This window comes from Vanessa cardui, chromosome 2, assembly GCF_905220365.1.
Source record: "Vanessa cardui chromosome 2, ilVanCard2.1, whole genome shotgun sequence".
NCBI lineage: Eukaryota > Metazoa > Arthropoda > Insecta > Lepidoptera > Nymphalidae > Vanessa > Vanessa cardui.
The window spans coordinates 5300964-5589321 of record NC_061124.1 but is presented as its reverse complement, the minus strand read 5'-3'; the positions used below and the strand labels follow the sequence as shown (position 1 = coordinate 5589321).

The following is a 288358-nucleotide window of genomic DNA, read 5'->3' as shown; positions in this document are numbered from 1 at the left end:
GAGTATTAAGTTAAACAACTCAAAATTACTCACATTATAAAAAAAATGTTTAGTATAGAAAAAAGAAATATTGATACTTAGTAAAGTAAGTAGTAAATACAGTATTTCAATTAGTATTTAGATAGTCGATAGTATGTAGTGTAAATGTTCTATTTTTGTGCTGAGGCGTACTCTTATTGCGAAGAAGGGGTTTGGAACCAATTCCACTAAACAGCTCCAACGCAGGTTAGTTATACATGTTAATATTTTTCATCTAGATTTCCTTACATCAACGAGTAACTATGAAAGATAACTACTTGAGTATATAGTCGTTCTTGTCCGACTTTGAATCCCAAATCTGCGCGTAACTTACTCTATTCACTGGCCTACCATAAGTAATTAGAAAGAGTTTATAACAGTATTTGGACGTACATTAATATGTTAGTATAAAAATGTTAACAATGAAGCTCCAATAAGGTTTCATGTTTAGCTTTAGACAATATTCTTTAACGATCCGCGCAAATTACTTCGCTGTTTATAAACAGTATATATTCAAAGTTACAGGGTTTAATAAAGGTAAATTATGTGGAACAGGCTAACGTTTTAACTATATCGTTCAATTTGTAGTATTAATTATGTAATTAGGGAAGAAACTTTTCGTGACATTGATAGTTTGTTTTGTATTTGGATGAAACCCAAAACTACAACAACAAAGTTATATTGTTGAAATGACGCTTGGGTTTAATTCTGAGAGTAATGTTAATCAGCAAATCAAAGGCAAGTGTTTTATTGTATCTATTGAAAAAGTAGAACATATCTTCTCTCAACCGTTTTTTAAATTGTTTTCCTCGTCTGTGCTGTTATAAAAATGTATTAAAAATATAATACCGAGTTTTTACGAATTGTTATTTTTTTTCTAAAGAGGTTTTATATTGGTATGTATTTTAAATTTCGTTTATATTTGGAAATTAAAACAGGGAAAACATATTTGTTTTTTTTTTTAATTAAAAACTGAATTTGATCGTTTGGGAAATAATTATTGTTAATAAATGACGAATTAAGGTTTGTTGTATGTTCCCTTACTGAATTAAAAAAATCAAGATACATAAAACTTAAACTAAAGAATTTCGGATTTCTAAAAACATATATTAAGCACAATATAATACCATCGATATATACAATTTACCAGCACTTAATGTTGATATATTTCCTCTATTTCTCTGTGCAACTGAACTGAACTGCAAACTGTTCACTTGGCTTTAGTGTGGTTTTGCCATTCACTCAATGTAGGCGTGTAGTTTGAAATTCCGAATAAAAGTGATTTAACTTGTATTTAAATAATTATTTACTCGAATAAGTATAAATAATTGTTTTCAAACTGATTAAATACTTAGCTAATAATCATAACACCGCAATAGAAAAAGTATATTTAATGAAGACAAAAAGTACAATCTGTCAAATCTAAAGGGCTACCATGTTCTTACAGTACGTTGTACGAAAAACGTAGACGCCATGAAATTCCTAGCGCTTCCAGTCTAGGTTTAGTCGAAACTATTCTCTATAAGCGATCTAGCGCTGTATGTTTTAATAGTTTGATTAGATGACATAATGAAGATTTATCGCTGCTGCGAACTTTAGTTTAGCAGTATTTGAACAAATTGTTTACATGAATGTTCCTGTCAGTAGACAACATCTGCCAACGGTTTTGCTATATAAATTTTCTATACTAATATTATAAATGTGAAAGTAACTATGTTTGTTGCTCTTTCACTACTAAATCAACGAACCTAATTTGATTACATTTTGTATGCAGCAAAGTTGAATCCAAGAAAGGACATAGGCGACTTTTTTCCCTAAAATATGACAACCAATCCTTAAAATGCGAGCCAAGCCTGGGGGAACAACTGGTAATTAAATAAATAAATGTTTGCCTAGGATTGCGTGAAAGACTAAGGCGAATGCAGATATTATTATATTTAAAGTTAATACATACAAATATAAATTTCAATAACTTCGTTTACCACAGATTCAAAAAAGTCACTTTACCCCTTTCATGTTAATTATGGAACAAACTAATACCTTTATTCAAAATTATTTGCAATTATGGAACATATATTTTTTTTTAATTGAACATACTTATTGTATCTAATGAATATTGATGAGTATAGATATCCTACTTTTATCCTCCTTAGACACAATGAACGCCTACCTCTTTGTGAAGGTTCCATTTTCATTTACTATCTTATCGCGAAAAGGGGTTGAGCGATTGCTTCTCACTCAATACAAAGTCAAAGCTCGCGGTTCCAATATCCAATATTGAATGAACTGATGTTGGCTTTGATATCTATAACATTGGGTTGCGAAATAACTCAATTATATCTTGTAGTAAATCCGCAAGAAATACATTTATGTTTTTATTTACTTTGCTGGTATTTTTTCGCCCTATCTACTTTATTAATTGTTTTCTTCTTTCTGACTACTTGGTATCAAACCTGAGAGTACGTTTTACGGATGGGCCAATAATAATATATTGGGAGTAAATACATTGGGATTTTCTGTCGAGATATTTTTAGTAGCAGATCAAAGTTTGGCATATACATTTTTTTTCCGGGTCGGTTTATGATAGTATGAGAATAGGACGCGCCATTGGTTTGCCGTGTGCATTATATTATAATATTGTCACGAGATCATTCAGTCCAGATCCAATCCTGTGATTGGTTGTGACATCCGGTTTCAGAGACACATCATAATTGATCTCTTATCTATGGAGTTACTACTACTACAGGCACATACTAGAACTGGAAGCTAATTCAGAGTATTTATTTGTCTAGTCCACTCACTAGACTAGACTCACAGCAACAGCCTGTAAATTCCCACTGCTGGGCTAAAGGCCTCCTCTCCCTTTAAGGAGAAGGTTTGGAACATATTCCACCACGCTGTTCCAATGTGGGTTGGTGGAATACACATGTGTATATATGGTAGAATTTCTATGAAATTTGTCACATGCAAGTTTCCTCACAATGTTTTCCTTCACCGCTGAGCACGAGATGATTTATAAAGACAAATCAAGCACATGAATCAGCGGTGCTTGCCTGGGTTTGAACTCGCAATCATCGGTTAAGATGCACGCGTTCTAACCACTGGGCCATCTCTGCTCCAATTTTCTTAAAATACATATTTATAACTTATTATATATTCATTGATATGTATATATTTTATCGCATTGTTATCAACGTTTGAGCGTAACGCCTAATTTAACTCAAATAAATGAATATTATGTATGATTAACCATTTTTACGTGACGATTAATTATTATTTACTATCTTAAGTAAGTAATACCCAGACTAAAAAGGCTTAGCTATATAATTCACCCAGTTCTCAGTCGATAACGTCGTCATTGAACTTCATCATAAGTTTAATAATCTCCTTTTACAAAAAAATCAGAAATATATGTTGATGGGATACTTTTAGAAAGATTATGCATGGAGGTGCAGTTCGGTCACTTGCAGAACTACAAACTAATATTCCTTTGTTCAGTGTTGAAAGCATTACACCTAATCAAAGTAAAAATTGCCATCACAACGGGACGTCACGGGATCGCTTTGTGCGCTGTCTCGACGTCTGTACTGCCTGTACGACCTACCTACCTGTACTGAGATGTTGAAAGAGATGTTTCGGCTATTTTTCATAATAATAAATATATGTAGAAAATTAAATATAATATTCCTTATTCTTATTTTTTTATCTTAAATTAGACTTCAAATTACTCCAGACCCACTCAACCGCTTAAGCATTTATTTTTCACACCTTCTGCTGGTGACACTTACGTACTTACTTTAGTAACTTAATATGGATTGTAATTTTTTTTAAACTTGTGTTAGATGTATTTTCTGTTCGTTATAAATACGTTTTCCAACATCTTAAAATCAAGTTGCCGTACAATAAATAATGTAAAGTTATGAAAGTCAAGCTTTAAGTCAAAGTACGTGAATAAAGAGACTGCATAATTCGGTTCAGAGCACAATACCTTTGCGACTAATTGAGTACAATTCTTACTTGAGCGATATTTTATAAGACATTATTTATAAGCAGAAATGCAATCGTAATAAAAGCGTAGTCTCACATTATTTAACATTAATATTCTTCGTAATGAAACATTTTGTCGGAACGTTAATAATAATCAACACAAATTAAAAAGTTATTTTACTTTATAATTTGTCTTGATTTGTTTAATCTGTGTTGAGAATTTTACATTGAAAATAGCAAATTGAATTATCATCCTTTTCCACAAGTAACAACTGGTAATGTTTTTATAATCATTGTAAACGGTGACCTAAAATGCTTCTCTAACATTTAGAGGCGAGTAAAATTCAAATAATTGTAGAGAATAACTTGTCTTTCTTCTGTTCTTCTTCTAAATTTTGCTATGGATGTGATAATAGTTTGTACTATGTTTTAAAAGTCACGCGCGTAAGTAATAAGTAAGGAACTTAAAAAATAAACTGCAAGTATGGGGACTTATGACTGTTAAGAACATACGTATATAAAGTTTAGATTTAGTAAGATAACTCTTAATATATTGTAATTCATTATTTTAAAGATATCTGAGTAGATGTCTCGAATCTCGATTCAAGAAAAAAGCAGTTTAGGAAATATTGAAAGGGATAACAATATTCATTATTTAAATATTTTAAGAAATAAATTCATACATTGATTCATTTCATTATGTTATGTATATAACATAATATATAGCACGCTATTTTGAGGTATTTACCAGTTTTAGCTCAAGTCAATTAAAACAGGAATAAGTATTTTAAATATGTATTTCAAATGATGCGTTAATAAGTTGAATTGGTACGATGGAAACACTCGAAATAAGTGCGTGGCGTGGGTTGAAACTTTTGCAGTGAAATAGTGTATTACTATGGAATTTTGGAAATTTCAACTTTAACTATTACACTGTCCTGTGAATTTTTTTTCGTAATATTCATGCTTTTGACCTTCATGACCCTTACTGCATCGAGAGATGGGGTTAAAATATTCAAATCGGGAAAAAATATTTCTAATTCCGGAAATCGAACCCGGGTAAAGGCAAAGCCAGGTACTCATACAACGAATCATTGTTGTTTTAATATTGTGTCTTCTTTATGGATAGGGAAAATGTTAGACCCTTCCCCTTAAAAATGAAATTAGTAATTAGAGCTGTAACTCATATGTACAAAGCTTGATAATATTTTAAGCTGAATTAAACATTTTTATGTTTCGAATAAGTTTTTTTAATATAAGTTTATTATTGCTCGCTAAATATGATTATTCTGCAGTGATATTTTATTCCGGATGGCAAAATATTGGCAATGCCAACTAGTTGTTCATTCGTGATAAATAAATAGGTACTTCTGACGTAGGTAACAGTAAGTTATTATTTTTATTCAAATGGATTTGTTATTTTTAATTAACAGATATTGATAACGCATTTGTGCACGTATAATTGCTTACCCTATAACATTAAACACTAAGAAAAAAAGGGAGTTCGTCCGTTCAATTTGCAATCAAATTGTATGAAGTCCGAGAATTCGATAAAAGCTTTCGAAATTAAGTGTTTTTTTGCATCATTCAAAAGGTAATAAAAAAATTGCACTGTAAATATGTATGAATACAAAAAAAATAGTAAGTCCTTATTGATTTAATAAAATATATATTAGTTGTTGTTTGAAAACAATACTTGCCAAGTTAAAGTAATATATAGAAAATGTCCATTCTTTTTTAATAAATAATAGAAAAGATCGACTTTTTATTTTTATTTTGATTGACTTTGTATTGAATGCCTGCATGTACACTGTTTATTTACCTATGAGCAGCCTTACAATTGAATTTAGAATTACTGGTATATAAGGTGATGTATGTGGTTTATAAAATGACGATTCAAAAGTGCTTTTAAAAGCCCACTTGCTTAAAGTTTATTTTAATTTCTTTTGATTTGATATGTACATATTACAATTTTACTATATTAATTGTCTCGTGATATAATTTTTTTGCATTTGTGACTAATTACCCAATCTATTGCTTCTAACGTTATAGATATACCCTTCGTCTGAATTTTTACACGTATCACGTAATACTAATACCTTCTGCGCTTCTCTTAACACTTATTGTAATGAATTTAGATTATAAAGATAACGCTTACAAATATCATGTTTCAGACCATTGACATTTTGATAAAAAAATACTGCGGATTACTACTTATAGAAAGGTCAGTTAATTAAATTGAAATTAACTTTCATGAGGTGTTAAAAGCTTTAACCTAGATAAATTATTTTTTAATATATTTTATTTAGATGAGATAGATGAGATAATGATAGTATAAAAAATAAAGATAAAATGAGATGAAAGGTTTTTTTTATATTAATGAAAGTAAAATTTTTGTTTCGTCTGCGGTATTAAAGCGTTTAGATTAAATAACTTGCTACGTTAAACGAATATTTAAGTAACGTTGATATAGCAACCGGTAATGGTGTTTTAGAAGTTTCACGTTAAATATAAAAGTGTATGAATTCACAAAATACTGGCATTTATTTTATCGACAGTCTTGAACGGATAAATTTGAAAAAAAAAAACAGTTCTTATGTGTGAGGTATATCTTTATCACAATTGCTGGTACATTAATTATTTGACGGTCAAAAGGTGATTCATATCGAACCCTCCTAATTTAATAAAAAAAATATTAAAATTCAAATTAATTGAATACATTTTTTTATACAAAGTGTAAGTTGTACTGTAAACGTATCGTATTCGTATAAGTTTATAAAAATAATAAAAACGAAAGAATTATAAAATTCGGATACAGAAAAATAAAATGTTTATACACGTCGAATATACAAAACCTCCTTTTTGAGTCAATAAAAATGTTCTACTTAAATATTCACTGACATTTTTCACGAAACATCTGCAACGCTTACTACCTGTAAATATTTAAACGTTACGTCTGTAGTGTTTTTTATATTTTAAGCTTTTTACTGTAAAGTATTTAGAATTCTAACGTAGTTTATTGTGATGGTAATGATAATCTATATATATAATAAAATGAAGTGTCTGTTTGTAAAATTTAAACAACTGCTTTTTACTTATAAATGCATATGTATATACACAGTACGTAATATGCCAAAATAACATTTATTTTCAATTTCTATTTGCCTAACTGTTTGTTTGTTCTGACTAATCTCTGAAACAGTTGGACTGATTTTGATGGGACTTTCACTGGCTGATAGTTGATAAGGAGTACATAGGCTACATTAATAACTTTATTGTTAAATTCAAACACTCAAGAAGTCGTAGGCTCTGCTAGTTATATCATATTAAGTAGAATTTGACTTAGAATACGTAGGCCGTAAGAACATATGAGACACCTGCTGGTAAATGGCCACTATCGCCCTAAGACATTCGAACTATCAGAAATAATAACCATGGCTTAGATCGTTAATGCGCTACCAACCATGGGAATTAAGATGTTATGTCGTAAGTGCCTGTAATTAAGCTGACTTACCTTTAACCCTGCATGCAATACAAGGTATTATGTATCCGTTAGACAGTATTATATATGATGATCGGGGCTCAGACTTGCTAGCACAAAGCCCTAACATAATATAGTATTCAATATTTCATTGATATCGAAATAAATATTATTTTCTATTCAAAATAAAATGATATTTTTATTTTAGCAATTTGGGAGTTCAATTTTAACCCCTGTGCAGTTCAATAATAATATCATGATACAATGAGTATTCATTTTAATATTTTTATAATAGCAACATGGCTTATACTACTACTTTAATATATGTTTTCATATAATGAAATATGGAGCTTTTCAATATTAAATTGTTTCATAGTATATGATTAAATAAATATATATTGTATATATATAATTTAAAAGATAGTGCACTAAAAATGGATTCCTGATGCAATATAAACATATATCTATACTTATAAATATGCATTGTTCGATAAGTAACTATTCATATGATATAAATAAATATATTTCGTTTATTCGTTATCGATTTAATCTTCGCTCACGTCACTAAAATAATGTTAAAAATATCTCTTTCTTATTTTTAGCACGCATCGCGCGGAATACACGGGTTTCAATGAAACTTTACATGATAAAAGCTTACCCTATATCCGCGTATAAGATTGTTTATCTCGGACAATGCCAGGGTATACCAAGGTTCGTCATAATAATTTCTATATTCGACATACGTTTAATTAGAGTTAAAGGATACTTAGAAATACATGTAATTTTGATTACGTATTTATTGTCCGTTTATTAATTTTTCACCTGGAAAATCTTTTAGGTCATATATATGACAATGAATTTTCAAATTACATATGTAGTATTTTGATGTTACAAATCGTTTTTGTTTATCATCTATTAGTAGTAGTAGACGTAGAACTTTCAAAATTTCTTAAATACTACTTAACATGTGTGGTTTTCCCAGAAACAAGGATTAAAAGTCAACTGATTTTATAAAGGAAAATATGGTAGATAACAAAAAAGAAAACAGTGGTCTTACAAAGGTAGCTTAAGACGGTCACAAAAGGCAGATACAACAAGTATATTTAATCCCACATCAAAGTTTGTTTTTATATAGAAGATCTTATTATATAATGATTATAACAACTTTTTCATAAAACATAGTTACTTAAGTGTATGTTACTGCATTTTCAGATATTAACTGGTCATCCATACAGGACATTTTAATACTCACCGTTGCTGAGCGACTTGCACTGCCTATTTTTATTAAATTCAATTACATATATATAAATTCATATTAATATATTCAATTAAAAATAGGCTTCAAATTATTCAATAATGTTAAAATAATTAAATATTTGAAGATTGTTATCGTCCTGATATGAATCGTTTTACGCGTATTGGCCCGGTGTTGTAACGAGAAGCGAGCGTCCCGCCGTTCGGTCTCCGGTAAACTGGAGCTAGGCAGGAATGAAACAGCGCCAGAATTGCTAGTATAGATGCATTTCGTTCGGCGACCCGAATTCTCGGCCCTTTATTAATACAAATTCGAATTTTTGGCCGCACAAACTCCTTCTAATAGCCAGATTTAGAAACGAAGGCGTGAAAATGTTTATCGTTTGTTTTCATTGAGGGCGGCCTTCTTTATTGAAGGGGCTGACCCGGATTATAGGACTCTAAAGTTTAACGTTTAAGTAACGAAAGTAGTTTACGTATTAGGAATAAACGAAATTTTAATTTATTTATTTTAAAATAAATAAAGTATTCGAAATAAATTAACCATATACCTAAAGGAACTTTCCTTTTATTAGCAAAGAAAAGATTTGATTTAAGTGGGCGAATTTAAGTTGGATTTATTTTATAGCGAGCTCGGTTATACAGAATATTCTCTTTCTATTTTGTCGTTTAAATGCTTCTTTTCACCACTATTGTGATACAGCTCGCAATAAGTCTTACTATCTGAGGAGTATTATGACATTAATGCAGCCAGCCCGCTTAAACCGCCCGGCGCTTGTTGAAAAAAGTTTTTATTTATTTTCTATAAACTATTTTTAAAACAATGTTTTGGCTTTTAAACTATGATAAGTGCTTAATACCACAGTAATATTCATTAAGAACGTTTCGCGCTGATTTGATTCCTGATTATGAATTTAATCTGGTTGAAGTGGTTTTGAATACTTTAGTAACAGTTTTCGTCAGCTAGTGAACAAATTGGAAATGTTAAAGTTTAAACCTGATGTCGCACACTCCATCGCTTTATTTAAATTAAATTATTTTCCACGAAATTGGTGACTTAATTTGCATAATTTGTGTTATTTCAGAAGATTCCATTTGTTTTCAGAATTAATGTAGTCTGTGAAATGTTTCCATAGTTTTGTTCTTCAACGGCCTTTGTTCATGTTTCGAATTCAAACCGCATGTTAATAGTTTGTGTTTTATGAACTATAAATATAATAGATATACCTACATATGATAAATAGTTATAGAAAAAATAAATAAAATAGTTATATAAAGGAAGAAATTGATTTCGCATCGAACTTGTTGGTCTTAACAAAAAGGCTTCGTTTTATTAAATACAGCTATTAAATTTTTAACCATAGAACGTGTCTACGACGTGGAACGGGGAAATATCAAAAGCGTGCAAAGCCAGCCTTATCGCTTAGAGCGATCTCCTTCAGGATACCTTTTTGACAGGAAATTAATTATAAATTAATTTAAACTTTAATTTAATTCAAACTCATAATAATTATTCAATATTAAACACATCAACGTAAAGCCTGGTAAACTAATACTAAATCATAATTATGTATTTAGTTTACCTACCAACACATATTAACCATTATTTACAGCTGGCCACGGATTAGATGCGCTAGGCATAAATTCCTAGTTCATAGACTTGCGTGTGTAGTATGTACGTAACCATGCACCGCTGTAGGTTTGTGGCTTGACGTAGCTCGTTGGCTGACAATTAAATTAGTTTGGCTAGAGCTCAGTCGAAACACGATCGACAGACAGGAACATGGACTTTGAAAATGACTCTTCAGAAATGATGTCTAATGCAGAATTCGCTCAAGTGTTCGAATTTTGAGCAGACAAACGAGGTCCTACTCTCTCTTAAAAGATTTACATTGAAAAGGCCGGAAAACATTCTTTGCGTGCAAAACTTAATGCTTATGTTTTAACTACAGTTAAAAATTGCTTTAGCTTCATTAAGATGAGTTTTTTCGTATGAGAATTTTTTTAAATATATTACAGAGACTTTGGTCTAGCGGCTAGCTTATTAGGCACAACCTCTTGGTTCGAGGTCAAAAATCCCGCGCCAAATTTCTTTTCATTAAAAGTGAGACTCTATCCCATGAGAGTATGAAAATGAATCAATAGAGAAAGCACTTGTTATATATCCTAAGTGGATGGCTAGTTTTAAATTCAGTCAGAAGGGTTGCATTTCTTTATATTATGCGTATTATTAGTTTATTACAGGTGGGAGAGCTGCTTTATTCATCGTCGAGAGAATTGAAATTACGATTCAACGGGAAAATACTTATATACCTTTAGCGCTACAATTCCTCGCAAACATAATTTTACACTAGCCATTTTTTATTTCTATTTGTTTAAATTTATTTGATTCCTGAATTAGAATGAGATCCATTAAATAAAAGGTTAAAATGAATTAGGTGTAAATGAAATCCATTAAATAAAAGTAAAGGGTTTACGCGTTGTATTTTAAATTTTAAATTTTAAATACTGAAATAGTATATTTAAAAGCAGTTGCCATCCTATCCTGTCAGATACTGAGATTCGGCGCCGCGGCCCAAATTCGGCCAGGTGGACTTGAAAATCAATATCAAACTTTTTATAATCCACATATAAAAAGTACTATATCCACGGGTATATTGTATATCAATTTATTATAAAAGTTACCGACTACATTAAAATCCTTTTTACGTTATTGTCTGTAAAAATCATTACTCTTTTTTATACCGTAGTCTAAAATCAATCTTTATTTTTAAATCTCAACAAATTTCAACTAAAAGTTATGTCAATTTAAATATATTCTTATAATCGTTATTTTTTAAAATAAACGGTACAAATTGCACTTGAATTATTCTAAGACCACTCAAGTTTTCGTTTCAGTAATTTTTGAGACACGCAAGTATCCTTCACAGATCCAATTCACAGATCCAATTCATTGCTCCGTCCGATTCCACGGCGTCGTATGGAGTGCTGAATTTCTCCTATATAGTAAAAAGAGTCGTGCTCCTCGAGTGTACTTAAGTTTGAATTGTCAACAGGAATTATATGCTCATTTGACTGGGCTAGTACAAGTGCCCCAATGGTATATAAAGGTGCTATCATTGGGACACTTTAGGAGAACTTTGGGAAAAAATTACATCTGAAAAAAAAACTAAATATATTCTCTCGGTACAAAGTAGCGTACCCATATACCGAAGTAAAATTGTTATCGTAATCTACGATACGAAATACTATATATTTACTGTTTTTGATACACACATGTTATGTAAATGTTTTATTAAGCGTATTAGATATAGCAACATATTTTTCTGGGCTTGATGTTAATATTAAAAATATTTTACTTCCTATGATAAGGCAGGTATTTGTTTTTCGTATATAATCTTTTTACTTAATCCCTATAGAAATTGTACTTGATGTTGTACACGTTTGATAGCTTAAGGATTTAACGCGCTAATTAGCATCATTTTAATTCTAGTATTGGTATTAGTTCGCTATCAGCGACTTACAAAGGGCCGCGGTAGACTGGTTTATTCTTCATACGTCTTTTATTATAATGTTTTTATAAATCGAGATTAAATTGTAACAATAAATATATTGTTTTGAATGAGGTAAAGAAGAATAATAAAAAGATTATAATATTATTATTATATTAAACTTTTTAATGATTTTTGGCGTAAACATAAGTACTTACACGTAGATAATATTTTTAAATATAATTTATTCACGAAATCTCAGAAACTATAACAACAACAAACTTGAAGGTAGGTTCCGTACAGGGTGTAGACAACCATTAAGTGTGAAACTGTCAATCTTTCAATGCTAGGCTCTTCTACTTTTTGAAAAGTTTAGTCAAGTTTTCTTGTTTAGCGGTAGAATATATAATGAGTGGGTGGTACCTACTCAGACGAAGTCGCACCAAGCCTTACCACCGAGTATAATCTCGCAATCTTCGGTTAAAATTCACATGTTTTAGACTCTTAGCCAATATAACGTAGACACAAACAAAAATAGATATTTTATTCAATACGAATACAATTTTTTAATAATATCACTTGGCGTTGCTTGTGAATTTCGAGATATATTGAATAGACTTCAAGACACACTACAAAAGTCAAACCAAAGTGAATATTGCCTATTGAAATCATACTAATGCTTATAAAAGTATTGTAGAAGCATCGTTTTTAAAAATGCATTTATGTACGTTTGTTGCGCCGTGATGTCGATAATTGACACTGGGATCAAAATATATACGGCTTTTTATCGAATATTGTCCGTGTGTTTATTCATACATCATCCGGGAACGTCAGAATGGATTTAAAACCATTCATTGATATTTAACACGATTGATACCAAATTTGTATTTGATTGTTAGATTTCTGTACACATCAAAGGACTTACATATTAATGGACTAAAATTTAACAATCAAATGTGAGTCGAGATTTTAGAACGTCGAATGGTTAGAACAAGTGAATTTCAACAAATGATTGTGGGTTCAAATCCAGTCAAGTAGCACTGATTTTATCTATCTATCATAATTACATAATTATAGTACAAAATTGTTGTTTATAATAAAAAAAATGGCGAGGAAAATCGCATGTGTCAAATGTCAATAAATTTCTGCCACATAATAATTGACTTAACTGCAATTGAGTAGCGTAGGGAAATAAGCACCAAACCTTCTCCTCCGAGACAGACTTTAGCTTTGTACACTCTATTTGCATAAAACAAAAATCCCATATATAAGGGTATACAACTATACATAGAATACACAGCTTAAGACTGTATATCAATATCTACAGTTTAAGCTGGTTATTTTTATTAATTTGAAAAGCGATATCAGAGGAGAGCGTTACTGAATAAATTGACTTCCTAAGCATGCGTTGAAAAGACAAAACGTGACGTAACTTCTTAAGTTTGCCTAGTGTTCGTAAAGCTGGTATCTCAAGCCTTTCAGACTACGCCTGTTTGTATTAAATTTTAGATAGAAATTTAAGTGCCCTTGCATTACACCTGAGTAATGCTATGATGTATATGAAAAGTTTATCTAGACTGTTAAAATATGATTTGAACATTTATGCTAAGTGATGTTTAAATTTAAATTTGAAAATGTACGTATGTACCTAATATTTTAGTATTATATTTGTAGTAAAAATATTTAAATTTATTAATATAAGAATTAATAACATTAAATGCTTACATATATACAAATATGAACTAAAATTAGTTAATGTATAAATCTTGACCGCGTGAAATGGTGGTAAGAATGCTAGCAGCATTTCCCCGTTGAATCGCAATTCCGATCCGCTGGGCAAAAAACGAACCAGCCCTCCTGTCACCAGTGGAGGCAATTAGTTAACAATAATTAATTAATTAGTTGTAATGTATTAAAAGAATTATCAAGTACTAACTAACGTTAACAGAAGTGACTAACTACTTAATTACTTACTTAGCATATTTTCCGACGCTGAGTGTTTTTAAACCCTTGTTAAACCTTTGACGTCAACATATAAAACCTTATAAACATATTTAATAAACGAAGTACATATTTATCCAATTCTATTATATATTTTTTCTTTTAAATTTACATTAATAAATATAGTAGATTTAGTTGAAATGAATATATAACACAACAGAGATCTAGAAATGTCGATAAACGAAAAAAATCGTCGAAGTCGTCAAAATGTCGTTTCGTTTAACGACCGAATCGTTAAATTGGTAACAGTGTCAACCGTATAATTCACGTTTCATAAGATATGTTCGTACACTAGACTGTTCTGCAATCAATACGTTAGTGCAGCGTCGTACCGATAATTACGATCTAACTTATGACGCCATCAAACTTAGCTGAATCCAGCTCTGTTTGTTTTGCTGATATTCACTGGAAAAACATCAAACAATTTTTTGAAATAACAAATACAATTGAATACTCTTTTTCTAAAGCATTTTTTGTTCTTGTATTTTTGAGGGAATTTTTTAGGCAGCCTATATGTCGCCCCGATCAAAGAAGAATAAGTCTAAATCAGTTTGAGAGAATAACTAACAAATTCATTTATTTTAATATTACAACATTGCTTGCAAAAATGTTATTGTTGAATGGCAAATGGATCATGGATCACCACCCTCCATAGTGCCGTGTCATTATACCCCTTATTCCTGTAATTACGGTGGTCACCCTTCAAACCAGAAAACACTGCAGTACAATATATCAAGAGAGGGTGGTACTTACCCAGAAGGACTTGCACAAGAAAGTTTATGTTGAAAATGTCCGATTTCGAAGGTTATCGTAAGATTATTGTCAAAGAATAGCTATGCATGAATTATTACTGCACTTCAGTTGCTTTAGCGAATAAGAGATAAATATTTCTAAATTTACATATTTCGAATTTTTTACGTAAGCATCACGAATCATTAATTATTAATACCTACTATAAATAAAATTAAAAATGTTAGTATAACTTGAATATCACTAATTTAAGACATTTTTTATGAAACAGTTTTAAAATATATTTTTAAGTATAAAGCGAATGTGAAATGATAACGCATATTGTACACTATTCTCGTCTAGTAATCCAGTGTACTCATAAGAACTGTTTTACATTTTATTACCGTGCAACGAATTTTGCACTAAAATCTTTTTAGGCAAGTAACAATGCACTAGGGTCGCTTTTAATCGCATAAACTGCCTTTTGCAGACAAGCAGCTGGAATAGTGAGCGAGCATTATCACGAACTTTTAGTAAAAAATGATATAATTTGTTACAATTTAATTTTAAAACGAATATATATTATAAAGTTATTAAACAATAATCTTATCGTTTTGATATTATACTATGCGTATTTATCGTTATCTGTATTGATTATGTTTACATATCAAAGGTTTCGTAATTTCAGGCTTTCAGTCGTATTTCATTGAAGCATTTACAATGCACTCAGCGTTCGATTCTGACGCCTTAGGCTACTGTCATATTCACTCCTGGCATTAGAGCTACATTTAATTGGTTAATAAATAAAAATTACCTTAAAATGTTTTGATTTTTTTTTATTTAAATAAAATTATGTCACAAATGTCAAGGTTGCCAAATATAATAACGGTCCCGTTTTGTTAAGGTGACGTTTGAAGTTTGATAACCTTTTACCTAATATAAACAAATTGATACGAAGCGTTCTGACTGGGAATTAACAATTCTCATTCATTCAGTTATCATTGTGCTCATAGAAGCGACTTCTCTTTTGTTTATTCGAGAGAATATCATTAATATCATTAACCAAAAATGTATAGCACCTACACCCTTGTCATATATTTTATTTGTATGAAATTGTGTTCGATTACAAATTAATTTATATTTATTTTCATTTATGGTATGACTGGTCGATTCTAGGAAGTTAAATTAAAATATCGAGAATAGTAATTTATTGAATTCAAAGAGAGGCTTTAAATCTTTTGATTGCTATTGATTTTATAAATTTAAGAAATAATTTTACACATTCATTTATGGAAAATGTATTTGTAACTAATTAAAAAAATGATTAATACAGGTCGCTGGATTATTTTCGTCGAGGCCTGCAATTTAGCTATTTCGCGCATGAAATAGGATATAGTTGACTGCGTTTCAATTGTCATCTAACGAAGTAAAAATTGCAGTGTTTAGAGCTAATTGTATGACTTTGTTCAGGAGCAGTCTGTAGGAAAACTATAGAGAACGTGCACGTTAAATGTGGCAACAGATTTAGGATACTGTTGAGGTTGCTCCGCTACTGGTACACCGGGAGCGTTTCTCCAAGGGTGCGTCAATTGTTTTTAACGTGATCATGCGTCAAATATGTGCCTCGATAGTGTGAAGAGTAAGGGTTATCAAAAATAGCATTCTGATTAAGAAGGTTGTTAGGTCTAATTATTATGTGAATTTCTGGTGCAGGTTTCACTTTATGACATATTGAATGTAAATGCTTTGTTATTGCACATTTTTCCTTCCATTATTAAGTCACAATATTACTAACAAAATAATAGCCATGTATAAATAATAAACGCAAAAAGGGCTCAGTAATTTGCGTCAAAATGACATCCTGCAATTACCTCTTCTTGGTTGAAGTTTCACCTTCTTGGTGTTTTTCAGCTGCGTTTCAAAACAGATTTTAATTTCATTTACTCCGATAAGTAATGATTATGCAATAAAAATAATGATAATGTTAATGGATAAAATTTGAAAATAATTGTTTTTATAATATTTTATCAAGAAGTAAGTTTATACATTATAATTAATGTATATAAAAAGTAGGAAAATCTAAAAAAACCCCAGAACGTCCATTGAACCATGTGACTTGTATCATAACGATGATGGCTTATGTAATTCCGTTCAAAACGTTCTATAAAAATAATTGGTCTGTTATTATATTTCTGCGATTGAAAAGCTTATTGGACATTTTTTATAAAGGTTTATTTGATCCTTGTAGATAGATAGATAGATAGACAGATATATTTTGAGATTATTGATTATCCTTATACAACGAGTATAATGATAGTATTCAAAGACTCCAATAGAATAAATGTTTAAGTTTTCTTCGTACAATAAAACCAATCTACGATTTCCATCTAGGCAGGACCGTTGATCTGAACAAGGTGGTAGAATTCCAAAGGATGCAGAAGGCGGAGTACCGGTACTTATGGGCACTTTAGGAGATGATTCAGTCCAACAGTGGATAACGATTGATCTACTTTTGATTGATTTAATTTATTATTTGATTTATTAAGAATTAATTCGTCCTTTACTTGAAATGAACTAACTCTGTCTACAATGCGTGCGCTCATAAATAAACTTATTTTTATATTTTCTTACGCTTTTACGTCGTATAAATAGTACGCGATCCAAATAATAATAAGTCCAGTCAATAGTTTAGACTTGTCATCTTATTGCATGAATAGTACCAACTATACTAATACTTTTTTGTGTACATGTACATGTTAATAAAATTATATATATGTAAAGAAAAAAATGTATTCCTTTAATTAAAATTTCGAGCATCAACCGTCATCGAACGCGTAGTGATATGACAAATACTTTTTTTAGCCATGAAAAAAATAACCTAGAAGCATATTGTGCTTGTAAAAAGTATTCTTAATTGTGATTTAGGAATTTACATTGTTAATAATAATTAAATGTCGTTTCTCTTCTTATAGGTGGCGGCAATAAATAAATACAAACTTTTATTTCATTTTTATTATTGTTATATAAGTTAATCAGTAAAGTTTTCCTGTGTCTTCCTAATCACGAAAATATCAGAAAATATTTTATATGATTTCCGTAATGTGGTTATGTTTATGTAATTATCATAGTCGATTATTATAATCAACTAGCTACCCACCCCGGCTTCGCACGGGTGCAATATTGATACTAAATATACCTACTACAGAATTTGTTTATTTACGACATCACATCGCAAACTTCTAAAATTATCAGTGTTTCTTTACTATATTGTTCATGTATTATATACACAAACCTTCCCCTTGAATCACACTATCTTTTAAAAAAAACCGCATCAAAATCCGTTGCGTAGATTTAAAGATATAGGGACAGAGAAAGCGACTTTGTTTTATACTATGTAGTGATGGAACTCCTATACGGCTCGCAGTTAGGGTGCGATATGGGGCAGAATTTCTTACTATCTTTAATCAAATTTTGAGTATGTGATGTGATGTCATATGATGTACGAAATATAGTTGGCCTTTTTCAAAGTTTTTTTGCTGAGTTCGATTACAGCTCTTTCGAGGGATCCTTGTAGTTTACGCCGCGTAACGTATTAAATCCGCATTTTCGAAAGTCTATTTTTGCTTTATTCACAAGTTTCCTTTGAAATTGTCCTCGAAGTAGTTTCTGACTCATATAAACGGAACGCTTAATCTATCCATATTAAAAAAAAATAGTTAGTCAACATCAGCTTCACTTAAAATCAAAAAATAAATAAAATTTTAACAAAAAGAAAAACCGACTTCAAACAAAACACTATTTTAAAACAAATGAATATGCACGAAAAAGTAATAAAAATAATTGCGTATTCAACATATTTTTTAGAGTCTTCCTAAGTTAAATGAAATGAAAAATATTAGACTACTTAAAAGTCGATTAACGATTATATCATGTAGTTATAATTATTGTTATATTTGCAGTCGGTGTCAGCCAATAAAACCCTACAGTATATCTATCAAAAAACAATACGAGAATACTTTAACAAATATGTTTTTTTACAAATTACCTTTTACACAATAATATACTGGATGAATCAAGGGGCTCGTATCGCTTCTTTCTTTTGATTGTTGGGGCAAGGGCACCGTGGCTGACACCGGCTCCAAATATACCAATAACTATAACTACATGATATAATCGGTAATCGACTTTTAAGTAGTCTAATATTTTTCATTTCATTTAACTTAGGAAGACTCTAAAAAATATGTTGAATACGCAATTATTTTTATTACTTTTTCGTGCATATTCATTTGTTTTAAAATAGTGTTTTGTTTGAAGTCGGTTTTTCTTTTTGTTAAAATTTTATTTATATTGATACTGTAAAATGAATACAGCACCAGATTCTTTTTTTAAACATAAATATACCCAATGGCACAGTTTAAATATCCGTCTATGTTCAAATTTTGCACGGAATAGCGACAGTGATTATTTTAACGATCGCACTGACTGACTGAATGTCGCAAAAAATAACGGAAATGAAAATAGATATAAAAACTTTTTCGTTCATGGTTCTTTTACAAATATATATATATTTCAATTTACTTTGGTTACTTTACCGAACCGGCTTATGTTATATGAACAGCTATGACGTCACAATGTAGTGAAAACTCGTTTCTATTCACTTGAGGTGAATGCTGCTAAAAGTATATCGATCTATTTTATCTTTGATGTTTCTAATTAAAATATAACCCTATATTAAATATATAATAATAAAGCTATGCTTATGAATTAAATAGAAAGGAAAAGTATATTCAAATTGTTTATACTATTTATACACTGACGATTCTGACTGGCTTCGCACGGGTACGGGGGTCGCAATTTATACGGTACCTGTGGTACTATACCACTCAGGAATGATGTGGCTTACGACCAGAGTAATTTTATTACAGTTATTAATTACGTGATATTGACCATGTTTTTTATTTTTGTTCGGTGGAGCTCGATATTTCGACATTATCTACGAATGTCTTGTTCACGAGACAAAAATAAAAAACTTGGTAAATATCCCGTAATTAGTAACGGTAATAATAAAAATAACCATCAAAATAAATAAAATGTTAATTTAAAATCTCATCGAGTAATATCAGCCTAATATTTATTTCGAACTAATCAAAAATAGTAGTCAGTAAGTTATTTTATTTTTAGGGAATGTATTTAAAAAAATTTATTACTCTATTACAAGTATCTATGTATAATGAATATACATATGTATGTTATCACAGCCTTTTGTTGTAATTTTGTAGTCATATAATCTATATAAATCTATATAAATAGTACTAGTATTACTCGTTTGTAGTTTTGGTTACTATTTTATGGTTTTGGCAGCGTTCGTCTGGAAAGCAACCGCAATAATATTCTTTAATAATGGCAGTATAAGTTGTGTTTCCAAAAATATAAAACATGAACACGATTTGTGGAAGATTTTAGCCTTCTGGAAGGATTTTAAATACCCAGCCTAGTACGGGGCGCAGTTTAGTTTGGACATTTGCATGCGAATACAACTATACATTGAGATCGACTAGATATTAGAGACTACTCTAGGACTGGAGATATTTCATTTTAATGTGTAATAATATTCGGTCCCACAGGAGCGACAATATCTGAAACCCTTAGATATGTATAATATATTTGATTCAATCGAGGCGTCCTCTCTTGTCCAACCGCCCGATATTTGGTTACCTGCAGCAAAAAATGATAGGGCAATGAACCCTTACATTTTATTCAGACTTTCCTTAGTTATGATTTAACTCCAAGTAGGAGAGTCATATTGTATGGCCTCGGGTAGCAATCAAATAGGCTGGCAAGCCGGAAAGAGTTCCAGAGAGACAGCGTCTTAACTCCAGTTTTATCGGATTACTTATCAACGGATTATGAATGTTAGGATAAAGAGAATGTACTTAAGTATTTTTACTAGATTATATCTTGCGCAGTAGCCTACTAAACCTTAGGACCACTGTCTATTAGTAGAACATCAAAATCATCACCGGATGAAAATATACATTATTTAACAATATAAATGCAATAAAACCAATAACAGTAGACGCAATAATTTTATTACATGAATGTTAAGTGAAATAGTTCAGAGCACGTAAACCATATTTGCATTATTTGTCCGCTTAAGAATTTTTCGCCATTCCCAAGCTTTTCGCTACACATATTGTTATTTTCTTACTTACCCTTCTTTAGTTTAATAAAACGTAGATGCCTTTATCCTTATAAAAGAAGAATATTATAAATAATTATATATCAACATTTGTTTCAAATAAAATACCTATTATGATAGTAAGCATCATTTTATAGCAGAGATATAATCTCGAACTTTTTTGTAGACCTTTTTTAGGTCTACTAAAAAAGGTCTACAAAAAAGTCCGCGATGGTGTATGCATATATCTTTTCGGCATAACTCACAATAATTATTATTGATCCCTTACTTTTCAGGAAAAATTATGGTTTTTATGAAGTGATTTGCTTAAAATCGCATGAGCGGAATTAATCCTTTTTCAATTAAGTACATCACGAGCATTGTGCATTTAATGGAGATCGATATGGTCCTTCCAATATGTAATTGCAATGAATATTTTGAATACAGATTTAAAATATAGAGGCGGTTTGTATTGTCTCATCCTGTAGTATATTCAGAATCATTCCACCCGTGCGATGCCAGGATGGGGAGGGGGATAGTTATTTTTTAATTTGAATCCATACATATTTACCATAATAAAATACAAATGCCACCTCCGCCACCTCCGTTCACTTTTTTAAGGTTTTAAATACTTTTGGTCTTGAATATATAGACTAAATAATAACTTTAAATTTCATAAAAAGTTAAGAGTGCATTATAGTATAAGCAGTCAAATCACGAAAACAATTTACTGTTCGGAAAATACACGTACGTCAGACGTCTATTCCTTCGGTTCCAACCAAGCTGACTAAATCAAGTTGCATCGAACAAATCGAGCTATATTCTATAAAAATTCTCATTATCCATTTCGCTCATCTGTCATCTTTAGTCAATTCCTTGAATGTTTTTATTCATATATATACTTAATCTATATTATAATATTGTAATTGTAACTCTGCTTGTCTGTCTGTCTGTCGCTATTTCACGACCAAACATCTCAAAAGAATTAGATCAAAATTGAACACCAAGAAAGGGCGCATAGGCTAATTTTTTGCCAAAAATATGACAACCACCCTAAAGAGCAAAGCCGTGGGCTACTACCAATCAATTATATATTTTTCGACCACAGTTCAATTTAGATAAAAGCACTCTGCAATATTTGACCGATAATGGCAAAACTACTAAGCGAGTATAATAAGCAATCACTAAGAGTAATTCAATTGCTTTTCGATTGTAATTTACATTGTGTATGTACAATCTGAATACGCTTATTGCGTTTGATTAAAGCCGCATTGGACAATTAATTCTGAGATTCACTTGTTAAACAAATGTGTCAATTCAACTAAAGTGAAACAAATGAATAATACAATCAATTTCAAAATAGATATAGTACGACACAACTTAGATGTAGCATCGGCAAAATTCGTAAAACTGATCACATCCGAATTTAGTACGCTATTACAAATTATCAATATTTATTTCTTATGTGGATATGATCTTTACACAAACGTAATAACTTGTAATATCATATGATATTAGTATATTTGTCAATTTTACATGTCGATTTACCTGAACTTGCTTTCTCAGGTTGAACTGACGCAAGAATCTATAGCGACGATAAGCGTCGAATGGCGCGATAGGGAGCTATTTCTATTGGTTGTATAAATCGGCAGTAATCGGTTTTATTGAATTTGTCGATGCTACAATGCTACATCTAAGTTGTGTCGTACTATACCTATCTCAATAACAAAATTGATAAAATGAAACAGCACCATTTGCTCGACTTAATACTCCCAAGTTTTTAGCATATTGAACCACAATAACACATTTTTTGTATTTTCATTGTATGTGACTGCGAAATCGTTCTGCGAAGTTGAAGGCACTTGAATAAGTTCCATCTCTCAATTTCTGTATGTATACATAAATGTATTGTAGATTACATTAATAAATGCATTTACACATTTACTATCCTACGATAAAACGCTCGAGAATTATAGACAGTCTATATATTTTATTATGATCACGCTAATAACAATCGGATCATATTATATATCATAATGGTGATGATGCTGATAACTGATATTTTTTATTAGATATGTCAATAAAATGTTCGTGACCTGCCCTGCTGTAAATACTAGACGATAGTGCACCGTCATGCTGATAATCAGTAGCTAATTGGCAGCTGAGGTAAGGCAGTTCTATTTGATTAATACAATGCAAGGTCTTACTTAAAACACTCGGTGAGATAAAACACATATTTTTTTCAGTTACATAAACAATTAATTAATTTCGTTGTTATCAGAAGCGAAGCAATCTTATCGTAGATTGATTTGCCTATTAAATCGTACATTGATTTGATGTGCCTGATTTTTATATTGAAATTATATTGACATAGTATATACTCATATTTGTATAAATATTTCAACGCCAGTAGTGAGGAATAAAACAATTTATAAATTTATTAAAAAAATGTTTTTATTAAAAAATATTGTTTTTTATAATAACTGTATTTTATTTAACGTGGAACAAATTTGACACTTAAACCATCCATTGGGGCCATTATAACAGCGTATGGATCGGTTTTAACTTTATAAGGTAGAACTGACTCAATTTTGTAGTGGAGAAGTACTTGGGCCAGGGAAGCTTTTACTTGCATCAATCCGTACCTTTTACCTGAAATATTTACTAGGTATAATTAAAAAGAACATTTTTAATACAAAAATATAAGTAACAAATGATTAACTGACAAATCCAGGTTTCATTCGCCAACGAGCGTAAGATGAATTATAAACACAAATTGACACAAACACATTGGTGTTCAAATAATAACATCTGATTGTTTTATTTGATTTAAATTTATGTTTAATATACTAAAAATGTTGTAAGTATAGATAATTAATGATCAACTAATTACTCTGCATACAAAGTGCTGTTTTGGAGCTGTAAATTTTATTTCAACACACCTAATTTTTATTTTAAAATTAAAGGAATAACCATTTGTTTGCTATAAAAAGGCGGAAGGTAAGTGCCCATAGACATTGAGGCTGTAAGAGATATCAACCTTACCTTACCTGAGAGTTAAGATGTTATACCCCTAGTGTCTGTTGACTTATCCTTCAAACTTGAACATAACAATACTAAGTATTGGTGTTTGACGGTGGGTTAACACTTACCGATACAAAATCGGGGTCCTTCACCAAAGGGCAAGAACACCGCGTTACTAGTATCGATATCCGACATGAAGCGTTCTGGCCGGAACTTCTCTGACTCAGGGTAATATTTCTCATTGTAATGTATGGCTAATACATTTATAAATACTGGCGTCCCTGTCTCGATCGTATAACTATCGTCTAATTTGTAATCCTTAGCACATAGTCTTTCTAAATACGCTACAGGTGGGTGCATTCTTAGAGTTTCTGAAAATAAAACATTTCTATATTATGTGAGCTAAAATCTTCCATTATTCTCAGTTCCAGTTAGCGTCAAAAATACAAAATCAAAGGCTCTTCAACAATACCGTTAATACAAGCTGCAAAATATTTTAATTCCAATAAATCATTGTAATCCAAAATGTCATGCCCTTTTCGCTTCACTGCCTCACTGATTTCATTAAAAAGTTTTTCCTGAAAATTGAAACAATCAAACTTTGTAACGGATGTTTAGTTGAGGTACCCAAAATTTAGATATTCCTTTATTTGTTTATGATACTGGAATTAAGATTTTCATCACATTATTAATACAAGAAACAAACATTATATAGAAGTCTACAAAAGAAAATATCAATAATTTTGAAGATTTTGTTAAATCTTTAAAAGTACCTGCACTTCAGGATGGTGAGCTATTTCGTGCAAGAAAAAGGCGATGGTTGTGGAAGAGGTTTCAATTGATCCCAAAATGAAAACAGCCGCTTGCGCCAAAATAACATCTTCGGCCGACGCTGTCAATTGAAAAATTGCTCATTTTTAACCGACATAAAAAGAAAAAGGAGGAAATGATTAATTTAAGTTTTATTCTTTTAAGATAATGAGGTTGTTTTTGCAATTTTATATTTTGTCAACTTACGTGAGCCGGGTTCAGCGGAATCATTTAATTTGTTTTTCAGCCTAAGCAAAAGATTAACAAAGTCATTTTCGTTTTTTGTTTCAACCTCCTTGCGATTTTTTGCGACGTTCCAAAATATATTTTTAACGTAATCTGTGGCTTCAGCAGAAAAAAATTTAAATCTAAAAAAATAAAATAATTTGATGAATCATCAATTTATAGTTTATAAAATAATATGATAACAGGTGAAGGTATGTCAAATGTGTTACCGTAAAAGTGCAGCCACAAGGGGAACGAAGAATATCATAGTAAATTCTAAGCCACGCCTGAATGTCCATTTTACCATATGACTTGTGATGTACCATAAGGGTGAAGGCTGATCACTTAAAATACTGACTCGGATACCAAACACATTATAGGCTACAGTATCGGACGTGTACATAGAAAATAGTTCCTGTAAAACGATAAATTATATAGTCTCGAAATTTCACATTTAAAAAAAAGTCTATACTGTAACACATGTTATTTTGACATTGAATAGTATTAAAAGTGTAACACCTCGCCTTATAGCCTCCACTGGTGACAGGAGGGCTGGATAGTTTTTAGCCCAGAGGATCGGAAATGCGATTCAATGGGAAAATGCTGCTAGCATTCTTGCCACCATTCCACGCGGTCAAGATTTATACAGTATCTATTTTTAATTAATTTTTGTATATATTTAAGCACTCAATGTTATTGTTTCTCTTGTTAATATATAAACATACTACAGGTATACAAGAGCCTATAAATTTCCCACTGCTGGGCTAAGGCCTCCTCCCCTTTGGAGGAGAAGTTTAGGAACAAATTTCACCACGCTGTTTCAATGCGGGTTGGTGAAATACACATGTGGCAGAATTTCTATGAAATTAGACACATGCAGGTTCCTTCAAGATGTTTTCCTTAACCGATGAGCACAAGACGAATTATAAACACAAATTAAGCACATGCATATTCAGTGGTGCTTGCCTGGGTTTGACCGTGTACTAACTGGGCCATCTCGGGAACCACAGATATATATTTAAGCAAATATTTAGAGTTTACCTTCAAATTAGCAACGTTGTTCTTTTCAATGTAGTCTCGTTTTATTTTTTTCACAAGCTCCGTCGCATTGATATTCATCAGTTCGGTTATTTTCTTCAGTCGTAATGATGTAAACATTGGGGAGAGTTCGTATCTCAATTGCTTCCATAGTGGATTCTTAAATTATGGATTTGAATTGTTTAGTTATTTAATATTCAAATATGCTAAAGAAATTAAAAGATTTTTACTTTTTCTTAGTTATTGATATATCCTTGAATTTTTAAGATGAATATATTTCAGCGGATTATGAGTAACTCATAAATATAAGAGTCAGATTATTAATGCCTATATGAAAGTATTTATCAAATTCACCAATCTACGTAATACATATCTTACTATCATTGATTCTCTATTAATTATATAATCATTGATCGAATATACTTATATATTATTTTCAATTCATTTAAAATTCGTTACTATCATTCAAATAAACTCCCAGGTTATAAGTTGAATATTAACAAGAATAGTATAACTCTAATATACCAATTACTTCTATTTTTATTTTACATTATATAGTATATTTTACTCACCCTAACTGTAAACAAATTGAGAGATCCGAGAGGATCCGAGTAGCCACTGTATAAAAATCTATTTGGGAAATAATCGAAATCCTTTATAAGTATATTCTTTGCGAGTTCCGGCGATTGCACCACTAGAACTGGGTTCCAAGCAAGGAATATTCCCAGGTAATCATTCGGATACCGTTTTCTTAATTCATAGCAGTAATCCCAGACACTTCTTCTCATTATAAATCCTAGATTACCTAGTATTGGTATAGGTTTGTCATAGATTATACCTCGGTCTTTCCAGTAGTTGTAAGTTTTGCGAAAGTACAAACATAATAAAATAAAGGAACCGATAAACACTCCAATCAGAGAGCGTATGAAAAGGCGAGCGATTTCACTTGCGTCCATTTTGGTACTAATTAACATTATCTATTGAAAAATACCCACAGACGTCTGTAATCTCAAACATTATAGATATAATGATAGACGGCGTATTTTTTTGCATGATTATACTTTTATTGTATGTAAATAAATAAAACACGAATATCGTATTATAATTGCGTCACAAATTGTTTATTTCCTTTTCTTTAGAGTACTTTTAAAAATTCATCTGTACATATAATAAAATTGGAGTGTCTGTTTGTAATAAATAAATACCGCTTTTTACCAAATGCATATGTACATATGCCAAAATAACATTTTTTACAATTTTGGCCGGCTGTCTGTCAGTTTGTTCCGGCTTATCTCTGCAACGGTTAGACCGATTTTGATGGGATTTTCATCAGCGGGTAGCTCATATAAAACAATAGTACCGCGCGCACCAAGTAATAAGTTATAGTAAAATCTGTGAACTGAATAATATTTCTGTTCAACTCAAATACGCACGAAGCCGCGGGCACAGCTATTACGTCATATAAATAGTGAGCCAGTGTAACTACAGGCACAAGGGACATAACGTCTTAGTTCCCAAAGTTTGTGGCGCATTGACAATGTAAAGTAAAAAAAAAGTAACAGCCTGTAAATTTCCCACTGCTGAGATAAGGCCTCCTCTTCCATTAAGGAGAGGGTTTGGAACATATTCCACCACGCTGTTCCAATGCGGGTTGGTGGAATGCAGATGTGGCAGAATTTCGATGAAATTAGACACATGCAGGTTTCCTCACGACGCTTTTCTTCACCGTCGAGCATGAGATGAATTATATACACAAATTAAGCACATATATATAGTGGTGCTTACCTAGGTTTGAACCCGCAATGACAATGTAAGGAATAAGTTTAAGAGTCTCTTTAACCCTAGTTAATAAGGTTTCCAGTCCGCATTGAAGTAACGTGGTTGTGTGATGTATACTAATTTTAAAAATTAAGAGTTATCCCTTGGTTTTTCAGAATTAAGGCTCTTTTTTTAGACGTAGGAATACAGAAAAGGACACGAGACACCTATGTCCCTTTCACACACCGACATAGCCGAGGACTTGAATGATATACAAGAGTGATATATAATTAGTTTGAAAGGAAAATTTTAGTTGGTATCTATTTGAAAATTTAGTTTCTACTCAATACTTAGTCGAGCGAACATGTAATGTAGTTATGGATGCTTTTAAAATGTTCTCTTTGAACGTATGATAGAGTTTAAATTAATTAGTTCCAAAGAACTTTCCATACTATGCTTTCGTCATAATTCAACGCTACTTCTACCATGATGTTACATATATGTTTTAACTTAGATTAAGTAAAAATAAAGAAATAACAAGATAAGACAGTATTATGCTATCCTGCGAACACTTTGAACGATATTGAAATAAAAACATACTTATGTTAAGTACGTGAATCTCTATTACTATTTGTATGTTTCAGTTATGTATAATAGGTTGGGGAAAAAGTTTCTTCGTATTTTATATGAAAATTCAAAAAGTTTTTTTTTATAGTTTATTTACATTAGACTAAAGTATGTAGGTGCCATTTTGTTTCATAACTTTTTGCCATCTTGTTGGTAGTGACATAATCCCATTGCTGTAAAAATTTTGGGGCTTCTGATCGAAAAACTGCGACAAGTGGTTTTGGCAGGCCTCTCGTGATGTTAACCTGACACTGCCTAAGGAATTCTGCAGAGACCGAAACAGATGAAAATCTGAAGGTGCAAGGTCAGGACTATATGGCGGATGGATTAATACCTCCCAGCCAAACTCTCGTAATTTTTGTTGAGTGGCTAAAGATGTGTGAGGTCTAGCGTTGTCATGGTGAAAAACCACACCCCTTCTGTTGATCAATTCTGGCCGCTTTCTCTCAATTTCTTGCTTCAATCTCATCAATTGTTCGCAATACAGTTCTGAATCGATGGTCCTGCCGGGCGGTAATAGCTCATAATGAATGATGCCCTTCCAATCCCACCATACACACAGCATTACCTTGTTGCGAGTTAATCCGGGTTTTGCCACAGTCTGTGAAGCTTGACCGGCCTTTGACCATGATCTTTTTCGCACGTTCTTGTCGTATGTGATCCATTTTTCATCACCAGTTATCAGCTTCTTCAAAAATGGTTCGGTTTCATTACGTCGTAATAAAGAATCACAAATGAGTACACGGTTCATTAGGTTTCTTTCAGTGAGTTCAAGAGGCACCCATATATCGAGCTTTTTTGTGTACTTAGCTTTATTCAAATGAGTCAAAACCGTTTTGTGATCAATTGTCAGTTCTTCAGCTACATCGTAACTACTAATATGCCGATCTTGCTCCACTTTTTCAAAAATGGCATCAATTTTGTCCGTAACAGGGCGACCAGAGCGAGATGCATCTTTGATATCAAAATTTCCGGCTTGAAAACGCTTAAACCAAACTTGCGCTACTCTCACAGATACTGCATTAGGGCCATAAACATCACAAATTTTTTTCGCGGCTTGAGTTGCATTTTTACCTTTTTTATAGTAAAATTTTAAAATGTATCGAATTTCTTCTTTAGATTCACTCATTTTAACAACAACAAAAACAAATGAAAATCACACAAATTCCTAATTTGAATTTGGAAGTGCCTTCTTTAAAATTAAAACTTTTTAATGATACCAAAACCAGCCAGATACAAATGGTATAACCAAAGAGATTTTATTACAAGTTCATACATACTATATGCGAAAAGACTTTTTCCCCAACCTAATATTTATTTAAGTGTTATACATATAATATTCATACACACTCCCAAATGATTGCATCAATTTCGATGAAATTTTCTACGTGTTAATACATAAAGGGTTGGTTGGGTTAGGTCGAAAAGATTGGATTGCGGAGTAAATATACTTTTTATTTCACCCGAGAAACGCTGATAGTAGTTTATATTTTAGTTCAATGACTCATATGCTAAGTAGTATCTCTGTACAAAAGGGTTTCGATTAAGAGGTTATCGATGTAAATGTTCTCCTCAGGCCGCGCGCACCCTTTGTTCCTAAGCCTACTATATGCCGTTCACAAAAAAATGTGACAGGCAAAGACATAAAGGACTACTTTGTGTGACAGGTCTGCTTAGCGCAATGACTCATTGATTTATAGTTCGACAGAAGGGTTCGCGAAATAAGTATCAAATAACATCCAAAAATGTCACGAAGATTTCCTTGGTTTCGTATATAATGTGTTTAAGGACCACGTTTCTGTTTTTTTTGTTTACAAGCGAAAAAGAGGTTTTAATGTAATTCAAAGTAGCCGTACGCAAACCTTACGAATATCCACACCTTAAAAAATAATAACAAAGAGTACCAATTGTATAAAAAAATTCTTAGTTTTGATAAAAAAAAAAATGTCTGATTACGTCTTAATGGTTTTAAAATTACTATATAAATGTTATTTTGAATGTCGTTAAGCACGTGCCTTGACATAATATATTATCATGGATATTGTAGAATAAGTTGAAACACAGCTTGTTGTTTTAATTGAAAATTTACTGCACTAACATCTCAAATTCATAGTAAAAAGTTGGCTTTTTTAAAACAGCTGTTTCATTATAGCTAAGGTGATATGTGTGTGTTATTAAGTACCTTGAAAAAAAATTTGATTGCTGGACATTTATAAATTTTCGAAAATGGAATGCTGCCATGATGTTATATTTTTATCGCCAATCTAACTAATGTGTCGTTTAGCTCATTCGAACCGGAAAACAGAACTATTGTATATTTGTTGAAAGACCAGATAAATGAGCATTAATATAGCCGCAGAGTTTGCAAAAATAAATAAATAAAGTGTTGTACAAAAAACACTATCTCTTAGTCTGACAATCTAAAAATATGTGTGTATATGTAACACCTAATTTTTATTTTTAACATAAACATATATATGTACTTATTTGAATTAATCAATATTTATTGTATAGGTAATATACAAAGGTTAGCTTTTTATTTGTGAAATAAAAAAACAGATTTGAATGAGCATGAACAGATGCTATAAACTATGATTATATGTTCCTGCATAGTTTTAAAATATAGCTTATTATACCAAATTAGAAGTTAGAGAGAAAATACTTAGTTCTCTTGGTCGGGTCGGTTTGCGCCAAACATATTAGTTATACGGGAACTTTGTAAAAGTACGTATGATTTGTACATCTCGGAATTTTTACAATAAATCGTTTCTGCTTCTACATTTTTTTTTCTGAAAAACACTAAAATTATTTATTTGCATGAAAATAAATAACAAGTTAATTATAAATTCGTCAATACCATTTGCAGTTAACTTGGTTGTAGGGTTTTGTGCACGGCAGTCGTACCAACCATTCCAAGAAATTCTACCACCAATGTTGTTGTATTTCGGTTTGAAGAGTGAGCCAGCATGTGTAACGACGGAAACAAGGGCCATAACATTTTAGTTCTCACCGCATATATGTATAATAGTGTCGTTAGTTTCCAATGTCTATTTATGCTATTGTCTATGGACGATGGTGACTTGGTTCAACTAGGTAAATAAATAAAAAAATAACACGTAGTAAAACGTCATTTTGACTTGTAAAAATGAAAAAAATTAATGCTCAAATTCGCCAACGTTACAATTTATATAAAGCAGGATAAGATTTAGGTGAACGTGTGGGGCTTCGTAATTTGGCGGAATTTCATGGGTTTAAAACTAAATTAGAAACGGTATTACGTGACAAATATATTTTGAATTTGGAACAGTATTACGTGGCAGATTCGTTTTGGAATTGGAATAGCTTTACGTTGATAAATTTAGATTCGAGAACGAAAAAGAAAAAAAAAACCTATACATATATTCATCATACAATAGAACATTTTGATTGAATAAGCGATTAATCGTTATAATGAACACGAGTGAAGGTAAACTTAGAGCACGAAGTTTCTATTACGCAAAGTTAATATATCCTTGCCGGGGTAAAGTATTCGATTCTACAATAAGATTAAGCTGATATATTGGAACGTGCCTTTTAACAAGTTTAAATCTTATGTACGCAACATTTAATTTTTCAATTTTATTTTTCCGAGATTGATTGAAAAAAGAATATATTGATTGTAAAATGTCCTGCAAGATATACTTTAATTCATTTGGTAGGCTTCTGTGCAAGTGTCTGGCCTGTCTTGCTGGTTTATTCTGGTTTGAAGGATGGCACAAGTGACATAACACCTTTCCAAGGTTGGTGGTCTATGCCAAGCGCATTAGTGTTTACGAAAGGTTACTTATTCTTACGGTGCCAATGTCTATCATCGATGATGACTTGCACAATGGGGTAGGACATTTTCTCGCCCACATATTTAAACGTTAAAAATCAGGTATGACGTTTATATATAAGAATTACACTATTAGCGATTACAAACTTCTCGTTCGAAAAGAAGAAAATCTTGTTATTCAATCATCATATATCTGAAATCAGGCTGGTTATATGATTTTAATATCTGTACATGTTTCAAAGTAGTTTTCAATATAAACAATATAATTTTAAGATCATCCATAATTCAATTACTTCGCCATTGTCACTACGAGTATACAGTACTTATGAAAGTATTCAATAGAATCGGCTCGTATCGAACCGTATCAAAGGGATATGAGCGATTCATTGCGAATCACTGAATGTTAATCGGAAAATTAAATTCGATATTCGATTGTTTTTTTATCGATGAAATGAAAAAAACAATGCTGTATATTTCGCGACAAAAGAATAAGCCTTGATATTTTTCATTGTTTGTACTCGTACGCTTTTATATTCGCACACATGCCGGAATTAAAATTTTCATCATTCGCATAAAGTGGTATAAATATGACACGCTGCATTAACGAAACAAGTTTAAAATTTGCCTTTTTACAAACTGGAACTACGTGCAGTTCTACAGTAAAAATATTGGTTTAACAATTGGCTCAATGTTTCTAGATTTTACTTTACATTACGATTTTTTAATAAGGATTAATATTATAAAAGCAGGAGAAGGTTAAGCGCTTATTCAACTCGCTTTTCTTCTGCGAGTTTGACTACTCATATGTCGCTGAGTTTCATCCTACACATGCAGTCTTTCTCACGAAGTTTTTCTTCACCGTACAGTATGAGATGAGTTATATACACAAATTAAACACATGAAAACTCAGCTTGCCCGGGTTGGAAACCGCAATCTTCATTCAAGCCCCTGGGCTATATGGGCTCATGTTTCTATAAGATTAAAAAGTAAGTAAACATTATTATCCTGTGACACATAAAATCATCATTCTCCTGCCCTTATCCCAATTATTTGTAAATGTAGGTATGATTTTTTTTTTATTTAATATATACTACTACTACTATACTATACTACGTATATCATGAGACTATTATTTGTCAGCATGAGGCCAAATTAACTTACTACTTGACCCTTCTTATCACATGCGGGTCAGCTAGTATTCAATAAATTATAAAATATGATATGATAAATAAAAAGGAATAAACTGTATTTCTACCGTTTGGTTACTGACACTAGGGAAAATTTCACAGTGAAATTATTCGTAATTTAATTCTCTTTGAATTTTTTACCCCTGACAAGCAAATTTGTATTCAAAATAAATGGAGTTGACATAACATGTAACAGAGAAAATGAATTAATAATAAATACATAACATTAGATTATATCCTAATTTTTTTTCGTTTAGAATTTTGTAAAATTTTGTAGACGTTCAAAATATTTTTTTTCGTAAACCTATAATCATCATCACCATTAGCATCCTGTAATTTTCCACTACAGCGCCTTTTCCTCAAAGGGAGAAGAGGTTAATAACTCTTCTCCCTTTGAGGAAAAGCTTTGGAACACATTCCATCACGCTACTCCAATGCAATATATCTAAGCTTTAAAAAAAGGTAAAGCTCTAATTAATAATTTATAAAAATACGATCAAAGAGAATTTAAAATTTAAAACGAATAAGATGTTTTAATTAATTATTTTCATCAATTCGGCGAACCGGTACGAATTTCCTACCTTTTGTAGACTCTGAGTCTGGCTGTTGACGTGAAGGCTTCTGTAGATGACACATACACTGAATTTCAGTAAAGCGTTCGTTTAAGTCAATTAGGCTATTCTTTTGTTTAAGTTTTATAAATTGGGTGTATTAAATGAAGCATGGGTCTGGTTAGGATATTTCGTTGAATTTAATTTTGATGTAATGTAATGTTTTACCTTCTAATCGTTTGTGCTAAAGTTTTTAAGCAAAACTGATTTATGGTGTGGGTTGTTGATTTTTCATGGTCCGTTTTATTTTCTATTTTATATAATATAAATGAGAAAAATAGTAAATATGAATAATAGTATCTTATGATATGCTTAGGATTGTTTTACACGCTTTATGTATTTATACATACATTCACAAAACATTAGTCAATTGTAAAAAAGTCGATTTTAGTTTCTGTTAATATTTCAGTTCTCTCCGTCTAAAACTCTCAACTAATTATTATAGGGTTGTCACTAATACAAAAAGCGACAAACAAAGCAGCTCGATGCGTACATTTGGAAAAATTTCGTACAAAATGTTTGAACTGTGATGGTATTCTATACATAACCTTTTTTGCGTACGCTTAAATGGTTAAATGGCAAAACCCTAGATAGATAAAAATAATGTCTGTACGTGCGACCAAAAATCGTTCGCTGGGAAACGATCAGATCGGCTGTAACAATAAAATTCTATCCTCGGACGTTAAAATAACCCCAAATTTGAATCTATAAGTTGTCGAAAAGTGATCTACGTTTCATACATTTACGATTAGAACCATTTTTTTTAATATTGTTCTTATTTCTCATATCATGATATACTTAATAAGTGTTATAAAAAGCATTTTCATTTCTAATAGCTGTAAATGTACCTACAAGTCCTTTGACATTTGACTTGACTTTGCATGTGCGATGGTCACTTTCCATCAGGTGAACCTCCTGCTCGTATGCCGTCTATCCGTACTATTTATATACTTGATATTTTCTTGCTAAGGACACTTTTCACTTTCGTTGTTATCAAATTACTTTAGTAAAGTCGGTTCGGGTCGCAAGTTATTTAGTTGCATACATGTATTACCAAAACATCAATTCGTTATTGCGTTTGTATAATACACTTATTATGCCCGCGATTTCGTACATTTTTGAATTAAAAAAAAAAGTTATTGTTGCCATTGAAAGTCCCATCAAAATCGATCCAGTCGTTACAAACAAACAGATATAAAAAAAATGTGTTATTATGGTATATATTCCGTGTATATACATTTATGCATTTAGTAAAAGGCGGTTATTTCAATATTAAAAAGATACATCAAATATTATATGTAAAGATACTATTTATAGATACTCTGTATACATATTTATTATTTCTGACGTCTCGTCCAATGGATATCAACTTTGACACAATGGCGACTCTTTACTGTTGCAGTTGAACCCTAGAGATAGTTTTAATCATCCCATTTACATTGGCTAAGACATCTGTATAATGTAGTGTTTCTTGCTCTCGAGTATTTCTCTTATTTAGGCGCAGCGCGATATCGATCGAAAAGTCTGCGGGTACGATGACGAGACTTAATATTTTAGTAGATAGGTACCGTTCCATCCCTTTTATATGTTACAGCGAAAAACACTTTTTAGGTTTTTTGTAGCTTTTCATGAACATAGTACTAGGACGCGGATGTTAAAAGTATTTGATATACCTATATTTAAAAGTGATTTGTACTGATTGCATGAATTCATTATAGTTAAATCAAAACCTTGTAGGATAGTACAAGTAGGCACTGACTACGTGCTGCCACTTTATTATTTTAAATTTGCTTTTGGACCTTAATTATATACAAATAAAAAAATGCTTGTCTACAAAACACGAAGGCGTAGAGTTGTGATAAGAATGCTAGTTTAATTTCACAGTTTTGATTCGCAATTCCGAACCTTTTTGCAAAAACTTGAACTAATATCACTGTCACCAGTGGATAATAAATACATATATGACGAGGTGATATACTGTTAATAAAGGCATTTTGTTTTTTTTTTTTATGTGATAGGAGGCAAACGAGCAGGAGGCTCACCTAATGGAAAGTGACTTCGCCCATTGACATCTGAAGCACCGGGGGGCTAGCAGGTGCGTTGCCGGCCAAATTTCAAAGTCCAAGTATTTTAACAGAAAATTGAACAAATAAACCATTTAGAATACGTGACCAAAATGTTGATATTGGCGTTTTAAATAAAATACATTCAAACATATCTTTAATGACACCGTTATTACACTCAACCGGAAATACATATGTATTCGGTTTGGATTTTGTAGTCGCTTTTGTTGCTCCACTAAAATATATTGCACGCTCCGAATTTTGTTTTATAATCTGAGATAAAAACCTTTCATGATCAAAATGTCGATACGAAGTGTAGATCGACGCATTAAATATCAAATCATGTATGATAAGAGTCATATTTAGACTTAATAATGTTAGTAGTTCGTAGAAGTTAGGCAGTGTATTCGGTTCTGTTAACGGATATTCGGCGATTTACCGAACAGTTTAAACTATTTGGTAGAAGAGCTGCCGAAGCGCCATTGATAGATTAACTAATATCCTTAGAAATAAACCCTTTCGATGTTGATGTTTGAAATTAAATACAAATATCAATTTATAATACAAAATTATATATTTAAATCAATAAATTTGGTACATACAAATTATCATATAAAATATTGATATAATATAATATATAACAAAAATACTTTCTTCTTATAATCTTAGAAACTTAAGTGATGTTATTCACAAAGATGGAATCTTTACGACGGAATCACATATATTAACAATGATATCACATATAATAATAATAATATTATTGATCATTTTTGTTTTCAACCGACTTCCAAAATGAGGAGGTTATCGATTCGTCTGTACTTTTTTTTTTTTTTTTTTTTTTATGTTTGTTACCTCATAACTTTTTACTGGGTGGACCGATTTTGATAATTTTTTTTTGTTTGAAAGGTAGTGCTTCCCGTGGGGTCCCATTTTTTTTTTTTTTTTCCGATGATGGTATCCGTATGAAAACGACATAAGTCTTAAATTTGCATTATGTATATGCGCGACAAATAGGTGAATAACTCAAAATCACGTTAACCAATTTTGATTATTCTTTTTTTATTATAAAGGATATACTTTAAGGGTAGTTTATTGAAAGTTTGGTAAGGTTCTGAGCACAGGATCCATGACAAATTAAGGGAACGGGAGGGAACGGAACAATTCTGAGGAGCACGTTAGCAATACTCGGTCGAATCTTTTATTTATGGGTTACTTGGATATTTGAATCACCTTCTGGAACGTGGTTATGTTCATGTAATTGTCATAATCGAATATTATAATCAACTATCGACCCGCCCCGACTTCTCACGGGTGCAATACTGATACTAAATATACTAAAGAATTTGTTTATTTACGACATCACATTGCAAACTTCTAAAATTGTCAGTGTTTCTTTACTATATTGTTCATTTATTATATACAGAAACCTTCCCCTTGAATTACACTATCTATTAAAAAAAACTACATCAAAATCCGTTGCGTAGTTTTAAAGATATAGGGACAGAGAAAGCGACTTTGTTTTATACTATGTATTGACGGAACTCCTAAACGGCTTACAGTTAGGGTGCGATTTGGGGCAGAATTTCTTTCTGTCTTTCATTAAATTTTGTGTATATGATGTGATGTCATATGATGTACGACATCGCATACAAATAGCTCTTTTGCAAAGTTTTTTTACTGAGGTCGATTACAGCTCATTCGAGGGTGGTACCTTGTAGTTTATGCCGCATGACGTATTAAAGCCGCATTTTCGAAAGTCTATTTTTGCTTTATTCGAAAGTTTCTTTTAAAATTGTCTCTGAAGTAGTTTCTGATTCATATAAACGGCACGCTTAATCTATCCATATTAATAAAATAATGTTAGTCTACATCAGCTTCACTTAAAATCAAAAAATAAATAAAATTTTAACAAAAAGAAAAACCGACTTCAAACAAAACAGTATTTTAAAACAAATTAAAATGCACTAAAAACAAATAAAAATAATTGCATATTTAACACATTTTTGAGAGTCCTCCTAGGTAAAATGAAATGAAAAATATTAGACTACTTAAAAGTCGATTTACGATTATATAATGTAGTTATAATTATTGCTATATTTGGAGTCGGTGTCAGCCAACCCTATACTATACCTATCAAAAAACCATACGAGAATACTTTAAGAAATGTTTCTTACAAATTACCTTTTATACGATATTATACTGGGTCAATCAAGAGGCTCGTATCGCTTCTTTCTTTTGATTGTTGAAGCGTGTGCCTGTGGTTAGAACGCGTGCATCTTAATCGATGATTGCGGGTTCAAACCCAGGCAAGCACCGCTGATTCATGTGCTTAATTTGTCTTTATAATTCATCTCGTGCTCAGCGGTGAAGGAAAACATTGTGAGGAAACCTGCATGTGACAAATTTCATAGAAATTCTGCCACATTTGTATTCCACCAACCCGCATTGGAACAGCGTGGTGGAATATGTTCCAATCCTTCTCCTCAATCAACCACCTCCTCAATCCTCAAAGGGAGAGGAGGCCTTTAGCCCAGCAGTGGGAATTTACAGGCTGTTGTTGTTGTTGTTGTTGTTGTTGTTGTTGTTATTGCTTTTAAAGCAAACAACAAGGCAAGTAACGCAGTCTAAATGTCAGTCTGTGCGTTGTCTTTACACAGTCAAACCACTGGATCGAATTTAATAAAATTTGAAAGCAAGGTTGCAGTCCAAGGATGAAGGCTATTTTTTATGCCTAATAGCTGATAAAACCCTTAAAAGTCGAGGTAAACCGCGGGCGATAACTAGTCTTTTATTAATAACTCACAGTCAAAACGATGATGATTAAAACGAGGCAAAAAACAACAACAACTGTAATTTAGTTCATTTGTAACAAAAGTTAATCCTTTTCAAAATAAATAAGATATTTTTCTTTTAAATTTTGAAATTCGAAACGGCAATTTCGGAAGTAAGACCATATATTCAAATAATCACGTGGAAAAATACGAGGAGCATGCCGACCTGCACTACGATGTATTCCGCAGTACGAGCGAATAGATCTAGTGCATTTTTATATTGATTGAACCCCTACGAAGTAACGATATCTAGCTGTAATTAATATAATTGATAAAAAATTATCCATTTTCCTCAACGATTTGGAGTAAGGAGATTAGATTGGCTTTAATACTTTATAATGACGTCACGTTTTCAATAGGCATATCTGAGTACACATTTATTTTTAATTAAACCGGAACTGATTTAAATTGTGGAATATAATTTGACTAGCGATCCGCTCCGGCTTCGCATAGGTGCAATACTGATACTAAATATACTACAGAATTTTTTGACATTACATTAGAAACTTCTGAAATTATCAGTGTTTCTTTACTATATTGTCCATGTATTAATAATTAATAAACAAAATTCTGCTTCTTGAATTACTCTATTTATTAAAAAACCTCATCAAAATTTGTTACGCAATTTTTAAAACTTAAGCATACATAGGAACGACCGCTGTATGTGACTTTGTTTTATACTATGAAATGATATGATGATAAATATACTCGGGAAAAGAGGAGCTCAGTCAATTGTTACATTTTAATAGTTTTTCAATGGAAAAATGAAAATAGAAATATGCCAGTTCGTTCATATGTGATTTTCCTGAAATATATAATATCATAGTCAAATTTCGAACATAGAGTGAATAGTAGATATTGTTCATATGTGTGTGTGTCCACATAGATTGTCATCCATTCTGGACACCCCGTCGACTAAAAAAAGCCCATATATCTTACATGTAAATAAACAAGAGCAAAAGGTGTGCGGGTAAATAATGGCTAGAAAAACTTTAACTTGAATGGAAGAAATCCCGAGAGAACCACATAGTGATAATACAATATAATACTAGGGGTTTCTATTAGATTTTTTTTTAATCGATTCGAAATCTTAACTGAAATATTAATCAGTATTGTATGAATATTTTGGCATTGTTAAAAAGCCATTAAGCCCAAAGCCATATTATCTATGCCAATGCTACAAGACCAAGTGGTTAAAATATGAGTCTATTAATTCAAGATAACGCGTTCAAGTCAGGTTTTTTATGGTTAATTACTATTTATGATTTATTTTGTAGTTACGAATGAAAACGAAAACACTGAAGTATTCACATTTATGGTCATTGTAGCATTGTAATTACTCCAATACCTTGTTAAGTCGCAAGGAATTGTAATTACCAAAAATCTTGAAAGACTAATAATTTATACTATTATCCTAAAAAGAATGATGGAAATCCATTATTTAAAAATTTCAGTATAATATTTATGGCTTGAAATACCTAACCATAATAAATAGTATCTTTAAATGTACACATGGTCATAGCTTTTTCATCACTTTTTAATTTCGTGTTGGAAACATCGGTCGAAAATATTGATCATAGAATGCGAATAGATCAAGTTAACTTTATCACTGACGTAGTTAATCTTAATATGTTAGTTTTTCTTTTATTATATGTTTTGAGTGTACTCGACCTCGTAGGTTTATTTAATTATTAAACATTAAAACTTCACGGTAAAAAGATGTGACACAGTGTAAAAGCATAACGTCTATATAATCTATGGCTTCGTATATGTTGTGCACTGACAGTCTGTCAGTGACAGAAGAAGTATTTCTCCTGCTTAAAAGTCCAATGACAAGGTCTATTCGAGGAGGTGACTTATTACCTAATAGCTTATTACCGTTTGTCATTGTACAAAAATAAAACAAGAGGAAAGAACAAATTACCCCGCGCTAAAGTCATTGTGTAAGGGTTGTGTTTTGTCGTTTAACGTGGAGTTTAGCTTAATCTTATTCTTGACAAGCAGCTGAGCCAGGGACGATGTTTCTATTATTCTATATCTCAATGCTGGCATGTTGCAAATAAAAAAAAAAAACACTTCTCATACTATATTATGTTATTCAAAAAGATCTTATATTTTTTTTAATGTCAATTTTTTAATTGAATCTGAATTATAAGTTTACGTATATAAAGAATTTAAATTATTATTTGATTTATACTGTGGCTTTGTGGGTAACATTTTGGATTGTATTTTAAGTGAGAAATTCCGAGGTTTGACCTAGTTAAGGGTTCCGACAGCCAGTTCTCCGGTTCCAATAATCAGGGTGTATACGATACCGTTATGTACGAGATCACGTCCTGGTAACAATGATACCTTGTTATTTTATCTGAACTACATTCATTTGTTTCTTTTACAACGTTACACAACAAGATACATAATGAAGGCTTAGCGGAAGAATATCTAAAGCCCATAAACCACAGGAGGAATCAAAACATCAAATATATATTGATGAGATATAATTATTATAAGTCGAGATCTTGTATAATAAATTATATTTATTAGGGATTGAGGAATATGTTGAGTTTTAGACATCAGCAAAGTTATTATCGGACTTTAGAAATAAAATCTAAGTGAATATAAAAGTAGTTTCGTGGCATTGTGTTGTATTAATTAAAGATTCAATGATCAAAAACTGATTGTAGTGCATAATGTAGGAGTACTTTTTGAAAATATGTAAATCCAAGATGTTTTTTATTGCGTAGGCTATATATAATTGTATAAATAGTTCCAGTGTTAGGCAACGGCCTCTTTTTCTCTTGAGGATATGAATTCGTTATTCTAGTGGTTTTATGGGTTAGTCAGTTGAGTTCATTCCTTTACGCTTTTCACGTATATGGCAAAAACTGTTACCAATAAGAAGAAGAGACCTGATGGATTAACATTGGTTCCCTGGGAACGTGGTCGGGCCCTTGTGTGGGACGCTACATGCGTTGACACGTTGGCCCCATCTGATATCCGAGAAACAGTGTAAAGAGCCGGTGCCGCTGCGGATAAAGTTGAAGCAAAAAAAGAACTAAATATTCGTGTATTACATCTAATTACTTTTTTTGTTCCATTTGCTGTCGAAACGCTTGGCCCTTTGCAAAAACGTTTTTCATAATCAGTCAGACTCGATATAAATGATTGTAAACACAAGTTATTATTCCTGCTTCAGTCACGAAGCCATCTTGACTTTAAATTATTAACAAGAATTTATATGCGTATATATGTGATAAGTAATGCGTTCAATTCTAAAATGCTTTACTAAATTCCAACTACAATGAATTTAAGAAAACTTTGCGCACACAATCAAAGAACTCGAGAATATCTTAGACATTGCAAATGTCCGGAACTGTCATTTCCCTACTTTTTAAAAGAAGAAAGAAAATAGTAACTGACATCTCGGTTGGAAAATTTATTATATGTATAAAATGGATGACGTTATATTGGCTTAACTTTAATGGACTTCGACATCGTTGGATTGTCGTTATGCATTTTTTTGTTACAATAATTTATAAAATCACGTCGCATATGTTTGTTTAGGATTGAAACATATGGAAATTGGATTTAGGTGCTTACTTTCCTCGTGTGACCTGGAAAATAATCAAAATGGCCGAATAAAAAATGGAGAGCGAAATACCATTACTTTTTCAAACAGTATATTCAATTCTACAGATGCAAATACTGTTTACTAAAAATCAGAATTAAAATTAAATTAAATTGCAGAGCGTCCAAAAATATTATTCTTGTAAAAATAAGACAGTGATCACTTTTTCTTGTGAAAATAAAACTGCGAATTTATTTTAATAAAAAATAATATGTAGCTATTATAAGACTGCTTACATATTTTAATTGAACTCATAAATTAAATGTAAGTGATGTTCAGAGGATATTTTATGACCGTGATCGCAGCGCAAGGGTGAAAATTTTTTCCGTCACTTGTTTTTGTAACCGTCGCTATCTCGTTTGAGGCGTGCTTAGAAAGGTTGCCCCTTATTTAATAAACTAGCTATAACACTTATTTAATAACAGCATAATATTATTTTACAAAAAACAATCATTTTAAAATTCGATGCAGAACAATTTTTAGAAACAATATAAAAAGTTGATATTTACATATATTTGTAATTATTAAATAGCAATAAATAATAAATAAATAAATATTGGACAGCATTACATACATTAATTACTCAAATCCCAATGTAAGTAGTATTAAATACGCCAGTAGAAAGTATAATATTTATTTATTTCAGGTTTTATTTTTATATTATTGCCCCGAAGTTTACAAATCAAATATTTTACAAGATTTTTTTAAAAAATGTCGTTCCATGCACGAATTTCTCTTGTTTTTTTAATAATCCGTTTTCGCGGGAAAACATCTTGTATTATTTTATACAGCCATACCAGTTCTAAAATCGATTACACTTTTACGAAAACGGATAGACTAAAAAATATGAGTTTATTAAATATATAATTATAATATAAATGTATTAGCATAACGAATTATTTCTAACAGTAGCTAAAGTAGGGTGATGGAAAATCAGAAGTAAAAACGGTACCACCAACAACCAGACCCAAGACAACATAGAAAACTAATGATCTTTCTCTACATCGATTCGCCGGGAATCGAATCTGGGACCTCGGAGTGGCGTACCCATGAAAACCGGTATACACAGTAATCGACCACAGAGGTCGTCTAAATTTTTTTCAATACAAAAATTTGTTTATTAATTATATAATCAGATTAGTGAGAAGTAAATTTTCCAACGTAAACACGTAATTAACACTTGAAATAGATTTTAATGACAAATAATACTAATTTATATACATTAACAGTTTCATTAAATAACGTTGCAAGCGTTTTCCGGAACAAACGTGGTGCTTTGATTATATCCTCAGGGAATCATCTGTTTTACGTAATTAGTCCATAGAGACTATTAGCGACATATACACACATATAAAAGCAAGTAGAGTTTTATATCTATCGCGTAATGCACTGATAGGTTAATGTTGGAAATACAAACAACGTAACGGTTATTTTATTCTTAAACTCGCATATTCGAGAACATTCCAGAATATAAGTTAAGTATATCAAAACAAAAATAAAAAAAAACTATACTGTCAATGAACATTATTAGAGACCGAATTATTAAGCATTGACAGTAAATTACAAGACATTTTGTAAGACCTAATACATATTTTGTTTTGCCTTATGACATTGTTTATATAGACAGCTCTTATATGCACGCACCGATTGTCAAATAATGGTATTAAAGTTACTTAGAAAAAGGTTGATCGAGACACGACCGTTCCGTTTCTATAATAAAATTCCGCAGGTATTTTTACTTTGCCGTTTCGTAAATACAAATCGTTTGTAAAAAAATACATTGGTAAATAAAGCATATTATTCGATACAAGATTTTATAGATGATAATAAAGCGTGGAGTTAATACCGGTTGACTTCCAGCAGTATATAATAATTTAAATAATTGTATTGACTAAGATTACTTTGTATTTTTTAAATGTTGAATAAGAGTAACTATTATTCAGTTTCTTGCCGGTTCTTTTCGGTAGAATCTACTTTCCGAACCGGTAATAACTTCACATAATTGTAAAATGACGATTCAAAAGTACTTGTAAAAGCCTACTTGAATATAGTTTATTTTGATTGATTGATTGATGCTCATTCGATGTTACTCTGCCTCTAGTGTCTGAAAGATGTTTAATTTTTGGTTATTTTGTATGATTTTAGTTGTACTTTTTGTTTTATTCGTTATTTAATTAATAATGAGTCAAAATAGGGAATCATTTTAAATGAAGTAGATAACAATTAAAAACTGTAATGCAAATTTAGATGGCTAACGGGACATATTACGCTCGCCTACCTACTCGTATGTCCAAACTCAGCGAGGTACGCATCTAAATTTTAGCATACGGGTTAGCTTTGTGTGCCTGAACGTGAACTGCCTCTGAACTGTTTGCCCACAAATATAATACTGTACTATATATGATTTTAATTTATGTGATATTTCGTGATATTTGGTCTGTTGTTAAATTTATTTTTATTGTTAACATAATTTTAATACAATCCATCGGATTAGTGAAATTACTTCACAATTTTATTTAAGACGTATTTTGCAGAGTCATCTAAGTAAGTTCGTTAAGTATCGTTGGAAGGCGAGTGTTATTTTGGGCACAAGGAATGTTAAATACTACACAGGGATTGGCGGTACATTAAAGGCTTAAGAAGTGGTTTATTTTTCGGTTGGATTTGATTGAACCAATGATGAAGGTGACTCTCGTCTACATATAAAATATAAAAAGTTATATAAACGAAAAATCTATATCATTCCTTAAAGGCCGGCAACGCACCTGCAAGCCCCCAGGTGTTGCAGATGTCCATGGGCGGTAATAATCACTATCATCAGGTGAGCCTCCTGCTCGTTTGCCTCCTATCGCATAAAGCTAAGCTTACAAATTGTGTTGATGAGACACGTCCATAGAATAAATATTTATAGGATCAAGGGACCTTTAAAGCTTGAACCTTTAAATATTGAAATAATAACATATTTTATGGGATGAAACTAATCCGCTTACTGACCTGTTTCGTGTAAAGTCACAGAAAATATTATTAAAGACAAATATTGTTAAACTTGTGTACTGTATCATTTCAGGAATATAGAGAGCACGTGCTTTGAGGTCTAAAATGTCTCCTACACAGATAGTTAGGATTTTTATTTTAAAGTATGTTCATTCATTCATGCATTCATTAATTCATTCATGTTTAATATAGGTTACACAATAAAGAAGATTTGTTTAATAATGTTTATAGTCGGAACAATCGATCCAAATATTCTTATCTTATCCCAAATATGTTTATGTTTTTGTACCATTTGAAGATGAAACACTCGAGCCTTAGAGTAGTATTGCAAAAACCTTCATTAATAGTATAATACCTCTCCTTATTGCCTCCACAGATCATAGAAGGGTTGATTATTTTTTGTTCAGGGGATTGGAATTCGATGATGCTGCTAGCATTCTTTCCCTATTCACGCGGTCATGATTTATTTTATATACCTATATTAGTTATTATTTGGTATGACTTTAATGTTTATTATCCTTATATAAACAAATAATACTAAAACTTTAGTTAACATTAAAATATTTATATTATATAAATAATAAAACATACACAAAAACTTTAAAAACCTCAATAATAATATTTCTTATGTGAAATACGACTTCATTCCTTACAATATTTTCATTTACACATTCTGTACGTATAAATATTACGTTAAATGATACACACACACACACACACACAAACACACACACATATATATATAAATAGATATACAATTAGATGATATGCATACATAGATTATGAAAAATAATTTAAAAACAAACACTACATGCTAATGAAACTATTACTTTCTACCATAACAAAAGTGAACAAAAAACAAAACAAAACGAAAAATGAGCAGAAGAAAATGTTTATACACAAATTTTTCCTTAAATATTATTTTGATACATACACAGACATTTGATTAGACTTGTAAAAAATAACTAGACTAAATTAACAAGTAGGTACCAGTAAAATACAGTTATAATGTTCAAAACGTATATAGCTGTATTTTTTATACACATATATACGTATATATTAGCGAAGTCAAGATTGATGGGTGTTAAAAGTTAGAGCGACTTCGAAGAGGAACTTTAAAAGCGTCTTTACCGATATTTTGTTATTTCAGAAGATGCCAATACATTTCATTGCCAATATGTTGCCATCTGCATCTTTTACAATTTAGTGCAAAAGAATAAACAGAAAAAAAAAAAAACAAAAGTTTCTTGTCAAATGTTATAAGAAACTATTGCAATATCTATTTCGGTTTTCTTTTTACATATATATATATATATATATATATATATAATGAAGATATATAGTATGCTACTTAAACGACACTTTAAACGTGCTTTGGACACTCTAAAATTCAGGTCATTAAACTTTAACCTATCATTGATCGAACGAACGAGAGGGAAACGGTAAAATATTAAGAAAATATCGAAAATTGTAATCGAGTTACATATATAATCGAGCATAAATTGAAATGCTTTGTATCATCAACAAAATAATATAATTGAACATTGATTTACAAACAATTTGAAATACATATAAACATAATGTCTCAGCCAGTAAGTACGTTAACAATTCCTCGGATAAACTAGTTCTTAATACGTCCTTTGTAATCAATACGAAATGGTATGAATACACTATGAATTTGTTTGAACAGAAACGTACGCGAAAATAGTTATGAAATGGAAATTGCTTCTGCTGAACAACTGTTTCATTGAACAGCGCTCGCTGATTAATAGAACACTCTTTGGCAGAGTCGCTATATTCCTTGGTGAAATCGATGTGCCGTGAGCATACCCAGTTTCACTACTCGACCAAAGGAAGAATCGATTAATTATGAACAGGCGCACTACTCACTATGTGAAGCCTAATGGAATTTCCATGACTACAGTTATGCCGTAACGTATTAATTTTATTTGCAATTTCCATTTTCAATTTCGTTTTGAAATCAATAAAGAAAAGACCTTAAAGTATTCAATTAATGTGATCAAAAAGGTTGAATTTAAACCAGTTATAATCGACTATGAAATAAATGTCTCATTCATGAATCCATTACAGATGTATTATTGTCTGAAAGCCAGGGTGACAAATCATTCTCTGCGAGCCTTTAGACCACGGATATATATAGAACTTTGGACATTATTCTCCGCTTCGAGCGCAATTTAATATCGATCGGTAAGACTTCGAATACGGTGACAAAGAAGTTTGATTCGATCGCTTTTTGTTTATAATGTCTTTTATCACTTTCGCTTTTTACAATACATACACTACATGTCATTTGAGATAGGTTTTAACAGTAAAGAAAATTGAAAGATATTGAAGACATTACAACGACACATTGTAACCCCACCCCCATGTATTGTAACACCCGAGCCTCATTCAAACACTATTATAATTTTGATTTGATCAGGTCCCGTTTTTGTGTCACAGAGACCATTTTTAAATTGTTTTTATATTCATTATTTATTTTATGATAGCATTGCTTTATTGAGTATTATTTTATTTAAGTGTATTTGTGTTTTTCATTGCCTAAGTTAAGTGGTTTTGAAATAATGTCAAGAAAGCGTAAACATTCTCCTGACATATTTGAATAAAGGATCAGGAATTTGATGTCATTAGCAATTAAGTGAAATGGAAAAGTATTTTGGTTCTATCATCAAACAAAGGGACAAAGCGTGGGTTTCACACATCTGTTGTGTTACGTATGTGGCTCTTTTCATGGGAGGGGCAATCTCGATCTGTTACAATTTCTATGATTTGGATAGAACTACCGGGGCCACTTATCTTGTTGTTTTTTATTTATACATATATTCATAATACAAAAAGACTAAAACACTCAAAGACTCATAGAAAAACCGAAACATTACATTTAAATAAAACCACTTATAACGGATTTGAATCGCGTATATTAATTATTTTTGGCATCCCGTCGTTGAGTTGAGCGACAACCTGCATTTCTACCATATGTGAAGGGAGTTACAGACAGGATTGGCAACATCTTGAAGCGAGCTTCGATTAAAACCGTTTACAAGCCTCATAAGAAAGTGAGCCAGTTCTTGAGACCTATCAAGAGTAACATTCCTTTACAAACTGCGGGAGTATATAAACTCGAATGTGAGTGTGGTTTATCTTACATAGGCCAAACAAAGAGGAGTATCGGTACCAGGGTCAAGTAACATATAGGAGATGTCAAAAATAGGCGTTCTTCAATGTCTGTGAACATGCTCTGGATAAACCAAACCATTTTATTCGATTTGACAAACCACAGATCCTCGCTAAAGAACACAGATTCATTCCTAGAATGATACGCGAGGCTATTGAAATTCAAAAACATCCGAACTTCAATAGAGAAGATGGTTGGAGACTTTCTAACACCTGGGATCCACTTATTAAAAATTTAAAATCCCAAATCCAACAGACTGCAAGACCTAAAGATACAGTCAGTGCCTTCTGCGTGCAACCGGAACGTTACTCAAGATACCAATTGAGAAATCGTTGGCGGTAGTTGTAAATAATATTTCTTTGTTCCTCAAATAGACAAATGCCACCTTAGTCTACCCGTGACCACGAACGCTGTAAAGTGCTCGAAACGTCGGGATGCCAAAAATAATTAATACACGCGATTTAAATCCGTTATAACTAGTTTTATTTAAATGTGTAATAATCGCGAAAATTTAAGACAACACTACGAAACATTAGATCTTTACTTTCAAGAAGCTTCCTCATCAAAAGAGCCACATCTACTATCTCTAACAGATCTGAATTATTTGATACGTGACTTAAATTTATCTAAGCAAGAGGTAAAACTTTCGGGATAAAGGAATGGAATATATTACAAGGAAAAATTAAAGTATGTTACTATCGCAATCGAATTTTTTTTTTTCAAAATAATCTGCGGGTTTTTTGCTATAATGTCTGTGAAGCAACGACTGCACAGACTTTGAAATAGAAAAGTGCCGTTTATTTATCGATGGTTCGTAAAAGTAAGTTTAGAGAATGTTCTTTTGCATATCAGCAGTTAGCTTTCTTCTATAAAAATAGGTGAGTCTTCTGACACGAAAGTGTCTCATGAAACTATCAAATTTATCTTGGTATAATTTAATACAGAATTGTCCTAATTTTGGTATAACATCTAGGATATACCAAATTGGAAATCACCGATCAACTGAATATAAAAGTATTTTCGATATCAGGTGAAAAAAAGACAACCAATGGTGGTTACTGTTGGACATTATAACGAGACGTTCGTGAAGCAAAATGAAGAAGAAAATAATTACTTATAGTATCCATTAATTACAGTAATTAAAACGGTTATGGACTAAACAAAGTAATTAAGAAAGAGTCCTTGTTTAGGATTAATTAAGTTAATTTATTTTAAAAATATTGTTTTTTTTTTTCGAGGATATCAGGTTTAATTTGTATTGTACAAAATTATGGCGTTCAAAGAGATTAAATAATATCCGTAGAATGAAAGCAGCTTTTTCATTAGCTAAAAGTAAATATTTGTTACGATATTTATTTTAATAAAAAAATTACAAATTATAAAATAAATGTGGGTGAAAGATTAAAATAAAATAAATAATGAAAGCGTAATATAATTAATTATTTGTAGAGCGAAAGGTTTCCTCGAAATGTTGACTATATTTTCATTTTCATTTTCGTCGGTGTAGCTCTCGAGCACGACTGCAGCTGCTTCAGTCCCTGCTCTTTAACATTTATTATATATTTTGATTGAATATAAAATTTATTTTTTGCCATTTATAAAATTCGTATATCAAAACATATAATAAGAGTTTAGATTTGTAGATAGTCTCGGATGTTGTACAAGTTTTCTCATTGCACTGGAAGAGTAATGGTTGCGCTTGCAGATATATCAACGACGAAATAGCTTGATTATCTCCAATTTATTGCGTAATTTTTCATCCTTGTGTAACGAGAAATGGAATTGCAGATAACGAAGTAAATCCACTGAAATAGATTCTCACGAAGATTTTTATCTAGGTTTCCTTAGAAGTATTCATCAATGAGTAAGGGCCAACAAATTCCATTGACTGGCAGCTGTTATTGATCAGAAGATTCAATTAAGGTCGCCACTAAGGCTGCGTGGTTAGATAGGTATTCTCATGGGCTTTTCAGTTGTGTTAAAATTTAGGTAGCGTTAGTAATTAGTGTAAGTTAATAATTAATCAGATTATGAAATATATCCCCGTTTGAAATGGTGCCTTTAGAAATAACGTGGAACGAATTGCCTTCGTTAATTGAATGAAAGATGATGCGGCAACATTTTTCATTATATAAATGAATTTTGTGTGTACTGTGTAGAAGAAATATAAAAGGCTAAATCAGCAAATTTTTTGGGAAAATCTTTATATTATTTCATGATAATATCGCAATGTGCTTCATAAATAAAAGTGTTTTTTTGTTGCACAATTTTGTATAATTATTTATTTATTAGTAGAATGTTATTTTAGGACAAATAATATCATGCGGCGTCTTTTTTTTTGTGTCTGTAAATATTTCTAGTCATATGCGATAGGTTATGTAGTATACCGAAAAAAAAATATCTCTTATATTTTGGAACAAAAACAATTTTTGAATAGCATATCTAAAATATTTTATATCAGTTTGAACTGGTTTATCTGTGCTAAATAAAGCTTTATATTCAATCTTAATAATTTGTTCCATATATGTACATTAAGAAAGTCTACACGTGAATAGATTTTTTTAATCAAATTAATATCTTTCACATCAAAACATAATGGCGCAGCTACACGCAACAGCTTACTTATGCACTCCGGCTGCACACATTATGTTGAACGATGTGATACTCGAGCGTGTAGCCGAGGTTTAATGTACAATGATGTTTTTAATCCAATTTATTTTACAGTGCACTAAGTATTCTATAATATTTTTTTTGTACCCATATTAAAATATAGTTAGTTAAATAAATAGAAACATGCGTAAAGTACCTTACTTTAGTATATATACTTAGTATTAGTCTGTGAATGTTCTGTCTTGGCCTCTCCCTCTTGTTGAGAAAGTATAATTTAATACGGTAAAAATAATCCTTAATAGTATTTGAAAATACAAAATTACTTTAAAGTCATAAATGAACTAAAAATTTAATTGTAAGAATAACTGACAGATCTTTTTTTGTATATTTACAGATCATGCGATACCAAAAACTTCATAAAAAAACAACAAAAATAACAACTGCCATTAAATTTTCCACTGCTGGGCTAAGGCCTCTTCTCCTTTTTTGGGGATAAGGTTTGGAACATATTCCACCACGCTTTTCCAATGCGGGTTGGTGGTAGAATTTCTATGATATTAGACGCATACAGAATTTCCTCACGATGTTTTCCTTCAATAAAGAGCACGAGATGAATTATAAACAATTACATGAAAAAATAGAAATATTGTATTAATACCTCTCCGAAAATAAAGTTTTCGTTTTTCCCAGAACCCATTACACTGTTAAGTGACTCGAGTAAACGCAACAAGAAATTTGAGATGACTCTAAGTCAACATTGTTTAACGGTTGGCAGAGCATCTACGGCTTGCGGAAGATGTTTATTGTTGTATAAACATCAGTTTCTGTTGTTATTACTCGCTTCACTGGTAAGCGGAAAAATCAAATCTATTATCTTATAACATATTTTATCTTCTTTAGTACTTATTGGCTTAAATGTTTTCATAGTGGAACGTAAGTTAAGGTTCTATTATTTTGCTTTAAGCTTCTATATACACAGCAATAATTGTACGCTGACTATATATAATAGTATTTTGAACACAATTTTGTGTATTATATTTAGTAAATGTTAAAATTATTTGTTTTTGTTATCGAGCCAAAGTTACTTTGATTTACGTTTGATCGATTGGATTTATTCAATTTGACGCAAATAATAACGCTTTATGTTCAATTTAATTCACTATTACACCCTACAATACGGCGGCAATATATTGGTGATTGAAATATTCTATGCTGACTGCACTCACAAACACCAGTAAAATTCACTGAATTAATGAGGTCTCCAATCGTGGGCGCTGGAGGATTATTTTCAGGGAGTTTGTAACTAGGGATATAGGTGAGGAAAGGTGAGATACTAACTGCTTGACTGCTCTACAAATTCAAAGTCTCTCGACAAGTTGCAAAGCGAATCATATAATATTTTATATTTGAAAATAATTTGGAAATAGAAATGGTGGTAGAGAATCGATACCTTCATTTTCAGTAATTAATTTACATAGAAATAATTTTCTTATATATATAAGACCACAGAGTATACTAGATATATAATGTTCAACAACAACAACAACAACAACAGCCTGTACATTCCGACTGCTGGCCTAAAGGCCTCCTCTCCCTTTGAGAAGAAGGTTTGGAATATATTCCACCAGGCTGTTCCAATGCGGGTTGGTGGAATACACATGTGGCAGAATTTCTATGAAATTTGTCACATGCAGGTTTCCTCACGATGTTTTCCTTCACCGCTGAGCACGAGATGAATTATAAAGACAAATTAAGCACATGAATCAGCGGTGCTTGCCTGGGTTTGAACCCGCAATCATCGGTTAAGGTGCACGCATTCTAACCACTGGGCCATCTCGACTCATATAATGTTCGATAGTAAGAAAACCGAGAGCGTCGAGAAAACCTACGATGACGTCACATATGATGACTAATGCTTGAAAATCGCAATAAATATTATCTTAAAAATAATTACAGCAATTTGAGCACCAAAATTGGAAATTAAAAAGCGTACCGGTGGTACGTAATAATTTCATTCATTTGGTTAACTGCCCTCGATTTTTTATGACACAACTATTGAATGACGCGAGCAGAAATCATGGTAATGACCTCCTTGTCGGATTCCTGGTTGTGTCTAGTCTATTCTTAATCTGGTTTAAAAATAAATTTGATCTTATTCAATAAATAATATATATATATTTTGCGAAATTATCGATAGTTATAAATAGTACTATTTATATATACGTCTTATTATTTTGCGAATAATAAAATAGTCCATTGATTGACTAAAGTATCCATTAGTATATTACTATAACAAGGTGATAAAACACACTTTTGCTTAGGGAGATTGTTTTCCGATAACAGCATTTTCCTTAAGATCATTAATCACACTAATTACTTACCAACTATTTCTCTTCGGGGCTTTATTCTACACTCCATATATCAGGCGTGAGGTTGAAAATTGATGTTATATATTTAATAGTATTGATGATACAAAAAAATAATAAATTGCCTATGGCTTTCCTTCAGTATCTTAAACAATAACGATTTTAATAAAGTGTTTTGTAAATAATTTTAATATAAATAGTCATGTTCTTTAATAAAAATTTAAACTCATTACATAGTTGCTAAGATGAATGAGAAATAAAAAAAAATCCTAGAAACGGAAATTGCGATACTGCGAGTGAACCAGTGAGGAAATGGAAAGCAACTCAAAAATAGATAAAACTTAAAAAAATTAGTACTATAATATTTTTGTTCATTTTCAACTAAATGCATGAAAAATGTTAAAATTTCAGATAATAAAATATTTAACATAAAGAAATATGTACATATGGTATCACAAAATGTTATAAGGTTTTTTTTATAAATTTTATAAACAACTGTCATGAAAAATTTCCTCTCTTTTATATTTTTAGTCATACCAGCTTATAACAATTAAAGGATGAAAATATATGGAATTGTTTCCGGCAGTTATGCTCCGATTCCTCCTTAGCGCACGTCCTTTAATATTTTGTCGAACTATTTTTATCTTATCTCGAAAAAGATTCTTGAATTCGTATAATATAACTGCCCGCAGTATCCTTTTGAAGATCAATAATTCTGTTGAATTGCGCTCAGACTAATAGAACACCCCATTCCCGAAAATCGTAACATTTCATGGTAAAATCAATATTTAGCTGGGTTGTGCTACAAGGTTAACGGAGGAGGATATTAATTATGAACAAGGGCTTTCTAAGGACGCTTAATTTAACCTAAATATTTAAGAAGTGAGGCAAAATAATACAAATCAAATTTTTCTTTTTTACATTTTTTGGTAACATGAACTCTGCTTCTAATTGTGTAAAACTTTCCACTATTCTAATTGTAAATAAATAATATTCTAGTATAATTTTGTTTATGTAGACATTTTAATTGTTTTATATGTATTGTTAGAGTTTGGTTAGATATGAGGTGTTGGTCGGCGTGGGACGAGGGCCAATCCGATAACGGCTCAACGAACTGTGCCAACTCGCATCCCTCGCTAATTTGCATATTCTTGCCGAACATTTAATTACTCAAAACCCAAACATAGCTTTGCATTTTATTATTTCATTAACTTTCATGTCGGTTGCTTTCGTTTTCATATGTAATATTATAGAAAAATAAAGTTACATTTTTAAAATTAACATTTTCTCGGGAAAAAATAACCCTTTAAGAACAGTCTAAGCCTTTTAACGTAAATTAAACAAACTCAAATATTAACAGAAAAATAGAAATCACCTCGTAATTATTTCACTCATAGCATAATCTCGCCTTGAAGGCGAGGACTTCGAGCACAGTTTATCATGCTGTGCCATTATATATTAGTAATTAACTTTATTCAAAAACATATTATTTCTACTCAGCCATTAAGTTCTTACTTCCAAAAGGCTTATACAAATTATGCATACGACGTTTTATAATCTTCAAACTCCGATACGATCCTGTATTGTGATCTCATTTATAAGTTAACTGATTTCAACTTTAGATTGTTTGCACCTTTTGATTTATATTCTGCGAATTTCATACCCCATTTGCTCTCCAGATGCTCGTAAACTATACGCAATGTGAACCGTAAAATGTACGTTTTATCTTCTTCCGTGCACGCGAGACCCCTCAATTTAGATAAGCGTAAACTATAATCCACCAATAAAAAGCCAGTGTGAAAGAGGTGTTGGACGACGAAGTCATTGTTCCAAATATAAAGAATTTCGTAAATGTGGCAGATAGGAGTTATTTTCGAGGCCATTTGTCAGGGTCGCGTGCTACCCAAGAGTCGAGATGGCCCAGTGGTTAGAACGCGTGCATCTTAACCGATTCATGTGCTTAATTTGTCTTTATAATTCATCTCGTGCTCAACGGTGAAGGAAAACATCGTGAGGAAACCTGCATGTGACAAATTCCATAGAAATTCTGCCACATGTGTATTCCACCAACCCGCATTGGAACAGCGTGGTGGAATATGTTCCAAACATTCTCCTCAAAGGGAGAGGCCTTTAGCCCAGCAGTGGGAATTTACAGGCTGTTGTTGTTGTTGTTGCGTGCTACACGCTGTTCCAAAATTCAAGTCAACGAATTAAGGATGGTTTGAAAAGACTTTGTGTCACTAAAATATGTCCTTAAAAATAACATTTAAAGTGTTATTTTTTTGGGTTACCTGGCGTGGATTATAAGATCTGTAGCTTCGGAAACAATTGAGTTTTAAATGTACCATGCAGCATAGGAAATAATAAAAATTACATTTTTCTCATAATAAGCCATTCCATTTTAAATATTACATCATGTTCTTGAACAATAAATTTTATTTCATTTACCAAAATGTATGTACCAACTATGTGTCATATCATATTTATATGATTATATATCGTCATTGGATTACTTACTCTTATTCGAAAATGGAATTACAACCGTCTTCCCGTTGAAGATTCGAAGAAAATAGACTCTGATAAATGGACGAACAGACATGACAGTAATCCTATAAACGTTGCGTTTTTTATTTGATGTACGAACCCCGAAAAAAAATAAATGGGATAAGTGATACTCAAATCTGCGTAGCGAGACAAAATCTAACATTCCACAAATTGCTTTCAACCAATCGTGATAAAAACGAACGAATTTATAAATTTTAAATCCGTATCAATACTAGAATAGGAAATCAGAACAGATCGGAGTGCAAGCGGTATCTGAGTTCATTAATTAATCGAATCGACTCCGCGGAGGTTTGAATGGTTTAGAATTTAAATGAATTACACTGATTTAGGGAAGAGTAAAGTATTTAAATATTTGGATCGTGTTTTACATAAAGCACGAATCTGTTGCGTTAATACATTGATAAAAAAATCAAAAATTATTTGCAGGAAATATATTCTTGAGCAATACTTGATAGTGTATAAATAGATTTTAATAAACCAAATAATAATAACTAATGAAAACAAAAATAAGTAAATAAAAGCTCGGTTGGCTCAGTGGTTAGGGCATCTTAACTGATGATTGCGAGTTTAATCCCAGACAAGCACCACTGGATTTTAACGTGTTTAATTTGTCTTTTTAATTCATTTTGTGCTCGGCAGCGGAGGAAAATATCTCAAAAAGCATGTGTTTAATTTCTGCGACATGTTTATCCATCAACCAGCATTGGATCAGCGTGGTGAAATAATTTTCGAACCTTCTTCTCAAAAGAAGGCGTTAACCCAGCAGTGGGAAAACTTTACTTTTTTTTTAAATATTATATTACGTTTACTATAAATTTAAATGTATATTTTATTTCCTTATGACACATAACGGCACTCCTTAGGACGTAAGCGAAATGACGATCTCTTATGCCGCGCCACTTTTTCGCCGTCTCCCTGCACTTCATCGTGTGTTCGTAGCTCGTCATATTATTCACTATGTTTTTAAATATTTTTATTCTATGATAAAAATAGTAGCACTATTTTCACTAATTTCTTCGTATTATTTAATTACAAAATATTTTTTAAATAACAAATTATTTCGTTGTTTCATATCTAACGGACAACAACAACAACAGTAGCCTATAAATTTTCCCACTGCTGGGCTAAGGCCTCCTCTCTCTTTTGGAGGAGAAGGTCCGGAACATATTCCACCACTCTGGTCCAATGCGGATTGTTGGAATACACATGTGGCAGATTTTCTACAGATGTTTTCTCAAGATGTTTTCTTTCACTGCCAAGCACGAGATGAATTACAAAAACAAATCAAGCACATGGAAATTTAGTGGCGCTTGCCTGGGTTTGAGCTTACAATCATCGGTTAAAATGTACGCGTTCGAACCACTGAGCCATCTTGGCTTTTTGCTATCTAGCGGACGTTGCTTGATAGCCGCTTATTATTGAATGGAAGAGTTTAAAATATTTCCAATATAGATCATAAAACCGGACTCCAAAGAAGTCACAATATCTTCTCTGGCAGGTAGATTTATCATTCGCGAGCTCATGAGCTTATCTTGAGACGCATCTTAATGCAGATTTGAATATCACTTAAGAAGTACCATTTATCATTTTTTATACTTTCTACTTTGCTGAGTATTATAAAGTTAATTAAACTTCAGTTTCATATTAACAATAGAGTTATAATGTTTAATTTTATATTTGTTAAAGTAATTATTGTAAACCGAAATTTTAAATAAATAAATTTGCTATGCAAGTCTTTTTACGAGTATGGAGATTAACTGAACAGTTAATATATTACTGACTTTCTTGTGGAGTTAAGCTAGGATTTATTGAGCGTAGTGACGAAATAACCTGAAGATTACATTCAATCCATCTGGGTAGGTACCACCGAGTGATCATATTATAGTACCACCAAGCAGTAATTTAGTATTTTTATGTTCCAGTATAAAGGGTCAGTGTGCTAGTGCAAATACAGGCTCAACGGACTCGTTTCTCAACTTGGTGGTGATGTATAGAATGGTTCATATTTCTTACAGTCTATAGGAGGTGGTGACCACTTGCCAGCAGATGTTCCATTTACCCGTCCATATTATCTATGAAATAAATATAAATATAATAATAATTTAATATTTACTGTAATTAGTGGTGTACAATAAATTATGTTATTATTATTAGTATGTAAATATACATTGCTTGCATATACTATTTCATGTACTTATACATCATAACTATCATAACATAATGGTTTTAAATATAAAGATAAAATCTACCTAGGCACGGGTATGTGTAATTACGTACGAATAATTACAAGCGAAGCACGTACATAATATGCTAAGCCATTCGGGTAAGGTGTAGAGAATAGGGGTGACAGGGGATTATCAGATAAACAACCGAACGAGGTACGTTCTAAAACATCCTGTCCAAACCACTTTACACACACTTGTCCCTAGCGAGCACACATTTGTATAATGCCACGGTTCGCTTCGGTTAAGCGCCGCTTTTTATTCCATTAGAACCGTTTAATTAAACTGAACAGCCAGTAACGTAAGTTTAAATCGGAGATTCGAACCGCATTTCTGTTAAATTACTCTTTGCTATGCGTCCGACCGTTTTAACGTAAATGAGTGACTTTGTTCAATTCCAATTTATCTTTTTTTATTCATCGACGCCGACGAGATTTGTTAAATTTATGCTAAATCGCTAAGTTTAAAAAGCCGCTGTCACTTTTTTTTGACGTTACTGTGTTGTTTATAATCTGTATTATATATTTAATGTACATGACGCGAAAACATATAGCCGTAATTATAAGTGTAATTGTTAAAGGTTACACCATGACCATAGGTTATTATTAACTAACTCAACAAATACTCAGGATGTCTGGTTTATATTTTCTCAGAAATTCGGAATATTGATTAAAAGGGAAAATACTGCTAGCATTCTTACTTCCGTTCTACGCGGTCATGATTTGTATACTAACAATTTTTATTTTGCTTATTAGTCTTTCTAATTATTATTTTTTTAAATCAAACTCAAACTTCAATTCCTTTATTCAATATGGAAGCATTACACTTAACTACACTCAAATTAAAAACCATCACCTAGCTATCCACTTATAAAAGTTATGACCAAAACAATTTAAAAATATTAAATAAATAATAATGTATATAACTCATATAAACATGTCCGGCTTACCGAATCTCAGTCACGTCGTCCAATCTCAAAGGCTAACCAAATATGCAAGTAATATTATAGTGCAAAAGTGTGGGTAGCACTAGCAACACAGACAAGCTCACTATAGGGAATAGTGAGCTTGTCTGTGTTGCTACTCTCATAGTTGGATAAGGTGACAATATGATGCTTAAAAACTTTTTTGCTTGGTGGTAGGACTTTGTGCAAGCCTGTTTGGGTAAGTACCACCCATCCAACAGATATTCTACTGCAAAAAAACAGTACTTGTATTGTTGGTATTGTTGTGTTCCGGTTTGAAGGATGAGTGAGCCAGTGTAAGTACAGGCACAAGGGACATAATATTTTAGTTCCCAAGTTTAGTGGCGAATTGGCGATGAAAGGAATGGTTATTGTTTCTTACAGCGCCATGGTGTTGGTGGCCGCTAACCATCAGGTGGCCCATATGCTTGTCCGCCAACCAATAGCATAAAAAAAAATCGTTCGTAGAAACACACAACTTATATTGACCAAATTCGGATACGTCTTGTGTTTTCGGGATTTGTAGCCGTAAACGTTAGTTAGGCCAACGCCACACTTGTATGATAATCAAACGTACACGTATGCTAAGCATGTGTAAGTTTCCATTCGATAATAAAACGAAGATCAGGACCTCTTGATTACGTTTCCGAAAAACTTTTTAATACCAGCTAAGTTGAAACGGTATTCTACGTGACTTCATTTTAAAATAAATCCAAGTCTAATAAACTTAGAATTTATTTCACGGTGTGCATCAGGTTTATCGGTTTAATCAGGTTTTGACTTTATTTATATAATTCGAGGCGACTGTTTATTTAACGAATCAAATTATCTTCGCCATTTTGAAAACTACGTATTCATAATCAGTAACATAATCAATCTAACTTACGGGTATTTGTTTTCGATGACCTTGAAAAGTTATATTGTTGCATTTTGTTTTTTTTTTTTTTTTTGTGGAATAGGTTGGCGGACGAGCGTATGGGCCACCTGATAGTAAGTGGCCACCATCACCCATAGACAATGACGCTGTAAGAAATATTAACTATTCCTTACATAGTCAATGCGCCACCAACCTTGGGAACTAAGATGCGATGTCCCTTGTGCCTGTAGTCACACTGGCTCACCGACACCGTCCGGACAGGAATACTTAGTATTATAGTCTTAGAGTGAGCCAGTACAACTACGGGCACAAAGTACACACCATCATAGCTCCCAGGGTTGGTGGCGTATTGATATTATGTAAGGAATGGTCATTATTTCTTATATTGCTATTGACTATGAGCGATGGTGATTACTTCCCATTTGACCTTCGGCCTACCCATTATATAAAAAAATACGCCATTAATAATCTAAACACTAATGCAACAGTATTACGGAACCCTAACCAAAATTATTGATTTTCGAAGTTACTATTAGTATGGACCGTTCCCTTTTTTGCTCTTATCCTGAATATGGTAAATAACAAATCTAAAAATATATATTTAAAAAAAATATGTATACTATATGAACCAACATGTATGGAAATTTAGTAATGGTTCTAAATCATCTACCTGGGAAATCTCTTTACTGTTTACAATAGTTATATATTTATAATATTTAGATTTTTTTCTGTGAATATTCTGAGCAATATTTAATTGGTAGTTAAATTAGGAACTCTAAAAAAGTGGTATATTTGACATTTTGTGTTTCGAGCTGCAGCTCATTTTGATTTTGTTGTGTGATCAACCTGTATTTGTTAAGTTGCGTTCATTAATAATGTACGACAAAATTATCTACATTTATATTTTATTATAATTATTTATTATCTGCACTAGCGTTCACTTCCAGGGAAACGTATTTTACATAATCTGTGATTAGACATAAGTGGCTTTATAACCGACAACATAGTCTGATGTTAATTTATTTAATTATATCCTATTAGCCACTTCGTACGATAATGTTTTTAAAGTTTAATTAGTTTTCAGTATGACGTTGACATACGTACGTACGTGCTAGTGAAGTAATAAAGAATAATGTAATTTCAGTAGTGACTGAATAAAATTTTTTTTTTACCTTTTTATAATAACGTTCCAAAAATTATTAAACAACGAATTAAAGAAAAAAATATATTTAATAAGTATATAATAATTTGAAATAAATAGTTTAGATTATAATCATGATATACAATAATGTAATATAATTAATTATGACATTCTATGACGTAGCACCGTATTGGAGGCTAAGGTTACTAGCTAACAATAATTGAATAATTTAATGAAATATCAGTACACATTAAATAATCTCTGTTTCAACTTTGCTTAAAATATGAGTACGATTATTTGTTCCTTTATAGGTGGATTTCGAAATAATGGCTAGCTAAGCTTATGACAAGCGGGTCTTACGACACGGTCAGGGGTACTGATACGGAGTGAAGCCGGAGGTTAGCATGCCTCGTATCTACGACGTAATATAATTTTGATTTAAAATAGCGTTCAGCGTTCGTTTTGCATTCGTGTGTTTTAGTCTTTGAAAAGATAATATAATTTAAATTAAATTAAATTTAAAGCCTGCGTATAAATGTAATGTAAACACTTTCGGAGCGGACATACAGTGAAACTTTATAGTTTGCACGGTTGACTAAAGATCTATTTTATTTCTAAGATGAGAGTGTTGCACAAATTCACATATAACTATAAATGTAAGCATGTATTGGAAACATTTTGGGATCGGATACACACAGTAACAGCCTCATTATTTGCACAGTTGGGTAAAAATCTATCTTCTTTCTGAGCTGAGAGTGTTGCACAAATTCTCAAACAAGTACAAATACATGCGAATTTTCTAAAAATGTTTTAAAGTGAGGTAAGCATAAATTCCTTATACTAATTAAGCACCTGAATATTCAATTTCCCCATCCCCCATCACTGCTTTGTGAATCAAATTTCAATAATTTATTTCAAAGTCTTAAGGCTCACGATGTTGATTATCTCATTCACGAGACACACGTGAGAATATAACGCTGGGTTATTGGAATTAAATTAACAATGTATTTAGTTATTCATAATAAAATGAACTTATTTTCTATTAAGTTCTTATTTTGTATGGCTGTGTACGAATTTGCCTCGGACAGATATGAATTCTGGCTTGAGTATTTATGTAGTACACATTCATGAGTATATTTGCATTAAAATTAAACTTTGCTGCATTTCATAGCTTAGCTTTTAGCAAAGTACATTGTTTGGCACTCTAAGTTTATTTTAACGAGATTATGGCTTTGACTTTTGAATTTGTGCGAAATTTTATGAGACTTCATTAAAATTTACAACGCGATTCGACTAAGATTAAAATTCTACGTGTGACTTATAAAAAAAATTGAAATAAATACATTGGCTAGCGATATGTAGTAATATTTTAGTTTATCTATATATCATTACGAGAAGCAATAACTCTGAACCGCTTTTTTTACAAAAAGACAATATAACTTTATATGAAATTTGGTACTATCAAAGTTAGGAGAAGGCGTGCAGAAAGCTAATATTTTTATAAAATATGCATCAGAAATACAATAAAATAATTTAAAAAAAAACAGTCCACACATTGCGATGGGTTTAACACATACACGTTTATCGACATAATATTTAAAATGAACATACAGTTTATGTTTATACTTCCAATGTCAAACTGCTTTTTTTTTATTTGAGTAGTGACAAGGTATCGTCCAGTTGAGCCTCAAATATCCTACGTAATTTTCGAATCAACGCATCTAATATTTTATTAGCAATACATTATGGTCGAATACGAATTTCGATTATTAGTATAAATATTCTAATAAATAATATAAATTAGTGCAACCGAATTATAGAATATAAAGTAATATAAACCTTAATTACAAACGAGCTACATGTATGCCCGATTAGTCGGAAATTCTCATTAATAAATGACAGCTGTTCGCACACAGAACTAATCTCAATTGATCCAAGAGATATGTGGAATTACGAGACGGTATGTATCAAATAATACTTGTCAAAGATCATCCAACAAAAGTTATTTTGAAATATAGTTTGGTGAAGTTAGTACGTTTTAGTTAGAAGAGAACGTACTCGTTGGAAAGTACCAACTATACCAACTACGTTACTTACTTTATGCTTTATTTCTGAGAGGTGAGTTATAATTGCTTTAAAATGAAAATGTGCAGGTATCACTTTAAGAACTCGTGAACTCACTTGTGATATATTACTAACCGGCTGATTGTACACTATTCTTGCGTGTATCCTTTATGTAATAACTATTATAGTCATTGTCGGCTATCATCATCATCATTTTCTTTGGTTAAATTTAGATTTTTTTTTATAGCTAACTCCGATAAACTCCGACTAAACCGATAGATCAAGTTTAAATTCGGAAAATATCCTCTTATTTTTCATTCGTGTAGTTTGTGTTTATAATTCATTAATTCTCGGCGTTTTTAAATCTATTAAAAATATCGGTGTCGCATGAACTTCTGCCATGTGTATCCTACATGCCTGCCTACATTGGAGTAGATTGCTCTTTCTCGTTACGTGAAGAGCAAACTATTGGCCAGCTGTGACACATTGAGAAACGTTTTTACTTTATTTTTCATTTATTTCTCACCGAACTGTATCAAAGAATAAAATGAAAACTTAAGCCTGTTATGTATTACTAGTTAACTGTATATGTATGTATAATATATAGTACCTTTATATTTATTTCTGTCTTCAGCTTATTACATAATTATTTTCAAAGAATAGTAATCACGAACTAAACTATTAATACGGACACTGTTTAAAGTATAATAATAGTATCGCAAATATACTTTTTACGAATTAAAACAACATATATTCGAAATACAAAAATTACACAAGTTTAAAAGTAATATAAATAACATAATCAGAAATTAACGACTCAACAAAGATTATAATAAGTTAAGACTTACGCATAAAGTTTCAACACATACAAGCAGAGTAACAAAACAAAAGATTGCTTACATTATAGACTGGGCGCAGAGGAAAGTTATTTTGCAAGTGATTTTGTTTGAGATGGTGTTGTAACTTACTTGGGATGAATCAAGTTCTTGTATCTGATAGTGTGTTCTGTTAAACTAATGTTTAACTAACTACTCGTCCTGATTCCCAAAAGTAAATTAAGATTATATCATGCATCCTAAGTTAAGGTTAAGTCCTTTTCGGTAGTTACCACATCACATACTGTTACTGCTCTACATATTTTACTGTTCAATTACATTACTTAGTATTGTGATGTCTTGGTTTGAAGGTTAAGTGAACCAGTGATATTATGAAGGACACGAGATGGACGGCGCATATTTGGCGCTGACCCAGTAGACAGTCCTTAAACCCATTTTAAATAAAAAAAAACTGTATATACATAATAGATTATAAATAAAAGTACTAAATAAATGTTGATGAAATTTGTCTCGGATCTCAAGCACAGACTTATTATTTATCATATACTGGAGAAAAGCCCAATTTAAGATTATTTTCTTCAATTTGAAAATCTGAGGTAGATAGCTCAATTATTAAGAAAGGTTTTATGACTAAATGATATCACGCTACGAAAAATTGGAGCGGAATGATAAGGTTTAACGCGGTTGAAATCGCACGGAGCTTCTCGTATAATATAATTTTTATAAGAATTAATAATGTGGAGAAATAAGTAAGAAATGAAAAAATATTTATTTTTTAAGAAAAGATATAAGTAAAGAATTAAGTGTTCGTGCTTTAAAAATCTAATTATACATTTTTATTCATCTCATATTTATTCTCCCATCTCAAGGCTTTGGCTGCATAGTAAGAGCAGTTGGTCTATAGCTCTTAAGGCAATTATTTTCCTGACTACGTTTTATAAATAACATTACGAATAATACGCGGTATATAGAATAGTCTATATACCATAGTATTGTAATATATGTCTCTGAAACAAAAGCAAACAGACAGACGTAACTCATTACAAATTAATATGATAACTTTCCTCTTCCTTTGTGGAATCGTTCCGTGTGGTGTTCGAGAACTTGTAATTACTTCTCATTGAAGTCATAATTTCACAATATTAACTTGGTTGATAAATCTTCTTACAAATAATAAAGTTTTATCAATCTCGAAATATGTACTGTGAAGTTAGCGTGTAGCAATTAGAGGCAACTTCAGATCGCTGATAATAACCCAAATGTGAGCCAAAATGTAGATTTCACATTGTCACCCAAAGCTTGTGGCGGGACATAGTGATTCATGTCAATAATTGTATTAGATTAAATCCGTATGTATCGATTATTATTACCAACATTTATTAACTTTAGACCTCATTGACAGTTATAATATTACTAGCTGTGCCCTCGACTTTGTACGCGTTTGAAATAACAAAAAAAATTGTAGTATAAGTTACTCCCTACTATATCAGTTATCTGCAAGTGAAAGTCTCGTGAAAATCGGTCCAGCCGTTCCAGAGATTAGCCGGAACAAACAGGCAGACGACAGACCGACAAAAATTGTAAAAAATGTTATTTTGGTATATGTACGTGTATATGCATTGAGTAAAAAGGGCTATTTTAATATTACAAACAGACATTCCAATTTTATTATATGTATAGATGTTCCAAGTTCAACTGCCGTCAATATCAAACCTTGTCAGGATTTAGCCGAATTTCGTCAATTGTAACGAGCAGGGGTGACAAAATTAATATCTATTCGACCCTTTGTTATGTCTTCCGTTTAATTTAATGTGAGTGTAGATTGAAACTGTATATATTTAATGGATATGATTATTGAGAATTTGCAAGTCATTGCAACTAATGTGAAATTGGGGACGAGAGGTAAAATGGAAAATCTTCAAATTTGGAATTAATATTATGGATTCGGCTTCATTATCATTGCGCTTCTCTTTATGTGTAAAACAGTTAAAAAGACGTTTTTGAATATGTATTACGGATATATTCATAATTAAATAAAACATATTATTTAGGATGTTCATATTTTATAAAATTAAAAACAACTACAAAATTCAGCCTAAAGCTTAAATATTATTATTAAGTAAATGAATCCGATTATTATAAGAGTACATTTTTAAATCACCGTTGTAGTAGTTTATTTTTTAAAGCTTCATAGTTTTAATTACTTCGTTATTGGCTTTGCGTAAGCCCATCTTAGTACTGACTCACTTATATTAGATTCTACCGCCAAGCAGAACTTTCTATTGTATTGTTTCGTTTTAAGGGTGAGTGATCCAGTGTAACTAAAAAGGTCATAAAAAATAATACTTATTTCCCAAGGTTAGTGGCGCATTGGAGATGCAATGAGTGATTAAAATTTCTCAGCCAATAGCGGCGGTGGTGATGATCACTTATCACCCAGTGGCCCATTTCCATATTCAACTGGTTCATAAAACATATATTGGGTCGGCATTAGAAATTCGCATCCCGAATTTGATGATAGTAGGGGTTGTTTCTTAAAGGGGTTGTTCCCCTCTCTCGAAATTTACCACTCCCAACCCGCGGAAACCCATAGTTTTTTTTTTAATGTGCGTTTAAAGTTACGTGTAACGGATCGATATTTTACATTATAATTAACCTTAAATCATTATTTTTATGTTTATTAGCTTTTTTCTGTATTATATTTTAACAGATACTATATTAATTTATAGTAAAAAAAACGTGTAAAAGTTTAATTTAATTTTGTAGTGAAGCGATTCTTTTGTAAAGAAAATAATAATCACCCAGAAGACTTTACGAACATGATAATAGAATACAATATAACATAAAATATAAAAAAGATCCATTTATCGCATTATTAAATTTAGTCAAATATATATACAGATAAATGGTTCTTAAAATTTTCTAAAATATACCTATTGTTGTTTCTATTTTTCACCCAAAATTAACAGCTGTGAGGGGCACAGGAGTGGCGAAGCCACTCCGCCAACAAAAATAGTAGATAGTTATAGTAGCTAAGGATAGGTTAGGTTAGGTTAGATTTTATGACTAAACGCTGCGCAAGCCGAGCGAGCGAAGCGAGCGTGCCGCGGCAGCGGCCGGCGCAGCGCCAGAAATCACATTGTATACCAATAATTGGAATTTTATATCTCTCCCCTTCCAAAATGTAACTAACAGTACGAATTTTGATGATTTTAGTATTGAAATTTAAAAATTGAAAAAAAAAAACTAATGATTTCCGCGCGGAGGGAGTGGTGGTGTAGGAACTACACCACCCCTTACCCCCCACCCCTTCCCCAACCGGGATGCGAATTTCTAATGCAATCCCAATATATTTTTATCACAAGATTACCACGTTTATCCAGGTTTAATCTACACATATTTATAGTTTAGAGCTATTTGTTTGAAAGAAAGTTGAAGTTTGAATGAAAACTGTTCAAGATATATTCAATAGTGTTTCATTCATCATTTGAATAATTAATTACTAATTTTGTTTGTGAATATATGTATGTTCGTTTTATGGTTGTTATTTGATTTGTTGGTTTGTATTTTAGTTATTTTTGTTTACGATAGTCAATTAAGGATTTACTGGGAGACGTTTGGATATAAAGTGAGGTATTCCATGGAAAAATTGTGGAGACAATGTCTTTGTTAATAGGGTTACACACATAAAGTGCCACGATAAAATTAGGTTATTTTTACGGTATGGTATTGTTGGCGTACGAGCATATGGACCACCTGATAGTAAGTGGTTACCATCACCCATAGACAATGACGCTGTAAGAAATATTAACTATTCCTTACATCGTCAATGTGCCACCAACCTTGGGAACTAAGATGTTATGTCCCTTGTGCCTGTAGTTACACTGGCTCACTCACCCTTGAAACCGGAACACAACAATACTGAGTACTGTTATTGGGCGGTAGAATAACTGATGAGTGGTACCTACCCAGACGGGCTTGCACAAAGCCCTACGACCAAGAGGTATGGACAATGCGGGTTATTATGAATACTAAATATAAATAAAATATCGTCCGTTTCTCAATAATGTGTCTAATGATGTTGTCTTAAATTTTCGCGATTATAACACATTTAAATAAAACTAGTTATAACGGATTTGAATCGCGTATATTAATTTTTTTTTATCGCGTATATTAATTATTTAGTTGCAAATAATATTTTCTTTTGTTCTTCAAATAGACAAAAGCCACCTTCGTCTACCCGTGACCACGAACGCTGTAAAGTGCTCGAAACGTCGGGATGTAAAAAAAATAAATGATTAATATACGCGATTCAAATCCGTTATAACTAGTTTTATTTAAAAATGTGTCTAATGTATTATTCTAACGTGTATACGGCGAGTAGTAGATTTTTGTGTATTAAAAATTGTCCATTCCAAATGCGATAATATAAGATTTTTTTTTTTAATACTAATTAATTCGTTTTTATGAATTGACAGTAAGTAAACAAAATAGTTCAAGTATTTTTTGTTAACAGTATGATATTCAAATGTTTGCGTAGCAGTGTCGTTAGATCGTACCGTTCGTCCAGAGTATCAGTGCTACGAAAGTTTGTTTTTGACTGAGATTTACTATAGTATTGAAACCTATTTGTATTTTGAGTCTAGAATAATTTTACAGCATCCTATACAGACCATGTGACGTTATATCCCATTTCTATTATAATTTACATAACGAAACCTGTAAAAAATAATATTTTAAAGTCTGCTTCAATTCGTACTTAACACATTTACAGTTTTGATATAATAATAATTGTAATTTTTATAATGAATTTTCAAAAACATAGGTAAGCGTTGTCAACGACAAAAATAAAACCTGACGCTACCTATATTAAAACGAACGAAAATTGCCCGAATAGACGAAGCTTTGAAGGTTTTTTTGTGTTGTATTAGGATCTCTGTAACTTTCAATGTTTGTTATTTACGAAAGCAAAAATTTCCCTTAATTACAAGCTGAGGCACTTTCACGCAGAAAAGCGTCAAAGCAATTAGGAAACTTTTAAAGCAAGTCGACGCTTCGCTTTTACACTTTGAAATCTGTCCATTAAAATAAAGTTTGATGAATAATCAATCCAAAAAAAGTTCATTGTTTACGTGTCAATATATAAGATAATATAATTTATTGCATTATCGTCTGCTCAATAATATCGAACAACAAACAGCAACAACAGCCTGTAAATTTTCCACTGCTGGGCTGAGGCCTCCTCTCCCTTTGAGGAAAAGGTTTGGAACATATTCCAGCACGCTGTTCCAATGCGGGTTGGTGGAATGCGCATGTGACATAACTTCTATGAAATTAGACACGTGCAGGTTTTCTCACGATGTTTTCCTTTACCGCCGAGCACGAGATGAATTATAAACACAAATTAAGCACATGAAAAATCAGAGGTGCTCGCCAGGGGTTTGAACTCGCAACCATCGTTTAAGATGCACGCGTTCTAACCACCGGGCCATCTCGACTCCTAATATTAACATAGTTTGAAATTTCATAAATTTGTACTTCATACTTATTCAGTGACTTTCTTTTTCTACAATTTCTTTTGGTTCGTTGACATCATAGATACCGCAGGAAATTAAGGAGGCTCTATCATTATGACCGCGTGCTACTGAACTGTGAACGGCGTGATAGCGCTCTGCCAACATGTTATGCATTGATGTTATGCGAGAAGGAAAATATTTTTATTGCTGGGCCACGTTCACACTAAGATAACGACGTGTAATAAATTACCTTTTTGTTTATATGTACGAGTACGTTCCTCATCAATTAGACTCCGAATGTATCTCAGCAAATAAACATATCTGTCAAAGGTAGCCGGTGCGTATACTATTTTTTACATTATTAAGAAGTTCTTTTATTTATTATTACTAGAATTAGTAAATGTTTTGTCGTTTAAACAAAAAAAAAAGAGTATGAAACCACTCGCTTCATAAAAATATATAATTTAATTACTTGTTATTCAATATTCTGCTATTTTGTACTTTATGCAAAATGAATAAAATAATTGTAACAGGCATATGCATATACTATACAAGTATACATATATGCTTTTTTATATAAAAAAATAATCTTTCGTATTATGATAGTTAAGCTTTCAGAACGCACTTAAGTCGTAGAGTTTAATATTTTTTTATTTTTTAAATACAGCTATATAAAATATCAGATATATATGCAAAATATGTAAACACAATAATATGGAAAAAAAAATAAGTCGATTCTAACAATATTGTGTATTGTGAGTGCTAGTGAAATTTTAAAAATATTCTGTCAGTAAAATATATCGTTAATATTATAATAATAATTTAATAAGTAGTTTCGGACTCACACATAGAACGAATAAGATGAAGGGATTTTGTAGGTATTTAATAGGCTAACATTTGATAAAGAGATTGCTTGGTTCGATACTGATTGTATATTTGTTTATCGTAAGAAAATATCTCCGAGTATCATCTTAATTATACCATACGAATTTGGGGCACGTAGCTACGAAGGTTAGAGAAACGAATAAACCAAGGTTCGGCATTATGTGAAAGCAAAATGCCTACCCCATACGAAAAATGATAACTTTTCGAGCGATATTTAGACATAAAATCATTATTACATAATGATCGTCTAACGTTATGTAATAAAAATACATTGGTAAAAAAGGCATATTATTCGATACAAGATTTTGTAGATGATAAAAAAGCGTGGAATTAATACTTGTTGACTTCCAGGCAGGATATATTAATTTAAATAATTGTATTAACTAACATGACTGTATTTTTTATATGTTGAAAAAAGTAAGTACTGACTTTCTTGACGGTTCTTCTCGGTAGAATCTACTTTCCGAACCGGTGGTAGCGTCACTCAATTTTTAAATGACGATTCAAAAGAGCTTGTAAAAGTCCACTTGAATAAAGTTTATTTTGATTTTGATTTTTGATTATTAAATAGATCACATAAAAAATTCTATTTATTTTAGTAACCATAACAATGCGGTTTTATTTTACTTCCTGTGCAAAAACATGTGAATATTTACCATATCAATATATATAAAACTGTTCCGTTACTGTGTGACTGAGTGACTGACAGACAACGCACAGCCTAAACCACTGGACCTAGAGACTTGAAATTTGGCACACGTATGCCTTGAGTGTCTTAGAGATGAACTAAGAAGGGTTTTTTTCAAAATTACCACCGGATAGGGAATGAATGGGATTTATATTTTCGAACCAAAGTAACGTAACTATAATTATTAGGGGTTTTAAATTTAGCAAGCAAGTAGGTTATAACAACTAAAAACTATTTTTAGGATATTTCAGAATTCCCAAGGGATAGAGAATAAACGGGACTTGTTTAGTATAAGCATTGTAACTGTGCGAAGTCGGGGCGGATCGCTAGTATTTATATAAACAGAAAAAAGGACAACAGCGAATCAGATTCGCGGACGAAGTGTTATGTACCATTATCCATAAAAATGGCCAAAAAAACCTTTTTTGAATGGGACCAATTTAAATTTTGGCTTTAAATATTCATCATTATAGCGGCAATAGGAATTTCTCCTATCTAACTATCGGAGTGCATAAGATATAGTCTGTTTTCTTTGGGTACGGAACCCTAAAAATGAAATTTTAAAATGTTCGGGATTTTTTTTCCTTATAACCTAAAATGTAGATAATTACAATTAACTTTTATTGTGTAATCCAACTATAACAGCCTCGCATGGGTTGTAACAAATTCACTAAGCGCCCGCATTCCCTGTTCATTCAGTTCATTTCTCGCACAATTACTTCAAATGGCGCTTGACATTTATTATCGTTTCTGCCGAGAATTATTACAGGACATTTTGTACCATAGAGAAAAAGGTACAAACGCATAACACCAATCTATACTATTTCACTTAGAAAAAAAAAAAAAACAAAATACTTATTTATTTTAACTTTTTACTTGATGCGTTCATTTGAAATTATTGAAACTAATGGTGTTTGTGTGATTATTGTCGAGATGGCCCAGTGGTTAGATTAGCCCAAACCCAAGCAAGCAACGCTGAATATTCATGTGCTTAATTTGCGTGGTGAAATATGTTCCAAACCTTCTCTTCAAAGGGAGAGGAGGCCTTAGCCCAGCTGTGGGAAATTTACAGACTGTTGTTGTTGTTGCTTTTTTGTTGTTGTGGAATTATTTGTGAAATTTTAAACTATTTCAGTCATTTCCACCATAAAATTCAAATTACAATTTCATTTCCTTTGCAGTTCGGTTTGCTCATATTCTTGTTCGCAACTAATATCACTTGTTTCGCAAATAACGTGTACACATCGCGCAAATATTGTCTTTCTACAACGCTAGAAGATTGTTCTATAATCAAGTAAATAAAGCGACTCATGTTGTGAAGAAAAATATAGACTGAACAATAACTGATTTGTTTTAAATTATCGTACAAGAGTCGTAATAATCCCATTCTATTAAATTATTTAACTACGTAATTTGATTGTTAGAAATGAGTAACTAATTTATTGTCGATTCTTGTAAAACGACAACCATTGGGGGGTTGTGCCATAATCACCACGCTTGGCATTGCAGGGTTAGCGATTTCAGTAAGATGTTACAGTACTCAGATGGATGCTGCTGCCCATCCTCAGGTATCAAGTCCCTTAGTAGCCTTTTAAGATACCCGCGGGAAGAGACGGGGTTGTGCTATTGGTAGCCGGCACCACACGGCAAGGCTCAAGGTCACCCAAAGGGCAATGGAGTGGGCTATGTTCGGAGTTTTTCTGCGAGATCGAATTAGACATGAGGAGATCCGCAGAATTACGAAGGTCACCGACATAGCCCGATGAATTGCTACACATAAGGCAGTGGGCACATCGCTAGAAGAACCGACGGCTGACGGAGCAGACGAATTCTCGATTGGCGACCACGGATCGGAAGACGCAGCGTGGGTAGGCCCCTCTCAAGGTGGTCCGATGACATGGTGAAGGTCGCGGGAAGTCGCTGGTTGCTGGCTGCACAAGACCAGTCGTTGTGAGTAACTTTGGGGCAGGCCTATGTCCGGCAGTAGACGTTCCTTGGCTGACATGATGGTAATGATGATTGTAAAACGAAAATTCAAAAGTATTTCGAAAAGCCTACTTGAGTAAAATATAGTTTGCTTTTGACTTTATGACGAAAGGAAGGTCCGAAGGTCCCTGCTACTTAAAAACCTGCATCTACCATCATATGTAGATTTTTTTAAATGTTTTCCTTTAAAAATTCAGATAGAAGGAACATCAACGCAAATTATGTTTCCATCTCATGTAGCCATCAAACAAAATAAATATCCCTTCCAACGTTCTTACGATACCCATGGGCTGAAATTGGGTCTTTTGTTTTCTTTTAATATTGTTGTTTCGAAAGCAATCGAAGCGCGCTACGACATTTGAAACATACGGACAGAAGATATAACATAACGTTCGATTTTCTGTTTAGTTGGCTTTGACATCTGATAGATATATAAAATGTTGACCTTTTTCAGTCTTTCATTTCCCGCAATAAAATTGAACCTCCATAATACATATTGATATTTTTATAAAAACACAACAAAGAATTTCTTGTATTTTTCATACATAACATTACATTTCTGAAATATATAATATTTAAATACAATACTTTATAAAATATATATCTACATAGTCCATTGGTTGGAGCGTAAATCCTATTCGGATATTGCGGTTTTGAAATCAATGAATTTTCATGTTTATAATTTAATCGCGTTTGCCGTCGTTACGAAGCTGCATGTGTTGAATATGATGAGAATCTTGTACATGTCTCACTAATCTGCATTGGCGCAGAGCGGTGGAATAATCTCCAATTCTGGGATATTTACAGTCTGTTACTCATATTTTAAAAATACAAGTAAATATATGTTTGTATCTTATTCGTATGAATAAAATTTTAACATGAGCCTTATTCTATATTGTGCATACTTCTATCGATTCTATGATAATATTTGAATGTTAAACATTTGATGAGCAATATCAGAACACTCAAATGCGTTCTTCGATCTCGCAATGAGAATGAATGAATGAGAATGAATGAAGAAAGAATGAGAACTTATCGTAAGCTTGCAGAAAGAAACATATTTTTATGACTTGTTGTGACCTGCAGCTTCGCTCGCTTTTGGAAGTTAGTCGTAGTTCTTGCTTCATAGCAAATTTCATCAGGTTTCGTTCAGTGATTTGGTAGTGAAAGAACAACAGACACACAAAGCAACTTTTGCATTAATATAGGAAAACAAGAAGTAGTAAATACACATACAATTTCTATGCTCCCAATAACGACAGCACCTTGCCTTTGTATAATGTCAAAATCTACTGGACAGGGTGATCTGTAATCAAGAAGCCTACTTAAACGTCTGCGATTCTAAAATAAACTTTATCATTTAATATTTTTTTTTTTTTTTTTTTTTTTCTCTTTATTTTGACACAAACAGTCATTAATCTAAAAATACAATGATTTTAAATTAAGTAACATAAAGACAAGGAGTGTCCAAACTTGAGTACATTTGAATATATATATATATTTTAACAACATCAGTTTGAAAACAGTGGAGAAAGTCGCCTAAACAGAAATGATACATACCTTAAACTATTAAATAGAAAACAAGTAAATAAGAAATTATATAAAAAAAAATAATTTTACTCACTAATACATTAAAAAATAAAAGAAGAGAGAAAAAGAGATGAAATCGTTTAATATATTATAAGTGAAGTTTTCCTGCGATTTTTGTTTTAAAAGTATTCAAGGAATTATTGAAAAGATCAATATCATTAAATTGTTTGTTATAAGTTGTAATGCTACGTGAAAAGAAATTGTTACGGGTGTAGTTTTTATGATATCTGGGTGGCATGAGGGCATGTATATTTCTTGAGGAGCGACAAAGAAGTCGAGCTTTTATAATAAAGTTTATTTTTGCAAGTAAATTAGCAGAATCAATCTTATTATTCATAATATTAAAAAGTGTAACCATGTCAAATAGTTTCCTACGGTTTTCAAGACTTAACAATTTGTAATATTTAAGAGATGAACTATATGAGGTATGCGATTGCTGGTTACGGAAATTTAGTATTTTAATAAATTTCTTTTGAACATTTTCCAGGCGATCAATGTGTTGCTTAATTGAAGGGTTCCATACGGAACAACCAAAATCTAAAATTGATCGAACGTAGCTAAAATAGAGTAATTTAAAGGTAATAACTTTTTTGAAAGGTGCAGTTATTCTATTAATGAAACCTAAATTTCTTAACGCTTTTTTAATAATAAAATCAAAGTGTGCTTTAAAGGAAACTTCTTGATCCATTATAATTCCTAAATCACGAATGCTCTTAACACGCGAAAGAGAGTTGCCATCCAAATTATAATTATATGAAATGGGTTGCTTTTTTCTACTGTAAGTCATTAGGCAACATTTTTCAGCGTTTAAAAAAAGTTGATTGTTTTTACAATACTGAGATAATCTATCTAAACCTAATTGTAACTTTAAACAGTCTTCAGGACGCGTAACAACTGTAAATAATTTTGTATCGTCAGCATAATGTAAATGATCGACATCATGAAGGACGCTACTTAAATCATTTATATATATGGAGAAAAGAACGGGGCCAAGATGCGAACCTTGTGGTACACCGGAAGGTACTGGTAAATAACTAGAACAATACCCTTTTAAACAAACAGCTTGGCTGCGGTTACGTATATATGACTCTATCCATCTTAGCAGGTTACCGTGTATACCGATATTTCCAAGCTTTTTCATAAGAATATCATGATTAATTTTGTCGAATGCTTTGGAAAAATCGGTATACACGACATCTACCTGATAATTGGAGTCCATTGCGTTTAACAAGTAATCAGTAAAAGTCAACATATTCGACTCAACACTACGTGACTTGATGAATCCATGTTGTTTATCAGATATTAGATGGCGGATGCCGTATACTATATGCGATGTTACTATTTTCTCCAATATTTTGCCAAATATACTTAACTTAGAAATAGGTCTATATTGTGTAATTAAGTTTTTTTGACTATTTTTAGGGATAGGTGTTATAAGGGCTAGCTTCCAATATTCAGGAAACACGCCCGAGAATAATGATTTTTTAAATAAAAGGGTTATGGGTTTTAATAGCTCTTTGGCACACTTTGATATAAGAACTGGATGAATACCATCAGGCCCAGTACCTTTGTTAATATTAACGTTTTTTAGTTCTTTGAAGACAATTTCTTCATCAAATGATACTGAGTCAAGTAAAGTAACTATTGAAGGATTTGAGTAAGACATGAAATTGCATGAAACGAGTGTATTTTGTTTTTGGGGCTGGACAAAAACTGAATGAAAAAAATTATTAAAGCATTCACAAATTTCCTGACCATCTGTATAATTTATACCATTGAATACCATTTTAATAGGAATTTCTTCTGATTTCTTTTTATATTTGACATAAGTATAAAAGAATTTTGTATTTTCTTTAATTTTATTTTCACAGAAAGTTATATAATTGTTGTAAGTTTCATTTTCGTTTTTACGTAGCCTAGTTCTTAAAAGAGAAAATATTTTATAGTCATTTTGATTTTTGTAAGTCTTCCATTTTTTGTGAAATTTTCTTTTTTCATTGCTTAACTTAATTAAAGATTTTGTGTACCAAGGTGGGTGTTGGTTATTGTTATTAAGTACTTTATATTTTGGAACATATTTACTAATTAAGTCATTAAGGATTCGGTAAAATAATGTAATTTGTGAATTAATGTCATTGAAGTGAGAAAATAATGTATCCCAATCATGCAGACTAAGTTCTTTAGAAATTGATTCAAAATCTGCTTTGTAGAAGTTATTTTTATAAATGAAATTATTTTTTAGAAATTCTGGTAACGTAAGGGAAATTTCGATCTCTAATGATTTATGATGTTGATCTTCTAAGACCAATGGATTCTCAGAGGCTTTTACAAAACATTGTTCATTGCAAAAAATGAGGTCTAATAGTCTATTATTACAATTAAATTCATTATTAAATTGATACAACAAAGCAAGGCTCATAAAATCAGATGTAAGAGTCGAAAGTAAATCGTTATTTGTATTTATCATCATACTATTAGTCTCGTCGTCATAAAACCAATCCGCGTTTGAAACGTTAAAATCTCCTAAGATCAAAAATAAGTCGTTAGGATTAGAGTGAATTAACTCGGTTACTCTGTCATAAAAAGATGTTATTAAGGTTTCGTGTTTAGGCCCATGTGGCAAATAGGTACATAATAAATGCAGGCGTGATCGTTCAGCTGACAAAGTCACGGAGGCGTCAGCGGAAACAGCGCGTGCGCGGCTATGAATAGGTATAGTTACATACAGTTCGTCGGCTGGAGCCGGCGCGCACCAACTCGGGTGCGCGCTCGGACACAGCTCACGGCGCAAGGCAATTACTACACCACCTCCGCGACTACACCCGCTAAGAACTGTATCGCGGTCACATCTGAAAACCTCATATCTGTTATCAAAAAATTCAGGATTGTAAAAGGAGTCGTTTAGCCAGGATTCTGTAATACATATAATATCATGATTACAATTTAATAAATTAGTAAAAAATTCATGGGATTTCGTTCGCAAGCCCCTCACATTCTGATAGTAAATAGTTAAAGAATGTTTATTAATCATTTTAACAGAAACATGGAACTAAATAAGTAATTAACTGATATCAAATATTTTGTAATAAAAGTACAGAACCACCCGGATTTATTCATATAATTTTTTTGTGTTAATATATAGTAATAGTAACATGTGTAAAGATTTTTAAATAGTAACGATTTAAATATAATATATTCCTTGAATACTTTTAAAACAACTAGCATGAAATCAATTATACTTACAAAACTAATAATAACAATTATAATCTCATCACTAACTAAGGGAAAAACAGGATAAATAACGATTCGAACTGTAGCACGAATTAGTAGAATAGTTCTCGCCCGTCACTTTATTTTACTTAAATCACTTTCATTCGCAATAAAGATTACTTTAGAGTTGTCATTCTTTCTTAGGAATATTTTACAGTCTTTCAGCCAGATGTATCTGAATCTCAGCTCCTTGCCCAGACGCCGTGCACGGCTATATAATAATTTGTTTTGGGGAGAAAGGTGGTCGTTCACATATATAGGTTTCGAAGCACCGTCGATATCCAGGTCCGTTGTAGTAATACCACGACGGGCGCGCACTGCCGCCAACAGCTCGTTCTTGCGTTTGCGCTGAGTAAACCTTACGATAATATTCGGGATTGATGGAGACTGCTTTTCGGTAACAGTGGTTACGTCTTGAGGAAGAAAGCGTCTTACTCTGTGTATAAAGTCTATGTCCTGCGGCAACATTGTAAAGCCTACTTTTAATGATAATCTATGTATAATGTTGTGTAGGTTTTCATTATGTGACATCGGTATACCAGAGATTTCAAGGTTATTTTTTCTTCCTTCTTGTTCTTTAAGACGCAGCTGATCGGCCAATGTCGATACCAAGACTGTTGTAGCATTAATATCTTTTTTGAGACAATTAATGTCCAAATTTATGTTTTCGGTATCCTTTTTTATTTGGGAACAATTGGTTGCTATTTGCGAATACTCACGTTGCAAAGTAAGGTTTGAATGTTTTATGTCCGAAACTTCAGATTTTAATGTATTTATTTCGTCGTGCAATATTTGTATGGTTTCATTTTGCTTTTTTAACATATTTTCTATAGACGACATCATGTTTTTTTGAAATTCCGTATACAATTCACGCAACTCTTGACGATAGTTCGCTAAAGAAACCGCCATGTCCTGTCTTAAGTCATTCAAAATATTGTTGTAAGAATCAGGGGTTTTTCTTTTCCTTAAGGTTACTTGGTTTGAAGGGTCATCATCGGTAAGCAACGGGAGATTTGGAAGAGAACCAGCGTTACTGTTTGTGTTGCTTGACTGTATATTCATATTGTCTTAAATAATTCTTACCAATAGAAAAACAATAACAAAGCACTGCTATGAGTTTGCGAGATTCGAGAATATTCGACGCTGCAGCTGTGTGAGTAAAAAGGACCAAAAATAGCACTTGTACTCTTTCCCCGAGGGGGCGAAGAGCGGTTACCGCATCACAGGCACTGATCTAATATTTTTTTGCGTATGAGCTTATAAACAAATAACGAACTAATTGTCACTGTAACAACGAATATATTAGCGTAGTAGTGATTAGACGACTTAAAGAATAACTCGACACAGGTTCGTTCACTGATGTGTTCGCAAGACGAATGAGTATACTCGTAATAACCAATATTAGTAAAGTAAAAAACATTTCAAACTATTAAACTTACAAAATATACTCTAACAGCAGGGACAAATCATCTGAGAAGTTTAAATTAAAAAAAAAAAAACTTTACTACAGGACAAAGGTATTTTCAGTTAACAAGAAGGATTTATAGCTTATTCAATCACGCTGCTCCACTTCTTGTCTATGGACATATATTTTCTGAGACATGCAGGTTTTTCATTGTGTTCTCTTTCAACATCAAGTAACCCTGAATTAAATCTTGTAGCGTTCAGTACCAGGATCCACTTGGTGTTATATACAGAAAGCGATATATTGTTGTCACTGGTAACTTGTAGAGATACCGGAAATAGGTCGAATCGTCGCAATGTAAGGTTTTTGAGGAAAGTTATCCCGGGCTGACCTACAGGAAGTCATATAACGAACGCGGTATATCAACTCGTGCCGTAGGAATGTGAATTGAAAGGGAACGTGACAGAAATCTTAAATACACGATGATATATTTTTAAGGCTTAAAGTGTTTTACTTTTTATTGAAAAATTTGTTACAAAAACTTTATATTGGGCTCACTATTCAAGTCCTCAAAGGCAAAGTAATTGTTAAAGTGTATTCAGGAGAACTAGTCTTTATCTTCTATTGGTAGATATTTTTCCAGATCAATCTATCTTTTTATATACATTAGGAATAATTATAAGTAAGCAAATTAAATCGTAAAATAGAATACTTGATTGGTGTCAATTGGTGGTGGTGTCGTGGTATGTTGTAGCATAAGAGATGGTGTAACACATGACCTCTGCCACCCTGACGTCATGACCCCTAAAAAAATGTAGGAACACCAATTCACATTTATTATGCGAAGGCCTTACGAACTTTTGTTAAACACATCTAGTGAATGGTGACTGAAAGTAATCATTTTAAAAATATTGACTGTAGACATTTGTTTATTACGCCTATTATTCGATTATAAACTTTCGTTACTACCGATACAGTCGTTGTACTCTCTCTGTCTCATTTGATCATGAAATTGTACTATCAGAGCAAAGCACGATTTTCTGCCCTAACATTACAATAGTTACCAGTGTTGCGTTAAATTTATATTACATAATTTTATAGTAAGCTAGTGGTCGACCGTGGATTTGCTCGCGTTTTAGGGGCCGATTTTCAGCCGTCTCGATAGGTTTCTTGAAATTCAAGAAGAATATTACTTCATTATTACTTTAAGAAGAAAATTATTTCATACCCAATTTCATTAGACGCAACAGAGAGACAAACTTTTGCATTTATAATATTAGTTAAGATTGAAGAGCTTTTTAGCGTAATGAGTAACAGGAAATCTCGAGCGCATTCACGAAATTAGTTACATCAAATACCACATGTCAAGAGCTAAGTTACACAGCAAAATATATTAGAATCTTGAAATCGTTACAGTTTAATATAGGATTATTACATATATTTCCAAAATAGTACATTTTAATGTGATTTTTAATTTAATCTTTGTATGAAAAAAGTTTGAAAACGAAACATCATTCATATTTACGAAACTAACTGAACGTTTCTAAAAGTTTTGCTAAGAAGCTTCGCAACTGATCAGTCACTGTCATACCTGTGTTACTGGTACGTGAGAGGTATACATGGATTTCTTGATGTATAAATGATATGAAGTATAGAAGATAATTGAGCATGACTGCTTGTCATGTCCTAATTCCAAAAATTGTGTACCCGTAATTATTGAAGGAATTTATTTTGTCCTTAGAATAGAAGCGAATATTATCAGTCCAGTATATGTTTGCGGAGGTTTGTATAGGTAAATCTTTAACATCAGGGTGATTCTCAACCTTCGATTAAGACCTTTACTCGGTGGTAGGGCTTAGTAACGCACTCAATAATATAATAATTTTTACATAAATTTTAGTGATGGGAAACAAAAATATCGGTATTTTTTACTTTCTTTATATTTTACAAATGTTTCTCATTATTGAAACATAAAAATGATTGTCATACAACAACAACTCATTATATGACAATATCTTTTTACTTTTTTTTTCTGCCTGCCATTTTGTTGCGCAATTTGGCGTAACATCCAGCACATTTTCTCCCCTTGGAACATTTTATAAATTGGTTTGCTTATTTGATACCGTTTCTACATAATAAAAAATTATTTCACTAGTTACATGAATCAAACAAAGTTTGATTTCTGTCTACCTAAACGTGATAAACTCAAAAATACTCATCTTTTTCGGTGTTCAATACTTTTTTTGCGATAACGTCGCGCCATTATTATTCAAAAATTTAACACATGGTTCTTACTGCCGACTCGTGCACAACACTGGTCGCGCGTAACCTCCTCTGTGCGTGCGGTACGAGGACGCCACGGTACGAGGTCTTTTAAGCCTCGTTTCGCACTGAGGTAACATTTTATTTCTTCGGTTCGGTACGAGGTCGAAATGACCTCATATTAAAGTAAATACAAGACTGCTTTCTGTTTTTAATAGGGATCATATATATATATATATGTTTATCTCTTTCCTACAATATATCAAATAAAAGTTATGGCCTCCGCACGGCAGAGAAGTTTATGTTAGAAGCACCGTAAGGAAGTCGTATACGAGGCTTATTAGACCTCGTAACGCAGAGAACGTGTTAATTAACTGTCAGAAGAATTTGATTAAATATATAAACCTTCCTCAAAAGGGAGAGAGTCCTAAGTCTATATAAATATATGGTTGCAGTGTTGCAATTCGTTTTCGAACTTTTATCAATAATCTCGCTCACTCACTGCACATTGATGGATGCCATGCCAGAAACCTTCATGCACGAACTAACATCGATTGTATTAAGTTCAACTCAACCCTAATGAAACGTACAATGTTTGAACACAATACAGATAAAAACAATTTTAAATAAGATGAGATTTTGTTGACATTACTTTTACACGTACTTTTTCCTTATCCTTAAAAAATTGTTAAATATTATTTGGTTTTTATCTAAAAAAATAATGTTTGTTTTTTTCCATAAAAAATGTTGGCAGGTTGGTTACTGAAATAATTTAATCAAAACCGATAATAAAAACCAAAACTAATATGGAGTGTTATAAATAAATTTCGTTAAAAATTCATATATTTTTATGATTATTAAAACAATGCATATCAATGAAGTATACAGTGTTATTTTTCAACTGGGCGTGGATGGCCAATTTCGAAACTATATGGATAAACAAAAACTGAAAGGTGACAAGACCGAATCTAAATTAAAATTTAATACACTGTGTTTTTTAAAAATTTTACGTCCAAGTTCTAGTTATTAAATACATCTTACATACATAATTTTTTTATCTAATTTTTTTGTTCCTTTCTTGCCCAGAGGATCGGAATTGCGGTTGAACGGGGAAATGCTGACAGCATTCTTGCCACCATTCCACGGCGTCAAGATTATTACAGTTACTATTTTTAATTCATTATTTTTAAATATTTAAGCATATAATGTTTTTAATTCTTATGTAAATAAAGAGAAAGAGTCAATTACTAAAAAAGAAAGAGGAATCAATCCTTTCGTTTAAAAAAAACACTTATTCAGATCCAAATACAATATAGACCTGGGACGAAGCGACATAACTTTATATGATAGTATTGAGCTGTTTGTTCACGGTTTACGAGTTGATATAAAATATTTATAATAAATATTTTACATAGGTACTTAATAATAATAAGCCGACTTTGAGTCAGTGTGAACAGAGCTTAGATGAACGTCGGTTTGTATTATGAATTCTGATATATATCATTCATATCGTTGATTAGAAACAAGGGATCGCTTGGTATGCATATCGGAACACGTTGATGTATGTGGCTTGAATGATGGCTTCTGGTTATCCGTCGTCATTACCACATCCCATCTCGCATGAGTTTGCATAATTCAATACGAATATCAACCTGACGTATTAACCAACAACAGAGGGTTATATTCGGATTTGCCGGATACTTGTGTTATTATTCCGTATATTGTACTTTGGAAGGTTATGATATCTATCCAAAAGAGTAAAGGATAGTGTATGATAAGCATTTAATTGTAGACTATTTATGAAGGTACAAATTTTATTATAATTTGCATTAATTGCGATTGCAATTTAGTTTTGTTTTAAAGCGATTTTCTTTAGAAATTTTCTTAGACAAAATTATACTGTCCGTCGCTACTTCATGACCAAACCGCTAAACCGAATTTAAAAAAATTTTGGTATGAAAGAGCAAACTTAACTTCAAGAAAGTACTTAGTCAACTTTGCTTTTTGCCTTCTCCCTAACATATGACAACTAACACGCTAAAAACGCAAGTGAAGCCGCCGACTACTAGTCTTAATATATGTATATTAAAAAAATGGAAAAGTCTATAAAATAATGTTTTCTAACATTTTCAAAACATGTTAGAGTTATATACTGTGTATTTCGCAAAAGTATTTGAATTGCTCAATGACCAAGTATAATATCCATAATATATCAATAGCACCTCGTTAAAACAGTCATGTCTGTCAGATTTCCCCAAGTATAGACGTCCTTTGTTCGACGTTCCCTTCATTAGCGCTCAATTGTTATCTCTTATCGTAGCATCGGGATATTACGCTGTAACCAGAAACTTGTCGCCCAATTTTCTCCAAGTAGGTCGTATATATTGATGACCGCTGCAGTGATTTCAGAAGTGGTTTCGACTTTAAACATAGAATTGTCACTTTTATATTTACGCTAATCATAGGTTTTTATTATCGATATAATGTATGGCATGGTATAATAAAATTTGTTACTAAATATATGAATTCTGAAATTCAATACAGGTCGTAAAACAACTTTTTTAATAAATCATATGTATTTCTATGTTCATGGAAAAACCTCCCAAAATTTTAAGCTTTATATAAACTCAAAAACTAATTATTGATATCTTTGTCATCATTTAATGGCGATTATAAAACTAACTAACTAAGATAACAATGCGACGTTCGTTGATTTTTATAACTATTGTAACTATTTGTTTGTTTTTATTTTATTTGTGGCAGCTTCATTGGTGTATGTTTTTGTAATTTTATTTATAATTTAAGTGTATTGTGAACTGTTTGTGCCTTAATAAAGCAAAATAAAATAAAATATATTGGCAAATATGGCACATTATGCTTAAAACAACACAGTAGTGCTTTTATCATCTAATGATATTTTGAATCTTATGATTCATAAAAAATAATTTAATATATATGTGGAAATAGTTTATATATTTTTAAGTATATTATGTGTTTGATAATGACTGGCCACTTGTAATGTCAGAAACGTCTATGAGTTTTTATATTCTGTCTGTAACTAAGATTGATATATTTAAATAAAACTAATTATAACGGATGAATCGCGTATATTAATTATTTTTAAACATCCCGACGTTTCGAGCACTTTGCAGTGTTCGTGGTCACGGGTAGACTAAGATGACATTCGTCTATTTGAAGAACAAAGGAAATATTATTAACAACTACCGCCAACGATTTCTCAATTGATATCTTGAGTAACGTTCCGGTTGCACGCAGAAGGCACTAACTGTATCTTTAGGTCTTGCAGTCTGTTGGATTTGGGATTTCAAATTTTTAATAAGTGGATCCCAGGTGTTAGAAAGTCTCCAACCATCTTCTCTATTGAAGTTCGGATGTTTTTGAATTTCAATAGCCTCGCGTATCATTCTAGGAATGAATCTGTGTTCTCTAGCGAGGATCTGTGGTTTATCAAATCGGATAAAATGGTTAGGTTTATCCAGAGCATGTTCACAGACTGCAGACTTAGAAGAACGCCTATTTTTGACATCTCCTATATGTTCCTTGACCCTGGTACCGATACTTCTCTTTGTTTGGCCTATGTAAGATAAACCACACTCACATTCGAGTTTATATACTCCTGAAGTTTGTAAGGGAATATTACTCTTGATAGGTCTCAAGAACTGGCTCACTTTCTTATGAGGCTTGTACACGGTTTTAATTGAAGCTCGCTTCAAGATGTTGCCAATCCTGTCTGTAACTCCCTTCACATATGGTAGAAATGCATTTCTACCATATGTGAAGGTATCGGTACCAGGGTCAAGGAACATATAGGAGATGTCAAAAATAGGCGTTCTTCTAAGTCTGCAGTCTGTGAACATGCTCTGGATAAACCTAACCATTTTATCCGATTTGATAAACCACAGATCCTCGCTAGAGAACACAGATTCATTCCTAGAATGATACGCGAGGCTATTGAAATTCAAAAACATCCGAACTTCAATAGAGAAGATGGTTGGAGACTTTCTAACACCTGGGATCCACTTATTAAAAATTTGAAATCCCAAATCCAACAGACTGCAAGACCTAAAGATACAGTTAGTGCCTTCTGCGTGCAACCGGAACGTTACTCAAGATATCAATTGAGAAATCGTTGGCGGTAGTTGTTAATAATATTTCCTTTGTTCTTCAAATAGACGAATGTCATCTTAGTCTACCCGTGACCACGAACACTGCAAAGTGCTCGAAACGTCGGGATGTTTAAAAATAATTAATATACGCGATTCATCCGTTATAATTAGTTTTATTTAAATGTGTAATAATCGCGAAAATTTAAGACAACATTAAGATTGATATAATTACGTTGAAAGAAATAATAAAGTTAATATGAATTAAAAAACCGTGTTGTGCATTAAAACTAGCTATATCCCACATATATATACATATTTTTAATGGATTTAATTTATAAATAAAAAGCTATACCAAAATTTTACAAATTCATCCATATTGTTCGAAAGCGTTACGTAGGACTTACATAATATGGACATAGTTCAGGGAGTCCGGTTAATCGAAACGCTAAAACATTCAGGCCATGTCTCTCTGTAACAATATGGTTGCAGGATGTGAGTATTGAGCGAGCTCTTCAGGTAGACGGACAAGCGTTTTCAATTATTAAGTTACCTACACATACATTGTACAATTTTAGAAGTGGTATTTACTAGCACTAGGAATATTTTAACAAAATATTAAATAAGAATTTACTCAGATCTCATTTTACATTTTAACGCATTGCCTTAATCCTAGAACCATATTTAATAAAATCTTAATCACCAACGAAGATTGAAAGAGGAAGGTATCAGTTAGGTTATAAGTGTTAACCGGCATTATGAATAAGAATAATGTATATAAATTAAGAACAAAGTACAAAAACATAAAGGAAATAAAAAATAAAAGATTATTTATAAAGTGTCGTCATATAAGTCTTACATCACCTTCCATCTATTCCCGATGAGGTGATCTATATAATTGAGATAATTCTAGACGGACTATAACCAACTGTCTGCACAGTTATAGCACTGTCATCTGCATTCTGTATGTCATAATGCTTATGTGTGTACGTAAACACGGGTGCACTTTTTGCACTGAAGGCGACTGGAAATTCAAACTAAATAAATATGGAAATAAAAACCGTCATCTTCCAAACATTGACTCCTTATTGTGTACTTGTCGATGGAAAAACCGAAAAAATTATATCGTTGGGACTTGGAACTTGAACCTAAAACATGGACACTTTCTTATAAGCCAAACCATTGAGGCTGAATTTATTTATCAGTTATTTTATAATTGAAACGAAATTAATACACACCTAACAACGACTATACAAATTACACAATACTTAATCTAAACAAAAACCACAATAAAGGAAACAAAAGAAAGAGATTTGGGAAGCAATGACTGCATTTATGTATTTGATTTATAAACTCAAGAGTATTAAAAAGTTTTAGGCGTGACATAATCCGGTCTCAAATCCAAACGGAGTTCGGCCTAAGCTCTTAAAACCCGATCAAGCCATGATTTATCCGATCAGAAGGTATCCTCTGCAACGGCAGCCATTGGAATCTTTACCGAACTTTTAAATTTATATATGGATCTTTAATTATAATTTTTTTTGTTTAATTTTCGCCGAAACTTGTATATGAATGTAGGAGAGTCTTCAACTTCACAATTTCATTTTCTAAAACGATTAATGATTATATTTAAATATTGTTACGCCAATTCACTTGAGTTTTTATATTCTGTGGACGTTGGTACGTCAGCTTTACCTGAAATTTCGATTTCCCGAATCATGACAGTACCTGTTGTAGACTAGGTTTGACAGTCATAACGGTCGGAAGGTTTGAATGACATCTTGTAATTAACCATAATCGGAACGGAATGAAGAATATCGGTTAATTAATTTGATTCAATTACTAATTACTAGTTGTATCTTTACTAGTTAAACGCTGACTTCAAAAATAAATAAATTATTCGTTTGTGCATGAAATACAAAATGTCCAACTTGCAAAAGAAAACAAAAGTATGCTTAACCTGTCTTTTACTTAAATTGTTTTAGCAGAAATGTAACAGAATTTAAAAAACAAACGATTTTGTTGCTCTTTATATACCTATCTTTGTGTGGCGTCTTTGAGTTAAAAGAAACTTTGTAAATGGTTTCATTTGGAAACTTTCTCGAACAAAACGATGGCCACACAGAGCGCTTAGTTAATTTTAAATTGAGACAATTAAAAAAGTTCACACTCTTCTTTGATATAAATATTTCTCATGACCCCAGTACTAAACAACGAAACTAAGCGTGAAATTATTATCTAGGAACGGGTCAACCAAATTAGGCCATGTGGTGGCTGTGGTTGAGCAACTGATATAATTATTGGCTAAGCCCACTAACTCATCATTACCAAGAACTACTAAATGAATATCCTGTATATGTCTCATTGTCAGGCTAAAGCCATGCTTTTGAAGAGGAGGTTTTGGAGCTATTTCCATTTCGATGCTTTAATGCGGGTTGGGTACACAACTGGTAAATCTTCAACCAATACATGCAGCTATCTTCACGGTTTTATCCTTCACTGCCAAACACAGAATTAAGTATAACTATAAGCAGTTAAAAATTGCATGCATGATGTGAAGAGTGCGTCTGCAGCATCCCTGATTGAATAGAACTTACAATGTTCGATTACGATCCATATGTTATAACCACTGATCTATATAGGAGAACGTGGTATATTACTTAGTACCTACTTATCATATTATATGAAATCCTCTTTTTCATATTCCATTTCGATGTGCCATTTAATCATTGAAGACAAAATTATCTCGATTTTAATCCGTTTCGCGCCGCTTTTCTCTTTAATCCTTCAGAATCCGATTAACTTTTTTAATGAATATGGAAGACTATTAATTTTAACTTCACGGGATTTAAAAATATATGTGACGTACGTAAATATTTAAGCTTTTCAATTAAAATTTCCAATATGAAATGTGAAACCATTGCATCGTTGTGGAATAAATTTCGTTACATTTAATACATTGCAATATTTGACCACAGTATTACGATATGATATATATTGATATAAACATGAGGTGAACGATAAATGCTACTAAAATATTATGGTAAAGTTACAGATAATAAATGTTACAGTTTATGTGGTTGGATGTTTGTAACGTAACCGTGATCAAAATAACAAAAAATTTAATTTGTAACACCATTTGATGTTCTAATACGCTATTTGACTGATTTTTAAAATCCATTTCATAATATTTAGTAGAAGTTAAGGAACCCAGTAAAAGTTGTGTTTTTTAATTCTAGTACATATTTGCCGAAAAATATCATATTAAAAAGTCCATATTTAAATAGCGCGCAAAATCGCTACTTGGACAATATGGCGCAGCAATGGGGTCGGTAACGTCACTTTCCTGTATTTTAATCTGTGGTACATATAGTAGAAAAGCAAAGTTTACAAGAAAATGACTTCATCAGAAGCTCGGTCGATCAGGAGCGTTTTGTGTCACGTGACAAACATTTGAAAATTTGCATTTTTATTTATGGATTTATGAATAAATTACGTATTATTTTCAACTTTCGTTAGTAAATAACCATTTTTAAACTCATAATATACACTGATTACAATAATTCACAATTTTTTTTTCGCATTGTCAAATCTAAATAAATCATGACAATTTAAGAAATATTCCCCAAACCTTAGGAAGTAGGATGTTCTGTTCTGGTGTTTTGTGCCTGCGATAACATTGGATTTAATTTAAAACCGGAACACAGTAATACAAATGATTGCTCAATGTTTGTGACCTAAATAATTAATGCGTTTGCACCTGACGGATTCTCATAAAGCCGTACTACCAAGTTTATATGTATTATACGATGTTCACAAGTATTCCCTTGTGTATTCCTGGAGGTAATATGATTACTTACTTCATATAATGGTCTGTTTGAATCTAGCCCCACACAATTGGCGAGTAACTTTTGCTATAACTAATTAGCTTTTCTTATTTGTAGTTGAAATAATAGCGTATATGTGTATCACGCTTAGATATATACTCGTACAGTTCATAGTTATTACAACTGCTGATATAATAAATTCGGTATGTAGTCTTCTAAAGGCATTTTCAACTAAGCATATTTTATTTTAATAACCCATCCCGGATTTACAATAAGAGCCTCTGAGTATACAACAACAACAACAGCCTGTAAATTCCCACTACTGGGCTAAAGGCCCTCCCTTTGAGGAGAAGGTTTGGAACATATTCCACCACGCTGTTCCAATGCGGGTTGGTGGAATACACATGTGGTAGAATTTCTATGAAATTTGTTACATGCAGGTTTCCTCAAGATGTTTCCTTCACCTTTTAGATGAATTATAAAGACAAATTAAGCACATGAAACAGCGGCGCTTGCCTGGGTTTGAACCCGCAATCATCGGTCAAGAGGCACGCGTTCTAACCACTGGGCCATCTCGATTCTTTCTGATTTCTCGATCTCTCTGAGTATACACAACTTTTATATTGAAGATATATAAGATGATAGTCGGTTTTAATCACTATATTTATTAATGAAAAAGGAAATTAAAATCCGTAGCGTGATTTAAAAAAATAAGCGTACAGACTGCGGTGATTTTTAAACTGTAACAATATAAATAAATGCACGTATATATTGTATATAACACACCATATTTATTAATGGTTTTGAATATTTACTTTAAAAGTATTGATAAATGTAAAATGATGCACGATTTTAGTATAGAATTGAATATCGATGAAATATGCTGGACTAAGCTAAGTTGAAAACTTCATGTAGCAAGTTTTGGACTTCACTTCACGTATTAAATTTAATCTCATGTTCGGCAGTCAAGGAAATAACTTAATAATGTAATTCAATAGAGTTTTGGTTAGCGTAACAATCTTGTTCAATCTTATGTGATTGATGCCTTATGAAACATTAATTTTCTTTATAATTAAAAACAAAATTCCTTTTAAACAATTTAATAAGGGATATTCATATTTTTTCATATGAATGATTTTATATTTATTTAACCATATTTTTTTCCTTAAAAGAATACAATAAAGAATGTGCGAGATACAACAAAAAAGGGCATTCTAGAGCAAAAAAACGCTTGATTAAACATAAAACTAATACTTTTCACTATTCGCTTCGCTGGCGAATACGAAATTTCTTGAAATAAATAGAAATTTACTGGTCATCATTGAAGCCTTAAAAGATACAAACAGATAAACCTTTAACGCTGTGGTGAAACTTCTAAAATACAAATTGTATAAAATATTTCAAAGTTATACATAATCTAAGATGCATAAAAGTTTTTGACGCATAAAATTGAGTGAAGTTGCTTTCTATTTTCACAATACAGGAAGGATTTAAACATCATATTTAAAATAATATAGTATTTTATAAAAATAACCTCAAAAAAAATAAAAAAGTCAATCAGTAGGAATAGATCTAAATATGCACTTTGCATATACCCTCAGATTTAATTGTTTCTTTTATATACATAGGAATATTAAGTAATTCAATACCCAGAGACCTGATGCATTAACATTGGTTCCTGGAAACGAGGTCGGACCCTTGTGTGGGAGGCTACATGCGTTGACATGTTGGCCCCATCTCATATCCGAGATACAATGTTAAGAGCCGGTATGCTGCGGAAAAAGCTTAAGCAAAAAAAAAAGAACCAAATATTCGTGTATGTATTATATCTAATTACTTTTTTGTTCCATTTGCTGTCGAAACGCTTGGCTCTTGGAGTAGTGGTGCAAAAAGCTTCATTAAAAGTATAACACCTCGCCTCATTGCCTCCACTGGTGACAGGAGGGCTCGTTCGAGGGTTCGTTTTTTTCCCAGAGGATCGGAATTGCGATTCAACGGGGAAATGGTGCTAGCATTATTGCCACCATTCCACGCGGTTAAGATTTATACAGTAACTAGTTTTATATCGCACAAATTATAATGCATCCTCCGTCGCATCATAAATCACTAGTTGTCGACCGCGGCATCGCTCGCGTTAAGAGGGTTGGTAGTCATGTGTTAGACAAAAAACTAACCTATGTCCTTCTTTGAAGTTCAAGTTTGCTTCATAGCAAATTTCGATTTCATCAAATTCGGTTCATTGGTTTGGTAGTGAAAGAACGACAGACAGACAAACAGACTGAGTTACTTTCCCAGTTATAATATAAGTATAGATTTCGGGATAAGATGTTATGCGTAACTGATCTATAACACTTTTCGCCACAATGACAGGGCCCAGCGATACAAGGATTTCGCGTGGCATTTTTATCGGTAGCGTCCTATCGTGTAAGGTCAAAAATTAAAATAAAAATAAACTTTATTCAAGTAGGCTTTTACAAGCACTTTTAAAGCATCATTTGCCAATTAAGTGAAGCTACCACCGTTTCGGAAAGAAAATTCTACCGAGAAGAACCGGCAAGAAATTCAGTAGTTACTCTTTTTCAACATTTAAAAAATACAAAGTCAACTTAGTTAATTATTTAAATTAATAAAAGACATATGTACATCCATCTGGTAAATTAATTTAAAAGATTCATAAGCTTTACTATGAATTGAATAATATTATTGTATACACAATATAAAATAATAAATAATGTATGTATTACGAATATTGTATGGCAAAAACATATAGCTATTATAAATTACCTTTAATTTTGTGTAGTTTCAGGTATCTTTGTTGTAATGGGGTTGATTAATTGTTTCGGGTCTGTTTGTGATGTTCACCCTCGAGATTAAGAAGGTCATCAATAGAACCTATCCATGCATAAAGTCAACACATTAAATTTGTGAGCGTTTTTTTACTTATAAATTAAATAAAACAATTCATGTCACAATTATATTTTCAATTTTAAGCTTATGACCCTATTTATCCGTGCGTATTTTAATTAGAGTAAATCATAATTAAATATGTTGTCGAAGATAATTTATAATGTTATGATGAAATAGTTTTGTATCTGGAAAGAGCATACGAATTTTCTATAATTAAAATTACTGGACCATACCATTACATAATTTTCTAAATCGTTTTATAATACTTAGTTAAGGTACAAGAACAGTGTAAGTAAACAACTACATTTTATACGGGACTGAAGAAGGTTTCGTTGGCCACATACCTTCCTTTCTCGTCCTAGATATCTCTAGTTTAATCCATTCCGTTTTAAGCACTTGCGATAGGTCACCTATACGTGTTCACCACCGCCTGATAAATACGCCACGAATAGATATTGGCATCTTTTTCTTGAATCAATCCTTATATCGCCAATCTATCACCAACCTTCGGATGTGAGATGTTATGCCCCTTGTACCTGAATGACTCACTCATCTTTCACTGGAACGCAAAAATACGAAGTATATCTGCTTAGCGGTAGATTATATGTATTAATGATAATTATCATTGTGATGATTGGGTACCTACTTAGACAAGTTTGCGTAAAGCCTCAACATCAGGTAAGCTTGGGGAACTAACTAAACTTAATTTCATATAAGATTGGATCTACATTTCACCATCGTAATTAGTATAGTATGTATCTTTCAAATTATATAAAGCTCATAAACACTAAAATAATTGTTTCCTATATCTGTTTTGGTGATTTTTCTTAGACAACCGTGCAGAAGATTTAGTTAACCAGTATATGTGTAAGGATGGATATAGGCTGTTCCCGCAGTATCATAGTCTAATAAGCTATAAATAAGGAGATTCAATTACACTACCAAATCTGTTACTGAGAATTGTTTGACAGAAGAAAAACAATTACTTTTTATTAGAGAGACCTGGGATTGAACTTTGTGCCGCATAATTTGCAGTTAAATAAGCCAGACGAGACAGGTAACTTGGTTACTTTTCACGCGTAACTTTGTAATATAAAACAAAATTTACCTTTTTAGTAGCGGCCGACGTCGGTTTTCTTTATTAATAAAACAAACAAAGCTTAAAAAATCCACGCAAACAAAATCATGATATTTTAAATACCCTTTTTATCCGTACTAATATTATAAATCCGGAATTAACTGTGTTTGCTTTTCTTCACCGTTAAACTAGTGAATCGATTTAGTAGGAATTTAGTATGGGTGATAGTTAGAGTTAGGGTAGGGACATAGCTAGATTTTTTAACTTACTTAAAGGTTAGTGTGCTATAAACCTGAATTAATGTTGCCCGCGTAAAGCCGAGGTTTCGAATATACATATGTAAATAGGTTAAGTCAACAAAGCGGTTAATTAATTTTTAACCTTTGTTTGTCAAACAACGTTTCAATTCCGTTTGATAGCAATTAGTGGTATCAATTAAAAACTAATGGAAAAAGAACTTTATTTACTATTTTAGTTCATGTTAGCGTTTACAGCAGTACAAATTCAATATGAAAATTAATATATTTCTCCTCTATTAGAATAATAGTCTTATAAGACACGACTAGATGCAATCCTCTAAATATATTTTGAAATAAAAATCACATTTAAAAACATTTTAAAATAATTCATATCTCCGCCAACCATCTGCCAACCGATGTCTGAGCTCGTACTCAGTCAGACTTTGCTAATGCATGCTCCCCGACTTTTCAAATTTATTTTAATGTCTACGAAATGATCATTGCCCTAAATTAATTATTGTGTGTAATTTCTCAAAACTTATATGGAATATGTGCTTTGTATTTTTGAAGAGTGACTTACCACATATTAAGGTTACCTATTTCTTTTTACTTCATTTCACTTTCTTGTTTGTTACTTTATTACTAAACAAATTAATACAATAATATGTTGTAAAAACGCTAATATCTATATTTAATCAAAATATTTAAGGTGACAGAAAATAAAATGCATGCAAAAATATTAGTAGCACGTAAGATAGATAGATCGTTCAATACTATTCTCGCAAAGTTAGAAGTTAGCTAGTTCCTTACTTCTCAAAACGTTTTATAGTAAATCAGGAGTCAAGGCTCGACTTATTATACCGTGAGAGAATAAATTTTAAAGTTGTTCTTAACTCGGAAAGTTATCCCATGAACATATATCGTCATTTGTTTTTATATACCTTTTACGAAGATTATTTTTAAAAAAATAAAATTAGTGTCAGGCAAATTCAAGTTTAATTGTGACTATATTCGTCTCGTACTCAGCGTTCGTTCCTGCAGACCTGCAATTGGTTGTGAATGAAAAGGATGATACAAAAAGATTTATTGAATAAGTTTAAAAACTTTACCTTTTTTATGTTTTGGAGTCCTCTTCTCTCGTAGAAAGCGAGTAAGAGATCTCATTTCAAGGCCAATCGAATCTTCAACTATCCCATGATTTTTATAGTTGCTAATATGACAACAACTTAAAGATACAACGTATCTTTAATTAGATTATGTATCTTTAAAGATTCTTTGATAATATTACGATATTAGGACAGAACCTACCTAAGAAGTCGAAAGAACGAAAGTCGCCATATTTTTAGTTGACCGATTTGGAATAAATATAAGTTGAAATGAAATTACATTAAATCACTAATGTCAGCTCTAGAGCAAACTGTAAAAAATATTATCCGTTCTCGCTTTCTTCAGCGCTTCGAGGATAAATAATGTAAAAATCAATATTCGCTTTGTGATCGACTTCTATCGACGTTATTTACTAATTTTTGGTCAAATACAACTTTAGAACTAATTTATTTAGCTTTTTAACATACTTTATATATAAAGTCAACTGTATTTGCCATTGTAAATTGAATTGAATTATAATAGAATTATAATATAAAATAGATTGCCAATTAATTACCTGCCCTGGACAGGTGAGTGGGTCTATGCCCAAAACTGAGTGATTTACTTCTATTCTAGTGGTTACCCATTGGACATTGGAGTTCGGACGTAATTCATTGCTAATAAAATATGTAAATATGACCTTGCTTTTACTACAATTAAAAAAAATCATTGATCGTCGAGATGACGTGTATTGTGCAGTATGAAACATTCATGAACATGTCGTATTAAACGTATAATCGTAGTGTGAGTAATTTTTTTTATAATTTTATGTATTATAAATGAATATTTTATAAAAATATTAGCTTTCTACACTTTTTCTCCACATAAACTTTAATAGTTTTAAATTTCATATACCCATGTTAACGTATTTTTGGTAATAATGGAGTGTAAAGTTATTACTTCATGTATTTATATATAGAATACTAATTTTAAATATGTTATTTAAATGAAATGTGTATAAAAACATCTTCTAAAAGTTAGTTTGCAATATCTAGTCAATTAAATGTTGCCATCAGTTTTGTCATTAATTAGCACAATTTGTTACTTTAGTTTCTATATTCCAATAACTGAAGTTATAAAAAAAACTTATCAAGGAGACCACTACAAATAATTGACAATAAACAGAAGAATAAATCAAATAAAACAATTGACGACTAGAAATTCAATTTTTTTTTTATTTATTAAATATACAATATTTACAAAGTATTTGCATATTATATAACAATAATGAGTCACTTAAAAACTTAGATACATATAAAGGTGACGTATAAAAAATACAAACAAAACTCGGACAACAAAATTATATAAATTGAAGTATTCTGACTAATAAAATTCCGCAGACATTTTTTACTTTGCTGTTTCTTTCGTTTGTAAAAAATACATTGGTAAAAAAGGCATATTACTCAATACAGGAATTCACAGATGATAAAAAATCGTGGAGTTAATACTTGTTGACTTCCAGGCAGGATACATTACATACATGTATTTAACTAATGTGACTGTATTTTTTAAATGTTTGAAAAATAGTAACTACTGAGTTTTTTGTCACTTCTTCTCGGTAGAATCTAATTTCCGAACCAGTGGTAGCTTCACTTAATTGTTAAATGGCGATGGCGAGAAAAGTGCTTATAAAAGCCTACTTGAATAAAGTTTAATTTCATTTTTGATTTTGATTCGAATAATAAAATTGAGGTTTTACAGCAGCGTTTAGTAAGTAACATTTCATTTCATGACCGTATCAACAAATTAACTTCAGATAACTTGCTCTAGAAGCATTCATTATTTAATAGGTCAAAGTAATCGGAGTTTGAGTCAAGCCAAGTTCGTTTGTTTAACTCGACGAGTTTTGGGTAATGGAAACCCGAGAACACACCTTGTATGTACCTAGTGTTTGTAAGGGTCAAAGTAATTTGGTACAATATCGAAGTAATTCATTAAACTTATTTAATGGTAACTCTTAGTTTCTTACATCTATGAACTATTTCGTTTATAAATATAATAATCATAATCATAAAATGAGTAAAGTTCTTGTAATGTATTTGAGAGTAAAATTAAGTATAATCGAATTTTGCCTAGAAAATAATATGAATTGTGTTTACTATCAATAAGTAATTTGCTTTCACGATATCGCGTGCTCAGAACCAATAAACACATATATTCGCAAAAGCAGGTACATTTATGGACCAAATCAATTTTACATTATCTGTTAAAGCGAATTATTTTAACGTAATTTTAGACAAATATAAAAAGTACTATGTTTAAAATATATATGTGTAATTATAATGTTCCGTGCTATACACAAACCAATGCTATTTTCATGAGAGTTGTTCAAATTTGGTACATTTTGTATCATGTAATTATATAATATAAATACTATTCCATAAAAAATTAAAAAAGAGTTTTTATTTTTATGACTAAATATAATACAATAAATGTAACTACTTATTTATTTATATTATCTGTGGCGAAAAATGGTAACTCAATATGACTCACATTATTATCTTAAACTTAAGTATTTAATGGTACGCAAAACATTGTTCGCGGTGTTTAAATAACTACTATAACTAAATAAAGCTCTTACGGAGAGACAACGTTATATCGTCGGGGAACTACTATGCTGTGGAATTCCCTGGAGCTACATAGTTCAGAGTCGAACGATGCTCATCCTCTTCACACATATTAATAAACATAAAAACGATGAGAATCTTAAACAGTATACCGTCTCTGTCATACTAATGGTAATTTAACAAGAAAGACAAAGACAAAGATTGTTGTTTAGGTCCAGCGTTTTATGTTTAATAATGATGCAGTTTAATTTGTATGTGATTAATCGACGGTTTTTTTACTTCTGTCTCCAGCGCTGATGATTTTCAGTAGGCGGACAGCTGGTGCTTCGAATGCTAGTGATATAGCAAAGGAAGCCAGAAAAGCCATTACCGCGTAACCGGCGTATATTGTTAGCTGAAAATTAATAAGTCGGTTTTAATTAAGAATATTAATTTCGAATGTGTATTTTTAATTTTGACTGGGACAAAGGCATGCGTGTGCTTGATTTTTTAACGTATTATGTGTCTAGTAAAATTATGTATAAAAACAACAACAACAGCCTGTAAATTCCCACTGCTGGGCTAAAGGCCTCCTCTTCCTTTGAGGAGAAGGTTTGGAACATATTTCACCTCGCTGTTCCAATGCGGGTTTGTGGAATACACATGAATCAGCGGTGCTTGCCTGGGTTTGAAACCGCAATCATCGGTTAAGATGCACGCGTTTTAACCACTGGGCTATATAATTCATAAAACAATCGAAGATTTCGATACTACTTATCACACTGACCTGCTACATATTAATCAATTACATAAAATGAAAATGTATATTGATCGATTGAATTTACGTATATGAAATAATATACAAATATTGTTCGTTTGCTATTCAAGGGATATGATACCAAAATACTTTAGCGTATTAAGTTGTACCCATAAACAATATCCGTTCGGAAATTCGTACGTAAAAAGTGAAACGCGGCGGCAATAGGATTTCTCGTGTTGAAGCTAAGAATAGATTTTGTGTTATTTATATATTCATTCAATGTATACGGGAGGTCGGAGAAAGGCCGATATTGCCAAATGAAATAGATTCGGATACTTATATATATGTATCGGGACAAAGGACTATTCAACATTATATTATAGCGTATTCTAGTATACAAATTGAATATAAAATATATTCGAAAATTGTGTTTGAATTTTATTTTATAAGCATCGAGCAGAACCGTTGTTAAATTGAAGATATTAAATGCTTTGTGCCATCTCGAATACGATTCACAACTTTCAAATGATGTGTCGAACCTTTAAAGTTATCTGAATTCAAATACAAAAAATAACAAACAAATTATATAAATAATGAGAACAATAGGGTTAGGATTCTTAATAAAAAAGTTTTTATATTATTGATTCCTGAAAAAATATATTTTTAATGTCAAAGTTGTTATTGCAACTTTGAAATAAAATTACAATAGTTATAAGTTTTATCAATGTCAATTATAGTGGGCTATTGTATAAGATACAAATTATAAATATACTCACAACCATAGAATTTTGTAGGTGCAAAGGGCCGTCGAGTAGGAAGGAGGTGTACATCATGATGGTGGGGTGCACGAGGTAGGCGCAGTACGTGAGCCGGCTCAGAGGCAACAGCCCTTGGTACGAGAGCGCCGAATTGATCAGTCCACCGTAACCGCAGCAACACGCAATGGATATCCAAGCTAAAGCCACTCCCCATCCTGATTTGTTGAAAAGAATCAATATAATAATTTTGAACAAAAATATAAAATGACAAAATAAAAATTATAAGTATACTTATATTATACACTAATTGTTTGCCGCGGCTTCGCTCGCGTTTTAAGGGTTCGTTTGTCATGTGTTAGGCAAAAAAAGTTTTGTCTATCCATGAACAGACAGAGTTACATTCACATTAATAATATTAGTATCGATTATTTACCATTAAAATATCCTACTAATATTATAAATGCAAATGTTTGTAAGGATGCATGTGTATATATCTGTTACTCTTTTACGAAAAAAATACTGAAGGGATTTGGATGAAATTTTACAATAATATAGGTTATACATCAGAATAACATACAATTATAATTATATTTTATGTAACATATTGTATGTAATTTGGTCGCAATATAACGCAATATGTCGCTATTAACTTATAAACAAACTTGTTATTATTAAATATAATATTAAAAATTTGATAATTTATTACCTGTGTGCCCAACGCTTACGTAAAACGCTGTGGGCCAAACTTCAAAGTACCCGTCAACCATGCCGAAGATCAAGGTAGTGATTATGACCATCGCTGTAGGCCAGCCCACAGCCACGAGCCAGTATGGAATTCGTACTTGACACTTAGTCCTATGAAGGTACCATCCTACCATCATCCCTGATAAAAAATATATTAATTTAAGAAAAGATACAGTTCTAAAATATCTCACTGCACAAATACGGCCACCTTTCCATTTAAGAAGTACATTGAGCTTTGAATGCATAGAGGTAGGTGTATATAGGTACATGTTTTGATTCCCTTTCACAGATAAATTATAATGACAAGTAAAATAAAAAAGTATAGGGTTTGAAATGAATTTCCGTGTCCGAAACATATATCGCTATATTTTAATACCTGTTGACTTCCTCGTAGGATATATTAATTTAAATAATTGTATTAACTAACATGATTTTGTATTTAAATGTTGAAAATGAGTAACTACTGAGTTTCTTGCCGGTTCTTCTCGGTAGAATCTACTTTCCGAACCGGTGGTAGCTTCACTTAATTGTTATTTGCATTTCAAAAGTGCATGTGAAAGGCCACTTGAATAAAGTTTATTTTGATTTTGATTTTTGATTTTGGTTAATTGAAGGTTTTTAGGAATTCGATTACATCATTTAGATTTGTTTATTGTTATTTGTTTCTTTAAATATATTTTTATAAACGATTTTATGAAGACAATTCTTGTGTTAGTTATTTGTGTCTTCTTATGTTAGTTTATGTTTAGAGAATGTTCGTAATATAACAAATAATAGTCTGATAATAAATTGTAAATAAGCGCGTAGTTATTATTAAGCCGAGAAATTTATAATTAATTATAAGAGATTAAGTAACGTAGTTCAAAAATCATATCCCTTACAGTTACAATATATCGTCAGCACCTCGCTGTCTCTGGGATAAATTATGTTACGTCCCTTGCTCTTAGAATTTCATGAGACTAATATAATAATATTAAAGTGTTCACCTCACTAATAGACGTCGTATATTGTTTGTATAGCTGTATGTACACAATGCTCTATCTTCTTCTTAAAATTATCAAAATACTAATGGAGGAAAGAGATAGAATAACTTACGTATAGTCACCCTCTTTGTGTTTAATAAGACCATCAAAGTATAAAATAACAGTATCGCTTAATTTTAATGCAAATTTAGAGGTATTTCAGTATTTTAATTGGGAACTTTAGGCAAACCTATGCCCATAGATCCGCCAGTTATTTTAACGACAATCATATTGTGTCAAAGAAGTATTTGCATTGATATGTTCAAGTTTGATGAGTGAGTGAGAAAGTGTTATTTTAGAAACAATCAATATAATAAATATTAGCGTTAATGAAATATTTAAACGTATCCATATTATAACCACCATGCTTGTTTTATAAAATTTAAATTATCACTTCATAAATTCTGAGGTCTTGGGTACAATTAGTGCTTTAAGAAAATAGTTTTTTCTGGCAAACAAGTTTCATTGAGCACCCGAATTTGACTGCGAGTTAAAATTTTGAATTTCAAATCGGACGCTACCATGCCTTGACAGGAAATTAAAGTTAGGAAGCAATGCTAATTATCAACATATTACATATTCACATCTGGTTTCCTGTTTAAAATATTATTTTTACAATATAATGTATAGGAGATTCTATAAACTTACCGACCAAATACGGTCCAATTCTTGACCAAGGTTTGTCATAAAGCGGATCGAACATTTCGAAGGGTTCCTGTATACGAGCTTTGTATTGGTGCCACACTGATACGTAGATAGTGGTTGCCCAGGAACTAACCATCACCAGGATCAGAGATACCATCGCGAACCTTATATGTCTGTAACAAAGTTTCAACGTCTCAGCACATACATTGTAACTTAAATGTTTTAATTTTAAATCAACTCGTGAATTCGCTAGCAGCGTTAATGTTTCATGCTTTAGAGCAAAAGGAAAGATTGTGAGAAATAATTCTGTTTTCTCGCCCACTTCCACCCCGCCTGTGCATATTTGTACTGTTTCTTTGTGATTATGTAACTAATATTAAATTCTTAAGAAAATAAAGGGCACTTTAAACTAATTTTAAGATTAGTGAATTTTCTCATACTCACTTTACAGATATTAATAATAGTATAATACCAATAACATAGAATTGGGTGTCGTTTGCCATATACCAGGACCACACCATACACATATCCTTTTGCGGAAACAAATTATTAATATAAAGCAAGTTGCGCCACCAGTAGAGGTCGCAATTGATGTGGTCGAATATGGCGGGTTCGAATACCGTGTGATCATGTGTGTACCGCAGTGCCAGTTCGTTCAGTCCAATGACAAACGCATACGCTGGAGTCAATCTTACGACTCGATAAAGAAACAGCACGAAAAACGATTTGGTCATTCTGAGAATCTCCTGTTTGGAATAGCCCTTAGACGTTGGTTGATCAAGTAAATCTTCGTAGAACGTTTCTTGGCTTATAACGGAGACCGATAATGCAGGATTCGTGTAGCCGTTTAGGTTCTTGTTTATATCCTTATCGGCGCTTTCTGGCTTTTTATTTAATTTTCTACTCGCTTTCTTATCTTCCGTCCTCAAAAATAGAACAGTTACGAGAAGCCCGCTGAAAGATTAAGAGTTTAGTAAAATATTCGCATTTAAAATATTATGTAATGTTATGATAACTGTATCGATAATACCTTATAAAGAAGAATGTGTCAACACAATACGAGGCATTGCCGACTGATTGATACAGAAAATTTCGTTCAGTCACAACTCTCATGGTTTTGTTATCAGCGATATAGAAAATGGTCAGATAGGTATGTACCATAATTACCCACAAAACTGACATAAATCTGAAAAAAAATTCAGGTATTATTTCAGCACAAGTAATTTAAGATTATAACTATTCGAAGAATAACTTCTAAACTTTTTGTAATCTGTGACATTAATATTGATTTTAATATTATAAAATTTATAGCCATTTACATCACGTAAATCTATTATTTTTCAATCATGTTTCCACATAAAATTATGCTTCAAGCTCGAGCTCAAAGAGAAATCCGTTGAAATTTATGCGATAAAATAGCTTATCATTAAATTTTTCATCGGATATTAAGTCAATATTTCAGATATATTATTTAAATTAAATATTTTTCAGGTTATATTAAAGTTTTTGATTTCCTACCTCATTCCATGCAGACACGTGAGAGCGCCATCGTTAGGCTTTTGGGTGCCAAGAATTGCTCTTCCGTTGGAGAGTATAGAAAATGAGAGGATGATCTCGGACCACATTCCTGTGAACAAAAACATCCCAATCAATGTCAATTTTAAACCATATAATGTTTTAAAACCACATAAGACTCATATCAGAAGATGCAACGTGATTCAGAGGAGTTTTTGTTTTTGGTATAGTCACAATATCAGCACAATTTCACCTGCTTCTATCTAGAATATTGATGTGACAAGTGTGAAATAAATGTTTTAGTTAAGATTGAAAGGGTAATTTTAGAAGGTTAATATATTTTTTTATAATTTTCGGCACCTGCTTTTACAATACGGAAACATTTGAATTGATGTCATTTTTGTCTCATTTGATACCCATTTACATTAATTTAAAACCAAAAAAATCGTAGGTAGATAAAGTTTTATTGAGATCGTAAATCCAGTATCCGTTCTCACCAAAGTCTTATGTATTCGTATAATGTAGGATAGTAAAATAATATTATTTTTATGTGTTTATTAAACACAACAGAGTCGAGATGGCCCAGTGGTAAGAACGCGTGCATCTTAACCGATGATTGCGGGTTCAAACCCAGGCAAGCACCGCTGATTCATGTGCTTAATTTGTCTTTATAATTCATCTCGTGCTCAGCACTGAAGGAAAACATCGTGAGGAAACCTGCATGTAACAAATTTCATAGAAATTCTGCCACACGTGTATTCCACCAACCCGAATTGGAACAGCGTGGTGGAATATGTTCCAAAACCTTCTCCTCAAAGGGAGAGGAGGCCTTTAGCCCAGCAGTGGGAATTTACAGGCTGTTGTTGTTGTTGTTGTTGTGTTTAAACAACTAGAATTTTTTACTTACCGCAAGTTTCTCGACGTATATCTTTATCTTTATTGTCTTCGTCTGATACTTTTTCACCATCGTTTGCATTATTATTTGACTGAAAAATATATTTTTGTAAGTTTTTGATCGTCGCTATAGTTAAAGGTACTTTATAAAATCATTATCCTATAAAAAACCTTATATAAAATGTATATTAGTATTGAATAAATTGGCATTGTTGGATTTTATTATTCGTTGTTGCAAATAAAAGATTAATTTCGAAACCAGCATTTGTAATTCCCGCTCGCTGAACTCGGGTTGAGCATTTGCAAAATTGTTTACGATTTAATTTAAAGCCAGCATCGGGAGCAACTACAACGGGATACCTCGTGTACTGGAGATACGTATTAAGCTCAGAGGGAATCTTAAGTAAATTTACTGGAATTTAGATCGAAAAATGTTTTTTCATGAAACCTGGAACACGAGCGAGAACAGCAGGTGTTTGGACAAAGTTGGCCGTATTTACAGTGGTTTTGTTTACCGAGCGACATTCGAGACTTGAAAATGTTACGTCTCCTGTGTTTGAACTTTAACTGGCCAACATATGTATTTGTATAAAGTATATAATAAATTATATTTAAACTAGTAGTTCGCGACTTCGCTCGTGTTTAAGGAAGTTGGTTATCATGAGGCAAAAAAGTAGTCCATGTCATTTCTTAGAGTTTAAGTTTTGCTTCCTACCAAATTTCATGAAATTCGGTTCAGCGGTTTGGTCGTGAAAGAACGACAGACAGACAGACAGAATTACTTTAACATTTATAGTACTAATATAGATTTAAATTAATATTAATTATATTAAGTTATTATGAGACTTGTTAAATTAAATTGAATATTGAAATGATGTACCAACAGTGGGCTTATGATTATTGTTGGCGAGTTCCAGGTCTTCTCGTTCCTTGAGGCGATAGCGGCGCTCGAGGTACCCTTCGTAGATTGAAGCAACGAACATCCATAGCAGAACAACTAGCATCGCAGCCCTGTTATGAATATACATAATAAATAAGTTCATGTTTATTTATAGCTATCGGAATACTGCTTTGCATAATTCCGGATTCTATCTTGCATTTATGTTGTTCTGTATCGGTTTTATAAATTGTTAAATAGATTTATCGTAAAATATTTGTTAATTTTCTCTAATACTTTTTGAAAAATAAATAATCGGTTATCGTTTTAAATGCGTCGCTGATTTAATACATCATAATTTTTGGCGACGGAAACATCGTTATATAACCAACACTCGCTGAAAGAAATCATTAGATTTCGTACATGTGATGGAAAATCTACTTATAAATAATAAGTAATATTACTATTTTATTTCAAATAGCTTGACAGACTGGCAACACGGTCACTTATACGCATTTGCTCTGTGAGAAATCATCTTCTACGTTTACATCCCATGTGCCTCTAAATACACTGGTTCACTCACCCTTCCAATCGAAACTCAATATCATAAAGTATTGTGTTTGGCGGTAGAATATGTAAGTTAGAACCCAGACAGACAGCTGGCACAAATCATAAAATTATTACATCATTTTCATAAATTAGAAAATCTTGTATTACGGATTATATCACATTAAATTCTGGACAGGCGACCGACACGACATTAATCATAATTAAATTGATAAAGCGCTGTAACATTTTGTTCAGCGGAATATAATTAATGTCGACGTGTGATTTATTAATTGAAACATTAAATACTATATTTCATTTCGATAAGTATATTATTGTTAAAAAGATTTTTTTATGGTATAGGTTGTCAAACGAGCATATGGGCCACCTGAGGTAAGTGGTTACCATCACCCATAGACGATGACGCTGTAAGAAATATTAACTATTCCTTACATCGTCACTGTTCCACCCACCTTGGGAACTAAGATGCTATGTCCCTTGTGCCTGTAGCTACACTGGCTCACTCAGCCTTCAAACCGGAACACAACAATACTCCGTACTACCGTTTAGCAGTAGAATATCTAATGAGTGTGTGGTACCTACGGCGGGCTGGCACAAAGCCTTACCACCAAGTAAGTAAGCTTACATAGTGTTGTGTTTTTGCATTTGTGAAAACATGTCATTTTAGTACGAGGTTAGAGAGGTATGGTAATTTCGTTGTTTTTTCGGAATAATAATAATTTATCTATTTTATATTGCATCATTAACAAGATGTATGTAGATAGATATAGATAACAGCGGCGACAGTGTAAAACTGTGTTGTAGTATTAACGCGACCAACGACGACATTGCTCTTTTAAAGGAATATACATCTGTACAATAGAATTAAGGATTAACAGATTACAACATTATAATATCATATGTATTTTAATTTGTATGCACTGTATCGATGTAATTTTTGTTTCATAAACTAAGTTGAACACATATCGTAATATTTTTGCTACGCATATATATCCTCAAAAAAGTGTAGAGTTTATGACTAAACTTATTTCCATTAATATCCGAGCTTCTCACGTAATGCGTGATCAGAGAAACGGATCATATTTTACAGGAAAACCCTTTTTTCCTTTCGATAATACCTCGATAATAACACTAGATACCTCGATATCACAATGTTATCTTATTTTCAGTCTCACTTCTATATACTGTACATATATACATATACTGTAAATATACGTGTATTCACTTTTGTTATAGCTATAAAGAAAAAGTGGAATTTTGAGTTGACCAGCCTAAATCCCCAGTAATTTATTTCTATATGTTTAACTTAACAGTAGTAAGTAACATGTCTTATATGTACAAGCAATTTATAAAACATATATATCGTTGCATGCTTTTACATAGTTAAGAACTACAATTCGATAGCGAAAGAATTTTATCAATATCACATAACATATATTACTATTATAGCGTATTTATTATTATTATTTGTCGTTACATATACATAGTCTTATATATCACCTTGAAAAATTTATTATGCATGCCAAAAAATGTACACACTTAAGATATACGTTATTTCAAATTCAGACATCCTAATAAAACCTTTTAATGCAGTGCCAAGGAGCCACCATACAACTGAGATTATAGTTTCATCAACAAATAATTCGCAGGCAGATAAGAACACTCAATATCAATGTCGGAATTTCTTTAGCGTACGTTTAAAATTAACAATATGATAGCGATGTTATCCGTGCATTAGAAGCATGAAACGGTTATTGTGTGAACAGAGCCTGAACAAAGCAATTTAAAATAACGAGCCCGTTGCAGACGATGCAACAAATAACTACTTGGCAGATTCTATCCGGATTACGTTCATATACTTGGTGAAACAAGGTGGCTTTAGTCTCGACAATGTTCTACGGAAAATGTAGAGCAACATTTCAAATTTTTTACCTCGTTTCACCTACATTTAGCACGGCTACGAAACTACTGGGCTATTTATATTTACGTTCGTCCATTGTTTCGAATTGTAACGTTCTTAATCTCCAAAGTAACGTACTACTTTTATGATACTATAATTACTTTGTTCGTCCGATAATCCACAAGAGCATTACCCTGAGAGGAAAGCAGGTAATCTATCTAACACGCGCAAAGCCGCGCCGTGATAACGGTGAAATTATATGTTGCTATCTATGTATATATATTCACATTATATGTATCTATATGTAGAAGTTGTTAACAGTGTTGGCAACGTGCCGTGTGGCATAATTCTACATTTTCAATAAATTTCTTTTTAACTTTATATAAAATTTTTATAAAATTCATTTCGTCTTGTAATGTACTTATTTTATTTCGTTCAAATGTTTGTGGTATCATTTTTGAATGTAATATTTTGTATAGAAATAAATTGAAGCTTTTTTTAAGAACGAAGTTTCCTAGACTGGTGACAAACTTTTTCTTATAAGTGTATAATTATAAAAAGTATATTTTTCTAGCAAACTCAAATAATTATTTATCAAAAAAAATTCTTATGTGATACAAAATAACTGATTAATTTAAAAACTCACCCAAGAATGTGAAATTTAGGATCATATAGTACGTCATAGGAGCCTGGCACGGGGCGGACGTAGAGAGTGGTGAAAGAGGCGTCGATGCCAACGGCGGCGGCGCGGGCGGCGATCAGCTCTTCAGACGCGTCTAATAGAGTTTTCAACGCATCCTTGCTACATGAAGCTGGCACGCACTGACCGACCAGCATCGGCCTTGTCTACGAAAAAGTATTATATTAATTTAATATATCTAGTAACGTAAAGTAAAGTAAAGTAACAGCCTGTAGATTGGCATCCCACTGCTGAGATAAGGCCTCCTCTTCCATTAAGGAGAGGGTTTGGATATTCCACCACGCTGTTCCAATGCGGGTTGGTGGAATGCACATGTGGCAGAATTTCCATGAAATTAGACATATGCAGGTTTCCTCACGATGATTTCCTTCACCGCCGAGCACGAGATGAATTATAAACACAAATTATGCACATATGTATTTAATATATCTATAATTTATTTATTAATTCCTATATTAAAATAGGAGGTATGATTCATTTGATAGTTAATGGTCTCATTTTTGCGTAGGTATAGCACTGAAAAAGATAAAACTATTATTTACAGAGTAAAACTTAATCGCGTATCGCCATTTTCGATCTAACCAGTGTTGCAATTATATAGCAATTTATACCCGGTTATAACTGTTAGCAGCACTATCAGATATTTGTCGCGGATTGATATCAAATCAAAACAAATCAAAGAAATATAAATCAGTACAGTGGACATCGGTCCGGTAGCATAATACTCTATAACACTGATTTACCGACAACAACATTTATCAACCCGCAATAAATAAATGACTACAGTTCTTGAATTTGAGTGTATCAATCAATCTTTTAATCAGAGTACATAAATACAAATAATAAGTCTATTATCTATATATTTTATGATAACTTTTTGATTCGCAAAAATATTAGTAAAGCGTAAAATTTCTAAAACATTTTAGATCAGCTAGTATGCAATGTGACATGTGCACATTTGATAAGTAACTAAGTAATGTCGCAAATTCCGTTTTTGGAAGCTATTATCCGATTTAACAGCGCGCCACCCATTCTACGTGGAATTTATTATTCCAGATTTGGATGGAGGAACCCAAGCGTTAACAAAAACAGTTCAAGCCAACTAAATAGAATGAATGGCTTAAGAATACTATAAGACTGCGAAACGAACATATAAACATTACTTTTTATTATGTTCTAATTGTAAATGTGCGTCAAATTATATATGACATGGAATATAAAGGATAATGCTATGCAATCTAAAACGTGAGAATTACGTCAATTTTTTTTCTTACTAATTTATATGTTAAAACATTCATTTCATTCATTCATTCAACACTAGTAACAGCCAATAGGCAGACAAGTACATTAATACAATTATATGTAATTGTTTTGGTAACTCACAAATAGCCATTTGTTCACCGTTATATTGCCTTGGTGGTAAGGTAAGGCGTGAAAGCCTGTCTGCCACCTGCTACATATATATCCTAAGGCTGTACAGAAATACTTGATATTAATTATGTTCCAATTTGATGTGTGAGTGAGATAGTGAGATTGATGGAACATAGATGATGTAAGGAATGGTGACTATTACAAAGCCAATTTTATGATCGATTGTGATTACCAAAATTAGACAATTTTAGAAAGCAAAAATCAAGGTTGTTTGGGAATCACAAACAGACACGTATTATATGGATCATTACCGTTCATTCGTGTATAATATCACATTGTAATTTAATAATATGCAAATGAAATTATCATACCTCTATTTATTGATTATATCGCCCGTAATGAATGACGGAAATGATTCGCTGTGCGAAATAACACTCAGTATGTTGTTTATGAAACACAAACACATAATATTGACAGTAAATTTTAAATAAACAAGTATATTGCTACCCGCTAATGCAAACCATTATATTATCGGTTTAAGTCATAACTTTATGTATTGTCATAATTGGGTTATATAAATTGACACTGTTATTGTTCTCGTAATGTTCCAAATAAAGGATATATCAGGTGGTTCAAAAGAAATAGCTGTTATGTCCCAGTCAACGTAAGACGCAAATCTTTAATGTAGAGTGCGAATTCAAATTTAAGTGCAACGTTTTTATAATAATTTGTCTCATACTAATTGACGAAGAAAACAAAATATCAAAGTTACCTTTATATGTAGCAAAAAACTTTTAATACATTTATATTATTGGATTACTTGATAGAATAAGAATTTATCCAAACCATTAAGCATCGAAGTTCAGCATATGCCATTGCATTTTATTTTAAATTATGAAAAAAAAGCAAAAAGTAATATTTCATCTTACGTCCTTCAAGTCAGTCATGTTCATTATTCGATTAGTATACAACAACAACTTAAACGAACTTATAATTGATGCCTTGTCGATGCCTCGTTTGGGTACCACCCGCTTATATTAGGTTCCGGCCTAAAGGGTGAGTGACCTAGTGTAAACTACAATGGCTAAGAGTAACATGCTATGATTAAAAGTTTTAAAAATTTTACGTCAATAATGTCTATGGGAAGGGGTGAACACCTATCACCAGGAGGAACATCTGTCAAGCCTATAAATGTCATAAAAATATCGAATGTCATGTATGAAATTAACTTCCAATTATTACGCTTCATTATTTGAACTAGGTACTAATTTTAAATAGATAATATTTAAAATAAAATTTCAACGTGACATCTTACAAAAAAAATATCATTAGTGGCTAATGTCATAACGTCACGCCCTTAACCAGAGTGGAAAAATCGTTATGTGCCCTACATAAAGCAAAATGGGGTAAATGGCTGACCCTAATGGAGTAATTAGTCTCAGAATTCTTCTATAAGTTCCACAAACATAATAAGTGGCTTGTGTGTATCATTTAATATTGGACAGGGAAATATTAGCAGAGGGAATTCGTGTCAATTTATAGCGAGCACGTGTAGGGGTGAACTTTTAATACACAAGTTCTGAGGTGATTCGTCCTATCTGCGACAATAGCGTTGGTGAACATTATCACGCGATTAGATGTTTTTCATTTGTTTTCTATTCTTTAAAAATTTTAATGTATCTGTGATTTAAGATGTTTTGAATCTGTACTAATATTATAAACAGAAATATCTTGAAATTACGATTGGTGTTTTGTGGCTTATACGTCGTAATTATAACTTACGATTATATGTATCGTTTCATATTTTCATATAAAAGTAAAGGCCTTATAACCATAAGAATAAAGTCGTAAGTTTTTATTTTTTACAAAGTTTAACTGACATTTGAATTTTTATTTCAATCAAGGCCTTATTATACTTTTTACATAAAATTTGTGCTGTGTACCGAAATTAATCACAAACTGTATTTGGTCGCTGAGCAATGCAAAGATGAAAGTTAAAAATCGTCGTATACGACTTTATGCACGGGAGGTGTCGATCTGCCTCTCCTCCCCGACCAAATATTTGAACCGAATTTGATAAAATTTAGTAAGAGGCTTGCTAGCAAGCTTGTAATCCTAGGAAAAATAAGCGCTACTTTTTATGCATAACAACGATAAATCACGACTGGTACTAGTATTTTAAATATTAAACATAATATTATCATTATTAAGAAATAATTTTACTTCTGAATTTATCACAATAAAACAAGAATATACATAGTAACATTCGCCTTTGTAATGTTAGGAGTTTTATGTGCACATTTAGTTCTGTATATACGAATACTTAAGCCTAACACTGTCGACCGCGTCGTTTAGATGAAATCGGAACGGGTAAAGCGGATGTGTTCCAACAGGAACTGCTAAGTGCGTAGTCGGGTCTGGTAACGTATTATTGTAACGCTGACTCTATTGTGACAAGTTTCATTAAGATACGTTAAAGGATACTTCATATATCAAAACAAACAGTTTAAGTGATTCATTTCATTCATCATTCAGTAATTTATTTTCATTTCTTTAAAATTTACAAATTTCGATCGTAAATAATTTTACATAATTGATTTTTTTTTATGGAATAGGTAGGCGGACGAGCATATGGGCCACCTGATGGTAAGTGGTCACCATCACCCATAGACAATGACGCTGTAAGAAATATTAACTATTCCTTACATCGCCAATGCGCCACCAACCTTGGGAACTAAGACGCTATGTCCCTTGTGCCTGTGGTTACACCGGCTCACTCGCCCTTCAAAACCGGAACACAACAATACTGCCTACTATAGTTTAGCGGTAAAATATCTGATGAATGAGTGGTACCTACTCAGGCAGGCTTGCACAAAGCCCTACCACCATGTGAATATCTTGTGATAATAATTTCAGTTTGCTATATATATATATATATATATATATATATATATATATATATATATATAATAAAAATGTTTTACAAATCTTGTATGAACAAAAATACCCTTATACTTAATATGTAAATATATCATAACGCTTTTCTACTTGACTAGTTATCTGCCAGGCTTCTTTTTTTTAGCCTTTGTACTTAGGCTTTCTTGAGGTTTAAATTTACTTAATATCAAATATAATTATAAAATGGTTCAGTAGTCAATAACAGACAGGCATATAGACAGTTACTATCGTATTTATAATATTCGTATAGATTGAAACGCACACAGTGAAAAATCAAAAGAATTAATAACATTAAATGCTTAAATATATACAATAAATATGAACTAAAACTAGTTACTGTATAAATCTTAACCACGTTTAATGGTGGCAAGAATGCTAGCAGCATTTCCCCGTTGAATCGCAATTCCGATCCTCGGGGCAAAAAACGAACCAGCCCTCCTGTAAACTAATACTTATTTATATTACTAAATTTATAATATTTACCTGTGGTACATGGTCTCCGTCAACAGTAAGATTGATCTTCGCCACGTAGAACGTAGTCGGGAAGGGCGGCGTCTGCGCATAGTATTGCTTGAGCTGCAGATCACGGCACGCATTCTGCGATCCCAACCAGTACTCGTTTCCGAACAGAATGTTAGGAGTGTATTGACCTGATGCATCGTAAACTGAAAGTATAGAAAATACTCAATAATTTCAATTAGCATTCATGTATTAATAATCGAAAAGGGCGGTTTCAGGTCAACGTTAATTATCATAGTAATTATTTTTGTGGAGTTCATAAACGACGTAAACGACGTTAATAAACTAGCTATTAAAATTAGCTTAATCTTTATTTGACAGTTCTATTCAGTGTTTTGAATTTTACGTGTCTACGAATTTACGAATATATTTTTTTTGTTTTGTTATTCGTGAATCACAATGGCTCGAAAGTATTTAGTATAACTCCAGCGTCATTCAAATGTATAGATCGCGTAATTTATATCTTCTTTTCCTGATGTTGAAATGTTAAATTTTATAAAAATGAATTGTTAGTCTTGGTACAAGGAAATGAAAACCTGTGACGTGTGATGTTTTTCCACCCACCCGGATTAGAACGGCGTGGTGGAATATGTTCCAAACCTTCTCCTCAAAGGGAGAGGATGCCGTATGCCAGCAATGGGAAATTTAGACGCTGTTGTTGTTTTTATTTTTAACATAATGACGTGTGTTTAATTAAATTAAAAATGTATTTGATCAGATGTAACAAAACATAAAACCATATGTTTTGATATTTTTTAAGATAAATTACAAACGTATTTTACGATGCTCCAATAAAACGCGATTGCTACTGAAATGGTATATTTAGATGTTTTTTCCTAAACCAATATTTTTTTTATAATAACTTGATATTTTTCCGTAAAACGATGTCATCTTATGTTAATATCTTTCAAATTTCAAAGAACAAGTTCCGTTCTTTGTAAACTTCGATCAGATGGAGTGGTTTGAATATTTCATTAATGGCTTCTAAGGGCTCAAAGTATGTAACTTTGTGAGTCGCGAGTCATGAAGGTTATATATTGTCCTACTTTGATGTTGTAAACCATATTTGTATTATTTAAAGGTAAAATAGATTTTCTACCGCTAAGCAAAAGTACGCAGTATTGTTGTATTTCGGTTTGAATGGTGCGTGAGCCAGTGTAACTACAGGCACAAGACATAGCATCTTAGTTCCCAAGGTTGGTGGCGCATTGACGATGTAATAGTTAATATTTCTTACAGCGTCATTGTCTATGGGTGATGGTGACCACTTACCATCAGGTGGCCCATATGCTCGCCCGTCAACCTATTCCATAAAAAAATTCATTAATAATGATTATTGATTTTAAGTTACAAAATTGCCGTTACAATAAATGGATTCTTGATAGATTATATCGTTTCATTCGCAACGCCAATAATCTAATGTAAGTAATTTCTCCGACTGTCTTTGGAATTTCTATTTTCTACGTTGTAGCGTTTGTACTAGTTCGTCTGAGATATCTTAAAAATATATACATATGTTGAATTAACAACAAATAGCCCATAAACAAATAACTCAATAGATTTTTCTTAAATAATAGAACTTTTTGTAATATTTGCACATTCTTCCTTCACTTCCTTCGGTCACAACACAACACTTAGAAATTTCATCCGATATATTTTCGAAACGCTGTAAGTACAACATTTTACTCACAAATCGCCGATTTCAATTACATTAGAAATGACGAATATCCATAGAAAAAAATTCCAACATTCATCCCCTATTCGAACGATGAATTTTGAAAATTCCTTTCTTACTTCTCACCTACATTGCAGTAGGAATCTCTTTGAAAATTAAGGCCCTTTCAGGCTGTGTAAGTCAGTCATTTTAACATTTTACTAAATTGATTTAGAAAAAAATTATATTTCTTATTAATATTTACGTAACACAAAAAAAAATTGCAAAGAAATGAAAAATTATTAGTAAATTTTCGACTTTTTAGTTATATACAGTCTTCGTGTATAAAAGGCTTAATTACTTGTCTTAAAATAAAATCCTAAGATCTTAAAGAAAGCTGGACAATAACGCAAGAGTATTCATGTGAATTAATTGTTTTAATTCATGTCCGGCACAGAGATAAAGTTAAAAGTCGTAGAGGTACCAAAAGGTGTCAGAAGATATTCTAACATACCATCTTATATGGCAAAGGCGATGATGAGGAGTATCATCTTTATGAACATTTTAATTTATAACAATTCTTATATTTTCATTTATTTACTGTAATGGTTCGTAATGATGCAATAGTCAAACAAACGTAGCGAGACGAGAATCGCACTCGAAACATTAATTTCAGCTAATTTAAAACTTGGGTTCATACCCTTATATATTTCTTAGACCATTTATTAAAACAGTGAATTATGGTTTGCGTAAAGTAAGGGTCCATTAACTTTGGGTACAAAATCAATAAACATTTGTAGCGGTCAGGATTCGGTCAATATTTGCCGTAAAATATATATTATATTGTTTTACTTTTGGTTAAAAGCGAATGCAATGTGAACACATTGTAGTAGTAGTAAAGTGTAAGCCTGTAAATTTCCCACTGCTGGGATAAGGCCTCCTCTTCCATTAAGAATAGGGTTTGGAACATATTCACACCTGTTCCAATGTGGGTTGGTGGAATGCACATGTGGCAGAATTTCGATGAAATTAGACACATGCAGGTTTCCTCACGATGTTTTCCTTCACCGCCGAGCACGAGATGAATTAGAAACACAAATTAAGCACATATACATATATAGTGGTGCTTGCCTGGGTTTAAACTCGCAATCAATTAAGATGCACGCGTTCTAACCACTGGGCAATCTCAGCTCGAATATTTTGACGTAACGCTAATTTTATAACTTTCTTTTGGATAGCTGCGCTTCATCGAGTAATAATCATCCAGGATTTTTCAGTTAACTAACAAATCTAGCAAATTTGCAATTATACCAATAAGTTACCTTTCACATAACACGAATAGTAAAATAATTTCTTGTATCCGTAGTAACGCGCAGCCAGGTGGCTAATTCGCTTCTCTGGCAGATTTATTTCAAAAACTTACACTTCGCTGAAAAATGGGCGAAAATTTTCTGAGCGCATCGATAAAAGATTATTCGGTTTATTTAATTTTCCAGTCAAACTAATTTGTTTGGAAGTTAGCGAATGAAAATACTTATGATTAAAAATAATTCTTCAGTCCTAATCATCATATCATAGTATAAAACAAAGTCGCTTTTTGCTGTCTGAGCACGTGTATGCTTAGATGTTTAAAATTACGTTACGGATTTTGATGCGGTTTCGATAGATAAAGTGATTTAGGGGAGAGGTTTTTGTATATAATACATGGACAATATAGTAAAGTAATACTGATAATTTTGGGCGTTTCTAATAAAGTGTATGTATGTATATTTTAGGATGGTCACGAGTTTAAACAACGATATTCTTCGATATTAATTTATTAGATACTATTTTCACATTCATTTTATTTACTAATCCGTGTTTTACAATACATCCAGTATTTTATATCTAAATTTAGCCTCTCATTCTCATTATTTCCTAATTAATAAAAAAATATCACGAAACATTGCCGCCGCATTCGATTTCTTGCCATTCTCTTTCTTACCGGCCAGTATCACACAATCGGCCAGCATTAATAGTGAAAAATTAAAATATTACATTACAACATATTCTAAAAAAAGTCAATCGACGTATTATTAACTAAATTATTCTAATAAATTATAGTTTTACAATGTGTAAAAAAAAATAACTCTAACATATATTTAGTATCAGTATTACCGGTGCGAAACCAGAGCGCTGGGACGCTGCGTTTTAATTAAATAATAAATCTGCGTGTGCACTTGACCAAAGATAAGCATTATATCTCGAGCTAAATATTACATACCGTAACATGTTACTACAATACATTCTTGGTATTCTGCACATCGCACCCAAAGAAGCAAACGTTTCTACACGAACGTGTAACACAAAATGTTTTGTTAATAAAAGCAGTCTTAATGGCACGTATCATGTATTACGTTTAAATTTTATTCTTAAAAGGGAAAATATTTCATATACAAATATAACGTAAGTGATATATTGACCCCATTTATCATGTTGTTACCGAACTCAATTGACAGGTAAATATATTTTCTTCGATCAAACTCTTACATATCGTAAAGGAATATAAAGTTACAAAAAAAATATAATCAAACCTTATTGGTTAGGCTGTAAAAATTCAGATCTTTAGTCCTAGTTCGACATCCAACGAAAGGCCAAAAAAAATCTGATTGTACAAATCGTTTACTGTCACTCTTTCTACAAATAAGTGTTTTGATCACGTGGATCTAGTTTGTTTGTGTACCACTGGCTGTGAGGGATCAGAAATGTGCAGAGACTAAGCAATTAAGCCTTATGGACTCAATTTTCTGCACGATAGGTTAGGTTAATTATAAAAATGGCTATACTTTTAAGAGATACAAGAAATAACAAATATATTAATGAAATTGACTTAATAACTGTACATGCTAATTGTAGTGACCTTAATGAAATATATGCCACGGGATTAATGATGGAATCAACGCAATAATGACAGGATAGGATGTCCTCTTATCAGTAATGACATATTAGACTTCACAACCGGAACTCAAGGCGGATTAACGGATGAGGAAGACGGTTATTTTAATTACTTGAAGAATGACTAAAAATAGTTTGAAAATCACAAAATTACTAATAAAAATCCTATATATTTCAAAACCAAATGAATAATTTTGTTTCTATTAAAAATCTAATTCATATATATGTAATCCTTGCTAGTTGCACATAACATATGAATATATAAAAAACATCAAACAACAACAGCCTGTAAATTCCCACTGCTGGGCTAAAGGCCTCCTCTCCCTTCGAGGAGAAGGTTTGGAACATATTCCACCACGCTGTTCCAATGCGGGTTGGTGGAATACACATGTGGCAGAATTTCTATGAAATTTGTCACATGCAGGTTTCCTCACGATGTTTTCCTTCACCGCTGAGCACGAGATGAATTATAAAGACAAATTAAGCACATGAATCAGCGGTGCTTGCCTAAGTTTGAACCCGCAATCACCGGTTAAGATGCACACGTTCTAACCACTGGGCCATCTCGACTCTTCGACCCTTCGACTCATGAATATATAAACTATAAAATATTTAGTTCACTAAGTTACATGTTACGTTATAAGACTGCATTTATTTAATGAGCTCGAGTAGCACTAGTTTTTTAAACAAGAAAATGTTTCAAAGTATATTAAAACATTAGTTACAGGCATTGTTAATTAAGGAGAAGTCGGAATCGTAAGAGCACCTTTTATTAATTTTACCCATACAGAGTGTCGCATCAACGGTTTTAATAAAATTTCCCGGCATCTTTAATATTTCACGGAGATTCATGAGGAAGTAAATGGCACGCGACATTATGAGACTAACATGAAAGCAAAATGAATTTAGAATTATTATTAAAAAAGATGTCATCTAAAAGTATTACGTTTGTCTATGGTCTGAATGTATGGAATTATAAAATTATTTAAATTTAGAATTGTTATTAAAAATTATATCATTTAAAAGTATCACGATTGTCTATGGTTTAAATGTGTTGAATTATAAAATAATACGAATGTAGAATTATTATTAAAAAAGATATCACCTAAAAGTATTACGATTGTTTATAGTTTGTCTATGGAAATATAAATTAGATTATTGACGACACACTCATTGCAGTTCTTAAAACTGACTATGTCAAATACTTAAAAAAGATACATATACTATTAGTAACAAATAATTACAATAGCATTTGATTGTCTTGTCAGTTGAGTGATTCTGGGTTCAAATCCGTCTCGTGCCAATAACTTGTTAGGTGTTTCTAGAACTCAAGCTAAGTAGTATTAGTAGTAGCTCATCATTAAACTATTTAATTATCCATCTCGAGGATTTATTATCAAATTCATTAGAATATTATTTTTAAAGTTTCAAATCTTTACGTTAAATGTTACTTAAAAACGTGAGTCTAAAAATAAATCTAAGTATATAATAGTCCGTATGAAAGGCAAAAAATCCCCCATTATGTTCAAAGTACATTTCAAAAAGTCGTAGTTACCGCGCGTTCAGTCATTATAAACCTTTGAGGTTGACTTATAAATATGAAAACATCACTTTAATTATTTTTGGTTGTATTTACATGATAAAAGTTTCGCCTGGGTCAGGTTTTAGTTACTACTATAGTATTATATTAATAAATCCCATGTACAATATAAACAATTGAATTGTTTAACAAATAAAGAAATCGAGATACTAATTAACGAATCAAAGTGTGAATAAAAGCTGTTAATATGAAAAGGAGAAAATATTTTTTATGATAACAGAAACCTTGTTAAATTATGGACGTATATTAACTTCTATGACAATTGAAATACGCGTCTTTTTACACCATAATATGCCTGCATATCATGTAAATCTTCCTCTTGAATTACCATATTAAAATCTGTATGCACATCTTATTTTAAAGATATTTTTATTTCGTAGTTTTTCCTATTTCATAACAGCGATTTTCTAGAAAAATCGGTTTTCTTAGAAATAAACGCCCGGATATAGGCTCGGGTTCCATCATAGGACACTAAATACTGTAAATTGCACATTTACAACAGCATTGTATAATAAATCTGTTTATTTAAAAAAAGCAACTATGCGAGTTTCTTGCCGTTTCTTCTCGCTAGAAGCTGCATTCCGAAACGGTGGTAGTATTTAATTGTTGACGATTCAAAAACGCTTCTTTGTGAAGTTTACTTGAATAAATTGATTTGATTTGATTTGATTCTAATTTGAATATTGACAATACGGACGAATTGAAGAAATGACTCTATATAAAAAAACATGAATAACAAAAGTTTTCGGGTAAAATCTTTCTTTAAAATCAATGTAACAAATCGTTTAAAGTTATCAACGATACCGAAAGTTTACTTAAAAAATGTTAAGCGTACATGAGTTGAATTTGTTTCTATATTAAAATTGTATGACCAATAAAACATATTTTTCGACCACTCAATGTTATAATAAAATTTCTACATTCATCATTTATGTGATACAACTAAGATCGCAGCACATATTTTATACACCCTTATCAATGTCCCGCGGCCTAAGTGATGGCGGTAGACTCGGCTTGGATTTGAGAGTCATACCTTCGACTATATTTCCTTTATGAGCCAAAAGGTCATGTCACTATTTCAAACTCAATTAATGAAAAAAGTAATACTTTTAGCCCCATATCGAGTAACTGTAATTTGATTGAATCACTTACCTGTAACTACCCAATAGGTTGTTTATAATAATTTAATAAAGTACATGAATCAAGGCTTCGTACGGGAAAAATTTAACATTTTTTTCATTTTACATATGACTATGCATCTAGTCTACAGTATCCCTGAACAACAACAATAACAGCCTGTAAATTCGCACTGCTGGGCTAAAGGTCTCCTCTCCCTTTAAGGAGAAGGTTTGGAACATATTCCACCACGCTGTTCCAATGCGGGTTGGTGGAATACACGTGTGGCAGAATTTCTATGAAATTTGTCACATGCAGGTTTCCTCACGATGTTTTCCTTCACCGCTGAGCACGAGATGAGTTATAAAGACAAATTAAGCACATGAATCAGCGGTGCTTGCCTGGGTTTGAACCCGCAATGTTCGGTTAAGATGCACGCGTTCTAACCGCTGGGCTATCTCGACTCAGTATCCCTGAAATAAATTATTATTCGGGACACGCTTTCTGAACGCAACCGTAAATGTTAAACGTCACCGATTATACGAATTTTGCGGATATGTACATATTGTCGACTAAAAATCATTATTTTTTAACAATATATAATTCGATCGGGTCTGTCTTAAACTTGCACGAAATTATTAAAATAGAGAGTTTAAATAAATGACAAAAATTAAAACTTAAAATTCAATAGTCCAATTGTCCTGTACCTGATACCTGATATAAGACCTTTCTTACATTGCTTATACGAAAACTTTCGAGCTATGATAGAACCCACTAGCGCAAAGCCAGTTACACTCATAATTCAAAGCGAGATTTAGTTTACATCACCACTAAAAGCTGTTAAGTCGTTTAACAACTAATGTTTATTGCAAGTAATAAATTAGTGTTATTTCGTTATAGCCTCATGCAGAATGTTCTCTGCCGTGTCGGAATGTCACGCGCAGTCACGGCCGGCCGTTGGCACAAATCGCGGTCAACCAATTTGGAATATTATCGAAATAAAGGCTAATGTTATATCTGAAAAAAGTAAATTATTGTTTATGTCTTAGAAATGACATCGTTATACAAAAAGGACATCTGATATTCACTTATAACCTAGTGCTCAAGTTTATGCAATTGAGAAAATAATGTTACCTATATTGGTGAACACTGACACTGGCAGTGCAATTAGTTTTATTATTTTTTAGTGCATTTTTGTTTGTTTAAAAATATTGTTCTGTTTGAAGTCGGTTTTTCTTTTTGGCAAAATTTTTATTTATTAATTGTTTATGGTTGTTATTTTGAAAGCTGTATAGAATGTCTCCAAAGAAATTACAAAACATTTTACACTGTTGTAATGAATATGCTATATTATATGTACAAATAAAATGTAACACTGTACTCGAGTTTATATATCAAGTTCTATAAAACTGAGTGCTATTCGGGTGTCAATAGCTCTTGGCAGTGTTGTAGTCGAATAAATAGACCGAACATTCGTTCGCTGAGTAGAAGTGTTGTCTGTGTCGGTATTTGTCGTAAAAGAATTCCAATATTAGTGACATTTAAACAGGTTGTGTTTGAAAATCGTTATGTAAGAGGAGATCGATTATTATGTACATGTTCGTAAAACACTGTAAAAAGTAACACTAAATGACCCACTTCTGGGTTATAGTCTTCTTTTCTTTTGAGTAGAAAGCTTGGAGTTTTTCATTCATTCGTCATCCATTATCATTCGGTTTCTTTACGAATTAAATTCGCGCCAAAAATGAACTAAAAACGCAATAAGTTAAGTACATCAAAAATCAAAAGAGCTAGTCTGGAGCGGGTTTTCATTCAGGCATTCGTTGTTTTATAAAGGTTCAAATATATCATTAGTCAGTAGCACCACTCGGTGGCCGTATCTGTTCTAGTTAGAATGAATGTTTGAGCGTCTAACAAGTCTCGTTCACGGCTCGTGGCGATCCGCCTCCTGTCGGCTTTTTGGAAAAACACAAAAGCGTTCTTTGTCCACATTGGAGCAACGTCGGGTGACGCTCGTGAACCTGCAATCTCCATCAAATCTTTTATTTTCTGTGACGTGATGACGACAGATGACAAATGACTGCGCTAGTACGTGACTAACTTGCTTATTTCCCAAAGGTCTTTAGGAAAATAATTCGAAGTGATCTGTTCGAAATAAAGTTTAATTTTTCATTACAAAAAACAGTTACTACATTGTTTCACCACTGATTCCGATTCCTACACTGCGTAACCGTTTAATTACAACGCAAGTCTGCTTATCCTTTGGCAATAGCTGTAAATATTCTGACATAATGATACTAGTTTATTATTGCGGGTTCTATATAAAGAATAAAAGTACTTTTAAAATATCAATAATATTGTTCTAAGCGAATTTACACCATGACAGCGAACATTTTAAATCATTGTCGAAATCGTCGCTAACTCTTGAATTTAAACTCATACTTTTCTAAAGTAGATATTTCAAAATCACAATATTTCGCAATTTTTTCATAAAACCTAAAAATTTATGAATATAAAGTCTCTCCCCTGGGAAACGAGGGATGATAGTCAGATCTGTTGGATTTTACCTTTGATATAATAAATTTATTAAGCTCGGGTCATGGAAAGTTGGAAAACCCGAGAGGATATGCTTAGTAAAGAACCTCTTGTGTATTCCATGATAATAGATCTAAAGCCGGCTATCCTTTTCATCGCTAATGAAATTGATTTAAGAAATTACTCTGTTATACGTTGTATGTTTTTGTATTTCGCTTTTTATTATGTTTCAATCGATACCAATCGCCGTTGAATTTAAGTACATTCTGTTAGAAAAAAGCGTTTTTATTTACGTTGCTTTTTATCTCTTTGCTTTTTTCGATAATATTTAACATTCCCAACTGACATCTCGATTACATTTGAAACGTTTGATTTTGAATAAAGTTTTCAACTAATCCAACAAAAGTATAATCTGTATAATCAATTAAATAATCATCCAATGCATGAAACATAAGCATTAATTACATTAAGTTTCTCTGTAGAATAGATTAATAGACAATTAACAGAACAAACACAACACACGAATGGAATCGAACGATTAGTTCGTAAATAACAACTCAATATATATATATAATAAAATTGGAGTGTCCATTTGTAATATTTAAGTAACCGCTTATTACTAAATGCATAATTATGTATACACGGTTGACGGTACAAATACCAAAATGGTTTTTATTTAAATTTTCGTCTGTCTCTCTGTTTATTCCGGCCAATCTCTGGAACGGCTTGACCGATTTTGTTGGGACTTTCACTAGCAGCTGATGTAATAAGGATTAACTTAGGCTACATAAATATTTTTTTGGCAAATTTAAATGCGCACGAAGTCGCCGGCACAACTAGCCATTCATAAGTAAACACGTTTGTATATGTGTATCAACAATACATAGAATTATACTATGATATTAGTATAATTGTCTAGTAAAATTATAGTAATTGCTAATGTTACATGGTGGTAGGGCTTTGTCCAAGCCCGTCTGGGTAGGTACCACCCACTATTTTAGTTATTCTACCGCCAAATTACAGTAATCAGTATTGTTGTGTTCCGGTTTAAAGGGTGAGTGAGCCATTGTAACTACAGGCACAAGAGTCATAACATCTAAGTTCCCAAGGTTGGTGGCACATTGACGATGTAAGGAATAGTTATATTTCTTACAGCTTCATTGTCTATGGCTGATGGTGACCACTAATCATCAGGTGACCTATATGCTCGTCCGCCAACGTATACCATAAAAAAAGTAAATGGAACGACGAGTATAAAGTAAATGATATATTACTTTATTTACTTTATAAATTATCGCGAATGTTTTGTCGTTAGATTTCGATTGTAACTTAAAAGTTTTAAAAGGTTAAGTAATAATTTCTCTTGTCCCGTTCCGTTCTTCTCGGAAAAGCGAGTGATAAATGATGTCATTTAGAAAGTTATCGGAAATTGAATTTTAATGTTCGTGAGATAAATTGTGACTTTATTTTATTTTTCAATCGAAAATAGTCAATAAAACTTCAAAAAGTTACAAACTACAGTCACTTGCCTAAGGTCTACATCAAGACTCATCTAAAAAAGGTTACTTCATTCATTTACACTACATTTTTGATATTTCGTTTTGGGGCAGTTTAAAGTTTAATACATTACGTAAATAAAAATAAGTTAAAAACTAATAAATGAAAAAAATTAATGCTAAAATTTTATGTCATGTTACATTCGTTGCTATTCGCTTCTCAATACCTTCAAACAAAACAATCTTTTAGTATCATGTAAAACATAAAAGAGAAACAATGCCTCGACTTGCTCTTTTATTTTTTACATGATGCAAAATAAAAAAAAATGTATTCGGAAGAATCTTAGCATCTCTCTAAAAGATTACTATGCATTTAAGATAATGGGATTGTATTAGAAAATAATTGAAGTAAAAAAATTAAATCTGTTCAAAATATGCCCGTTTAAGGCTATGGCTATGATTGAGAGCAACGACAAAGTGATTACATACAAAGTGTAATATACAATCCAGTGATTTTCGAACGCGGTTTCAATCAGCAAGCATAAGGTAGCAACTTCCAACACAATGAAAAAGTATACGAGTTATTTCTTAGCCTTTTTCGATGTATTTTCAAGAAAATTATCAAAAATTAAAATAGGTGATACTTATGTTGTTATTATAAAAACGATAACATCTAGGTAGGTACCTACTCATCAAATATTCTACCGTCAAACAGAAGTACTCAGAATCGGTGTATTCCGGTTTGACGGATGAGTAACTAGATGAACAAGAGACTTAATATATTACTTCCCGAATTTATTGGGAATTGCATTGGCATTGATGATGTAGGAAGTAGCTAATATTTCTTACAGTACCACTGTCTATGGACGGTGGTGATGAAAGAAAATTTACCATCAAGTGCCCCATTTTCTTGTCCGCATACCTATATCATAAAAAAGAAGTATATATTTATACGTTAAAAACTATATAACGCTAAAGGTTTCGTCAAGTCAACCTTTTAGTTCCGGTCTATTTATTTACCAACTTTGTCCCAATTCGCCCTTCTCTTTTTATTCACACATGATGTTGTTTAATGTTAATTTGATGCAAAAACTTTCATTAAAATGTTCCGAGCCGTTTCGTTAACATTTGCATACGTTTATTCGAAAAACAAGGTGACATAAGAAATATTAATTGAAAATTATCTGAAGATGAAAACATCGGGACATCCAATCTGTCTGCTTATGTATTATGTACTGTCTTCATAAGGAACACTAATCTAGCGATTTCTCCTTAACCTCTACTGTACAAGACGTGTGTTCAAATGGAATACATTAATAATTTTCCGTCTGTATGTATGTCAGGCCTCGCAGTTGATATACGAGTTAAAGGGTGCCTTAGCCACGAACTCCGAAACTAGATAAACATTAAAATATACTTTATTTAAATAGGCCTTTAAAAGCATTTTTAAATCGTCATTTTACAGAAGTATATTAAGTAAAGCTACGAGTTCGTAATGTTAATTCTACTGAAAAGAACCAGCAAGAGACAGTAGTTATTTATTTCCAACTTTAAAATAAAAATGTATTTTAGTTAAATACAATTATATAATGTACATATATATCCTACCTGAAAATCAACAAGTATCAGCTTCATGCTTTTTTATCATCTTGTGTTGAATAATATGCTTTTTATATTAATGTTAAATTATTTAAATTATAAACTATTTATAAAAAATATAAACTATATAGTTGCTCAGATACATAGATATATATGATGGCATTTTGTACACACATAGTACGGGTATGCTATATGGACATATTGCAAAACTTTTTACACTAAAAATACAAGCGTACGTTTAGGAATGCTGGTTACCTCATTTCGTATGCCATTTTATTTGAAATACCGCTAAAGCTACGTTGCAAGTCAAATCGATCTCCAAAAACGAGCGTTAAAACTAAACGGGTTAATTGATTTTATAGACATACAAACACAACAATACCCATACAAAACGAAAACAGGAAATAAATTTCATGTTCACGAGTTATTAGTATTGAAACAACTAAACGCTTAACATTAATATATAAACTATTTACATAAATAATAAATTATTAAAACTCTAAAAACATAACTAGGTTACTCGTCCAATTAGCTTGCGCATAGCCATATGCAGTGTGTATACAATTAGACATTATACATATATGTACGAATTAAGTATTTACCTAATCAATACCATAGGTAAATCCCGTCTTAATTTCATTAAAGCAAAACGATGTTATTAACTATAAATTAAGCAATATCAATAATAATCTTGAACTTACTGGCGGTACTTTAAAAGCTAAACACAAAAAAAACTCGATTCTAACAAAAATACATTTCTTTTCCTTTCGTAAAAGACAAGTTACGTTATTTTCCCCAACAATAGTTGGCAAACACTAATAAAATAAATCAATCGAAATTCTATCCCTCTTTGATACTCTTCGGTATTTCAAGAATATAGGAAAAACTAAAAGAACCTTGTAAAACGAACTCAATACGAGTAATACACACTTGTGTAAAATATAACGCAGCTTTTGGATGATTATTACAATAATTTTAATTATTGTTACCCAACGTAATGAGAACGCTATTTCTGCGAGTAATCGAACAGTGCGTGTGAGAGAATAATCTCGTCCGACCTGTCCCCTTACAGCCGAATGTGTAGATGAAGAAATGAATCGTTCACTTTCACGGATTACTTATGAAATTCGCGATTCACATTACGTTGTGTACTTTGCGCAAGAACCAGCCGCGTGGAGTACGCACGTCACAGAACAGAAAATACTAGAAATAGCATTACGTATGTATAGACAACGAAATAAATGAAATGAAATGTATTATAATATTCGATTTTTAACAAAACTTAGCTCTATTTCTGGTATAGTTTTAATAAAGATGCAAATTGTATGTTCATTGTTAGATGACAAATCTTTGCATCATAGTATAATGTATATTTCATAATAATCAAACACACTGTGTTAAACATTTGGAAGATCCCATTGCATCGTTCTCATAACTTGTAACGTGAAATACGTAAAATATTTACGTTTATTTTATATGCTCTTTAACTCCTTATTATAGTATTTTATCTTTGTTAAGTTTTCATTTTAATAACGAAATAGTAATAAAAATAAATCGATATAACCTATATCGAATAAAAAATAATAATAATATACTAATACTAATATCCATTTTGGTTTTTATTTTTCAAGGTCAATATTGTTTACGCCGCTAAAACGTATCGTATGTAATATATACTATATTTAAATGTGTTTAATGTTAAGTTGATGGTGGTATTTCAATAAATAAATATCTTACTGTTCTTTTTAATTGTGTTCAGTGTAAAGTAGATGGTGGTATTTCAATAAATAAATAATTATCTGTTCTGAGAGAAGCACTCAGCCTCAAACGACGAGCAGTTATGTCACACCAATTTGTCTACACGTTGCATTGCCTAATACCCATTGAACGCACCTGCTAAGGTTCATCTTCAAGCGTTATTTATTAAATTGTTCCTTGCGCAATGTCGGATTAACTATGAAATGTTATTACGCTCTGAATTATATACGAGTCGACGATTTTGTACCTCGTTACGAATTAGATGAATCTCACGGCAATGATGGGATTATCTCAGCAACTCATACGTATGATCGAAATCGTATCAGGCATATTCCTCAATAATTTTGGGCAATATATGTGTTTATCATCTGATCAAATACATTTTTAATATAATTACACACATGTCATAATTTTAAAAATAACAACAACAACAACCTGTAAATTTCTCACTGCTGGGTTAAGGACCCTCTTCCTTTGAGGAGAAGGTTCGAAACATATTCCACCACGCTGTTCCAATGGGTTGGTGGAATACACATGGGGTAGAATTTCGATGAAATTAGACACATACAGGTTTCCTTCACCGCCGAGCACGAGATGAATTATAAACATACATATGAATAGTAGTGCAGGCAGCCAGGCAGGGTTTGAACGGTCAATCATAGCTTAAGATACACGCGTCCTAACTACTGGGCCATCTCGGATCAATAAGATATCAACATTGTTAATTTCATTTTATCGCTTAAATTTCATAAACTCTTTCGAAGTCGGCTTTCATATTTATGGTTGAGTGTGTCTTTGGTATTTAAGTAATGCAATAACATTATTTAAATAACCAATTATAATGACACGAGCTCCGGCGTTTCATCCACGTGCGCGCTCCGGGTCTTAACTTGTCATTTCTTAATAAATGAGCTTCTCTTATTATATATGTATCTTTTATTATAACAAAATATTATTATTATACTAAGACTATTTTGTAGATATTCTTATTTATTATTAGGCTCCGTCCGGTAGTCCATGTAGGTACAGGTTAACTGCCAGAAACGGAATATCGTTTTTCAAGAGTTTTCAAGCATCTATATGAGTTTTAATATTTCGTATTTTTTATTGTTTCTTACTTCTACTACTTATGTAATATACATATTATTTCGTGTGAAAACAAAATAATGTATTTATACCAAATAATGATATTTCTACATATCTAAAGCTCTATTTTCAAAGTAACATTATTACGTTACAGTGAAGTAGACATCGTTAACATAGTATATATTTCACCATAATTACACATGACCTTATGACATGAATTTGGGATCGGCATAGTTTCTTACCTGCACGGCAAGAACTAAGCAGATCTTGACAGCCAGCTGCCTTCCTAATTTCAACGTCTCTTTTCAATTTAGCTGGTGGATTAACTCCCCGCTAGAATTCAGCTCTTAAGGGTTCGATTGACGGATATCACCACTTAAAAATCCTTAGTGCTATACCGTCGGCTCTTAAGCCTCTACGGGTACGATGGATCCAATTCATATTGTCAGAATTTTAAGGTGCATTAATATATATTAACAATTAAATAGATTTTTTTGAATATGAGGCATTACAATATTCGTATTAGGTAAGATGATAATGCGTCAATATTACCTACATTCTTGGCACCTAGGAATTACATATTAATTTTGTAAACAAAATCATAAACTCAAACATTCGACGAATCTAAAACTCTTTTATTACGCCATTACAAAATTGATATTTTTTATATATACATTATACATAAATAAATATTGGACAACATCACATACATCACTCTGTTATAAGTAGCTAAAGCACTTGTGTTTTGGAAAATCAGAAGAAACGACGGTAGGTACCACAAACACACACCCCAAGACAACATAGAAAACTAATGAATTTTCTACATTGACTCCGCCACGTAAGATTTTTTATTGTTTTATTTATCTCTACAGACATGATGTCCATCCGTTTGTCGTATCTATCGTTAACTACATATTTTTTTATTCAGGCAACATTATAGGGTTTAAATTTAAATATTCACAGATAGATTGTATACCACAAAGAAATTATGAACGGAGCACTCACCTTACAACAAAACAAAGAATTTAAATAAGGTTAGGTTAGTGTTTTTATGACTTTTGACGACCTTTTCATGGGTACGCTACTACGAGTTCGATTCCCGGCCGCGTCGATGTAGAAAATTCATTAGTTTTCTATGTTGTCTTGGGTCTGGGTGTTTGTGGTACCTTCGTTACTTCTGATTTTCCATAACACAAGTGCTTTAGCTACTTACATTGGGATCAGAGTAATGTATGTGATGTTGTCCAATATTTATTATTTATTTATTATGACTTGACTGAATGAAAAATACCTTTACCTTTATACTGTCTAATAAAACAGTATGTTTCGTTTATAATCGTCCGACCATTTGTTTACAATTCCTGATATATAAAAGCGTATTGATTTTCTCGTATACTTGCCAATCCACAAATATCCCTTAAAGTCGGTTCATAAAGAATGATGTTATTAGCAAGAAGCCTACATGTGCTAATTCAATTTTGAATAGATTATGTAAAATAAATTAATTTAGTAATAATAAGAAATTTCTCTTATGAATAAATACATATTATGTTCTTGGACCAAAACCGCAGAGCAATAAATTTTAGATTTAATTATGAATAAATGATTATAAATTGCTTTACTACGAAAACGAATAATACATGGTGAATAAATGTGTTGGTTATACAATTATACGTCCGATATTTCAAAATGAAAATAGTTACAAATAATTCAATTTAACTTATTTAAATTTGTATTAAAAATCATTTAGAAACTTTTTTCATATAAAATTCTAGTCCGTAATCCCTTAAAGATTTAAAAAGGTTTAAATAAACATTCTTTTGAGTCTGTTGGTAGCGGGAAAATAATGTTGCATAATAATAGTCTCGCCCGCCCACAGCCCGCCGGCCGGCTGTTTGAACCGAGGGAGCGATGCAGCGGCACGGCCTGCGTGAGCCTCATTACTTGCGAGCTGTGACGGACCGAGTGCTCGTAATTCCTTCACACATTTTCCTCATCTCCATCTAGGTCACAGATTACATATAATTCATTCAAAATTCGAACAAACTAGTTTTTTAATCATTAACAGATTACGCAACGGTGCTATCGCAGGACAGGTTTCACTCGAAAGTGCTTTAGAAACTAATGTTATGTATAAATATGTGGAATGATGTAAATGACATTTTCGCGAATTATAGTAAACATGACGATGCCGTTTCGAGTTTGTGATTCATTATTCATTTTATCCGGTTTTGCAATTCGCTATTACAAGTGGAGAATGGACAGTGAAGCGGTAACCTACAAATGAATTATTCTGTTTACTCAATCTGAGGATAATGAAGCAATATAACAAGTTATGAGGCTTGAGACACGCCTGAATAGTAAAACATACTCAACACAAGTGATACTCCAATTAAAAGGATTAAAATTAAGTTTTGTTACCAATGCACGTAAAATAAAATTAGAAGTAAAAATAAGTGTAGTGTTACGTGTCTTAATATAATAAACTAAAAACAAATTATCACATACAATCCGTATAAATTATGTACATATCTCATAATGTTTTTTTTATATAAAATGTTATTCTAAGGAAATTTGTTTTTTTTTATTCTTTTTTATTTAAATCATGTAATAGTTAATTCCAAGTTTTACTTTATATATCAGCTCAGGGTAAAACTAAAAAAGATATCGAATCCGAAACCGATAAAAAATAACAGAAAAGGTTTTATGTGTTACATAAAAGAGTTCGAAGTCGGTGCCAAGCCCTTAAAAAATTATAAACTTTCCAAACCAACAAGGTTTGTCTGCTAAGAACATATTCTTCTTTATTTTTCTATGTCGGTTAAAAGTATAAACTTAATAGTTTAAGACACATAAAGCCTTCGCTGGGGTATTAAAGTCTTGAAATGGAAATATTAAAACTTTTATAACGCTTATAAAAGCAGAACTAGTGCCTTTATTAAGACCTCAAAGAATGCTCTTTTATAAAACAGTCTTTGTTCCAGACGGCTTATTAACTCTTCCTACTGTGATTGTCATTGAATAAAACAATTTACCATTTCTTCTTTAAATTTTTCCATATTTTTTTAAAAAAGAACTACTGAAATAAGTTCTAGTGTACTTCTCGATACTATTTATCCCAGAGAAGAATTCTCCTTAATATGTAATCTCCATATTATTATTTTTTTATTTAAAATAAATATAATCAACTATATTTAATAATAATAATAATACATTTATTTATTCTCTCCCACACACATTACAGTTTATTTTTGAACCTTATTAATAAATACCTTCGTGTGTGGGCAGGAGCCCAGATAGGTGTACAAAAAGGTCGCCCTGTACCAAGAGTCTCCTGCCGGATCGGAACTATATATTTATTTAACGACTTTTCTTACGAAATACATTATAAAATTAGTACTAGCTGTTTTTTTGCGGATTCAAATTATCTTATTTAATTTCCGTCTATAAATCCTTATACGAATCTCAGTATGTTCGTACATCATACTTTTATATAAAATCGACTCATTAATTTAGTCGTCATGAGGTAACATACAGACATACTTACTTTCGCACATACTAATATTGTACTGTAACTTTAATTTTGCACAATTGTATAGATATTTTTTTACCTACATTTATCACAGATTCGCTTTTAAAAATTAAGGAATGGTAAGAATTACTACAAGTACAACGAAAAGCTTAGGTAACACATTTGTAATTTATGCGATGTATATCTTCAACAAATATTAACATAAATATGTATGTAAATATTTACATAAGTAATTCTACGCTTACATTATATATTTCGCTGGCAAATAAATAGATCAAAATCACCCTTGGAAGAGTCGTCTTACGTCTCTGTGGATAACAAGACAGGAGTTGACATTTAAATAAATTACGCTCAAGTAACGCTCCGTGGAAATAAAATATTTTATCGTTTATTTTTTCAGAAATTGATGGCACAATACATTTTCAGTATCTCAAACAAATTGAATGCGATCGTGAATAAACTTGAAATTTACATAAATAAATAAGCAATCCGATCATCCGTGCAACATCATTTATATCATTTTTTTAAGTAAACAACGTTTTTTCTTATTACCCTACACTTATTCGCCATGTTTTATATACAAAAACCTTCTTCTAGAATTACTCTATCTACTAAAAAACCGCATCATAATCCGTTGCGTATTTTAAAACATCTAAGCAAACATAGGGACAGACAGCGGCAAGCGACTTTGTTTTACATTTTATTACAATGGCATTTTGAAAAACATTATATCCAATAACACTTAACGACTTTTTAGGTCTTTTCTCTATAATCACTCACCTACTCTTTCTTCTAGTTGATACAAATAATACAAGGTATTGATAGTTGGTTGACTGGCGAGAAGTTGGTATCATGGTATAACGGCCGAGTATATAATACTAATATGAAGGTATTATTAGAAATATTTCTGTTTAAACATCAAAGCGATTTCTTTTTTTTGTAAACAATTATCCGACACGAATCTTTTGCAATATCTTGACAGAAGTGTCAAATAAATGGTTTCGAATCGCACGTGACAAAAAACAAAGGGACTAGCTAGGGAAGCTACGACTGAAACTTTTAATATAAAAAATGTATCACTTCTAAGAATTTGTACTTCTAAGACTTACATGTCTGAAGATATTGTTTGCGCAGTTTGTAAATTACTCAAAAGTAACTTCCTTCCTATCTCACGGATGTAATAATTACGTATCGTACAGTGTTTACATATTGGCAAAAACGAAGACTATTGTTATCAAGCAACGAATTATTACGAGGGAGGGATGTAGTTATACAACGTCTGCGGAGTGCGAACTCACAATCGGCTCGAGCTAATTACCGACACATCTGCGAGGAGAATGGAAATTGCCTATCGAATGCTCGTAATACGATTTAATTTCGATTTATTAAGTCAGTTTTATCAGACTTTTTGGAAGGTTATTATTATAATTATATAATTGTGTAATATGCTGTCTAATTCTGATTGCCACATAGGTGTAGTAGTTAATAAGGCCAATCGAGTGGCCCATCATGGATCCTGGTTTGGCAAATAAAATCTTGTTATGAGTAGCTGGTTGACGTTTGCAAATCAATATGCCTTGGGAGGAATGAAAACCTGGGGTCGTAATGCCTGACCTCCTATCGGTCGTGTATTATCTCGAAGTACAAGAGTAGAAAGCATCCGTCTATGCGTATGTACTTAAGCAGTATAATATCATCAGCAGCGTATTCTCAAACGAGATCAGCCACTGTAATCGAAAGATTAAGATAATATTATTATCATGAGTCAATTGTGTAGACTCTAAAATTTTTCAACAGAATATTTGAAGATTTGTAGAGATTATTTAATAGAAGACTGCTTACTTAACTAACGTGACTGGCTGGCTGCCTATCAACAATGTTTAATTTAATTTTAGGTGATTATTGCTTTTCCACAGTAACATATTAGTTTATAGATTAGTTTATAGATTAGATAGTACAACGAAAAGAGAAATTATTCTAAGTTTGTTTAGTTTACTATTTATAAAATATGTCTATATTTAAAAATAATATATTGGCTCTTTCTGTGAGGAAAATTTGACGAAAACAAAACATTCAAACTAACTAAATGTATATATTGAAATTATTAATCTTTAACATTAAAACGATTTTGCACTTAACGTATTCATTTAAATATAATTCACTCGTTATTAAGTCATATATAGTAGGTATCGTTTACAATAATACGTTTGGATACAGAAAAAATAAAGCTACGGAAAGATCTTCGTGCACCAACAAAACAAAACATAATATACAATTCGGGAGTTTAAGAGACATTCAAGCTTTTACGCTTTGTAACTATCTTGAAAGCTGTTTAAACTTTAATAAAAACTCTCTTCGTCCGTATTGTGAATGCTTACGACCTAAGAATGTAGCGACTTGTTTAAAATACGTTCATGTCTTCCGCTTACCAGACATTCCTCTGAAAAACATATTTTTACACCAGTATTTATTTAATATACTAGCGCCCTCGGTTTTGCTTGCGTTTCAGGGTGATTGTCATCTGTTAGGCAAAGAAACCAGCGTATGTTCTTTCTTGGAGTACAAACTTTGCTTCATACGAAACTTCATCGAATTCAGTTCAGCGGTCTGGTCGTGTAAAAGCGACATACAGACAGATAGATAGAGTTACTTTCACATTTATATTATTAATATAGATATCTAATTGACAATCAACCCAACTTCGTATAAAGAAATAATGTTTAGCTACTTATACACGATTTATAGATGATAAGATGAGATGAACAAAATTAGTCATTAGCCTCGAGCCAAACGTTCGATCCAGTATCCGTTTATTTTTAAATTTGTTTTATTCATTTTTTTTTTAATATAAAACAACTTATTCAAATTGACAAAGGAACATAACAAATTTTAAAATTAAAACGGAAAGGTTTTATTATCCCTACTATTATTTATTTTGATAAGATCTCTCTGTGATACGAATTAATATGACAAATCAATTAAAAACACATACTGATCTTCTACAACCAGTTTTTAGTAGCTATATAGTCTTTTTATATAGTCTGGCGCATGTCTTGTTATTTTGTTGCGTAAGTATTCATATAATTCCTAACATCTTTGACGAAAATTCATTACAAAACATCAAAATTTAGCTACTGATCATTTAAACCGCATCGTTAATTTTAAAAGAAGTAAGTGCAAACTGGATAAATTCAAAAAACGACTTTGTTTTTTACTACATAGGGTCGATTTTTTAATCACAAATTATTTTTATATGAAGAATATGAAAAATTAATTCGTAATAAAATAAATTTTAAGATAAGGTTAAATGTTTATAGTACAGTGCTTAAAAATGTCTACTTATATTTAAATGTTATGTACTCATCGGAGAGTACATATTTTTTCATAAATGAAAAAATAGGACGTACGCGAAACTGGCAGGTAAGAAATCTCTTTATGAATTATAAAGTGAATTCTCTAACATTTCTGTGACTTATATGGCTATAAAAAGAATTCCACTGACGCAAAAACCTTATTCCTTTGTCATTTTTACTATGGCAAACATTTTTAACATTATTTACTAGAAATTCAGGTACTTATGGATGAGGGCATCGAAAATTATATATGTATGTATAAAATCACTTTTGTCTTTTTTTATGTTGGTGGTAAATGAATAAAAAAAGTTACATGTTTTTATTCTTAAAGGAATGTAAGGAGCAGTTTTATCTACATGATTGGTCTGAAATTGGGGCATTACGAGCTCTAATATATCTTCAAAATCTTGCATACCTACATTGTTTTTTAATTTTTTTTTCTTTTTTTCCGAAGCATTAAGTAACTTACTTATTAATAAATGTGACGAATATATATATCACCATAAAATTTTTAAAAGGCGTGAGATAATTATCCATCTCGCGAGATTGTAAACGGTAATTCATCTTACAATAAAACGTATGCAATCGTAAGTTTGTCATCTTACCTTCGATAAGTCTAATTGAATAATATAATGATAAATAAAGCGTAATTTTTAGTAGTATGTTACGTTGCAAACACAAACTTTTACAAATCACGTAGATTAATTCAATTACTTAGATTATAATCTAACGGTATCTCCTATGTTACGAAGACATAATTTTATCATCTAAAAGCTATTTTGATCTTTCGGAACTCGTTCAAAATTCAGTTGAAATGTTTGACTTCTATATTAAGTACATTAAAATGAATTTCGATAAAAGCTAGCAATATACTACTAGAACTTCTTTACTATTATAGCTGGGTTCATGCATTGACTTCGACGATTCCTACAAAAGTATAAAAATATAAAAGATTGGAAAGATTCCGCGGGCGGAGTTAAAAAAATGTTACCTAATAAAAAAGATATTACGGAACGCGCGTAATGTGGAAATATTATTTCAGTTTGGTGGAACGAATACAAAAAAAGCCATTGTTCAATGATGAATGTCGCACGTATTAGATATGTGCTCTGAATTCATTGTCAATGCGCTTGACACTTCATAAAATACTTTTCTGGAGGAGTTTTCGATATACCTTTAAGTAATTCAAAGTGAGCGTCATTTATAATCCGGCAGTAACTTGGAAGACTTCCAAGACTTCGAGCTGAATTATTTTTAAAAGCATGTTCTCTCGTTTATATTTTTCGTAATTTTTTTATTTACTTTATAAATACGTCTACATTGAAATGAAACTAGCTATAACGGATTTGAATCGCGTATATTAATTATTTTTAACATCCCGACGTTTCGAGCACTTTACAGCGTTCGTGTTCACGGGTAGAGTCTACCTGTGACCACGAACGCTGTAAAGTGCGTTATAGCTAGTTTTATTTCAATGTGTAATCGCGAAAATTTAAGACAACATTAAATACGTCTACAATCATTATTATTAAATCTATAAATTGTTAAAATTAATGGCTATATAATGAATACGATAATATTTGCATGTTATAATATTTTAACCGACTTGATAAAAAAGTAGGTACATGTATGTATGTAATATTGTTAGTATTTAATTATATTTGAGTATGGTGACCCACTCAGGCCTCCAAGTACGTGTGCTTTTGCATTGTGCATTCATTTCGCAAATGTATGTTTGTCCATGAATTTCTCTAAAACTAAAAGTCGTATTGATATGATAATTTTTAATCCAAGTTCGGTACACTTCAACTTAAATTTTTTTAGGAACAGTGTAAGTTTTATTAAAGATGAGTTTTCATAAATTTATTTTATTTTTAGTTCCTTTTCGGTGTTTCTAATTTTGAAGTCGGTTTAATTTTTTATAAATTATTTATTATTAATTGATTGATTGATTTATTGGAACATGTTAATTTATTATTGCAAAATTGTAAATAAATTTATACATTTGTATAATATAGTTCAATACAAATAAATAATAATTATTATTTTTATTAGATTTTACTTCAAACTTTTTCAGTCGGTAAAACTAATATAAATTCTGTAACAATTCGCGACGTGCCAAATCGCGTTCATGTAAAAAAAATGTTTCGAATATTCGATTCGATTGCATCGAATAGATATTTGAAATTGAATTTCAGCTCTGAAAGTTTTATCTTGAATACAAAATATTCTAGGGAATTGTTTCAATAGACGAATGATACCACAAGAATTTTGTGACCGAAATTTTCTGAGTATTATTTCTCAGTAGATCATAATTTTGCTGTCAACTGATAACTCAATACTATACGACTAATTACGACACTAATTAAGATATATTATACGCTAAGAAATATGTAGTACGTATTAAATATCAAAGTGGATATCATTACAAGAACAAGAGACAGAAAACGTTAGGCATGATGTCGCTAGATAATAACAAAAGTTTAGATATTTATGATTTTTTGTTTCTGTAAAATATTTTTTCATTTGAAATATTCCAAAAGTAAAATTGTGAATGAAACGCGTAGCGTGCGACGATCCAATATAAAATGCCGGCGACAAGCCTTCTGCGAGCTTTTTGTTAGGCGTCGTGTAAACGTGACGTTCACGCATATTATATAATAAGCCAAGGAGAACCATTTACAACGCATTCAATTGTATTGAGGTCAACAATCTTACGCTATGGTAATTTTAACCTTTTATGTCACTATATGTGTTTTTGCGTCTCATAACAACCGTAATGAATTAACGTTATTTCTAGGTCACGGTTTGTCACGCTTAGGGTAACGTATTTAGTTAAGTATTTTAGATTCGCCGTTTTTGGAAATCAATTAATAAAATATAGAACAATATCGCTTCTTACGTTAACAAATTAATGTATTTTTAAAACGTTAACCTCTTTTGATAACATGACAGATTATAAAATCATCGGTGTATAACAATTACGTCATAAATTGTATAATATAATTATAGTCATAATACCCTAATAATGTTGAAAAAATGCGTTGTTTCCCAATGAGTGGTTATAAAAAGATAAAAAATTATATAAGAAGTAAAAATTGGCACAGATCATATATACGGGTGTACCATAACTCGTCAGTGACCAGTCAACTACCGCTGGTTTGTACTTGTTCAAAGAATTACATAATTAACCACGGAGGCATTTACTACGCCGTAATTATAGAATGAAGGAGGTCAATGATCTTTGAAACCTATTCTGGTAGGTATTGCGTAAAGCAGGGCTGTCCAAAGCACGGACCGCAGCGCGTTTTTGATTTACCGCAATTACAAATTCTGTATAGATATGAATAATTTTGACAAATTTTTTTGAGCACCCATTCAACAATGACGACAACTTGCAGATTTTAAAGAATTAGGAAATTTTATCTTATGACATGATATAATATTTTAGTCATTAATTGCTTTTTCCTTTACTAATTTTTTTTTTTTTTTTTATGTTTACACGGCTCACCAGTATTCCATTCTTTGATAAAGTATCTCGGCTGAACAGCCCTGGCAAATTAGACTCCAAATATATTTAATTGACTTTTCAACTTCAAATTATTATAAATTAAAATTATACAACAATTTGAAACATAAATTATCAATTTAATGATTGCATGTTGCATCCTTATTCATGTCTATTAAATATAGCCTATATGCTTGTTTAACGCATTCATTTTATTAATTTAAGATTATTAATTTCGATTTATAATTGAATATCTATTATAATGACCGCATTTCAAAATGATATTAATGAGCGAGTCTGAATCAATTTGATAATTACATAAGTGATATACCATTAAATAATAATTATATAATAATTATTTATTTTTAGGCCTTTCAATTACATAATTGATCAATTTAATTTATAAGACATAAAGTAAATTTAGTAATTTATGCCGGTCAAAGTATCCGATCGTGCTATAAAATTGGTCAATTATGCTAGATATAACATAGTGTTCAACTGTGTCCGTAAATACACGTGAACTGTGTGCTTTTTAATTTTATACTCCACAATTTGAGAGATCAGATTCAGGTCGAACAGATCACATGCCCTTGGCCTACTATTCCTTAACATAAATGCCTAATCTAATCTTATAAAAAGCTCCTGAAACAAGATGTTACTAATCAGGATATTATAATAATGTTCGTAATTTAGAAACAGCTTCCTGGAATGTTCCCGACGGACTGAAGAATAATAGATCGAAGAACTTACAAGATTTGTGGCTTTAATTATCCCATCGCGCCGTAAATCTAATTTAATTCGCTATAATCTCTTGTGGAATCGAGGGCTCGGACAAGTCGTCGTGTAGTTTTTGCCAAACAATACCTCGGATTAATCGGTGATATCATTTCACATTATTTCTTTTTTGTTTCAAAAATATCGAAAAACAATTTATGTTTTCCAATATTTATTAAAACCACGACTTAAAATCTAGTTAAGTACCATTCGATTTATCAAGGTCGAAGTGTTTTTTTCAAATCTTGCTTAGTCGGTTACAAACACATAGAATACATAGTACGTAAACCTGCTTATGTCGAAAAAGTTTATGACTATATATATCAGATAGCCAGAAGTGCTCAGCATTAAAACAGCATATGCTGCATATGTAATTTTATACTTATGATATTCTCTCAACTGTAACACCAGTAATTAATGATCATTTGTTTGGAATGCTCCCAATATGATGTACTCCAAAACGAATTCATAAATTCGTTATGGTTAAGCAAATTACACAATGGTATATTTCAGAATTTATCAACAAGACCAGATTCCGGAAATGCTTACGATTTGTTGATTACTTGAATCACATTTATTATGTTAAGATTTATAAGTAAAGAAAAATTGTACTAATTTATTTAAAATATGTATTGAATAAAAAATAAATGGAAATTAGTTGAATTGATTTACATTTTACTTACTTTTAGAAGCCCATAGCAGTCCTTGATTCAAAGCAGTGATGTACTGCCTCAAATCGGCTTCACACTGCTCCGGCAATGAATGATTCGCATTCAATATGTTTATCCAGTCGTGGTGCTCCAGCAAACCCTTCATCCACGCCATGCGAGACGCACTCACGCCCTCCGTGGAGTTCACATCCCCACTAACAACACTCACCAGCACAAACAATGTCACGTAAAACATATTTGTAACATACATTTTCACTGTATCAATGAAGCATTGCCGATTTTCAACGAAGTAAATTCCCGAAGGCTGCTACGATTTCACACACATCGCATCTCTGAAACAATAACAGAAATATATGAACAAACAGTCTAACTCGTAATACGAGAATATTGCTGTATCACGACTTCATTCGTTCATAATAATCCTCTGGGAATCTTTCATTTCTTCAGAGAGAAAATAGTATCTCAGTTATTATGGGGTATAAGTTATCAACATTTTGCGTATACAGATGAATATATTTTTATTTTTTCAAAAATGATTTATGTCCTCTTCTACAACAAAATAACCATTAGAAAAATGACCAAATTTACCAAAATCTATGCTAATATTATAAATTCGAAAAAGGAAATTATAGCATTAAATAAATTGATATGATACTTTATTTTTTTCCCCCTCACTCTCTCTCTCTGTTTCTCTACTTCAATTAAACAGATACAATATAAAATTTAATCTAACAAATTCAAATATAGCATCCGTGTCTGAACTAGATAAATTATCTACGTATAACTTATTGCAGACTTCAGTGTTCTTCCGAAGGAATCTAACAATGATATTTTATAAAAAAAATTATTTAAACAGATCGCTAAATATATTTTAAAATACATACACAATACATGATAAATTATAGTAGGCAAACAATTGAATTAAAAATGAAAATAATAATAATAATAAATAATAAAAATAAAACAAGAAATTAAAAAAACATTTATGTGCATTTTTATTTGATAGTATGCGCAGAATTTTATGAGTTATAATAAAATACTTGCACATTTCCAAAGTACGAACATGTTTTCACTTCAAAGATTCTTAAGCCGATTTTCTTGACATACTTGTTCAGAATTTTTCTCCTTGCTTCCAGATGGCTTTAAGGATTGAAATTCATTTCGTCGATACTGACTCAATTCCTTTAGCATTACTCGAATTGGAAAATACTTCTTATTTAATTACAATAAAGAAAGAGACGCAAGATCGTTGGAATTAAGACAATATGTTATTGTTGTTATACGAGAAATAGCTATTTTATTAGTATTCAAATATTTTTAAAAAACTGTATGATTATAAATATTGCGATACGATTTATTGTACTTAAATCCTTATTCGTTAATGACTTACAATTAAAAATTAAAAAATTGATTTTTATTAATACGTTGTTAAAGGCAAATTATTTTAAGGATATCTTCGCTGATCATAATTTATTTATACGAAATGAATACGGTGAATCTTTTGTATATAAATTTTTAAATTGTTCGTGTATAGTTTTTCTTATTTATTTTATTCCACGTCGCTAGGCGTTGATAAGCACAAAGACTTATGCAACGGACTTCGTTGGAAAATGCATTATTCTTAAGAGAAAAACAGTATAAAATTATTCTAGCCTTCTTTGTATTCCTAACTTATTATTTAAAAACATGTTAACTAACAACGACGATGGAACAAAAGAGGTTTTTAGTAGATTAATTAATTTATTTACATCGTTACATTATGTGTGACTATATTTTTTGGTGGATCGATGGTAGTCTTAGATATATCACCAAGATGCCAATTGCTCTTAGACTAGGTAAGGTAAAAACAAAAGGCACCTAACCTGACAATGGAAAATAATTTACAGCCGACATTATGTTCGATAAAGTCCTGAGATCATTAATTGAATGTCTTGCTAATTATTCACGTTCGTATCTACAATCCAAACCAAGGCTGATTCTGATGGTAGTTTCAGATTGAATACCATATATAATAAATAGCTTGTTAGATTTTCATACACGTTTAATGTCCATTTTAGAAATTTAGATTTCAAAAGTTTGTTTTTATACGAGATGATATACAATTTATTACAAAACATATAACATAAAAAACACCGCGATAACAATTCTCAGTACACTTCTATTTGGAATAACTTCAACGTAATGATACAAATTATTTCAACGTAATAATATAATAACAATAAAAATAAACGTAGGTTTTTGTTTGTCCCCTTTTCACGCCTCAATTATTATACTCGAATGTTTCAATATCAAAAAGTTTAAGTGATTGGCCTGTTCGATATTAACGAAACCTCAAATGATTGTTATAAAAATCTTATTCGTTTGTTAAGTAATTCAAATAATTATTTTTTGAATGGAATATGTTATATTTAATATGTAGGTGACCCTGTCAGTTGAAGGTAGTAATTTCGAGCATTAAAAGATATTGGAGCAGAAACAAATATTAACCATAGATGGATTAGAACAAAGCGCCAATATATACTACAAGATTTTATGATAATGAAATAAAAGAAAATAAATATTAGCGACACAAGACTCCTTCTTATTATTACCTTACCTTAAAGGTGGGCCTTTATATTTCAACTCGTATAAAACCGCAAGAAACCTAACTTATATGCAGGTACGAAATTATAATATAATTGATATTAACAACTAAACAGACCCACTGTTTGGTCCAGATACTTTAATACAATTAGTTGCGATAAGTAAGTCAGGGCTAGCAACCACAAATGTATAATAAACATCTTAATAAACGCAGATCATGTCTCCTCGACTTTGTATACTGGGCTTTGTTCGTATTACTGCAATACGTTCCGAAATATACGAATCTGTTAGAATGTTTCTTTTATAAACAAAGAAAATACACATTTCCTTATTACTACACAAATGAAAGGTCCTCATCACAAAAGAATCGTATGTACTTTATGTCCTACTGACCTTTGATGGATATTAAAAATGGATAGGACCCGCATTATTCTTGTTACGTCATATATCTCGTACTTTTTATACTTATCAGTATATTACGTACGATATAATGTAATTGCAAACAATGAACTAATGATACTTAAGGGATGTTGAGATAGTAATAAAGATACATAATATTCACTATTTACGCTAGATTTTTCATAAGATCAATAAAATAAATCGTGTTTTTTTTATTGTATAAGTTGGCGGAAGAGCATATAGGCCACCTGATGGTAAGTGGTCACCATCACCCATAAACAATGACGCTGCAAGAAATATTAACTATTCCTTACATCGTCATTGTGCCACCAACCTTCGTAACTAAGATGTTATGTCCCTTGTGCCTGTACTTACACTGGCTCACTCACCCTTCCAACCGGAACACAACAATACTGAGTACTGTTATTTGGCGGTAGAATAACTGATGAGTGGGTGGTACCTACCCAGACGGGCTTGCACAAAGCCCTCCTACCAAGTAATTGTGGTGTTAATAGTGTTAATTGTACGTCAAATTTAAGACTGTTTTTTAAATTTTTTTATAGAGTTCATGTTTTAAGTTGAGAGTAATGGTTGCCTTCTCCTTTATTCATTTCCTTAAACAAACTTTTCAAACAACATACGCTCCTATTAAGTTTCAAGAAGAAGTTATAACTTCTTCTTTATTCATTTATCACTCAGTGTTGCAGCTTTTAAAATAGTTTTCGTTTAAGATATAATAACAACTGTCTCGTTTAATTATGAAAACTAATTACTCTTATTTAAATAGAGAAGCAACGTTGTAACTGATGATTTTATTACCATAATTATAAGATATCTTTTATACCTACATATATACACTAGCGACAGGTCCCGTCTTAGCACAGCTTAGAGTGCAATACAGATTGTAAATATTCTACAGAATTTGTTTATATACGAAATCACATTAGAAACTACTAAAATTATCAGTGTTTCTTTACTATATCGTCCATGTATTATGTACAAAAACCTTTCCGTCGAATCATTCTAACTATTAAAACAACCGCATCAAAATCCGTTACGTAATTTTAAAGAATTAAGCATACGTAGGGACAGACAGCGGTAAGCGACTTTGTTTTGTACTATGTATTGATATTAAAATGAATTCCTATTTTCCTTGGTACGCCATAATACTTGAGAAAGACTTTTATTTTTATCTTATGTATTTTTATCTTTTTGTCTTATGAGTAAGTATAGTAGAGTAAGGCAGTATATTTTGAAATATGCATATATTTTTCATCTTTAATTCAGTTTGAGTAGTTAAACAACGATGTGTCCTTTTCTTTCAAATGTCAAATCTAAATATGACAGAAAGAGTTAAATACTGTTTAATTAATCACGTACCTACTGAACAACGTTCATAAGCAAAGTCGTAAGCACTAATTTATTTTCTAAAACTTTCTCGGGCGAAACATAAGATTCGTAAATTAAATATAAGTTATCGCCCAAACAAATATAGAAACGAGCGTTTGTTTGTTAAAAAATTTCCCAACACAGGGAATAATAAAACGTAGCGATGCTTTGTTTAAAAATTAACTAGAACAATGCAGTTAACGATATAAGCCTAGTTCGTAACTCGTTCTCAATATCAAGTACGAACGCAGCAAGTTGCACCGCAACCCACTTGCCGTAAGCTTGAAAATTTCCATTAATTTTAATACCATAGTTTGTAGTTTGAACAGTTTTTATACGATAACACGAAGTTGAAAAGAAAGTGAAGTTTCGGAGTATAGCTAGAACAAAGTTTATATTTAATTTTAAGTTGAGAACAAATTATTTCAATAAAACTAATTATAACGGATGAATCGCGTATATTAATTATTTTTAAAACATCCCGACGTTTCGAGCACTTTGCAGTGTTCGTGGTCACGGGTAGACTAAGATGACATTCGTCTATTTGAAGAACAAAGGAAATATTATTAACAACTACCGCCAACGATTTCTCAATTGATATCTTGAGTAACGTTCCGGTTGTACGCAGAAGGCACTAACTGTGTCTTTAGGTCTTGCAGTCTGTTGGATTTGGGATTTCAAATTTTTAATAAGTGGATCCCAGGTGTTAGAAAGTCTCCAACCATCTTCTCTATTACATCTTAATTCATACATAGTACATCTTAATTCTATAAATAAAAACATTCAATTTACTATGGAATTAGAGGCAAATAATTCTTTAGCTTTCCTTGACATCCTTATTATCAAGAATCCTGACAATACATTAAGTCACACAGTTTATAGGAAACCCACACACACCAACAAATACCTCAATGGTGACTCGCACCACCACCCTAGCCAGTTAGCTACCGTTGGCAAATCTTTGTTTCAGAGAGCCCACCATCTCTGCGATGCTGAACACCTAGAGGACGAGCTACGTCAGGTCAAGCTTGCACTCCACCAGAACAAGCTGCCCGTGCCTCGCCAGCATTGCAGAAGCCGTATCAAGCCACCCACAGTTGAGCGACAACCTGCACTTCTACCATATGTGAAGGGAGTTACAGACAGGATTGGCAACATCTTGAAGCGAGCTTCAATTAAAACCGTTTACAAGCCTCATAAGAAAGTGAGCCAGTTCTTGAGACCTATCAAGAGTAATATTCCCTTACAAACTGCAGGAGTATATAAACTCGAATGTGAGTGTGGTTTATCTTACATAGGCCAAACAAAGAGAAGTATCGGTACCAGGGTCAAGGAACATATAGGAGATGTCAAAAATAGGCGTTCTTCTAAGTCTGCAGTCTGTGAACATGCTCTGGATAAACCTAACCATTTTATCCGATTTGATAAACCACAGATCCTCGCTAGAGAACACAGATTCATTCCTAGAATGATACGCGAGGCTATTGAAATTCAAAAACATCCGAACTTGAATAGAGAAGATGGTTGGAGACTTTCTAACACCTGGGATCCACTTATTAAAAATTTGAAATCCCAAATCCAACAGACTGCAAGACCTAAAGACACAGTTAGTGCCTTCTGCGTACAACCGGAACGTTACTCAAGATATCAATTGAGAAATCGTTGGCGGTAGTTGTTAATAATATTTCCTTTGTTCTTCAAATAGACGAATGTCATCTTAGTCTACCCGTGACCAAGAACACTGCAAAGTGCTCGAAACGTCGGGATGTTTTAAAAATAATTAATATACGCGATTCATCCGTTATAATTAGTTTTATTTAAATGTGTAATAATCGCGAAAATTTAAGACAAAATTATTTCAAACTGTTATTGAATATTATGCATTATATCAGGGAGTTTTCAATGTACTCTCAATTTTAGCAACATACTGATATGGATGCATTATTAATGAGGTACGTGTTTGATTCATAGCTATTGCAACTTCATTTTCAAAGTATTACGTGAAGTTCTAGTTTCAATAACGCAAAGTTGCACAGCTTAATCCTTAAATATTAAAGAAGGCTTGATTGAAAACTTGCACTTACATCGTATATATATGTAATATCATATATGAGTAAATGAGTAAATATATGTAAATATTTTTCCTTAATTTTCTATACCAAAGAAAAACTTCTTTTTCGTATATACATCACGTAATGATAAAATATTTATATATTTTTATATATTAAATGTTAAAATTTAAATAATTGTTATCTCTATACTAGTATTGTAAATTTTTCAAAAACAATTTGTTAGACGTATTTAAACAAACAACCCGTTCAAACTCAAACCGTTGAACCGATTTTGATTGAAATTTTAATATGAAGATAGTTTGAGTCCCAGAGAAGGAAATGAGATACTTTTTTTAATTAATGGTGATATGGGTAACGATATGATATGGCCTTGAGCATGGATGTGGATGGATATAGAGATAGAGGACGACCAAGAAAACGGATGGACTGTGTGAAAGACGATATGGTTAGAAAGAATGTTACTTGTGAGATGACGTCTGACAGAGAAGTATGGAAGGAGAAGACATGCTGCGCCGACCCCAAATAAAATTGGGAAAAGGGCAGGAGGATGATGGTGGGTAACGATTTATACATTAAACGCGTGTAGAGCGGTAAAACCGTTTATATTTTTTTTATAGTCAGATCTAACTTATTCAACTAAGTCAACCAACAACACTGAGTAATAAAACAGTAATTTGAACCTTTTATTTTTACTAGCAATTTCGTCTTCATCCAAGATACATCACGTCTGGGCCAAGGCGACGACTTATTTCATTACAACTCGTTTGTGTAAACGCTGGACGAATTAGTATCATCCTAATTACATCACGTACGTGACGCGAGCTAAGCTTTTGTAAACACGTTTCACGTACGCAATCAACAATTGGGAAATTGAAATAGATTCATTGAATTAAATTACACTGAAAATTTAATATTCAGTAATGGTAATGATAAAATAATGCTAGTTATTCTTTGTGTATATGTACAGCGTATGTTGCATCAACTATTTTATATCTTATCAGAATACAAATAAAGACTATATCCCCCTATTTAGTGATTTGTTACCTTAAGAAACTGATTTAATTGTGTTAATTTTTAAATTTCAATATAAAACTATGAAATGAACATATAAATATGTCAAATTTTACACTCTATAATAAATGAACATGACAACTTTAGAATTTATTATTTTCTTCTGGTAAATTGCCAACTTCTTGAGAAAAGTTAAAACACAGCGTGTAAAAATACAAAGAGGTGGATAATTAAATTAATTTTATTCAATCTATATAAGGTCTTCTGCCGTACAATATTCAATCGACGTTATTATATTATCCGGTTATAAGCGAAAAGTGAAGTGACGTTTTAATTAGGTTTATTGTCAGACCACAGCTAGGCTGATTAGCATGACAATGGCGGGCTTAAACGAACGTCAATTAAACGTTGTTTGGAGGCTCACAGACGCAATATTGCGGGAATACGGGATCAACGCAGAATACAAAACGCGATTAGACCCCAAAGCAAACACTATTATTACCGAACGTTGCATCATACCACTACATATTATAAAACAAAGTCTGTATGTCTGTATGTTCGCGATGAACTTCGAAACTACTGAACGGATTTACATGCGGTTTTCACTCATAGACAGAGGTGTTTATAAGGAAGGTTTAAGTATATAATTTATTAAAGTTTTTGTATGAATATGTTGCAATAGAACGACGATTGTTAAATATAAAAAAGAACTTATGTCCGGTCATGCGAAGCCGGGCCGGGCCGCTAGTTCTTGTTATAACAACAATTTGATAGTGTTATATTTTGCTTGTGCAATTACACTAATGGTTTAGACAATTTGTAACGGTGTGATCGGAGAATAAAATATCACTTAATGCACACGTTCAAATCGTGTTTAGAAAGCTAAGTTATATTTGGTAATACATCATTTAATTGTCATCTGATAGTAATCACATGTGTGTTGAACATTCATATTTAGTTTATCGGAGGATGAATCATTTGAAATGATAATTGAATAGAGTATTAATTGATAATCAATTTATGTGTATATTATTGGAACAACGATTACTACTAAAAGTAAGAAAAAAGCGTTATGCCCTCTCCAGGCGATCTTTACCATTCTTTTTCTTTCTCTACATTTATTTCTGATATCAGTTTAATTATCATTATATAGTATTAAACAAAGTCGCGTTTAGCTGTCTATCCCTATGTATGCTTAATATTAGATCTTTAGAATTACGCAACGGATTTTGATGCGTTTTTTAAATAGACAGAGTGATTCGAGAGGAAGGTTTTTGAATATCGACAATGTAGGAAATCAAAATTGATAATTTTAGAAGTTTCTACTATGATGAAATATTTCTTTTTTTTTTCATAATAAATAAAATAAAAATATTTGTTTAATTATTTCATTATTAACAAGTTACAGCTATAATCAGAAACTGGGACTATCCTAGTAAGTAACTAGTATTGCTACTGGTACTTGTGGCAGGTATGATGTCATATCATTTCACCTGTGAGAAGCCGGGGCGGGTCGCTAGTCGTTTTATATAACGCGGGATTTTTGTCAAAAGTTTTATTTATTGTCAGTAAATTATTTTCCATCGTCGTTAATTTATTCCATTGTGACATAATATAGCGAAAGCCACTTCGTTTCAATCGACACACATCAGATCGTGGGTTTTTTTTTTTTGAAAATAATATTTGCATCTCGATCTGGTTATTTCGGGCGTCTCTTGAAAGTTAATTTACTGTCGAGGGCATTGTTGAGCGGTATATTATTTGCTCTGATCGTGGTTGAGCCAATATTAATTTATCAGCTATGTTTGACTGCGTCAAATTCAGCTATACCGAAAGTCATTACAAAAGGAATAATCACATTTCATTCGTTTCAAGTTTTCAGAGATAATTACAATCTGCATCGGCCATACTATCTACATTATTATTTTTGATAAATAACTTCTTTCGACTTCATTGGTTTACCCAAATATTGACGCGACATTTACAGGTCGTCCCCGTATCAAAATAGTGTTTCACGCGTAAATAAAATTCATGGTAATACATTACCTATATTACACGTGTATAAGTATAAATATATATGTAATTATACGTTATTAACTGTTCGATATGCTTACAAATTACAATCAACAAAGTCTTATATTTCGCAATGAAATAAATTAGCCACAAATAATTAACTAATCGGCTTCGAATCTAGGTCTAGGTCTTAATTTAGAAACAACACCTGATATAAAATCTATTATACGCTGATTTCTTAAAACAAAATTGCACAATAATTTAATTAGTTACCTAAATAAATGCATTCAGTCCTATCGCAATGAACTGTTAATCGGAAAACTACGAAAGGTTCTAGTAATAAAAAACAATAAATAAACTTTCTAGAAAAGAAAAAAAATCACGTTTTTTGAAGTACCTTTAAATTGTAAGTTACAAACGATTTAAACAAGCACTTTGTATAATATCTATTATATATAAAAAATGTAGTCTATTTATATATTAATTAATTTTGGGCACATGTTATAAGTGACTTTATATATACCTATATTTGTGAGTGAATGAGATTTTGACTGAAATCTGAGGTTAAGCAATCTCCTTTACCACAAAAATCGTGAGATTATTTTTAATGTCCCTGTATTAAAACTAGTTTCTACTTCTTAATTTCAGCTGTGTTTAAAAACAATCACTTAATCAAGACATTGCCTTTTTGTGTGTAGATTACAGTGGTTTTCAATCCGTGTTATGAACGATATCTTGTGACATCTTGTTGTTGTGTACGGCAGACGTGATATCCTAAAGTTGAACATATATACATATAATAAAATTGGAGTGTCTGTTTGTAATATTAAAATAGCCCTATTTTAATCCATACATATGTATGTATACACGGTATATGTACCAAATTAACATTTTTTACAATTTTTGTCTGTCTGTCTGCATGTTTGTTGATAATCTCTGGATCGACTGGACCGATTTTGACGGGGCTTTTACTGGTAGATAACTGATATAATAAAGAGTAACTTAGGCCACAATATTTTTTTAATAAATTCTAACGCGTACTAACGGAGCTAGCTGTTCCCGCGACCTGTTTGAAATATAATCATCCAATACGACTTAATGAATGAAAACCGACGAATACATATATGTAAATAAATTAAATATATAATTATCGTATACAAGCCACATCCTGTAGGGAAGCATAGAGCGACAGCGAATAATGGGACCAACATATAAGACGTATAAGAAAGCGTCATGCCGTTTGACGTCACGGCATATAATCCACATGAAAAAATATTCCAAAACTCGATGATAATTTCTGGGTTCATGAATCTACTTTCTATAATAATATTGTAGATGCGAAACTCGAATTGTTACATTTTTACGTCGAAACCGCATAATCAATTTAGATGGAATTTAGAGATATTTTGAGTCTCGGGGACGGACCTTTTTATTCTCCCTCTATGTGGTAAAATGAGGGGTGAATGTTTGAATGCTATAAATAAAGATTATTTAATTTCGCGCAAGCAAAACCGCTGATTCATAATAATACGATTCCTTTTATAAACGTTACACCTTAAAGCAGGTGTGAGTACGCAGCGGCTGCAGTACGGTATGAGTTTTATTTTACCTTTTTCATAATGCGTCCGCTGGTCTCAAAAAGTTTCACGTCGTGTTTTAAAACTCACGGTGTCTGAAACACTTACGCGTTCCACAACAAAATATCAAAGTTTAGTGGTTTCCGTGTTACAAAAGATAAAGAACGACTGCCTTATTATATTTTCCTGCTTTTAAACCCAACGCTAAATTATTAGAAGTTAAGAAGGTATTAGAAGTTTAACGGTGTGTACGCTGTGTATTTCTGTAGCGTCATAGCTCCTAAACGAACTAACTGATTTATGTTTTATCTTTTTGAAAAGATTTAATCAAATGTTCTCAGCGGAAATAAAAGAAAAAACTAAAATGAGCTTAGCTGTTTGAAGACCATCATAGGTAACCAACTTCTACTACTCTCTTCGATCAGACGCTAAAATTTGTATCTGCATGCGACATTTTCAATCAGACATATCATACTTGAACTTACTAGATGTATATTTTTCGACGACAATAATCTTTATTCAATATAGTAGTGTTAACCTAACTTATTGAACCGAACCGGTACGGAAAAAACTTCACCAACCAGACTCCACTCCATCAACTCAAATGTAGTAGTTTATAAAATATTTTGAATACAACAGGAATAGCTATATTTTTGTTATTTAAAACATTGAGGTGGCAATCATGCCAAGATGTGCAATCAATTTTTTTTATGACATAGTTTGGCGGACGGGCATATGGGCCACCTAATGGTAAGTGGTCACCATCACCCAAAGACAATGATAAAGAAATATTACAATTTCTTACATCGTCAATGTACCACCAACCTTGGGAAATAAGATGTAACATGACCTGTGTGCCTGTAGTTACACTGGCTCACTCACCCTTCAAACCGGATCACAACAATACTGAGTACTGTTATTTGGCGGTAGAATAACAGAAGAGTGGGTGGTACCTACCCAGATGGGCTTGCACAAAGCCCTATCACCAAGTAATTGATGAATGATCTCAATGTATAATAGATAGATTTAATAGGAACTTTTTTAGTTTTAAATTGAACATTGGTTACTATAGGCTTTTCTATTGGCTTCGATAGTATCTCTTAGAAGTATTTCTATCGACCAATGCGCTGTCTGTTTGGTCTGTGAAGACATTTTCAGCGGTGCGGTTTGCTGCACTCGCCACATTTAATGTGTTATGCGACCTAGTTCCCGCATGAACGGCAGACGTTTACCGGCCCGCAAGTGCCTCAAGTGACGGTCTGACATTTGCATTAATGTCGCATCATGTATGCTTTTGTCGATACACACGTTTGAAGAGGATAGATAAAACATGACAGGTGGATGTCGGTACCCGTGTATTCGAACGATTATACTTGTAGTATGTAAATAGGATAGTGCTCAAGGAAATTTAATAGGGATACTTTATATATAAGTGATAACTTCGGCTTGTTTCTGTTCTACCGTTAAGTTTACCATTATTAAGATGGGAGGATTAAAGGAGTCAGATTTTAGAGTTATAATTCATAACTAAAATGTCTTTTTTATCGTTAATATGATTTCAAAGATATGTGTAGGCATACCTACTTTACTTAGTGGTGTTTTGAAGGGTGAACCAGTGTAACTAATAGCCATAAGGAACAAACTATCTTACTTTCCAACATTGGTGGCGCTGTGATGATATAATAAGTCGGTTTCTTACAGTGCCAATGTTGTCCCACTTACCTATATATGGTCAATTTGCCACTCTTTGAAATAAAATAAAGAGATACATTTGTGAAAAGAAAAAAAATTCAATTTATAATAAATGACTATTTTTTTTTATTGTACTCGTTAGTTTATTTTTACAACAAAAAATAAAACAAATTTCGTACATATTTCGCCCGTTTTGTGAATACAATATTTTGAAACAAGATACATGAAGAATTTATTTCATGTATCGTACACTGCACTTATACAAAACGATGTTATATTCATATTCATCAACAACACTTTTTATACACAATTTTCATCACGAAAAAAGTTGAGATATAATATAAATAAAAAGTACAATACGGTTATTTTTATTTTTGTGCTTTATTGGCACAAATATGTCCAGCATTTAACAAAAAAGAAATTTGGGCAAAAAGCCTCCACTAATTACTGATAGTCATGAAAATCATACTTTTGATTACGATGTAGTAAGTCGATGTTTGATATTCTATTTTATTTAAGTAGTGGTCGCATTGTATTAGCTATAAAAAAGTATTAGTAGTAGGTAAATATAATTCCCCGGAGTTCAACCTTACCCCATACCGAATTTGATCACATTTGGTTCAGTAGTTTAGCCACAAACAGACTAACAGAGTTACTTTCGCATTTATAATATTAGCACACATTGTATACAATAGGTAAAGTTTTATTTGTTTTGAATATTAGATAATAACCGTACGTAATGTTTACTTTTCTTATGTAAAAGTGTAATTAATAGTAAAAGTAACAAACACGATTTGCTGTGACTCTTTCCTGTAAGGCTGTCTTTCTCTTTACAATCCGGTCGTCCTTGGGAATTACGAAATGTATAAATTGTGAAATGCAAACGACTAGTCCGGGTCGGCACCTCTCGTGAGTTCTACCTCGTAATGTATTGCATATAAATGTTGGGGTAACCGTCTCATTTGAATTTTTCAATTATTTCTGTAGTATTTACCTATACCTACTATTACCTCATATTTTGGGGTGACGAACTCAATTTCGAAATATCTTTTATTGTTTTTTTTTCGGCTACTGTTCATTCTATTGCAATGCATTTTAACTTTACTGACATAACAAGCGAAAGTCGTATCCAAAGGTGACCACAATTTCTGACGGTTTATGTACATTTTGAGTCGTAATATGCTCATTTGTTTTTCATAAATTTCTTTAATATCCTTTTAAATGTATACAAATAATAAAAAAAACGTGAGTGGGTAAAGAAATCGTCTTAGAATTCCGACGTATATTCAGAATTTGTAGCCGACATAAATGTAAAAAGCTCTTCATCTCAATGATCGTAGACGCAAAAGACAAAAGCAATATGAACTGAGACGTACATCTCTTTAGAATAAATGAATGTTTCATGAATGGGTGGAGTCGCGAAACAGCAGTGTTTAATATCAGGCAGATCTGCAGAACACAATCAAACCTAAAATCAACATATTTTCCAAGTACCTACACCACAAGGAATGTTCCTTAAAGAATTGCTTTAATAGCTTATAATAATAACTACACATCTGTAATTTATTCGCTTACTTAAGTAAATAATTCACAGTTAATAAACTTAAAACGAAACATATAATATTTAAATTATGTACCTAATAAACTTTTCATGTTCTATTAACAACAGTATATATCACTTCGCATTTCACTCGTGGAATATTGACGGCTAACTTATTGTGACACACCGTTTTGATGCGTGTATTCTATATTTTTTATAATAATTATTATAGCCAATGTCGTATATCAAATTCTGAAATTTCAAGATCGTGTTCAGCGGTGAGTATCGAGTTTCTTGTTACAGAATATCCTGACAGATAAGGCTAGACCCACATTTGCATTTCATTGTTTATAACAGCGAGCGTCGAATTTTATCATTTAACGATTTACGTATTTATCAACATTTTGTTTATAATATTATATGCTTAATTTGTTATATAGCATAAAGCTACATATCTCTACGCTTAGATCTTTTAAACTGCTATTCGGATTCAAAGCTGTTTTCATGAACTAACAGTGATTCAACAGAAATATTTATGTATATTAGAGAAAAGACAAAAACAACAAGATATTTCTTTGTTGCTTATTCAATGTATATATAATACACAGGCCCCTTATAGTATAAATGTAAAGTTGGGACGAAAGCTAGTTAATTAATAATTTAATTTATGAAATTCGTCTTAAGTTTAAACTGAGTGATTGATCATCTGTAGAGGTTCCGAAGCTAAACTATAGCATCAGATATTTCTTGAAATACTTGTGTGTCAGACACATTAAACGTGTAAATAAATTACTTACTGACCCGATTTTATTTTTGACATTATTATTTAATATTATAATCTTTGTATTCGATTTTTTATATTATTATTATAAAATATATAATTTATGATACCTAACGTATTACACTAGAACATAAAATTCACGCTTGTCACGTTAATAGTCTAAATTATAGAGTGTAAAATTGCTAAGCGATGCTGTTTATATGGCAATATTTTAATCTAAAATCGTCTCCTAAGCGCACCAAAAACTTTAGTATTCGTTTGATGTATAATTTAATATATGGTTTAATCATATTTTCATTACCCAATTAATCATTACCCATTATAAAAACTACAAATGTATACATGTATATATATTTTAAAGGCCTTTTTTTGGATTTGCTAGCGATTTTACATTTGTCATTCTAACATAAATATACAAATAGATGATATGCATACAAAGATTATGTAAAATCATTTAAAAGCAAACACTACATGCTAATAAAACTATTAATTACTATTGCTTGCTGCAACAACAAAAATGAAAAAAAAGAAACAAAACGAAAAATTAGCGGAAGAAAAATAAGTATACACAAATTTTGGCTATCAAAGTAATATTACTTTGATACGTACACAGACATTTGCTTAGATTTTGTAAAAAATAACGAATATAATATATCTTATTATATCATTTAATATAATATTATACTTAATTTGTTTAAAATACTCGTTCAAAACATAATGTAAGATTGCAAGAACGTTTTCACGCTTAAAAGAACATTATATTCTCATATTCATTATATTCTTGTTCTTTACTGTGTCTATGTGTGTGTTTTATATATCAATCAACGTCGTAAAGTCTTATGCATGACCTTGTTTGTATGAACATCTATGCTAAGGCCTACAACTTTTGATAAATGATGTACTTATTTTAAATTGCTTACATCCATTATATATTATATTCCATATAGTACAAGAAATAATTCTTCATTGGTTTATTTTTTTTAATATAGACAAAAGATACAAACAGACAAATGTGCCATCTGATATTAAGTGGTCATCACCGCCCAAAGACATTAGCGCAGTGAGAAATATTAACTCAACGCCACTGATACGTCACCAAACTTGAGAGCTAAGATATTTATCTCTTGTGCTTTTAGTCATACTAGCTTACTCACACTTCAAACCGGACCACAACAATCTTTGTTATTATAAATGTGAAAGTAACTTTGTCTATCTGTCTCTGACGCTCTTGCACTGCCAAACCGCTGAAACGAATTTGATGAAATGTGGTATGTAGCAAACTTGGACTTCAAGAAAGGACATATACTGTTTTTCAGCCTAACACATGACAACCAACACCCTAAAACGCGCGCGATAGAACATCTGATCAGTTTGTAGTACTTCCTTAGACGAATTATGGCTTGCGGCTTGTTTGATTCTAATTATTAATTAAACGCAATAAGTCCAGTACCTAACTATGGCGAATCTATAAGTTTATTTACTATGGTTAAATTTATCATATATAATGAGCTGGCCCAGTGGTTAGAACGCATGCATCTTAACCGATGATTGCGGTTTCAAACCCAGGCAAGCACCACTATATATATGTGCTTAATTTGTGTCTATAATTCATCTCGTGCTCGGCGGTGAAGGAAAACATCGTAAGGAAACCTGCATTTATCTAATTACATCGAAATTCTGCCACACGTGCACACCACCAACCCGCATTGGAACAGCGTGGTGGTATTTGTTCCAAACCCTCTCCTTAATGGAAGAGGATGCCTTTTCCTAGCAGTGGGAAATTTACAGGCTGTTACTTTACTTTACTATACTAAGTATATCATATTTTACGTACAATATACATATCGTATAGTAACTGTAATAATACTGTAAGTGCTCCTTCCTACTCTAAAAGTAAAATCTTCGTTATGTAGTTGTCAACAATAGTTAGTCATAAAAGTCTACACCATAATTTTATTATGTAGTCAACCGCTATTGAATCTACTCTAAATTACGTTACGTACTCTAATCATCGTCACACAATTGTTATTTTTTATTAAACAACATTCCCATCATGGCCTCGCACGTAAAACTAAGATTATACTGTTATGATCATATGTTATTGTTGTACCATATTTTATTTTAAGAGAACACTAAATTTCCGATAAAAGATTGTATTTTTTTCCTTTTTTTATTTGACTCGTGGTCTAATATTATAGAATAATCTTATAGCGTTCGTTTTGCTAAACGTAGTCACGCACGTCGTACGTTTTTCATCCGTATAAGTAAATGTCTTATAATATCTTCAACAACCATTCGTTCAAGTTGCTAAAAATAAATAAACCACGAAGTTGGTGTTTTACTATAGCAAAATGTTTTTGTTGACAGATAATTTTAGTTTAGTTTTTAAACCTGAAAACTTTTAGTTCTAAACAGTATATTAGGTGAGGGTTCTTCTCAGCAGAATCCACATTCTGAATCGGGGGCGACTTTACTTCTAATATAATTGAGTAAAATTATTAAAAAGTGCTTGTAAAAGTCTAATAGAATAAAGTATATTTTGATCTTGATTGGTTTATATTTTAAATCTATAAAAGATGACAACAAAGCTTTACATTAGAAATTTCTAACAAATCCCTCATACAAACTTTTACTGTACCTAATTACTTATCTGTTTGGGCAGCTTTCGCTTGAAAAGCGCCGGTTCCCACCAACTACTTTGACTTAATGGTATATATTTAATATGCTACATATAATCATACTGTGTACTGTGTTTTGAAATTGTAAATTGTCTTTATTCGAAAGTTTTAGATCAAGTTTAGGTAGTGTAAGTGTTTGAATGAACACGAAAGAAACAAACAAAAATAATATATGTATTTATAGTATCAACGTACGTAATAATAAAATGTATGACTATATTGTAATAAAGCATTACAAAATTGAATATGTTATGTATTGATTTGCAGAATTAAAATGTTTAAAAATCTAATATACTATTTTTAGACAATTTCAACGACTAAATGTTGCCAGCATTCTTGCCACCATTCCATTCGGTTAATATTTGTACAGTAACTAGTTTTAGTTTATATTTGTATATATTTAAGCATTTAATGTTATTAATTATTTGTTAAAAAAGAATATTTTAAGACTCTATCAGAATGAAATACTTGATATGAAATAGATAAATATCATCTATGTGTTACAGATATATCACTTTTGTACAATAATAATTATTATCTTATTAATCTGTCAAAATGAACATTGATAAATACTCGTCATGGCGGGAAAATTTACTCTCGAATTTATATTTTTCATTGCGCATCTATTCTATCTATTATCTATTCTATTACTTATAAATATTATAAAATTCTACAAAATAACCTAATAAGCATTGTATTTTTTGTAAATTATTTTAATATATAGGTTATTGCTTTTTAACCTAAAATTAATAAAAAAAGGAATTATAATACACGTTATTAATGTGTTTGTTCAATAGGAACGTGTTTATTTGTTATTCATGAATGTATCCATTTTATTCAGGGTTTTCACTCGTACAACTTTCCATTTGTTTTAAAAGACCCTTTTTAACCCGTCCGTTCATAAAATATACAATCGGATGGAAGGTAATAAAAGTACACAAGGACTAATAAAATATAAATATTAAAATCTACATATCTTACATAAAAACAAAAAATTTTTTTATAAATTCCCTATTACATTCAGATAATATAATTACGGTATTCAAATAATGTTGCATATATCTAAATAAGTTAAACTTATGTAATATTTCCTCAGCGCATTGAATACAAATTCCAACTTTGTACGTAATTGAAAATAATAATTACGAAATACGAAATTGTTAATATCGGAGAGTATTGGCAGTTATTGTATTTAATAAAAGTCAATATTAACCATAAAAAATTCCGCACATTATTGGATAACCACATTTTTTAATTATTTTTTTTATACTAACCATACTATGTATAAACAAGGCGTGTTGTTCATGAATCGATAGGTATACAATGAATCGTTTAATAAGCGTCAAAGCAAAATAAAAAACAAATGTAATCATTGTAACTAAAAACATAATATGTTCACGTGTGTTAGGTTAGTAGCTGTTGAAACGAGATTTTTATATTATTTTAAATAATTGCTTAATATGGATGTAATATCTTTATGGTTGGAAACATTTATGGAGCACTCGAAGATAAAATAACGAGAATGTTTGCACGAAAATGTTATCACAGTCGCCTCGATTTCGAAAGGGACATGGGCATGTGCTGAATGTGCGTAAAGTTTCGATCAATCGTAGATTGGAACAATGTCGTAATTCATTGACTGTGAACGTTCCAGTGCTTCCCTCGCTGATGGCGAACATCACTCACTGAGAAACCTATGTCGGACGCAGGCTTTTTGCGTCGAAACCGTATTGCGAAATTTAATGACCTCGAAAATATTTCCTGCAAATTCGACGAACATAAATAGAAATCTTTATAACCTGTAGTGACATAAATGATGTAAGAGCCGTGACATACCGAGCGGTAAAGCTAACAAATGGTGAAAGTTCAACCCGATAGGCTCGCCATGGGTCCGCGTTTAGAGAGTATCATTTACGCGATAAATTATCGTTTATACGAATACCATTCAGATAAGTAGGTACTTCTCTTAGTACATCTTTCGAGACCATATAGAGAAATATTCGTGAACGTGTGTGTGAATATGTTCGTATTTCTACGAAGTCAATGTTACAATGTAGTGCAAATATCGTCTGAAATGGAGCGGCAATTTATTAGGACCAGTTATTTTACTTTACTTACGCAATTAAGACGATGCAATGTTTTCACCTCGATTCCGTACTACGACTTAGTTCGGTTATGATAATGCTACCTACTTTTGACTTGTATTTAGTGATATATTATAATGATTTAATTTCGTTTTAAATATTATGTCACATATTTATTAAATGAATGGATGATTGAATGAATATGGCGATGTATAACCTATGTTATAAATTTGTTTAATATTAAAATAAATATGTTAAAACTTTTAAACACTTGGATTCAATATCACATATTTTCACGTAATATAAAAAAAGTCGAGTAACTTAACTATTGTATACCAAAAATTTAAAAATATATATTTATGTGGGAAAAAACATTTTAAGCTTATAAGAAATAATAATATCAAAAATTTTAATTTTCATAATATTTCGTAACTTTTTTTTCTGTTGTTGGTTTATTTAAAATTTAATTAGTTTTCGTTTCAAACTTTCATAAGGTAGATACGGCAGAACTACGTAACTATATGCTTACCGTGAAATCAGTTACTTATCTTGTTTTGAATAAAAAAAGCGCAACATGCAACCTTATTTATATATTAACGATTAACGTCAAAGATAAATATTATTCAACCAATTTAAGCTTTGTGAAGATTTTAAAATAGTATTTAGAATATAAAGTGATATTTTGTATTTGGATTAAAATTGCTGAGCGAAATAATTATTTGTAAATGGTATGTGTTACATATTGAATTTTAACGGGCATTAAATTATAAAATAGCTAAATATTTGGAAAAAAATCACATAAATCTTCACCCACCTTAAAATAATCGTCCAATTATATGAGCAGAATTTGGTATAACTAAGTTATGACACGCGAACAGACACTTCCTCGTGAACTAAACAAGTCTTTAGAAATATTTCGCGTTGAAAATAAACGAATCGGATGAGCGATCACTGGGCACTGAGTGGAGCGCAAGCGCCGGTTATGTGGCCACTGAGCCACCACCTTCCGACCGGTATGAAAGTGTGCTGCAAGTTTATAACAAATTAATTTCGTTTACTCCGAGTCTTAACATTGGCACATATGGTAATATAACAAGAGATTTGTGAAAAGATCGGCGTTTCGATTTCGACTGATCTCTTCGCCCTCCTCGACAAATAGAAAGTGACACGGAAACCGTGGAATCAATTATCACGCGCCGGCAAAACGAATGATATGTTATGAGATTTCCTTTTAACTGATCTAGTCTATTAGCATGCATGATAAAATAAGACCCTAACGTGAAAAAAAAATTTTTGCAGTAATTTTACTTCTAGTAGGTAATGGCCTGATTTGTACCTAAATCTAAATTTTTACTAACAATTTTCCGAGTGCTTGGAACAGAGATACGTCAAATATAAAGTATTACATTTAATAAAGTGTAATACATTATATTTGAGATATAATACTTTAGCTTAAGATACGGATCAGTTACAGTTAGTTCAAAGTATCGAGATATATGTAGGATTAAATATTTCAATACATATATATCAAATCAAATCAAATCAAAATAAACTTTATCAAGTAGGCTTTTACAAGCACTTTTGAATCGTCATTTTACAATTGACCACCGGTTCGGAAAGTAGATTCTACCGAGAAGAACCGGCAAGAAACTCAGTACCTAGTTACTCTTTTTTAACATTTAAAAAATACAAAGTCATTTTAGTTAAATGCAATTATTCAAATTAATATATCCTGCGTGGAAGTCAACAGGTAATATAAAATAATAATCATATAACATTAATACTTAATAATAAGATAAGCTTACTGATGAAAATAGTTAAAAATCCATATATTTTTCGAAACCCTGCTCGTTTGCCCCTCATGACATAAAAAAGAGTATTATACTGGTAATTCTCATGGTGTTAGAAAAAATAATAAGAGCAAAGTTTCTTCAAAAGAGACGCAAACTACAAACAGCTTCTTTGAAAAACGAGTTGAGAGCATATGCTTTTACAAAGGCAGAAGAAAACACTACATATAAAAATAGACTTGTTGAATCAAAGGAAAATGTCGCATTGTGAGCGATTTTTTTCATTCTTACAATAACAAAAGCGTCTAATTAAGGTCACTGGAAGACAATTAAGCGGAATGGCATAAGTTTTCATCCTCACAATACACGGCTTCAGTTGTCTAGTGCGGACACATTCTCTCCGGCCTCCGAGCCCCGCCCCGGACGCGACACCACTGACGTTATTTACAAAATGCTCCACTTCTGCCATTTAACTTCCATTTTCAGACACAATAGAATTTGCTGTTTATTTCTATTTCATTGTTGGTACACTTTACTTTATTTACGAGGTTTTTCGTAACTGTTTTGTCATAACACAATATAACTTTTTTGGTTGTTTATTTTCTATACGAGCGAACATTGTCGATTATTTTTACATATTTTATAAATTAATGAATTTACGTAAAAGCTAGTCACTTATTGGCAAAAACTACATTGGTATTATTGTTGTTCTTGATGAAATTATTATTTACTAAATAATAATTTCGGCTAATAGTGACCAAGTATTAGCAGAAATTATATACCATATAGAACAAAAAAATAAAATAAATATAATAAGTTTTAATGATTTTTTTAACAAAAATCAAGTACGTATTTGTATTGTACTTAAAATTTAAAACTATTATTGTTAAGAAAAAATCTGTCATTACTCTACGTTGGGAAAGGAATAACAATGCTAAATGTCGAAGCAATCGAATCTATAGTTTCGGAGATCTCGAGATGACTCAGTGGTTTTCAATACAATATTAGTTTTTGTTTGAATACACGACGTACTTTTACTTAGCTTTTTATTACATTATTAAAAAATTAACTTTCAAAGGTATTCGACATACGTATATTTTTGCTTTATTGTAAACTAATTGTCAGATTTTTCGTTTGGTTAGGTACCGCCCACTCATCATATTATATTCTACCGCCAAACAACAGTACTCAGTATTGTTGTATACTGGTTTGAAGGGTTAGTGAGTCAGTGTAACAATAGGCACAAGGGACATAACATTTTAGTTTCCAAGTTCTTTAGTTCCCTAGTTAGTGGCGCATAGGCGAAGGAATGGTTAATAGTTCTTACAGCGCCATTGTCTGTGAGTGATGATGACCACTTACCATCAGGTGGCCCATATGTTCTTCCGCCAACCTATAACATAAAAAAATACAATATCTTTATAAATCAGAGCCTGTGTGTGATTCTGATGTGTTAGTAATTATAGAGTTTCGTTAAAATTCATTGAGGAGCCAACTTCACTTTTACAAACGTTCGTGTTTATCTGATTTATGGTTAAAAGTAGATAGGTATACCTATATAAGTTTTACCAAAATTGTTCGCGATGCTAAAATTGCAAAATTAGCTTCGGATTTTCTGAAAATCCTGCGTTAATAAGAATTAATTTATTCATTTTGCTGCCTTATTATCAAGTCAAATTCCCTATCCAATTTTCTACATTATAAACGCGTAAAATCGTATCATAAAAGTATATACACGTTGAAAAAACTTTAATATATCAATTTTATTGTTAAATAAGGTTTGAGATGAAAAAAGTAGATATTATGATATGAATGATTACGTAAAAAATAATGTTGTACAGACATCTAAGATCAAATCCATATCCATTAACTCGATATCCAAGTATATAATACATACGTACATAGTAAATACATACGTTTTTATTTTTTCTATAACAGTACTAACTAAAGCCTTTATAATTGCCACGGCTGGGCAAAGGCTGTATCTCGCCGAAATTTTGGAGCTTAATCCACCACCCTGCGTAATTGGTGCATGCAGATTTCGCGATGTTTTCCTTTACCTAAGAGCATGAGATGAATTACTTATACAAATTAACGTTGTGCTTAAATCCTCTTTATTTCTCGATTAAGATCCACATGTTTCAGACACTGAGAAATAATGGTTCTCATCACATATTGAAGCACTATTACTGTCTCATTTTCAAAGGAATAAAATCACACGTGAATAATATATACAATTCATACAATGCGATATTTAAACAGGGACGGACGAGAGAAATTATTTTGTTTTACGTAACGACTTAACGAAGCAATGTTCTTCTTTTGTCTGTCCTAACTAACAACGGCTATTTGATATGGAAAAAAAAGGATCACCTTCGTCAACGTACGAAATGTTTGTTTAAAAAATAGTTGGACTTGTGTATTTCCGTCATCCATTAATATTAATGCTAGCAAATTTATATAACCATAATTAACAATTTCGCGTGATTTCTAAGATTTACATTTTTTCCGTAAGACTACCTTACTACTATTTTAGCAACAAAGCAAATATAAATTATTTATGTACTTCATATCTATTGTATGTTAATAAGATATTCATAGCGTTTACATATAGTTTAAGTTTAGTAGGTCTGTATATTAAATTTTCAAAAAGATCGGCTGCGGGCTGTCTACGGTCACATCTCACACTCTATCTCACACTCTAAAAAAATAAACTCTAAAAAGAATTACTATTCTTCCAGATGGAAGAATAGTAATTCTTTTTAGAGTTTATACAGCAACAACAACAACAACTATACAACAGCAGCCTGTTAATTCCCACTGCTGGGCTAAAGGCCCCCTCTCCCTTTGAGGAGAAAGTTTGGAACATATTCCACCACGCTGTTCCAATGCGGGTTGGTGGAATACACATGTGGCAGAATTTCTATGAAATTTATCACATTCAGGTTTCCTCACGATGTTTTGCTTCACCGCTGAGCACGAGATGAATTATAAAGACAAATTAAGCACATGAATCAGCGGTGCTTGCCTGGGTTGAACCCGCAATCATCGGTTTAGATGCACGCGTTCTAACTGGGCCATCTCGACTCTTTTAGAGTTTACGTTATCTCTTTTGACACGCGACCTAATTATTAGATCATGGCCGTTATAGGCGTAAATGTAATACTAACTAATAATAGGTATGTTTATGCTCCTTTTAAATAAAGCTGGTAGGTAATTATTGTCTCTGGTAAAGATCTTTAAGCAGAAGTCGCCGACTAGATTTGGTCTGGCGTCGCCACTGTCTAATTACCAGTCGTATTTGTAATTTTATTTTCTATACTTTAGACTTAAAATTTACTTGTATTTAAAATTTATTAATGATTTATTAATTTACATATGTTAAAAACTTAAAAAACAAAATTATTTTAAAAAGTTCTCATGTAAAATTGTATTGTTTTCGAGGGCAGTTCTCTTATGCAGGCCGATTAAAAAAACAGTTCCTAATATGGTTTAGTTAAGTTTCTACCGTAAATAGATAAATATTATAATATATCGGTAAAATAAGTAAAAAATAAAATTTTCGTTAGGTGTCATAAAAGTCAAACAACATGGCGTGTTAATAAAAAGTACCTTTGCGTCTAAACGGCCCTCGCTGAGGAAAAACGTTTAGAAAATTCCAATTTGCTTCATTGAATAGAAGATGTTCATGTTACCAAAGTACTCCATTGTCCATTGAATGTGAACAATGTAGGAACATGACTCAGAATATTTGAGACACTCTTTGGAATATGCAAGATTCATTTCAGTTTTACAATGTCATCATTTTCAAAATAAAACATTTGAATAGCTGTTCACCGTTTTAAGCCCGCAATTTTGCACTAAACCATCACGGTCACTCATTAACAAGTAAGATTAATTATCAACATAGGTACTCGTAATTTTAGGTCCGTCGGACGTCCTGACTTAAATAGTAAAACTTTCCTAATTAACTACGGCAAAATAATTTGACGTACTTTAGAGTACCCAAAACTTTATTTTATACATCAGGTCATTTTAAGACAAAAAATCGATAGTTTGAGTTGAATAAGCCCTTTTGTCCCAAAATAAATTAATAGATGATGCAATCATCAACACCAAAGGCTACAAATATCAACGAAAGCAGGAAAGCCATTTATATTTGCGCAAGAACAAACCTCGGGATGGCGTTAGTTCCCGCAAAACTCGTTTTATCTTTAGAGTTCGACCCGCCACCACTTTGTACGGCCGACATAACTTGTAATAGAATTTACGCTATCCATTGATTTGCGTCTAGTTGTTGAGTTTGTTTAATTCTTAGTTGAGGAGTAATGTATATAAAAGCCGATTGCTTGGTTCGCGGTGGTTGCGGTTTGTTGCGCAACCGTTGCGTGGCGCGACGCGGAAGGCGCTGCACTCGGCCAATGGAGCACTGCGCAACACAGGCACGTCTCGTGCAAACTTACCAACACAAATAATGAAAAAATATATAATCATTTAAATTAATTATATTATGATTTCCACATATTAACCGAAATAAAGTATACAGCTGTTTAAAAAAAATTAGGAACGATACATGTAATGAAAACGCGAGTTCATTCAGGAAAAATACATCATTAGTGTAGCACGGGTTCATTTACTAAGGACAATTGACGTGAGCCTTTATTTTATTTATAATAGAGTAGGTCGCAGCTGTTCGTCCTACCTCATTATTTTTCCGAGTAAATGAACTTATTTGAAAGGCGGGTGTCAGTTTGTGCAATCCCCTTTAGAAGTGGGCTAACAGCCAAGGCTCGTCTCAACGTACTTGACCCTAATGATCGTGCAAACAAGTCCTTTCGGTATTAAAGCAACATAATAGCGGCTCAGATGTTACACGACTAGTTCGGTTTTAATAGAGCTCCAATTCAGCGATCATTTCTATCTCACATTTGTTTTATTATTAATTTTTGCTATAGATTTTATTTTAAGTCGTCGTTCATCTGACTTTCTTTTCAAAATTACTCACATTGAATAGCACATTCCAATAAAAAAAAACTTCCTTCACACATTCTATGCGTTTTATTAATAGCTTTGTTATATTATATACTAGAACCTAGAAGTTCTGACTTTCTTTTCAAAATTACTCACATTGAATAGCATTGGAATGCCAATCAAAAGAAACTTCCTTTACACATTCAATACGTTTTACTAATAGCTCGGCTATATTATATACTAGAAACAGTTATTGATTAATTAAACTTCATTTAAAATCAATATTCAAAATATACTTTATTCAAGTAGGCTTTTACAAGCACTTTTGAATCGTCATTTAACAACAATTATATATGTATTATTTATAATACAATTCACTGCTCCAATTAACTGCTTGTATCCTTTTTATTCTCCAAAGTTCAGACCAACTTAACCGATATTCAAATCGGCGTCTATTAACGACTCTTTACTGAATACCACAGATTATCCATAATTTCGATAACGCTGCATTTCAATGTCATAGTTGTTTATTTGTTCTTATTCTTTGATTGGATTAGGCAATAGGGAGGTGGGATTATGGTTTGGGTGAAATAAGAAAAATTTCTAAGTCCTCATATAGTTTTATTTTATATAAAAAAATCAAATGCACTCATCCATCCCTCATCTCACTATATATAAATACAATAGATTTCTTGCATACAGCAAATATTCAGAAAATAGCATTGGCTAATAACCACATTTAGCTAGCGCTTAATATTACATAAGCTTCATTTAACATAAGCATTTTATAATACATCATGTGATACGGTTACTTTACTCCATTACTTCTAAACTATACGTCAAATTGTCGTTTTATTTAATATTGAATCTCCAATGTTTACATATATTACACTTGATAATTTATTTTTGCTATAATTTCGAATAATCGATCACATAAAGCAGTAACGACTATCATAAGTACGAAAAAAATAATCTTAACACGTAAAGAGCTGGCACAACGAAGATCTGAATGTGTTACAATATTAAAAATAAAATAATAAATCTACTGTTACACGACTATACATGAAAATATGTACGCCACGCAACATACAATATACACAATAAATAAGATCATGGAATGTTATTATGATTAACTCATTTTCAACTCCGACCACGGCCGTAGAACAATCAGATACACGATAAAAAAATAAATCTAATTTCAATAATGATAAATTATAGCAAAAATACTTGTAAATATATAGGCCACTGATAACTGAAACACCGATTGCACAGAGTCCGAAGTGGCTACAGTCCGCCCACACTAATGTATTCACACTGAACGATTAGCGCTATCACTAAAACGCCACTTTTCCCTGAGTACATCTGAAAACACCAAAACATTATTTAATTGTTTTATATTATTATAAAAAAGTATCATTTCTATTTTCTGTGTTTAGTCTTAAGTGTTCTGTATTTTATATCTGTGGTGTACATTAAAGTATATTATATATAACGTACCACTTCACACTTGTAGATTGATTTTTCTTTTGAAAGTATCCTTTCACAGCCAAGGACGATTATAAAGCATTTATTTTACATCAAAAATTAAAAAGTCTGCCCGAATTCCTCGGCGACCTTCGGCTAAAGTGCATATGTCGCAATAATTGCCGCTGTTGGCTCTCACAACAAATAGCAATCTTATTATATAAAAAAATACGTAATATGTGCAATTATGAAAATTATAATCTTAATGTGATTCTACAATAGATTATTGCATATACTTAATTTAAAATTATTTCAAAAAATATACCAAATTTTATTCAAATTCAAAAACCTTACAGGATTCATGCATATTAATTACCATGGAATATTATAGGATACATAAAGATTAGTATTATATTATGATATAGTATTTTTGTTCGTATTGCATGCGTTCACTAATCGTTAATTTAGTTGAGTTAAACAAAAATATATGTGTATTTAGTATGTGTATTAATATTAAGGATTCTCAGTCCAGTATACAATGATAGGCAAAATGGATAGGCAATTTAAAATTTACTGTATTGTGACTAAAATATACATCTTTAAGTAGATATATTTATGTAAAACGAGTTGGAATTAGCGGAATATATTTTACGTAATGTCGATCAAAACAAAATCTCCTATTTGTTTGAGCAACGATTACAAGTCCGTTGTGTTACGGCATTATCACTATAATAGAGTATGCGTGATGTAAATTGCAAAATTAACGCGTCGAGTGGAATAGTTATGAAGTCGTGCTATATTCGTTTATTTGAAGTAATTAGTGTTCATATATAAACAGAAGGCTCTTAAAGTGGAACAAGTTTAATGTAATTTAAATTACGAAAAATTCTAATAAATTTTATTTTTATGCACACTATTAATGTTATACATAATATTATGCTCATTGACCGAATTGTAGACTCGGCAATAAAGCACTTACTAATTCTCAGTCTCTAAGTTAATGATAACTTGTCTAATATTTATTTATAAAGTAAAAGTAAAGTAAAGTAACAAACAGCCTGTAAATTTCCCACTGCTGAGATAAGGTCTCCTCTTCCATTAAGGAGAGGGTTTGGAACGTATTCCACCACGCTGTTCCAATGCGGGTTGGTGGAATGCACATGTGGCAGAATTTCGATGAAATTAGACACATGCAGGTTTCCTCACGATGTTTTCCTTCACCGCCGAGCATGAGATGAATTATAAACACAATTAAGCACATATATATAGTGGTGCTTGCCTGGGTTTGAACCCGCAATCATCGGTTAAGATGCACGCGTTCTAACCACTGGGCCATCTCAGCTCTATTTATATGGCACTTAAATTGCGATTAGGGGCATCGATATTTAAATTACAAAATAACATCACCAAAGAGGTCTTTAACTAATACTGTTTTGTGTTGTGACTGTGTGTGAGTGTGGTGTAGGTGTGGTGGTGCTGGTTACCGGCTAGTGCGCGTGCGCGTGCGCGTCGGCATAGAGCGTGGTGGCGATGTAGGTGGTGGGCACGAAGCCCTCCTCGCGCGTGTGGTGGCGCCGCACGCGCGTCCAGCCGTCGCCCGCGTCCGTCTCCAGCACCAGCAGGCGCTCGCCGCACTCCATTCGCATCGTCGAGCCCGTGCCGTTCGCTGCGACACCACAGACAATACATTACTTAGTTTACACTGTGCTTAAAAAACGTACTACTCTAAGAGAGTTGTTGCCCTCTTTTACTTACAAGGAATCATTATAGTTTCGTATCCAATCAAAAATAAAAGAAAAGCCAATTCAAAACCAATAAAAAAATATTAATTAATGATATCAAAGCTAATCTTCTAGATAGTATTTTTGGGGCTCAATATGATAACAAACAGGTTATGTATGTATATCTCAACATCCACAAAGCTATAATCCGGAATTATATAAATTATTCCTGTTGCATCGAGAAGTAAGACGTCAATCGACCATCGAGAATAGATACTGACCTTCGAACGCGTACAGCGCCTTGCAGTAGCCTAGCGGCTGCAGGTCCGGCTCGTAGTAGTAGTCGAAGTCGGACTCGTGGTCCTGGTCGTGGTCCTGATCGTGGTCGTGGTCGTGATCGTGGTCGTGGTTGTGGTCGTCGTGGTCGCCGTTGGTGTGGTCGGCGTGCGCGGCGGCGAGCTCCCCGCCGAGGCCGGACTCGGGCGAGCCGCCGGCCGCGCGGCCGCCGCCGCCCGCGCCCGCGCCCGCGCCCGTGCTCACCGACGACTCCGAGGCCGAGCGGGACAGGGACTCGCTGTTCGACCCGATACTGCAGACGCACGTGCCAACGGTCATTTCGAGTCATTTCAAATGATAAAGTTAAATAATAAATGTGAGATAACATCACATATAGTACGACACAACTTAGATGTCGCATCGGCAAAATTCGTAAAACCGATCACATCCGAATTGAGTACGCTATCCCAAATTATCAATATTTATTTCTCATGCGAATATGATCTTTGCACAAACGTAATACCTTGTAATATCATATGACCTAATGTATTTGTCAATTTGACGCGTCGATTTACATGCACTTGCTTTCTCTGACGCGTGAATCTATAGCGACGAATAGCGTCGAATGGCGCGATAGGGGGCTATTTCCATTGGTTGTGTAAATCGGCAGTAATCGGTTTTATTTTCATTCCATTGCATTTTCCGATGCTACATCTAATTTGTGTCGTACTATACATTACTCTGATCCCAATGTAAGTAGCTGAAGCACTTGTGTTATGGAAATCAGAAGTAACGACGGTACACCAAACACCCAGACCCAAGACAACATAACTAATGGTAATCTACATCGACTCGGCCGGGAATCGAACCCGGGACCTCAGAGTGGCGTACCCATGAAAACCGGTGTACACACCACTCAACCATGGAGGTCGTCGAAATGAACATTACTTAGGATTGGAACAGACCTAATAAAACATTTTTTTTGTCATTTGATCGATTTGACAAAGCTGTTATCGGACTGTTTATCAGTAATCTGGATTGAATGCATATGGTACAACTTGGACATACAATTGACCACGAGTCTAAGACTTCAGTCTGACCAATTTATGTGTCGCTTTAGTTAGAGTAACAAGTATTTACCTAATGTTGTCTTAGATTTTCGCGATTATTACACATTAACATAAAACTAGTTTTAACGGATTTAAATAGCGTATATTAATTATTTTTATCAACACGACGTTTCGAGCACTTTACAGCGTTCGTGATCAGTCTACCCGTGACCACGAACTAATCCGTTAAAACTAGTTTTAGTTCAAAGTATTTACCTAGTTGCTTGCGTTGGTGCCGACCCGTTGGTTCTGGCAGTGGGGTGTAAGGGCGGTGCACACACTTGATTGTTCGCTTCCACTAGCAACTCTTCGTATTTGCGTAATTGCGCGCGCAGTTTCTTGACTTTATCACAACATTCGTTTAGCTGACCTGACGTGACCAAAGCATAAAAATAAATAAATTTACTGTACATGTATTTCACTATGCTGTTTATTTGTATATAAACTGTCAATATAAATATATTAAATAATCGTAAAAGATCAAACATCAAATAATTGTATTCGATAAGTTACCTGAAAGTAAAAAATAATAATAAAAATAGTTACTTATTCATAGCCTATTTTAATAAAGAGAGGAGAAAGGTCAATTTAAAAATTGACAATGATATACCATCAATTATAAAGTTGCTTTCGATAATTTTAAAACAAAAGTCAAATTGATATCGGCAGGTAATAGCGTTGCATTAGTGATAAATATAAATCAATCTGTATCTCCACACCTTTTCAAATGAAATAGGCTATAAACTATAGTACAGTTTAGGAACAGTCTGTTACTATCCCACTGGTACACAACGGTGAACAATAGGTTATATACACAATCAAACCTTCTACAGTCATTGGGTCTCCTAGAGTAGGATTGGTTTCGTATACGCCTTTCATTTTCATTAGACCTTCCATCGAAGCTTGTACCTGTCCAACCTGCAAAAATAAGATAAGATAAGATAAATATACTTTATTGTACACTGAAACAAAAAAATACAAGAAGCAACACAACAAAATAGAAAACACGGTACAAAAGGCGGACTTATCGCTAAAAGAGCGATCTCTTCCAGACAACCTTTGGATAGAGGACATTTATATTGTATACATATACATCGATGAAGACTTAATATTGTCGATGCATTTTTATGCATATTTTTACGCACGTTTTAAATTTTTACGTAAAGCATAACATTTTCCACAACGACAAAATTTATAGCGGACTTTTAAATAATTTGATATGGCATAATTATTTAAATATATTTTTAATAAATTTTAAAATTAATCAAAAGAGAGAGGTTGTAAAATATGAGTTTTATTTTTTTTTGGAATTAAGATTCTAATTGTCAAAAACACTTTGGAGTTGGCATCGTTTACAAGCCCATGTCTAGAAATGCACATCAAGCCGTTAGTCCTGCGGTTGAAATATTTTTGATCGTACCGACGCAATAACATTATGAGAACGAGGAAGAACGGAAGTGAAAAAGTTACTCTTTATAATAATATTTAGAGATACCTCATAGATAAAATACAAGGACTCGTATTGGAAATCGTATTACTTTCTAATTGCTTTGTTGTAGAAATTAAAAACATTTTCCTGCTGGATATTGAAAGATCTCCGAAGCAGGTATTGTATGATTTTTCGTTTAGTTAAATATCAGCCTCAAAGGGTACACGATGTCTTCCAAAATTAAATTCCCCTATTAAGAACGACAACAGAACACTTTGCTATGTATTATTTAACATTTGTGTATGTCATTGTATCGTTATTAAAAACCTTACCTGTTTCGTCAATTCCTGAACTTTTCCTTGAAGTTTCTTTTTCCGTTGATTCGGTGGCAAGTCTGAATAATCCTCCTTTCCGTCCACCGACATGTTGTTCTGTAAATATACATATCCATCACTATTTGTTAACCTTGTTTACATAACACAATCGATAAAAATGAAAAAACCAACAACCAAAACCAAATCACAGTGAAAACCCAACACCTTGTATAATTTTAGTCACAATTTGTAATAATTAAATTACATTTAAAAAATTACAGAAATTTTAATTCAAAGACATTAAGTATTTTATATTTAGATATTGAAAACCTTAATAGACAGACTTGTGCATAAATGTCTAAAATAATAAACGACAAAGTACAACAGTGTTGTGTTAATGAAGCCAGCTAAGCGAATTGGTGATATCTACATTGTTAGATGTTACAATATATTAATTGTTTTAATTTTATTAATAAACAGACACAATGAATCGTTGAATTTTAAGTGATATTATTTTAAATATCTAAAGCTTCATTGGTAAAGATTTAAAAAAACACTACGCTCTTACTTTGGTTTGACTTATTAAAAATTTGTATTTATAATTCCTAACAGTGGTCACTGTCAGATTTAAATTTAACCCTTGGGCTAAGAATTCCAATCTTTTGCAAACCTTGGGTAAATTATTTAAAACGTATGCTCTTTTTTCGATCATAATATAAACAAGAAGGTTTTTTTTTTACTTAAAAGTGTCAATTCCACTTTTAAGTAAAAAAAAAGACCTTCTATTGAGTTGAACCTTTTTAGTGATAAGTAAAACATTCATACAATAAATAATTTGATTATTCATCTCTCGGTATGTTTATTTATACTACGTAATACGACACACAATTTTTAATCATTGTTTATATTATAATCTATAAAACTAAAGTATCGTTTTGTCTGCCTTAAATAAAATCACTTTTTAAATATCGCATCATTGTGTTACAATCTTAAATTTAATCATTATCCAACCATTACTTTAATAATGAAAAAAAAATTCAAATTTAATTATTGATTGACTCAGGATTAAGTGTCTGTTTTTTTTCACAGGATGATTATCGGTTTTGGACGACCATACTGACCTCATTCCAGGACACGTTACCATACAAAATGATTACACAGTAAAACAATATTTTTATAAATTAACAGTTCTTAGTACAATTATAACAATGGAACAATGAAATCGCAAACATTCCTTAACCACAAGAAACAGATTCACTCTTGTTTTCCTTTTTAAAATAACAATTAGTGCGTCACCCGTTTATTCACAATGTTAGGGTATAAACAAAGACTAACCCAATACTAAATATTGTTTAAATAAATCGAAACATTTTATTTTTAATTCATAATACATCCATACAGTTATATACACTGTATGTATGTATGTATTGAATATTTATTGAATATTATATTGAATATTTATAATAATATGTTAAATTAAAAAAAAGGACAACTCTATTTTTTTGTAATAAATAACTGCTATAGCCGAAGTATGTTACATTACTTGATTGTTTCTATTTTAAGCAATTATGATACAAGACATTTTATATATATTACATATTCATCAATCATCATCAACAGCCTGTAAATTTCCCACTGCTGGGCTAAGGCATATTCTCCCTTTTTAAAGAGGTTTAGAGCTTCATATATCAATCAAAATCAAAATAAACTTTATTCAAATAGGCTTTTACAAGCACTTTTGAATCGTGATTTTACAATTAAGTGAAGCTACCACCGGTTCGGAAAGTAGATTCTACTGAGACGAACCGGCAAGAAACTTAGTAGTTACTCTTTTTTAACATTTAAAAAATACAAAGTCATGTTAATTAAATAAAATTATTTAAATTAATATATCCTGCTTGGAAGTCAACAGGTATTAACTCTACGCTTTTTTATCATCTATAAAATATATGTTAATTATTTAACAACTGAACACTTAATCACATCAATCACAATTTGATTGATGAGTTAATTAAATTATAAATGTTTAAACAAACCCCACCCTTTGGTTTACGGTTACGTTTAATGTGCAAATCGAAAATACTAAATTAAAAACTAACTAAATTCTACTAAAACTCGCAACTCACTAAATTCTAAATCAGAAATATAATTTAATTCAAACTACATAATTAGACGATACGTGTAAACCAAACATTACGTTTAATCGTGACAGGGGAACCAATGAACAATCGCCCGTGAAAAAAACCGACACACATAACTGACCTTCAGGGAGTTGCACGCCTCAATTATCTTCTGTGGCCAAAGCATTAGGCAGCGAGCACGAGACGAGGAAGCAAACAAATTACATTAAATAAAGAATAAAGGATGAACGAATGACTTTAACCGCTCCAGGGGAAAGTTTTGAAATTAATTTAAATCATAAGTTTGGAAATGTGCTGTGAGTTTTCTTTTGTTTAATACGTCATGTTGACACGCTCGATTCTTTATATGATTTTTTTAATAATTTATATACTTTATTTATAGTGTAGAACGAGCTTGGTAGTGTATCGTATTACATACATCGTTATTGCTCCATCGATCGCGAGGATTTTAAGATGTTATGACTCTCGTGCCTTATCAAGAATTAGGAGACATATTCTTCAAATTGGAATAAAAAAATATTATTTTCAATATCACTGTCTAGTCTTAAGAATGGTTAGAGTCGACACAAAAAAACAATCACCACTCATCTGAGTTTCTAACAAGAAAACAATACCAAAAGTTCAATTTAGAAAATAACATATATATTAGTAAAATTACGTTTAGTAAACGATAAAAAACATTTTTTAAATTTAGAATAATTTGGAAAACACACGATTTACAAACGAGCGCATCACACGACGGAAACAAAGATAAATAGAAAATAAAAATAATTTTAGTGTTAAAATTCGTGTTGTTAACAGAATTATTTAATTTTTAATAAAAAAAAAAATAAACAATAATATCAAATGAAGCGTGGTAGCATGCAAGACTTACGTCCCCACCACAGCGGTTCGACTTACTTTTTTCCATGTTACAGACGGCCGCCGCCAGCCATAATATGAATGGATGTTATGAACCCGAGTTAGGTAGGGGATCGAGGGATAACAGATAAAAAATATATTAGTACCTCCAAAACATAGTAAACAAATAAACATAATAATAAATAAACGATAATATATTTACTAAATATACCGAACATATTCCCAACACATGCATGTAAACATATATATATCTTCGAAGCACTTAAGCTCGCAACGCTCAGCCGGCCAGCTTCCAATATAAAACTTGGACTTATGTCAAACATATTATACGTACAGATCTACAATTGGGTATTTGAATGATTTTTCTGTATGAAATAATAAAAATGTTACCACACTTTATTGATTTTGTTCAATCCAATATGGTAATATAAAAAACAGTTTTCGAGGTTATCTTATAGGTTATATATTTTTAGGTTATAAATTGTAACAAACAGCTTATTCGCGATATTTTAATCAGAAATTGTGACGCCACAAACAAATTGCGCATATTTCTATACATTTTATATATGTCATGGTTTAAAAAATCGATTATCATTCAAATACACAATTCTAATTCTCATAGATAAAAAATAACTATATCATTCGTACTACTACATTCAAAATACATAATAAATAGAACAAGAAAAAAAAAAAAATGACTGTCAATAAAAAGTTGTACTCATTAAAACATCAACTCGTCGTATATAATCCGGCAAATTTAAAAAGTCTCACCTTATTGGAGCTGAATATGGAGAGCAGGCCGCCACGCTTCTTGATGCGGTTGCCGGAGACGGTGCCGCGCGCGGCCGTGAGGTGGTTGTGCGGGTGCGGCGCGGCCGCCGAGTCCGTGGCGTCGGCGCCCGTGGCCGGCTCGAAGCGGAAGTCGTCGGGCGGCACGAAGCCAGATTTATACCTTTCTATTACGAGTTGCGTATCCTGAAATCGATACCAATTATTGCTACACGAGTTACAACTGTGACTTTTTAAGTTGAAATCGGCCGAGAAAATATGAGAGACTATAGGCTATTTGACTGGTTTTTAAAATCTATTTTATATTATTTAGTAGAAGTTAAGGAACCCAGTAAAAGTTGTTTTTATTATTTCTAGTACACATTTGCCGAAATTGCCCGGCCAATCAGGAGCGTTTTGTGTCACGTGACAAACGTTTGAAAAAATGCATTTTTATTTATGGATTTTTGAATAAATTAAATATTATTTTCAACTTTCGTTAGTAAATAACCATTTTTAAACTCATAATATACACTGATTACAATAATTCACAATTCATTTTTCACATTGTCAAATAGCCTATTGGATAAAATATTCTGTATTATGATGTTGAAATCCAGAGTTAATATTTGCATTGCTTCATTGCGTACTTAAAAAAATAGTAATATACAATTGGGTCGTAATGGCCCAGTAGTTAGAACGCGTACATCTTAACCGCTGATTGCGGGTCCATACCGAGGCAAGCACCACTAAGTATTCATGTGCTTAATTTGTGTGCGTTGTGGGATATTGAGTTTAAACATATACCCACTTTTGTAATTATAATTTTACTACAAATAAAAATTTCAATTATCCACTCGTATGAGTTACAATTGAAACAAAAGACTTTGTTCTTGACAAATGGAAAAAAGATCGTTTAACAAAGGAGTAGATAAAATTAATTATTACGCACCTCTTTCTCATTAATACTCTTGGCCGCTTGCTCCATTCCATCAAGGCACTGCATTATGATTGGGAAGACCTTCCTTTCGACGTCCACTGAACTTAACATGAAGTTTTTTATATTCTTTATTCTTTTTTCATCTAAGTCCTGTAATTAAACAACATTTCATTTGTTTTTAAATATACATAAACCAAAAAGTATTTACTCGACCACTGATCCAGTGCAGGATTAGTTGATTCAAATTTTAAAATTATTATACTTGTAAGCTCTTTTGATATTTCACAATAGTAACAGTTATATATATTAAAGTTCGTAAAATGCAATGCCACCGAAGCCTTAGAACTGATCTCTGTTGCTGGCAAGCTAACAAAATTATTTATTTAAAAACTTGGCATAGCCTAAATTAGTAGCCATTAATAATTGAAGATGGAACATACATTAATTATTTGCAATGTCATCGAATTTAAATTTCAAGAATGTTTCATCAAGGCAAATTGTACAAAATATAATTCTGAATTAGGTTATGTGTCGCCAATTTTGGCGCGTATATAGCAAGGACTTAAGTGTTTCCGTCAAGATTTTATTTTTATATTTCTATGGTAACCCTACAAGTGACCCAGTTGGCTGAGCGCCAGAGTGCAAGCTGTAGGCGCCTCAGAGACATTTCACAGAATCGTGTCAAAGTTTAAATTACTTCCTATTATTAAACATTGTTATGTAAGCTTATGGTTCGAGCCAAATAGGCCGTTCGAATGGAATAACAAATATTTTATGCAATATTAGTCTCTTATTCGCTTATTTCGTAACATATACTTTTTTTTATGGTTTTTTAAGGTTTGCGGACGAGCATATGGGCCACCTGATGGTAAGTGGTCACCATCAACCATAGACAATGACGCTGTAAAAAATATTAACTATTCCTTACATCGTCAATGCGCCACCAACCTTGGGAACTAAGATGCTATGTCCCTTGTGCCTGTAGTTACACTGGCTTACTCAGCCTTCAAACCGGAACACAACAATACTGCGTACTGTTGTTTAGCGGTAGAATATCTGATGAGTGGGTGGTAGTAATACGTAAAGTAATACGTAAAGTACATACGGAAACATAGAACTATATATAGTGCTGAAGCTCAAACTCTCAACTAATCGCTTCGCTGGTTTTCAAACATGGGGTGACATTTTAATTTGAAGGTGTCTGGCGACAAATACTTATGTCACTTGGGAATTATAAAAAATTAAACGGGGAGATTTTTAGCGTAAATGTTGCATGTTATCCGAGCACATTTCCCAATCGTTTTTTCTCGTGAAATTAATCTCTCATAAGTGAAATATTTCTGTACAAATTAAATATCACATTGTTAAAAAACAAACACAAATATATAAATTATTTAAAAATAAATATTAAGTTACCTATACTTCTATACAAATATAATAAATGTGAAAGTAACTTTGTCTGTCTGTATATGTGTCGCTCTTACTACTACCAAACCTACGAACCGAAGTTGATGAAAAAATTTATGAAATAAAACTAGTAGTAAAAATAAAACGGGTAGACAGTTTACCCGTGACCACGAACGCTGTAAAGTGCTCGAAACGTCGGGATGTTAAAAATAATTAATATACGCGATTCAAATCCGTTATAGCTAGTTTTATTTCAATGTGTAATCGCGAAAATTTAAGACAAAATTTATGAAGCAAACTTTAACTCCTAATAAGGAGTACCTATACGCTACTTTTTTTGGCTAAACGCGAGCGAAACCGCGTGTAACAACTAGTGACTTTATAAGTGTCCATTTGTTGTGTAACATACCTGTAACTGTTTGAAAACGTGCGGTAGTCTCTGCTCGTAGTGCTGCCTTTGCGCCTCGTTCGTCTTCCGGAGCTGGTCCATGTATTCCTGCTTCGCGTCTTCGCACGCCTGGCTTCGTAGCTTCATGTTAGTCTTTTGTTTCTCAACCTCCGCTCGACTGCAACGAGTACAGAATGAATTACAAGCTATATTAAAATGATGAATCTGTTCAAATCTTCTTTATAAATAAAAATGTATTTTTCTTTGTAATTATTTAATAAAACTCTTTTTCGTTTGTTTTCCGTATAATGCGACACAACTTAGATGTAGCATCGGAAAATGCAATGGAATGAAAATAAAACCGATTACTGCCGATTTACACAACCAATAGAAATAGCCTCCTATCGCGCCATTCGACGCTATTCGTCGCTATAGATTCTCGCGTCAGAGAAAGCAAGTGCAAGTAAATCGATGTGTCAATTGACGAATATATTAGGTCATATGATATTACAAGTTATTACGTTTGTGCAAAGATCATATTCGCATGAGAAATAAATATTGATAATTTGGTATAGCGTACTCAATTCGGATGTGATCGGTTTTACGAATTTTGCCGATGCGACATCTAACTTGTGTCGTACTAAACCTTCTTACGAAGAATAATTAAACAAAATGTACTAGTCGAAAACAAAAAACTTTTACTTCTTGTTCTAATTATACAAAAAAAACTATCAATACCGTCCATCTGTATATCTTCCAATATCCAATTGTAATCAATATTCGAAATTCGAAATAATAATATAAAAAACAAAAAAACATCGCATAGCCGACTTCAATGTATCTGATGGCGATGGGAAAGTAGCTGCTCATATTTTGCACAATTTACTGCGCTCTTGAACTGTGACGTCATGTTCTTTGCACCTTTTTGTAACTTTATCTTTAAATCGTTTTAATAGTTCGTTTCTTTTAATTAAATAACAGTATAAAACTAAATTGGCCTTTGTTCGAAACAATTGAATTGATCATATTATTTCAACATTTTATTTCTTACTTTAATATGAATAAATTTACAATGAAATAACTGGTTTATGTATTGATTTTTATCATTAATTCCGATATGTTTAAGCGACCATATATTCAACTTTCACTTAAATTTTGACCGTGGCTTTTTCCGAAAAAGGTCCATTATTATGTAACTCGAGGCATGAGAAATGGCTTTAAGAATAATAATATTAATATATGTATAGAAAAAAAGAGAAAATAAACCAAAGTTATACTTTATTCAAATCGGTAGAATCACTTGTACCGTCATTCTACATAAATAAATTTGATGCTAAGATACCGCCGACATGAAAAATAGATACTCCGGGAAAACCCGTTATGAAACTCAGTTACTCTTATTTAACAAACATTGAATATAATGACCAAATAAATGTACGTATCCTGTTACAAACGACATAAAGAAAAGAAAGTCCGGTGTTAAGAAAGTCTAACTAGAGACAAAAGGCTAGGTAGTCCACCTAGCTACTTAAGACGAGTGCGAAGGACGAAGTAAGCAGGACAGTGAGGCATTGTCCAGTGTCATAAGATATTAAGGTGATCCTCGCGGGACAAACACGGGACGTACGCGGGACATATATGTTCATTAAAATAAAAACTATGCAAAGAAACTTGATTGAGATTAAAAATAGGCATCTACCCTCCGGAAAGCCTTGAGTGCACTCGACGACTCCCTAGCGGCGCGTTTTATTTAAAGAATATTAATTTTGCAGCGTCGCTGCGTTTTTTTTTATACATAGATGAAAGGAGGCGAATGAGCTAATGAGTCACTTCGTGGGACAACCATGTTACTGATATAAGATATATCCTAAAGTTAGTTTTACACATATGAACATCAAACATACAATGAAACATCTTTATATCAAACAATCAATCAAAATATACTTATTTAAGTAGGATTTCACAGACACCTTTGTACCGTCATTTAAAAGCTATATTAAGTGAAGGTACCAGCGGCTGGTAAAGTAAATTGTCAGTTGTTATTCTTTTTCAACATTTAAAAATACAGTTATGTTAGTCTCATGTCGAACCATTTTTTTAAAGTCTCGATTAATTATGCAGAAATCATTGCTTAGGGAGAGAATCAGATACAATTTCAGTATACTATATTTTTATTATTCATAAATGAATGGAAAAATATTTCGGAAACTATTTTGAGTCGAATGTTTTAAACAGGCCACAAAATAAACCAAAATAATGCACTGCAACAGACTTATTCTTGGTTGGGATACCTTTGCCCGGTATTAGCGCCTTTACGGTAATCGTACTGTAAATTTATTTATTAAAAAAAAAGTAAAGTAACAGCCTGTAAATTTCCCACTGCTGAGATAAGGCCTCCTCTTCCATTAAGGAGAGTGATTGGAACATATTCCACCACGCTGTTCCAATGCGGGTTGGTGGAATGCACATGTGACAGAATTTCGATGAAATTTGACACATGCAGGTTTCCTCGCGATGTTTTCCTTCACCGCCGAGCACGAGATGAATTATAAACACAATTAAGCACATATATATAGTGGTGCTTGCCTGGGTTTGAACCCGCATTCATCGCTTAAGATGCACGCGTTCTAACCACTGGGCCATCTCAACTCAAATGTATTTATTACCTGAGATTAAAATCTGCATCTGCCTTCTGGAAGGCGTCGAGCGCCCGCTCCGATTCGCGCGCGGCGCGCTCGTACGACCTCCGCGCTCGCTCCAGCGCGCCCACCGCCGTACTCAACACTGCCATCTGTTTCGCGCCTTCGTTTAAATGTTGCTGAAAATTATATTAAACAATTGTATTCTACTATAATCGAAGTCAAAAGAGTATCTATATTATTAAAACAAATAATACAACGACAGATTCAAAACTATTTTAATATTTAGATAATAGCTTAGTTTTCAGTCACGAATTTGTTTTTTTTTTTTTTTTTTTTATTCAAATCATACTTTTATAGTTACATAATTAGTTTCTTTTGAATATCGGATTAAATAAATTATATTTTCTCGGAAATATATAAAATGTAAGAGTCAATTATATAACATGACCAAACAGAAAATAAACATTTTTTTATGAAAGATGGGTACTCAGAAACTTACAGTTTAAAAGAAATAAACGCATACAAATCGACACTTGTATACAGTTTCTCGGTAAATACAACTAAACCGCAAACAAAACCCAATATAACAAAACAACTACAAGTAATATGATGTACGATTGAAAACGTGCATAAATTTCGTCACACACTGCGGAGGAACGGTGAAGACAACAAGATGACAGATACATTTGAAAATCGAATACGGTTCTTCATACAAAACTAACTGCACGTATTGTAACAGATCCTTAGTCAAAACGTGACGTCATAGCTATCCTGCCTTTATATACGAAGTACCTGAGCGACCGTACCTCAGCTATAGTTTATCTATGAACTCAAAAGCTAACCCTTATCTAAACAAAATGTAAGTCAAATTGAGACACAAATATACTAAGAATTACTCATTTTAAATATTAAAGAAGAACAATGATATTATAACAATATACTCAATAATATAGATAGCATTCAAATTTCTACGAACATTTTGTTATTTCAAACGATATTGTCTCAACTAGAGCTAGCGTAATGTTTACTGCTGGTGTCGAAATAAGAATAACTAATTAAACTCGACGAGTCTGCGGAACACACAATAGGACATTTCGTGAGTTCAGCGTTCATACTAAAGCACTGCGCTTTAAATAAAGTCCATAGTTATTTCGCTTCTATAATAAAGTATCTTTGTATTCTTTTAAAAGGACAAAGTTCTATTGTACTACGAAAAGAGGATATGACTAAGATGTGATAGGATGTTGGCTATAACTCGTCCGACTGTGATTCGCTCAAATCAAGCGCTTCATCAACATTTCTAAGGTTCCGTGGAACAAATTCGAAAGCATTTTGTTATATAGCTAAAAGGGGACTATACAACATCGATTACAATAATTGCATAATTTATGCACGTATCGGAATTCTTTATAGATTTCGAGATTACGAAAGCAAATCTCACCTTTCTCTCCTCACGTAGCTCCTTGGCAAGCAAATGCAACTCACGAACGACATTGGACTGTAAATTTTCCGCCACAACCTCTCGTTGACCCGCAAAGTCCCCCAACTCCTGAAGGAGCTGTCTGAACGCTTTGCAGGCTGTGTACCTGTGAAAGTATTACATATTTAAATAAAATACATAATTAAAAAATTGTCTTGTTGTCTTCTAACATAACATTATAAAGTTCATTTGTTGTTGTTACTGAATATTAAGCTGACATACAACTTTGCATTTTAGATTTGAAAAACATATTTTTATATATCGCGTGTATGCCAAAGACAGCCTTATTAATTACACTATTAACTTTCAAATCATAAAACGGAAACAGATTTCAATAATTAACAAACCTAAGAATATTTACATATTTCATATTACTTATATAAGTTATGTCCAATTAAGAATTTATACACGGCGTTTAATATATGCAGAATTGTGATCGAGCGGTAAAACTACAGATATACACATATACAATAAGATATCAGTATCCTTACGATATGTAATAAGGAAGACCGTCTATAAAATATGTATGCAGTCGTAAAGAATGATCGAGAATATAAATGACTGTAACGAGTTCATATTAAATGCTAATAAAATACATGTTAACGGAGATGGCATATATAATAAACAGATGTACTAACTGGTATTCATCCTCTTCTTTTCTTTTGGGTTGATAATTCTTGACTAGCCTCCTGTAAAAAAAAAAGATCACAAATAGTAAAACCTCTTTAGTGATGTCGTTAAATATTATGTCCCACTGACCGGTTTAGACCACGGCTTTTATGAGGTGGGCAAGTGAATACACGTGAATCTTAACCGCTTGCGGGATCAAATGCACCGATGCGTATGTAATTCAGCTCGAGCTCAGGGATGATGGAAAACGCGGATAAACGTGATGAAATAAAATCCAGAACTTCACAAGGGAAAAAGATACCTTTGCCCAGCAAGCATTGTACATACATGTTGTTGTTTTAATAGTGTGAACGCAATGAAATGCACATCTCTCTCTTGGTCTGATTAAACAGCTAATCCGACTCAACCGGAAAGAGTTACGGATGTGTTGCAAGCTTGCCAGCTTCGAACTTTTAACTCTAGCATGTTACTGAGAATGCCTTGACAGGAAATTCCAATCACTTTTTATTGAACCCCACACCTCAATATATGTTTAAGATTTATCAGCCAGACACAGGAGCAACGATGCAGTTAATTAGATATAACTTCCTTTTAATTCCCACTTTAATCAGTTACACGAGGCTAGTAATATCGTGGTGGGTGAATTATTATAAGGTTTAAAAATGATAATTTGGTGATTAGAAAACCAAGAACTCGATGAATAAAATATTTTAAATAAATAAAAACGTATACATTCTCTGCGGCGTCGTGAAATGTATAATTTTTCGATTATACATCAACTCGATGATATTTATGCGGTAAATATTTTAAAATGGTGTAGTGAAAGTGAACATTCTACCAATTTACATACAAAACTGGCTTGACGGGTTCGGATGACATCCTGCTAATAACCATCATATGATGTCTGTCCTTGCGTAAGCTTATTATAATATATTCTTGCGTACGTAACATCCCATCTAATATAACTTTCATAATACAATCAAAACATAACATTTTCCTCTTCCCGAAGCGCGTAGAAACAAATTGAATTGCATTATTGAGTCATAAAGTTTATTTTATCAATTTCAAAACTATAATTACTTAACCCCCTTAATAATGAACATTTTAAAGCGGTCTTATTAAGACGATACTTTGTCTTCTTCTTTCGAATGTCAAATTACTGATGACAGAAAGAGATAAATCTATGTTTAAATATGCATCCGCTCGAAAGCGTTAATTATTAAGGCCGGTAGTGGGTAAGTAGTTTATAATAACATGCATTAAATTCAACTAATTTTAGCATTATAGGATAAAATACGTGATAATAAGCAGAGATAAATGTTTTAAATTACCTGAGTTTCCCTGCATATTCTAATTCTATCGCACACCTCTCCTTGACGAAATTTCCATATTTGTCTAAGAATTCAATTCCTTTATGCGTGTGGGCGGCTAAGTTATCATATTGATCCTGTGAACAAGTAAAAAATAATCTTTAGTACATGCGTTGTCATCATTAAAATGGAGGATGTAGATCGCGATACCCGGTCATCAGGAACTGACGAAGTACTGATAACTCGCCCTAGTACATTATTATGTCCACATACATATGAACTACCGATGAGTAATATTAATAACATACATATCAAACAAATGAAGAGAATATGTTTTTTAGAATTATATATTACTAACTAGCGACCCTCCCAGCTTCGCACAGTTGCAATGCTGATACTAAATATGTTACTGATTTTCTCTCGTTTCTTTACTGTATTGTACATGTGTTATATACAAAAACATTCATCTCAAATCAATCAATATATTGAAAAACAACCGCATCAAAATACGTTGTCTAATTTTAAAGATCTAAAGCATACATAGGAACAGAAAGCAGCAAACTACTTTGTTTTATACTATGTAATGTTAATGATGATTATATACATAGTCATAGTTTTCATAGTATTCACTTCATAAATTACTCAATGAATTTAATACTCTTATTTAATACATTTAAATCGTATTTTTACTTTCAAGAATAACAAATAGCAAAGTCAATATGGATTTGGAATAAACATTTCAATGCATTAAAATTGAAGAGAAACTGTTTTTATTTAATAAATAACACGTTTAAATTATACACAATTAAGTTTATATATCCTGAATAAATTAAAAAATACCAAGTAAACACTAATTATTACGCATTACTGTTTATACTAGTGTCCGCTCAGCGGTCGAAATTCGACAATAATATTCATTACAGGAAAACATACATAAGTGTTTCAGTTTCTAATATATTTTTCTCCTATATCTTTTGCTATCTTATCGATTTGCTAGTCTAAAAAAGAGGGGAACCATCTACGAACAATCCGAGTTGATTGGTCAACGTTTCATGCTGATACGGTCTGTTGTGTGTAGTTTTCACGTGGTTAATACACAAAGAAAAACCGAATTCATTGTATGCACGAAGATTCCAAAGCCATTCTCAATAATGACTACTACTGGTGTGACGAAGAAAATGGTACTGAACAGATTTGTCATTGCCTATTTATAATAGTAGATGTTTGATCGAGTTGTATGGAGACGAGACTATCTGTTAAGATACTTTTCAAATAAACACACACATATGTATATGAACATATCATCGTGAGTATATATAACAAAGTTCATGTTATATTTCATGGATAATCGGGTGTACGGAGATAGCGTGCTAAGATGCGCACGCGACGACTACGTCAATAAGACACCGCCCTTGACTCGCCTAGAGGTTTGCCGAGGACAACGACACTTAAATGCCCACCTCCGTTTCTCCTAGCTTACCGAAGTATCATATCCTGATTAATGTGCTGATCCGCAATATATTACTCTTAACTATAAACTTACTATATAACTTATGAACAAAAAGGAATCATTGATTATTACTGATGTTCCAAAATGTAAACGAAGCTTTCAAAATAATAAGGTATATAAACACTTTTAAGTCAGTAAATGTCATGCTGGTTTGGTTACGAGAATTTCCCCTTTTAAAAGTATAATTAAATAGAATAAAACAAGTACTAAATATATTACATGTTTGCAAATTTACTTAACTAGTCCTAATTCAATTAACGTTTCACATAATTATGTATTACGATAGTATATCAACGTAATCTACATAAAATGTTTACTTTAACATGATAAATACATGACATCCGATACGCATGATTCATGGTTGAAATTTTGCCGTTGTGCATTATCCCTTCATTGTAAATCCTAAAATAATCTCGTTAAACCAGAACATCAGTGAATAAGAGCTTCTGAAATAAGACGCGCTAAGCGAGCATGAAATATTACTCCTAAAATAAATTAACTTATTCATTTTACTTTCTGTATATATTTATTCATAATTAACATTTATAATTATTTAATTATCATAATGAAAATTTTCGTAATGTACAAGACTTATGTAAAAAATTAAAAGTATATTAGCTTTTATGTAACCCCTGTGGTGTCGTTATTATTTACCTACATGTCTACAATCTCCCGAGTGGCTGACGATTATCGAAATTAAACTATATGTTTACCCACCTTAATACTGCTTAGATATTCGAAAATTTAAAAGCCTTGTAATCCTAGAGGCACTACACACCCTAAGGCTTCACATTTTTATATAGCATAAATATATAAGACCATACACTTTTTTGGAATAAGTCGTTTGTTTCCGCTGGAGAACTGTACTATGGAAAACCCGCCCCTTTTATATATCGGAGTATAAATCATGTGAAAATAATAGGAAGAAATCTTAATTAATACAGCAACATTTTCAAGATTTTCTCAACGAAGTTATTAGGTACTGTTATAATATATAACACGAGTGAAACAATATATAACATCATAATAACTTGATAATAACATTTCAATCGGTCTATTGGGATTTAAAACGAAGAATGCATGCTATATTCCTGCTGGCAGCGCTTTGCGTGCTGCGACAGTCGATACTAAAATACGGTTGACATCAAATAATATCCGTCCGAGTATTGTCATTCTATTACGGAGCACTACACGACATGCATATAATGCATTGTCGCTTTTGATTAAGCCTGAGTGACCGTCTGACTTCTACGAGGAAATAGACTTTGCAATCATCCATCCTTACAATTGTTATGAATATCCTTTACGTCTGATATTCGTGATACTTTCTTCCTCTCAACGCAGGGTACCGGTTAACGACGCGTTCGATTTAATTACATCGGCTTTACCGTTGTTTTTAGAACCGTCCTAATGAGGCCTCGCTTTGTCATAATTACACGTTAAGGTTCACGGATCATCAAGTCGAATCGATAAAGATTGAAAGGCTTCTCATTGTATTCTACTTATTTTGTAAGGCTCGCGGTCATGGCCGTCCAATACTAGGACAAATTTCACTATCAAACGAAATACACATTCAAGTATACTTATAATTGAGTATAAAGTGATGTTTAAGATTATATCAGGTATATTCGTCAAAGGGTTATCAAGCCGTTCAGTTCGTTGGCCCGCTGTTAGGGCAACTTCAACTTTGTGGGAGCGCCTCGACTGGACGTGGGAGAACTGGATTGGTGACAACTGCCTGCATTTTCCACAACGCTAAAAGAGTTCTGTATGACTAAAAGTGCATTAACTTGGCTGAATATTAATGCAGTAGCTATTCCTAGAGCCATTAAGTTACCGCCTTCCCCTCAACCGTCCGCCGGGGACTTCATTACGCTGAACATGTCATTTGCTCTAAACGCCTAGACGTTACAAGATTTCCATTTAAAATTCATTAAGCAGTATAACTATAACTACATTATAATTACACATTATTATCAATATGGAACACGGTTACAACATTACGAAATAAAATTTTAAATGAGGTTTATTTTAAAATGAATAGTCGTCGCAAATATCATAACGATAATAAAAAAAAATACTTTCGAAATATTTATAAATAAAAGTAATAAAACTTAGAAGATAATTTCGAATGTAGACTTTAAGGTGTGTTGCTAGGGTCTAATGTAGCTTGAACAATAGTTAGCATTACTTTAAGGTCGAGTACGAAATGTTTAAGCGTCCGGCGCTACCTTTGGAATGCGCTCACAGAACGTCCGAAGCATCATCAGTATGCTGAGCACACCCAAAGCGGTTACCGACATGTGTAATGCCACCAGTTACCTTCGCTAATTATACTAGAATATTAATATGATATTGAGTATCAACGTGATAGATTGCCACTTCCACCTAACTCGCTTTCTATTAAGGTGCAACTCGGCTACACCGTGTCCGGAAAAAGAGGGAAAATAGACAGCACGGATAGTTTATTATGATTTATTTTGTAATACTAAAAGGAAAAACGCGACAAGAAAAACAAATTAATATTTAATTAACTCAAAATAAAACAAGCACGTGTTTATGATAATACTGTAAAATAAGGCTACATATATTAAACATAATAATCCAATTTTAACCTTCAACCTATATAATATGTACGGCATGAATATTATGTGTCAGGTAAAAACAGGAGACTAATTACGTAGTCATTGAGCGTTTAATTATCATTTCCACCATCGAAATAAACATTGGCATTGAACTTGCCAATAAACAAACACAAAACAGCTGTTCTTTATGCCTAGTTAAATATCTATAAAATTGTAATAAAACGACACATTTCCATTCACTTCAGCTCTTTTATTTGAGAATATATCATGGTATTCTAAAATATTACTATTCTTCGAATGAAGCGTGCCAATAGCCAAGCCTTTTTGTTTAACCTGTTCACAGAGGATAATATCGGCATCGATGTTGTTTAGTGATTACGAATCATGACCTTGCGATCTAGGTATTGGTATCTAGCGTCTCAGTTGAATGCCAATGTCACACCTCGACAGTAACAATTACACGGTTCTGTTTATACGTCAAATAACTAACATGCTTTTGTTTAAGGTACACATGTTCATACGTTACTCAAAACTACTACGACGTAGTTTTTCTTAAGAACCGGCAACAGGTCACTTTTTTATTAACATTAGTCATTTCATGTACGCCGCATTACGACATCAAATTTGTCGTTCTAGTTTCATACTTATGTATCGTATTGGTGATTATATTATGAATAATTCAATTTAAATCTTAAAGGCAATTTAATCACTTAACACGTTACATTTTATGTTTCGTAAATACGTGCCTAGCTATTTAATTACTTATTTCAATATACGTACATGTAATCACAGTTTGCTCATCACAACCGTGGCTTATAGTGTTCATGTGCTTCCCCATTTAATCAAATTGTTTAGTCATTAAACGAGAACGGTGTTAGACACGTCCGTCGCAGTAGGAGGCTATTTCCCCCGCCGCTCCAAACAGCCCCATAGAAGAATCCGAATGCGTATGTGAACGCTTCACACAACCTATTGATTATGAAACAAAAAAGTGCGCTGAATTAATGACGGCTTTGTTTACACTGCGGTAACCTTTCACACGGTGTTCATACATTATATTTGCTTCCGTTTCGTCTTGAATACGTCGACGTCGAAGTCACACCGGAACAGGGTCGATGGCAATCGTTTAGATCGAATATGAGTCACGTCAGAGGAACGCTGGCCGTACCTAATTAGCACTTATTACTCATCCCCTCTTTATCAGACAACAATGATGCGGTCCTCCTTGATAAGATTACTATACGGCCGATGAATCAATATAATCAAACAATAACCTTACGTAATAACATATGAACTTATCCAGTGCCTATTACACACAAAAGCAAAGTAAACTTCGATAATAAGTTAAAGATATAACTTACCTATAATAAAAACGTGGGATTCGAGTTGAGCTCATAAAAAATGTATGGAAACAATCGCTTCGCACAAACATGCTCAGGTTTTTTTTGTTTACATTTTAACATAATATTAATTTACATTGCTAATTCTTTGAACTCAAATTAAAAAACTACATTATATACATAACTACATTAACAATAGTAATTATAACAGTGCATTATTTTATTGTTATGGTCCATCGGTCTGTACTAACAGATAATAGGATAGCTTAGTCAAGACAATAGTAATCGTAATCTAAAATGCATTTGGATCATTTTGAAGTAAGATCGTAAATCTCGACACTATCTAAAGTTCTTTACTACGTAATCGCCGTAATGTAATATTATATACATCTTATAAATATTATCGTTAATGTGGTTAAGCTAATCACTATAACTAATAAACATTAAACTGTCATATATACACCGTCAATATGGTATCTTTTACTCACCATACAAATTAGTACACAGTAAAAAAACAGTGTGAACACTCGAAAGTGTTCAACTACTTTGCAAAGGGTCTTGAAGAGGATAGAAAAAGCTTATTACAAAACGCTGCTCGAGTAATAGTTGATGGCTACTTATATGGCAGGATTTCATCCAAAACTAAACGTTACCTCTGTTCGTCAATCTTCACTCACTCGAGGAATAGAAAAAAAGTGTGACCTTTCCGATTCTAGTTATCTTCGATTCGAATAAAATTGTCAAACAATCACTAGGATACATATCGGCAAAACAAATTGAAATAAATAAAAGGTTTTTAGATAACTGTTGAATTACAAATCAATTATGTTTAAAAGTAAAACAAAACTTTTAGGAGATTATTCGATATGAATCCAGGCTAGCTAAATATTATTCAAAACAACTTTTGGATGAGAATTATGTATAATATAGGTAAACATAATATAAATCAGCGTTACAAGATAACACGATACGCGTAATTTTTGTAAGGATATAATTTTTTTGTGAAATCTACCAGAGCAACATAGTGACCTAAATGACTAAGCTCTTAAAATGAGAATAAAAAAAAAATAAAAAAAAAATTTTGGATGGAAAAGTCGTGTATTATGTCATCTAAATTACGTTTCAAATAAATCTGTTCATTGGTTGCTAATATACATAAACAAGACCCGCATACGCCTGAGGGTATGTACAAGTACTCATTAGTAAGTACCTGTATGAATGATTGCCTCGATCGAGAGGTGTTGAATTAGTACTAAGTTTATATAATTCGTTACGAAATGCTAACAGGTGACATAATTTCATTACTGAACCAGATGTCGGCCAGTGTAAATAAAGATTGCTACACATTTACTAGTAAATATAATTATAACATTCTTTAATGTTATCGTTTTGAGGTTAAAGAACCTTACTGCATTAATCTGAAGTGTTATTATTAATACCTCATTAGGTTAAACTATTTTGAAGTAACATTTCGTTATCTTAGCGATTACTGACTTATTTAGAATGGAGTAATTTGTTTGGAGAAGGTACGATTCGTTGGATACGTAATTCTACGAAGGTCAAGAGTTAAATTCCTTGCAAACAACAATTCATTTAAAATTCTTTTAAAGACTAATGAAAACACTGCGTACAAAATCTGTAATTTTTATATATGGTCATCGGCAAGTAGAACGGTATTTTTAATATGCAGGTAGTACCTATATATAAAAATAAGGCACTCAAAGCTATGAATCATAACTCCCATACACGGGAAACATATTGACTAATTTAAATATATCTGATTCAATATATTTTGATATGACTAAGAATTATATAATAGTTTACCTTTTAAAATCAGACCGGAACACTACCACATAAAGTAATACTGTTTTGTGGTAGAACAAGAGATGAGCGGTAGTGGTCAGGTGCGTTGCTCAAAACCCTAGGATAGGTACCTAAATATAAATTATATTTTGTTACTTGTATTCCAATTCGTATCGCGTGAGGACGTAATTATTCCCGACAGTTGTATTTTATGAACTGAAACGAACTTAATGCGTATTTTATCACATAGCATAAATGTATTTTGTAATAGGAAAAATCATTTTGTCCGTAATGCAGTTGTACCACATTCCATCTATGCCGAGTCCTAGATAATATTTACGAGAATGTGAACATATATGGTTGTTCGTACATTGAGTACGGATACCAATAACATTTTAAATATTCTCCGCTTACATAAAACAATGGAATGGAAAAATATCTGATTAGAGTATTCCTTCCTATCAATAGACATTAAGCGTTGGCGTTTATTTTCGATTGTTCGAGATTAATAGAAACAGCTTTTCAAGTATATTCAATCGAAATAATTCACAACTACATCAATATCAATACTCTTAAGTAATAATAATAGATATAGATAATAGATATATTGTCTTTACTTATGGTACAAACATTTTGTATTTAAACTATATATCAGAAGTTCGAGTAATTCAAATGGGTGACCAAAAAATTAACATTTCAATTAAGAATTTGGCAACGGTTATTATTTAAGGACGGTCTAAATTTTTAAGCTCCTCCATAATAAGTGATGATGGCTTCCTTCCCGTTTATTTCGGCTAGGGCGGTAATCCTAAATCAAGGTTAGCCAACCCATTAAAGATGTATGCACGCACTAATGTGTACGCAAACGAGAGTTACAATCTTTAAAATAAATGGGATAACAATCACTCTGAATTTCTTGATTATATTTTTTTTATTGGTCCTGCCAGACCCCACTAGATTTAAAGCAAGGAACTCGATAACTTTATAACCTAGCACTTAGGTACTATATGATGGATGAAGCAGTTAATTATATAAATATGTAATGAAACGTTACAAAATAACAAATTAAGCAGATCGAAATATATGGATAATAAAAAGAAAAATGTAGGCATCGTAATGATCTCCGCTATCTTGGCGCCTAATAGTTTCTACAATCGACCACGGTAGTGTAAGTGAACAAAATAATTAATAAAAAACCTCAATTTTATTGACAAATTTAGTAACGCTGACAAATAAAGCTTGCAATTCATGTGTCAATAGTTAAAGTATTAATTAAATTGAGCAAGCAATCAATCAATTCATGCGTAACGACTCACTGACACAGTTTTCGTATGGTGATCTCGTTGTAGGAGACTTTCACAACTACCTGTAAAGAATTTTTAACGCCTCGAACCCATGCGATATGCAAAATATTGTTTGTAATATAATAAAAAAAAGAAAACTCAATTCATTTTCATCATTCGTTCGTTTAAACAACGCTGACCGCCATTAAAATATAATACCGTCGACTTGTATACATTATCGCTCATTAAAAGTCGTATCGTAACCTCACTTTCTCAGCTTTCCAATACTTTTACTTATTTATAATAAGTCCCTAAGAATAGAGACGTTCCGAACTCATTATAATTCATATGTGAAATAACTATACGCGGCTTATAATACAACTAGCGTCCAGCCCCGGCTTCACATGGGTGCACTATTAATGCTAAATATACTACAGAATTTGTTTATTTACGACATCACATTAGAAACTTCTAAAATCATCAGTGTTTCTTTACTATATCATCCATGTACTATATATAAATACCTTCCTCACGAATCACTCTATCTATAAAAAAAAAACCGTATAAAAATCCGTTACGTAATTTAAAAGATCTAAGCATACGTAGGAACAGATACCAGTAAGCGACTTTGTTTTTTACTATGTACTTATGATTTAAATCCATGTTTGAAACACAGACAAAGAAAAGTGTATTTCTAAAGCAAATTCTAACTTAATTATTGGCGTTTAATAAATCAATAGAACCGTCGAAACCGCGTGGATATTTTATCAATAACCGAATGTAAAACCAATATCCGTATTATGTCTCGGTTTCGTTTCGACGAGTGGTCGGTTGAGTCACGGCGGGCGCTAGGGTGCATTTCACCCTCACAACCGACACCCTGTGACGTCACAGTTCGTGACTCACGCCCGTCGAAAGAGCAGTCTGGGGCTAAATATTTACACGAGTGGAGCGTCTCATAGCTGAGCATGATCCTTGAACGTGACGAAGTTGATAACATCTAGGTACACTTGTGCAATGAAATCGCATTGTTTATTGCACTATGTGATAGTAGAAATGAGATTCCAAGAATACACATTTGCTTCTGACTAAGTTTCAAGTTTATACTTATTAAAAATAGACATGGCAAAATTATTCGATAAAAATATATAAAAGAAGTATGGGTTATTTCGCTATCCGTTGATTTCCATGTTAGATAAACAAAATAATTGTGTACTATTTCATTTATGTACAATGGTTATAATTTAGATACATCTGAGAAACGATGGTAAAATGAAAAACTGCTTCTTTAGAATATATTAAAATTTTTATTTCAAAAGTTTTCTTTATAGATCCAACCTTTAACTGTGCCTTTCTTTATACATGGTATTTGACTTTACCCAATTAACAGTTGAGCTTTCGACGATTATGAATTGTTATACAACTATCATACAATATTGCCAAAACAGACCCACAAACTACGAAACCATAAAGGGCTTTGGCATTATTTACTATGAATAATAAATGCATTTACCTTTGAGCGAGTCCATTGTTTACTTTTGATGTTCGAAAATAGCTATTGTTTACTAACAGTACATAATGTTATTGTGTACATTATACATTAGCGATTGCCTTCATCCTAAACTGAATACTAAATACTGCCCGCTCTCTGTTAGCATACCTTAGTCTTGACCATTACCGAATCTACCGAGGATTTTCGATTCAAACTCGGGAAATGATTACTGAATTTTCATATATTTAAAAACTCTCTTCCTTCTCGTGGAAGAAAAACATTATGTTAACAATATTAAATAAGAGTGGTGAGTTTCAAATTATTCTCGAAAAGGAGAGACTTAAACACCACAGTCACACACATATAAACTGTTCCTTCATTTTCTTTTAATTTAATTTAAAATGAAGAACTGTAGTTTAATAGTATAAAAGCGTATCGACTGAAGTACAAACACAAGCTACGCACTTGAAAGAAGATTTGTTTGTAGACTCTGATCCCCAGTAAAAATCTACGTTATCTATCCGCTGACGCATCTCAGCTCTTTAAAAGAAACACTAAAAATCATTCCCCTGTCTTTAAGTTGCACGTTATGGAGAAATTGTGAAAAATACTACAACGTATGTGATGTTACGAAAGTGAAAGTACAAACAAGAGAACCATACAATGCAATATTTTTCGATCTTAAATAACAATAAAAATGACTGAGGTTTTATTTGGACGTTAAAACTTTTTATTAAATTATTTTATAGGTCGTTTTGTTTGGTCAACATGAACACCTTATTGTGTTTACATTAATTTAGTGATGTCATTATATTTAATAAAAATAACCTACATTTATATTGTCTATGGAGAGAGTTGGGAACCGAGTACAAAAGTCAGACCGAGACCATTTATTTTTACCTTCAAAATAGGCAACCCGTAAAGTTTCCACTGTTGCGCAATGACTTAATTATGTTTATTAATAAAACTAAAAGAATTAACAAAATGACTAAACTAAGTATATATTTGTATAAATAAAACTACATAGAATGTTTTCCAGTTTCCTGAGTGCTCATGTTACGTAGCTGCTTATTTATATTTTAATTTAACACATAGCAAAATTTGTGAAAGTAACTCTGTATGAGTCCGGTAAGTGGCAAAAACGGCTGGAATTCGCTAACGAGATTCTGCCAGGCTTTGCTCACTACGTTGATATCCCATAAAGGAATCATTTGCGGTGAAATAAATTTTAATAAAAAAATACATCAAATTAAAAACAAGGAACTAAAGCAATTCAAATATTTCTGGCATCATTTTCTTCATAAACATATTCGAGACAATTTTTATCGGCCGATTCTAGTTAACAATAAAAATGCATTTGTATTTTTCCTTACGTGACCCTCGAGTGCACAGGAAAGAACTCTTACACTAACGAGATGTTGCCAAGTCTCCCAACCATAATCTCGCTGAGAAATTGTAACGAACGTACAACTGTACTGTGTGACCTAGAATTACTTTAAGACGCTCATTGGTACACCGCATTTATAGTTGACGAACGTGTTTCACACGAAATTAAAAGAAAAAAAACATAATGTGTACTTAGTATCTGAAAACCATAGAAACTTAGTTAACAGAGATACGTTTTGTTTAAAAAACGACTGCACACTTTATGACGGCTCCTTCATTACAACAGGTACCCATTCTCGTCGAATCTCCCTTTTAATGCCGGGAACCTATTACGTGGGAAGAAATGCAAGGCGCGGGCGTATTGTGTCGAGTCTGGATAATGTATATAAAAACTTTTTGTCATTCTACTGCTCATTGTGTTTACAAAGGGCTCGTATCCTGTCATCAGTTCTGTTCGTACGCCGAACAAAAGTAAAAATATAAAATACATGCAAAATTACGACACGACCATCGCATGAGTCAATACCAATTAGATTCTCGCTATATTTTCATTCATCAGACAGAGTTATTGTTCTTTAAAAGAAATTGCCCTCCTAAAGGGATCTATGATTGCATTAGTAGCCCCCATATTCCCCTAGAGACGCTAGTCGAAGGGGGACAGGTGACTTGATAGTAAATTCAGTATTATCTTGACATTCACACAAATGAAGCTATACCCGCACGACGAGTGAACGCTGCAAAGTTGAAATAAACGTGAATTTGCAGTAGTTTGCCCCATACGGTGGTACTTATCGGTTGTTCCGAGAATAATATACAATAGGAGTATAGAATGTGGCTCAGCGCGAGCCTCGAGCCATTGTTGAGACACGCGCGTTTCCGCTTTCTCGTGGAAAAATGCAAGCGCGATGTTGGAAAGTAAACGTATAAAACAATTTCGAGAATAACACATCATAATTGCCTACTTAGTTAATGTGAGTCATTGCAAGCGGCTAGTTATTTAGTTCTAGTGATTTATTAAACGATTTCATCGACCAATTTTCTAGAATATTCCGAGAAAAGATGAATCCTTTAATTCGAAATCATATTCACACGCACTCGTTAGTATAACTGAAAACGAAATGAAACAGTAGGACGTCAAAACTTGTTTGTCATCAAAACAGTGGTATAATATCGTACCTGCTCGGTAATGCAGTAGCAATACGTATCACGATCACAATTCAATCACGATCTCAAGGCAACACGTTTTGAATAGCTGTTGGTCATTATTGTGTTACAGCGATCATTCGAAAGTTAGGAAGACATATATGAATTAACAATTTTATACGTTGTTACACAATTGTGGTACTGTCTGTTGTTTTCGGCGAGATCAATTTAGCGCCGCTACGTAATAGCAATAAGCGATAACTTGCTCACTAGGTCGCACACGTACGTTACGGAGATTGAGAGATTGTTATTGATAGTTGAAACGAATATAATGGATACAATAGAATTGTTTTTATGCTCATCTATAGCAACAGAAATAGGTTTGGACATTTGGCAGCATTGGCCGAGGCGGCAGACGGGCGCCGTACGATTACAAGAGGCTACTGTTCTATACTTCTCAATGTGAACTGTGTGTGACTACATTTACCCTTCGGTCGATCAACCACGACCTCCACTCAAATGCGTCATTCGGTTTTCGGATTAGAAGTAAATTTCCGACACCGTTGCAGTGAAACGATTATTATTACCAACCAAAAAATACTCTGACAAGTCTTATTGAATTGAATGTATGTATTATTTCTTATAATTACAAAATATTGGATAATATTATCCTTCGTATTTATTTTATAAAACAACACTTAGTGTCGGTTTTTCCATTGTGATTCATATTTGCACTTCACTTATCATTCTGCGATACGAACTTTTTGCTATTATGAAGTTTGATTAAATTTACCTTAGAATTTATACACCAAATAATTAATATGCATAAATAAATCCAGAAACAATTTTCAGGCGTAGCCCAACGCTATTGCAACTTTATAAAATGTTTATTACAAAAGTTGCGCTCATTTAATTAGCTGAGCTAACAAGCAATACAAAATAAAATTTAAGAGAAATATAATTAGGTACTAATATAAAGTATTAATGCATCAAAAATTAAATGAAAATCTAGGTAACATTTTTTTATGAACCTTAGTTCATAAGAGGAATCATAGTAAGGTTATACAGATTGCATTGTCTCGCTGGACTTTAAAGGAAACAATAAAATAAATGTTTACACTAAAACCTGAATCAATGAAATAAAACGAGGACAAGATTCATATAAATTACAAGAATCTAAATAGGTATAGGGACGTGTGTGTACATGTTTCAAATGAATATAGTAGTTAGTAACCTACTAGTAAATAAATACATTTAACAAACAACTAAGACAATTCAATGACACCTATTTAAATGCAAGACAAATTTAGCATTACGTTACTATAATAAGGCAGCAATTTATTTCTTACATTCCAATTATAAATTGGTATTTAATTCAATGGATGGTAAGAAATATGGAATACGGGCTCATAAGCAATGCATTTGAAATGTTCCATCAAGGAATATGTTTGAACAATAGGAACGAGTAGCAGATGTGCATAATTTCACAGTTGAGTGGAAGCGGTAGTGGAACCGGTCAGTGGGGTCGACCGCAGCAGGTGTAAGCGTCTCTCGTAATAATGATTACACCAGGGATCTCGAAACCACAGCCTGCGGGGCATAGTGAACACAGAATTCCATAACTTCAACATGACGACTGAGTAATTAAACTACTCGGATGATAATTATTAATTAATACCCAAAACACTCATCTGTCCGTTCGCTCTGCAATAATGCTACAACAGTTGAAGTAATGCTACTACCAATTATAACCGCGAGTATATATTTAATTATTCCTATCTTTTAAAAAACTTATTGTGTACGGCATCTTTTAAATAGCTTATTTTTATATGCACAAATGGGTAATTCATAATGGTAACTAATGGTATTCATAGGGCAAAGTAATCCAAATTAATTCTTACATTATCGATGCTTTGTCAACCATGGAATCGAATACGTTATGCCCCGTGTGTACGTAATTTCGCTGACTTACTTACTCTTAAATCCGGAACAAAGCAATACAAATTATTACAGCATAGCGTTAGATTAACTGGTACATGAGTGCCATATTTTCTGACTTATCTACACACCAAACATAAACACTTAATCTGCTAGCTAACTTAAAATACAGAAAATAATCATAATAAGAACGTAAAGACAATGTTATCGAAATATAATCAACCGCTAATAAAACTTCGAAGCATTTATTGTCTCAAACAATTAAGACATTGTATAAACTCGAATTATATACAAATATAATTCAAGTATATACAATGAAGTCATTATACGCATGACGTCAGCGTTGCTGAAGCTGAAAATCCACTTTGTTATTTCGGTTTGTAGCGGCCACTAATATGATGACTGAACTAGCAAAAACGTACGGTATTTCAAGTGGCGCCTTAGAATAGAACGATCGACAATAAAAAGCGCATAACATCTAGAAATCTTTAACAAAGAGACGTTGATCGACTACGCTAGTTCATTTTAAACTCTTTGCTACATATTAATATTATAAATACGAAAGTAAATATTTCACGTCTAAGTCTAAACAGCTGACTCAAATTTATACTATTAAGGATTTAATACATTTCACGAGCACAAATCCAAAGGAAAATTACTTTTACTCATGCCAACTGAAAATAAATCAAAAAGTAATTCTATATATCGGCGACGATCAAGGAACAACTTAAAGTTTAAGACAAACCTCTGGGCGAGCGTACATCGGAGACCGTTGAAGTTTATTTTAATTCGAATTCAACAAAAAAAAAGCATAAGAGAGGCCAGTGAAATTGATGAGCACGAGTGCATTAACCCATCGGTACCTGAAACTAAATGCGTACCGGCTCCCAAACTCCGAGCCACTGACAGATACGAGTGTAAACAAATCCGATGAAAAAAGACGGGATTTATTTACGGAGCCGTAAGCTTTATCCGCTACAATCAATTCGCAATAAAAAAACTACAACGGATGGCAAAAAACAATGGCACGAGATGGGAATAAGTTTCAAAAGAAATATCAACTGTTGCATTTTGCGTTGCTAACAGTTTGTAAAGATCGTTTTGGCTTACTCGGCAGGCAGAAAAAACTGAACAGTATTTAACCTTCCGACGATATTACCATCGTTATATTGCTACACGAATTCTACAGTAATAACTATCAAAATATCTTGCATTTCATTCATTACAAATTCAGGGGACACTGGCTTATGTGAAATCATATAAAAAATATATTTTCATATATCATTCACTAGCTACCCGTCTCGGCTTCTCACGGTTACAATAATGATATTTATATATCTTTTAAATCGAAGAATAAACATATGAAAAAGGTATTTTTTTTCGATTTTAGTAGTAGTAGTTTATTATACATGTCTTTTACACATCAACCTACCTCTTGAATCAATCTTTTTACTGATGAAAGACGCATTTAAATCCGTTGCATAGTTTAAAAGATCTAAGAAGCGACTTTGTTTTATACTATCTAGATATCACAATCAATTACAACTTGTAATAAGAAATACACTATTTTTAATTATGTGGCATAAAAATAAATCTGTTTTTAATATTATAGAAATATTTAAAACACTATAATTAGCATTATTATTACCATTATTGGTTATCTATCTCAATGTATTCAAAATTTACATATTGTTACAAGAAAAAAACGAAAAAAAAGCATTGGAAAATTACATATTATTACTCAAATACATAAATAGTATGTTAAAGCACCTGCAACAAATAATAAATAAATGAGCCATAACTGCTTATTACTTCGTACAGAGACGTTTCGTATTGACAAGATTTTGATTCAATCACGAATTCAGTCACGAAACAATCACATATACGTGACGCTATGGACGTCTGGAAGGTATGACGTGTTAACATTGTTATGAGGTTATGGTCTCACGTTCAAATATGTATGTTAATTTCATTATTAATAGAACTATGAAAGCATGCTTACAAAGAATTAAGAGTTCATTTTATTGAATATAATTAAGTAGACAGCAGCGTTTGGGTCCCTTTTACAGGAATAAGGCCTCTACACTTATTAAGAAACTTTCCACGCTGTTCCTGTACATGTAAGACTCTCGTTTACACAAGGAAAATTGTACACTTACTAATTTAATAAACTCTGATACTCAACCAAGTACCAAAGCAAAGACTTTCGTTGAGATCCACTTGTTCTATGCTCCTAACAATTTCGCTTTCTTTATTTTATCGATGAACTAGCGACCCGACCCGGCTTCCCACGGGTGGACATAATTTTTTTAAATATTTTTACCTTTTATTTGTATACTTTTTGTTACTTTTTTCCGACATGTTTAACAATTGTCGTTCTATTTCAACTTATTTACACTAAAATCATAATAAATCATATACCTAAATCTTCCTAATGAATCCCTTTGTCTATTAGTAAAAACTGCATGAAAATCCGTTAAGTAGTTTTGGAGTGTATAGCGATCATACAGACAGGCAAACGCGGCCGGGTGACTTTGTTTTATAGTATGTAGTGACGATGTAAAATATATCAAGTGTGTAAAGTGATCTAGAAACATCGATGCAATTGCTCTGTAGTCAGTCATTCAAGCTTTCAACGTAACGTGGCTCCATCAAGCGTCGCTCTAACCATTCATCCCGGCCGTGAATCACAAAACGAAGCGAATGCACTTGTGTTGTTAACAGGTGACGCATTCAATAGTAACTTGTATGAGGGGAAAACTTCTCATTCTATATTTGCACGTTTATTTTGAGGGGGAATCGAGTGCCGAAAATGGCGGACGTAGTCGACTCAAGTAAAAAAAAAAGGTATTACTCGGATTTTTTAATCACGCGTAAGTTGATACACAGACTTGTATACGTAGGTGATAAAAGGTTAGTGAAGCCTTTTCAAATTCCTTTCACACTCGAAGCCTTGACTTGTTATTCCGATAAACAGCTGCGCGAAAAAAATACACCCATTAATTTGATTTGCAATAGTTAGATAGCGTAATTCGTTTACGTGTACGCAATTGTGAATTGCTTCAAATTCGTCTAATTACCGTGGAGATAGAGAAACGAAAACAAACGTTTTGACATGTCGTCATTGGAACATTTCGTTGCGGTATCTATTAGCGTTAACATTATTGAACAGTCCGTCGCTAACCATTCGTGACGATTATGTAGGTAATCTCACTTAATATCGATGTGAGCACATAAATATGACTATAATAAACGGAACGAAAGCGGGCGAGCAGCGAAGACTTAGCGAGTGAAGCGCGACACATCACCCACTTGCCAAAGGTCCGGTCCGAGCGTGCAACTCACGCTGACACTTTCGCTGTTCGACACTCGAATAAAGCCAAATGCCACTAACCTCGTAACAGTTTATATATGCATGAAAATACACATAGAGAAAGAATGCTGTGAACTCCGTGATTGCAAAGTGAATGAGAGAATACCGTATATGTATGAACAAAAACATCTCATCTACTGCAGGTGTTTTTGTTCATTTAAAAATACGAATATTTGATATTACTCGTTCAAAATATATTAAAAAATCTTAGTATTTTGACACATAAAAATAAAAAAAAGAAAGCTTTGGTATAAACAAGAAATTCAGCTTCAACACCTCAAACGCGAGAAAAGCCGAAGGCAACAACTATTTATCCACAGTTTAATGTACGTCATATGTTTGAGCTTAAGCCTATACGATAAAATGACTAGCATCTTAAAGACATGTCTTATCTTTAACCTAAACAGAAAGTATAAAACGGCGAAGTGACATTTTACATTATTCGGCACATTAGTGTTGTGCCGAATAATGTAAAATATATACTGTCGGTTACATTCAAAAGTTTAAAATTAGTATTAAAGTTGGAAAAAAACACAATTAGATATGAATCTTTATAGCGTTTGCTCGTGTGAATACAAATGTAATCAACCGTCAAAACGATCTCCTACTACCGAGGCCTTGAGATGTTGAGGAATATTCTAAGATGACATGCGGAAAACCTGACTATTTTGACATAAGCCATTACATGCGGTTAAATGCCTTTGAAGATATTTCACTACTTGGAAATTATTCCTGCATTGCTTGAATCTGTTGACATTATCACTTTCATAAAAAAATAATTAATTTACCACTGGAATATTCCGTAACTACTTTATACACAATTCTTTACATTACGATTAGGCTATTCTGTAACAAGGAACTCGAATCTCTCCAATAAACCCAAGCTAGAAATGTCACAAATGTGATATGCGACTTTGACCATAATAATTATAAAATTAATAGGATACACGTATCAAAATGGCGTATCACTGTTAGTCACTTGTCAATATTCCACGAGATACTTAGTGATTTCTTGCAGAATCCCACTAGTCACTACCGTACATATGTTGTCAACAATAAGAACACCAATTTCCCTGTTTACACTTCATAGTGTCCAATATTATTATTAGTACTCTTTTTTCAAATAGTATTTATAGCAAAAAAATGATCAATTAACGATCAATAATTTTATAAAAAATATATATTTATTATTGGTATTGATTGTCGGTAGCATTGTTTGTCATTGACATTCGCGCAATGTTATAACGGATAAAAATCAGGTTAGATAAGGTGTTAATAAATAAGTATTAAGCGATGCATATATCTATAGATAGAGATGATAGATTTATCTTCGATGTCTTATCTTATAAGCTCATGCCTTATCTAAAATGAAACGTACATTCTCACGACCGATCCTTTCAGATATATTTGTACATGAAGCGTTTAAACTGTAAACATCACTCTTTAAACTCAATTTAAATTCGTTTTAAGTAAAATAACACAAAATATAATAAATTACAACCTTACTACTAATATTATGAAAGTGAAAGTTTGTATGAATGGACGTTTGTTATTTCACGCAAAAAATGCATTATAATGAAACCAAATAACACGTAGGCCACAATTTACAATGATATTATGTGAAAAACATCTGACAATCAACCCTCAAAAAAACGAGAAAAAGGCGCGTGCAAAACAGTCAATACTCATTATTAGTTCAAGCATACGCCGTATAAGACATTAATAAATCTTTTCAAGTTATCACTTTTTTCGCAGAGCATTTGCAAAGAATACATCCGTCAAAACGTTCTGAGAACAGTCCAAAGAAATAAAACTGACATGACATATTTGCAAAGTACAAAGTTCAAACAAAGCACTCGTAAAAGTTAGTTCTTTAATAAATTGCAAATGTTATGATGTTAAGCAATTAACATTTATCAATTTCATTAAATTATAACAATTATGTGAGAACATAATAGTAGAAACTCGACTTGTACGCTATCGAAACGACATTCTATGTTGATTGAAAATATGCAAACGACCTTCGCTGTTAAATCAGCTTAAACATAGCCACAACATACCAACGCCGATGTCTGTGTTCAACGCGATATATCACAGTTGAATTCTTCCAAACGGAAAACAAATAACGAAGTTACCAAAATAAAAATTTGGCGTTTAAAATAAAATTGACAATGAAACTCGCAAAAAAATTAACCCAATTGCAACGTAAATATACTGCAGTGAACGTTCAATTGCTCTGAGCAAAAACTAAATTTATGCATCAAGTGTTTACGAATAAAGTGGAAAATTATGTTAGCAACATTATTTGACACCAATATGCTATATTCGTCTAGACATCGTCGTGAAGTTTTAACACATATATCTTTTTTTTTGTAGTAGAAAATCATTTTCATCAGATTTATATAATTGACTTATCCTGTTTGACTTTACTTATATGGTTTTATTTAACTTGATGTTCGTAAAACGGGTTTACACTTAATTGAATAATCGGATAAACACAATAATTGTTAATCATATAGAAAACATCAATATAGTGTGCAATTTTTTTCCGTACCAACAAACGTTCTCTCTGCATTTCCTAAGCTATTAAATACTTACGGTGTTAAGGCAGTTTTTTTTATTAAATATATTTGATGTTATGTTAAAAAAAAGTTTAACGTTTATAAAAAACGAGTTACTATTTTAGAAGTCGTCGACTTTCTTGGCAAGTGAATAACCTCGAACTTGAACGTGCCTTACTTCTAACGTATGTAAACAGACGATCTGACGAACAAAATTTCTAACGAAGCTCGCTTCCGCCTTCGGGCCGGCCAACACGTGCCAAACGGAACCCGGCCGCTATACACATAAACACTTAGAGTAATAGTAACATAAACCAGAATCAATAACCACATTTAATTTTAACATTTTGAAAACATATCCCGTGTAACAATTACAGCCAAGAACGGACTTCGAACGAACATCATATCGATGTTGTTCGACAGATTTACGAACAGATCGTAAAATATATTAACGATACATATCCTCTCAAACATTTGGGGTTTGTTTATACTTGACCCGATTTCAGAAGATTGAGTGTGTCCGTTGTTTGAGATCAGGAATATATCAAGACATTTATTACAATATATCGCGAATATTATAACTTTTGTCATTTATTTAATCTGAAACGAACATGCCTTATTTTTCTAATAGTAGAAAAATAAGGCATGTTAAAAAGACTTACAAATTGAGACTAGATTTTCCCGAAAATATTGTTTAAATATAATTTACACAACACTAAATATCAAGAATATAATATACACTTTTACCACAAGCAAAGTACAGTCAAGTAAGTAGGTAACTCGATAATCTTATATGCTAGTTGCAAGACTGTAATATTAGCTCAGGTATATAGCTACGTGGACCGATAAATATGATTAACCTATCTAGTTGGTTCACATGTCATTTAAGACTTCCTGTTATGAACCACTAAGAAATGCTTTAATAACGGTACCTAAGATTTTTTTGAACTCATCTAAACGTCCATAATCGTTCTGTTTACGAGAGATTACTTAAAGCATTGTCCTAATAAATGAAGACAATTGGGTCTCCCGCGTAACTTCGCGTTTATTCAAAAGACTTTGTCGATAACAATTTCTTTAAATTAGTTTACGTTTTTAATTTTTCTTTTCTTATACAGCCGTAATAACGCTTTCTAAGCGGCCAGTAAATTTTTCTATTCTCTCATATAAAATCCTTGTTAAATCACAACAATTTATTGAAATCCAATCAAGGATCCTGTTTATTTTTCTGCAAATCTATGGCTCTATGAGCTCTTCAAAATAAGACTATAAGCAATTTTCTATGTACATATGTAGTCTCATAACCACTGCAACAAAAATCGGCTTACGATAGTCTTATTTTTTTATGGAATAGGTCGGCGGACGAACATATGGGCCACCTGAAGGTAAGTGATATTAACTATTCCTTACATCGTCAATGCGCCACCAACCTTGGGATCTAAGATGCACCCTTCAAACCGGAACACAACAATACTGTGTACTGTTGTTTAACGGTAGAATATCTGATGAGTGGATGGTACCTACCCAGGCGGGCATACACAATATAGCCCAACCACCAAGTTAATTTAAAATGTGTCTTAGAATTCTAATACGTATACACAATTATTGATTTAGATAGATAGCGCTAATTTTAAAGAGATAGTCATTACCATTCATAATAATTTATAGCATTAATGTAATCGTCGAAATGAATTATACTCGTTTTATTTATTTCTTGATTTATTTTTTTCTACAACGTTAACAAATTATTCTAATTTATTTCAGCTTTTTGCTCTTTTTGTCTGGCATTGACCTTCTGATTAAGATTTCTTTAGAGCCGAGCGTGAAAGTGATCTTAAATCGGCAATCAGTACAAATTACTCAATATATAATCTATGCTTACAAATTATTAACGCTTAATGTAAAAACTAGGTATTTCTTCCAATTAGACACATGACGTGGACACATTAAATTAATTATTCCGTTCAATCGTTTTCAGTCATTAATTATTTTTTTTAATTAATGACTGAAAACGATGATTTATCTTGATTTTATGACCAGGTTCGCTGTTATTTTGTATCAAAAATATGCAGACCGGAAACACGGCCAAAATATAAACATTCAAACGTACTGTAGATCCACGGGGCGACGACAAAAAAACTACGCATACGCTTTTCAGTTTTTATGCAACGCTGCCTGCGATACACCTGAAAGCATTTTTAAAACATCTGATATTTTTTATTTCTTACCTCAACGCTAACGAGGCGTTCAAATTTTCAAGTTTCAACTCCTGTTACTTTTCTGAGAATATCAACATAGTAGTACAGTCGTAGTACAGTCTACAAACGTTTAAATTGTATATAAATAAGAAAAACTATTTGTTTGCATGTGCCACTTTCACTTTAAGTCATTAACCATTAAGCCGATTATATGTAAATTATATCAATAGCATTAAAATTTTGATTTCAGAGGTATCCTAACACTACCACCCCCCCCCCCCTCACACACACACACACACACACGCGCGCAGACACACAGCTTCTATCATCCTATAAACAATATAAGTCGACTTGGTTTAATAAATGACATTTGCGAACGGCGACTACAGATGCCTCAACAGTCTCGACACATCAAACACGCTCGTTACATTTGGTTACACTTTCTCTTCAAGCGCAGAACTTCACATTTTTTATTGCTTTCATAAGAGGTACATTTCTTAGCCTTCGTCTTATTTAAAAAAAGAATTTGAATCCTTACATCAACCTCTTTTACGTAGGCTGTAAGTATTTTGACAAAAATAATATCTGATGGAAGATTACTGACTTAGAAACAGCAAGAATACAGATTTAATTTGTAATCATCGTAACCTTAATTGAACAACAGAAAATCGTAAGGATTTACTAACTTACCGAGGCGATGTGTAGGCGATGAATGGACCGGTCTATTTAGCAGTATACCATGCCTTAATATGGAATACTTTGGTCGACCGTTGACTGGTACATTATTTAAAAAAAAACACGTTTCGGGTGATAGTGTTTTCAAACAAATCGAAAACGGATAAGAATGTTTTGTTGCACGGCCTTTATCTTACGTATGTACATATTCAATATTTTAAAAGTCTTTTATACGTATAATTTTATTCCTAGCTTGTAATATAATGTCTCTGTGAGTTACCTCAACAGTTAATCATAAGAAAATATAGTAGATCTTGATATGAATACTAGTATATATCGAGTTTTACAAATGCTGGTACGCTGCGTAGGATGGCGTAGGACGGTGGCGGATCGCGAAGCAAAGTTACATTTAACAAGCGTTTAGGGATACTCAAAAATAGCCCAAGACACCGCTTTATTACCGCTTGAAGTTATAAAATATGAAAAGTGATTTGCAACCTTATAGTTATGATTGAAGCGTCTAATATTGTATGTACAATTAAATATTCGACGCCATTTTATTTTATACGGCTTGTTGTGTTCTGGTTAAACCGGTTTTGCGCTGAAGTCCACGAATGGACCTGCTGCCGCTCGCCAAATGAGGCGCAAGCCTGCATTGCAAATAATGGCAACCCGTGCTGGATGGATGCCAAACTATAAGAAAGAATACTTAAGCTGGAAGGAATAACTAACTGCCTGCACATAGGTATATGTATTAAGAAAATCGTGCCCTATTTTATATACAAAAATGCAGGATTTCTTATTATTTTCGATTACCATGCATCACGAAAATATATGTTTGTTTAATGTAAATGAAGTATGACAGTACTATAACACTGTCATGCAAATAAAGGTGCGGCAACAATCAAAATGTTTTGTAGCTACGGGCCAAAGGTCACGCCTAAGGTAATACAATCTGAGACTAGGTATAACCTAATTAGATGAAAGCATTCAGTCGCTCCCACTTTGCAGACACTTATTTATCATTATTGACCACAAAGAGGAAATATCCAATATTAACGAATATCGGTAGACGGAAAATGGAAATGAATAGGTAAATAAATATCAATATCAATTATACATAAAGCTAACTGAAATCAATACTGACACTTTGCGGTTGGAGAAACTATTGCGTATTTCATGAAACAGTTATGACATTGTTCTTTGAAAAAAATATTATGATACGAAGCAGAAAATATTAATTTAGCAATGATATCATCGCGTTACAAGGAATCCATAGCGGATCGAGCCTTTTTTTCTATTCGCATAGAATTCCTAAGGCAAGATTTTAGGACGTGGGCTAGCACATGTGGTTTATGAATATTAATATGAAATAGCAAAGTATTTAAGTATTTGATAACTGGTGTCACAAACGCGTGTGGTAGTGGCACTAGGTACCAATGAACTATAAAACTATCTTACATCCAAAATATAAGAACAAATGCATGATGCCTTAATAGTGTAGTAAGGAATATTCACCTTAAAACTAATTAAAATATCAACAATAGTATCTTCTATTGTAATATTATAGAAAATGTACATACAAAGAACAGGTTGTAAGCACTCAATTTTTTTTTAAGATTCGCTTAATCATCGGTTTTAAGTATAACAAGACGTGGCATAAACTGGGAAAGTTATCGGAATAACGGTATTTGAACATCTCTAGCAGCTGTTAGAAATAATTAAAGGTACGTACATCATTACACTTCCGTGGCAACTAATGAATAAATCCCAATCGAGTTTTGCTGATATTTAAAATCGAGTATGCAAATTGTTTTAAGTCGATGTTTTTGTTTCTTCGTAATCAAAAAATGCAACTTCCTTGTATTAAACTATCCTAAGAGAACAAACTCCGTTTTAACTAACTAAGACAAACGTTTGGCGTCTCATAGTTATTATCATGGATCACTGTGCCTATCCAACTATGGCGGGTTTCCAGGTCGCGGTTACAAAACGCTAAGCGAACTAGTTCACGGACGGCCCAAGATAATTCAATTGTGTGACACCTGCTTTTAATATTTAATTGTTAGCGAACAAACAGAGCAATAATTTTAATTGTTACAGGATAAAAAATAAATGTACGTGATATTATTTTTTTTATACCGGTTTTCGAAAACTGCGTTGTACTGACCGTGATTACGTCATACTTTATTTCGATCTACGCTAATGTATTCTCAATCTTTACAAGTGCACAGCTGCGCGTGCGTGCAGTAAATAAAAGTTTATGCATTTACCGTATTACATTTCATACTATTTAATGATAGGTTATTTATATCTAACGGCATATAGGTAACAGATAGGCTCATTTCACAACAAGTAAGTAGAATGAGGAATGCGGACTGGCCGTAGTAATCGGCCTTGCATCTTGCCAACTGACCATTCACACTCTACTTTTAGTATGAATGCAACATTACTTATTCTATAATATTTCATAAACACAACAACCACATACAAAAGGGCATTGACCTGAAACAGTCAAAAAGTCGAGTTTTTAATTGGAGCGATGTAAATAGAATTTGAGATAAATTAGTAGAGCAGCATGTTTACGCGTCCGAACATCGCTAAAACATTGGGACGATTTCAGTGACATTATTATTATTTCCAGGAATGTTTTTCTAATATATTGAAGTAGGCGAATTCACAGGAAAAATATATCATTTCGTTCTACACATAGTATTTGTTTTGTAGATTTCTGTTACTTCTTTGCTGATTCGCGAAATAATCTAATCCGATCGACATAGAAATGTCACTTTAAGATTGCTTGTTTCAAGACAGGCATGTTGTCATTTTGTATATTATGAGCTATAAGTCATAAGCTAATCATGTTAACGTAAGTAGAAGAAGGGCGATTACTTATAATACTGTTATAGGTTATTAATTAGTGTATTTCAAAAAAGTGTGCCAAAAAAATTGTAAGCAATTAAATAATTGACTGTAATTTTTTCTGGCTTAATTACCTATGCAAATGTTAATTATTAACATCTTTAAAAAAAAAATGTTTTCAGGATAATGGATTTATTCGAAAATATTATGAATTAACAATAAATTTACCCAACTTAACAAATGTGATTTTTTTAAAATATTTTAGATGAAAGAACCTAAAAAAAGAATAAAAACAAAGTGCTGTATTTCACTGAAATTATAAATCTTAGCTATAAAAAATATTCTGCAAAAAACAGCTTAAAAGAAATTAATGTATTAAAAATAAATGTTTTTAATTCATGAATCTATTTTTTGCAATTATGAAATACACACTTATGATTCATGGTTTCATTGATAAAGTTTAAACATTTTAAGTTTAGATTTTAATTGATTTCTTTATAAACAGTTTAATATTCAACTATTTACATTTACTATTTATAGAGAGACTGTTTCAAATGATCACTTATTAATCATTGTTTTCATTCACCAATGAATGAATAATGAAACAGTTCTGTTCTAATTGTTTTGAAGATAGACCTAAATATTTCTATGAATGGAATTGAAATTGATTACTACCATCCCAACGTACATCTTGCACATACAAAATAAATATTGTTAAGTATCATTACAATGCAAATCTACATTTACATTGAAAACTAATGTTTATTTATTTCTTTTTGTTATAATTTGGTAATGGGTAGTCTATCGTACAATCATTTGAAATAATAAAAACAACACATATTCGAAGATCCATTTGTGCAAGATTGTGTATTATTCGTAACACCACAAGCACTAACATTTAACGCAGGTGAAACTACACATAACAGAAAGTAATATTTTTAAGTGTATTTATACTATCATTATGTACTATACAGCTTAAAATTTTAATACTATTGCAAAATCATCCAAATTGCCTTTTTATTTTTTATGAATTGTTGAGTGCCCTCAATGAGTGTTAACCAATTATTGCATGTTCTGAAAGAATATGTTATGATTTAAATAGTATATTGAATAATTTCTTATTTATTACACAATAAAAAACATTTGATGTTTATGATTTGATGCTCAGGTGACTTAGAATGCTAAAAATGAAATATTTCCTAGAGATAGATATCATGACAAAATTCTTTTATTTTTATTCAGTAAGAACTGGTATTTATATTTTTATAAGGAAAATACATAAAATATATCTTTAGTGATATGTGTTCTGAGCATTGAATTCAATAAACAATTGAAAACCTTATTTAAATAATTACCTAAGTTTATTATAATCAAGAGTCAAAGTGTTATTAAATTAAATTATATAAGTAAGACTAAGCTAATTTCTAAGAGAAAAATATTACTTATGATTTAAAATTAAATGTTATGTGTTACTGTATAATTAAACTGTTGAATAATATATTTAATTTAAATTTTGATATAATATGTGTACAAATTACTTCAAAAAATTATGTCATTAGTGCACATTCTAAAAATGATTCTACTTTTTTAATATTCAGACCCGTAATATATTAATTAACATATTTTTGTCTGAAATACACAAGCAATTTAAATATTTGAATATTCAAAGTAAACTTTTCACTTTTTGTTGAGATCTTGAGGTCGGTCCGAATTAATGCCGACTTTACTTATGGTTGTGTCTGAAAGTGTATATTTAATAAAATGGATTGCTTAATTTTGCGTTAGGATATTTGGACAATAACCACTTGTAACGTTCATGAAAGTGCTTAGTCTAAATATACGTAGTTACCTACTAGGTAAAGAAGTATGATATAAAGTTAATCAACTTTCTATTTAACACAAAAATTATTAAAAAAAAGAAACAGAAATGTATACACATACGAATTAATTTTAATCGTTTTAACAATTTATTAGCAGCGGCCGTTGAAAAAATGTTGTAAATTACAAAACTTGGCTAATTCAGTAGCAGACAGACTTACCCAAAGCTCAACACCCCAGTTCATTGTCACGGCGGGTTATCACTCACTTTTCACAAAAAACATTGAAAACCCACTAACACTTTGTTTAACAATAAAATAACGAAAATCTTTCACTAATTGAATATTTTTATCACGAAAGAAATAGAGGCACCACCATTTCAAACACTAAACATGGCTGACTGATCGTACCACAGATTACAGACCCGAAACAAATATTTTATCTTGACAAGCAAGAATTAGACTGACAGCAAGCATAGACAAAAGCAAAAATTTTTAAGGCAGTAATACATTGTTAACTATGCTGCCATTATTTACGTTCACTAAATTATTAGAAAATAATCAACAACTTTATTTATATTTTTTTTATATAGTAATAATAATGTTTTGGTTAAATGTATTAAAATTTTATTTGCCTTAAGTTAGACGAGAACATATATACAATTTTTTTAATTCAACTGTTCAATCAAATGAATTCTGTTTACGAAAACATCATTTTAGTTAGCATCAACTATATTCTTTTGCCTTTTTTATTTTGATTTTAAACTCTTTTTTTAGTTATACATTGGTCGTATAAAAAAAACAACTGTTCGTCTTGCGTTAATTTTTAATTTAATATTAAATTAATTATTTTTCATATGTTGACTAACAGAAAGCATTGTTTTATGTTTGTATATTTGAATATTTCTTTAACTTATATATTTCTTCGTCTTTATTTTCATTTTTAAGTTATCAATATTATATTTTTAAATTTTTAATACTACCATTTTTACTTTTCGGAAGTATCATTTGAAACATATATTTTAATGTGTCGTTCGGAAGTATTACCGCGTGGTTGAAGAAGAGAGCCATCAGATCGGCGACGTACTAGCGTAGCTCGTAAGATTTCCTAAAAAAAATAATATTTTTAAATATTATATTTTTTATAAAATTGTATTCAATAAAAAACTTACACCAATACCAAATCATAAAGATAGTGTATTATTATTTAATGACGTGTTCTTCGATAGCATATAATACAGAATAATACCTGAACAGGCTCTAATATGACGTGATGACTTGATCTCCTGGATGTTGGCGGACCGGTAATAGATGAATTATGTGAAGATGGTAATGGACTCTATTAAGAAATGAACAATATTAGTCACCTGCTTACACTTTTCATTTAATAATGTCTTGCCATACTTATTATTTATGTATTAATCTAAAATGATATTTTATAAAATTACCTTTAAAGAAGGAACAAAACCAAAATCAATAGGTAGAGGCTGTGTTTGCATACTGAAAATTCCTTCCTCAGATGCAACAGATACGATTGAAGGTCTTGCTGACAACTGTTGGGCTAACAATAGCGGGTCTGCTTCTGTTGAAAATTACGAATTAAACTTGTCACTTAACAGTTCTTTTATTGCCATACATTAAGAGTCTCGCTAGTATCTCTCTTCTAAAACATGCCAATAATAAAATACTATACTATGAAAATAAACATTTATTTTTTATTTACTATATTATTTGGGTGTTAATTGCAATCATATTTTTTCATAATCGCAGTTACTATCCAATATAATATAAAGTAAATTTATAATACACATTACAAAAGCTTAAATAGCTATAAATTTTCTTACCAATATTCATGCCCTTAACAACTCGCCTTGCCTGCACTAATCTACCTGCGCTTCTTCTAAATCTTATACCTTTTTCAGATTCTCTTCTCAATCTTTGGGCAGCTGCAGCTGATTCGGCAATTGCCATAGCCATTGACCCCATTCCAGATCTTTTTAAGTTTATGTCAATTAAATAACTTAGAGCAATTGCATTCGATAAAATGCTATCACTGGGCTAAAAGTTGATAACCATACTTATTAAAAAATAAAGGCACATAAAATGAGGAGTCAGAATATGATAATTACCGATCCAATATCATTTACGCTAATATCTAGACTTCTTAAGGGAGTTTTTACTAAACCTATTGCTCTTGCCAAAAGATCTCCACATGTTGGTGGATTTTCAGCATTCGTAGCTGACCATACACCAGCTGGAGGTTTTTGTAATGGTGTTGATTTTATCCCACAACCTGAAATATTTAAGCTGAAAATAAAATAAATTAATAATTCATAAAAATCTGGTTACGAGTTATCTTAATTTAAAAATATATACACACGTTGTTAAGTTGCATCCTCTTGCTAATGCAACTGCCACATGGGCAATTCCTTCTGAACCGAGTCTATTGTTCAATCTTAAATCTAACGTTCGTATGCCACAACTTGTATGATTAAGAACGTGTGATATGTTTTCAATTCCGACTGGACCTAATTTAGAAATATATTTTTACTAATTATTGTACATTTCTATTTTTTATTATTTTAAAAATAGTAATACATTAATAAAATAAATAATTAATTAATCTTTACCAAATATGTTGTCAGCTAAAATAAGATTTCGTAATTTGTCTTTTTTTGAAATAAATTTAGCAATGGACGATGCACCATCATCACCAATTTTGCAATGACTGAAATCTAAGGTTTCAATTTTTTTGTTATCCATTAATCCACGAAGAATATATTTTACTCTTTGGCAATTCATATCACTTCTGGTGATTCTGTTAAAATACAAATAAATTAGATTCGGTATGAAATAATAAAAGGACGAATAATATTTTTTCTATATATTGTTTTTAAACAATTTTAAAAACATACCGAAGCACTTTTAATTGATCGCAGCTCTGCAATCCACGTGCTAAATTTTTTGCATCGTTATTCGTAAATTGAAATTGGTCTCTACGATATTCAACGCCAATGCATCGTAATTGAAATGTTATATGTAATTCACTTAAATTAGTTAAACTGCCCAATGCAGCATGTAGAGATACATGATCTGAAAATTACTAGTAATACAATTAAATATATATTTTCAAAACAGCAATTAAAAAAAAAGTTACCTCGTGTTGTACTTTCGCTATTTAGAACTGGTAACTTGCTCACATTTTCTCTTTGGCCAGTGATTAAGCCTGTCATTTCTGGCGAATAATTTCGGTTATCTGGAATATCAGCAGGTACTAAACTTCTTAAAGTTAATGATTGTATATATGGCCCACAGAGTTTCACCAGCTTTTTTACCTATAATATTTGTTAAATAAAAACACTATAAGTATTAAATTAACATAATAAAAGCGACAATACCAGACTACTTAATTACTTAAAAATATACAGTTTACAACATTTTATGTATTTTTTTTCATTTTAATAAATAGTCTTCACAATTTTTTAAAAATATAATTGTTTGTATGTAAGATAATTAATATACTACACCTTTTCAGGGTCATATTGTCTTGGATTCATTTTCTCTAAAATGTCTGCGTAATGTCGTTCCATATAAATATTTATCCAAGGTTTTTTATTTTCATCTACAGGATATTCCGTCCATTTTGAGTAATAACATCTTTTCCAAAATGTATCGTTTTTTACATTGTCTACTAATATTTGTAACGGAATATCAGTTTTTAAAACTTGTAAAAAGAATTCTCTGTCTTTTGCAATAAAATCATTCAGTTTTGGTGAACCTTGAGAAATTTTAATCATTAATTAATAAAAACGCAAAAACAGAATAAGTAAATATTGTAACTTACCAGTCCAATTTGCACTTAATTTTTTAATACATATTTGTGCGAGTGTTTGTGGATGATTTAAATTCCATTCAAAATTTTCAGCCTTAAGCTTTCTTTCTTTTTCTATGTCTTTTGTACTATTATAAGCGAGATAAGTACTTTGACTTATACCAACTGGAATCATCTTGTTTCCCGAACAATAACCAAGTTATGGTGTTTCTTATCGTGTAATATAATCAGCATCGTTTCTATGGTATCAAAATAACAGAAACGAACTATTTAATCATTAAATTGTAAATGTATCGGACCAATAACTTACTTTCTCTTATGCACGATACAGTTAAAATATATTAATTTACATAAAAATTATAATGTTCAAGTTAACATTTTTTCAATATGTATTTACGTGCTGCTGTGGTCTAGTGTCTGGATTTGGTCAGGTTACTATAATAAGGGTTCCTTTTTTTATAGACAATAACGCAAATGACTTAATCATTTTCGTGGCATCGAATAGAATAACGAGGCAGTTCACTTAAAATGTACGTCATGTATAATAAATATATAATCATTATTTAGAATTGTGAATATGTAGTAGAGCATACTTTCAGTTGACTGTACTGTAACTTAAACAATAGTACAAAGTCCCAGTGACTTTGTTGTATCGTTTAAATTACTGCATATTCCTAATATAACTAGCGGCCCGTCCCGTCTTCACATGGGCTTTTTTTTATTCAAGTAACGCTTATATCTTAAGAGAGAAAGATTTTTTTTTCTGTTACAATGGCTTATTAAACTCATAATAACTACTGAATGGAATAATCGAATTGAACAACTGAAAAAAGTAATCTAAGAACGTCCTTAGGCAAGGTAGAATGACGATTTATGCAAGGCGGCCGGCGATAGCTGGATGCGAGTAGCCGGAAAAAGACCACAGTGTCGTGCACTTGGAGAGGCCTATGTCCAGCAGTGGATAAAAACGAGCTGATGATGATGATGATGATGACGATGTATCTAAGTCTAGTCTAGTCTAGTCTAGTCAATCTTATTTAGTAATGAAATAGTCTCGAAAACAATATGAATTATTTGTATAAGAATTTAAATTTTAAACAGAACCAGAAGTAATATGAATTACCTTTATATCTAAATAGTTAGAATAAACACTTATTCTTTCATCTAATTTGTATTAACATGGTTGATATTTCTATTAATTTTTAAAATGTAAAAAGTAGTTAATGTGAAATAACGGTAATAGTTGGACATATGGTATCGGGGAGTTTTTTGTAAATATTGATATTGTAGGACATACTTTTGTTCTATGATCAATAGTTTCCGCAGCGCATGCGACGAAAGACGTTTTAGAGAATTTTATTTTAGTTTAAAGTAATTTATTCTAAATAAATTTTAGTAACATATTATTCATCTGTAATGTTTTTTATATGTGAAAAGTAAAGTATATAATTGAACCGAAACTTTGTTCGTTATCTACTCTAAGCTTAAACTTATATACATATGGGGATATGTATTTATTTCATGTGACAGCACTTTTTCTAAGCTGTCAATTCATAACTTTTTTAGTAAATGTCATAGTTGTCATATATAATTTTCTAATGTCTGCTGTCTGTCATTGTTATATTTATCATATTTGATACTATTTTTGTATAAATTACTAATGACAGTGTAAACATATTTTCTTAGCATCCGATCGCGTTCTATGAATAATATAAATACTTAAGAAAGACATGGATAAACACAACAGTTCAGAACTGTTAAATTCAGATTTTTCTCTTTCTAAAAATGCTAGTTCCGATTCATTGGATTCGGACTCCAAATCAAGTTCATTGAATTCTAAACACGGACAAGATTCCGTAAGTTTCCTAAAAGGATTAATTTATGCTTATTGAATTTTATAACTGTTGCGCACCTATTTTCTGAAGCTTTAAAATATTATGTGTAGGGCTTAATGCCCGATCGTCAATTGTTAGTATTCACCAACTACTCGGGATAGTTGTGTTGTTATATTATTATCTATTTAAATAAGATTCACGATGAGTAAAAACCGCGCAATTCATATTTGCTTATTCGTGAATCGTATACTTAGCCACAGAGAGCAAAATGAACTTTTGAAGGCTTGTACCTACTTGTTGTTATTTAAATAATTGTTTCTTGGCATCAAAGTTTTGAATTATATGAATTTTATAAAATGTGATATTTCAGACTCATGTCTTAGGAGACATACAGTTGTTGGATGGAGAAAAGGTGATGGGTGTGGCAAGAGATGTGACCTACCTGTGTCCCTACAGTGGTCCATCCCGGGGTGTTCTCAAAGTTACAAATTACCAGCTGCACTTTAGGCCTACAGAGCCAACATCGCTGCAGACAACTCTCAGTGTACCCCTTGGAGTTGTAAGTAATTTCAAACCAACCATTTTACATTTGACAAATTACATTAAAGTTAAGTAACATACTGAATAATACCCACAGCGGCACGAAAACTTCTTTTATAGGAAGTGCTCTTTTGCTATGCTTCTCTATTGTATGTTATTTAATATATTTCTGCAGACATTTCTGCAGGCTTATTCTGGCAGGATCTGGTAAAAAAAAGTATCTTTCAGATCTTGTAAAAGTAAAAATTAGAAAGCTAATTTACAGTTACATGATACAATCTCTTGTTGATACTGAAGTATTTTTCTTTTTGTGTAACTGATTTAGTCTTCCCTCAGTATTGTGAAAATTCATTGAAACTTTTGATAAGATTGACATTTACCTGTGTTTATTTTCCTTAAATACTTCAGGTATTATAGAAATTCTCATAATAGTATGCAACTAATAGTTAATTAAAATATATAATTTGTGTACAATAAAGAAGTATACAAGATAAAGACATGCTATATTCAAAGATAACACCATATTTTAAGTGTTTTTTGAAAATATCAGTTTATTTAAGTGACCTAAATATTCTGATATATACATTTTACAAAATTGGTACGATACATTCATAAAAAACAAGATTACTTTGTACTTACATTATTTATGCTAATTATGCCTAAAAAATACGATAATAATGCATAAACTCAAGGAAAACATTAAAAAAGTTTACTAATATTCTCTAAACATAATATTTATATGTTTCAATGTAGGTTTCTCGTATTGAAAAAGTAGGTGGAGCATCATCTAAAGGTGAAAATTCATATGGTATCGAAGTATTTTGTAAAGTAAGTATCTAATAAAAATCATAACTTATATGAATCTAACAATAGAACAGTGAAATTAATATGTCCCATTCCACAGGATATGCGTAATTTACGTTTTGCACACAAACAAGAGAACCACTCTCGTCGTGGTATATTTGAGAAATTGCAGCAACTTGCATTTCCTCTGTCACACAGACAACCAATATTTGCTTATAGCTATTCAGAGAGTTTTCCAGAGGATGGGTGGAATGTGTATGAACCAATCGCTGAATTGAGAAGAATGGTAAGAATATAGTTATTGTATTATCTTTAATTCGGCTACTTTATACAGACTACAGACTGTAATCAATGCTAGATATGCTTAATAAAATATGACAATTTTGATTATAAAACCTCTTTACATTGTATATAATTTTCAGGGTGTTAACAATGACATGTGGCGAATAACTCGTATAAATGACAAGTATGAGATATGCGATAGCTATCCAGCAGTATGGGCAGTACCAACCGCTGCTAATGATGACTTACTCCGGTCGGTAGCGGCGTTCCGCTCCAGAGGACGTATTCCAGTGTTAGCTTGGATACATCCAAGCTCACAAGCCACTATCACCAGATGTAGTCAGCCTCTTGTTGGGGTACGATATATGCGATTGTTATGTTTAGTATCTGAAATAATTTAATTATAAAATGTACGCAAGTTATTCAAATCAAATCAAATCAAATCAATTTTATTCAAGTAAACTTCACAATGAAGCGTTTTTGAATCGTCAATAATCAAATACTACCACCGTTTCGGAAAGCAGCTTCTAGCGAGAAGAAACGGCAAGAAACTCGCATAGTTGCTCTTTTCAAATAAACTAAAAACTCAAACTAATAACTCGGCCGAAAACCGAAACCAAAGCTGATTGGTTTTTGTAAAAATATTTGACTGAGGCCAAAAGTTTTAGTAAAATGCTAAGAAATATAAGTACAAGATACGCTAATAGTAAAATGAAATAGGATATCTCATCGTAAGTTTGTGGTCACTGTACACATATTACTTAACAAGATGGTAACTTTTGGAAATTCATAAAAAAATATTTACTAATTCGAAAATCATACAAGGATCACAATATGTTTCAGTTTATCTAAATTAGGGTGAAATGGCTTGCAATTAAATATAAAGCAATTGTAAGATGCCATCATCAGTGTTTTACCACCAAGAAGTTAGAAAAATTTAGCATATCATAAAATTATACAGTTTATTATTATTATTATTATTATTGGATAATCCAATGTACTTATATTATTTACTACCGATGATTACGTCCGGTTAGCAATTAAGTATGACTCCAACCCCCTCGACAGGGGCGTAGCTATCGTAGGGCAGGTGGTGCAGTGCACCAGGGCCCCGAAGTTCAAAGGGCCCTCTAAATTAAACCTTAAGCTTCTGAAGCTAGAAAAACATGACGACTGCGCACAAGATTTCTTATTGGTATCTACAATTTTAAATTGCAATTATTAGTTAAAGAGGGATGGGAAAGAAGGGGTGAGGGCCTGATTCTTTTTCTATGCACCGGGGCTCTTCCTCACCTAGCTACGCCACTGCCCTCGTATTGTGTCTTCTATCGTTACCTTTTTTCGGCTTTGGCCAAAACTTCGGCCATTATAGACCGAAAGCGGTTTTTTGTCCAAAGCTGGCCGAAACGGAATAATCATTAGGACGCCCGAATAACAAATTACTGATATCTTAAATGGATTTTTTTCCTCTATAAATTGTTGATGTTTTATGTTATTACCTGTTTATTCAATATTTTAGTGTTTCATTTTAGGTGAGCGGTAAACGTAGTAGAGAAGATGAAAGGTACATCCAATTGATTATGGACGCCAATGCGCAGGCGCATAAATTGTTTATTATGGATGCAAGGCCAAGTGCGAATGCAATCGCTAACAAGGCTAAAGGCGGCGGGTCTGTACATATTCTTTACTAACATTAAGTAATAGCATATAAATGTCCCATCAAATCAGTTAATGAGAGCGATTTAGAGATGAATCCATCATTCAATAACAAAATGGCTTGGTGAATGTGTTAAGGAATTCAATAAGAAATGCTTGTGATGATAGATTAGTTCTGTGTTTTAAAAAACAAGGCAAGAAAACGAGCAAGCCTGGCTTGTCTATATTCTATTTGACAATGCGAAAAATAAAGTGTCAGTTATCGTAATCAGTATATATTATGCGTTTAAAACTGGCTATTCATTAACGAAAGTTGAAAATAATACTTAATTTATTCAAAAATCAATAAATAAAAATGCATTATTTTAAACGACACAAAACGCTTCTGATTGGCCGGTCCTATGACATAGTCACTTGCTTGTTAACCTTGATTGTCTGCTATATGTACCACAGATTAAAATACAGGCAAGTGACGTCACCGACCCCATATTGTCCAAGTAGCGTTTTTGCGCGCTATTTAAATATGGAACTTTTAATATAATATTCTTCAGCAAATATGTACTAGAAATAAAAATATCAATTTTTACTGGGTTCCTTAATCTCTACTTCTCTACTTAATAATATAAAATGGATTTAAAAACCAGTCAAATAGCTTAATTATGTTTGTTGAATGTTAACCAATTGCGAATTTTCTAAATTATTAAGAAAATCACCAACCAAACTATAGTTTATTAAAAGATAGAGAATAAACGAGAATAGTCTTGATTACTATATTTTATAAAGACCTTGATCATTATTTGTTAATGTAGGTGTTATATTTTTATTGGCTTATTCCAGATATGAATCAGAAGATGCGTATCAAAATGCAGAACTTGTGTTCCTCGACATACACAACATTCACGTGATGAGGGAGAGCTTGAGGAAGCTGAAGGAACTTTGCTTCCCACAAATTGATCAAACAAGGTAATAAAATCTACACTAATATTATAAAGAGGAAAACTTTGTTTGTTTGGTTGTAATGAATAGGCTCAAAAACTACTGGACCGATTTTAAAAATTCTTTCACCATTCGAAAGCTAAATTAATCCCGCATAACATAGGCTAAATTTTATTTTTAAAAAAATAGGGTTCCGTAAGATATTTTGGGTTTTTCGGACAAAAAAGGAAAAAATCTACCAAAAAAGTTGATTTTTTGCGTATGATGCCTAAACTATAAAAGATAGAACTATAAAATGTTCTAACTCCGGTCCTTAGAGTGTGAAGAGGTAAAATTAATTCTATCTGTAAACAAATCATGTCAAACTATTAAATTTTTAACTTTTTTTATCTCACCTGATGATATGACCTCAAACTGTTAAAGTATTGTTTTATTGATTAACCTTATTTAAGGTGAAATATACTTTAAACAAATGAAAGATATAAACTAATTATAAATCGTGGGTACGAATATGCACGGTCAACAAAACATAAATACGTAATAAATTTTAATAATAAAGATAAAGTTTAATATGTTTATTGTATTATTTATACGTAACTACTTAGCGATCGCGACTTCGTTCGAGTTTTAGGGGGTTGGTGGTCCAACCACTGGGGAGCTATTTTCGCATATAAATCTATACAAATATTATAAATGAGCTATTTTATAATATTTGTATAGATTTATATAGATAGCACTAAATACCTTTATTAATTATTAATAAAGATATTTAGCAGTGCGATTAGCATGAAATTGTATATTTGTTTTATAATAATAATGTATTCCTTACATTCTTATGTAGTTATATAGTTCTTTACTATCTTATAAATGAGAAATATAATTATTAATTTTGTTCTGAAAAAGATTTGTTCACGGCACGTTTAGATTTGAATAATTTAAAGTGGCAAGGATTTATCTCTATAGATTTATCTATTACTAATATTATAAATTGCAGTGTCTATAAGATTAAAATAAACACTTTTTACTAAATGCGTATGTATGTATGAAGTGGTACACGGTACATATACCAAAATTTTTTTTTCAATTTTTATCTGTCTGTCTATCTGTCTATTTGTTCCGGCTAATCTCTACAACAGCTGGGCCGATTTTGACGGAACTTTCAATGGCAGAAACCAGATGTCATTAGGAGTAACTTAGGATAAAACATAACTTTTTTTTTTAAATTCAATCACAAACGGACGATAGTCTTATAATATAAATATTTTTTAATTATATACTTATTATATATTGTTTAGGTGGTTCAGCGGTATCGAAGCGAGTTGCTGGCTGAAACATATCAAATGCATTCTGGCGGGAGCGGTGCGCATTGTTGATAAGGTAACGAAAATATTATTCTGTTTCATTGCTATTCTCTGTAATGATATAATTGTTTACGCGCTGACCTTTTGCGCGTTACTCATCGTTGTAGGGTATTTTTAGTTGGAAAAATAATCAAGGTTGTTACACTTCTAAACATAATTAATGCAATTAGTTTCCAAATCGTGTTTTTTTTCCGGTTTCCCTAAAGTATTGGAATTTGATTCTTATACATTGGATTATTTATTATATATCTCATTTTATAGATATATTTTTTTGCCATAATTATGTGCCAATTTTTTTATATGGTTAACTTTTTGATAGAATATTGTTATCATTTAAAAATAGTTTAGAAAACTAGATAATAACAATAAAGGCCTCCTCTCCCTTTGAGGAGAAGGTTTGGAACATATTCACCACGCTGTTCCAATGCGGGTTGGTGGAATACACATGTGGCAGATTTTCTATGAAATTTGTCACATGCAGGTTTCCTCACGATGTTTTCCTTCACCGCTGAGTGCGAGATGAATTATAAAGACAAATTAAGCACATGAATCAGTGAAAGAATAATTTTTAAAACAAAAAATGGTCGGCTTTATTTTTAAAAGAATATACGTATAGTACGACACAACTTAGATGTCGCATCGGCAAAATTCGTTAAACCGATCACATCCTTATTGAGTACGCTATCCCAAATTATCAATATTTATTTCTCATGCGAATATGATCTTTGCACAAACGTAATAACTTGTAATATCATATGACCTAATATATTCGTCAATTTGACACCTCCAGTTACATGCACTTGTTTTCTCTGACGCAAGAATCTATAGTGACGAATAGCGTCGAATGGCGCGATAGGGAGCTATTTCTGGTTGTGTAAATCGGCAGTAATCGGTTTTATTTTCATTCCATTGCATTTTCCGATGCTACATGTAATTTGTGTCGTACTATACAAATTTTGTTTAAATAGTAAACATAAACAAAAACTTATGAATGCTTTCTAATTAATGTTGTCTTAAATTTACGCGATTATTACACATTTAAATAAAACTAATTATAACGGATGAATCGCGTATATTAATTATTATTATAGACCACGGGTTAACCCGTGACCACGAACACTGCAAAGTGCTCGAAACGTCGGGATGTTTAAAAATAATTAATATACGCGATTCATCCGTTATAATTAGTTTTATTTAAATGCTTTCTAATTTTTAGGTGGAGAATCACAAAACGTCAGTACTAGTTCACTGTTCTGATGGCTGGGACCGCACGGCGCAGCTGACGGCGCTGGCCATGCTAATGCTCGACCCGTACTACCGAACGCTTAGGGGCTTCCAAGTGCTCATCGAAAAGGAATGGCTCTCTTTTGGCCATAAATTCCAACTTGTTAGTAGAACTTGTATTTATGAATTGTGTTTAATTCTGACTAATGCTTGTTTTAGAGCTGGTAAAGTAGTGATCTTGTCGATTTAAGTAATAGATGCATTTTTGTTTGTACGCAAACTCTTGGACTTCAAAAATGTTTAAAGAATATTTTTTTTTCTCATTAAAAACAAACAGTCACTTACATGAGAATTAATATGTAAAAAAGAAAAAATAATAATAATAACATAACATAAAGGATATAAATTGTTTTGTGTGTCGATTTAAGCTCTAGATGCATTTTTGTTTGTTCGCAAACTCTTGGGTTTCAAAAAAGTTTAAAGAATATTTTTTTTTCTCATTAAAAACAAACAGTCACTTACATGAGAATTAATATGTAAAAAAGAAAAAATAATAATAACATAACATAAAGTATATAAATTGTTTTGTGTGCTTACATTAAAAAGGTTATTCTACTTCAATCATTTTACATTATTTTAATAATTAAGTATTTCACGGTTCACAATATTTCGATAGTTTAAAATCTGACAAGATAGATTGTAATTTAATGACCTTTGTAATCTAACAATAACATATACATAACCACCCGCCGCCGAGTCGATGTAGAAAAAGCACATTATTTTTATATATAGTCTTGGGTCTGGGTGTTGGTGGTACCGTCATAACTTCTGATTTTCATAACACAAGTGGTTTAGATACTTATATTTCATTTCTTTCCAATAATACTAGGAAAAGGAAAAAACTTGTTACGCCTAGTACCCGATTACACAGGGTTAGTAACTCTTTTTTGAGGCAATGTATATGTTTTGATAAAAGGATCCCAAAAAACGTTCAACAATATTCAATTATAAAATTCAATATTCAGTTAAAAAGCGTTTGTGTGCTAAAGAATATTACAGCACTAAAACTTTCTAGTTGACTGCACACCTTGGGAATGAGTTAATCGCCTCCAGGCTGTTTCAAATAACAAAAATATGTTTATTATTGTATATTGTAACATGATATTATTATAAAAGTAGATCCCGCTGAGTTTCTTTTGCCGGTTCAGGTCTGAGGTATCATATTCCGAGCTGGTGGTAGATTTTCGACTATAAATAAGAAAGTGTAAACACTTCCATTTTGAATAAAGGTTTTTGATTTTGACTTTGATTGGGAACATAGTAACGTATGAGATGTTGTTAAAATTAAAAAAAATATATATATAATGTTGTCTTAGATTTTCGCGATTATTATACATTGAAATAAAACTAGTTTTAACGGATTTAAATCGCGTATATTAATTATTTTTATCCTCCCGACGTTTCGAGCACTTTACAGCGTTCGGGGTCACGGGTAGACTAGTTAAAACTATAGTCTGTTCGCGTTAAGAATGCAGTGAGTTGTCATTGTTTACCGGCCTTACTCCGCCACTTGACCAATCAAATATTTTTAATAGTAGGGTAAAGGTGTTTGGATATTTGTGTTAAAATTCCAACAAATTATATTTGTTTTAAAGGCTAAGTTAAATGAATTTAAAAAATACACATTAACGTAAAACATCGAAATTAAGTCATTCATATTTTAATCATTATTACAAGTGTTTTAGTTTTTATAATAAAAGAATTTTCTGCAGCGAGTTCCATAACATCATCTAAATCCCACATGGCAATTTCTTCTTGTAAGTCGTGGTCGCAGCATTTCTCGCACTTTTTTTTTTACAAATTGGTGTGGTATTAATTTTTTTTTAAATATCAGTTAATAATTAATTAAATCCACAACCATCACGTTCGAACTTATGTCTTTAACTGTTCAATGTGAACTTGACTTTGGAATTTGAAAAGATTTGATTGGTCAAAGGGGCCGGTAAACAATGACAACTCACTGCATTCTTAACGCGAACAGGCTGTAGTTTTATTTCAATAAATAATTAAACGAATATGGATATAAATTCGTCTGAAGTCAGAAATTCGATAAAACTAGTTTTATTTCAATAAATAATTAAACGAATATGCATATAAATTCGTCTGAAGTCAGAAATCCGATAAAACTAGTTTTATTTTAAATAATTAACCGAATGTGCATATGAATTCGTCTGAAGTCAGAAATCCGTTAAAACTAGTTTTATTTCAATAAATAATTAAACGAATATGCATCTAAATTCGTCTGAAGTCAGAAATCCGTTAAAACTAGTTTTATTTCAATAAACAATTAAACGAATATGGATATAAATTCGTCTGAAGTCAGAAATCCGATAAAACTAGTTTTATTTTAAATAATTAACCGAATATGCATATGAATTCGTCTGAAGTCGGATGTCTGTCTGTCTCTGTGTGTTGCTTGGCGGTCGTTGACGTTATTTTTCTATATTGTCTTGTGTGTGTGTGTGTGTGTGTGTGTGTTGGTTGGCGGTCGTTGACGTTATTTTTCTATATTGTCTTGTGTGTGTGTGTGTGTGTGTGTGTGTGTGTGTGTGTGTGTGTGTGTGTGTGTGTGTGTGTGTGTGTGTGTGTGTGTTGGTTGGCGGTCGTTGACGTTGTGTGGGGGTGTTGCAGCGCATCGGGCACGGCGACGAGCGGCACTCGGACGCGGACCGCTCGCCGGTGTTCGTGCAGTGGGTGGACTGCGTGTGGCAGCTGCAGCAGCAGTTCCCGACCGCGTTCGAGTTCACGGAGCGCCTTCTCATCGCGATCGTCGACCACCTCTACTCGTGCCGATTCGGGACATTCCTCTTCAACACCGAGCGCGAGAGGTTTAGGGAAGGCGAGTGACTTTGTTATATATATTTTACTTCAATTATTGTCAGTTAGTGCGTGCCCAAGTTTTTTAGTTGTCCTTAATTTTCAAAAATGACCGAATGAATTTTGTAGATCCTAAAGTTATATTGCTGTATGTGTGCGTGTGTGTATATATGTATAGTACGACACAAATTAGATGTAGCATCGGAAAATGCAATGGAATGAAAATAAAACCGATTACTGACGATTTACACGACCAATATAAGTAGCTCCCTATCGCGCCATTCGACGCTATTCGTCGCTATAGATTCACGTGTCAGAGAAAGCAAGTGCATGTAAATCGACGCGTCGAATTGACGAATATATTAGGTTATATGATATTACAAGTTATTATGTTTGCGTAAAGATCATATTCGCATGAGAAAAATATTGATAATTTGGGATACCGTACTCAATTCGGATGTGATCGGTTTTACGAATTTTGCCGATGCGACATCTAAGTTGTGTCGTACTATATTTTACTTCAATTATTGTCGATTAGTGCGAGCCCAATTTTTTTTAGAGACTCCTTTTGAATATACATTGGAAAATATACAATGATTGAATCAATTTTGGAGATCCTTAAGTTATATTGCTATATGTGTGCGTGTGTGTGTATATATGTGTGCGTGTGTGTGTATATATGTATGTGTGTCTGTATAAGCGGATAGACGTTTCGACATTCCTTTGTTTTACTAGTAATATTTCTTACTTCAATTATTGTCGGTTAGTGTGAGCCCAAGTTTCTTTAGAGACTCCTTTGGAAAATATACAATAATTGAATCAATTTTGGAGATCCTTAATTTATATTGCTATATGTGTGCGTGTGTGTGTATATATGTATGTGTGTCTGTATACTCGGATAGACGTTTCGACATTCCTTTGTTTTACTAGTAATATTTCTTACTTCAATTATTGTCGGTTAGTGTGAGCCCAATTTTTTTTAGAGACTCCTTTTGAATATACCTTGGAAAATATACAATAATTGAATCAATTTTGGAGATCCTTAAGTTATATTGCTATATGTGTGCGTGTGTGTATATATGTATGTGTGTGTCTGCATACGTGGATAGACGTTTCGACATTCTTTTGTTTTACTAGTAATATTGATTTTATACCAATGTGTACATTTCTTATCTTTATAGAAGTCAAAACAAAGACTGTATCGCTATGGTCTTACATCAACAGTCGCCAGAATCTGTACCTCAATCCATTGTACTGGGGTCCCTCATCGTTCAGTCCAAATACGCCTCCGTCACAGTTCTCGAGGCCACAGATGGTGCTGGTTCCGGTTGCCTCACTGAGAATCATTAAACTTTGGAAGGCCCTGTATTGTAGATGGAATCCGACTATGCGGCAACAGGTATGTTTTCGAAATAATAGGTTGGGGAAAAAGTTGGGGAAAAAGTCGTATTTTATATGAAAATTCAAAAAGTTTTTTTTATAGTTTATTTACATTTGACTAAAGTATGTAGGTGCCATTTTGTTCCATAACTTTTTGCCATCTTGTTGGTAGTGACATGATCCCATTGCTGTAAAAATTTTGGGGCTTCTGATCGAAAAACTGCGACAAGTGGTTTTGGCAGTCCTCTCGTGATGTTAACCTGACACTGCCTAAGGAATTCTGCAGAGACCGAAACAGATGAAAATCTGAAGGTGCAAGGTCAGGACTATACGGCGGATGCATTAATACCTCCCAGCCAAACTCTCGTAATTTTTGTTGAGTGGCTAAAGATGTGTGAGGTTGTCATGGTGAAAAACCACACCCCTTCTGTTGATCAATTCTGGCCGCTTTCTCTCAATTTCTTGCTTCAATCTCATCAATTGTTCGCAATACAGTTCTGAATCGATGGTCCTGCCGGGCGGTAACAGCGCATAATGAATGATGCCCTTCCAATCCCACCATACACACAGCATTACATTGTTGCGAGTTAATCCGGGTTTTGCCACAGTCTGTGAAGCTTGACCGGCCTTTGACCACGATCTTTTTCGCACGTTCTTGTCGTATGTGATCCACTTTTCATCACCAGTTATCAGCTTCTTCAAATATGGTCCGGTTTCATTACGTCGTAATAAAGAATCACAAATGAGTACACGGTTCATTAGGTTTCTTTCAGTGAGTTCATGAGGCACCCATATATCGAGCTTTTTTGTGTACCCAGCTTTATTCAAATGAGTCAAAACCGTTTTGTGGTCAATTGCCAGTTCTTCAGCTACATCGTAACTACTAATATGCCGATCTCGCTCCACTTTTTCAAAAATGGCATCAATTTTGTCCGTAACAGGGCGACCAGAGCGAGATGCATCTTTGATATCAAAATTTCCGGCTTGAAAACGCTTAAACTAAACTTGCGCTACTCTCACAGATACTGCATTAGGTCCATAAACATAAAATTTTTTCGCGGCTTGAGTTGCATTTTTACCTTTTTTATAGTAAAATTTTAAAATGTATCGAATTTCTTCTTTAGATTCACTCATTTTAACAACAACAAAAACAAATGAAAATCACACAAATTCCTAATTTGAATTTGGAAGTGCCTTCTTTAAAATAAAAACTTTTTAATGATACCAAAACCAGCCAGATACAAATGGTATAGCCAAAGAGATTTTATTACAAGTTCATACATACTATATGCGAAAAGACTTTTTCCCCAACCTAATATATAGTATATTTTAGTAAAACTAAAAGTTTTGGGAGAATCTGTAAGGGGTGTTAACATCCACAACAATCTGTAATTCTACCATAAAACAATAATATATAATAATATTTTATTTTTGAGTAATTGCCGGTGTGACTACTTTACCTAGGTTGTTCAATCGGTCGTGAAATATTTATTCATGGGTTAATATAAATTATAACAAGATCAGGTATATAAGGGATGAAAGCAAGAAACTATATATTTATACTATGAAGTGTTCTGACGTGTCTTGCGGGCGGCAGGACCCCATCTACCAGCGCACGCGCGAGCTGGTGGCGCTGCGCGCGCAGCTGGAGGCGGCGGCGGGCGCGGCGGCGGGCGACCACGCGGCGCGCCAGCTGCGGCGCGGCCTCACGCCGCCGCGCGTCGCCAGCCCGCACCACGCCTAGCGCCGCGTCTACGCCGCCTCTACGCCGCGTCTACGTCGACCCTACGCCGCCGGTACGCCGCAAACATGTCACGTGCATTACCTACGCTTGTGATCCCATGGGATAGCGAGTTACGAAAGGAGAAGTTTGGTTACAGGACCAAAGGCTTTTTACTTTGCTAGAATTCTAGATATTGAACTCCCTTTGAGAAATTCTTGACAGAAAAGTCCAATATCTTTTTATTATAGCTAGCGCGCACTGGTGATTTTTATCATGGTGACTGTTTCGTCACTCTTGTCAAGTCCGTGAATATGTATGGAGTTGCGTGCATGTTACGACGTGACAATTGGGTGACATTTGTGTCCGCCGACTGGCGAACAAGCCCGTGACGAAACTGTCAGCGCCGTTACATTTTTTTATAGCAATGCGCGCACTATCGACAAATTTGTCACTCTTGTCGTCTTTGGCGTGCGTAAAATTGCGTCATCTATTCAAAACGTAAATATTCGTGTAGAAGATATTGATAATGATATTCTAACAGAAGAAGTAGAAAAAGTATAAAAAAAGAGATAAAACAATTGAAAGAGTATTCAAATATTCACGTGAAAATTAAAGCGTGGGACGAAATTAGTACCCAGTATTCTCTTCGCTTTCTTTGTCTGCCGAGTCTCACGAGTTCACAGAGAACGACAGTTTCTTCGAAATCCATAGTGGCAAATGACATTTCAAAAATGTTTTGTCACTGTCTCTATTAATGAGCGCACTCTGGAAACATGACGTGACAATAACAAACACTGTAAAGTCACCGTGACAAAAATCACCAGTGCGCGCTAGCTCTTACGCGACGTTTGTTTGATGTTGGAATCTCTAACCTAGGAGAACTCGTGGTCCTATAAGCAATTAGACCAATGGGACACCAGACATCCACATTGTAAACAGTGACGTATTTTATGTGGCAGAGCCTTTAATTAGCCAACTTTCACGATGTTCAGTCCGACGTAATCAATTATAACACGTCCATTCTTATATAAAATATATGGTGTCTTGGCCTTACAAACAAACACTAAAAGTAACATTTGTTTTCCAGCTGATAATGTATAAAATCACAAAATTGATTTATATTATAATATGCATTTATACTACACGTAATCCTTCCCCTTTAATAACTCTGTTTATATATATAAATATTTTTTGTTACAGATTTAATGTTTTCACATTTTCTGAAATCCAGAAAGCTGCCTTTAGAATACATTCTTATAATAAAACATATTAATTTAGTATTAAATTTATTTAATAAGACCTTTTAAATAGCCGAGCTAGTATTAAATAACAACAAATTATTAATATTATTATTTTAAAGACTTGTTTATTTTATATGTTATTTTTGAAATCAATGTAAAATGAATGTTTTAAGTGCATAAAATGAGTAAGATTGTTCTTCAAATATAAATAAATATTATAGCTTTTAATAATATATTTTACTTTTATTTTAGTATTAAAATATTCCTAACAAAACGTATAATTTTTTAAATATACTGTTTTGATAATTGTACAGTCTGAGTAAGAAAACCTTCGTCAGTTTACAATTTCATTCCCTATATCAACTCTTAAACTCTTAATACCTTTTGAATCTAAACATCAAAGCATTGCGACGCAATGTGTCATTCTCAATCGTTAAAGCTCATACTGTGCACACGAAAATAAATCTTAAGGTGACGAGCCTTTTCTTACCTCGACTGTACACTATCATTATATAACTTAATTGCGAAAAACAATAGATAAACAGATTTTATTGATAATTATATAAATATGTCTTAATATTGAAATCTCGGAGAAACCCGCTTGACTCAAATAATATTTATTTGCTGAAAGAATGTGTACATTTAAAAAAAATTGGATTGGAATTTTTAAAAAAAGTATACAATAAAATGAAATACAATAAAATACTTGTTGGTAGGGCTTTATGCAAGCCCGTCTGGGTAAGTACCACCCACTCATCAGTTATTCTACCGCCAAATAACAGTACTCGGTATTGTTGTGTTCCGGTTTGAAGGGTGAGTGAGCCAGTGTAACTACAGGCACAAGGGACATAACATCTTAGTTCCCAAGCTTGGTGGCACATTGACGATGTAAGGAATAGTTAATATTTCTTACAGCGTCATTGTCTATGAGTGATGGTGACCACTTACCATCAGGTGGCCTATGTGCTCGTCCACCAACCTATAACATAAAAAAACTGTTTTTTTAATGGATTTTCTTACCTTGGAGTTGCTTTAGGCATTTCCGTTTTACTCTTTACTCTTATTATTTAATAAAATGCCGTGTGGTATGTTTTAAATTAGAATTATGTACAGGTGCGGTTCACTTCACTATATCTGACATCTCAAGCCCTTTGTTTAAAACATTATTGTTATCTATACATATAATAAAATTGGAGTGTCTGTTTGTAGTATTAAAATAGCCCTTTTTTACTCTATGCATATTTATGTATACATAAACTTGCATGTAATGATATACGATACATACAAAATAATATTTTTTACAATTTTTGTCTGTCTGTTTGTTCCGGCTAATCTCTGGAACGCCTGGACCGATTTTGACGAGACTTTCACTGGCAGATAACTGATATGATAAGGAGTAACTTAGGTTACAATATTTTTTTTTAATTCAAACGCGTACACGGTCGCGGGCACAGCTAGATCAACAATAAATATTGTTGTATCAAATTATTTGTCAAATATCAGTACTTTTATAATATCTAATATCAGTTTAGGGTTTTTATTGAATAGATTTTTTTAAGAATAGACTTAACTTTTGTAAAGTATTTTTTTAATGCATTTTTGGCTCAAAAACCCTTTAAAAAGTTTCTTGAAAATGAAAATCAGAATATCGATCATTCTGTTACTTTGTACAAATTTTTATATTCTATGATACATAGTAGGAAGTTTAGTTAGTTTTAAACATATTCTGGTAAATGGGCATCTATTTGAAATTGTTTGCTTGTTGTCTATGTATAAAGTCGATAGGTATATATATAAACAGTAATTTCAATAATAAGCTGAATTAGTAATATACAGTTCGCAATATTATGTAAAAATGTTTAAGCCTGTAACTGTAGGTAAATAGGTCAATTTAAGAAATTCATATTCTCTTTCTTCGACCGTTCTTTGTTACATTCAAAATTTTAACCTCAAGTTACAACATATACAGGGTTACAGGTTAAGTCGACCGAAATCCTTTAAGAGAGAATAGATTCCATCATTCCTAACCGATTTGACTATGGAACCCCATATCCTAAACCTAACCCTTCTCAAGTTATTGGCCTTTGAATTTATTTTATAAAAATTACAGATTTTTTGTCGATTGCCCCTATATTTTTGTTTTGTGTCCCAATTTTGTATTCTTTTTGCTATTTTTGAGTAGAAGATTAGTTGCTTTATTATTTTAAGCTTCAAAACTGCCAGTAACTATACCAAATGAGTCGTAGTAGACAGTCAATTGTTAAAAAAATAATAACATTCAAAAAAATATATTTTTTATTTGTAAGATATCTTTAAAAAAGTATATGACAGATGTACTGCAGATAAGCTAAAAAATATCTACGGCTCTTCAGCTTTCCGATAAGGTATAATAACATAGGGTGTTATTAGAAATTTTGGAAAAAAGCTTTAAACAAAGACGCCCGAGTAACGAACGTTAAGCCGCTCGCAGCGCCTATTGTCCTGCAATGAGTGCGAGCGGGACATGTTTCAATGAAAATAGGTACGAGAAGGATAGCTAAAAACTATTTTGTTGTTATTGTGTGTGCTTTTTGGTAATTCCTTAATTCCTTATTCAGTCTACTTACGCGATTCGTCCGTGGTAGATGCGATACATAGTGCTCTTGGTTTTTTACTCCATTTGGCTTGTTTTCTGGACTGTTACTTCCTATCCGTGATTGTGCTTGTTGGCTGAACCTTGATTTGTGCTTCTGATTTGGAACTGTTGAAAATGCCGACCTTTACAAGTGAAGAATATGCTGATATTCTGATTTGTTATGGGTACTGCAACTGAGTATCTTCCCGAGCCCGTGAAGAATACATAGTACGTTATCCTGACCTTCGTATACCGGATATTAGTGTCTTTCACGGAGTTTATCGGCGAATTAGAGAGACTGGCTCTGTTTCAAGACGACGTACAGACGTAGGTAGATCACGAATTCATGACGACGACGAAGAGCAAGATAATGAGATAATTCCACGATTTCGACAGGATCCCACTACGTCAACTAATGTTGTTGCTCGAGAACTTGGACTCTCACAGTGGAAAGTGTGGTTTACCAGACCAGCAGTATGCACTATACTGCTGGTCTCTAACCCTACCACTACACGCCAGTACATGTCATCGAAGAAGGAGATCCTGCGAGGAGACTAGACTTCTGTAGATTTATGCTCAACACAGATTTAGAAGATCCGTTGTTATTTAGAAGAATCTTGTGGACTGATGAGACGTCATATTCAACAGTTCCAAATCAGAAGCACAAATCAAGGTTCAGCCAACAAGCACAATCACGGATAGGAAGTAACAGTCCAGAAAACAAGCCAAATGGAGTAAAAAACCAAGAGCACTATGTATCGCATCTACCACGGACGAATCGCGTAAGTAGACTGAATAAGGAATTAAGGAATTACCAAAAAGCACACACAATAACAACAAAATAGTTTTTAGCTATCCTTCTCGTACCTATTTTCATTGAAACATGTCCCGCTCGCACTCATTGCAGGACAATAGGCGCTGCTAGCGGCTTAACGTTCGTTACTCGGGCGTCTTTGTTTAAAGTTTTTTTCCAAAATTTCTAATAATACCCTATGTTATTATACCTTATCGGAAAGCTAAAGATCCGTAGATATTTTTTAGCTTATCTGCAGTACATCTGTCATATACTTTTTTAAAGATATCTTACTAATAAAAAATATATTTTTTTAAATGTTATTACTTTTTTAACAATTGACTGTCTACTACGACTCATTTGGTATAGTTACTGGCAGTTTTGAAGCTTAAAATAATAAAGCAACTAATCTTCTACTCAAAAATAGCAAAAAGAATACAAAATTGGGACACAAAACAAAAATATAGGGGCAATCGACAAAAAATCTGTAATTTTTATAAAATAAATTCAAAGGCCAATAACTTGAGAAGGGTTAGGTTTAGGATATGGGGTTCCATAGTCAAATCGGTTAGGAATTATGGAATCTATCCTCTCTTAAAGGATTTCGGTCGACTTAACCTGTAACCCTGTATACTATAAAAAATCAGTACAAAATTATTTCAACTTAAAACCGTAATAAAAAAAAGTCGTGTGGGAAGGGAGATTCGCGTGATTCAAAACACTAGATTCAGACCAAGTACCAATTATTATTACCTACTGAGAACATTCTGCCACAGATGTTACTATCCACAAATCATTAACGGTTTAAGAAGGTCTCTTAACAGCAGTGAGCCTCTTAACTAATAACTAAAAGTACTTGAAACGTATCTTTAACGAATGCAAAAGGAAAAAAGGAGATAAACATGAAACAAAGACGGTGTGTTCCCACAGTGGTTTGGAGCAGGACGCTGTGCAAGAAGCGTTGGAGGCCTGTCCCGCGTGGAATGCGGACAGGCAGATTCGCAGGGATCGGCGTTGAGGGCCGTAGTCACCTTCTGTAAGACCATCATGGTCTAGAAGTAGATAGTGGAGCGGGAATCCGAACAGGATCGGCCAGATCCAGCCAGATCCTGATTTGATCCTGCGGAGACGATTAAGGCGTCTTCTTTTCCCTCCCACTGCACCGGCGTCCGAAGCCAAAAAATAGGACTTGATTTTTGGGTTGTGGACGCGTGAGGGGGCGGGGGGAGCTATCGGTTCCTATTTCAGATGGCCCTGGGGAGGACGGTGCCATCATGGCCACATACTACCGTATTCATTAGCGAGGAATGTGTCGAGTGACAACATCTTCATCCCACGACAAGAGCTATGCCGATCTAGTAATCCTGGATTCTAGAATTCTGAGTATGTGAAACAAAAGACATTGGGTTTTTCTGGCAAGAAATTCCCAGCAGCAGCTTGGTATTTGTAAGGCTTGTACTATGAACTTGTGTTTACAATTCTAAAAATACGTAATGTTCAAAATAATTAATATAAATTACAAAGGTCGATATATTCTGCCAACGGATTCTTTTCTCTATGTAATAAATTATTTGATAATAAATATATGGTGATTGAACTTTAGCTTGTAGATGATAATATTTTGACGACGTTTATCTCTGTTTATTTCATCTTGCTGTTATTTGTCGCTTCACCGCAGAAGAGCTTACATCACTGTGATACAACCACTTTTTATTTAAACATGTTCAAAGTCATTAGAGATAAATGTATCAGATACAAAGCCAAAAATTATTTAAAAATACATAAAAATGAAAGATTATTTTCGACAAGCAAGGGCAAGGAATTGGTCACTTCAGCTGACGTAGTCATTATTGGTAAGTACAATTTCAAAGTGATGAAATACGCTTGATAAAAATAATGTTTTTTTTTTTCAAAGGTGATAAGCTTATCAATTTAAAAAGAAATCTATTCATCAAAATACTTATTAAAACGAGAATGCCGCTGGTCGATGTAACTACAGTCGCTAGGAATATAATATCTTAGTACTCATAGTTAGTGGTGCATTGGTTATGTAAGAAATGCTTAACATTTGTAACAGTACCAATGTATATACACGGTAGTCTTAACATAATATGTTAAGGAAAAAAAGTTACTATTGTTATTATAATTATATATATACTAGAATAAGTGAGGCACCCGAGCAATCATGATGGTTTAAATCTCTTAAAAATAAAAGCTTTTGTAAGATTTGTATAAAAGCTTAAAAGAATAAAACTTTTGTGCGTCGCAAAACACATAAAACTACGAACCGGCTCACGCGCATGAAACTGTGATATCTCTAATGCTTTTCTTGTTTGATTACCTGTTGACTTCCAGGCAGGATATATTAATTTAATAATTGTATTAACTTAAAAAGTAACTAACATGACTGTATTTTTTTAAATGTTGAAAAAGAGTAACTACTGAGTTTCTTGCCGGTTCTTCTCGGTAGAATCTACTTTCCGAACCGGTGGTAGCTTCACTTAATTGTTAAATGACGATTCAAAAGTGCTTGTAAAAGCCCACTTGAATAAAGTATACTTTGATTTTGATTTTGATTCCCTCACTTTGAAGTCAAAGACAGGATATCATCTCCGGAATACGCACTTCATTTTTATAATGGTATGCATTAAAAAGTTTATCAATATTTTATACGCTACTGAAAATAAGAATTATAGTTGTCCGTCCCGACTTCTCGCCGATAAAATTTTACGAAATTAAGTTTAAATTTCTGAAAAAGATATTGTAGGTGGTCTACGTCGCGTAAAGAATATCTATGCTTAATATCATGTCAATCGAAGTTTTCGGATATCTCGTGATCTATGTGTCACTGGTATTTCGATTATAAAAATATCGAAAAGGTTTAACGTTTAACGATATTTTTAATTATGTCGAAGAATTTATATATGCCTCTATAATCATAGGGTTCGTATGTACCTATTGTGTATAAAGCCCTTCTTAATATAAAAGAAATGTAATACAGTACCTACCAATGACATTAACAACGCCATGCTTTTCCACTAAAAACGTAAAAAATATATGATAGGTCATAATATTGGTATACTCAGCTCCCCTAACGACTGAAATGTTGTATAATTTTATTTCTTATTCCTTGATACATCATCTGTTCTATCCACTGAACTCTATCAGAAAGATTAATTACCTGGTAGATAAATAAACCACCTAATATGATAGTAGACTTTAAACATAAATAAATAACATTTAATGCTAATAACCGGTCATTGCGATCTAGATCAGAGGTCATGTAAAATTAATTCTAATCACTACCTATCTATTTTAGACTTTGCTTCTGTCAACATTATCTAAAATATATACTTTCCAGGTATATGTAGATACTTACAACGGTTGTAATGTTCGTCACAACTCAAATACTAATACTACGCGTGCATCTTATTTTGCATAACAACTAATTAATTAATAGTAAACAGTAAGTTACAAACTGACGGTTGTTATCAAAACAAGTTCAGGAATACACAATTATCTTGCAATAATAATAATCGAACAAAGAACATATTAGACATGGGAACTTTATACAAATTAATGGTAATATCAATCTTACATCATAGATTCAAAATACATATTACTATAAATGTCTTAAAAAAATTATAGCTGTTATAATGAATATTAATGAACACAAGCAGGTACCTACTTAAGTATTGTTCTTCCCTATTTCGGTTAATTGTTCCACTTACATTGACTAGCGAAGCATACGCTACAAAATGGTTTGTAGAAGCTATAATCAAAACAGGTCGAGCTTTTGTTGTTATTTGATAAAGTGAGATCACAGTAGTTAATAAAAGAGAATACTTTTGTTTTAATTTGTTTCAAATTCGTATCTCGCCTGCTTCTGTTTTAATATTAATATGTGGAGACTTAATTCTTTCAATTTAATCTCTTAAATATTTCAATTATTTATTTTATGAAAAATGCATGTACATATATTTAATAGAAAAACATTTGAAGTAGAATGAAAGAGGATAACTTCGCACCGTTGCAACTTTGGATTCAATTGTCGGTTTTCTTCTTCGTATCGCAGTCATCATTCCATTTGTGGAGGATTTATCGATCATTTCAGCCTCTTGAAATTGTTTGTTTTTCACTTTAGTTATTAGACTTTTGAATAAGTCTATTCTGCTGAAATATCGTGACTTTATGGTGACATTTTCTTACCAAATTAATGGAGGACCCAAGGACAGGACTAGCTATTATACGCGGGAGAGAGCACAAGTTGTTTTGCAAACACAGCTGCATTGTTTGCTTCCTTAGTATCGAAATCCGATGGAATAAAAATCAGACCTGGCATGGGATAAAGCAGACATAGATCCGAGGTTAGGTTCTGTAACTATAGGCAGCTACCGAGAATAGCTGCTACGCTTATGTCAATTGATTTAAAGAGGTCCCTTTTTGACTCTATCAGATAACAGATCTCGAGGACCTATATACTAAATACCGGATAATATTTTAGGAGGTGGAGTTGCTGGGTGTAATACACTATACCAACTATCAAAGCGAGGTGTGAATGCGGTGTTACTGGAAAGGAACAAGTTAACCAGTGGAACGACATGGCATACAGCGGGTATGTAGTTTTTTATTAATGTATAAAATATAATTGTGTATAATGCTATATATTAGTAATTAATAGCCATACAAGCGCGCGATAAAATAACATTTAAAAAAATAGAATAAAAGCCGAATTCACAAACAAATTTGAACCATAATAATTATCTTGTACATATACATATATGTTATATTACATTCTCGTATGTTGTATATATATCACTCTTGATAACAAATGTGCAATTCAAAAGACATAGGTAGATATTGTAAATGTAAATATATCCTTCATGTATTTACCTACATTTATTTATTACTTGATGAAATTTTATATATCATTTACAATTTATATATGTGATATTTTAGGTTTAGTATGGTCGCTTCGACCAAGCGATTTGGAGGTTAGGTTGCTACAAGATTCAAGAGATGTATACAGTTCATTAGAGAAAGAGACTGGAGATTACGCAGGATGGATAAATAATGGTGGAATGTTTATATCTCGGAGTCGGGTAAGGATATTATTATTGTTTATTTGATTTTAAGAAAATTACTGAAAGAGCTTTGTGTTTTTGGGTAGGTAGGCGCATTTTTGGGTAGGTACTAAACCACAAGTCATATATTCTACCGCTAAACACCAGATATTAGGAGCTAAAATGTTATCTCTCTTGAGACAACAGCTCAAGAGAGATAACATTTTAGCTCCTAATGTTGGTGGCGCATTGGTGATATAAGGAATAATTCATACTTTTTAAAGTACCAATGTCTATGGAAGGGGTGTTCACTTGTTTTGCTGGCAAATGGAATAGGCTATGGCTAATCCACCTACTTTTATATGACATAAAAAAACAACATTAATTATATCCACTTACGAGTAGTGTTTACGAGTACGTTACGTTAAGTTACGTGTTTATAAGTACGACTTTTTCCGCTGAATAACTGCGTTGAGAGAATTGGATTTTGTATATTTTATGCAATGGATTTCATCGTTTTATACATGAGACAAAAATAAGTTGTATAGGCACAAATTCTAACTACGACTTAGCCATTTATCTGGAAAAGATATAAAGATTACTGTTACATTTTTAAAAACTTTATATTTTAAAGAAATTAATAATTGATGTACAAATGTTGTTTAGCTTCCATATATGATATGCAAATATCTACATTTTTTTTAGGTGCGTACGGAAGAATATCTAAGGTTACACACTTTAGGAAAATCGATGGGCATACCGAGTGAAATATTAGATCCAAATGAGGCTCAGAAACTGTTTCCTCTTTTAGACCCATCTGTTTTCAAAATGGCGTTATACTCACCACTAGATGGAACCATAGATCCAGCAATGGTTTGCAATGCTCTTGTTAAAGTTGCATCCAAAAACGGCGGGAAGGTAAGTTTTTGGAAATAAAACGGTCTTATTTTGCTTATTTTTTTACTTAAATATTAAAATAATACATACTTTCAGATATACGAAGATTGTCCCGTTATAGATGTCCATTATGCCCATAATTTACTCGGAAGTAAAGAAGTGACTGGCGTTCATACTGAAAAAGGTTTTATTAAAACGAAATGTGTGGTGAATTGCGGAGGTAACCATTAAAAAAATTTAAAAATTTACAACAATACAAAAAAGTATTAAAAATTGTACAGCTTATTGTGTATTATAAGAAACTTATAAGACACTTCTTAATTTAGTATGTAAAATAATCTATCTACATACGTATTTATTTTCAGGTGTATGGGGCCCACGTATAGCAAGATTTGCTGGTGTACCATCTTTACCAATAGTACCATTTAAGCATGCTTACGTTGTTTCCGATGGTATACCAGAAATCCGAGGCTGTCCAAATGTCAGAGATCACGATGTTAACCTATATTTCAAGATACAAGGCGAAAGTTGTAACATTGGGGGATATGAAAAAAATCCTATTATGCTCGATCAGGTTAGCCTATTTTCTAAAAAGTACTTATTATTTAATAATCATTAACGTATTTACATAGCTGCGAACAGCCACTTCACAATTTATTTAGACATTGATTTAGTTGGTAGACTGTCTTACATTTTTTTTCTTCGTTTGAGCTTCCAATACTTATCAATACAGTTATTTTTGTATATATCTTTCCATTAATTTATATGTAATTTATCAGGTTCCAGAACACCAACATTTCCACCTTTACGAATTAGATTGGGATGTGTTTAGTGTACACATGAATAGTGCAACTTCACTATGTCCCAAGTTGGCAAAAATTGGCATTAAGAGTACAGTATGTGGCCCGGAATCGTTCACACCCGACCATAAACCATTGATCGGGGAAGATTCTAATGTCTTTGGTAAGTTTCATTTTGAATAAAAGTTACATTAAAGACAACTTTCAAATAGTTTCTGGTCCTTACTAAAGTTTTTTGAAAATAATAACTCGTGAAATTTTCAATAAAGTACCTAGTATATACAAAATATAATATTTAGATCATTATCAATACAAAAATACATTATTTATTAGGACTGTACCACAACTGCGGGTATAACTCGGCTGGAATGATGTTTTCTGCCGGTACTGCCATACAACTGGCAGAATGGATCATCAGTGGAAGGTAAATTTATAAACTTCAGCTCTGCTATTGCAATTTTGAATTTTCTTGCCAAAAAATTAACCAATATATAAACCGACACTTTCTCGTATAATAAATAGGAATACTTACAACATTATATCGATCAGATACCTATTATTATAAACGTGTTGTCTTATCTGCGAAAATTTAGTAGATTTCGACGTATGGTTCACCCTTTGGGTTATCGATGTATTCTTATTTTATAACATATGTTTACGGCCTAGTTTATGACGTTCCAAGATTGCTAATTTGTTTGTAATATTGTAAATACTTAGATAAATAATATTAATTATAAACATGACATTATCGTGTTGTTATTAAACATGAGTAGAAAGTTAGTGCGGAAGTTAATTTTAAACTAAACGAATCGCTGTTTCAGGGCTCGAGACCACTGTATTGTTTATAAGATTAAAAAATACATAAGCGTACAAAACGAAAAACTGTATTCTTTAAAACTTTTTGCTTTGCCAATATAATCATTAGAAATTGTAATAAATATATTATCCAATGTGTCAACAATATTGTGGAAAGTATATTTTGGCCTTTTATGCTCTTAAAAATGAACAACAAATACGATATTTTAGTTAAAATGATTAAGAATAACTTGCTTTGTTATTTTACATGTTCGTATGTTTAATATTTTGTATAATAATTAATGTATTTAGTAACAATGGCAGTCATTCATGTTTCTAAGCTGCTTATGAGTCATTACGAATGATTGATTTCGCATGTAAACAAAACAACTCGCTGTCTATAATTGAACAGGACGGGTTCGAAGTGGTTATGGCACCATAACCCAAATACGGCTGGTTAAAAAAAGAACAATTATTCAAAATAATATTTTTTTCTGCTCAGCATCACAAGCAGTCATAAATAATGTTTCATCCATATCACCAAAGTTATATATTTTTAGTCCGCTTATAAAAGCCTCGTTGTAATTAGTCTGTTATTGCAATTATGGGATTAATATTTCACGATTTTGTTTTACATCTAAGCACTTTCATAAATTTACGAATAGGTACAAATAGCATGTTAATGTTTATATAACTTTGTCAACTCATACATACAATTTGTTTACTCTTCAGACCACACTACAACATGTTCGCCTTCGACGTATGCCGTTTCACTCCCGGCCAATTATCTCGTGCTCATTGGGTGCGGGAGAGCAGCCACGAGTCTTACGTCCGCAACTACAGTATAGTGTTCCCCAACGACGAACCCCTCGCCGGCCGAGACGCCAGCCATGACGCCTTGCACCAAGAGCTCATAGATGACGGAGCGGTGATGCAAGCGCGCGCTGGCTGGGAACGACCTGGTTTCTTCATGCCAGGCGAAAAGGTATGGAATTTAATATATTTTGAAGACGGACGTAAGATTATCTTATGCTAATAGTCGAATGCGGCATCGCTCGCGTTTAAGGGTGTTAGTTTTTATGCGTTGGGCAAAAAGTGTCCTTTATTCTTGGAGTTCAAGCTTGCTTCATACCAAATTTCATTAAATACGGTTCAGCGGTTTGGTCGTGAAAGGGCGACAGACTTACTTTCACATTGATTGGATAAAATTAATGTTTCTTATAAATTTGGCGTCTTCGTATTGGTTTATTTGGTGTTACTCGTATTTCAGATCCGAGTTCAACAATACGATTGGGGCGGTGTCAATGAATATCCCAGAAATTTGGATCAGCGTTACGAAGAAATTCTTAAAGGAGATTACACGTTTGGCTTCTCGAAACATCATGACATAGTAACTATTTATTTTTTTATAGTTTTATAAAAGAACCAGTAACCGTTGCAGCTTTATCAGCAGCTTCTGTCGTCTTAGTTATTGGCAGACCAAATTGCAAAATCAAAGGAAGAAATAAAGTAAGATAAATTATTTCATTGTGGAATGGTACCATTAGGTTTTAGTAACATTTCCTTAGGAAGTTCGTTACTTAAAAATACTTTCGAAAAACAATATTTTCTTAAATCCAAACTTTTATATACAATGGTATTACACCAATATTCATGGCAAAATTTAATAAGATGGAGAACGGAATTAATTCGTACTGAAACGGTAAATTGGATTATTGCAATTCGGTATAGGGTATTAGGAATTCTATCCTATCCTAATAGTATGTATATACTATCCTAATAGTATGTGTTATTCGGCCGAATACCGAATATTAAAAAAAATGGCCGAATAGACCGAATACTGAATAGTAGCCGAATATTCGTGACATCTCAAATGTAAATATTTGCTTATATCTTTTTAGATAGGTTCAGAGGCTTTGGCTTGTAGAAATGCAGCAGCATTATTCAATATGTCATATTATGGAAAATTTTATTTGACGGGACCCGACGCCCAAAGAACCGCTGAACTAGCCTTCACAGCTGATCTAACAAGGAAAGCCGAAAGGTAATTATTCTATTATCTAATGATCCTGTCTGAATAGTGTTATATTAGTTTAGTCTCAATATCTCATTACCTTCAATCTATTGAAAATAAACCTTAGAGGCGAACATTTGGAACATATTTCTTCAAAAGCACAGATTTTCATATATTATCCGAAATTTCTGACAGAACACAAGATAAACATCTAGGGTCGGTATGAACATATACCACATACTTGCGTAAATATATAATTAAATAATTTATAATAATTTCCTCCTCCTTTTTGAAGTCGGTTAAAAAAGTTTTATGTCTACGAAACCATTTCTATCATTGCTGCTACGAGTATATTTAAAAACATTTCAATAATTTAATTTTTTTTCTGTTTTAGATTAGTCTATACTCTACTCCTGAATGAAAAGGGCGGAGTTGAGGCGGATTTAACAGTTAGTATTCTTGACGGAGGCAGCGGTTCATTACATGAACCTATATTTAAAGTAAGTTTACATAGATATATACTTCATAAGAAAGCCTTCAGAGCAAACATTTGCGTAAAACATCACTTGGTGGTAGGGCTTTGTGCAAGCCCGTCTGGGTAGGTACCACCCAGTCATCAGTTATTCTGGAACCTACACATCTATTATTAGGAATAGTTAATATTTCTTACAACGTCATTGTCTATGGGTGATGGTGACCACTTACCATCAGGTGGCCCATATGCTCGTCCGCCAAACTATACCATAAAAAAAACATACTGTAATTTCAAAATGCATGAAATCATTTTTAATTTTATTTAAGATTTATTTATATACATGTTCTTAGATATGCTGAATATGGTTGATATGTTTTCAGGGTCGCGGATACTACGTTGTGACGAGTGGTTTCAGCGCAAGCCACACTGCAGCAATTCTCCGCCGAATCATACACAAAAACAAACTCAGAGCAAATTTGACAGACGTCAGTAAACAGCTTTGTATTTTAGGTATACAAGGCCCGGACAGGTAATTGAGTGTCTATAAATAAATAAACAAAAACAGTTTAGTTCCTCTTTCTCCTATTTTGAGCCAATCCTTCTTAATGGGCTTGTCTTTTTATTTAATCAAAAAAATGGTTTCCTCACAATGTTTTCCTTCACCGAGCACGAGATGACTTATGAGGACATGAATATTCAGTGGCACTTGCCTGGGTTTGAACCCGCGATCATCGGTTAAGATATACGGCACTACTCTACCCACTGGGCTATCTCAGCTCTATATAGATAGTAACGATACATTAATGAAATGTTAAATATAAATTTCATATTTTAATTAAATTTTTAAATATTACAGTCAGCGCATTCTGCAGCGATACACTGACGCTGGTCTTTCAAACGATGCATTCCCCTTACATACGCACCGAAGTATTAAAGTCTCGAATGCGCCTAATACTCCAGACAATAAGGCTTATACTTGTCGAGCTCTGCGTGTGTCTTGGGCGGGTGAGCTGGGCTGGGAACTTCACATTCCGTCCTCCCACGCCGTGCAAGTCTATAAGGCTTTGAGTAAGGCTAAGGGTCTGAAGAACGCTGGGTGGAGGGCGTTGACATCTCTTAGCGCGGAAAAAGGTAAACATAATAATATTATTGAACTTTGAAAACCAGACAGCGTAAAAAATCATTTACTAAGATATGAAAGATAGAAAATTAAGCAGTTAAGTTTATCCTGTATCTGTCACAGGGCTTAGTATTTGAAATAGTTTTAAGGTTAATCCGTCCCTGCAAGTTTCCTGAAACTGAAATTTAAACAAAATAAGGACATTAAATAGATATTTTCAAAAATTGACAATTATTCTCAAAATAAATATTACTTTTTTTCTTTAATAAAAATAATAATAAAAAAATGTATCCAACACAATTTTGTGTTGGATACATTTTTCGAAATACAATACATTTTTAGTGTATTTTCTGTTATTTTTAAATATTTATTGATTAATTTTAGGTTTTCATTTATGGAACGTGGATTTGAGAACTGATGACAATCCAATAGAAGCAAATATGGGCTTCACCTGTCGTAAAGATGGCGAGTACATTGGAAATGAATTTGTCACTAAAGCTAGAAAGAATGGAGTGACCAAGAAATACGCTTTCCTGACCCTCGATGATAAGGTAAAGTATGATTTAATATTTATGATGATAAATCGTTGTCTATGGTGTACCCAAGTATGTTTTGAAGTTTTATTGTTATGTTATGCGTAATATGTTTATTAATTACAAGTATTAGAAAAAATGATTTCGATTAATTTAAGTGGATTTATTCAGTTAATAACTTTGGAAGACTTGCCATCCACAATCAATTTTCCTTTGAAAATTCTTCAAAGCAGATTATTTTAAACGGTTTTTCCACATTCAGATATTTTTTGATAATCATTTAGTCGTTCTTAAACTATTTTTTAAAAGTAATTCTGCACATAACATGATGGCCAGCCATAAGAAACTTGTTTATTTTTTTTAAATTTATATTTGTATTAATTGTTTATTAACAATTTTTAACAATAATTAAATATATTTCAGGTGGCACTATTCGGTCAAGAAGCCATATTTAGAAATGGCGAACCCGTCGGTTACGTGCGGAGGGGAGATTATGGGTTTTTCATTGATAAATCCATTGGAATTGGTTACATAACCAACAAAGGCGCAGTGGTCACGAAAGAGTACTTAAAAGAAGGCAATTACGAAATTGAAGTTATGGGGAAGAGGTATAAGGCTAACCTACATTTAAGATCGCCTTTTGATCCTAGCGGTCAAAGGCTTCTCGGAAATTATGGGGAATTAGGCATGGATGAAAACACGCACGAACCGCACGCTGGTCAAAATGAGAGAGCGGGTGGTAGCGAATAGTGATCTCAGTTTAAATAAAAAATTAGCGTATAACTGTTTCTGTTTTTTTGTTGCTTGTTATCCCTGTTCAGATATTGTCTTATTTTCCGATCTACGCAGACTATAAGCCCTACATAGGTCGGAGAACTCTGTAATAGTTGGCCCAATCAACTGTAGACCCTATTCATACGATATAGCCTTTTGATGTACTATCAAATTTAATCGATACCTACAAAATAAAACTAATCAAAGATATTATACAGATGACATATAGAATTTTTTTTTTTACTAATTTTAATTTTTACTTTGTATAATTATTATCATATTAATGCTTCAGTCAGTTCAGGAGTTAATACCTGTTGACTTCCAATCAGGATATATTAATTTAAATAATTGTATTTAATTAACATGACTTTGTATTTTTTTTAAATTTGAAAAAGAGTAACTACTGAGTTTCTTGCCGGTTCTTCTCGGTAGAATCTACTTTCCGAACCGGTGGTAGCTTCACTTAATTGTAAAATGACGATTCAAGAGTGCTTGTAAAAGCTTACTTGAATAAAGTTTTGAGTAAAAATAAAAAAAAAAACTTGATCAATATACTAGTTAAAAGAAAAACTATAAAAACTAGTTAAAATAATGATTTATGTTTGTGTACTTAGAGACGCATATATTGTATTCAGGAAATGTGTAGATCAGTGCAACCTCGATCTAACAAATCGAAAGGGAACAAGTAAATATTCGTTATATCAAGTGATTCGTTGCACTGAGGTTTATTATGTTGAGGTTAGGTTGGTCTATAATTCGTTATAACGAGATAAAAAATAGTTTTATATGCCTCAACATGACTTACTCATCTTGTTATAGCGAACAACTACATAGTACATAATAAATAAATAAACAATTTTTTGTCAAATTACTGTATAAATTTTCTATTTAAAAACAAGTGGGTAATACATTTTTTTTTCTTACATTTATAATCAAAATTAAGTGCAGTAAAATCCGTAAAAGACTTTTACTAAAAGTAGATAGGTACGTATCTTGGTGGGAACTTTATATAAAGGTTTTGGATTGACAATATTCGTTAATTAGAGTTATTCATACTTTTAGAGTCGTTGCCAATTCGTTATAAAGAGGTTGTTCGCAAAAAATGATAGCAACGTAAAGGTATATTTTACATTGATTCTTATGGACAATTCAAGGGGATTAAGGAAAATTTGTTAAATGAATGAATTCGTTATATTTAGGTACTTTATATTAAGGTTGCACTGTATTTAGTTAATTTGTAAAACCTGATATGGCGCTTTTAATTAAATTGTGATTTGTTTTTTATTCAATGATATTCTAATAAACAGATATGTTATACCCATACTAAACAACAGAAAAAAGTGTGCCGCGCCGGGGATCGTTTATTTTACATTTCGTGACAAGTAAAATGATAGCTTGATAAAAACAATAAGTAAAAGGGATAACTAGATGTTTTAATTACGCAAAACGTATTACTACATAATTATGATATATTATAACGTATTACGGGCATAATTATGATGAAAACTACTAAAGGCAAACGTCCCAATTAGGACGTTTTCTAGTCTTCACTTTTTGCGCGTTAATGACATATCTGTTTACTAGAACATCATTGTTTTTAATATATATTTTTAGTACACCTCCACATTACTCATTTTACTTTTAAATCACACGACACACATTAAAAGACGATCGCTTTTGTAAAACAACTGGCCAAGCACCATTACTTATGTATATTTCAATCGAAGTATGAATAAAAATAAGCAAACCTTGGATTGAAAACTAACTACTACAAAGTATAAAACGACGATCGATGCAGTTTTTACGCGATACTTGTTTTCAATCAAACAATGAAAGTAATGTTAAAAATGTCAAAGACATAATAATTTACCATGTAAAAAATATTAAGATACAAAATAATAATAAAACTGTCAGAAGGCTGTATGATATTTTACTATTTCTAAAAGAAAAAAAAAGTACAATTGACATTGACATTGACATTGTTTGACAATGTGTTTATCAATTTCATTTCCATACAATCGGTTTTGTTTTCGTTTTTAAGTTTATTAAACAAACTCAAATTATAAGACTATTCTTAAGTATTCTTTAAGAGTTTGATTACAAAACTATATTATAGAAATGTCCGTTTCTTTGCATACAGACGTTGGAGACATTAAAATTGAGCTATTCTGCGAACAATGCCCAAAGGCTTGCGAAAATTTCTTAGCACTATGTGCTAGTGATTATTACAATGGTTGTTTGTTTCACAGAAACATTAAGGTACGAAATCAATGTCTAAAAAATTAACACTAAATATTCGAAGTATACATACTCAAAATGTGTATAATATATTTTCAGATAGACATTTCATAGTAAACTACTTTTTAGGGTTTTATAGTACAGACAGGGGATCCGACTGGAACTGGAAAAGGAGGAACGTCTATTTGGGGCAAAAAATTTGATGATGAGTTCAAAGAAGAATTAAAGGTAGACTTAGAACTTTACATTAAAAGATTGTTATTAAATGAAAATAAATTAAGTATGTAAATAGTATACTACATAATTTTATTTGCTAATATTATAACTTGTTTATTTAAATTTTAATAAATGTTACAGCATAATGCAAGAGGTATGGTCAGCATGGCTAACAATGGTCCGAACACCAATGGTAGTCAGTTTTTCATCACATATGGGGAACAACCACATTTAGATCTCAAATATACATTATTTGGAAGGTGTGTAAAACAACTATAATTCTATCAATTATAATTTAAATCTACTAAGCTAGTTTGTAATATTGAAAGAATTGTAGATATTCTAATTGTATTTAATGACTTTAAACATAAATTTTAAGTGTTATTTGATTTAAAACATTGTCTTTATATGGAAAAAAAAATTGAATCAAAACAGATACAAATAAATATAGACAAATTTCAGCAAGTGCTAGCAGTAGGTATACTCTATAGTATCACTTCATCAATCCCTACTGCTATGGCATGAAAATGCTGTTTTTTGTATTTCAGGAATATTTTTATTAATTAACATTTTACCACCTAAAATATTATAAATATTTCTTGTTATTTTTAACTGAATAGTTTAGCTACATATCAAGTGAATGATATTTTCTATTTCAGAGTCATAGATGGTTTTGAATCTCTCGATGATTTGGAAAAAATGGTGGTCAATCCCAAAACATATCGACCCGTGACAGAGGCCAGAATAACTTCTGTAACAATACATGCTAATCCATTAGCTGGTTAATGCTGGTAAATTTAAATAAAGTAATTGAGTACAACATTTTTGGTTTTCTTTATTGTTCAAAAAATTTACATCACAGGACTGTAATTATTGCTCATAAACAATGTTTCAGATATTAAGCTATTTAGAGTTAATTATAAAAACAATTGGTAACAATGAATACTACATAATTAGTTATATTTAATCTATTTATGCAACAGTATATTCATAATTTGAATGAATGTAAATTGTGCATAAATTGTTTAGAATCTTCTGTGACTATAATTAATAAATAAATCTAAGAATCCAGATTATTCTAATAGTTGTAACAATTAAACTATATTTACAAAGTCTATCAAGAATTGCTTTTCTGTAAGCCTATATTTAATTACTACTCTTTTCTTTTTATTTTTAATTATTTAAAGTTGTAAGTACATAATTTTAAAGAGATATAGTAAGGTATAACTATTCAACAATGTTCTTCATTAAAATACTGATTTAAGTATAACACTATATTATTTAAGGTTTAAAAGTATTTTAAATAAATGGAAATTTAAAATGTGATATCAATGTCTATGACAGTGCTTGTGGAAAGTCTTAAATCTCATGTTTCTAAATCATAAAAATTATCATCTAAGGAAAAATTTGGTTCATTTTCTTTTTTGATTTCTGCTTCAGGTATTTTATCATCAAAATTATCCGTGAAGTGAGATTTAATGTGGGCGACCAAATCAGGTTTTCTTTCAAAGGTTGCACCACATTCTATACAAGGCATATTCACAACCAAGCATTCATGAGTCTCTTCATGTTTGTTAAGTTTATCTTTTCTGTTAAACTTTTTATCACATTGACTACAACTAAATGGTTTCATACCAGAGTGTATTGAAACGTGACGGTCTAGTTCTCTCTTCCGAGGAAACTTCTTAAAACAAATTTTGCATTGGAACACCCTTGAGCCAATATGGGCTATGGAAACATGAGTCTTGTAAGCATCTAAAGATGAAAATCTCTTGGGACATTGATGGCATTTAATATTTTTAGGCTTATTTTTATTTGATATGGACACTTTTGGTTTAGGTGGTGAAGTCTGTAGTTTTCCAGAAGTGGATGGATTCTTTTGTATTTGGTTTATAAAGCTGCCTTCCCCAGCAATATGGTCCGGCACTCGTGGTAAATCATAGTCATTAGGATTTATATTATCCGAATTAAGTGTGGGAGAAGTCATTAAGTTACTAAAAGGATTAACGTTAACAACCATGTCTTGAGAGTCTTGTTCATTATCAAATTCTTTATGTTCTGGGCTAACTGGCCCATGTCTTACTTCGTGTTTAAGTAGCTTATCTCTTCTTCCAAATGTAAGAGGGCATTTACGACATGCATATGGTTTCATTCCAGAATGAACTAGAACATGTCTTTGCAAGTCACCTTTCGCTACAAAGCTCCGTGGACACAAGGGACAAACATGAGGCTTGTGACCTGCGTGAATCCTTAAGTGTTTACTTAAATTTGTATTTCGAGAAAAACTTTTCAAACAGTACTGACATTGAAAAGGTCTTATACCAGTGTGAACAATGGAATGCTTTCTCAAATCTGATCTCCGACCAAAGCATTTATCACATTCAGGGCAGTGATATGGTTTGTCACTTCCATGCACTTGTTTAGTATGAGCAACATATTGACTTCGTTCAGCGAATACTAGGCTGCATTCCACACATTTATATGGAAGGTTTGGATCGTGAAAACCTTGCTCATGTTCTTTACACTTTTCTTGAGAAACAAATGCTTGATCACAGTATTGACACATGAATACATTTTTATAATATGATTCTGAGGCTGTTTCTCCATCAGGAGTATTGTCCCTGTCACCTGTTTCAACTTCAGCTTGATCAACATTTTCTGATTCTTCAGATGAATCATAATCAAGGCTTGGATCCACAACCATCACAACACTGTCCTCTACAATATAATCTTCAGGCTTAGGTTTTTGATTTTCTTGAATATTATTGTAGTTAAAATTACTCAGTTCAGATGAATTTGAGTTGTCTAACTCATTGACACGGTTTGTTATCTGTCTCAATCTAGCTTCACTTTGAATACACTGTGATCTGAATTTAGAACATTTATTTAATTTAAATAAACATTTGTAACAAATCCTGGCAGGAAGTCCGTCATTAGGTTCCATCTGAAAAAGATTTAAGAAATCGATGAAGGTATACTGCTGTAAGAACATGTCACAACTACAGCTATGATATATTATTGAATACGGACCTGTAGTTCGAAACATTCAGCGATTTTCGAGGTTAGGGACATATTGGCATCATCATCGGGGGCTGTCCCGAAAATTGATACTGTAAGGCCACTTTTACTTAAACACAAGCGACAAAGCGCATGAAAATTCGTGATAATGAAAGAATCATCCATTTTAAACACAATACGACATTAAATTAAAGTTGTGAAACGTCTTATTGCCTTTATTGACTATATAAATAACAGTTATTCTATTGTTTACTTTCTTTAAAATATTAATTGGAACATTATGTCAGTTTTGTGACAAAATCCAAAACAAAAGCCTTGGAGGCTACGGCCTTTTGTAGCGACTACGCAATCGTTCGATCCGAGTCAACTGAGCCGATGTTCGGCAGGGCTGCGCTAGAGGAACGTCCTGCTCACCCTGCCTGACTCGATATTCACTAAAGTATACTCGACTTGGATAACATTTCTCATTCTTAGCTCATTTATTAATTTCTTAAATTTGAATTTATATCCACTTTGCTCTGTAGGAATATATAACATTTCAAATTTGAATTTATGTATTATAAAACCGCGCTACTTTCGCAGAAAAAATGATTATTTCTCTTCTACAGGACTAAATTTAGTTTACTTTTCTATTATTGGTTGTAACATTTTAAGCAATATCTAACATTCTTAAAAGTGTACATTGATTCGTCAATGTGATTTCGATAGGATTTTGTCCAATCAGAGACTTTATTTTACTTGGCGTAATAAATGCCATACGGTAACGCAAAGAAGAACACATTTCTATGTGTTGCCAGAACTAGTATTCCTTGGTGTATGAATGAGCTGATATTATAAGTATAAAAAGGTGATTTAAAGTGAAATAATTATTATTTTTAAATAAGGACGGGTTAAAGTCGGTGTTCTGTTTTATTTATTTTTCATAAATATTAACAATTTTATATAAAATATGTCCACGATTATTTTTAAATAAAATATTTACTTTTGAAACATAAAAATAATTCGGTTCTTTATTTTGGTTATTTTTATTTGGTTTTTATTAATGTGTAGTTTAGTATATAGTAATAGTAAAATCCATTTGACATTAAATTATTATTTTACTGCCTCATTAACGTCTGGTCTTAAATATTAATAAGTTTTAATGAAAAATATTATGTGAATTTTAGTGAAATTTAAGTGAAGAATTTAATACAGTTAGGGTTTTTATGCTGAATATTTCAGGATAATGCTAATTGTCAGATCAACAATCCTTTTATACAAACTATAATTCGTTTCATGAATCGATATTAATCGTTACATAAATAACATGGTCAGAGTTATTAGGTTACTATCAAATAATCATACATCGTTTTATATATTTTTACAAAGCAAATTAATAAATAGTCAAACTAAACTAAGTTATATTAATTTATTTATTTTAATTATTACAATTTGTAATGAGATTTGAGTTTACACATTTTTGTGTTTTTTCATCAAACGAAAGGCCTGTGTCACAACTGAGAAGACGAGGACTTCCTTCTTGGCATGCAATATACTTCTTACAGCTGTTTTTGTATCTGTTGAAAAAAAAACCAAACAACTTAATACGTTTTCCAAATTATTGTAACTATTTTTTATAAATGCGTTTTTTTACATATTCAATTTTATCCGAGTTTTGCCGAAATAGAACTAAGTTGTTATTCTACATTTCAATGGCAGAACGAGTAGAGATAAACTGTAGATTTACATGCGATTTGCAATTTTTTAACGATTCATCAATTAATTTTATGACATATTATTTTTGAAATCGTCCAATGGTGTCATGACAATTTTAACTTAAGGCTGTTTATTTATTTTGTTCACGTTATTAGAATATTCTACAAGTAATAAGTTAAATAGTGATCATATAACTATTGCTTCCGCATCGCTCTCTGTAGAAGCTCTTAAAAGGTATGATTGTTATTCATAATTGATTATATTATTATCATTTTGACTGAAGTAAACAAGTAAATATACACGCACTATAGATCACATTAGGAAAAAAAAGTTTGGTGTAAAAAATAATCATAATTTAGTCGTTGGGGAGTGTCCGGACATGGTAAAAGTTAGTTTTATAAAGATCTTTTGTTTTTGAAATAAATATACTATTATAATCTCTAGTTAAATATTTCATTTTAATATAATGTGTACGGCATTACCATATTATATATTATAAAATATTTCACATGCCAGTCGCATTATAAAAACCACGAAATAATATATGTTATATAGTTTATGTCTCTTTATGTTTAGATAAAGACACAAAATAAGTTTTTTTATTCGTATTTATTTTTTTGACCAGAGTAAATGAATATGTACCAAAACATTAAACAATTGATAGAAAGCCCGAAGTATTGTAGTTAGTTAGTAGGTCCATGTTCTAAAATGAAATTTTAACTTAAGTAGGTTACCTGTAATTGTAAATGGTGTGGGAAGGATCTTCAAATGTATCCAATGGCATCTCAGGGCATGTGAAATCTTGAAATACTGTAAATTATTCTTTAATTATTCAGTTATAAAGAATATTCAATATGATTAAAAATGTAACGTGCAGTAATAATTTAAATACATACTAGTAGGATTGCAACCTGGTACATTTACTGGCCAATCGCAGTTGCTTTTTATCGAGTTAAAGGCGAGGCCAGGCGGGCAGGACATTGTAACAGCTGAACCATCCTGGCACATTATAAAGTGTTCGCAGTCGCCTTTAGGTGCTGGGAAGAACCCATAACTACGAGGGCATTCATCGCTGTACTGTTTTTGTGCTGTCAAAATAGATATACACATATTAAACTAGTCACCCGCGGTTTCATTCGGGTTTAAGTTTGTCATGTGCTCAACAAAAAGTAGCCTATGTTATTTCTTGGAATTCAAGATTTTCACACCAAATTTCATCAAAATCGGATCAGCGGTTTGGTCGTGAAAGATTGACAGACAGACAGAATTACTTTTTATAATATTAATATAGCTTTGATTTAATTATGATTTTTCTATAAGCATCGTACTTACGTGAGATGGACTGCTCTGGGCATTTAACTTCTGAGGGGTAACTGCAGGGGAATGCGGGCCACGCTGTTGCCGGATTAAAATTGAGTCCATCTGGACATTTGTTTTGATACGCTTTATTGTTCTGTAACGAAATTATACAATATTTATTATTTGTTCGAACATTTAAGAATAATATTGAACCAATTTATATTTCAAACATTAAAAGAAAAATTTGAATTTATTCCTCTACTCCGGTTTAGGAAGATCTAGTATCTTGATCTATGACCTGTATGACGCAAGCCGGTTCCTTACTATGTTCTCCTTGTAACTTAACTTAAAGAGTTAAAAAGAGTTATGATATAAACATATAAGAATTACGATATATGTAATATTACCTTGCATTCGATATACTCGTTGCATCCATTTGAATTTGAATAATATCCATTAACTGTTTTACAAATATAATTATGTAACTGGCGAACATTATAAAATGGTCTCAGTTTTCTTTGCACGACAGGACGCTTCAGTTTTTTATATGCCGTCGGAGAAGAGGTTGTGGTGCGATCAGCATACGAAGGCCTACCGCTTAAGTACCAGTTAGCTCTTTGAGTATTGACATATTCCATTGGGTTGGTTGGTTTGGTTTGCTCATTTCGGTTTGGATAATCAGACGCTTGATTTCTTATTAAATCATTTTTAGAATCTTCACGAAAGATGAAAGTAGGTTTTACACTTGGTTTTAAATTAATATCAGTTTTAGTTGGTATAGGCAGTATTGAGGCTTCGGGCAACATTTTTCCTGATACGCCAATTTTAATTGTATCGGTTTGTCTCGTAAGTGATTCTGGGGTTACACTTTGGGACTGTTCATATAAAGAAGTAGCAGGTAAGTCAGTAGGCGCTGAAATTTTTTCTATGAAGGGATTATCCGTCGTCGATGGGACCTCTCTTGCTTCAGTGGATTCATCAGATTTATTTAAATGGATGTCCATTGTAGTTGAATTGGTAATATTGGACAGCCCCTCGTTAAATGGAATCATCTCTGAAGTAGAACTTATTATATAGTTTTCGGGATATACTATTGTTACGTTATATTTTTTTGTTACAAATTCTGCTTTTTTACTTAAAGTTACTTCATCAACTTGTGGACTTTTGGTAAATTGAATATAATTAATAGACGAGGTTACTTTGTTTTCTGGACTTTCTGGTACGACAATATTTGAAACATTATTGTTATTATTTTTGGTTATTGTAGCATTCTCTTTGGAGACGCGACTTATTTTAGCACCAAAAATAGATGTTTGAATAGGTATTTTTGTCAATATCAAGCCACGGTGTGATACATTGTGCGATGCTGCTGAAAATAATGGTTAAAGAATAGCATGTTAATGAATAATCAATCGATATGAAACGGAAGAGATTTTGTGTAATCGCTAACAACTTACCCAAAAATATGAATGGCACCAATAGTAATAATAGTTTCGGTATTATCATTATTATTATAATACAAATATCCACCGTTGAGAAACCTTTTGTGGACTGATATAAAAGAAAATATATATTCATTTTATACTTAACTTCTTATCATCAAAAACAAATGTCACTTAATGTTCCCGATGATTCAAACTACTTAGTAAATTAATAAATTTATATTGTTAACGTCACGATTTATACTCAAAATAACTACACAAAAAATATTGTGGTAATTTGTTAAAAAGCTAATTAATGTTAGAAATCTACTTTTAAAATTGTTAAACATAACTATACAAGATAATTATTTGAAAACAAATTATAATAGAATACGTTAATAAAAAAATGTAGTTACATAACCTTAAGCAAAACTCGTAACAAATTTAAGGGAAATCTGTAAAAAAATGCGTTAAAAAATAACATTAAAATAATTGCTAAGGGTGTGAGATTCGCACTGTTCTTTTTGGCAGATATCTAGCTGACTATGGGATGTTAACACATCACAGGTTAGAAATTACTATGATGAATGAAAATACATGTTTATGGACATTTTAATTGCTACATTGAGACGATTTAGTCTACTTAAATAATTACAAAATACCGCAGACACGATTAGGTAACGATTACATTAAAGTTAACTATAATTATTATTAGAGATACAAGGAATAATCTAATGAACTATACATATACATAAAATTAATAAAATTTCTGTAAGAATTTTGTAAATTTGGGTAACAGTGATTTACTAATTGCATAATTATTTGCACATTTTGCACTACATTATTAATTATAATGTTATTTTGCGTTGCGTCATTAATACTTTAATCTAACATTATTCCAAATCGATGTAGAAACATTTAGTTATAACAAAAAAGAACAAGATTAACATAAAGTGAAAAGTGAAATGTTACCAAGTGGATTTATAAGCTCGAAAACTTCCAAGTTTTATATATTTTAGCTGTAGTGTTTGTATGAAATGTACGAGAGATAACTTTTGTGCCTGTTAAGACTCGCTTACTTACCTTTTACTCGACTGCATCCCATTTTCCATCCAATCAGAACGTTTTACCGTCTTCCGTACATACAACAAACGAAAGTATCGATCATTATATGGAATGGATAGTATATGGAATGAAAATACACTTGTAACTCATTTGTCTAATCGGCTTTAAATTTTATAGCAGTGTCGAAATAGTCCCTAATTATTTCTGATTTCTAATTTCATCATTATAACATGTCATTATATAAATTAGTGGCTTAAATCATTAGCATTTATACAGAACGTTAATTGTCTTTTAATCTGTAAAGCATTTTCCTTTTAATATACAAATTCCTGTATAAGTAACTTAAGTTACTAATATTTTTATTATGTCGCTAATAAAATATCGAGATGACTAAAAATGAGAAACTGCTAAAAATGGTGCTTATTTAATTATAAATAAACAATAATTTTAAAACAATTTAATATATATTTTTCATTCGCATATTTTAAACTACCAAATAAAAAGGAATTCATAATAATTGCTCTTATTAATTTGGAAATCTAAATTAGCTAAAGGTACTCATTTTTGTTTTAATTAAGAATGCAGTTAGCATTCGATATCACATTTTCGCTAGACCTGAGTATATATGTTTAAACAAATACAGAAAACACAATATTATAAATAATACTTTATTTAATCAACACAATTATTCAGATTCTAAATCAATTACTAGTTTAACAAACATGTCAGATCACATTTCCGAATCTGTTTATGTTCTTAAATTTTAATGTCTATTTCAACTATAACAAGAATCGTAAAGAAGAACTAAAATTATGTTAACAATGCTTTCTTAGTTTAAAATAAGATTACATAACTTATTCACATTCAAATTACTATTAAATTGTCTGATGAATTTTATAACCAATTATAAGGATTGCAATTGATTTTTTATCATAAATCCCAGGTAATATGTTTTAAGACAATAGGTCTATACCTACGGTCTTTTACTTTTTGAATATTACCATTATATCCATAGGGATATAATGGTAATATTCAATAGGGATATAATATATCTAATATATCCATAGGGATATAATGGTAATATTCAAAAAGTAAAAGATTAAGTGCTATTTTGCAACGAAAATATTATTTCATACGAGTATTCGTCCTTCTACAACATTCATACCTATATTCTCTATTTCCTTACTCCGATAATTTGATAAGACAGTTATACGGCCGAAAAGAGTTTAGTCGCTGGTGCAACGGGTTAACGCGTTTTCCAAGTACAAGTAAAAGCTTACATCGTCCGAGTAGCTTAGTCTGTGAGGGCTAGGAGTGAGATTTTTCCATTTGCAGCCCAATCATGGTGACTATTAGACCAACGAGGCCATTAATATCAAAATTTTTAATACAAAAAACTTAAATAATAACTCATTATTAATATTACTATTTATATGAATGAATGTTCCTAAAAAGAATATTTATGTATGCAATTAAACGGGAGAAAATATATCAATTGTTCAAGATTTGTTTCTTGCAAATATCGTTTTCATGCCATTATATTTTTATCAATGTTTGTCCCAAAGATCTATGACATTGTTAATAGTTTATATTCGTTTTGACCATAACATAACATTGATCATATATGAACATTTTATAATAATAGAATAAGTTATTTGAGTTATTAAATTAAAAAAAAATATATATGACTAGTCTGAATTACATGTAGGTTTAAATTGTAATGCAACGTCAATATTTATACGACTATCTTACTAAGTTTATAATTTTTTTTTTATATATATAATATTATTTAATCTATAGTTTTATTCATAAATAATATTTTGGCAATTTTCGATCAGATCTGAGTTCACGCATTGGTTGGTTTTTTCATCAAAGGAGAGACCTGCGTCACAACTTAGGAGACGGGGACGCCCTTCTTGACATATAATGTACTGCCTGCAGCTGTTTCTGTACCTGTTTAAAATCATTCACCAAGAATATGTTAAAGATAATATTAAAAATATAATCAACTTAGTACACTCGAGAAAAAGTTTAAAAAAGATCCTATTCAATTATAATTCAAATATTTTGATGTAATTTACGATACTGTGTTCGAATACTGTAAAATGATTATATAAAAAAATATACTTTCATAAAGTAAATGAAAAAAATATATGATTTAGATTTTCACTACATAAAAGTCATGAAATCTTTAGGCCACTTGATTGTTAGACATAAGTTAGGTGGGCGATAGTCGTGTATATAGATTTGGAGAAATTGTTATAAAAGTAAAGTTATAATTAATTACTTACTTGTAGTAGGAAATGAAGTGAGATATTAGAGCATTTTCATCAGATGGGCAGGTAAAATCACGAAAAGCTGAAAGAGTTAAAAAAAATAAAATAACATTAGTTGTCTAAGAAATAATAAATATAATTAATGAATACATATAATAATTACCGTCAAGATTGCAACCTGGTACATTAACTAACCAATCGCAAGTACTCGTTATCGGATTAAAGGCAAGACCAGACGGACAGGGCATTAACGTAGCTAATCCTTCTTGGCACACAATATAATGTCCACAGTCGCCGTTGGGTGTTGGGAATATTCCATAACGATGAGGGCATTGGTCAGTAGGGTGTGCTTGCTCTGTAAAAATTGTTATTATGTTTCAGTTTAACAGGGTTAACTTGAATGCTACCTCTTGAATGGAAGTAGATCGTATTGAAAAGAAACGGGATGATTATCTTTTTTCCAAATCAAATTATAAAATAATGATTTATAAACGTTGCATAGAATTCTTTTTATTTATAAAATACATACGTATAATAGATTGGCTTTCACATTTAACTTCAGAGGGGTATGCGCAGGGGTATGCCGGCCATTTTGCTTTTGGGTCAAAATGAAGCCCGTCAGGACATAAGTTTCGATATGCTTTATTGTTCTGTAACAAAATGTAGTATACATTATTATAAATATTAACTAATACTTTAGTTGTAACATAAAAAAAAGGATTGAAAATATAACTTTACCACGCATTCGATATATTCGTCACATTGATTTGAAACTGAGTAATACCCATTTATGTCTCTGCAAATATAATCATTTAACTGATTTACGGCATAATATTGGAGAGGTCTTTGTGGAACTGTGGGTCTCGTTGTGAGATCGATAATAGGCTGCAGTATTGGTTTTGATGTCGGCGTTATAGAGGTCGAGGCCTGGGCTGCATATGAAGGCCTACTAGGAAAGTTCCAAGTTGGTCTTTGGCTGTTTTGTGCTGTTGTTTGGGCAGGTAGCTCATTCCAATTTGGTTCTGAAGCAGACTCTTGATTTGTGACTTCTATTATTTCTGGACGAGAAGGAGATGAAGGCGATATTATATTTGGTGGTGAGATATCAGGTATATTTTGTGAAGGAATATATGTCACTGATACCCCCGTCGGAGTTCCATTCGACCCATCATCTTTGATTTCAGTAGGTAGATTATATGGCTCTGGAGTTTCAGTTTCCGGTTGCTTATAAGTTGAAGATATGTCAACAGGTAGCTTTTGATACGATTCAGACGTTACCGATTGCGATGTTGCTGGTGGATACATTCCAATTATTGTATTCGACCCTAACGTATCTTTTGGGTCGAAAATGGCATACGTTGTTCTTATATATGATTCTGGTTCGTCAGATTTTATAGTAGTTTGCCTAGACCAAAGTGGTCTCCGAGTAGGTGGTACTACTGTGGCTGGGGTAGAGTAAACGGTATAATAATTTATTGTTTGTCCCGGTTTTATGGTTTCTATTTCTGCAGATCCTTTGATAATTTCCGGTCCCTTGGGTGTAACATCAACATAACTTGTAGCTGAAAAGGGAACTTGTTTAGGGACAATTTCTAGAGATTTTTTAATGATTATAAGATTATCTATTACAGTGTAGTAAGGTCTTATATTAAACAATTAATTATTAGAAATAGCTATGTATATTTTCTTTCATTTTGTCAGTCTTTAAAATAGTATGTTAAGATAATGTATACTTACATATAATTGATTTAATTTGACACTGAACTTCAAAAGGGTACGCGCAGGGAAATGCCGGCCATTTCTTCTTAGAATCAAAATAAAGCCCTTCAGGACATGTGTGCCATTCCACTTTATTATTCTGTAACCAAATGCCATTCAAGTTATGATGAATACTGACTAAAATTTAGCTGAAAAATGAACGATTCAAGGTAATAAAATCGTTTTACCTCACATTCAACGTATTCTTCACAGTGATTTGGTACTGAATAATATTCATTTACATTTCTACAAGTATAATCATACAACTGTTTTACAGAATCAGATTGAATTATTGGACTTGGACTAAGTCTAGTCAAAACCTCAATCACTTTTTCATTTGACACAACATCGGCTTGAGCAGACGATTCGGGAAGTTCAATAGTTTCATAAGATTTAGACGTTACAGATTCCGATGTGTCTGCTTCATACATTCCATTAATTGTATAAGACACTACCGATTCTTGTGAAAATGGAGGTTCGTATGAGTTTGGTGTTATTGTCGTAGTTGGTTTAGCGGATGAAATTTGAGTCCTCTCCCGAGACCAAAGTGGTTTCCGAGTAGGTGGTTCTGTGGCTGGAGTAGAGTAATCGGTATCGTAATATATTGTTTGTCCCGGTTTTATGGTTTCTATTTCTGCAGGTATTGCTACAGCTCCTTTAATAATTTCCGGTCCCTTGGGTGTAACATCAACATAACTTGTAGCTGAAAAAGGAAATTGTTTAGGGACAACTTCTAGAGATTTTTTTAAGATTATAAGATTATCTATTACAGTTAAGTAAGATCTTATATTAAATAATTAATCATTAGGAATAGCTATGTATATTTTTTTTTCATTTTGTCAGTCTTTAAAATAGTACATATATTAAGATAATGTATACTTACATGTAATAGATTGGATTTGACACTGAACTTCAAAAGGGTACGCGCAGGGAAATGCCGGCCATTTCTTCTTTGAATCAAAATTAAGCCCTTCAGGACATGAGTGCCATTTCGCTATATTATTCTGTAACCAAATGCCATTCAAATTATGATGAATACTGACTAAAATTTAGCTGAAAAATGAACGATTCAAGGTAATAAAATCGTTTTACCTCACATTCAACGTATTCTTCACAGTGATTTGGTACTGAATAATATTCATTTACATTTCTACAAGTATAATCATACAACTGTTTTACAGCATCAGATTGAATTATTGGACTTGGACTAAGTCTAGTCAAAACCTCAATCACTTTTTCATTTGACACAACATCGGCTTGAGCAGACGATTCGGGAAGTTCAATAGTTTCATAAGATTTAGACGTTACTGATTCCGATGTGTCTGCTTCATACATTCCATTAATTGTATAAGACACTACCGATTCTTGTGAAAATGGAGGTTCGTATGAGTTTGGTGTTATTGTCGTAGTTGGTTTATCGGATGAAATTTGAGTACTCTGCCTAGACCAAAATGGTTTCCGAGTAGGTGGTTTTGTAGCAGGAGTAGAGTAATCGGTATCATAATATATTGTTTGTCCCGGTTTTATGGTTTCTATTTCTGCAGGTATTGCTACAGCTCCTTTAATAATTTCCGGTCCCTTGGGTGTAACAGCAACATAACTTGTAGCTGAAAAAGGAAATTGTTTAGGGACAACTTTTGGAGATTTTTTAATGATTATAAGATTATCTATTACAGTTAAGTAAGATCTTATATTAAATAATTAATCATTAGAAATAGCTATGTATATTTTCTTTCATTTAGTCAGTCTTTAAAATAGTATATTAAGATAATGTACACTTACATGTAATAGATTGGATTTGACACTGAACTTCAAAAGAGTACGCGCAGGGAAAGGCCGGCCATTTCTTCTTAGAATCAAAATAAAGTCCTTCAGGACATGAGTGCCATTCCGCTATATTATTCTGTAACCAAATGCCATTCAAATTATGATGAATTCTGACTAAAATTTAGCTGAAAAATGAACGATTCAAGATAATAAAATCGTTTTACCTCACATTCAACGTATTCGTCACAGTGATTTGGTACTGAATAATATTCGTTTACATTTCTACAAGTATAATCGTTTAACTGTTTTACAGCAGTAAGTGTAGTTAAAACCTCAATCTCTTTTTCATTTGACACAACATCAGCTGGAGCAGACGATTCAAATGCATCAAGTTCTGATTGCGTATACGAAGTCGTTTCGGGAAGTTCAGTAGTTGCAGTCCATTCTGTTATTGGCATGTTGCTTGTATAAAAGGTACGATCGGGTTTATTCCGTGGAGTTGGTGTTATTTCATCGAATATTTTTTTATTAGACTGATACGGTACTATTTCCAAAGTAACTGGTTGATTTGTAACTGCACTAACAGGCTCTATGGGTTCTATCCGTTGGGTGGTCAAATACTCGGGTTTAATTATATTTTGAGTCATTGTTGTTGTCGGGGTATCATATGAACGACGACTAAAATAAGAAGTACTTGTTCGTTTTGACCAAAGTGGTTTTCGAGTTGGTTTTCCAAATCCTGAAGATACAGAAGTTGAAGAGGCTCCGGATTCAGGGTATTCTGAATAGATTGTTATGTCAGGATTTTCATTTTCTGATGTCGTTGATCGTGTAAGATAGCTTTTACGCAAAATAGGAATATTTTCATTCGTGATAATCCCTGAAAATTCATCACCAGGCTTTGGAATGTCTGATTCTGTAGGCTGTATGTCTCGCACTGGCCTAAATTCAGGACGAACCGGTCTTCGAAAGGCTAAGTTGTCGGTAAAGGCACGTTGTGGATTATTTTGTGCTTCCACTGAAAATAAATCAAGATTAATTAATTATCTTAAGTAAATTATGTTGCATACACGACCGATGACATGAGTAAAGTACATATGTATAGGTACATAAATATACATTCTAAATAAATGTTTTTCACCGCTCTAATGTATATGTTTATGCATATACAGGGTTATTGGTATTTTTTTTGTTTTTAAGACATTTTTAAGGGAAAAAAAACAAAAAAATATAGAAATCATTTCGTTTTCCGTCTCGCATTTTTAAATTTGAACCGGTAATTATTGTTTAAATATTGAGAAATACCTAACGTTTAATCGTTTTTATAAAACAGAAGGAAAATTTTAATTGATACTTTATTTTTTAAATAAATTTTTGATGTTGCATTTTTGACGAATTTTCAAAAAAGCTAAAAAACGTAATAACTCAACAAAATGTTATAACATTTACATATGGTAAAACATTTTTGCACCATGCCATGGGGTTAAAATTGTTGCAAATAGTCACCCCTATCACCTCCTAAAGGATATACATCGAATTACCAATAAGCCTGTATATTAGATATTTTTAATTTATAGATAGTGTCAGGATTCCCTTGAAAAAATATGCAATAACAGTAATTTTAATTACTTACCTAATAGTAGTAATGGCACCACTAACAGCAATAACTTTTGTATAATCATTGTTTTAACAAAATAGACATCTGCTGTTGGAAAAAACGTTAGTATAATTAAATTTGATTTAAAAAAATATTCATTTTATATAGCCTCTTATCAGTCAAATTTTACTCTATGCAGTAACTGTTCTTTAATTTAACAAATCATCAATAAATTAATTACACAATTAAAGTACTTATACTAAATCGATGTGGTTTTGTTTGAGTCATGTTTAATTCCCATGATCTATTCCATTGGAAGTGGGGAAAAAGGTAAACAAACCATAAATTTACATATTTCTTATGATTTGCTATTAACTCAGATAAGTTGTGCACTACTAAAATTTTATGATTAAGATGTTGTTGGTGGCGCATTTGCGTTGTGAGTGATGCTCCAAATTTCTTATGGCGTATATGTCTATTACAGTAATATCTAACTCATTTTATAAAACAAAATATGAAGAAATTAAATAACTGTATTTTTAATTTCGATATTACTGCCCCCAAAACTTTTATGATAAGCCCTTGCAAAAACTAAGTATAACAGCATAAGTATAATTTTATAAAGTTTTATACGAATATATTTTGAATAAATTTAGATGGAAGTTAAGTAAGTTTTTAGGAACTAGTTTTATTTTTCAGGCAGCAATAAATAGGTAATATTTTTTTGTATTTTTACCAATTAAAATACCTATTCCTAGTATAATCATTAGTAGTATTATTTGTATACAAAGTGGATTTTAATTGTTTTATAATAACGATTAAAAAATGATACAAAACGCGTTTAATAGAGTAAAATTCCAATTAAATAAATAAAAAAGTATAATGTGGTGATGAATAATCTGTTGGTTCAAACCATTTTAATCTTAGGTATTTTTGCCAATCTTCAAAAATTGTATCAATAAATTATGGATAAATGTGACAATTGGCACAGCAATTTGGATAAGGTCTCAAACTTTATCAACCGACTTCAAAAAGGAGGAAGTTATCAATTCGTCTGTATATTTTTTTCCCAAAGAATGAAAATCAACTACTCTCTTCAATATGTAATTAATAGTAATTAATTGTATTCTATGCAAAAACAACATCATTTACACATTTTTTTCATCGGTTTCGGTTACTGTTAGGTATAAATTTTTATTTCGGATAACCGAAAGCCATAATTTTGGTAGGCATATCTAATTTTCTGAATTATTTGAAATCTAAGGTACAGCAGTGTTTAAAAGTGCAATTATAAAATTCCTGTTCTTGGTGTACCCATGTGCGCGATAAAATACGCAAGCGAGCCCGTGACGAAACCCGAAAGAAACTTATTTATTATAAAACATGGCATGACGTACCTTTGACGTCAATTTTTCGAGGAAATGAAAACGTTATTTAAAAATACATGTTTATTTGTACTGTTACTTTTATAACTTGTTTTTATATAAATCTACTCCAACTCCAAATTAAACACAATTAATTGTGACGTGGGCCTAATTAATTGGGGAAGTATGACATTATAAAATCAAGATAACATCAATCCGATCAACGTCCTATGGTGCGGAACATATTCGAATCCGAGCTGGTGGAGTGTGTCCAATGTAGCAGGAGTTGTCTTCTTTTAAGCTATTCAGTCCTTATATGAATGCAACGATAATGGAAATCTGTAACACTCGTTTAGATTGTCAAATTGTAGGAACGTTGCGATCCTATGGAGTGCAGTATTCCTCTCGGACCACTATTAAAATTGTGGATTAAATGCACACGAACATTGAAGTGGCATAGTTACAAGTAGTCAAGTAAAGTAACAGCCGTATTTCCTACTGCTGGGCTAAGGCCTTCTCTCCCTTTGAGGAGAAGGTTGGGAATATATTCCACCACGCTGTTCCAAAGCGAGTTGGTGGAATGCATATGTGGCAGAATTTCGATGAAATTAGACACACGCAGATTTCCTCACGATGTTTTCCTTCACCGCCGAGCATGAGATAAATTATAAACACAAATTAAGCACATATACATATATAGGTGCTTGTCTGGGTTTGAACCCGAATTCGTCGCTTAAGATGCACGAGTTCTAACCACTGGGCCATCACAATGCCATGCGTGAACAAATATGCATTAAAAGTGCTGCATGAGTAGCAACACCTCGTTTTTACGGTGACGAACATATTAAGCGAGTATTTTTACACGACTATGGGAGACTTCGTGTAGCTTCGGCCAGTGGCAATGCCTTCTTGAAGACTTTTATCAAAAGCTTCATTGTCAGTAAGTATATGAACTAATCTTGTTATGTCTATTTTGATTTAACTATGCAAAAACTGAGTAAATTAACTTATTTTGTTGAAAGTATTCTAGTATTATTGTACTTAGTTTAATGCGAGTATTTTACTAATAAATTATTTAGCAACAGCCTCTACTGTACATTTCCCACTGCTGGGAAAAGGCCTCCTCTTCCATTAAGGAGAGGGTTTGGAACATATTCCACCGCGCTGTGCCAAGGTTATAAGGCAATATACGCATAACAATTCATATTTATTTAACCATTATAATAATTCTAGTAATCGTTATATTGTATTGTGTAATATTTATATCGAAACTAATTATCTAGTCAAGTTTGGGAGCTTCAATCGCTTTTTAAAAAGTATTAAAATTTATTTAAAAATTAAATTGAATTTAAACATAAATTAGAACTTAATTATAAAATGAAAGATGAAGATGAAGATATGTGACAGAATTGGATGCCAATCATGTAATGATTTGTTACGTTTAAAACTATACAATGTAAAATTTAAGGAATCAGCAAGTTACTGGAAACTCACAGGTTTGGTTCCAAGAGATTCCTTAGTTGGCAGAAACGGTGTACTGCGCAACATAACTATCTCGATAATTCCATTGCGATATAAATAATAAACAATTCATTTTAATATATATTATCAATAAATATAATTTAACAAGCAATAACAATAATACTTTATCACAAAGTTATATAGTAGCTTAAATGTTAAAACCTCGCCGATCCAGGAAAAAGAATCCTTTATAAGCAGCTTCCAACACATACATATATGTATAAGCCTCACTACAAACCACGTGATACACAATAATGAACAGAAAAGTCAAAGCACCCTCTTATCGAATATCAATGCTATCAATACAATTCAAAATTAATTTTAAATCTTATTATTATTACATAATCGATTAAAATATACAATAAATAGTGTAAACCTTTTTGTAATAATCTAATTATTTCATAATTTCATACTTAATTTATCACATGCATGATGAAAATATCATGTTTTTCTGTTTCATTACATAGGACTTGTTCTTCAAAATAGATCAAAATTAATGCTATCGGTAAAATTTCAAAGAGCCGAGATGGTCCAGTGGTAAGAAGGCGTGCATCTTAATCGACGATTGAGGGTTCAAAATTAATTGCTATCGGTAAATTTTTCAAAGAGAGATGGTCCAGTGGTTAGAATGCGTACATCTTAATCGATGGTTCAAACCCAGGCAAGCACCACTGAATATTCATGTGCTTAATTTGTGATTATAATGCATCTCATGCTCGGCGGTGAAGAAAAACATCGTGAGGTAATTTGCTTCTTGTGTCTAATTTCATCGATTCTGCCACATGTGCATTCCACCAACCCGCATTGGAATAGCGCGGTTGAATATGTTCCAAATCCCTCCCCTTAATAGGAAAAGTAGCCTTAGCCCAGCAGTGGGAAATTTACAGGCTATTCTTGTTGCTGCTATTGTTGTTTGTTAAATTTCAGCAGTTCATCATCTTTATTAATTATCGATAGTAAACATGGGCTTATTTACTAGTTTATAAACGTTATATCAAGTAAGAATACTTGCAGATTTGTCACCGTTTAATGATAACTAGGTATATTATGATGGTATATATAATACATAGATAATATATTTACATTTTGATTGAAGCAGAGACTATGATTGCATAAAGACAAGAAGTAAATGTACTATTTACACAAGATTACCTATGCTTAAACTCAAAAAATATGCCTCATTTTATTCAATACGATATTATGTATTAACGCTGCAGTAACAAAAAAGTAACAAATGCGTCAACGTGGGTTAGTCTTATTTAATTTAAAAAAAAACTTAACCTGACAGATATAGGCGCATGCGCATTTTTGACTGCGATATCGTTAATACACGATACCATTATCATTATATATACATAGGTATGTTATGGTATAAAATGAAGTGAGTTTAAACGGGTAATTCATATCCCATTTTCATGGATAAATTTATTATTTATTTACTGATTTCATGACTGAAATAGTAAGTTCATTTAGGAAAAAGGCTTTCCGGCCAGGAAAATATTTTTGGATAATCTGACTTAAATAATACCGACCATATAAAAGACTGCTTGTTGTTGTTGTTATATATTTTTATTTATTCAAAAGGTATATAAAATAATAAATAACCATTCATTACATGTTGACAATTATGAAACTATTTTATAAATTATAAACGATCATGCATCAAGGTTCTTAGTTGTATTTGACAACGGGCTTCGCATCGCATTGAACGCGGTCGGCGTCTTCGCAACGATTGGTGACTGGATTGAATGCTAGTCCAGGATCACAGGACAGGATGCGAGCGTGACCGTTCATGCAGGAGTAGAAAGCGTAGCAGTCGCCATCGTATCTGAATAAAAATACACACAAAAATTTAAAATGCGATAATTCACATGACTACATTATCATTACATAATATAAAACAAAGTCCCTTTGTATGCTTATATCTTTAAAGTTACGCAACGGATTTTGAGGAAGGTTTTTGTTTATAATTCATGGACAATATAGTAAAGAAACACTGATAATTTTAGAAGTTTCTAATGTGATGTCGTAATTATACAAAATCTGTAGTATCTATTTAGTATTGTCCCCGTGCGAAGCCGGGGCAAGTGGCTAGTACGTTATAATTGTTGGCATAATTATGAATGATATACATAGTGTTAAATAATGTCATTAAAATAACAATAAATAGTGGTTGTCTTACTTAAAGTTGGTTACTATTGGATTTCCATTCCGGTCAAATGCAGCTGGAGGACACTGCTGACCGATGTAAGCTGAAACACATCAATCACATTAACAAAATTCTTTTAAATATTATTACTATAACATAATAAAATATAATGTATTACTTTCGACGTTGCAAGTAGGCACCAGTTCAGGCCAGTCGCATTGGGCAGTAACAGGGTTGAACGCTAAGCCAGTCGGGCAAAACATTTCAAAGGCCTTGCCGGCGTTGCAAACGCGATAATGTCCACAATCATTTGGGTCAGCTTGAGGAGACGTGAAGTATCCGTACTGATGTGCGCACTCAGCCGTAGGATTCGCTGGTTCTGAAAAATATGAGCATTCTTATGTGAGTACGTGATGTTATAGGCAATAAAACTTTCCAATACAGCAGCCTATATTGTTTTAAGAATAACAACGATGTCCATCTTTAAGGAACTACTAATATTTTTATTCACTCCTCAAGCAAGCTAAAGCTTATGTTAGAAGTGAGGAACACAATAGCGCAAGGGGTCAGAATCGATCCATTCTTCATCTACAAAAAACAACAACTGCCAAAGAGTATTTCTTTTATTTCGAGTGGTAGTTTGCAAAGACATAGGTAAAAGCAATATATTTTCAAGTAGAGATAGGTTTGAAAATTGTTAAACACGAAGTATATTCTATGTTGCAAGTTTTAAATACTTACGGCTCACTCCACGACCGACGCAAGGCACATCCTGAGGGTAACCGCAAGCGTAGGCCGGCCACTGCGCGTTAGGGTTGAAATGTAGACCATCTGGGCATAGCATTTCAGTCGACCGATAGTCCTATTAACGCAGAAAATATAAGAAGATAAGTTTTATAGAATAGAGCCAAGAAATTCAGCATTAAATATTATTGTAAAACTAACCCGGCATTCGATATATGCATCACAATTTCCGTCTACTTTTATGTATGTATTCCGAACTTTGCAAAGTGGGCTTCTTTCAGAATTGACTGAAGACTGACCGTTGCCTGTAAAATAAAAATAATATAAAAAGAAGTTTTTTCATATTTCGGAGCTCTATTTTCCAATATAAAGTATATACATATATACAAGAACGCGTACGTGTGGTGTGGTAAATACTGCTAAATATAAATTTACAACCTGCAAATAATTCGATACATGTTTATAAATTATTAAATAAATATCAGACATCACATACAATACTCTAATCCTAATATGAGTAGCTAAAGAACTTATGTTAAGGAAAATTAGGTACCACAAACACCTAGACCCAAGACAACATATAAAACTAATGAACTTTTTCTACATTGATTCTTATCGAACCCGGGGCCTCGAAGTGTAAAGTGAGTACACAGTACTCAACCACGGAGGTCAAGGTCGAATTTTGGGAAAAAAGTTATGCAAACTAATAATTAAGCTATCAATTGAAAATAAATTACAAACATTTTTTTTAAATCAAAATCAAACGTACTTACATATTTCAGAAATCAATAAAACCGCAAAACACACGAAGAAACGCATTTTTAAGGATCTTACTTTCACGGCAGTTACGATTTCGAATGATATGAAATATCGATGTACAACGATTTTATACTTCTTCTGATAATATCATATTAATTAATAACTGATAGAATTGTTTAATTTATACTTATAAATCACTTAAGTCGTTAAAATAAATATACACAATTTTTAAAGAATTCTTTTATTCGACGAATGGCACTATTATTAATTGACTATACATTACAAAAAATGGAAATATAAAACAACGAGTTGATCGATTACAACTTACATTAAAATATAATTATATACAATTACAATTATCGGAGAGAGTGTTAGTTGAAAATGATATTAAGGTTATTCTTGTTCCGGCCTCTGGGTCTCATTCTCTATCAAATCAAATTGTCCCGGCTGATAGTACGGCTCGAAAGTTGTAGGATACTCTGTGACATCCTGTGGAGCGTATCTTAGTTTTTCGAAAGCAACTTGAGCTGTGAGGCGTTGTTTTTCTGCGTCCCTGGACCTCTTCGCCTCGTTCCTCAACTCTACAGGGCAAGCTGATACTTCATCTGCCGCGACACAGGATTCGGTCAGCTCGTCATAAGCAGAGAATCCACCGCAGGACAGCCGACGAGGTTTGCCGTTGATACAAATGAAGTATATTTGACAATCGTTGGGAGATCTGAAAAATATATAAAAAAATAGCCATTTAGTAGTGTTGGAAACATCGTCGCGTCTCTCTATCTATAAATGCTAAAGGGGTCGCAAATTAAACTTTATAATTTTCGGTGTCCTAAATTTCTTACTATTTTATTATATTTTAATTTCTACATTTTTATTCAACTATCTAGCTGATTATAAAATTGTTTCATCCTGGCGTTTAAATTTTGTATTTAGCACTTTTGGGTTTATCATAGTAAAAATAAGTAAAAGAGGAAACCCTCTTCCCGTATTATATTTATGACGTAGAATCTAAAGAAATTAATGAATACACGTTAGGTTTATTTTCCAAAGTAACAATTTTTGAAATGTATATTGTATGCATTCGAGTGAACCTCGGCAATTGCGCGGTTTCCCGCGTTTTTTCAAATAATTTTAATTTTGCGTATTTTTTTGATTACGTAAGTACTATCGAAACACAATCCCCTTGTGAGAAAACATAAGACATGGTCCCATTTAACTCCCTAAATTGTCGTACATAACAAATGAAAGGCCCCTTTATAAAATATAAGTTATTTCTTCTAGTGAATGTACTCAATAATTATTTTCTTAATAATTTTTATATTATGTTTTTTCTACTGCTATGAAAAGGCTAGCATTTTTTGATTAATCGATTTCAATATAGAAAGTAAACCAGAAATAGATTTTTTTTATTAAATAAATGTAAAATATGACAATTTTCATATTTTTTAAATATATTTTTATTTTTAACGCGAATTAAACGTATTTTTTTTAAATCCGATATATTCAATTCCGGGTAAATAGCATTGAGATTTTTAAACTTTCATGTTAAAAAATATTATGTTTTTGATAAAAAGAGAAATGTAACGTTGCTTTTAGTATGTTTAAATAAATTTCTGTTTATTTTCTAAATAATATTGTATAGTAAATAATTATACAATGCGTATTGTAACTATATTGACAAGTGTTAATAATGGCAGTAATAACTTTCCCTTTCTTCTATTTAGCATCAGAAATCTTTGGCAATAGTTAGATTTCCGGATTGGTACAATTGACAGAAGTTACATTGGTGATATTATTTTCATTTTCAGACAAACAATTATAATTTTGTCCTTTCTTAACCGTTTGTGTTATTGTATGTCTTTTTAATAATTTATATCTTTATCGTAATTTTATGTTTAATAATATGGTATAAAATAATAAATATAACTCGTGAAAAAAGTTTCGAAAAGTAATATAGAACGAAATGGAAGTTTATCGAATATACAAGGATTTCCTTTTCTTTTATATTTAACTAAAATAATTCAAACAATTATGAATACACATAATTTAAAACCTTATTATTCTAATTACATTTATTATAAATTATAAAGTAATAAATAGTTCGTAATTGACACCAAATGTATCAGGTTACGTAATTAATCTTTATAAAATGTAAATAAAAATAATAAGGGATAGATGCAGTGCGTTCAATGTTTACACGTATATATAATTATAATATATAACGAAACATATAGTGTTACACATTGAACGCTTCGTTAATCATTCCATACCTACATGTTTACAGTTGAATAATTATACATAAAGTTGTAAAACAAAACCTGTGGTATTTCTGTACAAGGAATTACATAATCCGAAGGTCGAAACTCATCGTTGACATTTAGCCACGACCCGCCACCTGACCGTTCATTAGGTAACCTGTTTTCGACTGTCTCCTTAGCACTAATGCTATAATTGTAGGTATAAACGTTTACTTATTTGTTATTTTACGAATGATTTTAAGTTGCGAAATTTATTATAGTCATTCGCGTTACAAAATGAAAATTTTTGCTTCTCCGATTTCTATTAACGTAAATGTGTTGCAATGTGTAGAAAATTTGATTTTCAAATAATGCAATAACAATTTCGTATTCAGTTATGCTTGAATTTGTATATTGATACGTAAACATCGTAGATTGTTGTGCAGTTCAACAAACCAACCAACAATCTTACTCAGAAATACTATTTTTTTTTAATTTGTCAATGAATACCATATGAAATACCAAATAATATTCAAACTATACATTTTTTGTACATATTTTGAATTTGCTAATGTTAACATATTACGTATTCATATAAACGTAGTTTTTTAACTCTATTCAGAGAAGTTGTATTTGTTATTCCTTAAGCCCCAATGAGTATTTTTAGTCAGTTTATACTGAGTTTATATTTTTTATTGCAACTCAAATAATTTATTAGTTTTTTATGCACTTGTTATCTATATAGCTTTAAATGATATATAATTGATTTTTAACGAGATACTTATTAAGTAAAATATATCATTCACTTTTTTAATTTAAAATAAATTCGATTCGTAATCGAAATCACGATATAAACGTATCAAATGTGAATAGTAACATGTTCTATAACTAATTGCATTAACTATTACAAGAACGTTTAGCTATAAATAAAAATGTTTATATTATGTAAGTTATTTCACCTGTACGTCCTGAAGCCAGCTGGAGGTCCAAGTTCTTTTGAAATCGGTATTTCAGGACAACGGAAGCCGAGGAAAGCTGGAACATTAAAAAGTTTTTATATATCCTTTTTAAAACGTAATTAACACATTACATTACGTACATTTTAAATAAGCTTTTTAATATATTTAATGTGTTATATAAACGATTGTGATTTAATTTTAAGAATATTTTTATGGATAACTTGTGTCGTGGATAAATTTCATATAAATTCTGCCACTTGTGTATTCAACCAACCCGCATTAGAACAGCGTGGTGGAATATGTTCTAAACGTCCTCAAAGGGAGAGGAGGCCTTTAGCCCAGCAGTGGGAATTTACAGGCTGTTGTTATGTTTATGTTATGTACGCTTTAATCCCAAAAATTACCAACCAGATTCAGTAACAAAGCTCATTAAATTATCAAGGAAATGGGACGTATAATTTTAGGCCGCGACCTCAAAAACTAGAGCAGTAATCATCGATCGATCTAGCAAATTGCACAGGTAGTTAATCTGTGTTTGGTTATGCACATACAATTGTGCAAGACCTGTGCAATCTGCTAATATTGTAAGCGAATGAGAAATTTAGAAAATACAATTGTTTTACCTGTGGAGCTTATTAGGGTCAATGTAAAATATTTCTCGCACAGTATCTTAGCATACATATAGTATGCATATGACAAATCGTAGGCACATTAACTGTTTGCAATTTTCAACATACAAGTGCCATAAGTGCTATGCAATACCGGTACTATATTAACGAGACGTTTAAATGCGCACGCATTCGTACTATTGTAAGTTTAGGTAAGTTTTGCAACATTAAGAAAGCACTCGATGGGTGCTGAGGTTAGTTGGAACATTAATAAAGATATAAAAAAAAAATATTCTGTAATTTTTTAAATCAAAATGTAAAATTTGTTTGAGTTACTACGTTTTAATAGCTTGTGATTTTTGGCAGACCTATGCATAAACATGTATTAACAGAAATGATTCTGTATCCCAATCAATCACGTTTTAGTAAACAGATATGTTATTAACGCGCAAAAAGTGAAGACTAGAAAACGTCCTAATTGGGAGGTTTGCCTTTAGTCGTTTTACGTAGTAATACGTTATAATACATCATAATTATTTAGTAATACGTTTTGCGTACTTAAAACATCTAGTTATCCCTTTTACTTATTGTTTTTATCAAGCTATCCTTTTTACTTTTAACGAAATGTATATCTAAATAAATTAAATAAAGGGTCCCTGGCGCGGCGATATAACATATCTGTTTATTAGAATATCATTGATCCCAATTGACAATATATGTATTACAAAATTTAATGACGCTTCTAGAATATGTTCTTACCTTCAGCATCGCAGTCCGATACTTCATCGGGCCATTCGCAGCGATAATTGTCAGAGCTAAAGGCGAGACCTTCAGGGCAGGTAAAGTCGTAACCGACACCATTCACGCAGTTCCTGAAACCACTGCAGTTGCGAGCGTCACCAGTCTTGAAGTAACCGAATTGGTGAGGGCAGTCGTTGGTAGGTTGTGCTGGTTCTGGAATTAAAAGGAATATTAGTTCCGTGTATCTAAGCGTGCTAGAACGGTTAGTATTAATCATTATATAAGCTTGGCGGTTATATGTAGACTGGATGGTACTTAGAGAGACTGGACGGCACAATTCTCATTCAGCGTCTCTATATATTAACCCAAGGTTGTAATGGGTAAAAAATGGTTTATCTTTAGTATTTTAACGCCTCTTCCTAGCTATGCTTAAATATTGTGTATAACAAATTGTACATAAACTTTTATACGATATTATTTGAGTTTTATGCAATACCTGTTGGTAAGTGGTTACAATCACCCATAGACAATGACGCTGTAAGAAATATTAACCATTCCTTACATCGTCAATTCACCACCAGCCTTGGGAACTAAGATGCTATGTCCCTTTTGCCTGTAGTTACACTGGCTTACTCACCCTTCAAACCCGGAACACAACAATACTGCGTACTCTTGTTTAGCGGTAGAATAGATGAGGAGTAAGTGGTACCTACCTAGGCGGGTTTGCACAAAGCCCTACCACCAAGTAATTTTTAGTTAAGTAAGTTTTTAATAGGGGAAAAACCTTAAAATTTTAATAAGGAATTATTCAAAGTTCGTTTGCTCGATAAACAGATTGGCTGCTTGACGGCAGGTTGTGGGTTGGTTGGTTAAAAATGTCTATTGCTATACGTTAATTTCGTTTCGATTCATACAGTTTTGTCACGTTCCTTCATCGACAGGCACGAGCTGAATTATAAACAGAATTGAAGAACGCGAAAATTTCGTTGCTTTTAAAGATTTGTACTCCCGATTATCAATTAAAATCCACGTGTTTATAAGCAGGACAACTCGATCCTTTAGCTAAATAATTTAAAAAAAAAACAAGATATTTTTTTCATTTCCAGAATGTGATATCTAATTCTAAAAATAAGAAAATTTTACTCGCTTACAAATCATTACTTACTAGAATCCGTCGAGACACATCAGAGATGAGTAATATAAATTTTGACCTTAATCAAATATTAAAAATTTGAATATAAATTAACTTATTCGCGAAGCTCTTTCAATACGTTTGAATCTGTTATTACATATTTAGATTTCATAAACTTCTCACTATATAATAAACATTATTGGTATATATTTTAAACAGTTTAAATACTTTTTTCTAGAACTGTAGAACGTTATAAAGTTAATAAAAAAAAAAAAACATATTAGAAAACTCTTTTAAACATCTTTATTATATTTTTTATTTTGAAATGTTAGGTTAGGAAACGCGTGCATTTTGTTTATATTTGCCGTAATATTTGACGCGTACATACAAGAAGGCAAATTAAGTAATAGCTTATAGTACAATTCAAATAGGTTTAAAATTCCTTTTTATTTACATAAAGTATGGGTATTTTATAAAGCCACATATCCAAGAAGTCATTATATAATATTTTTTGCAAGAACACGTTTGTGTGTTAATTTTTAAGTGGAATACTAGAGGCTGGGGTTGAGTCATCTGTACTTACGTAAAGCAGCTCGTCCGAGGCATGGGACGTCAATGGGGTATTGGCAAGGGTAAACGTTGAATTTGACATTTGGGTTGTAGCGTAAACCGTCTGGGCATTGCTTTTCTTCTGCTGTGCCATTCTGTAGGAAATAAAAAAAGCGTTAGAGATTTATATGCTCCTCGCGGTGTAAACGTCGTATGTGGAATCCGGAGCTTTTGGCAAGTTTTTCGCTTAATTTAAGGGGTAAATAGAATTTTTATATTTCTCACAGACATTTATTTTATTAATATAGTTATTAACATGAAATTATGAATACAAATAGTAAATTACTGGTATTGGTAGTCTCATTATATCATTAAATTATCTTTTAAATACCTTTAATTTCTATAAATAATTATTCAACATTACATTTACATCTATAGATAAATTTACGTTTTCGAAATTACTTTTATAAAACATTATTTTTACTATAATTACACAGTATAAAACAAAGTAGCTCACCGCTGTCTGTCCCTATGTATGCTAAGATCTTTAAAATTACGCAACGAATTTCGATACGGTTTTTTTTTAATAGATAGAGTTATTCAAGAAGTAAGTAAAGAAATACTTATAATTTTAGAAGTTTCTAATGTGATGTCGTAAATAGACAAATCCTGTAGTATATTTAGTATTAGTACTTTGCATGCGAAGCCGGGACAGGTCGATAGTTTGGTATATAAATCAACTTACTAAGCATTCGATGTACTTGTCACAGCTACCGGGTATGGAGTACCTCTCGTTCTTTTCTTTACATGTTGTACTGCCAACAACTATTGGGGCAGATTCCTCGTTTTCTTGATCAGGTAGAGATTGATACCTCCCCTTGCGCTCCGAGGTTCGCTCGGTAGCATCGTAATCGTTTTCGCCAACCGTAACAGCTTGAGCTTCGTAATTGATGGAGCTCGTTGTGGTGACTTGTTCGTCTAATTCATCTTGGCTTAGTCTTGAACCGAAGTTAGAATTTTCATTTCCTAAATTTTCTAAAGCTAATTCTTGAGTTTGACTCAAGGAATCCAAATTCTCATAGGTCTGAGCTCGCCCGTACGCTAGAATGGAAGTATTGATTTACAAACACATCAAGTGTTACATTGTTATTGTTATATGCAAGTATAACAATTTATTTAGAACATATTGTTATAATAAAATCTTATTTTTATTCTCATAATAAAGTTAATAATAAAGTCGCGTTTATAATAGATTAGAATAAAAAATGGATCGATAAAATATTACAATAAAAATAAAATGTCAATTGAAAAATGAAATCAATACCTTTAAAGAAAAGTTAAGTTATTTTATTTCGATAATCGATTCCTCGTCTCATTATGAATAATTAATTAACGAAGGTTACATTAAAAAAATCTTTAATAATATTTTTATGATAAGCATAGTAAATTAAACTATACGGATGTTAAGCTGATGGATAGGTCACTTTGAATATTAATGTGGTGAGCTAAATTGAAGATGACATCTTTATGCTGATTTTGGGCTGGTTATCCTTTAAAATTCAAGGCCAGGCGACGTTCATATATCTTTTCATACGTTAGTATGTGCACACAATTTGGTCAATATTTGTAATTTAGTAAACGGAATAGAATTTTTTTTTTTAATTATTAAAATAGTAATAGAATTGCAATGCCATTTTTTTTAAACTTTACTGGCGTCTATGTATCACCTTTGGTTTTCTAAATTTAAATAAATGATGCTGAATTTTGCGCCGTGATTGGAAATCATTGCAATAATTTAAAAAAAAAAAAACACTTTTTTTCTAAATATCACGGTTCCAATCATAATTCGATGATATAAAGATATAAATAACAAACACAAGTTAATTTACAAATAATTGTTATACTACTGTACAGTTCATGTTTTTTTACCTTTTTAAACTATTTTTATCACTTAAATGGTATTTTCTTATGAGAATACAATAAGCAATTAAACAATTATACGGTTAGGAAATATTCTTTGAATCTATTGTTTATATGAGACGAAGCGAATCGCGAAAACTAGCAAAATAAAGCCAATTTGTATTAAAGAATGAAACTTAATTAATTACTAATAAATAGTTTTATATAGGATTTGTAACACACAATATGTCATATTTATTCATTAAATCGCAAATCTGTTAGCCTGCCTGCCTATAAATATGTTAATGCTGTTTGCTCACATACATGATTCGACAAGCTCGGAGAATTCTTTAAATAAAGCTGAATTGATTTTACACACTCATTTTGTGTAGGTATATTAAACGTTCGGTTTCTGGAAATTTTGTTTCTTTTTTTAAATTATTTTTTTATTTTGTTTTTTTTTTTCATTGAATTTAATTAAATGATAAGAACCATACGAAGGCTTTAAGAAGTATAAACAAATCTATAATAAATAAAAGGTAAAAATTCAAGAATTATTTATAAGTCTGTCGCATATATATAATTATATGTATAATGAGGAAATTGAATGAACTTAAAATAAATGAATGGTGAAGTATATCTAAGCATGGTGATAGATTTGAAACCGTTATTTAAGTAAAACGGCTAAAACGACTAGGATCCAAAAAGCTACAATTAAAATAAAATTATAATAATTTAATTTTTAAAAATACATGCATAAAATCTATTAATTTGAAGTTTATTCCTCAAAATTATAAAAGGAGTTTATTTAAAAGGAGTTTTTATTTCTAAAAATAACGCTTTACTTCTGAAAGAAACCAAGTAATAAATTTTCATGAAACTTACCGACGGCGCAGATACACGCCAGAACAATTAGATTCCTCATTTCGAACACTACACGACTCCACAAGCTTAACGCGTCTATTGAATGGCCGGAGATGAGCCGACAGCCGACCTTGGGGACAGTCCGTTGGGAAACTTTGTCTCGTGCCCCACCTTACGTGACAAGGATTAACAGTTCGTCATATTCGCGACCCGGTCAGGAGTCGTAACGCACATGCACATGTCGCAACCGTTGCACATGCTATCCGTGGCTGCGTTTCTTTTGTTCTGAAGATGTGGTAAATAATGTAAATAATAAAATCCAATGACATAGTTTATGCATACTTTGTTTTCAATTGTAGAGAATAATTAGAAAGTACTGATAATTTTCAAATTTGTTTTATGACTGCTCTTCATCTCGTTTCAAGCTTATCCTATAATTTGCTTAGGTAAGAATAAATTGTGAAAGAATTATCTATATTAATGTGAAAGTCACTCTGTATGTATGTCGCTCTTTCAAACGCTCTTTCAAACCGCTGAACCGATTTTGATGAAATTTGGTATGAAGCAAACTTGCACTCTAAGCCAGGACATAGGCTACATTTTTTGCCTAACACATCACAACCAAAACTTTAAAATGTGAAAATAGTTGCGGGGGATTACTAGTGTCTCATACACTTGCATAACAGGCATCTTAATGTGTGGGTTATGCGTTTACACAATGAAATATGTGTATGTGTATATAAGTAAAGTGTTTTGGGGCGATACGAATATTTAATCTAAAATATTTAATATGCAGCCTTGAAGCTGTTTTGTTATTAAGTTGTACATTATAAACTTTTCAAACACCACCCGTAAGGCTGTGTTCTCACTGTAGTTGTGTCTTCAATGTCAGACGTTTGTTGTCTGTAACTGATCTCATATGTATCGTTACATTTTGTAACTTAACGATTGTTCTGTATATCTCTTGTGTTCACTTTTATCGCTTTTAGCAATCGTCTATTCTTTAAGTCATCGTTGCACAATGTATTCAGTCGATGGGCTGCAGTTAGCTCCGAGATATTTTTGTTAGTCCATTTTATTTTTGTCTGTCATGATCAAAAACAAAACTTATGTATGGAATCAGACGACACGACAGAGTGACAGGACGACGGTTGTTAGTCGCGACTGTTATATATTTTCGTCATGCTAATGCTATCAATCGGCTATTTCACTCATAACGCTTTTAACTTTAATTTTTTGTTAAGCGACTGTCATTAATTTGTTTCCATTCATTCGGAAGTCCGTTGTCTTATCTATACTTCTAAACTAATATTATAAACAAGCTGTGCCCGCGACCTTACACGCGTCTGAATTTAACAAAAAAAAAAATAATTATTGTAGCCTAAGTTACTCCTTATTATATCAGTTATCTGCCAGTGAAAGTCCCGTCAAAATCGATCCAATCCAGCGGTTCCAGAGATTAGTTGGAACAAACAGACAGACAGACAGACAGACAATGGATATATACATATGCATTCAGTAAAAAAGGGTTATTTTAATATTGCAAACAGACACTCCAATTTTATTATATGTGTAGATGTGAAAGCAACTCTGTTTGTCCATTGTTCTTTCTTGACCAAACCAATGAACCGAATTGGATGAAATTTAATGTAATTTTTTTTGCCTAGCACGACAACCAAAATCCTGAAACGCAAGCGAAGCCGTGGGCGACAACTAGTAGCAAATAGGTCGTGGGCATCAAATAACCATGGCGTGCTGAGGATTACATGTCGATAGTCGTGACGACATGGTAAACTCACCCTAAGATTAGTTATTAGTGCCAACCTTTTCTGACGAGTCTGAACCTAATTCTATTTTATTTTATTTTCCGTGTAGTCAATGTTCCAAGAATTAAAACTAAACTAATACGAAATTCGTGGTGGTGGTAGCACGTTGCTCGTGTGCTTTACTCGTAAATACGTCTACTATATTATAACTATATATTAGCACCATGTTACGCAAGCTGTAAAAGCTTTTACTTCATATCTGTATTTAAACAAAGTTTTAAATTGTTAGTTAACGAAAAATATTTTTCAAATAAAGTAATAACAGCTTTTGTAATTAGTATTATTTACATTTACATATTCTACTTCCAATCAGGAATAGTTGGTATTGTTGTTTTCAGTTTGAAGGGTGTGAACCAGTGTATCCACAGGTACAAGAGGCATAATATCTTAGTTCCCAAACTTAGTACATTTTTTTTTTTATGTTATGGGGGGCAAACTGGTAGAAGGCTCACCTGATGGAAAGTGATCACTACCGTCCATGAACATTCACAACACCGGGGGCCTTTAAGGAATACGCTCGTTTTTTGAAGAGTTCCCAAATCGTGTCGGAACTAATGGAGAACCTTTGCCATTGAAGCTGACCAGAAAGATTAATATCCTGTTGCGAGCCGTAATCGACTTCTATGTTATTTAAATAAATCCGTTCAGCCGTTTCTTTTTGTAGTTGAGCTCAGACAATTATAAGAAAAAAATCATCTTTATTAAATACAGAACATTCCAGAAGCATCCTCAATCTAATTACCTCAGAGGAATATAAAAATCTATATCTGATGTGTCATTAAATGCCATGCATTAGAATGCCTATAATTATACACGTCACCGTGTAAATTATTACCGTGTTTATTGAATGTATATTACATTATTTTGTTCAAGAATTGTTATTGTTTATTAGATTTATGAGTAACAAATTTTTGCCTACGACTTTGCCCGCAAGATAGTATAGTAGTTTGTTCTAGGTATAATAAAATAAGTTATTCGTTGCGGCTCAAGTTTACTAAAAAGAGTTACTTTCACATTTTCAATTTTTGTATGGATAGACTAGTCATGTTGGTCTAGTTGCAGCTTTATGAGGATGCTGATATCGAGGTCCTTGGTTCAAATCAGGTGGGGTTATTTATCGAGAAACTTTTAGCAGCAATTCGGACTCTAGAAGTTGGCATTTTAATATCACATATGTCGGATGAACGTAAAGTGGATGTTCCTGTGCTTGAAAATTTACTGCACAGATGTGAACTATAATATTTACGTCATGTCTAAATGACAGAATATATCAACATCATGATTATTTTAAGTGTAAACTATATTCTGAGACTGGATTTTTTTTCCACGAAAAACTTTGACTATTTAACCCATATACCAAAAAACATTCGTAAATTAAGATTATCAATAAGGGAGTGTATATAGACCAAAAATAAAGAAAGAAGGTAATAAAAGTAATTGTTGAAGCCAAATAGTTCTCCAATTTAAATAGAATTTGTGTCTTTGTTAAATTTTAGATTATATCATGACTATGAATAATTGCTTTAAAAATGTTTTAGGGGCTCCGACATGGTTCAAATTGTAAACAACTTCTAGAAATAAACTGACTTCTCGTTTTGTTTTTTTAGTCGGTTCTTTTCAACCGACTTCAAAAAGGAGGAGGTTTTCAAGTCGTCTGTATTTTTTTCTTTTTTTTATGTTCGTTACATCATAACTTTCACGGGGTGGATCGATTTTGATTTTTTTTTGTTTGAAAGCTAGTGCTTCCCTTATGCGTCCGATTTTAATTTCGGCCAGTTCTGATGATGGTATATGAAAACGATATAAGTCTTAAATTTGCATTATACATATATGTGCGCGATACATAGGAATAACTCAAAATTGCACCGACCAATATTGATGATTCTTCTTTTATTATAAAGGATATACTTCAAGGGTAGTTTGGTGAATGGTTGGTAAGGTTCTGAGCACGGACGGGCACGGCACAATTCTGAGGAGCACGTTAGCGATACTCGCTCGAACCTTTTATTTTTAGGTTATTCGGATATTTGAGTCACCTTCCGTTACGTGGTTATGTTCATGTAATTGTCATAGTTGAATATTATAATCAACGATCGACCCCCCCGGCTTCGCACGGGTGCAATACTGATACTAAATATACTACAAAATTTGTTTATTTAAGATAATATTAGAAGTTTGCAAAGTGATGTCGACATTGCAAATTTTAAAATTTTCAGTGTTTCTTTACTATATTGTTCATGTATTATATACAAAAGCCTTCCCCTTGAATCACACTATTTATTAAAAAAAACGTATCAAAATCCGTTGCTTAGTTCTAAAGTTTTAGGGATATAGGTACAGAGAAAACAGACTTTGTTTTATACTATGTAGGTAGTTATGGAACTCTTAAACGGCTCACAGTTAGGGTGCGATATAGGGCAGAATTTCTAACTGTCTTTAATCAAATTTTGTGTATGTGATATCTTATGATGTATGACATATATTATCTCTTTTGCAAAGTTTTTTTACTGAGGTCGATTACAGCTCTTTAAAAGTACAAGGTACCTTGCATTTTATGCCGCACGTATTAAAGCCGCATTTTCGAAAGTCTATTTTTGCTTTATTCGCAAGTTTCTTTTGAAATTGTCCTCGAAATAGTTTCTGACTCATACAAACGGCACGCTTAATCTATCCGTATTAAGAAAAAATAGTTACAGCTTCACTTAAAATCAAAAATAAATAAAAATTTTAACAAAAAGAAAAACCGATTTCAAACAAAA

At 32.1% G+C, this 288358-nt stretch overlaps 12 protein-coding genes across 13 annotated transcripts in view; 3 read left to right on the top strand and 9 right to left on the bottom strand.

The window, feature by feature from the left end:
• The window catches only part of LOC124542924, a 21815-nt gene extending 12882 nt beyond the window's left edge, over positions 1-8933 (bottom strand). The window contains exon 1 of the mRNA XM_047120868.1: positions 8739-8933. The gene's annotated coding sequence lies outside the window, so the exon portion shown is untranslated. The remainder of the gene's footprint in view (positions 1-8738) is intronic.
• A 14677-nt stretch (positions 8934-23610) lies between these two features.
• LOC124537253 (cytochrome P450 6k1-like) lies at positions 23611-27214 on the bottom strand. Its single transcript, XM_047114032.1, has 8 exons — positions 26809-27214; positions 26240-26395; positions 25429-25613; positions 25181-25341; positions 24937-25055; positions 24636-24741; positions 24292-24534; positions 23611-23791 (listed from the first exon to the last, which is right to left on the bottom strand). The coding sequence occupies exons 1-8, from the start codon at positions 27208-27210 to the stop codon at positions 23634-23636; spliced, it is 1530 nt and encodes a 509-aa protein (XP_046969988.1). The 5' UTR covers positions 27211-27214; the 3' UTR covers positions 23611-23633.
• A 70662-nt stretch (positions 27215-97876) lies between these two features.
• On the bottom strand, positions 97877-161749 carry LOC124540424 (nose resistant to fluoxetine protein 6-like). Of its 2 annotated transcripts, none has more exons than XM_047117976.1 (13): positions 161536-161749; positions 140915-141234; positions 113251-113432; positions 108385-108584; positions 105279-105405; positions 104408-104486; positions 103504-103612; positions 103016-103171; positions 102430-102939; positions 101989-102158; positions 100281-100457; positions 99593-99789; positions 97877-98471 (listed from the first exon to the last, which is right to left on the bottom strand). In XM_047117976.1, the coding sequence occupies exons 2-13, from the start codon at positions 141150-141152 to the stop codon at positions 98337-98339; spliced, it is 2280 nt and encodes a 759-aa protein (XP_046973932.1). In that variant the 5' UTR covers positions 141153-141234; positions 161536-161749; the 3' UTR covers positions 97877-98336. The 2 variants fall into 2 exon arrangements, with proteins under 2 accessions (XP_046973932.1, XP_046973942.1); XM_047117986.1 differs by lacking the exon at positions 161536-161749 and adding an exon at positions 143499-143579.
• A 6337-nt stretch (positions 161750-168086) lies between these two features.
• On the bottom strand, positions 168087-214774 carry LOC124537307 (formin-binding protein 1-like). The gene is made up of 14 exons (XM_047114114.1): positions 214551-214774; positions 186384-186499; positions 185061-185111; positions 184384-184528; positions 182967-183118; positions 180322-180478; positions 178518-178655; positions 177569-177772; positions 173814-173912; positions 172877-172970; positions 172269-172422; positions 170949-171256; positions 170431-170612; positions 168087-168844 (listed from the first exon to the last, which is right to left on the bottom strand). The coding sequence occupies exons 1-13, from the start codon at positions 214572-214574 to the stop codon at positions 170434-170436; spliced, it is 1821 nt and encodes a 606-aa protein (XP_046970070.1). The 5' UTR covers positions 214575-214774; the 3' UTR covers positions 168087-168844; positions 170431-170433.
• Positions 214775-215316: 542 nt separating this feature from the next.
• On the bottom strand, positions 215317-217130 carry LOC124539969 (dynein regulatory complex subunit 5-like). The gene is made up of 7 exons (XM_047117349.1): positions 216959-217130; positions 216709-216856; positions 216458-216635; positions 216173-216386; positions 215777-215910; positions 215578-215667; positions 215317-215436 (listed from the first exon to the last, which is right to left on the bottom strand). Exons 1-7 carry the CDS (start codon positions 217128-217130, stop codon positions 215317-215319), a joined length of 1056 nt encoding a protein of 351 aa, XP_046973305.1.
• A 2603-nt stretch (positions 217131-219733) lies between these two features.
• On the top strand, positions 219734-234252 carry LOC124539829 (myotubularin-related protein 2). Its single transcript, XM_047117191.1, has 13 exons — positions 219734-220016; positions 220366-220554; positions 221289-221363; positions 221440-221625; positions 221762-221977; positions 223154-223290; positions 224115-224240; positions 225509-225590; positions 226791-226961; positions 229490-229697; positions 230857-231074; positions 232653-232851; positions 233979-234252. The coding sequence occupies exons 1-12, from the start codon at positions 219891-219893 to the stop codon at positions 232797-232799; spliced, it is 1881 nt and encodes a 626-aa protein (XP_046973147.1). The 5' UTR covers positions 219734-219890; the 3' UTR covers positions 232800-232851; positions 233979-234252.
• Positions 234253-239076: 4824 nt separating this feature from the next.
• On the top strand, positions 239077-249906 carry LOC124541659 (sarcosine dehydrogenase, mitochondrial). The gene is made up of 16 exons (XM_047119589.1): positions 239077-239279; positions 241931-242041; positions 242386-242528; positions 243195-243407; positions 243483-243606; positions 243752-243960; positions 244166-244349; positions 244520-244610; positions 245714-245966; positions 246252-246371; positions 246883-247025; positions 247390-247495; positions 247851-247999; positions 248327-248601; positions 248975-249141; positions 249547-249906. Exons 1-16 carry the CDS (start codon positions 239147-239149, stop codon positions 249871-249873), a joined length of 2748 nt encoding a protein of 915 aa, XP_046975545.1. The 5' UTR covers positions 239077-239146; the 3' UTR covers positions 249874-249906.
• Positions 249907-251878: 1972 nt separating this feature from the next.
• LOC124539760 (peptidyl-prolyl cis-trans isomerase-like 3) lies at positions 251879-253175 on the top strand. Its single transcript, XM_047117109.1, has 4 exons — positions 251879-252156; positions 252265-252363; positions 252493-252611; positions 253011-253175. Exons 1-4 carry the CDS (start codon positions 252016-252018, stop codon positions 253135-253137), a joined length of 486 nt encoding a protein of 161 aa, XP_046973065.1. The 5' UTR covers positions 251879-252015; the 3' UTR covers positions 253138-253175.
• Positions 253167-255981, bottom strand: LOC124539749 (zinc finger protein 845-like). The gene is made up of 2 exons (XM_047117097.1): positions 255382-255981; positions 253167-255295 (listed from the first exon to the last, which is right to left on the bottom strand). Exons 1-2 carry the CDS (start codon positions 255532-255534, stop codon positions 253718-253720), a joined length of 1731 nt encoding a protein of 576 aa, XP_046973053.1. The 5' UTR covers positions 255535-255981; the 3' UTR covers positions 253167-253717.
• An 805-nt stretch (positions 255982-256786) lies between these two features.
• On the bottom strand, positions 256787-264430 carry LOC124539961. The gene is made up of 8 exons (XM_047117338.1): positions 263864-264430; positions 263655-263775; positions 263289-263480; positions 259230-259417; positions 258397-258517; positions 257961-258152; positions 257799-257874; positions 256787-256925 (listed from the first exon to the last, which is right to left on the bottom strand). The coding sequence occupies exons 1-8, from the start codon at positions 264428-264430 to the stop codon at positions 256787-256789; spliced, it is 1596 nt and encodes a 531-aa protein (XP_046973294.1).
• Positions 264431-272757: 8327 nt separating this feature from the next.
• LOC124539957 (protein obstructor-E-like) lies at positions 272758-274125 on the bottom strand. The gene is made up of 4 exons (XM_047117325.1): positions 274023-274125; positions 273460-273660; positions 273315-273384; positions 272758-272960 (listed from the first exon to the last, which is right to left on the bottom strand). The coding sequence occupies exons 1-4, from the start codon at positions 274123-274125 to the stop codon at positions 272804-272806; spliced, it is 531 nt and encodes a 176-aa protein (XP_046973281.1). The 3' UTR covers positions 272758-272803.
• An 884-nt stretch (positions 274126-275009) lies between these two features.
• Positions 275010-284000, bottom strand: LOC124541961 (protein obstructor-E-like). Its single transcript, XM_047119903.1, has 6 exons — positions 283795-284000; positions 281756-282111; positions 281045-281165; positions 279348-279542; positions 277981-278056; positions 275010-275502 (listed from the first exon to the last, which is right to left on the bottom strand). The coding sequence occupies exons 1-6, from the start codon at positions 283832-283834 to the stop codon at positions 275178-275180; spliced, it is 1113 nt and encodes a 370-aa protein (XP_046975859.1). The 5' UTR covers positions 283835-284000; the 3' UTR covers positions 275010-275177.
• Between the last annotated feature and the right edge of the window lie 4358 nt (positions 284001-288358).

Bases quoted from the DNA above. Each gene is read 5' to 3' on its own strand.
- LOC124541961 (XM_047119903.1), bottom strand. From the start codon at position 283,834: ATGAGGAATCTAATTGTTCTGGCGTGTATCTGCGCCGTCG. The intron at 281,166-281,755 runs GTAAGTTGATTT...TATTTCCTACAG, and splicing joins ACAAGTACATCGAATGCTTA to AATGGCACAGCAGAAGAAAA. The intron at 275,503-277,980 runs GTGAAATAACTT...TATATTTTTCAG, and splicing joins GCTGGCTTCAGGACGTACAG to ATCTCCCAACGATTGTCAAA.
- LOC124541659 (XM_047119589.1), top strand. From the start codon at position 239,147: ATGTTCAAAGTCATTAGAGATAAATGTATCAGATACAAAGCCAAAAAT. The intron at 243,408-243,482 runs GTAAGTTTTTGG...ACATACTTTCAG, and splicing joins CATCCAAAAACGGCGGGAAG to ATATACGAAGATTGTCCCGT. The intron at 247,496-247,850 runs GTAAGTTTACAT...ATATGTTTTCAG, and splicing joins TACATGAACCTATATTTAAA to GGTCGCGGATACTACGTTGT.
- LOC124540424 (XM_047117976.1), bottom strand. From the start codon at position 141,152: ATGTATGTTACAAATATGTTTTACGTGACATTGTTTGTGCTGGTGAGT. The intron at 102,159-102,429 runs GTGAGTATGAGA...ACTTTGTTACAG, and splicing joins CTATTATTAATATCTGTAAA to ACATATAAGGTTCGCGATGG. The intron at 99,790-100,280 runs GTAATAAATTAT...TCAACAAATCAG, and splicing joins CGTAAGCGTTGGGCACACAG to GATGGGGAGTGGCTTTAGCT.
- LOC124539760 (XM_047117109.1), top strand. From the start codon at position 252,016: ATGTCCGTTTCTTTGCATACAGACGTTGGAGACATTAAAATTGAGCTA. The intron at 252,157-252,264 runs GTACGAAATCAA...ACTACTTTTTAG, and splicing joins TGTTTCACAGAAACATTAAG to GGTTTTATAGTACAGACAGG. The intron at 252,364-252,492 runs GTAGACTTAGAA...TAAATGTTACAG, and splicing joins AGTTCAAAGAAGAATTAAAG to CATAATGCAAGAGGTATGGT.
- LOC124539749 (XM_047117097.1), bottom strand. From the start codon at position 255,534: ATGGATGATTCTTTCATTATCACGAATTTTCATGCGCTTTGTCGCTTG. The intron at 255,296-255,381 runs GTCCGTATTCAA...AATCTTTTTCAG, and splicing joins CTGAATGTTTCGAACTACAG to ATGGAACCTAATGACGGACT.
- LOC124537253 (XM_047114032.1), bottom strand. From the start codon at position 27,210: ATGTTAATTAGTACCAAAATGGACGCAAGTGAAATCGCTCGCCTTTTC. The intron at 26,396-26,808 runs GTGAGTAAAATA...CCATAATTTAAG, and splicing joins TCAATTTGTTTACAGTTAGG to AATCCACTATGGAAGCAATT. The intron at 25,056-25,180 runs GTAAGTTGACAA...TTCAATTGACAG, and splicing joins TTCCGCTGAACCCGGCTCAC to CGTCGGCCGAAGATGTTATT.
- LOC124539829 (XM_047117191.1), top strand. From the start codon at position 219,891: ATGGATAAACACAACAGTTCAGAACTGTTAAATTCAGATTTTTCTCTT. The intron at 229,698-230,856 runs GCGAGTGACTTT...TTATCTTTATAG, and splicing joins GCGCGAGAGGTTTAGGGAAG to AAGTCAAAACAAAGACTGTA. The intron at 231,075-232,652 runs GTATGTTTTCGA...TGCGGGCGGCAG, and splicing joins ATCCGACTATGCGGCAACAG to GACCCCATCTACCAGCGCAC.
- LOC124539957 (XM_047117325.1), bottom strand. From the start codon at position 274,125: ATGCTATGCCCAGATGGTCTACATTTCAACCCTAACGCGCAGTGGCCG. The intron at 273,385-273,459 runs GTAATACATTAT...GATGTGTTTCAG, and splicing joins GCCTACTTGCAACGTCGAAA to CTTACATCGGTCAGCAGTGT. The intron at 272,961-273,314 runs GTAAGACAACCA...ATTTTTATTCAG, and splicing joins CCAATAGTAACCAACTTTAA to ATACGATGGCGACTGCTACG.
- LOC124539969 (XM_047117349.1), bottom strand. From the start codon at position 217,130: ATGAATTGCCAAAGAGTAAAATATATTCTTCGTGGATTAATGGATAAC. The intron at 216,636-216,708 runs GTGTGTATATAT...TTTTATTTTCAG, and splicing joins AGAGGATGCAACTTAACAAC to CTTAAATATTTCAGGTTGTG. The intron at 215,911-216,172 runs GTAAGAAAATTT...AATTTTCAACAG, and splicing joins TGTTAAGGGCATGAATATTG to AAGCAGACCCGCTATTGTTA.
- LOC124537307 (XM_047114114.1), bottom strand. From the start codon at position 214,574: ATGAACTGGGGTGTTGAGCTTTGG. The intron at 185,112-186,383 runs GTAATTTAAAAC...TTTTTTTTACAG, and splicing joins GAATATGCAGGGAAACTCAG to GAGGCTAGTCAAGAATTATC. The intron at 173,913-177,568 runs GTGAGACTTTTT...GTATATTTACAG, and splicing joins CCATATTCAGCTCCAATAAG to AACAACATGTCGGTGGACGG.
- LOC124539961 (XM_047117338.1), bottom strand. From the start codon at position 264,430: ATGTATCCACCAGCAACATCGCAATCGGTAACGTCTGAATCGTATCAA. The intron at 258,518-259,229 runs GTAACCCCAGAA...ATTTCGTTACAG, and splicing joins TATATGAACAGTCCCAAAGT to AACAATAAAGCGTATCAAAA. The intron at 257,875-257,960 runs GTATGTATTTAA...AATAATTTACAG, and splicing joins ACCAGGTTGCAATCCTACTA to TATTTCAAGATTTCACATGC.